At 42.8% G+C, this 288,358-nt stretch overlaps 1 protein-coding gene and 1 pseudogene across 1 annotated transcript; one reads left to right on the forward strand and one right to left on the reverse strand.

Moving 5' to 3' along the window:
• The first annotated feature begins 8,706 nt into the window (after window positions 1-8,706).
• On the forward strand, window positions 8,707-9,968 carry LOC111163513 (small ribosomal subunit protein uS5 pseudogene; annotated as a pseudogene).
• Window positions 9,969-32,757: 22,789 nt separating this feature from the next.
• Window positions 32,758-213,451, reverse strand: RBFOX1 (RNA binding fox-1 homolog 1). Its single transcript, XM_022552334.2, has 13 exons — window positions 212,947-213,451; window positions 159,826-159,969; window positions 153,179-153,232; window positions 146,263-146,355; window positions 144,464-144,524; window positions 134,455-134,508; window positions 112,103-112,183; window positions 87,936-88,068; window positions 77,630-77,669; window positions 66,578-66,642; window positions 47,006-47,058; window positions 33,274-33,349; window positions 32,758-32,905 (listed from the first exon to the last, which is right to left on the reverse strand). The coding sequence occupies exons 1-13, from the start codon at window positions 213,403-213,405 to the stop codon at window positions 32,758-32,760; spliced, it is 1,461 nt and encodes a 486-aa protein (XP_022408042.2). The 5' UTR covers window positions 213,406-213,451.
• Between the last annotated feature and the right edge of the window lie 74,907 nt (window positions 213,452-288,358).

Raw genomic sequence — 288,358 nt, forward strand, 5'->3', positions numbered from 1 at the left:
CTAAAAAATATATATTAATGTCTAACTTCCGTTTTATCATCCTGAAGTGCAATTCTTTTTTTTTTTTTCGGTACACGGGCCTCTCACTGTTGTGGCCTCTCCCATTGCGGAGCACAGGCTCCGGACGCGCAGGCTCAGCGGCCATGGCTCACGGGCCCAGCCGCTCCGTGGCATGTGGGATCTTCCCGGACCGGGGCACGAACCCGCGTCCCCTGCATCGGCAGGCGGACTCCCAACCACTGCTCCACCAGGGAAGCCCCTGAAGTGCAATTCTTAAGTAATATATACACCTGCACGATTTTGGATACAATAAATTCTCAAGATGTAATATAAAAGAGAATAAAGATATAATTCATAATAAAATAATTTGTATTTCAATATGTCAATTGTCTAGAACGGCTACACTATAAAATAACTAAGTCACAAAATTCCAAAATCCCATTAGGAGGCACTACCAGCCCTGTTAAAAACACCTCTCTTGGTAGATAGGTATTGCAAATTTAATGTATGACTAACCTCCATCCTTTCCCATGCCAATTAATTTCTATCAGATTTCTATCAGATCACACAGTTATGACCTTTCATGGCACTTACTCCTACCTGAAGCCATCTTGTTCTGTTATTAATGGCTGAGCCATTAATTGGCTCTCTCCTCTGCTTGAACATCAGCTTTATGATATTGGGAATCTTCTCTGTCTTTTTCAGTGCCCAGCCCATAGTAGAAGCTCAATATATAGCTGCTGAACAAATGAACAAATCAATGTTCCTTTGACAAACCAAAGCATTTCACAGTTGGGAAGGGCCTTCCTGATTATCTGATTTGATGACACTAAGACCAAACGATGGTGGAGTTGATTTGCCCATGTTTACAGAGCTAGTAAGTGGATGGCCCCAGGTCTCTCAATCCATGCCCTTGCATCCAGGCATCACGCATGTATGGCTTAAGTTTATCCTTCAATAACCAGAGAGATTTTTGTTTAATGACACTGATACTTCTTCCCTTTATCCTAAGTAATCAGGCAGTGGGAATTTAAATATGATCATTTCTAATGATGATGAGAAATATTTAGTATATTCTAGCTGGCATGTGATAGCTTCCTTTTTTTCTCTTTTCTTACTTTTTATATCAATCTCCCATGTCTGTCCTGTATAACCCCAAAACAGCCCCCTCCAGGATGCTAAGGTAGCACATCTTCTATAGTCATTAACCAACCCAGCAAGTACTTTCTATTTTTGTCTGATCAACCTTCCAGAAAGACAAATTTTTGTTGAGAAAAAAGCCAGAGTATGCTTTACAGATGGCATGAAAAAGGAAATAGTGACAGAGAGTACAAATTGCCGAAAATAGCAGGTGCCGGAGAGCTACTTTGCAATATTAGTTTATGAATTTTGCCAGCTCAGTAATGCTTTAGTGTCAGCAAACCACTTGGAGGTTTTCCTTGTTGATTCCATTCAAAGAGATATTGCATCTTAGCATACAAAGCACTATCTAACAGCAGTTGGGTCTGCTTGGATTTAGAAGTAAGCTGAGAGAGCAGTTTATATTTGCTTTTGATTTCTCTGTGTGAGAGGAATGCAGTGATTACTTCCAGCAACTTTGAAAGTCATATGCTCAAAACCAGAGAAACACGAGAAAGCAACAGAGGTGCATTGAAGAAAGAACAAGAGCAAGAGTCAGCGATTTGTTTCTGGAAGCCGGTGAAGTAAATTTACAATTGAAGTAAATACACAATTTACTTCAAGCTCACAAATAAAGCCTGGCAATTCACCCCAAAACCAGTGTGGATGTGCATTAGTAAAGGAAATATTCCAAGTGTAGCTTAAGCTTGGGTTCTGGTTTCTCCCTGATCTCATTATATTCATCAAGTCTTGCAAAGATCTGGGCTTCTTTCTTTCTTTTTTATAAATTTATTTATTTGGCTGCATTGGGTCTTCGTTGCTGTGCGCGGGCTTTTGCTCTAGTCGTGGCGAGCGGGGGCAACTCCTCGCTGCGGTTCGCAGGCTTCTCATTGCGGTGGCTTCTCTTGTTGCAGAGCATAGGCTCTAGAGCGCAGGCTCAGTAGTTGTGGTGCATGGGCCCAGTTGCTCCGCGACATGTGGAATCTTCCCAGACTAGGGCTCGAACCCATGTCCCCTGCATCGGCAGGCGGATTCTTAACCACTGTGCCACCAGGGAAGTCCTGGGCTTCTTTCTTGCCTCAGAAGGAAAACTTCCCGTACTGGAAAATAGCACCGCGCCCCATATGCTTTTCCATATGGTGAGGGAATCCAAATTTTTAAAATAATGGATCGTTTCCTAACATCTAATGGTTACTCTGAATCTGGATGACTGAAAACGTTTAAGCTTGGTGACAGCCCACTTTAATTGCATCACAGAAACTGAAAGAAACTCTAAATCATTATTTATCACAGGTGGAAGGGAATTAACCATCTGGTAGCCCAAACTCTTCTTTTTACCTATGGGGAACCAACGTCCAAAGAGGAGAGTTGACCTGCCCAAGGTCCTGAAATGAGCCAATGGCAAGTCTGAGTTGGTGTAGAGGTTTAGTTATTCTTCCCTTTTAGCCTTATTAGCAGCCCTCTCTGGAACCACTTACTTGACGTCTTTGTGAGTCAGTTTTCTCATCATGGTGCCAATCCCAGGGTTGGTGAGGGGGTCTGAACACTGTAAAGCTTCTCATGTGCGCTTTCTCAAATATAACATGCTTGATAAGTAGCAGCTTTTATCATCTTCAGAGTTGTTATCTTTATCATTATCACCGGCATCATGATTATACTTATTCCTAGTTCCATGTATGGGTCTTCACCTGGCTGCAAACATATCAATTCCAAAGTCTGAAACACAGAGGAGTCCTAATAGGGAAATAGACTGAAAACTGAAGTCTCTTCAGTTGTCTCCATAACTTGTCTACACTACATCACAATGTAGCCAAAATTTATTTCTTTATTTAGGTATCATCCATGGAGGACTTAAGTTAAATCCTTCAATAACCAAACAGAGGCTGTTTTCATGTTTAAAAAAAAAAACAAAACTAGGGGAGAGGTACCTTTTGATCCTATTGACCCAGATTGTTTTGTCTCATTTCTTTCCTTTTATAATTATTAGGAGAAACTTCAAGGGAAAACTACCTTCTTGGCTGTCTGGGACTAAATTGTAAAAACTAAAACATTTATTTTACTGAAATTGCCAGCAGTGCAACTGAGCAGAGCAATCCCACTGGGGTTTATCTAAACCACAGCAAAGTGATGAAGAGCTAATTTGAGGTCAACTCTTCATAGGGCTAGACTCCCAGCCAACCCAGCCAGTGTGCAATCCACTGTCTTGTGTTTAGCTTCCCGACTAAACAGTTAGAAACAGAAGGTTTGTCAGACTCAGACCAGACAATGAGAATAAAAAGATGCCACCCAACCGCTCTCATTGCAGAGGCAAGCTTGTTAGTAAATGTGTGTGAAGTTTCTGTATGTGGACAACATGAATGAAACCGGCCCATACAGGGTCTTATCAACTCTGGTAGGTTAGAAGCTTGACCTGCCTCGTTTATACAAATAGAAAGGCATTCTTAGTCCCTAGATGCGGCTCACGTATGTTTAATCAACATGTTGTGAGTGAACTGAAAGAATAAACCCACATTGCTCACCTACATGCAACCAGACACTAAACTCACACATTTGTATCTAATCCTTGTGGTCCAATGGCTGCTAGGAACCTTTGTGTCATAGATGCGGAAACAGAGACTCAGAGAGGTGATGTCACATCCCCATGGTCACTCAGCTGGAAAGTAGCAAATGCACAATTTGAACTCAGATCTGAGGACAAAGCCTGTATTTCTTCCTTTACACACAGACCCACCCCAAACTGTGTTGCTGTAATGACAGAAATGCACCTCAATAGACAGAACTTCAGAGCAGAGTCTGTCTCAGAAAGCAGTGTGGGCTGTATCATTGGCTCCCTAAGAGGAGGCTTCCAAGCACTGGAATTGTCGGGGGCTGGAGAGGTTGCACCAGATGACTTTTTTATTGAAGTATAGTTGATTCACAATATTATATTAGTTTCCGGTGTACAGTATAGTGATTCAGTATTTTTACAGATTATACTCCATGAAATGTCGTTACAAGGATGACTTTTCATGGCGTGGCCATCTATGACACATTAGTTGCTCATTCATTCATTCATTCATTCACACTTTAATTCAGTTTCCTCCTGATAAGCACTTGCACAATTTTAAAAAATGCTTTCAGTCGTTAGGACCGGAAGAAACTGTGTTTCTCCTAACACCTGTTTGGTTTCATCCAGTGATTGACACAAATCATGAACTGATTATATATAAGCGTGTGTGTGTGTGTGTGTGTGTGTGTATTTCCATGTTCACTAGTGGGTTTCGAGCAAAAGTTAAAGTTCCCCTCCAAAAAGTGATTCAGCCGCCCAGCCTGAGCTATATTTATTAATCAGTTGATATTATTTCTCTATTCTGTTCCATATTTGATCTCGATTTCTTCAGTTTTTCCATCTTGTGTTTCTGTGTTTATTTATAAGCTGTGTCAAATCCCTTTTGTTGGGAAAATGATGCAAATGTGCATGTGCCTTTGTGTGGATCTGTGTGGATCCACAAAAATACCTGCACGCGCCTCTTTGCTCTTCAGTCTTTAGCCTTTGAACTCCAGCCAGCGCAAAGGAATAGAAGCATTGCTGGCGTTTACTTCAATTAGAGCCAGCCAAGACAAGCGGGCACAGCGAATGTCTGTTTTCCCCATCTCTGACTCCAAGGGCAGTTCATCACAGGATTCAAGCCCAACCTCACCCTGTGTAGAATAAGGGCCTTTTCTCTTTTGTGAGCTTTAGGGTCCTAAATCTGACTTCCTTGGAAGGGAGTACAGTTTTCATCTGCCAAGGGTAACCGAAGCCGTTGCATCTGTTATGCTGATCCATCCAGAACCCTTGCCAGATCTAGTATGCTGATCAATTACGCTGACCTGATCATACTAACATGAGCGTGAGGATGCCTAGAGCCAAAGGCTGGAAACCAAAGCAATAGCAAACCAAAATGAACCAGGACTTATTCTATTAGAGAGAATATTCCATTTGCTCCAATAATGAGAACTCAGTCGAGATTGGTTAATTCAATTCTGCCCATCTTATCAGATTTATTTTTAATGAAACCGAACAATAGTTTCATTTGTTATGTTATTAGTTTTCCCAGTAGAAGCAACGAGACTCTAACGTTGAAAGGGAAGCAGACAAGCTTTGCCCAGTGTCTTTGGCTTATCAGGGATGTGAGCCAGTTTGGATATTACACAGTGAAATGCTTCTGTCCTCTTCTGGGTCTGCTGTCTTGCTCATGGGACTTAGAGCTGTGAGGCCATCTTTTCTCTTCTGTAACCTCTGTGTGCCTCATCTAATCTCATCATTCCCTTGTTAATAAACCTGCCAGGGCTCCTGATGGCCACATTTCCAACAGTTGCTAGCTGAGTGACATTGGCAGAGTGGCTTAACCTCTGTAAACCTAATTTATTTATTCTTCATTTGCAAAGTGGTGACAATATAAATCACTCCAGAGCCTTCTCATAAGAATTCAATTCAATAGTGTCTTACAAAGGTGTAATATTTGGTATGTAGTACGTGCTCAATAAATGTTGGTGTCATCTTATTTCTTTGTGTGTCCATCTACCTCAGGACATAATTCACTCCTTCAGGGGCAGAAACTACATTTGGGATGCCTGATTCTTTTTTTTTTTTTTTTTTGTGGTACGCGGGCCTCTCACTGTTGTGGCCTCTCCCGTTGCGGAGCACAGGCTCCGGACGCGCAGGCTCAGCGGCCATGGCTCACGGGCCCAGCCGCTCCGTGGCATGTGGGATCCTCCCAGACCGGGGAACGAACCCGTGTCCCCTGCATCGGCAGGCGGACTCTCAACCACTGCACCACCAGGGAAGCCCATGGGATGCCTCATTCTTATGTGCCTGTCTTGACTTGCTCAAAGCACTGAATAAATACTTGCTTAGTTGAGCTGACTGCTGTGTCCCCAAATGTGGAGTTCCAATCCTCAGCCTACTTTATTGTTTTTCTTTGCCTCTGAAACTTCTAGAATCACTTTCTGTTGCATTTTTGTGATGTCCACCCTGATGAAAAAAACCAAACAAAATGAAAGTCTACCATACTTAGTTCAAACCTCAATGTTAAGGTAAATGATAGTCGTCTTACATTGGCTTCCCTTCTCTCCCTGGGCAAGTGACTTATTGAGTGAAGGAACGCAGAGAAACTTACAAAAGGATGAGGGAAGGAGAATAGGGGAAGGCAGAAGGCTAGACAGAGATGGGGTTTCTGGAGAAGCCTAGCCACAACTGATCCCACAAGGATCTCTGGACTGTTGGTTGTACCAGCAAGTTTTCCCACCACCAGGAAAGGGGACTGGGCTGACAGACACACACATCACTTAGACATTGCGTGAGCATCACTCCGGTGGGAAAGTGTGCACAGTCCTCTAAGCATCCTCAAGGTGGTGGCTCCTGCCAGTGAAGTTCATTTTGCAGGGAAGGGTACAGCTCTGAGTGACGAGCAGCAAAAACCTGCAGAAGCTGGGGTGTGGGGCTGTGACCTGGTAAGAAGGAATGTAAGCCTCGTCCATAATATATGCTACCAGAGCCAAGGAAGACGTTGGGTCTGGAATATATATAAGAGGCTTTTGGTCCAGCAACTCAAAACTTCCCAGAAACAGTGCAGCCTCAGGCCGGGAGCCAAGCGATGCTTGGAAACAGCTTGGTGACATTCAAGAGGTGAGTCATTTATTATTTCTTAGAGAAAAAAAAAAAAGGATTTTGGCAGTGCAGCTCTGATACCTTAACCCCATCCCCATTTTCATTTTGAACATGCTTAATTGGAGTGTTGCACAATTACTTGCATGTCTATTCCAATATGGTGTTTACTTACAAAGCACTGTGGGCCATGTCAGCAATTAGCCATTTTCTCTGACGCCTGTCGCAGTGCTAATTACAAGCGGACGCAGAATACTTTTTCTGACAAAGACACGGGAGCGTGGCACAAAGGTTTCTCCAACATCTCTGCATGTTCCCTTCATCTGGATCGAGCTCTGGTTGGCTTCCATAAAGCCGATGCGACTGCTCAAAAGAAGGTTTGCCAGGAATCAGACAAAGACGGTATAAGTTTCTAACCATGGTCCAATTGTATTGTCATGTCAGGGGCCCCACTCCCAGACTGTGTTTCTGGCCCTGGAGATTCTGAAAAGTCAGACCTGTGAGCAGTAAATCACAGAGCTGGAAATCCTCTGTTTCCTTGCAGGTCCTGCCAAACAATTATACAGTGAAATGTTCTAATTGTACTCTGATTTTAATGTTAATACCCATTTTCATAATTTCTCTGGATCTTTAAGAGGCTGTTTAATACTTGCCAAAGAAGCAAATCAACTAGAAGGAACACCCACAGATGGCTCAGGTTTCCCATTAAGCCGGAGCACCAAGATCGGCTTTGTTTCACGTTTGGTTTGGGCAGCCGAACTGTTCACAAAGAAGCCGGCCTGAAAGCTTGCCCAGCTCTCCAAAGGGCCACCTTGAAACCAAGTCATCCCGAGTGAGTGAATAACAAAGGGGAGCAAAGTGGAATGTCTTCTAATTGGTCAAATGCAGGCCTCTGGGGCTCAGTTCCTACCTCCAGGGCCTCCCCCTTTATGCCCCAGGATGGCTCCGACCGCCATATACGGGTGCATTTCTTCAAACTTCGAGGCTCAGAAACTCTTCACTGAAGGCCCCCAAGCCTCTACCGAGGCAAGAGCTGAATGGAATTGTGGGTGTATCTTCCTAGCACTGGCACGAGGCCAGTTCTCAGTGAGGGCCCAGAAATGAAGCACAGAGTGGGAGTTTCTACCCAACAGGGACGCCCCTTCGTTTAATCTCAGTAACCTGCGCTTCTGTCAGTAGGAAAACATCACCTCATCACGGTCTGCTTGCCTTCTCCCCCACTGGATGTAGAAGTCCCAAAGAGTGTACCTGAGCCCTCTGGTTCTCTTTCATGGCATGTAATACTTCCCTGATTCTTTATTGGTAAAAAATATCTGGATTGGCAGAAGCCTAATTTTATCTGCATTCAGTTAAAAGAAAGGCTGAGTGGTTCATGTAATAATGGGAACCATGATAGGAAACAGAATAGAATGGGATCAATATTCTCTCTTCTTTTTTCATCCTTCACCTTTCTATGTATGAGCACTTGACCTCTCAAATAATAATAGCTTTATCCTTGGGCTGGAACGATGGCTGCTATAGCTCTGGGCTCTCAGCTGCGTAGTTTTCAGAAGAAAAGGGAAGGACCCTCTTTCTACGCTCCAGCTCCCAAAACCCCAGGAAAGGACCGTGAGGCCCACATTTCAGTCACATGACCACCTCTGGACCAATCACTGGGGTCCAGCATATGGAGCATTCTGATTGGCCAGTTTGCATCAGGTGTCTGCACTTGGGTGAGGTGGTGGGGGCCTGCTGCTCCATTTGACCCTGTGACAGAGCCCTCCCCGCGGAGAAGGGGAGGAGGCAGCACAAACGCAGTCGCTGGGGAACATTTGTGAGCCGAGCTGTCGTCCCCATCACAGTTTCTACTACACATGTCCAGCACAATTTCTAATTCTTATTTTTACATTTATTTAATGCCTGTCTCTACCATCAGACAGAAAGCTGGTTCTCACCGTAGACAACCTAGCTTGTGCAAAATGAACACTTATTAGGTGAACATATGACTTAATCTCAATAGCTTCATCTTAGGGACTTGGGGAAAAAGAAGATGAAATTCCTAGAAATCCTCAGGAATTTCCCATAAGTCGTTCTATACTTTTTATAACGCTATTATGTGTTTTTTAAAAACAATAACAGATGACCATCATGATAAAAAGTGGATAATTTTTTTTCACCGATAGGGTTATAGGAGATGGCTTAGAGGTTTTCTGTAACAAAAATGCATTATCATGCATTTTTAGGAACTGATATATTGTGACAAGGTTAGATATTTCAATAATATGTAAGAGTTCCTGATACAGACATTTCATCATAGAAATCGTCAGCAAAAATAAATTTCAAATAAGAATCACTTTTAGCTCTTCTTCTCCGGAAAGACACCAAATGGATGATGTCAGTGCTGCCGATGGGCCCGGAGGCCCCGGGGGCCCTGGAATGGGAGGCAGCGGTGGCTTCCATGGAGGCTTTGTCAGCGGCGTCCGGGGCCAGGGCTGAAAGCCACGGAGCTCGCGGAGGTGAGGCCGAGGGCAAGGAGTGGCTCCCCATCACTAAGCTGGGCCGCCTGGTCAAGGACATGAAGATCAAGTCCCTGGAGGAGATCTGTCTCTTGTCTCTGCACATCAAAGAACCTGAGATCGTTGACGTTTGCTTGGGGGCATCCCTCAAGGATGAGGTTTTGAAGATCACTCCTGTGCAAAAGCAGGCCCGTGCTGGCCAGCGGACCGGGTTCAAGGCATTTGTCGCCGTTGGGGATTACAACGGACATGTTGGTTTGGGTGTCGAGTGCTCTAAGGAGGTAGCCACTGCCATCCGTGGGGCCGTCATTCAGGCCAAGCTCTCCATTGTCCCCGTGCGGCAAGGCTCCTGGGGGAACAAGCTTGGCAAGCCCCGTACCGTCCCTTGCAAGGTGACTGGCCGCCGTGGCTCTGTGCTGGTGCGCCTCATGCCTGCCCCCAGGGGCCCTGGCATCGTTTCAGCCCCTGTGCCCAAGAAGCTACTGATAATGGCTGGAATTGACAGCCGCTACACCTCTGCCAGGGGCTGCACCGCCACGCTGGGCAACTTCGCCAAGACCACTTTCGATGCCATTTCCAAGACCTACAGTTATCTCACTCCTGATCTCTGGAAAGAGACGGTGTTCACCAAGTCTCCGTATCAGGAATTCACTGACCATCTTGTAAAGACCCACATCAGAGTTTCCATGCAGAGGACCGAGGCTCCAGCTGTAGCCACAACATAGTTTTCTATGAGAAAAATAAAGTGAATGAAGCCAGTTTAAAAAAAAAATCACTTTTAAAATGGAGAGATAATTCCTCAGATGTTTAATATTTTAAAATTATCATTCTTAAGTTGAAACTTTAAAGCGCAAGACGTTCAGTGCCCAATCCAATATCCTGATCTTTCTTTTGTGACAAAATGGTCCAGACGTGGAAAAATGCCTTTCCTTTTGTATTGTCATTGGTCGAATTGTTAAGGAAGAGACCAAACACATCTTGGGTTGGTTTTAACACCCAAAGTTGGGTGTTAGGGCTCATGTTGTTTCATATATGTGCCCCTTCCCTTTTTTAAAAAAAAATTATTTTATTTTATTTGTATTCTTGGGTGCATTGGGTCTTTGTTACTGCGCGTGGGCCTTCTCTAGTTGTGGCGAGCGGGGGCTACTCTTCATTGCGGTGTGCAGGCTTTTCACTGCGGTGGCTTCTCTTGTTGTGGAGCACGGGCCCTAGGTGCGCGGGCTTCAGTAGTTGTGGCTCACGGGCTCTAGAGCGCAGGCTCAGTAGTTGTGGTGCACAGGCTTAGTGGTTCTGCGGCATGTGGGGATCTTCCCAGACCAGGGCTCGAACCTGTGTCCCCTGCACTGGCAGGCGGATTCTTAACAAATGCGCCACCAGGGAAGCCCGCCCCTTCCCTTCTTAGAGATAAATCATCCTATCTATCTATCATCTATCTATCTATCTATATCTATCTATCATCTATCCATATCTATTTTTCTGTCTTTCTATCGCTATATATCTATCCAAGTATGTTTTGTCTTACAAACCTCTGTAGCCTACAGTGAATAATCAAACCCTGGAATACACAAGTGCACATTATTGGATAGTATTTGAATAATGCAGTGATTATAGCTCCTAGCAAGATTCACAGCCCTACGAAGAATTACACGTTGAAATGGACTATTTAACGACTTATTTTGCTTCCAAAATTTGCTATTTCTTGGAACACCACTCATAGTATTTGCATATGCTATGCATGTAAACTCATTAGTGCTTATTTTACTTTCAAGAATGACTTACCACGAGCAGCAGAAAGGGCCATGAACACACCCTTGTAACGGGGCAAGAACAGCCAGCAAGACTGACTGACTTGTTCATAACCTCTTTTCTCCTATGCGTTCCTGTCCACGTTCCAGAAAGTTTACTCTTTGATTTTACATGTCAGTGTTTCCTGCTCTTGCTGTTCACCAATGTCAGTGGATCCTTCAGTAATGTCTCTATGCCAGGAAGTTATTCCCACATGGAAACCCTAAGCCATGCATGGCACGGGACCGACAGCAGTGGACCGAAGTACGTCCTTGAGACTAACTACATCAGATTCCATATAGCTCATGCCTCCTACGTGATAAGCGCCCAATGCTTATGGTAGGTGACATTGTATAAATTTTGCAAATAGGGAAATTGAGGCTCACAGGAAACTTGCCCAAGGTCACAAAGCTATAGAATGACAGAATTGGGTTCAATACTTTATTACACTACCTGTCATCCCTTCAAGCATCGGTATTTATATTTCCTTAAATTTCTATGTTTTTATTTCTGTCTGGAGTGCATGAATGCTTATTTCTTTTGGCAGTGCTACCACTGCTATTATTATGTATTTTTAGATTATTTAGGGAATGCTTAAAATGCACGGTGCCAAATATTTTCTACATTCACATGTAGAAAATGTAATCCTTCCAATAGCAGTCTGATGCCAGAACTCTTATTATCTCCATTTAACCAAAGAGGAAACTGAGGCTCTGAGATGCCTTCCCAAAGTCTCTTGATAAGTTACAAAGCTGATTAACGAAAGCAGTTCTGTCTCATTCCAAATCTTATGTTCTTTTTTTAAAATATATAAATTTATTTATTTTGGCTGCGTTGGGTCTTCGTTGCTGCTCGCGGGCTTTCTCTACTTGCGGTGAGCAGGGGCTACTCTTGGTTGCAGTACTCAGGCTTCTCAGGCTTCTCATTGCAGTGGCTTCTCTTGTTGCAGAGCATGGACTCTAAGCGCGTGGGCTTCAGTAGTTGTGGCTCCTGGGCTCTAGAGCGCAGGCTCAGTAGTTGTGGCGCACAGACTTAGTTGCTCCGTGGCATGTGGGATCTTCCTGGACCGGGGCTCGAACCCGTGTCCGCTGCATTGGCAGGCAGATTCTTAACCACTGCACCACCAGGGAAACCCCCAAATCTTACGTTCTTAAACACAACAACACATCACTTCCTGCAATCAGGAAATGATACCAGCTGTATCCTGGAAGTAGGTGGAGTGACATTTGACTCAGAGAAGGGGACTTCTGTAAGCTTCCAGGTGTGAGATTTGCGGTGGGGATGGTGGCCTGGGGGAGTGAATGCAGTGAATGGCCAAATGGTCCTGGGATGCTAGAGCTGGGAGGTCTTCTAGAGACCATGTAGGTTACGGGACAGAGGGGGAGGCCAAGGCATTCAGGACTGCAGAAGCTAAGAATGTTTTAGCCCTCTGTGCTAGGCGGCTCTGAGCACTTCCCAGAAATTTACTCATGTAACCCTCACAACAGTCTCAGTTACAAATGAGAAAACTAGGCACAGGGAGATTAACTAGCTTGTCCAAAGTCATTCAACAAGGATGTGACAAAGAAATGCGGGAACTAGTGTCTCTGCCCTGTCCAGCCCCATCTCTGGGGTCTTCTTCCCTCTGTGTGCCTTGAGTGCGGGGTGGAGTTCTACTGCAAAGGACGATTCTTGACAATCCAGCTGCCTGATCAACTTATTTTTAGGGGAAGGGAGGAGTAGGGAATGATTAGTGACCTTAGTTCTTTCTCTTACAGATTCTTAAACTCAAGTCGCGAGTATTTGCCCTGAATGGGCTGGGGGTTTGGTGGGCACAAAAATTTCACTTAGGACATTTATTTTTCTTGGAGAGATTGTGAGGGCAGGTGACAGACTCATTTCTACAATCCCAGGTTAAAACTAAAATCTGAAGCAAATGTTCACCCTAGTGCCAGACACCTAAAGTGCTTTTAGACCCAGAGACACAAGCATATCATTGTGCTATTATTTGCAGAAGTGGTCAGCTCAGCTGTGAAGGGATTGTTTCATTCAGTTCTGTTTAAAATCACGTAGGCAGGAACTAAAAAAGCATTTGGCTCAGGGAGAGAGGACTTTTAGTAATTTACACCCTTCCATTATTATAAGGCTCGTGTGTGTGTGTGTGTGTGTGTGTGTGTGTGTGTGTGTGCTGTATATACATCACATTCCTTTTGGCAAGTAATGCATTTAATTAATCTACGTGGAGTTTTAGTACAACATAGTTGATTAGCATAGTAGACACAGTGCCTTTTTAATATAACAAATCTACTGAGAAATATCCTTAGCTAATGAGCTGCATCATTTTGGGAAAGTTTGTCTTATAACTAATGTATGAAAATAACACTGTATTTTTTATGGTGCATGCTCAGAGCCAAATAAGTCATCCTGGGTATGAATAGAGTTCTAAATCTTCTACAATCTGTACCCGCCCCCCCCAGTCTATTTTTTTTTTTAACGTTTATGGGTTGATTTCTCTTCTATATGATTTCTTGGCAAAGAGGTAGAGCCAGAACAGACTCATCAACTTTCAGTAAAGGTTTTTTATAGGTCATCTGAAGGCAGAAGGAATATTTACGACAGACAAGTTATGTGAATTGTCTTCAACCCCTTTGTACATTTGGGGAAGAGTTCACTTATATTCCAGCAAGAGTACCCACTGATGGGTACAACTTCTAGCCCTCTTCCCAGACTAGTAAAGGATGACTCTGCCAGCTTCAAAAGGGAATCTCTTTCACTACAGTCCCATCACAGAAATGACATTCTGACCTTGTGACTTTAGTCTTCCTTGACTTATGCTGTGGTTACATCCTGTAAGTTGAAAATCTCAAAAGTCAAAAATGCATTTAAGGGACTTCCCTGGGATCCCACATGCCACTAAGCCTGTGCGTCACAACTACTGAGCCCGCGCACCACAACTACTGAAGCCCGCGCGCCTAGAGCCTGTGCTCCGCAACAAGAGAAGCCACCGCAATGAGAAGAAGCCTGCGCACCGCAACAAAGAGTAGCCCCTGCTCGCCGCAACTAGAGAAAGCCCGCGTGCGGCAACGGAGACCCAGTGCAGCCAAAAATAAATAAAAATAAATAAATCTATAGAAATTATTTTAAAGAAAAGAATGTATGCATAAAAGTGGTTAGTATAGAGAATTAAAAAAAATACATTTAATACACCTAACCTACTGAACACCATAGCTAGCCTACCATAGCCATGCTCAGAACACTTACATTAGCCTACAGTTGGGCAAAGTCATCTAACACAAAGCCTACTTTGTAATAAAGTGTTGACTATCTCATGGAACTTACTGAATGCTGTACTGAAAGTGGAAACCAGAATGGTTGTATGGGTACAGCATGGTTGTAAGGGTAGTGGTTGTTTACCCTTGAGATCTCGTGGCTGACTGGAAGCTGGGGCTCACTGCCACTGCCCAGCATCACACGAGAAAATCGGACTGCATGTTGCTAGCTGGGGAAAAGATCAAAATTCAAAATTTGAAATATGATTTCTACTGAATGCACATTGCTTTTGCACCATCATAAAGTCGAAACATGCTGGGTCTAACCACTGTAAGTTGGGGACTGTATTTCATTATTCTAAGCACCAACCACATTGTTCAGACCTTCAGCTAGAATAAGAGATGAGAATGTGAACCAATGCTCAGAAATTCCATTTTGATTCTTCTGAGGGTTGATGACCTGTAGAACATTGAAATGCCTCTTAAAAATATACCAAGGTCTTTTTTTTGAAGTATAATTTATACACAATGAAATGCACAGTGTGTGATCATACAGATCAACCACATTTGACAAATTCACATACCTGTATAACCCATATGCCTATAAAGATATAAATATGCTCATCCTTCCAGAAGCTCTCATATTTGTTTTAATTTGCATTTCTCTCGTAACTAATGATGTTCAACACTCTCTCTTGAGTTGATTGAACTTTGGTATACCTTCTTTTGTGACGTATATGATTAAATCTATTGCCCATTTTTAAAAATTGGGTTGTATGAGCTTTTTCTTTTTAATGTATTCAGCATGTAAGCTCTTTGTCACATATATATATATATTTTTTAATTTTTTTAAATTAATTAATTTATTTTTGTCTGTGTTGGGTCTTCGTTTCTGCGCAACGGCTTTCTCTAGTTGTGGTGAGCAGGGGCCACTCTTCATCGCGGTGCGCAGGCCTCTCACTGTCGTGGCCTCTCTTGTTGCGGAGCACAGGCTCCAGACGCGCAGGCTCAGTAGTTGTGGCTCATGGGCCCAGTTGCTCCGCTGCATGTGGGATCTTCCCAGACCAGGGCTCGAACCCGTGTCCCCTGCATTAGCAGGCGGACTCTCAACCACTGCGCCACCAGGGAAGCCCTGTCACATATATTTATTATGAATATTTTATCCCAGTCAACATTTTGCCTATTTATGATATGTTTAGCACCCTTTGATAAACAGACATTTAAAATTTTGATCAGGTTCTGTTTTTTTTCTTTTATAGTTAGTATTTCTGTGTTCTAAGAAATCATTGCTTACTGCAAGGTCATGAAGATATTCTCTTATGTTTTCTTCTAGAATATTGTTTTAGCTTTTGGGATAAGTCTGTGATCTAGCTCAACCAATAAGAGTGGGGGAGTGGTGAAGATTTTTGTTTTGTTTAATATCAGGGGTTGTTGAAAACACTCTTATTGATTGCTTTGTCACCTGTGTCAAAAACCATTTGTTCACATATGTATTTTTAGACTTTCTGTTCTATTCTACTGGTCTGTATGTCTATCCTCTTACTGTCAATTTATGGTAGATCTTGAATCCAATTAGAGTATATCCTTTAACTTTTTTTCCTCTAAATTGTTCTTATTCAAAATTGTTCAAGCTCTTCTTAGTCTTTCGCATTTCAATATACATTTAGAATCATCATGTCAGTTTCTACAAAATGTTTTTATGGATATTGAAAAATATTATGCTGGATCTGTAAATAAATGCAGAAACAATTGACATCTTAGTACTATTGAGTCTTTTAATACATGAGCATTGCATAGTTTCCATATTTTAAGTCTTCTATAATCCTTCTTAGCAATATCTTACAGTTTTCGGTGCATGTCTTTTGTTAAGTTTATAAGTATTTTATATTTTGCATGATTTTGTAAATGGTATTTTTCCCAATTGTTCTTTGCTAGTTTTCAGAGATACAATTGATTTTTGTATATTAATTTTACCTTTTACAACTTGCTAAATTTACTTGTTTATTCTAGAATTTATTTATTTTTTTTGTAGAATCCTTTAGGTGTTTTTACATGTAAAATCCTGTCATCTGTGAGTAGAGTTTTATTTCTTCCTTTCAAACTTTATAACTTTTGTTTTATTTTATTTTATTACACTTGTTAGGACCGCTAATGCAATATTGAATAGAAGTGATGAAAGCAGACATCCTTTTTTATTTTTGGCCTAATCTTTGGAAGGAAGCATTGAATTTTCACTGTAACTTCAATATTAGTTGCAGATTTTTTGGGTGAGGTATTTGTTATCATTTATCAAGTCACACAAGCTACCAAGATTGCCAGTACAAATGTTGACATAGTTGCTTGAGAAATGCAGGGACTCCAGAAGGCAGTTTCCCATCATCGGCCGACATTGGACAACCTCCTGGCATCTACGGGAGGCACACGCAACGTCATCAGTGATGATTGCTTTGCGTACATTCCCAGAAAACTTTCTGGTATCTTTTTGTTGAATCAAACCATCTGTGAAGCCAACCAGAACATTTGTCAAATGAACAACATGGTCTTGGCTTCTTGGACTCATGGATCAGCTTTAGGTGGCTGAGGATGGGGTATTTTTTCCTGGTTAGTCCCAAGAGGGCTACAGTCCTGGATGTGCATTTTTTCCCCCAAGGGCTAGGGATCTTTTTTTTTTTCTTTTCCTCCTGCTAGAAATAGCCCTCATCAAGTGTATTCCATCATGATTAATTAAGATCAACAGTATTGCCCTGTCCAAACAGATGGTGCAAGCTATGATTAAGGAGTTAAAGATCAAAGAACAAACAGCCCCTTCAACCAACTCTGGTCTGTTCCTGAGTCCTATACACCCCTGTAACCTTGTTTTCTCTCCTAACCCATTTAGTCAACAATGAAAGGTGTTAAACTTAACCAAGAGGAGAACTGTAAAACAAAATAGGCACAATAGAGCATTCCCCTTGACTTTGACCCTTGAATCTTTTCTCCTCCCTATTTTTTCCACCTCTCCTCTTCCTGAACTTGACTGACAGATCTCAAGGCTTGCAATCTCTTTAATGCACTGCTGGATAGTTATCAGAATGGGATCACTAACACTCCTGCACAAGAGGCATGATAAAATAGAAAAATCTCTAACTTTTCCAACCATACCTTTACAGAAGTTAAAGGTGAAAACTGTTACATGTCCAATCTGTTCCTGAAGTCATGTACCCCTCCCTTGTCCTCACCCTATAGAATTCCAACCTCGCCTTGAGTTACCAAGTTCAGATGGTCCCTGAAGCATATTAGCCAAGTCAAGTCTTTTGCTCTATTTGAGTCACTTAAGCTATTTTCTTTTTAATAGTTCAAAGTTGAGAATTTAACAGTGTGTAAGAATTTACCCTGTAGGCAAAAGAAATTGGGCATATGGGTGAAAGTAAGCCTTGGAGTATTTGGTGAATTAAGTTATTTGGTACAACTGAATCCTGGAACTCATGAGAGGGGAAGAAGGGGTTAAATGGGGCCAGGTTATTAAGAGGCATGAGTACCATATCGGACTTTTAATTGTAGGTGCTTCATTAAAAATTATTGAATGAATGAATATTTATAAGACAAAGACTGGAGAGTGTCACCTGGAATAACTTATAATGTTCCTTTGGAAGAAATCTTAGTCACCAAGAGCTTTGCTTATTTAATTAATTTACTTGCATATTTCTTTATTTTATTCTTAATAGCTAATTTAGATTTGAGAAAATGCTCAAGACATTAGAAGCCGGACACAGTGTCCAGTTTGAGTTTGGTTTGTAGAATATGGCAACTGGTTGGACTGTAGGAGTTTGGGAAATTATTGAGATTGAGTTTCAGTTCAGTCATATCTACTTTGTGTGAGAAATCTCTCAATCTCGCTCAACACACACACATTTTTGGTCATATTTATCCATCAGTAAAATAGAAGATATCTTTGGGCAATTCGAAGTAATTTGGAAAATGTGTGCTTCTTATTCTTAATTTTGACTCAGGTCTCTATCAAAGTCTCATCAAAATGGGTTCTGAGAAGTAGATTCTTTTTTTCCCCACTTTAAAAAAAATTCTTTTCCATGATGGTTTATTACAGGATACTGAATATAGTTCCCTGTGCTATACAGCAGGACCTTGTTGTTCATTTATTATATGTATACCAGTTTACAGCCGCTAACCCCAAACTCCCCATCCAATCCTCCTCCACCCCCTTCCCCTTGGCAACCACCCGTCTGTTCTCTATGTCTGTGAGTCTGTTTTTATTTCAAACATAGGTTCATTTGTGTCATATTTAGATTCCGTATATGAGTGACATCATATGGTATTTGTTTTTCTCTTTCTGACTTACTTCACTTAGTATGATCATCTCCATGTCCATCCATGTAGCTGCAAATGGCATTACTTCATTCTTTTTTATGGCTGAGTAGGATTCCATTGTATATACGTACCACATCTTTATCCATTCTTCTGTCAGTGGACACTTAGGTTGTTTCCATGTCTTGGCTATTGTAAATAGTGCTGCTATGAACATAGGGGTGCATGTATCTTTTTGAATTATAGTTTTGTCTGGATATATGCCCAGGAGTGGGATTGCTGGATCATATGGCAACTCTAGTTTTAGTTTTTTGAGGGACCTCCATACTGTTCTCTATAGTGGCTGCACCAATGTACATTCCCACCAACAGTATAGGAGCGTTCTCTCTCTGAGAAGTGGATTCTTATATCATGTGAGTTCTCCTGAGACTTTTTTCTCTCCCCTGATAATAATAACGGCTAAAGAATACAGTTTTGTGTCAAGCACAACCTACCTTTCCCTAGGCAGGGTCTCATTTCTTTCTCTAAACAACCTTATGAGATATGTTTCATTGCTCTGCCCATTTTTCAGATAAGGAAACTGAGTTTCATAGAGGCAAGTGGCAGATCAGATGTGTTGAGTTTATGTAAATTATTTTTATCCTCATTGGTCAGCTGGGCATTAAGCAGTCAGTGTCATCTGGGGCATCAGTCAAGGAGAGAGGTTCAGAAAAATGTATGGCCCTGGGATTTAAGGAGAGTGCCTCAAGGTGAGACATGAAAGTGGTACAAGAGACACGCATAGCTCTTCAAGTTTACGGTGTTTTCCTCTGTCCACACTCCCACCTACCTAACCCACACTACATCTCAAATACTCTCATTCTCAAGCAGAGACATGGATTTGATTACATTGGTTCTGAAATGCCCCCAGGCTTTCAATGAAGTCTTCCTTTTTCTTTTTTTTTCAGCAACAATATATACATTTTTTTTCTTTTTCCCCGTTACATTTGGAAATCTGTCAGTAGAGAAACATTGTCCCAGTGGAGAGCCATGCCAGGGAGTCAGAAAAATGTACATATCTGTTGAGTTAGATCACTCAAAAGTCCTGAACCTGCCCTTTCCCCCTCTGAAGGCAGGAATGTCAAGACCATCTTCTCCCTGCAGGAGCCCTTTCCCCCCAAACCCACCAAATTTATCAGGCTGTAGAAAGTACCTGGAACAAGAATAATCACAATGGCAATAAGGATAAGCTTTCTTGTACCCCAGATGCGTGAGAAGCATAGCGCTATGGATTTTACTTATTGTATCATTTACTTCTCTTCATAGCCTTTGCGGGGGGGGGGTGGTTTCATTTATCCTATTTTTATCATATGAGGAAACTTTGGTTCCTGAATGTCAGGTGACATCTCTAGGGTCACCCAGAGATATAATGGGAGACCCAGGCTTTGATACCAGATCAGTCAGACTCCGAGCAAGTGCCATGGACCCTGATAAGATTACAAATCCAGTTATCATCCCTCAGGTGTTATGAAATCCATACTTGTAGAAAATAGGTGAAAAGTTCATAGTAGGGCATCTGCAGAGCATGGGTTGGCCAAAGAGTTTGTTTGGGCTTTCCTGTAACCCAATAAATAATTATTTGAAGAGTCTTCCTTTTCACCTATCAGTGGTCATTCTGGCTTACACACAGGATGGGACAGTGGAGGGTCATGGTTTGCCAGTGTGGGATCACCACTTCTGTGAACAAATAAACACAGGGACTCTAAGTGTTGCCTTTCCTGTGTTGGGAAGGAAACATTTTCTTTCTACCCTTCTAGGTCCTGTGGCTGGTCTAACAATACAAATGAAATAAGGCAGATTAACAGGAGAAAAACAAATTTAATTACATACTACACACAAAGTATACAATTTAATGAGTTCGGACATATGTATATACCACCAAAACCATCACCCAGATCAAAATAGTGAACCCCCAAGGGTTTCCTGGTGGCCTTCTGTAGTCCTTCCCTGTTCTACCCCCATCCCCACCCTGGCCCAGGGTCATCACCGATCTGCTTCCTATTCTTACAGTCAATCCCATATCCTGGTGGGTATTCTTGCATCCAACTGTATTTTATTTATTATATTTTGTTTTTCCCACTCTGTGTGTGGAAGACAAGTAAACAACACCCAGAAGTTTGGGTGGATGCACTCCTGGCCTTCTGAGCAGCCCCTGGGTGCAAGGCTTCCCTTGAGTGGCATCTGGACACCACCCCTACTCCCAACGTCTTTGCATGGCACTGTCTCTTATTGATGGTTTCCAAATCCCCAAGAGTCAACACACCAGGCTTACAGGACAGAGAGGAGAGTGATGGAGAGAGAGAGCCTTTGAGAGCAGCCCCTCCCGAGATAAGGAGCACAGCTGTTCGGTGGATGTGTTCCTGGAACTCACATGATGTACGGTACACAGTTTCACATGAATCATTTACCGCTATGCTCGCAAAAGGCTTTAAAAAAAAGAACATACATATGGCATGTCACTCTTTCCCCATAGTACCATCTTCCTTTATTTTAGAGCATGACTTCTCCAGAAGTGAAGCGGTCTTGGAGGTAGTGAATTTAAACAGTTTGGCATTGGATTAGGCCCTGATTTAAAGTTTTATTTTTAATATTAAAAAGAGGAGTGTTACTTTTATATCCAGGAGAAGCAATGAGTTAACAAATAAAAAATTGATTAGAGACAGGCTGCTATCTCTGAGATGATAGTATGATGTTAGAACTCGGCTTTCAAAAGCCTAAAACCCAGTCAGTGGGTCATTAGCTCAGCAGGCAGTCAAACTAAATAAGAGCGATTTCGGGATGGGCAATGTCTGTGGTCTTCATTTTTTCAAGGTTTCAAAAATTAGCTGAGCACTTTCCCAGATGGAGAGAATACTTATTCTTAATGGCTACGGTCATGGTTATGTTGAGTAAATTAAATTTCAGTGATGCTTTGGAGTCTTACAGGCAGTGTTTCTTCCCCAATTTTACTAGCACACGACGTGAAGAGAAAAGTTTGGAGAAGAAATGAAGTATTCTAGTATTACTCAGTTCATGTCTGGGATGAAGTTTTCATTTTAATCATGCCATTAAGCCCCAAGGCTGGAATTCAAGGTCATGGATTATAGCATGCATGCACTTGTCGTTTTCATCTACATATAGGGACATTTTCCTTTTTTGGCAATGCCACACTCCTATGCCCTGATGGGTTGTTCCTTGTCTTATACCATAAGAATGGAAACCTCTATGAGGATGCTAATCCAAACTTGGCCAATCAGAGCACCCCAACCCTCCCAGGCACAGTGATTGGTCCAAGGAGGACCAATCAGAATCCTTCCCTGGCTTTTGCTATGTCTTCACTACATGGTTTCACTGTGTGAGCAAGAAGCCATAACTTTAGCTGGTTTTTCTAAGCTGAAGCAATATAGGTTCAAGGCTGCCAGATGGCAACTACCCCACCAAACGGAGGGAGCAATTGGAAGTATGAAAAAATATATGAGGGCTAAACACAATGTGAAACAGAGCGGAGGGATGGAGAAAGATAGAGCTCTGACAGCATCGCATACTGGTGGAGTCAGGCATGCCTAAAGTCAGGGCTTAATGTTTCTTGCTGTTGTTGAGCCAATCTGAGTTGGGTTTCTGCCCCTGCAACTGAAAGGATCTATGCTAATCTCATGTTATACGGAAAGTCTTTCCCCCAGGTAGTCTGAGTTTGGGATAAAAGACTGACCTCCCAAGGAAAATCATGCTCTACATTTTAGTATTGATACTTTAACTTTCCCAACTTTTGAGTTCTCTTGGAGATTAGAAAGTACCTTTTAGCATCATTTTGGGTTGATAGGGCAGTTAAAAGAGTACAGACGTTGGAATCCTTTAGACCTGGGTTGGAATCCTGGATTTTTCAGCTAACTGCTTGGGTGGGTCGCTTCCTCTTTTTGAGCCCCAGGCTCCTCGTATGTAAAATGAGGATGGGTTAGTAATAGTTCGCAGAGTATGGCAACCCGGCCCACCTAGATAATTAAATCAGAACCCCTGGGAATGAAGTTTAGGCATGGATTTTTGGCAAAAGCATCCCACCTGATTCTACTGTGCAGCTGGGTATAAAAACCTCTAGAGTTGATGAGATCTAAGGCAGGAGCTCTCAAAGTCTAGGCTGCATGCCAATCACCCTGACTCAACACTAGCCACCGAAATTCCAAAGCTCTGTGGAGGGTGGGTTTTGGTACCTATAAGACTTTGTGGGGTTTTTTTTAATTTATTTTTTTAAAACATATTCTTTTTGATGTGGACCATTTTTAAAGTCTTTATTGAATTTGTTACAATATTGCTTCTGTTTTATGATTTGGGTTTTTGGTCGCAAGGCATGTGGGATCTTAGCTCCCCGACCAGGGATTGAACCTGCACCCCTTGCACTGGAAGGCAAAGTCTTAACCACTGGACCGCCAGAGAAGTCCCCATTTTGCTTTACTTTAAATCCTCTAAACCAGGAAGGAACAGAACTTTCTAGATGGTAATATATTGAGGCTAATGAAGGAGAAAAGGAGGGGTGAATATTTAGTGCACATCTTCTATGTTCAGAGCAGTTTATGTGCATTTTCTTACCCTTTTCTCACAACTGCCCTTCAAGGTAATTCTATTTTTCTCTATTTTACTAACAAGGAAGGGGGGCTTCATTTGGTTAAGTGCATTGGCCCACAACCAAGTGTAGGCGCTGAGATTCACACTTGGGGTAGAGTGGCTCTAATGCTGTGTTGCCTGGCATTGGGGGGGATGTGCATTTGCGGATCTGCAAACCCAAAGCAGAGTCTTCCGGGCTGTTTTCTGGGTGGTGTGCATGCAGACTCCAGAGCACTATGATGGTTTCCAAGAACAGTTTCAATAGGTGAGCATTCTCCGTGGTTCTCCAAATTCAACCTAGCTTGGAACTCCCTCCTGCCATTAAAAAATCCAATGTCTCACTTTTTAACATGGGGTTCGATTTTTGTTGCCAAGTGGGAGGTGAGTGACTTTTCCAGAACCAAACCTCTCAGTGCTACACACCGCATTTAATTCTCACCAAAACCCTTTCGTTTCACCCACATGAAAATTGAGCCCCAGAGGGGCTGATTAAGTTGGCTAAGTTTGCACAGTTGGGAAGAAGATAGATGATAACAGAGTTGAAATGTCGATGGAGAGAAATTTTTAAAAAGAGGCAAAAGACCTCTCTACCCACTGAATTTTGCTGTCCGTGTTTCCATTCGGGCTACTGCATGTCTAAGTCTCTCAGAGCAAATGGAAATCACTATTATTTGCTTATATCAGCTTTCATGAGTCATTCTTTTTCTAAGTGATGGAAAAAATGATAAAAAGAAAGGAGGATTTTTTCTTCTACCAGGTAGGGCACAAACAATTTTGAATTTCAATCTCAGAAGATTGCAACTGACACTGAAAGTTTTGTGGGTTTTTCATTTTTCCTTCTTACCTCCTTTTCTCACAAAGCAAAAGCTTGTGCTCTGTCTCTCGATGTCTCTCGGTCTTTAGGGGGAGAGGGGAAGAACAGGGCTTGGGAAAAAAAGGAAATAGTCCAAAGAACAATGCATCATCTAGTCATGCAGTTTAGGAAAATAAAACAGGGAAAAGCAGCAGCAAGCCAGTTAGCTGACAGCCCTGTCCCGCTGAGCGGCAGTGTCCTCTGGTGCTGAAATCCTACTTGCAGTAATGAATTTCCCTGCTGCTCGGCAGCCTAGGAGTGTTTGGGGGAGATAAAAATCAAGCTGTATGCAGTGCCTCTGACCAGTTTTTCAGTTCCGGACAACTTCCTGGTGTGGCTGCAGAGAGTTTGCCTTTCCGGATGTGAGCATGAGGGTTTCGTGCGCTGATCTGAAATTGCTATCTGCTTTTTTCTTTTTTTTTTAATTCTCCTTTAAGGGTTACTGGAGTCTGCGTGCTTTCCAACCGTCACCTGCCCGCAGCACCACCGTGACCCTACTTCTTGGGTCTCTGCTCTTCTGTTTTCTACCCGCGGTCCTGTTGTTTCTTCTTTCTTAGAGGCTGGGGAATTCTCTTGCTCTCCCTGGCTTTTTGCCTCATGCAGGCAACGCACCATCTGCCTGCCTCAGTCAGAGAGCTGGGATGTCAAAGTCACAGGCACGGGCTGGGGACCCTGAGGATAATCATGGGAGGGTGGTCTGCACTCTCAGAGGCGGACTCTGGGACCATCCTGATTTCCACCTTTTGAACAAGTGTAGGAAGTCATGGCCAAGTTACTTACCTGGGATGCCGCAAGGATTAAGTGCCAAGTGTCTGTATTGTTCAGCATGGAGCAGCAAGAACTTTGGAGCCAGACAGCTGATGCCCAAGGCTTGGCTGCACCATGTAGAGCCGTATCCCTTGGGCATCACCAGGTTTGCTTAAGCTTCTGCTCCCTGGTGGGTAGAGCGGGTAATAATAGTACCTACCTTGCCAGTTCTTGAGGATTAAATGAGATCATAATAACTATGATGTTGATAAGTTCCATTTGCTGATTGCTTCCTCTGCCAGTATCTATGTGCTTTACAAGAACTAGCATATATATTTATGGTCCACTAATGGGTATATTGTAGCTATGCTAATGCATAAAAATAAACATATTACATATTATAAAGCTTTTGGTATCCATGTGTGTATACAAAGAGATTTTGGATGTATAAACTGTATAGATTATACATACATCTGTATGTATAATTGTGTTACATATCATATAGATATGGAATATATATTATTTGAATCTATGCAATATATATGGACACAGATAAATTATACAGATAGATATAGAAATGATTTATTACTAAAAAGAAAAAATGCTATATGCCAGGCTAAGTGCTTCACACTTTTGAATGCATATCATTCTCATAAGAACCCTATGAGGTGGGTATTATTTATTATCTGCATTTTATAGGGAATGTAACTGAAGCACAGAGAGGCTAAGAGGCCTTCTGAATGCCTCTCATATACATGTCCATGTATAGACAGTTATGTATTTATAGTATATAGATTAAATATGTCTGTTTTGTAGACGGGCTGAGGTGGTATTCAGACAATGTTAGCTGGTCTTGTTATTTGTTTTATCCTCAGTACAAGCGATAACATTTGTTACCTTTAGGGAATGACACCATTAGTTTTAAAAGAACCCTGGTTGTTTTCATCACAATACCACTTTGCTGTCCAGAAAATATTTCCCCTTTGAGAGGGTCGGTAAATTCCCTTCTCTAGGCCAGATACCCGTGATCAAAGCAGCCTGGATTTCCTAGGCCGTAAGAGTCAGAGACACACCTCTGGTTCCCCCACCCCAACTTTCCAGGAGGGTGATTGGGACACAGCATATAAGGTAAGACTGGGCTCTCCTAGGAGACTCCTCAAAGGTGCCCCGGGGCCACTGCTCCTGGTCACCCCCCCAAATCTCTATTCTTTAGGACTGCAAAAAAGCAATGAGAAACCCTGGCCTTTGGTCCAATATCAAGCATCACGTTAAGCGATTGTACGATGAGAATTTCATATCCCTCAGAGAATACTGCGCCTTGTGAATTTAAATACAAATTTCCTAAATATGTAATATATAGTGTATAACACATAACACCATACATGCACACACATGTATCATCCAGCAATGAATAAAAAACAGAAAAAACACCTTCGTTTTCCAACAAAAATGATTGTTTTATCTCTTCCCTAGAGAGATTATTTTTTTAGTCCTAATTCTTGACTTTAAGTGTGAAAAAATAATCACAGGCTGTCATGAGAAAGGGTAAGAATATGCATGGATATATGCACGTGTAGGTCTGTGCTTGTGTATACGTACACTCGTGCACACACGATTGGCTCCGCCGATGTTACAAGGGTCAGATCCGGAGGGGGGACAAGCCATGAACACAATTAGGAAGTTCACTGAAGGATGGGACCTCCAATACTCAACCCTGGGAGTCCTGGAAGCAGATGGGGCCCAGGAATCTGCTTTTTCAACCAGCTCATCAAGTGTTTCTGAGAGAGAACGTCTCTGGATGGTACATTGGAGGGACATGATCACAGCAGGAAAGGGCTTTTGCTTGTGTGTGCATGAGTGCATGAGCACAAGCACGTGTGCATGGGAAAGCAATGTGCTTACTGGAGCTCTGTTTGCAGGAAAAGTAGCTACGTGCCAGGAAGTAGCAACACTCTTTGGGTACCAGCTTAAAGAATCCAGGTTGTCGGGATGTTGAGTGGGAAAATGGGACTTAGAATGGTCTAAGCTAATGGAGTCAGATTTGTGATGCATATTTTTAAAATATTTTTTTTAATTTATTTTTTATTTTTGGCTGTGTTGGCTCTTCGTTGCTGTGCACGGGCTTTCTCTAGTTGCGGTGGGTGGGGGCTACTCTTTGTTGTGGTGTGCGGGCTTCTCATTGCGGTGGCCTCTATTGTTGCGGAGCACGGGCTCTAGGCGCGTGGGCTTAAGTAGTGGTGGCTCACGGGCTCTAGAGCACAGGCTCAGTAGTTGTGGCACACGGGCTTAGCTGCTCCGCGGCATATGGGATCTTCCCGGACCAGGGCTCGAACCCGTGTCCCCTGCACTGGCAGGCGGATTCTTAACCACTGCGCCACCAGGGAAGCCCTTTAAAACATTTTTTAACATGGAGAAGGTTTTCCTATTTAATTAAAATACAGTTCTAAGAAAAAAAGTTACAGATGAGATGAGGCTCCGACTACCTCCCAGGCATTGTCCACAAAACAAATAAGTACCAGCCTCTGTTTATACACAAAGCCTGTGCATCGCACCTAGTGGGCATCACCTCATGACCTTCCCCTGGCCCGTTAGCTCACCTCTGCCCACAATCCAGGTGGAGGAGATGGGTGGGCGTCAAGCACTGGCGTCCACTGATCGAGTCTTGTAAGAAACCGTTTCACCTCTGCCATCCATTTTTTATTTTCTTTACAACTTGACGTGAAATATATGTGCTTATCTCCGTTTTAGAGAAGAACCTGATTTGGGAGATTCACCTCTATTTATATCCTCCTATTTGGATGGGGCAGGGACTCAGCTGTAAGCCAGCGTTTTAGGAGATGGCCATCATCTCCCTCACCATGTGCCAGGATAAAGCTAGGGACTTATTTTTTTTGAAATTAATACAGCCTCACATATTTCGTAAGGAGAGTATTAGATGCCCAAGTTCACCATCACCACCACCACCATCAATAATGAGAGAGAATTTTTGGAAGAAGACGCAAGCTTCCCGGCCAACAGTCACTAGACGTGACTTTAGGCGGATCGTAGGACCCTTCCTTATCGTCTTCATTTATACAATCGGGGTAACACTGTCTTCAAAGATCAATGGACATAGAGCAAATGGAAGTTGACTTAACTTGTACAGTCCCATGTATAAGGAGTTTACAGAGAAGGGACCACTGAATATACTTGAAATGGTATAATGAATGCTCTGAAGACAACTGCGTTGTGGGGAAAAAAAAAATCAGCCTTTGGCTCGTAGAGCAAGACTTCTAAAATTGCTGAAATTTCCCATTGGGCCAGGAGAACAGGGACCCATTGTGGAATGTTGGACCTGCCACTGGCTTGCTGTGTGGTTCAGATAAATTAACCTCTTTGGTCTCAGTGTCCTCACCTGTAAGCAATGAGCTTACAATTTATGAAGTCCCACTGTAAGCCCTTCCCATATATGCTTTTATTCCACATCTCAGTATTAAAGGGTAGGTGGTCTTCTCATCCTGAATTACGGATGAAGAGACCGAGGCACAGAGCTTTGGTTTAACCTGCCCTTGACTGCAGCTGGCAAGGGACCGAATCAGGATTCAAACTCAGAACACCTGCTTCCAGAGCCGGTATTTTAAAAATCTTTGTGTCTTAACAACTTGATAGCAGTATTAAGTAAATAAGATAGGATTAAGATATTATTAAGATAACTAAATGGGGTAGATAATCCAACCCTGGTGGGAGCATTCAAATAATTAAATGAAATGAGGAACACAAGATTCTTGGTCTTAGTAAGCCCTCAGTAAATGTAAGCTCTACCACTTATTATTTTTTCATCTTCTTCCTACAAGTCTCCCTAAAACTGTTGTACTGGTAACTAAAAGTTGTACTAATAACAGATGTTAGTAGATGTTTCATTTGAAATGTACAGTTGTTGTTGTTGTTTTGTTTTAAACCAAAGACTGATATTGCCATGCCAGGAAAGAGCTAAGCTTAGTTCTGTGTCTTTCTTAAACATCTGTGGTTGGTTCCACCAACTTCTTTGGAAAGATACATGAGGAAGGGGAGCCCTCTGAGCCAGGCAGCCTGTGGCAACCAGGACAGCCCACTGCTCACCTGGGCGGCCCCAACCCATGGCCCCTGGTGGGCACAAGGGCAGCCCTGTGTGGGCGTGATGACTCCACTCCCCCAGGAAACACACAGAAGCCAAAGGACTCAGAACACAACTCATGTGGACCTTTTCAGACTAAGCTTTTATTTTTTGATATTACAAACCAGTTTTCTTTATTCACAAACCACTGTAAGTGATATAAACACTAATTTCTAAAGACAGATATACACATTTTCTGGGTTTGCAGATTGCGTGAGGTGTGTGTTAAGTCACTATATGCCACACATGATAGTAATCTTTTTTCCATAATTCATAATAGCAATAGTTATTTAGATAAATGAAAACATTCCAAATAAATACCGTTTAAAAAAATCCAAAATGTCTGTTTACATCTCTGACATACAGTTTAAAATGACTTATTGGCCTCTTGGAGGAGTGCCTGACAAAAGATTCTGTAACATCAGTTGGCACCCAGGCGGCTCTAAATGATTTTATTAAAACTACATACAATCATGGGGGAAAGTACAGCTCATCGATGAAAATCAAAACTGCAAATTAATTTTACTTGAACCAACACAGTAAGAATTCTATGTTTGTGATTCCAAATACAATGCAAATTCTGGATTTTGAAATCTGAGGCAAATGGGAGACATCACTTGATTCTCCCGAGCCCTCTGTTCCTTCTACCTTGTTCCCCTTTGGGGTCGGATGCGTTAGCATTTTAGTACATCGTTTCCCTTAAAAACATCAACCAGGCACCCACTGTCATGACACCATCTTCCAGGTGGGGGGACGAGAATGCCTCAGGGATGCTCTAAAACACCCTCACGCGCCCCCGCCCCCGCCAAATCAATCTGGTGAAAAGAACATTTTTTTCTACTTTTGGCCGCTAAGCAGTTTTTTTCCCCCGTTTCTCTCTTTTTGCAAGATCACGGTGATCTGTCTTAGATAGCGAAGCTACAGAAACTCAGTTTTCAAATCTCGTGAAACTTTATTTAATATCCAACCGATCTTACTGCATGCACATAGGATGACAAGAGAAAAGCTGGATCACAAACACTTTTTTTTTTTTAAGTTTTGTTTGGTTTTTGTCTTAAAGCAGAGTTGTTACAGCAGTTTGGCAGGTTCACAGCGGTGAATTGATAGCGTTACTAAAGTGCATGCCATATGGCCTGCACCGCACACATGGACATTTTACCTATGGCAGCAAAACTACTGGGGACGACTTGCTGCAGGATTTTTTTTTTTTTTTATTTAAGTACAAAAACAGGAAGGTCTGTGACACCCAACTTAGATTAACTTTGTAAACAGGACAACATGGAAAGACTTCAAACAGAAGAAGTATACAGACAAACTGCAATTTTTCGGCTGTGTCATTCGGGCCCTGCTTCAGAGGTGGGGGGACTTTGTTCTTTGGGGGATGTTGAGGGTGGACCTACTTTTTTGCTTCCTTCTGACAAGTGTCCTGGGCCTTGGAGACAAAAAAAGAAACAAACTAAAGATACTGATTTGAGAGAATCCTTGGGGACCAGGAGAAATGGGAGGGCGGGCTCTCACGGACTGAAAAATTGCAGGTTGCTTACACGACACGGTCATGTTTCAAAAAGTACCAAGCGGATGAAAGTACCATGATCATCTCTACCCAATGACTGCAATACTTGTAAAATGCTTCTATAAATCCGAATGTGATTATCATGTAATTCCATAAAAATTATACGTCTGTCTGTAACAGTTGTTCTACGAGGCTAAAACTAAAGCTTCATATGACTGTTTCTAGAACTTAACAATGCCACTGCACAGATGTAAATTTTATACATTTTTTTTCACTGGTACAAAGAATTTAAGTTTTTATTACTTTCTTTTTTTTGGAAAAAAAGAAAAAAATAGAAACAGTGCTTTTTATCACCTTTTTATTAATGTTATTTTTTTTCCCTCCCATAATATAAAAGTCAGCAATGATATCAATAATTTATTATACTGGAAGAAATATAAAAAGAATGCTTGTGGATGGCCTAACTACCAGTCTTTTGCCTAAATAACTAGCGGCTGGTTAAGAAGCTGAATACCGCCGGGTGGAATGGTTTAAAGGGTGGGTTTGCACAGCTGCATTCAGCTCGGATGCACAAGTGTTATTAGAAGCATCCCCTTAACAACATAACCTTTGGCTTGAACTGACAACGAGTGACTTAGAACCGTTGCTATATGGTTGTTGGTGCAGTGTGGGTCGTTTAGATTCATCAGTTACTATTTTTTTTTTCTTTCAGCCAAACCCCAGTCCCAACCCCCTCGGTGCCGCCCACCCTTCCCCTTTCATAAAATAAAATAACGCAGATGCAGAAGAACATGACTCCTGTAGTCACTTACACGCTTCCCAAACAGCTGATAGCCCCAGTAGCTTAATATTCAGCATATATAATTCATTTACATGAGAGAGCACTCTGGACATGGCCCTACACCAGTTTTTAGTCATAGCTAGCATCTCCCTAGATCAACCACAAAAACTCCTACAGCCAGCAACCAAACTACGGAACCTTCAGGAAATGAAAGACCCACAATATTAAAATACACAGAACAAAATATCTGAGGTATAAGATAAAAAATGTACTTTTTTTCCTCTTTTTATTTTTTTTTTAGATGCTAAAATGATGCACTACTGCATGTATTGCAATACCCAGGCCTCGGAAAGCTCCCTTTCTCCCCACATTGGAAGGTTTTTATGGTTTTGTCATTTAGTATGGAGCAAAACGGTTGTATCCCCCTCGGTATATACTAGCCTGCAATGAAGAAAGAACGAGACCCACATCATCAGCATGGCTCCTAGTCTTGGCATCAGTCAAGGGTGCAAAAGCATTCTGAAACAAAGCAATTTAAGGGGTGTGTTTTTTACATTTTCCTTTTGTAACACATGGATCATCAAAAGAGACTAATGTGAAAAACAGACACTCAGAAACAACCAAGATGGAGGCACCCCCTACCCATCCCAGGTCACTCTTAGAGAACTGAAGATAGGGCCAATCCTGACCTCCCCCAATAGCTCCTTTTAGCGAAAAATCCCTGTGAAACCAAATTCCGTCGGCCAGCCCTGTGAGCTAAAAGGACTCGGGTACAAATGGACCACTGAACGACTGGGACTCTCATTGTGTTGGCTTGCTTGTTTGATTCATTAATAATACTATGTTCCGTCGGGAAAAGCTCTATCTACACTCGAGAAGTCGAATGCAGATGACTTACTGAATGTAGTCATTCAACGCTCCTTTCCAACACATTCCCCAAGTGGACTGGGTGTTGAAGCGGAGCTGATTGAATGCAAAATCAGGATGAAAATGTAAATCAGCTTCTCACTTGACTTGGCTGAACCATCTGTATGGAAGTTGCTCTTGAGAGAGGAGTTGTGCAGATGAATTACTTGATGTCACTAAACTTGTGCAAAATAATAGGTTTCCAAATCATGGCGGAATTTCTACGACCAAGCTCCAGGCAACTGTCTGGCCATGGCGTTAGATGGCTTGGAGGTGGCACTTAACTATTTCCTTTTGCGAAAAGTTTTGGCGATTCAAATGAATGCCTATGGGGATTTAGTTTTAGGAGAAGGACTGATATTCTCGATCCCAAGCAGAAAACTGCATGCCAAAAGCTTTGTAATGATTGCATACGCTCTCACGTGATGGGCACGTCTTACTGTACGTTTTAGTGCATAGAAGTTTGAACAAGTACAGGCAAATTCACCCCCCCACCTCCCAGTGTTGCCCTCCCCCCGCCCCTCCCAAAACAAAAACCCAGACCCCCCCCCCCAAAAAACAAAAGACAACCCCCAAACTGATTCCTTCTAATTCCTTATGTACTAGGCACACACACAAAGTGTGCCCTTCTCTCTATTTTCTTTCCTGGGCGACTATGACTTTAAACATGAATTGTAATAGGGGAGGAGAGGCAGTCAGATTCTCAGCTGCCTGACAGCAGAGGCCTGGAAGTGTGCAGCTTAGCTCCTCTGAAGTCTGTGCTGGGGCTGGAACCTTGGGGCTATGTGAATGAGCAGCAAGGGAGGGAGAAAAAAAAAGAAAAAAAAAGTTCTGCATTGACACTGCATTCTGTTAGTGATGGATTTAATTATCAAAATGACTAATTATTCCATTAAGGTAAGTGCTCGGCTAGGTGAGACTTGCGAAATGAGAAATATAATAACTTACATGCACTACATTGCCAAGAAATTAAGACATTTATCAAGTTTACCGGGAGGATTAATGTGGCATTTTAGCTGCTGTTAGCAGGAGACAAATTCAATTAAGGGAAAGTGAGAGGACGTCAACCGTCAACCCATCCTAAGGTCCCAGCTGTGGGGAGGGATGGGAGGCAGGAAGAAGTGAGGAAGAGGAGGAATTGGTACTCACCATGGCACCAACGCCGTAGGTGGGGGCTGGAGCAAGTGTGTGGTGGTAGGGGTCGGTAGCATAAACTCGTCCGTAACTGAAAGGAAGACAGAGGTGAAGATTAATCCATAATATGCAATTATGAAGTAATAATAACAACCATAAAACACAAAATACCAAGACAGTGTGGAGGGGCCCTATTCATCTTGAGAAATAAGAAACATATTCCAATCAGCCCTGTAACATGAGAAAAGTCCATCTTATACAACACATTCCTTTGTCCATTTAACACCGCTGGTGATAAAGGGGTGTGTGTGTGTGCGTTTCCTCTCTCTCGCACACCCCTCGCTACACTGCTCAGGTAGGTACCTCGAAGACGGAGGGAGGCAGACAGAGGAAACAATTTGAAAGAGTGGTTTTAAGAAAGCCAGTAACCACAAAGGACAAGCTATAATCAAGAGAAACTGTCCTCTTCTCCTAATATAGCTGTCACCAATCAAGCGAGACAGGGTGGATCAAAAAGAGTGAAGCAACCCAGTCTGTACACTTAGGGTCCAACATCTTAGAATGGGAAAGAACAAATGGATTCAAATAGATGCATCCTTAAAGGATCCGTGGGACCGCTGCCCCACCACTCAAGAATTACAGCCTGATTTGATTTTGGTTCTCTCACCCCAGAACTTCTATCTCATCATCTACAGCCAGGTTCTGGCAAGGGACATGTTTCAAATAATATATTTCTTGATGCCATTTCCTTATCTGAGTTTTTTATTTTCCTCCCTCTCTCTCTCTCTCCCATCCTCCTCCCTCCACTTCCCTGACTCCCAGCACAGGTTTTTAGAATAAAAATGTAGAAGGGATGGAAGCCTAATGCATTGGATAGCTACAAAGTGTCTGGAACTGAACAGTGCAACAAATCAGAAATTAGGGTTCAGAGAAGTCGAGTCACTTGCTCAAGGTCACAGAGCTAGACAGTCAGAGCTGATCCTTGAATCTCTCAGGGCAACTATCACACCTTTTCCATGGTTCCAGGTACCCTTTGTTGAATGGCCTGCCAGAGATCTTCTTGGAGAGAGTTTGAACATTGCTGTTTTGCTAACGATCAAAGCTGAGATGCAGGCTAGGTTAGGTGAGGGTCCCTGGAAGCAGAGCCCGAAATGGAGATTCTTCCGTACCTGGTTTGTTGAGGGGGTGCTTTCAAGAGGAGAGAGTGGCGAGCAGGTCGGAGAAAGGGAAAACAGAGAAGCAAGGACATATGTGGTCTGAGCCGGAGTTTAGCTTCTACCTGATCCTGAGAGTTGCACCCCAGAGCTGATCCCATCTGGAGGCAAGTGGGTTGGTTTTTTAATGTTCATGTACATTAAGCATTAGCTGTGGGCTTCCCAGAAGGGCAGAGAATAACTTCCTAGTTGAAGTGACTCTTTCTCTGCCAAAGAGGCAACTGGGTGCCATCAGTGACCAACATTCACAGCGGGGAGGGGTACACCAGCCACTAAACGGGGTAGATGTGGATTATCCACAGCTGTCAAGTCTTGAACTTTCCTTTAAAGAATGAAGGAACAAGGCAGGAAGAAATCGTTTGCCTGTGCTATCAACCCTGGAGTCTAATTTGCGTGGACCTTATTCTTTTCCTTCCCTATCTTCCCCCACCTGTCTTCCAATCTTCTTTCTCATAGTTGATGGATAAGAACGTACTGGACAGATCTCACACCATGGAGCCTGGGAAGGTGGGAAGAAGCTGGGGGAAGAATCTTCTAACTCTCAGGCTGAGTTAGACTCCAGATGGAAAAAAATATATGACTATACCAAGTTCTCACTGGACATGTCTTACTCCCAAGCCCTCCTTTTGCTTGTTTCAAAGGTCCCTGAGCTCAGATTAATCTACATGAGTCTTTGTCCTGATCCTCAAAAATAGTGACATGGGGCTTTCCTGGTGGCGCAGTGGTTGAGAGTCCGCCTGCCGATGCAGGGGACACGGGTTCATGCCCCGGTCCGGGAAGATCCCACATGCCACGGAGCGGCTGGGCCCGTGAGCCATGGCCGCTGAGCCTGCGCGTCCGGAGCCTGTGCTCCGCAGCGGGAGAGGCCACAACAGTGAGAGGCCCGCATACCGCAAAAACAAAACAAAAAAGTAGTGACATGAATAGATGTTTCTTTTCTGAGATGACTCTCTCAGCGAAACTAACAAATTGTCAACCCCCTCTTGCTTTTCATTCCTCGGGACACCCCTCATGCCTTTGACTCATCGAAAATGGCCTTTCATCAAAGATTCTCCCTGTCTGGGAGAAAAAGAAAACAGATGTACGTCCAAGACAGGGTGTGTTAAAACAAGAAGAATGATGACGTTTTTGAAAAAACTCTTTTATTCGTGGAGGTCACTCATGAAACCCGGGCCTCTCTACCCATTATTAGAAGTAGATACTAATAGGGGGAAAAGAACACGATGGATAACTTTGGTGTTGATTTTCATTTCATGAGAAAATAAAGTCTGTCATGGGTCTGGAGAAAAAAACTGTTAATAGGATTATTTTTTATGTACTTTCATCTGGCAAAGCTGGTTGTAGGAACAGGCCGTAAACAGCAAAGGCAAACTAAAACTGCTTGGACATTTACTACGTGAAGCCACAGCATGGTGTTCCTTCAAAACAAGTGGGAAAATGCAAACTCAGAGCAATGATGATTCGTTTTTTAATTTGGGGACCGGTTTTACTGTGGCAAAGCGTCCTCTTTTGGGGAGACAACAGATTGGCAGTCTGAATGTATTCCCTGAAAACGCAGCCCCACTTCTCCTCTCGCATACTTTAATGGTCGGTTCTTATCTATCTATAACCCTGGGCCAAGTTTCAACCCCTGTGGAAAACCCAAGGTAACAGTTTGGCAGTGTTCCCTTCCCAGGCAGAAGAAAAATACAGCAGCACCGAACTAGTCCTTGCAAATGAGCGAGCTCTTTTTTCTCCTCAGGGTGACCTCTACCTTCAGAATCCGATGGTTTTATTATGATTAATAAATTTCATTTCCACAGAGGAAAAGGGACCATGTCAGCTCAAACTGAAAGCAAGGAGGCTTCTTTTCAAATGCTAATCTCTAAACACGCCCTTGTGTGACACTACCATTTAGACACAAGGTTATTAGGGAAGATGTGGACTTGAGCTCTACTCTTACAGCAGGTATGCCAGGCACGTCAGCGACCTCCTATCCTCAGAGCTGGCTCAGCACAGCCCAAAGGAAGAGTGGCAATTCCCAGGGACCTCAATGGGAAAGATGGGTAATGTCGTAAGACCGCCATGTTATGACTAACCCGCGCCTGTGGTCACCCTCCACACCACCCATCCCTGGCCAAAGGGGACAATAGTGCAATCGGGTCATGATGCTGTCTGTGGCCTCACATCCCATCCATCAGAAATTACAGATGAAACATGTCCACTTCACTCCACTCACGCTACCATCACCCTGACATAAGCCACGGGTATTTCATCAGAACCAAATCAAAAACAGGCTTGAGTCTTGTCTCCTTGGTCCTACTCTTGCTTCTTCAATCCACCAGCCATTTATATCTAAACCTATCTGTCTGTCTATCTATCTGTCTGTCCCTATCTATCTATCTGTCTAGCTATCATCTATATCTATCTATCTTTCCATCTATCTAATATAAATCTATATAAATCTAATCATATCTAATTCCTTTGCTTAAAATCCTTCAATGGCTGTCCATCGATCCTAGAATAAAATCCAAACTTTCATGAGCTGCTCCTGGCCCGCTCTCAATCCCATCTTACTCCCCTCTACCCCTCACTCACTGTGCTCCAGACACTCTGGCCTCATCAATACTCCTGGGACGCGTGCAAATTCACTCTCTCCTTAGGACCTTGGCCCGTGCTCATCTTCTATCTGAACTGCGTCCTTTCTTCCTTTATGTCTCAGCTCAAATGTCAGCTCCCCAGTGCTGCCTGCCTCCCTGATCGCTCTTTCTGAAACAAACATGCTTTCCAACCCCATCCCCATCCTTCACCTGATGGAGCAAATCTCCATTCATTTTGTTTCCTTCTCTACCTGATGATGTACCTGTCCCCCTCTGGAATGCCAGTCCCTCGGGGGCTGGAGCCGAGTCTACTTTGTTCCCCCTTTTCTCCCCAGTGTCCAGCACAGCATTGGCCACGGGGCAGGTGAACAAGGGACCAAGCCAATGCCACATGTTGAGTGAAGGCAGCAAGAGGGAGGAGTAAAGAAAGAAGAGAGGCCCGGGAAGAGCCCTGTATCCATCCTAGTGATTCTGTCAGTAGCAAAGATTCTTGCAGCTATGCTTTCTGAAGATTCTAGGTCAGCTGTTCCCAGAGACACTCAAAACCCTTCAAGACGCTCAGAAGAAGAGTTTCTTAAGACTCAAAATACACAGTGTGTCATTTCACATCACCCCTGAGAGTTCACAAAACAGAGGCCAAGTTGCCATAAAGTTCATCAAAGGGAAAGAACAAAGGAATAAAAGAGAACTGCTCTGCTGGCTCGTTCACCGCAGCTTGCGGCCATCGTGAACACTCATGTTTCTTTGACCTTAGCGACAAGTTAAAACCAGGAGGCCAGCCTGCCCTGCGGAGGACAAAGGCCTGGGGCCACAAGATCCAGGTTCAAGTTCTGCCTTTGCAATGTCCTTGCTCAATGACGCAGGGAAATCTCTCTGAGCCTCATTTTCCTTGTTTTTACGTAAAATGGTTTTGTTCTGTCTGAGCTCTGCCTAATTCACAGATAAAGTGCATGAAAGGAAACCAGATACATTTTAAAGCCATCTACAGATAGTGGAGATTATGATACAAGGGTTCTTATACAGAATTTCACAAGCTAACCTTTCACTCCTGCCCAGACTTTTGGTCTGCAGAGGCAACCGAAAGATCCTATTCCAATAGAATCACGTGTAGCTCTAGCAGTCAAGTCACAGATGCTTTTGGAGTCAAGATCTATCTCATTTATGAGTTACAGATGTAGTTGCAATTGCTATATTTGAACTTGAGGTTATGCTGGAGTCAAATGAATAAGTAAGCTGCCTGTTGAATGGGAAACATGAGCCCGTGTTTTTTAAAGTGCTTTGTCAACTCTACTGAGAAATGTAAATACTACTTATTATTAACATCTTCTAAATCCGGCTGCAACTAGCTGGATGTGAAAGAAATATGATAGGGCCACGTTGGTACCCTACCCCAGGGTTTTAACAATCAAGTGATTTTCTTATAGGGACATGGGAAGAACACTGTAATTAGCTTCACTCCACAGAGTTCACTCTATATATTTTAATTCAGAGTCTTTATGCTCCTGGGACCTTTTATTCTTACTTTAGCATCACCTCCCCATGCCTCCTGTCCCACAGATAGCTGGAGGGAATCCCTGTGAGGCAGAAGGATGAATAAAATGGGCTCAGTCCTCAGATGAGGTTCCCAGTGTGGTGTAGGTCTCCTAGACAGCCTCAATGCAGCACGAAGGTGCAAAGGTTTGAGTCCCCACCACAAGGGGAAATGCTACAGAGTATGCATTCAAAACAGGATACCTCACTAGGGATCAGAATGCACGCCCCCAGTGTCTGCAATGCCACTGGGGCTACACTACCCTCCTAATAATATCTAAGATAGAGTCTGGAAGGTGTTTGGGAATTTCACTCATTCAAGTCACACGCCTCCCACACAGTGTACAAACAGGGTCGCACACCATGGCCCTATGGTTCTCACAGTCTGCTATTTGGAGAGTGATGGTTCAGCTAGGAAATGCTCCCCTTTCTTCTCCTGTGGTCATGACCTCAGCGGCTCATTTACTCTTAGTGAAGGCACTCACTAAGGAATATTCCTCTATCACTACAGTAGCTTTCTCTGAGTCTAATCTAGGCAATGGCTTCTATAACTGTAGACCATGGGGGTGACCAGGCTTTAGTCTAAAAGCTTCCCAAGATATATTAGTCAGAGGGATGGTAACAGTCCCATAACTCAAAACCTCTAAGGAAGACAGGGTAGAAATAGAAGAAATGCTCCAAGAGGAAGCACAGGGAGTTATCCCACCCCGGCTCTCCTGCTGCTTGCCTCCTTAGCTTGTATTTGAAATGATTATCTTCGTAAATCACCTTTTTCAGTCTCATGATTCTTTTCCTCAGAAGCAGGAGGGAAAGCCTCTTCTGGGCTCTTTGGCTCCTAGATGGGAAGCCGCAGAGTTTGCTGCTGTACACGGATGCCTGTCCCGCATCTGAACTGTGTGGATGTAAGTAGGCATATACATCCAAAAGCTGCAGAAGCTATGAGAAGCAGATCATATCCATGAAAACTCAGATGGCACCATCCTTGCTATGCCTTCTCAATACAATTCACAACCTCTTCCTTTTACGAACGCAAACAGCACAGGTTTGAGGTAAGAACCCTTATTCTGAATTCATCGGAGCTGAGTACCAGCCTCTGTCTGGGAGTCGAGAAGACACAGTAAGTCCTGCTTTTGGTTACACAGTCCCTCCACTCCAGAATGTCTCCTCCAACAAAAGACGCATGGCCACACTCTCTTTAATGCCAAGGCCACCCTCCTTTTAGAAAGTCTGTTTCACCTTCTATGTGTCCCGACTACAGCTCTACCAAAATCTCCCATCATGTCTTGAAATCAACATGACACCCCAGATGCAGTTTAATCCCCGGGGGACCACAATGAACATTCTGTGTTTGTATCCCCCCGTGAGATCTTCAGTACACTTGCAGAGAAGCAAGGCTGCACAGCAGGTAAGAATTCCTCAGGGTCAGAATTCCTAGAATCAGATTCTGCTTGTGCACTTCCCCTGCTGTAACCTCAGAATGTTTCTCTCCTCTCTGAGCCAGTTTCTCCGTCCATGAATGGAGATAATGATGGTGCAGACTGGCTGTATAAGGCTGTAGTGAGGTTGAAATGAGGGTTGAGGGTCACCGGTTACTGAGAACCCAAACAAGCATCAGTTATTGATGTTGTTAAGATTACTGAGAGGATTGCAGCTCCTGCCCTCTCTCTATTCTATGTGAGGTCCCTCCAGTAAAGCCCCTGGGATACATGTGTCAGAACTACCCCTGAACTGAGTGGTCCTTCTGAAGCCCTGTGTACCAGCACCCTCCACGTCCCATGTAAGCAGATCAAAGATTTTAAGAGGTTAACGAACAGGATGAGAAGGAGATAGACTCTGGGCCCTGTACCCCAGGGATGTCCTTCTAGAGCACGCACGCGCGCGCGCACACACACACACACAGACACAGACACAGACACACACACACAGTCAGAGGCAAAATTAAAACATAAAGTCAAGACACACTACCAATGTCCAGGCTACCCGTCACAATATTTTAATTCCAGGTGGTCTCTAAGAGACCAGTTCTTGGGGCACACACACTCTTTCAATATTCATTTGAGCAAAATGAATGAAAACACGGCTCTCGAACGTTACTCTCCATAGAAATATAACAAGAGCCACAAATGCTGTGACCGCCTGGAGGGGTGGGATAGGGAGGGTGGGAGGGAGGGAGGCGCAAGAGGGAAGAGATATGGGAACATACGTATATGTATAACTGATTCACTTTGTTATACAGCAGAAACTAACACACCATTGTAAAGCAATTATACCCCAATAAAGATGTTAAAAAAAAAAAAAGAGCCACAAATGCGAGCCACAGAGGACATTGTAAGTTTCATAGTAGCCACATTAAAAAAAAAAAAGTAAAAAGAAAACAGGTGCCATTAATTTTTTATATTTTAATTTGACCCGACAGATTAAAAACATTTTAATGTTTTTAAAACACATTTAACGTGTCATCAACATAAAGATGATGAGTGAAATACCTTACATCGTGTTCGTACTAGGTTTTGGAAATCTAGTGTGTATCTGGACCAGCCACATTCCAAGGGCTCCATGGCCACATGGTAATCAGCCACCATGTTGCAGAGGAGGACTCCAGAAAAACCTACTGAATGCTCTCCACCCACTGAAAGACAGAAGATTCCTGATTGATCAGCTCAACGTTTCCTAGAGTGTGAGCTGAGGCCTTCTCTATTAGAATGGCCTCGGGGGGGGGGGGGGAACTCGTAAGAATGCAGATTGTCAGGCTCCCTCTCCAGACCTAGGAATCAGAATCTCTGGGGCAGGCAGAGGGGAGGCTGGAGTGGATTCTGCATTTGGTTTCTTTTTTCAGTTTCAATATTTTTTATTGAAGTATAGTTGATTTACAATGCTGTATTAATTTCTGCTGTACAGCAAAGTGATTCAGTTACCTATATATATACATATATATATTTATACATTCTTTTTTTATATTCTTTCACATTATGGTTTATCATAGGATATTGAATATTGTTCTCTGTGCTACACAGTGGGACCTTGTCGCTTATGCATTTGTAATAAATTCTGCAGGTGGTCGCCACCCACTCTGACGTGGGATAACCACTATTCTATATTTTTTTTAAATTCTGCCCTGATTAGCCCTCCCTTACTCAGGCTAATTCAGAGCTCTCTGGATATCTTTAATGTTCATAAGTAAACTGATAAAGACATTTCATTTTTAGAAGGTATAATTATTGCATGCAACAAGCTTTGAACTATGCCTAGTACACAGTAAGAGCTCAATAAATGCTATGATTATTTTTACTAAGTTCCTTTGCCTATATGTTCCCTTACCACTCTGTGCTTCCCCTATTAGAACACACATCACATTTTATTGGAAACAGACCAATTAACTACCAATCGATTTGCTGCATGACAACTCTGCTGAATAATCAAATCACTGAAATGGAAGGGAGACCATTAGATGAAATTTGCTGAAGGATCAATTAGAGGAATGGCCAATTTGGAAATTTCTTCTAAATATTATCTGAAGTCTTAGTACGACTGCATGGGTGTGCAAGTGTGTGCGTGTGCAGGTTGGGGGGGATAAAGAGATGGAGGGGGCTGGTGACACCCCCCCCCCCACTGTGCCCCTGAACTTGCCAAACAATGCCTCTAATAGAAGCGTATAGCGACCCATGTCACGGGGACTGGTTTCAACAGCATTTGTAGATGTGTTTTTATGGCCCAGGCTTCTGTATCCAGTACTCATAAGGGACTGGGAGTCTCTCCGCAGGCTGGCTTCCCATCGCCACGATGCTACCTGCCATGGTGGAGGGGCGAGACTGGCTGCTGGACGGAGACCCAGCCTCACCTGCCCCCCAGAGACACACAAATGCGCACACGCTCCCTTGGGCCAGGGGCAGCTGGCAGCCAGAACAATGAAGTCAAAGTGTCTGGTAGTTTTCAGGGCATGGGTTATCTGTTGATTTTTCACCACTGATTTTCAGCAAAGGAGGGAATTTTGGAGAATAGCACTAGAACACCCTTGGCTTGTGTGACCCTCTGTCTCCCTGGATATGCAGAATTCTCCCTTCACCACTCTGTTCTGCCCCCAGACCCAGGCCCAGCATGTCAAGTGCTCAGCACACACGAGCTGCATGAAGGAGACGGGCCAAGTCAAACAAACTCCTACTGGAACAACTGTTTAGGGAATCGTTTAGTTCCCTTGGGGTCCCTCCAGATTTTAACAACGATGCCCATCCCCAACTCACAAATAACTAGTTTTCTAGGAGCAAGATAGCACAGCCGAAGAATGCAGGAGAATTCCATCTGGAGGCAAAGGTCAATGTTCCAAGGTCAAGATGAAAGGAGTAATTGGGGGCAGTGTGGTCTCAGGGAAAAAGCAGTGGGACCAGATAGACTCCTGTGTGACCATGGCCAAGTTACCAAACCCCTCTGGGCCTGAGCGTTTTGTTCTTTTTTAATTTGCAAAGCAAGGATGGTAGTAACCTCTACCTCACTGAGCTACTGTAATAAATTATATATGCATGTATATATACATACATACATATATACATAAATGCATGTGTATATATAATTTATATTTGTATATAATTTATCATACTTGTAAGTACACAGAATTTGCTCAATAAATGATGGCAAGTTATGACTACGCCCTGGGGAATTCAGTAAAGCCCATATGAGGGACAGTTACTGCAGGGATGAAAGGCTTGCTTTCCCTGCTAACAAAAAGCCTTAGCTCTCCAGGGAAATGACCAATACACCCTGGGGGCAGGAGGGACGTGTGGGCATTTAACACAAACTGGTCCTTGCGAGTTTCTAATCTGCCAGCATATCCTGTTTGTTCTCTTGTCAAAATACAGCCAAGGAACCACTTCTCAGCTCTTCTACAGCCATTGTCCTAACCCAGGCCATTGTAACACCTCCCTGGGCTGCCCCAAGGGACTCCCTTTCTTCTGCTCTTGCCATATTGAAATCCACAAAGCAGTCCAACTCATCATTAAAAAAAGTAAGTCAAACCACAGCCGAACCTCCAACGCCTTCCTACCACACTTAAAATCTCAAATGGTTTCTGTAGCCTCCAAGTTCTAATTTGTTTGGACCCCTGGCTATCTTCCTGGTATTATCTCTAAAATCCTCCCTTTTACTCACATGCTCTGGGCACACTGTGCCTGCACACCTTAAGCATACCTCAACCACAGGGCATTTGCACTTGCTGCTGCTTCAGCCTGAAATGCTTTCAATTCCACAATTACTCACCTGGCTCACACCCTGGCTTGATTCGTGTCCCGGCTCAAGTGGCACCCTCTCAGAGAGGCCACCTCTGATCAATGAATATGAAAGTAGCATCGCAACTTACTTTCTACCCCCACCCTTGCTTTTTGATTCATTATAGCTATTGTATAACTTTACATGCAATTATATTATATGCTCATGTACGTTTGGGGTCTGGTCTGCACTAGGATGGAGGCTCTCTGAAGGAAGGGCTTCTCTTAACTTATTTAATGCTATGTCTCGAAAGCCTAGAATAGTTGCTGATGCACGGTGATGACCCAAAACATATGAATTAACTGAAATGAATTTCCAGCTGTTCTATCAAAATAAGTCATGTGCTTTTCAACCTCCATTCTTGTACAAGACCCACATTCTACTCCTACTACAATCCCTAGCCAGTCCAGGAAAAGCTCCAGTGAATCACAGCAGCAGGGAGACCTCAGGTCGAAGAGAAGGGAAAATCATCTTGCCCTTTTCACCATCTCCTGCAGAATCCAACTCATCAAAGTTTCTTGATGTTACAGAATGAGAAGCCTTTGGTGTGTTCAAGGTGAATGAGACAGCCACATAAACACATGTCTTTCAGGAACGAAAATCAGAATGAAACAACCAATATTGCAGTTGGAGCCACTGACAACGAAAACACATTCCCTTGTAGATGCAGTCTCATAAACCACACATGCTAGTGAGACACGTTTCCTCTATGTGACCAGCAAAGCAGAATCGACGTGTTGGCATCTACAAAAGACCCAAGTAAAAATAATCACTTTTCCTTTGGGAACTGAAAGAAAAATTCTTCAGGGCTTCCATTGCTCCTATCTTATGATTTGCATCTCACCTCCTCTGCCCCAAGCCACAGACAAAACTGTCCGGCCATCTCTGCCCTCATAGACAGCTGTATAAGAATAACGCTTCTTTATAAGAATTTCAGGTATCAAATCCATCAAGCCCTCCAAACAGACTTTAAGCATCTTGTTGATCTCTTTTTCTCATTTCAATAGAGATAAGTTGCCTTCCTGGGTCAAATACTGAAATCCAGGAGACACCAGGGTGCAATTAAACCCACCCTAAGAAGTGTTGTATATACGGAGGGGAGAGCTCCAGACAGCTGGGCTGTTTAGGGTGTGGGTGCCCTGGGTTTTTTCCAGTATGTGGGAAATAAGAAAGACTTCATTGAAACCATGAGTCACAACCTTTGTTGACTGCGCAGTTCTGACTTTTCATTTTCATTCTATGAGGAGGGTGGTCTGGCTGGGAGATAATTCACATTTGATTGATATGGGTGTCTCCTTTTTCATGCTTGATTCGAAATTCAGAGTTCAAATTGAACCTTATGAAGCATACAACATATTATTAATATGGCCATCAAAGCAACAGGGATATCTCTCTCAATTTGAAATTTGATCAATAGCAATTCATTAAGAATTTACGGAGCAGCCATCCTAAATTAGACAAGGTAGATGAAAACACTCTCCCGACTCAGGCAAACTTTCATTGTCTGCAGCCTCTTTTCGAAATATTGTGTGTGGACCACTTGCTTATTACAAGGCAGGGTTTGTTAAGTCACGGGGCAAAATCAATATCTACCTCTTAGGTGGTAACTTCGCAATGTTTGATCTATGATGTCAAAATAGGACCTAAGACACACTGGGACATGCATACAGATTAACAGGGAAGACAGAGGCTCTGGACCACCAGTATAGCCACACAGGATGTTCATTAACATTTTCAACCAACCTTCTTCCCCACCCTGATTTCCCCTTTCGTTGCATGCTTCGTTCTCTATAGGTTCTTCAAACGTTAAATGTCGCGTATCCCAGGAAGGTTCCCCTGCCACCCCCAGCAAAGCAACCCCCCATCTTCTACTGTTAGGCATTAGTGAATGCACCACCTCTCACAAGGAGAAACAGAGATATGTGAGGCTAAAGGCTGGAGGGAAAACAGCCGAGTTTTCAAGAAAGGAGTAAGCTGGCGCTTTAAAATATGAACACGCATAACCTCAGGCACTCCCAGGGGAAGACTGTAACCCATTAAAAATATTGAGTCCGACCATCAGTGAAACAGAACAGAGAGGGCTGGGGATGTGTTCCTAGCTCTCCAGGCTTCCCTGATCTTTCTCTTTTTCTCCAAAGACTGTAAGCAGGGGGTGAAGCGTTAGCAAACACGCCTTTGTTCACTGCGCGCCATTGATCACATGTGCTTGGTTAACAGATGAATGTCTATGTGTCAGGCTCCGTTTAATGTATGTTTTTGAAGGTCATGGCACACTCAATGACATGAGAATGAGCTGTCATATCCTCCCTTGTAGACTAAAAGCAACACATTGGTAAGATCTCCTAGTCATTGTTTTGGTCAGAGTTTAGGCTTCAAAGCAAAAAAAAAAAAAAAAAAAAAAAATGTGTTGTTAGTTAAGGCACTCACCTATCTTGACATTTAATCAAGTAATTCCATGCTAATGGAAGTCCAAACATAACTGTTCTGAACCACATCAAAGCAAAAAGACAGGCGTTATTTTGATGGACACATCATGCAACTGTGCAATTTCCATTGGCCAATGCCCTGATTTCAAAATCAGAAGACTCTGTCTCTCTCATGTCCTGCTACTTGTAGTATGTTTTAAAAGAAAGAACTAGAGGATCTTTAACTAATGGAATAGAGATCCCCTTCTTATAAGACAGAGATAATTATATTCCCCAATGCCTCCAGCTTTACAGATTCGTTCTTTGAGGGCCTATAATATATACCAGTCATTCCATAAAGATCCCAAATAATCACATAGAAATCTGTGTGAACCCAGACATAATACGTCCAAAAACATAGAAGTCCCATGACTGTGTCCCTAAATCTCCCATTTAGTATTTCACCATACGATTATACCATAAGATTTTATTGCGGCTTCATTCAATATAGTGTTACTTTTCTGGATCATGTATTATTAAAACTGGAATTAAAATATCCAAGTTAGCAAAATGCCTACTGTCTTTTTAGACAGCAGAGCCGAAAAGCTCCAGCTATACTCCAAAGATATGACTTTCTTTCTTTTTTTTTTTTTTTAAACTAAACTTTCTAGTGTGACCGACTGCAGCATGTGAAGGGAAAAAAAAAAAAAAAAAGGATACTGGGACTTGGATGGATGCATCAAGAAGTAGCAATGTTTGTTACCTGCAGAGGTGTTACAAGAAATTTCATCTGCTGCAACGAAGACGAACTGATTTCTGGAAGAGAAGATAAAATTCACAATACTGCTCGCTCAGGGGGAAATGCTCTCTCTGCCAATTGGTTCGATGTATTCAGATGAGGGGGAGGGAAGGGTGCTGCGTTTGGATGTTGCAAGGAAATGTGCTGCTCTCTCTTGGACCTAGAGAGTTTAGGAAGATCATGAAACAGGCATGCGGGGAACCCTTCAACAAAATCATGATGATGTCAGAACATGGACCATGTATAAGCTGTTGCACTGAAATATTAATTATGTGTTACTAAAATGTCATCATGCCAGGGTATGTTTCTAAGGCTAGGGCATTTCAAACTGAGCTTCTATGGATTTCTAATGCTCAAAGGAGGCTACACTAAAAAAAAAAAAAGAAACAAAATTAGACTATCTATTAGAAAAAGAGTATACTGCAACTAGCTAGGAAAATCATAAAATCCCAAACTCTATTATTATAGTATAATATCCAAAAAAATTTTTTAAATGAAAGAAAAAGCAATACTGTCATTTCAGAAGAGTATGTTAAATGGTGTCATGTTATGGATAATAATTTCCTCACCAAATGAGGCTTGCTACATAAAGAAGGTAAGAGAACTCATCAATTGAAATAAACCCTGTCTTGCCAAATTATTTTTAACGATGCGGTATTAAAAAGAAAATAGAAATGGAAAATGCTGTTTCACTTTGATTTAGTAAATCCAGAAAGATGATAAAACTCTCTTAAGATGTTTCCAACTGTGCCATTTCCACAATGTAATGTTCTAATTCAGGGGTACTGTCTGTTTCTCTAGAAATAAGAACGTCTGCGTCAGGCAGATTACAAAAATGTCCCAATGAGATTGGCTAGGCTCTTAAATGCCGCAGAAGCAGGAGTATTGAGGCTTCTAATTCTCATTTGTTAGATTTTACTGTGCATAGGAATCATCTGGAACCCAGATAAATGCATTTTTGCCTTTTGGTTTGATTGGTCTTGTTCCAACGTTTCTAAAAGTATCTAGTGATTGAGCATCCCTTAAAACATCTTAAGAAAGTTTTACTATTGTAAGAGGTACACCCTGGAATACAAATAGAGCTACCATTTGAAAATTCACTAGAATTTAACATTCAGCTGAAGACTCTCATCATTGCCACACCAATGAAATCTCAACAAAATTATGCATGGTCTGAGGATAGCATTTTTTATGTTTCTCGTCCACATAACAAAAGTCATAACTAAGTTCATTTATCACCTCTCTTAAAACAATGAAAGTTAGTGTTGTTGGATGTTGGCTATCTTTTTGCTCTTTTACGAACTTTTTGGGCCCCATCGTTATCTGGCATCAACTTTTCAAGGTTTGAGAAGTAAAACTAGTATCCCTGAAAATGAAGCTGTTTGGGTTGAGTATCTGTTTTGACCTGCTCACCTAGGACTGACTCTAAGACACAGCTCAAATTACATGTATGATATTGTCCGGTGGACCAAACAAGTACTTTGGAAGGACCTCTGTTTCTAGCACGATCAAAAGAAGAACGTACTGTAACCAAGAACGGTGATCTGGTTTATCTAAGGGGCAAGCTCTTTGGAAGAGCCATTCTCTTATCTACGAGGGGGGCCTCATTCGTGAGGTGGCCCTATCCCATCCATACTCGCTAACCCTAAACGCACTTCTCCCTTGAGTCTCTCTTCTGCATTTTCCCTAAGAAACTATCCAGCGTGCTAGACTCTGGGAAAGCCATGGAAGGCAACCAACACAGATTAAAAAACAGTGATTGGGCTTCCCTGGTGGCACAGTGGTTGAGAGTCCGCTTGCTGATGCAGGGGACACGGGTTCGTGCCCCGGTCCGGGAAGATCCCACATGCCGCGAAGCGGCTGGGCCCGTGAGCCATGGTCGCTGAGCCTGCGCGTCCGGAGCCTGTGCTCCGCAACGGGAGAGACCACAACAGTGAGAGGCCCGCGTACCGAAAAAAAAAACACAAAACAAACAACAACAAAAAAAACAGTGATTGGATGAAGAGGGAAAACTTGTAAAAATGCAGCCTGCAAGTATGATTATAAAGCAATGAGGCCCTTTTCTTTAATTGTACCAGATTTTTAGAAACTATGATGGCTGTTCTTCATATCACTCTTATTTTTGACATGATATACTTACTCTTTAAAAAAATGCTACACTTTCTCCATTTCCTTCTTCTTTTTTGTTTTTGTAATCTATATATTTGGACTTTTTTCAGTGTCTTTGATTACTGGGCAAATTTCTAAACAAAGGGGATCACTCCCGTTGATGACTTACTGTCTTCAAAAGAGTTGGCTGAGACTGCCTCCAACTATCAAATCGTCTACATCAAAGTTTAGAGAGTTATCACCAACATTTTAAAGAATATGCCATGGGCTCTGCAGCAGTGCCAAAAAAGGAGTATAAACATATTTGTAAAAAAGTAGTAATCCACTGGACGTACCAATTCTGTACTTTTTTTTAATCCACACAAGCAGTCCCACTACATCCAAGGAAGGTTACCCTAACGTCTTAGAAAAGTGCATTCCTATGAAGCTCATTAATTCCATGGAGTAAGCCTGTGTGATCACCCCTCCCTCTGAACTACTCTTTCATCAATTGATTATAAGTACAATTAATAGGAAATGCCTGGCAAATATAGCCTGGTAAGAGACATCCCACATGTCAGGCCAACAGAAGAATTTGGGTAGAATAAGGGGCAGGTTTCATTGTGGTGTCTATGTCTCCTCCGTTAGGACACTTTTATATACAATTCTGTTTCTCTCCACTTGAAATTGAAGATAAACCATGTCTTTTAGTCTGCCCATAAAATGATATGACCCTCTCGGTGAAATTATTTACCCCAAATGACCAGAGAGAGGTATGATCAAAGAGATTAAAGACCTAGCAGAGAAGTCTGCTGTTCCCAAACTGTCAGGAAAACTTAATGATCAGAGCAACCCAGGTGTGCTCTGGACGGGGGGGGTCACCTCTCAAGAGGGCAAAGGAGCCTGGCACGGGGCCTGTCCCCTTTTGCTAATCCTGGTCTGCTCTTCACTGTCAACCCAGGCCTGAGGACGTAAACTTCAAATGCAGTTGGACCTTATTTTCAGCAAACTGGTGGCCGAGTCATTCTCAACCTTGGCTGGACAGGGTAAACAGCTGGTGTGCTTCTAAAATTCCTAGTGACCAGTTAAATGGGCAGCTCTGTAAGTGGGTCTCAGGCATCTGTAGTTTCTAAAGACCTCCAGGTGATTGTATTATGCAGCCAAGGCTGAGAAGCGCTTGTCTAGCTGAATGGTTCTCCCCTTGGCTGCCCCTAGATTCACAGGGAGAAGTTAAAAGCAATAAAGCCGAGCCCTACTCCTGTGGGTCCTGGCATAATTGTTCCGGGACTGGATCTGGAAAGAGGTAGCTTAGAAAATGCTCGGCAGGTGCATCTTATATCAGCCACAGCCGGGAAGCACTTGGGGATGGTACAAATGCAGAGTGGAAAGGGGGCTGGATCACCAAATCTCTTGCAGGTTTTGCTTCTTTTGCAGCTTCCATTTTGCCACCCACCATGTTGGCCTCTAAGACAACCTAGCTGTGTGGTTGCTGAGGATGCCCAGGAATGGTTACTTCTAGTTTCTGAAGACCTTCTAAAAGAATGGGCTTTAAACCTCATTTCTGCAGAAGCTGGTGAAAGTGGCCATAATATCACCCTCTCTGTTTTTGCTTCCTCCTCTGTTCATCTTCTTTCACTGTCTCCAATGGATATACTCAAGTTGATCTAGGCAGGGTCTTCCCATTTTTTCCTAGTGAGTCTGCATCTAATTCTCTACCATTTTTTTCACCTAGAATTCCTCTCTATTTTTGACCTCTCCCTCTACTCCAGAACTTCTCAAACTTCCCTGAAGACAATTATCTACAATGTTTGTTAAAAATATAGATGCCTGGGTTTCAACCCTGACCACCTGCATCAGAATTTCCAGGAGAGAGGTCTGATCATCTGGACCCCACTCATACCTCCAGGGAGGGAATTGTGGTTTTAGACATTTTTTTTTACCATGGAGAAATCTGAGAAATCATGCTGAGAGATCTCCTGCAAGTTCATTCTCGTTTTCATTTCAAAGCCCACCTTTCCCAGGAAGACTCTTAGATATAGGGAGGCTTTGTGGGAGAAGAGAGGATTGCTAATTTAAGAAAAATAAGGAAATAGTAAATTACCGAGCACAAGAGAGAAGGCTATGTTCATCTTGACTCTTTGGAGTGTTGACACCAAAGAGCCACACCTAAAGTTGATGGGGCGCTTATCCATGACAGGCAGTTGCCAAGTGCTGTGCATATATATCATTCAATTTTCCTTACAATCTCTCTTATTATCCCCACGTTCATAAACGAGGAAATGGAGACACAGAAGGTTATGTAATGTGAACAAGATGTTAAGTGAAATCTGGACATTGTTGGATTGGCTCAAGACTCTAATTTTTTTTTTTTTGCTTAAGTATAAAAATCATAATAAAAATATTTTATTATTTTTAACTAAAGTATTTACAATAGTTATTTTTAAATAAGTTTGTTTACACTAAATAAATATTGTAAATAAAAATTTACAATATTTATTTTTTAACTAAAGTATTTACAATATTGATTTATAATATTTATTAGTTTCAGGTGTACAACATAGTGATTCAATATTTTTATAGAGTAGACTCCATTTAAAGTTATTATAAAATAATGACTACATTCCCCTGTACTTTATATCCTTGTTGCTCATTTATTTTACACATAGTAGTTTGTATCTCTTCATCCCATACCCTTATCTCCCCCCTCTCCCTTTCTTCTCCTCACTTATTCTCTATATCTGTGAGTCTGTTTCTGTTTTCTTATATATATTCATTTGTTTTGTTTTTTTAGATTCCAAGACCCCAACTCTCATTCACCCTCTAAGATTCTGCTCAGGGATGCTCACAACAGAGGGTATTGAGTCAGTAATGGGTGTGGCTTCTCTGCGGAGGAATTTTCTAACATGGTCTTTCTCTCTTTTTAATATATTACCAGACTTCATGATGTTTTACGATGATTTCCATAGACTGACCACCCAGACTGTGGATCTGACTCAGCTGGTGGTACATTTACATGAGTCCTGTGACTTGCCATGTTATCCTTATTATCCTACTTTTCACCTTCCGTGAAATCTCATCTCTTGGCAATTTAATTTTCTTCTAAAAATCACCCACAGCTGAATCCTAAGAGTCAAATGAAAATAACAGCCAGCCAGTGTTGCTGGAAGGGGTGTGGGAAGCTAGGTATCAACAAGATACAGAGAAAATTCTGGCATAGGTTGGGGTGGAGGGAAAGGCCAGACAGGAGGTTCTCCCATCAAATAATACTGGCTTTAAGTTCTACTGTTAAAGATTCTGGTCATTTATCATTCTTTGGCCTCAATTCTTTTCTGTCACTATTGTTACACAAAACTCAGGGTTGGTGCCATTCATAGCAAGTTTCCTTTTGTATCCAATGCTAGGAATATTCAATCGAACACACACACACACACACACACACACACTGATATGTGAATAAAACCCTCCAAGGCTATCTACTAAAAAACCCCTACAGCCTGAGAAGTGGGTCTTCTGGTCGGGCAGACGGCAGCCCCAAGATGGCAGTGGGACAAAGTCAATTTAATTCTATCTGTAGTCTCCGGGGCATCTATTAGATATAAGACAGAGGTTCTCAAACCTGACTGCCCATTACAATCGGCTAAGATTTTTTAAAATATAAAATACCAATCACCAGGCCATTTTAAAAAATATAACATACCAATTACCAGGCCCGATCATTAAAGGACAGAATCTTTGAGAGTGGTACCCAGGCACAGGTATGCCTGAAAAGCCGCTCAGGTGATTCTAACGTGTCTGCCAGCATTGAGAACTAATTTCTCACTGTGCAAATATTCTCTGAACATATGTGCCCTGACTTCGCAGGAAATAAGAGTTGTGTCTTCTGGGTTTTGTTTGTTTGTTTTTTTTTTTAATTAAATTGCACTAGTGTTGATCTCCATCACGGGGAATCCAGCCTTGAGTATTTCCTGAACAGTTAAATATAACATGCAGAAAAAAGGTGCTCCTATTAAAATTCCATTTGGTGCCTTTGCTAAATTGTTTACTGGTGTTGTTCATTCACTTCTCAGATGGTTAATGAGGGCTTACAACGTGCCGGGCACCCAGCTAAGCTTAAGGGATTTGATGCCATGCTCATGGCATGTAAATCACTGAGGAATATCTATACTGGGCTTGGCTATCTCGAAGCTCATAATCTGATTATATTTCAGTTTTATCACCTTGAAAGGGAGACCGATTTGCTTGTGATCAGTATTTTACCTCTGTCACCCTGACTCAGTTCTAAAACTCTAGAATTGTACAAATCCCATTCAGATTCATATTTTTCCCTGCCCTGTTGTAATCTTTATATATATATATATATATATATATGTGTGTGTGTGTGTGTGTGTGTATATATATATATATTATATATATATTTAGTATTCTATCATATGTACTTCAAGAGGCCATGGCCAATTGTAGAATTGAGGTGAGGTATAAAGAAACAAACAAGCAAGCGAATAAAAAGATTGACTATAGACTCCTCTGAAAGGGTCTATCCTGGTATTTTTTTATTTTAAAAGGGGACTGCATTAACACCCATTCAAAACTATGTTATTGAGCCCCAGTTCCTACTGCTAACACCGCACACATAAAAATGTTTAAGTGCAAAAGGAGTTAAGTACTGTGAATCTGTCCCCAGTGTGAATATTCCATCCAAAATCTCTGAGTTTTAGAGATTCAAATGCAAGAGCATCTCCATTTCCTGGAGACCTGGGGAGAGTCCACTTCTGTAATTTTAGTATCTCCAACATTTAATAATCTCCCCGGTTCCCACTGTACCACTTTCTCGGCTAAAGTGAAAGAGAACTGTGAGTCTGGAAGCTGGGCCTGGTCACATACAAGCTGTGTTCCAATAGAAAAATCATTTCACCTTTCTGGGCCTCAGCTTCCTCATCTGGAAAATGGGAATGAAAATAGCACCTACCCCTCTTAGATTTTTGTTTGTTTTGTGCAGATCAATGAGAACATGAATGGGAAAGCACTTTATTTGGGGGGAAAACATCATGTATTTTTCTGGCTGCGTGGACTCATGAAAAATACAGGCTTCTCTCTCCCCACAAAGAGGCCTGGTGTTTGTGTTGTTAAGTCCTGGGCTTCTGGGGTTTTAGGGCAAGTGGGAGATAGTTAAGAGCCTTTCGAGGTTATAGGTCATTTTACAGGTGGGCTGGAGCCTCCAAGGAAGGCAAAATCCCACCTCAGCTTTGGTTGGGCAGAAGGAGCTTCTCATGTGAATGAGTGCCTATCACAGGGTGGAAACGGGTCTGGCAAGTTCTCTGAACAGCATACGTGTTCTCTAGGGGAAGCAGCCCTCATATGGCTGAGGGGGTCCCCGAGTTTCTGGAGGCTTGGGAAGAGCAGCAGGTATCCAGGCTGAGGCTCTGGAGGGTGGAGAGGCCATGCTGAGAAGGTCTGGGTCCACTTAGGAGTTATGTGCAAAATGAAGTGAGCTGATGGTAGAAAGTTCCCTGGAGTTCCAATGACCCACCTCCACCACAGTATTGGACTTCTCACCAAGCACAATGGGAAAAGGGCAGCATCGGCAGATTTAGTTTGACTTTTTTTAACTCTTTAAATCTAAAGCCATGTTGATTTGGGGGCTGGGTTTACACTGGGAGAACTGGTTGTTCTTCCTAAGAAGCTGATGCATCCCTGACAGCCTGAGCTCCTTCCTCCTTGGACAGAAAAGAGAAGCAATAATCCAGGAGAAAGATGAACAGAAGGACAGGCTGTTTGATCTCATGGTTCCCAGTTGCTTCTTCCTTCAATATTTTTTGGCCCAACGTATTTTTCCCCAGTTTTGAGATATGATTGACAAATTAAAATTTTTATAATCAGGTTGTACGTGCTTTTTTAAAGGTGTGCAAAGTGATGATTTAATATCCATGTACATTGTGAAAGGACTATGACAATCAAGCTAATTAACACATCCATCACTTCACATAGTTACCTTCCTTTGTGTGTGGTGAGGACACCTCAGTTCTACTCTCTTAGCAAATTTCGGGTCTATGTATTTTCATATTTCTAGGATGGAAGTCAAGATTGAAAAACGAAACACCACCAACAAAAAAACTTCTAGAGTCAAAAAAATTCTCCTGACTCTGAAAACCTGCTGCCACAAGGACGGACTCATTTTGGGGCCAAGAACAAAACAAAATATGCCTATAGTTTAGTGACGCTGCTGCTAATAAAAATAAGGAGGATAATGATGTTGAGGAGGATGACTGATGATATCCTGAGGGCTACTCGGTATCAGTGCTATTCAAGGAGCTTTTTCTTCATGACCTCAATTAATTCTCACAACAACCCATGGAGGCAGGCATGATTCATCGGCCCCACTCTAAAGATGAGGCAGCTGAGAGTCAATTAGCCTCCCTTTACTACCGCGTGTAGTAAGCAACTTACTGAGATTCAGTCTCTATATGTAAATCTCTGATCACAGTCTGTTGGTGTATAAGCAAAGATTTGCCAACGCATGTGCCAATCAAAGAATAGATACAATGAGTATGAAAGACCCTGCTTTACATCTTGGTCAGGCCAATGACAAGTTGGGGAAGGCACAGGTTCCCAGAATGTTAGTGTTATGGTGGGTCCTGAAGATTGCCTCGTCTAAAAATGATTTGCACTTTTAGATACATTTAATTTAATTTGCTTGCTTTTGCCTGTATACATCCAATGCTTTCAAGTAACCATATACACCCTAAAAAAATCTGTCAATAGTCAATTGAGTTATTGATAACGCCATGCTTTTTTGCCACCTCTTTCAGTTTATAAAGCAATGTTCACCTTCATCTCTTTCTGATTCTAACTGGTGTTATGCTCTCCCTTTAGCAGATGACAAAATGGAGGCTCCATAAAGGTAAGAGAAATCAGATGTGACTTTTCCAGGGTACGTTTTACAACAGTGTGAGTTTACAGTATTACACAACCAATGAGGAGATATTAGCATGGAATCACTTTCATTATTCTTGGATCTTTGGAATCAAAAAATGATTATTTGTGGCCCTAAACTAGTTGAGGAAGGAAGTCAGAACAGAACGGATTGTGAGGGATGCCCAACCGTGGACAGCTCTTACTTTCTCCTTTAGGAAGGGAGAGAACAGAGAGATGTTTACAAAGCAACAAGTTACAATGACAAACTCTCTTACATGTGGAAGATTTGTGGAAGGAGAACTCAGAGTGAATATTACTTACTGCCTATCGGGGTAGAATTGAAGCACCCTGAGAATGGTGCTTCTCACAAATCACCCCGGGATCTTGAAAGTACAGATTGTGGTTCAGGTGGGGCTTGAGATTCTGCATTTCTCACAAGTTCCTGGTGAGGCCAATTTGGTTGGTCTGGGAACAATGCTTCTCAGAGTAAGGCTCTAAGGACCCTCAAGATGAACCACTTCAATCTTGAAATTTTAGAACAGAATAAGGTAAGCGCTTCTTTTCCTGTTGCTTGTTTTAGTTCGAGACAGATATTGAATAAACAATGAAAAGAACAACAGAGAAACTGTCTTTCTGGGAAAGCTGTGGAGCTAGTATTTTCCAGGAGACGTTTTTCAAGTGTCCCCACCCCCACAAGCTGGGCTCCTATTCTAGTTACTAGAAGTGGTCCACAAACCCTCTAACAATATAGAAATGGCAGGGGGGAAAAGGTCCCTCAATCTTTTAATGCAATCAAATTTCAAATTACAAAATTGGACCATGAAAGGAGATAGGGATTAAAAGGATGCTAGAAGCATCCAGCAATACTAGTTTTCTTTTTAAAGAGATTCCACGGCTGCAAAAACAGTGGGAACCACTGTTCCAGGTTATCAGATGTGTGATGTATGTCTAGACTCTCAGGCCAACACATTTCAATCTAAGTGATTAAGATAATTAAGGGAAAAGGGTGTTTGGCTTTGATTCTGTCTCATCTCCCCAGAATCTAATGATCTATCTGAACATTAACACATCATAATGTGGTAAGAATAAGCCTGGAAACAATGACAACATGGACAAGTTAGTTCCTCCTCAAGCTCTTACCTACCCGACTACCCTAAATTCTGATAGCGGTCCTACTCTAAATGCTTTGTATGGTAATTCAAGATGAAAGGCACTATGATTTGGAGGAGAATCTCATTCCAGAAGAATAAATCACTGTGATTCACATCAGGGAGAAAACCATGACAAGTCATTTATTTCTGTCCAATGACTGTTCACAGGCATGTATTACACACAAATATGAAAATAAGAGAGGCCACATTTAAGTAGAAGTCAGTTCTTCTGGAAAAGAATTAAAAGTTCTCTTCATAGGTACAAAAGTCAGAACTTGCTTTGATAACGTTAAAAGAAATACTAGAAATTTTTAAGTGAAAAGTCCCCTCTTACCCCCGAAGATTTTCTAGCATATCCGATAGTGATCAAAAAAATAAAAGGCGAAGTGGAGCAGGTTTAATTTTCGTCACATTCACTAACGCTTCATCAGTTCAGAGTCTATCTACTGTGTGTATATTCCCTTCTACTTGACTGGAATACTGTCTTCTACGAGGAAAGTTCTTTATTTGCAACAGAAACGGCTCATCCAGAGGCTTCTGTGTACAGGTCCTCATCAGAGGTTCCTGACCAGCCTCTAGAAAGCTCTGGGCTTTCTCACCTGCTTCTAAACCTTTCACAGCTGAAGGACCCTGATGGCGCTACTGAAAAGATAGGTTTTATTTGCTTTTTTGTGGCCTATCAAGTCAATGATCTGCAACCCAAAAAGTATGTAATTAGGCCATGATATGACCAAAGGAGTTGTTACATCTTGTCTTGTCACTGGCAAACGTGTCTACCCAAATGGCTGTGACAGCTATGGTCTATTGGGTTTGGAATGTCCTTTAATATCTCCCCAACTCCTTCTTGGTCCAGTCTGTTGACTATTACAGGCTTGCTTCTTTTTTTAACTGCTTCAATTAAATTATATATTCATCTGGCAGTGCCTAACGGTCGTTAAGAAGCCGTTAAGATTATGGACCAAAGGCAAATACTTCTTGAAACAAAAACTTGAGCACTTTTTCATTTAACGTGTGCGCGCGTGTGTGTGTACCTGTCTGTAAATTAAAAAGAAGAGAAACTCAGGAAACACGCTGATCAGTAACAGCCATATTACTTTTCATCACTGAGAGCTTAGTGTCCATAAACACAAGTTCCCAAAATCACACTGATGCTACCAGCAAGAGCTCTACATTCCCTCCTTCACTATCTCTGAGAGTGGAATCAGCTCCAACCTGCAGAGCAGGCTAGCAGAAAATATAATTATCTTAGTTATCGTAATTTGTTTGGTGAACGTTCAATCAGAACTATTGATCCATAGGGAAAAATAAATAAATGAGAGCATGAAATTCCATTCTCTTCTTAATCATTAAGTTATCAAGTTGTGTCTCAGGTATGACTATTTGAAGCTGCAAACGTGCCTTTGCCCTGACTTTGTAACAATAGCATAAGGAGGTAGAAACAGTCCAAGACCCGGACCGACAGACATTGGACTTGAAGCCCAATAGTGGGATTTCCCAGAGTGTACATCACCCTGCCTGGACCTGCTTCTCCTATCCACACACTGGTGGTTCTACTTAGGATGACCACACATGTTCTTCTGGTTTTACGACAGTCCTAGTTGAAGCCTGCTGTCCTGGAGTCATTACTACCAGTGCATCCCTTCTCTGTTACGTCATCCCATTTTAAACGATCATTTCAATGTCCCATTTAAAATGATCCATTTTAAATGATCATTATATGGGTGCCCTAACTATACTGCTTACCTGATCAGGTCATTTGTTCCAATGTTTTATATAGTACCTGGCACACTAGAGACACTACGGAAAAAATTAACTTCAAAACAGAAATCTACGTGGTGAAAAGAGTTTTAAAAGTGGCAGGAAACATCATCTAAGACTGCTCACTTTAAGAAAACCTGACATATCAAAATCTAAACTTTGGAGGACTGATCAATTTGGGGGGCTTAAGTAGCCAAAAAAAAAAGCATGTTTTTCCGTTAAAAAAAATGCAAAACAAAGCAAACATAAATTATTCTTGGAACTCAGTGGATTAAAAAGGATTAGAGTTGCATATAATCCTACCTACTATATTTTAAAAGTCTTGTCCACATCATAATCAGTTGAGTATATTTGGTCATTATCCTCCCTAAACTTTGCTTGACTCTGGAATCAGTTAAAGAAACAACAGATTCAAACCCCTGGATTATAGAGATTCAGGTGTCTAACTGAAATAACCTAGATATTTTTGGTTTCCTCTAAGCTCACTGTTGCTACCCAGATTTAAAGCTCTTAATGGACTACGTTGTGGGAATATGAAATAAAATATGAAAAACTGGAATTTATGACTATGAAAATATAAACATGAAAATGAAAACAAGAGTATCTTATGTACTGCCCTTGATGCACTGAATATTTCATAGGCAGTGTCTCAAAACTTCCAAACCACTCTGTGAGGTGGAATCAATATACCCACCACAGAGGAGGTGACGGAGGGCAAAGAAACGACTTCTCAAGGTTGCTCCACTAAGATGCAATAGAGCCTGGGGATTCAGGGCATAGACATTAGCTCTCAAGTTGAGCTGAACATCTACTTCACCCTTCCCCAAGCTCGTCTTCCCCATCTGTACCATGGCGGTCAATTTAATACTTAGTGAGACAGTTCAGTGACTGTCTTTGTAAAGCACTTAGAACACTTAGTGCTATCACATAGTAAGGACTCCATACACAGCCATTGTTATTATTGCTATTATCATAATTATTGTTATCGTTATCACAGAGAGATGATTTGAATCAAAGTTTGCTCAGTTACTGTATTAAACTTCAAGAAGTCTTAAGAAATAGTGCAAGTACCAAAGTCCTCTATTTCCACCTAATGAACATTTTCACAGGAGCATTCTCATATATATGGCAAGTTTTATTGAAGCAATTTATTTTCATGTAGTATGTGTGCCTTGTAACAGGAAACTCACAGGCAATCCCTGTTTCTTTCTTGTTACCCTGAAGCTGTCTAGAATAATTAGCTTCCCTTTCTCTTCCTGAGGGGATGCTGAATCACCAAAAAAAAAAAAAAGAATCAGTTAAGAAAGTAAACTTTAAACCAAAAAGAAGAATAAGAATATAAATAAAAACAAGGAAATATTATATACAATACTATGTATGAATATATATTTCAACCTGGTGTTCTAATTTTAAAGACTGGATGTGCTTTTCTGGGCACTGGGGTACAGAAGGATATAAATAAAGGCATTAGTGTCTCATTTCTATTACGAGTTCACAGAGCATCATTTTCTTTTCTTAATTGCAGAGCCCAGAAGAGCTCATCAGGATGAGTGAAAACAGTGGAAAAGATTAAAAGCTAAAATCAAGAACAACTTCAACAGGGCACTATCAATAAAAGACAGTGGAGTAACTATTGCTGCCATGTTTTAACTCAACAGATTAGAATGTGAGTCCAAAATAGCTTCCTTCCGACCCTGAATCCTTGTCTTAACTGCAGATCTATCCCCTCATGAACTAAGCCCTCAGTTTCTCGTTCATCTGAGAATACTGTTCTTGGCATCACCAAGTTTTAGAATGCTCTCACTCTATTTTTAATTTAAATCCACCCGTGGATTTCTCAAAAAAAGATTGAAAATGTAAATAAAATATAATAAGGAGTCTATCATAGAGTTGCCAACTTTTACTTTGCCAAGGAAGAACATTAAAAACAAAACTGGATAAAAAAAGAAGAAAGCAAAGCTGTTGTCATCATTTCATACAAGAAAAGCTATTTTTCACAGCATATGCGAAAGAAGCACGGGTAAAGCCTGGCCATTCCCCAGACAAGGGAGTTGACGGCCATATTACATTGTCCGTGTTCTTCTCCTGTCCTGGTAAACCAGTAAGTGTCATCAGGTCTTGAGCTGGCCAAGGGAGCTAGTGCTTCACACAAAGCACCAGGATAAGACCTTGAAATCCCTCCTTACACACATCTACAAAGGATGGGTGCAGGGGCTTGTGACTGCTTTTTAATCAGAAACAGTTTCCACCCTTATCTAACTTGGTTCACATAAGAGGAATGGGGAAAAACAATGCAACTTCCCGCCTTTCTCTGCTTTGCATGGTCTACCCTCATTAAGGGATCCACATTACCCATAGATGAAGCTTTCTATATTCTACTCCACAGCAAGAGAAAGTAAAATTGTTAAGTCCCTAAAGTATAACAGTATTTTAAAAATTAACTTTTCTACCAAAAAAACCCTTAAATGGTAAATTAAATTTTCCATTCAGGGGGCTCGTATGCTTTATAGGCTGACAACCCCTTCATTTTTAGTCTATATGATTTGGTAAGGACTCCACATAAAATGGTGTATCGTTTTAAATGCAATTATTAGCCTTATTTTAATGACGGCATTTCTCTATTATTTAATCTAAATCCAGGACGTCAAAAGTCCTAAAGTAGAGAGAGTACCCACATAAATGGAAATCAACTCAAACCCCTTTAGTTTTTCAGTTTAGATCAAACTAAGGTTGTGAGTAAGGATTTAGTTCTACGTCCTGTAGTTTAGCTTATGATGAAATATTATAAGAGCATAGAAATGATAGTTTTTTCCTATCTGTCCACCCTTCCTTCCTTCTTTCTTTCTTTCCTTCCTTCTTTCCTCTCTCTCTCTCTCTCTCTCTCTCGCTCACTTTCTCTCTTTTCCTTTTCTTCCATTCTTCCTCCCTCCCTCCGTCCCTTCTGCCCTCCTTCCCTCCCTTCCTTCCTTTTTCTCTCTTCTCCCTTTCTTTCCATTCATCCACCTAACCACCTACGTATCTATTTCTCTATCATCTATCTACCTTTCTAACCATCCATCCATCCATCTATCCATCCACCCATCTATGCATGTATGTATCCATCCATCCCTACCACCCATATAATTTTAAATAGTTGATCTACAGATCAACCTCTCCATGACTCCAAAGACATGACTACTTATTCCTATTGAGTTTTAAGAAAGAACTACTAATCTATTTCTCTCTGAGATAGAACCTTTTATTCATAGGTTGTAGTATCGCATTTAATAGATGTTCTAGCATGGGGCTTGCGACTGGCTGAACTTGACAAGTCCTGACCTCCTTGTATTAAGATTTACCTAGATACTGTTATGAGTCCTCCATGAGGTCTTAAGGCAGAAGTGTGTGTGTGTGTGCGTCTATGTGTTGTGTATACATATATTTTCACATATGTATATGAATAATATATATACACAACACACACATATATGTGTATGACCATACATATATGTATTTCAAGTGCAGAGAGCACGATGATTGATATTATGGCATTTTAATTGGGTTTCCATTAAGCTGAGCTATACGAAATTGCCAGTAGTGCACCATGTGGGGCACACAAAGGTAGAAATTTCACATGGTACAGTCTAACATTGCTGATGAAAGTTAAAGGTCTCAAAAAACAAACAAAAAAGGGTAGAAAATAAAACAAACAGAAACCTGTGGCTTGCTGTCTCTTTTGCTCAGTCTAGGGGCACCTGTATGGCCAGGACTACTACTGTATGTCAGAAGCTGCTAACTTTCAGGGATCTTTACGGAAATGCATGTCTTATATGAAAACAGTGGCCCAGGGTAACTATCAGGGCAACTGGATCGTCGTGAAATCTTGGAGTGAACCACTTTATTACCTTCTCCTCTAGCTGGTCTGAATTGAGTTCCCTTCTGCCCTAATGTGGAGGGCCGTTTCCATGCACTGGTTGTTAGGGGATGTTAGAATGTTTAGCAAGCAGGACAAGCATGACAAATGTCTGCCTTTTTGGCACAGTAACATTTTCATCAAAGCAGTGTACACATCAGACATATTTACCCAAATATCTGTAGCAAAATTCATGGAAAAGGAAATCTCCCCCCATCACCACCCCTCCACCTCCCAGTCTGGCTGCTCAAAGATGCAACAAGGACCAAGTCGTGGACACAAAGAAACCGAAAGCCAATCAATAAAGAGAAGCCTGTCCCCAGGCTTAATTCAAGCAAGCCATTCACTGAGTTACTGTGATGATGGACCTGTCAAATCCAGAACATACCACGAACACATCAGCAACACCAAGTGGCATGCAATGACCAGATGACCATTGGCCCCACTGCCATGCTTTGAGTGGTTCAAGCTCAGAAAACCATCTCCCTTGAGAGTTCGGACAGTTGGCTTTCCACAAATCAAAGTGAGATTTGAAGTAAAGATTTGAGGTGAGGTCAAAGGCTTACCAAATGTTTCCTAAATGCCAAGGAAAGATGTTTGCCTATTGTCATTCAATTCATCAATAAGACTATAAAATTACCTAGTCCAGTCAGGTCTTTTTCTTTGGGGGAAATCTCTGCCCACACCAGACGGTCTTCATTCTGGAGGTCAGCATTCAGAAACTCTCAGGGTACTCCGAGATAATCAGCATGTGATCATTTAACCAAGAAGATGTTGGGTGGGGAGTTGCAAGGTGGCCGTCAAGGACGTTCTGGCCAGTCCTGAGGCTACTGGAGTTCAAGATTTTCCAAAGGCCCCTGAATCTTTAATTTGATGAGGGCTTAATTTGTGCTGATAAAAGGTAAAATTCTACCGACTGGGGACATCAAACTTCTTCCCCTTTCAAGATGTCTGAAGAGTGAATCTCACGATTAGAGAGAAAGTTTGTTGCAGCTTCTCTTTTGATCAAGTTGACAGCCAGTGAGCGTGACCCAAACATTCTCTATTCCTGCCGATTTTACTTCCTATTTTGAAGGAGTTTCTTTGGGTTAAGAAGCTTTTCTCTTTGTCATCCTGCCTTTCTTCTAGAAAGTAGGAACTAAGAGTCTCTCCCTACTGATATGACACTGTGATTGAGTAAAAAGAAATGATTACACAGCTGCCCTGAGATAATTCTAGATAATTGGCATCTTAATCTAGATTCGAAAGCTATTCTGATCATTTCACATTTTCCCCCAAATATGTGTCTTCTCTAAAAGGGTCTTCCTTCTCTTTACCTGCTTACTAAAAATAAAAGGAAGTACCACCATTTCATAAATACACTTTACAAATCAAACCAGAAACATCACTTTAAAGATTGTTTTCTGGTAATTTACCTATTACTGCATTTCCCTCAATGCAATATTTCCATACGTGGCAAGTGTCTTGCTTATAACAAAGTGAAACAGGGCTAGCAATCAATTGCCTCAGCAACCAAAAAGACCTAATGTGCAAGTTTCTTTAATGAACAGCAAGAGGCCAATTATATGGACAAGAGTATATTTAGTTGGTTTCTTCAACTGAAACTATTACACCAAAGTGGGAATTGCAGAGTTAGTCAAGATTTACCAAACCAAGAATGAGGGCAATTTTTCAGTAGGACATGTTGCCGGTGAGAAATCTTAATAATATTAAAACGACAGATTTCATAAATACATTTGCATATATGGTGCCCCCAAATGCAGCAAAATGTTAATTTTTAAGATGAATGCAAATAGAGATGGCCAGATTCTCAAGTAATTCTATCTAAGAATAGTATTAAACATTGTTTTTTATTTTCCAAATGTCTAGATTGGTTTTATTAAAGAAAACAATTTAAATCATATCTTTGTAATTAACCTTTTTTTCAGCTTGGGCATAGATGCACTTATACTGAGAAGCAAGATAAAAAATCCAAAGACATAAATCTGTTTAAGATTCTTATAATTATGCAGCAGGCTAAAGTTACTATGATTATAATTATATAGAGAGTGGGTGTTGGAGAATTTAGCATCTAGAGATATTTTCATAAAAATAATTAAGGGTTGTAGATGAACCACATTACAATTGATATTTTGTGAATCTTCAGTGTGCAGAATTTAATAGCATTAAGTCTTTTCATTTGTAGAAGGATCTTGAGGATTTCAAGATTGTCATCATTTTTATTAGCTTTTTTGACCCTCTCAATTTCCCTAATCTAGTGTCAAAGTGTATTGAAGACAGCAACTTCTATAAGACATATTTTGCATCCTGGCAACTGATGGTTGGGTAACTGGGTAATTTAGGCAATTAGAACTGCACATTGACAATAGTTTGGGTTCCTCTGGAAGCTCCCTCCAGCCTTGAGAGCTCGTGATGGCTGTTCATAAGAAAACAGGAATAATACCTGCATACATTCAGACAACAGATCTCAATTCTATCTTGCCAAAGAGCCGTTTTATTACAAGTTTAGGCCGGGGGTTTTCAAAGTGAGGCTTTTTGGGTTCAGGAATTTCTTTTGCTTTAGTATACCTCAGAAGAAGTCTGTAGTTACAGTGAGCTAACGACACACCTTGTGAGAAATGGAATGGAACTGCAGAGAAAGCATACCACAGCAAACCAAGATAAGGACTGAGTCACAAGAGGCCAGGGAGGAGAACCAGTGTCTGCCGACACTCCCCATTCTCGAGTCCAAGACATCGCCTGCTTACCTGTCGGACCCAGCATGCCTCAGCCACACATGCAAATTGGTACCATTACTGTTTTATTCATGAAACATATTTTTAAATTAAAGGAGTCATTACCCAAAATAAGCACCCTCCATGACATTTGTGCATGCAGAGCATCTGAACATTCACATTTATGTCCTCAGAAAACAGAGCCAACGATTTGCATTCGATATGGAAACGCACACTTTTTTTTTCAAAGCACTTATACAAAAATAGCTGTGGCTTGCCATTTCAGAAACCGAGTCATCTGTTAAGCCTGGGTAACGCGTAATAGAGCTCCTCCATCCCCCAGCCTTTACCCCCGACATCCAATTCTGACTTCTGCATTTCTTAAACCCTTCCGCTGCCAGTCTTAACATGTGGTGTGCATTACAAATAAATGTTGGCTTCTGTTCATACGGTCATTGGGCGTTGCCAAAAAGAACGACTCTCCTTATGAATGCCAGATACACCTCCCCCGTCCCTTTGGTTTGGATTAAAAAATGCAATAAGGGGAATGCTTTCCTGGATGTACAAAGATGTAAAAAAAAAAAAAAAAAAAAAAAAAGGGAAACGGGGTGCTGAAAATCGAGGTAAACCTGCAGGATCGTCTCCTGGTTTTTGTCCTATGCATTAGATGAAACCAGGGTCTTACAGAGAAGACCATGAGAAGGTTGGTACAGGGAGTATACTTTGTGCATGCAAGGTGTGCTGTCACAGGAATTGAGATCAGGAAAACAACTATGCACGGACAAAATGTATCACTATCTTTGTGTCTCAGCAGAGAGGGCGAGTGCTTAGAATGAGCTAGGCGTCATTGTGCATCCTCTCTCTCTGTGGCCCCCTGTTGACCTTCACCATGAGACCTAACTTTTGGGGTGCTGCCTCCCCAGCAGTCATGCATTTGCACCAAAACCAGACGAGAATCTCATCTCCCACGTGTTAAGTTAATTTCCAGGTAAATGTCAAGCGTGAGAAGGAAGGCCCTTACCTGTCACTGTAGGCAGCAGCGGTGGCAGGGGTGGGCTGGGCGTAGCGATACGCAGCGTAACCACCCTGAAACACAAGGAGAAAGGGGACTTAGGAACGCAGAGGAAGCCAACTCAGGGTGCCCGATTGTGAGGCCACATCAGAACAGTGGTTACCCACCTCTAACAAACTAAAGTGGAGGTTAATGAAAGCGTAGTACGGAAGCACGCCAGAAAGACGGGGGGCGGACCACCAACCCCAGCTGGATGTTAAAAGTTAGCAGTTGTAAGCATATCCCAAAGGGACAACCCAGAGACCCTTTGAAAGAGATGTACCTACATGTTAATTAATGGTAATTGTTTTGGGGTGGGGAGGATTATGGGGAATTATTTAAATGCTCTTTATGCTTTGCTGAACTTTCCAGATTTTCAAAAATGAGTATGCTTTACCTTTACTTATCAGCTATTAACTTACATTTTATTCAATCTTTGATTACTTCCTTAAAAATGCAATACTGGTCAAGCTAATGCCCTGCCGTCTCACTTTGATATTTATTAAAAAAAATAAGATAACCCTTTGATTGAAAGTGTATTAGCCATCTCTTGCACGTGTAGTTGTTCCACTAAAGCAGTTAAAGAAGACTGTCTCCAGCTTTCTACATATCACGTAATGATTAAAAAGAGGAATGGTGAGCACTTAAAAATTCTGTCTTTTCAGCTAAAGATATCACACTGGTTCAGATGGAGAATTTGTTCGGTGTGGAAAATATAAAGCCTTCCAATTTGTAAATAAAATCATTAGGAGAGAAAAAAAATCTGAGAAAAATAATTAACATTTAGTTGTATGTACCAGTAATTGCAATTGTTCAGTTAAGCAGAGGACAAACAAATGGGCATATTCTAAAGGAACTGCGTTCAGTGGAGCATTGATTATCAAACTGTGAAAATAACAGAGCTCCTTGCCCAGCAGACCACAGCGATACATCAACCACTGTCGAATGATTTCAGCACAGTTAACAAGCAGGATCCAGTCTCCACCGATAACACAGGACCATTCAGGTTCTAATTAGAATACATAGTCCCATAATCCTCTGGGAGAAGGGTTCTCACCCTCACTGTAGAGGGGCAATTCAGGACAGACTGCGATGTCAGAGGGCATCTAACAGCATAAATAACTGGTGTAATGGGGGGATTTAATGGTAGGGTTTTGGGTGAAGGAGTTCATTATATTTGGCTCCAGGTATAGGATAGAAAACAGATGAACGAGAAAATTGCAAGAAGCGTCGCTATCACTTACACAGCAATTCCAAAAAGCTAGTTTCTCCTTAATCAAGTTCCTTCTTTGGATCATGCTAGAGACGATACCTCCAAGACATGCTGACAGATAATCACCAATAATTTGGAGCCAGTATTAAAAAAAAAAAAAGTCTCCCTTGAAAAACAATGTGAAAGTTAAAAAAAGAGGTCTTAGCCAGATACCACCTGGTGTTCCAAACACCATGTTCTCTAATTAGGAACGGAGAAACTCATTAAATGTGCTGAGGAGATGGAAAACCAAAGCAATTGTCACACCCAGCACCAAGCTCCAGATACAGAGTGATGCGCTGAGGAATACAGACCGATGGGCTGAGGGAAAATCGGGGTCACCAGATTTCTGGAGCCATTCTTTTCATCTGCTTGCCCATCTCTTCAGCTTTCATCACGCAGCCATAAAAGACACAGGTCTGCAGGTATGTATGTTCCTGAACTTAATGAGGAAGGGAGGGGCTGGCATTGGTTTCCTGATTGCTAGGAGGCCTTAGCTGAAAGCTCTGAATGGAGAAAGTTTGAGTGTGTGTTTTTTCTTTCACTTCCAGAACAGAAAAGAAAAGTTATTGCAAAGTTCTTTGCATCAAGTTCCGTGTCAATCAGTCATGCCTTGGTGACTGTGAATTTGGTCCCAGTAAAGATTTCTGGCCACGTCCTGTTTGCAAACCTTCTTTGAACTCTGTAGGACTCCCCCAACTTCTGCAGTGTTTTCCGTCAATGGAAGTAGGTAGCAAGTTTGATAAGTGGGAAAAACTGTGGCAGTGCAAATAGAATACACCTAAAACAAACCTCACTGACTATTAGGTTGATACTTATTGCATGAATATAAAACGGATGTGTGTACACCTGGGATCCTTCAGAGGGACTTATCTATGACGCTTCAGGAAAGATCCATCCTCTGTATGTCTGCATAATGACTTGGCCATTTAGAGAAAATAAATGTGTGTTTCCATGCAAGACAGGCACAAGTGGTCAATGTCCTGACACTTATCTTTGTTATTTAAGAATGTGTTTACAAGTATTCCTGATTCATGAGTCAAGGTCATAGTTTGCTGAAGTCTGTGGAACCAGTGGAGAGATTTTGACCTTGGTCAGTGATCTTCTTGCTGTCCAGCAGACCTGATGATATCAGAAATGTTCTATATCTTTGCTGTCCAGTATGGTAGCTGCTTGTCCTAAATGTCTACTGAACCCTTGAAATGTGGCTGGTACACCAAATGGAGTTTTTGATTTCTTTAAGTTGAGTTCATTTGAATTTAAATGTACACAACCACATGGGGCTGGTGGCTACAGTATTGGACAGTCCAGGCCTAAGTGATCCCTGAAATACGTAATAATTGGAAAAAGAAAAGGACTGGATGGCTGGGTGTCACCACATTTATATACTGCATTGTCTTCGTTCGCTATTTTTCTTCTGTATGAAATCCGTTTAAGGGGAAAACCAGAGTTGTGTATTAACTCCGTATATGTGTTCATACACTGTAAAGTAATAAAAAAAAATACAAATTGCTTTAATTAGCCGTTCTAACAGGTGCCTCTAATCAGTTTTATTGCCCTATATTTTGCAGCTCCTTGAGCATAGCCAAAGCTTCTGCAAGGTTCTGGAGTAATGTCTGAAAAAAGAAGCACTCACTCCTATTTGCGATCACCAAACCACGTTCACATTGAAACTGGTCCTCCCAGACCTTAGGACAAAAAAATGCATCCTTGACAAGTAGATTTTTCCCACCACCAAACCAAAGGTAAAAAAGGGATGACAAACACAAAATGGTCTACACTCCCTACTCACAAAATGTACTCACTTTCACATGCTAGGCAGCAAAATACAAGTGTGAACTTATAGAACATACACATTTTAAATGTCATTATGGATCTCCCCTCTCAACCTGGCCACCGCCACCAGATGCGGCCATGGGAGATACTGACTCACATGGTCAGAAACACTTCCTTTGTTAGCAAGACTTCTGGAGGTCCACTGGGGGAAGTTAGCAACTAAGGACCTTTAATGATACACCAATGAACCATTTTCAAAATTGTGCTTGGTGGCGTATTCATAGTGGCAGGGAAGGGCAAGGTTTCATGACCAAACAGGTTTGGGAGATGCTGAGTGAAACGAAACTGGATACTCATTTGTGGAACTTTGTAAAGCATTATCAATGAGCCCTGTGGCTCTCCACTGCATCACAGAGTGTTTTGACAACGGAAATCACACGTTTAAACTTGAGAGCATACTTTTGGAAAAAGATGTTCAAATATCCGAACGGCGAATTGCTTAGGAAGCGAGGTAAAATTTTTGTCATTGGTGGGGACACAGGGATTGGGTAGGGCTTTTCCTTTCTGAGAACATCCAAGGATCTCACTTTGTCTAAAACAGGTGGATTAATAATATACATAAAATTGATTCACTATAATGACATTTAAAGAACATTTGCAAAATGTAAAACATAAATATAAATCATTACTCTTTTATCTGCATATGTTCAGCTATTTTTGAAATATGGCAATAGAAGTCCTGTTTTCTTAGAAAGTGAAAATAAAAGTTGATGTCAGGAATTTTAACTATTTGGTCCTCTCCTAGGTCCAAGTACCCATTTTTTATATTAGATTTCTTATTAAAACTTGATTAATCTCACAGTAAAAAAAAAAGTACCTTCTTAATTGACTTAATACTGAACCAAAACGAGGATGCAGGTCACAGGGAAACCCATGTAATAAAACTCCCACTGATCATTAGTTTTCATTCCTCTTTCCTTTTATTTGACAGTTTTAATGTTGGTTTTAGACCTAGCCAAGCTACACTTCGATGGATGTGTTGATTTTTTTCTGTTTCCTTCCTACAAGTTCGTTCATTTGGGTGTTGCTTCAGCAGTGGGAAATAGGTTTCAGAGCTACGGCAAAAGTTGTGAAATAAATTTATAAGAAGCTACAATGAAACCAGGGGAAGTTATGTTAGCTATGCTGACCCTCAATGCTGGATGTATAAAAGGCTTTTTGGTTTAACCATCCCAGTTGACTCCAGGAACCTACTAAAAAATTTTTTTCCGACAATTGGTTCAATGAAACCCTTGAATTATTTTCACTGAGTTTATAGTCATTGAAGCCAGATACATTTTAAGCCAAGAAATGAAGAGCCAAGCCAGACCTTTTGACACACAATCTAGCAAAGAGGGAAACATTTCATGATGAGCATCTCTCTTCTAGAAGAATTCACATCAAAACTGGAAAATTCAGTTAAGTCTTTCCTCCTTCTATGTTAGAGACCATCTCCCCTCCCCGCAATTGTCTTGTTAGTAGGATTTCACAGCAAACCCACAATCAATAGTGATGAGTTTTTCCACCAGCCGGGATTTCATACCTGCAGCAATTTATTGCCATACACAGGCTCTTGATACACTACTCTATAAGGAAACAGAAATGTAATGTTTTTCAATGCAAAAATGAAATAAAAGAAAATGCATACGTCAGACAGAAATTCCAGAGCAATTCATTTACAAGTTTGCTTCTCTTATTTCACTAAGACCTAAGAGTGACCCATCAAACCAAAAGAAAGACTAAGCAATGCCGAGCCTTTTTTAGCTACAAAATCTCTGTAACTGAGAGTATCAAGACAGTGGGGCTGGGGATCAAACCGCACTCACCGTATTTGTGTTATAACCTGTGTTTATTTTTAAAGAAGAAAAAAGGATATTTTCATGGCTTCTTCCCCTACCAGCATATTTCAATAGCTCAAGTTAACTCGCTCACATTTATCTCTTTATCTCATGATTGGAATTCTCTGGAACACCTGAGGATTTAACTTTGATGCCTAATGATTGAGGCAATTAGGATGACAGCACAGTAGCAACCATAACTGTATCAACGCCTTTATATTTTTTTAAATTTAATTTCATGTAATAACACAACACAATTACATTTCTTGAAACAATGAATCACAATGAAGCTATCAAAGCTGCTTTTAACATATATGACTAGAAACATTGTGTGTGTGTGTGTGTGTGTGTGTAATATATATTTTTTATATACTCTGGCTTTTCTTTCCAATTTAGTTCTACTTAGCCTTCCTTTTAAAGTTAAAATCTACGTTTATGGAACTAAAACTGTAAAAGTTCTCTCTCTCTCTCTCTCTCGCTTATTTGAATGTTTCAAGTACAGATATTATTCCCTGTGGCTTGTCCACCCCATACACTCTCCATTATCCTCTCACTTCTCACCCTCCCCCTTTCCTTTTTTTCACTGCATTTCTCAAGTTTGCTCAATAGGGACAACAGTGTTATTCTGTTGGCCCAGGGCTTAAGGGTTGAACTCGGCAATTAGATCACATGGGCTCAAACCCCAGTGACAGTGAAGATTTCTGAACAAATAATTTCATCTCTTTCCTGAAAAAAGTTTCCTCCTCCGGGAAAAAAAAAAATGGAGGTGATGGGTAATGAGATTGCTCCTTGATAGGACCATGTGCAGAGGGAATGAGGTGATGTAACAGTTCAGTGTCTTGTCTCTTACACAGGACATGCTTAACTTCTGGATGGGCTGTTGCCTCCTCCCCCATCGTTACTGACCAGCCTAATGAGGACCCCCAGCTGGATCAGATCCTGAAAACAGGATCTCAGGAATAAACACTTGGGGTTTTTATCTGGAGAATTTTCTCTTCCCACCTTTCAATGCTACTGACACTTCTGTCCTGAGCGCAAACGTCAGTGAAATGAGGACACCTTTTTAAGATCCATGGACAGCAGAGTGACATGAATGCAGAAATAATTGTATTTAAGTCATGGTGTCACCCAGAACCTTGTTATAACGGGATTTAGGCATGATGCAGAAATGCACTGGAATCTCATCCAGACATATTCACTAGGGAGCCTCTCAGCTGCATTGAGTGTTAGAAAGCTTAGGGCTTTTCTAATAAAAGGGAGCGAGGTTAACATTTATAGTCTATATCATCAGGACTTCCCTGGTGGCACGGTGGTTAAGAATCTGCCTGCCAATGCAGGGGACACGGGTTTGAGCCCTGGTCCGGGAAGATCCCACGTGCCGTGGAGCAACTAAGCCCGTGTGCCACAACTACTGAACCTGCACTCTAGAGCCTGTGAGCCACAACTACTGAGCCCGCATGTCACAACTAATGAAGCCCACGTGCCTAGAGCCCGTGCTCTGCAACAAGAGAAGCCACTGCAATGAGAAGCCCGCCCACCACAGCGAAGAGAATCCCCACTCGCCGCAACTAGAGAAAGCCTGCAATGAAGACCCAACGCAGCCCTAAAAAAAAAACAAGAAAGAAAAAAAAGATACCATTACTCTATATCATCTCTCTCTCTCTCTCTCACTCTTCCTCTCACTCTCTGGTGCCCTCCTGCTCCCCCGTCTTCTCTTCCCTTCTTTCCAGTGCCCAGAACTCTACTCTCTTACTTTTGTTTCTACTGAGAGTTTCTCAGATCTTTTTTAACAGCTCTATTATCATTTCCTTCTCTGCATTTTCAATAGTTATCTTTTGATCAAATGCCATATTCTTTGCTATCTCCCTGAGCAGGTGAAAACTTGTCTTGGTTCAGTTCAGCAACCCTTATTTTCAGCTCCTTGATTGATGCCAGCCTTATGAGATCTCTAGCTTCACCCCTAAATCTAATGGGTTGCTTTGCAGGTCCTGGGGACGTGGTCCTTCAACTTTCAAATGGTTGATCATACCCATGTATCGCTTCTCCTATTATTTATATATTTTTTCATTAACTTGGCCCACTTTTTTTTTTATTGACGTATAGTTGATTTACAATGTTGTGCCATGGCCCACTTTTTAATTCAGAAGAATTTATGGAAATGGGCACCACTAAACAATGAGTGAACTTGTAGGTCTGACAGGCTAGTGATGGAAGCTCAATTCCTACCTTTCAAAATACTAAAAGTGTGTGTGTGTGTGTGTGTGTGTGTGTGTGTGTAGTGTGTCCTCAGGTAGAAGGGACCCAGGTGATGACTTTTGTGACCCTCCTTGCTGACTCAGAAACCCCTTGGCCATCTGCACTGGGCCTGAGCATAACAGGCAGCATTTCCCCTGCAGGGCTGGGCTCCCGAGTAAGATGATTCTTCTTTGCACTCAGCCCAAAGGGGCGGCCCTGGTTTTGAACCTTAGCTTCTAGCTCACAGCATCTTCTTACAAATCCACTGCCTCCAGCACTTTCAGGGTGTCCATGATTATCACTCTCTCTCTCACTTCAATCTTCTCTTCCCTGAAAAGTTTAAGAGGAGCTAATTCTAGGTAAGGGGGATTGCTAGTTACAGGGATCCTGCGGGTCTTTCAAATCCTCTGTGCTCTGGCAGGACTGGGAGATGCCAGAGGGCTCCACCATCAGGTGGGAGGGATGGAGACCTTGGACGACAAAGAGGAGAAGGAGTGGAGAAAGCAGGGTGTGTACAAAAGGTCAGTCGTTCTGGTACCCATGCTGTTATAGTTGCTGGGTTGCTCTGATCCACTGTCAAGGCGGAGGATAATCGGGGCAGGAAGGTTTGGAGAGCAGCCTCCCCTTACTTTCCTTAAAAGTAACCAAAGCCAGAAGCTTATTACTCTGCCCAATAAAATTAAAAAGAAATAACTGGTTTAGACCTATTAGAGGGGACCAATGTGTCTAAGACATGTCCCAGGTCTTCTCAGGATGGCCCTAGGCCTATTTATTGTGCACTATTTTTTTAACACCTTTATTGGAGTATAATTGCTTTACAATGTTGTGTTAGTTTCTGCAGTACAACAAAGTGAATCAGCTATACGTCTACATATATCCCCATACCCCCCCCCTTGCGACTCTCTTCCACCCTCCCTATCCCACCCCTCTAGGTGGTCACAAAGCACCGAGCTGATCTCCCTGTGCTAGTGCACTATTTTTAATGAGATCAAACGAGCAAGCCACACACTTCCTTTAAATAAAATAGAACCTTGCATGCCTTTTTATGAACCTCTTTAATCATCATTTCTTTAAAAAAAAACGGAGCACGGGGGACATTTCTAATCACCAGAACATACCAGTATCTAAAAGGAGGTAGGGGTAGCAGCTTCAAATAGCACATTCAAGATTATAACATACTTCCGGCCAGGATGAATCCTGCACCATAAGCTTTAGAGTGCAGGAAATATTCATATTCTTTTTTGCCTTAAATCAACTTAAGGCCATCTATGAGCCCTTGGTTTGCTGCCCTGATGGGGCAGAGTCTAGTTCATCACTGTCCCCCACATACATACACCACCCATGCAGCAAGATTCCAAAGCCGCCTTCGGATACAGAGTAAAGTATTCCAGAAGCTACCTTCCTGGAAAGAGGACAGAAATGTGCTGCGTAAACAAAGCTAAAACTTCATATTTCAGTTAGCTTTTCCGTCACCGAATTGCCTGTTTGGAGCTGCCTCCTTAAAATCTTATCATCATAATATGAACAGTGGGAAAAATATATAAATGTTTTTGGCTAGTAGGGTGGCTTGATAAGGGCAAAAGGGACAGATTTCTAAGCCTTGGCACCAGGAAACTCAGGACTTGAAGTTATTGACGTAACCCTGTTCATCCAAACCTCACCCAGTGGGAAGCAAAAACCCCAAAAGGAACCGAAAGCACAAAGGGACTTTTTTGGAGCTTTTCTCCCTGAATGGAGTTTCTCTTTCCACCTTAGTCTGGATGCTCTCCTCTGAGTCCCTTTGCTCTCTCTACTTGCCTTGTTCTCGCGGCTTTTCATTGGTCTCAACCAATGCAGACGTTCTCTATCTGTTACTCTCGCCCATTCTTTTTCCTTATTTGTGGGCTCCTACTGCCTGTACCTTCAGGAAGCTTCTACTTCCTGTTATACAAAAAGCTATGAGGCAGGGCTTCCCTGGTGGCCCAGTGGTTGAGAGTCTGCCTGCCGATGCAGGGGACACGGGTTCGTGCCCCGGTCCGGGAAGATCCCACATGCCGCGGAGCGGCTGGGCCCTTGAGCCATGGCCGCTGAGCCTGCGCGTCCGGAGCCTGTGCTCCGCAACGGGAGAGGCCACAACAGTGAGAGGCCCGCGTACCGCAAAAAAAAAAAAAAAAAAACTAAACTAAAAAGCTATGAGGCAAGGAAGAGACACCAATTTGACCTACCCACAGGACAGCACAAATTAATAATTCAATAAGTCATTGTCATCTTACAAATAATTCAATAAATTATTGTCATTTTACAGAGAAGGGAACACTCAATAAATGGCAGCTAATAATTGTAATGTGTTTGATTTTAGCTAGACTTAGTAATGTCCACATTTTTTTTCCCCTTGGGTGAGTGTTGATGAAGATAGTTTTCCTTTCTGTGTATTTTCTTTTTTTCTAATTTCTCCATCCCTTCTCTACTCTCCTCCATTTCTGAAATTAAAAAAAAAAAAAAGTCCTAAACTAAGTCCTAACTCCCTCCATTTGCATCCTCTATCCAGAGGCTACCCTAGGGGAAGGGTATAGACTGATGTTTGGGTTTATGGGTTATCTGAGGATTTGGAGGAGGTCCAGCCTGTTTAGCCCCTGCCTGCTTCTCTATTTAAAATGGTATAAACTCAAAGTTTGGAAAAAGAAGACTTGAGAAGGAGAGGATGGAGCTACACCACAAGAAGGAAATAGGTTGTTCCCTGGGTGAATAAAGAACATGTAAGTTGCTCTTTCATTTCATTAAGGGGAAAAAAAAAACCAACCACCTAACCCACAGATTATAATAAATGTACTTGATGCAATTATAATAAAACCCAAGTTCATCATTGATGGAGATTAATACTCTGCCTCAAAATTGTAATTATTTGAAATTCGAAGGGAAGGAAATTAAATAACTAGTGTCTTTCCTATTTTCTAGTAAATTGCCTCAATTTGATCAGAAATATGGTTACATTTTTCTTTGTTATCTAATCTATAAAACAACAAATATGATTCCACTGAATTTGAGGTCCCTCGTAATAAAAATGATATGATTTAGAAAATACCTCCCAACCCCACCCATTTCTTTTAAATTGTGTTTATTCCAAGTCATTTTCAAAACATTGAGGCTAATATAATACCATGGGTGAATAACTACCTCTAGATCAAGTTAGGTAAATTTAATTATGGCCCCATAATGAGAAACATCCTCCTCTTCTCTAAAAGTGAAAAGCTTAATAAAGTGGTACCATTTAACAAACAATTCTAAATTGGACAAATAATTCTAAATCAGGTAACTGTTTTGGGGAGATGGAGGGAATAAAGAGTTGAAAAAAATAAGAGTTGAATGCTTAAGTTGGTCTGTATTTTGTTAGGAGATATTTCTTGCTAAAATCATCAGTGGGGGAGAGAGAGAGAGAAACGGGGTTTGGGGGAAGAAATATCTTTCTGGGGCTGTAGTGATCAACAATTAAATATATTTACAAGAAAACAACCAAAACATCAGCCATGAAAATATATTTTCACCCTCTACAGCTGGTAACTACAGCTGTCATCCTACATATTATATTGAAAACACACAGACCATACTGAGAACTTCAGAGAGGATTTCTTTTTGAAGGAGGGTCTTTAATTTGACATGGGAAAAATGTCATCTTTTTGGGGAAGGTGTTTTGCCTTTATTCTGAAGTTAATCAGGGAGTTAATGCCCCTCACTCAACAGCACGACGGCTATCATGAGCAGAAGGCCATCAGTCCTCCAAGCCTTTGGACTCTTTCTCACAGGAAGAGGAAATGGGCGGCACCCAGTAGAGAAATTTGCAGCAAACTTGTAAAAAGAATGACTCCGGAGGAAACAAGGATGGCATGCACGTTAATGAATACTTACATAAATGTCTGCACCATAAAATCCATCCTGGTAAACAACACTGCAAGGGTGCACACACAAAGAAAAACATTCATATTAGTGCATTTCCCCATGCAGACACACCAACCCCTGCACTGGCGAAGTTAGTCTGGTCACAAGATCCGAAACACAGGAACCGAGGATCGTTTTCAGATTGGTTAAGGAGGTTGGAGACAATGGCAGTCCATCAGACTGAGAAAATTAGGCTGGGGTTCGGTGTCTGCCCAGAATCAGGACATGGTGGCGTGCTGGGTACCAGACTTTGCAATCTTTCCGGAGGGGTGTAGAAATGCAAAGAGGATTCACGTTTATTTTAAGTGACCCACGCAGATATGAGGATCAGGGTTTGCATTCAGCAAAACCATCTAGGTCCCCCCGGAAAAAAAACCATCTGCTTAAAATGTATGATTGATAAGAGCAGGCGTATGGATGTCACATTTTCAATACGGGTTAGAGCTGAATGACCTCAGGGGCACTGCACAATCCAAACGATTTCAGAAACTTTCTTCTATATTCTTCCACACTCTAGTATTCTATTTGACGATTCCACGTGCCCCTCTTTTATGGTACATGTAGAATATCTCTAATTATACGGGTGTGTGAACAGGTGTGTAGATGTGTGTGCAAAAATATATGTGTGCTTTTGTATATGGGTGTGCTTTGTGCGTATATATGCATATGAATGTGTGCGTTACTTTGAACATGTAAATGCATACGTGTGTGCATGTGTATACCGTGTACATGCGTATAAGTGCATGTGTGTGCATGTGTATATGAATGTAGATATTGTGCATATGATGTGTGTAGTATGTGTGTGCACATCTGTGTGTACGTGGGCTCATGAGTCATGTGTGTGTACACGCCTATGTCTGTGTGTATATTCGCATAAATTATAACCAGACTAAGCAGACTCCCACATAATGATTGAACAAGCCTGGCCTCACAGCAGCTCTCTGATTCCTGTCCATTTAGTCATCTCAGAGAGAAGGGACCTCACAGGACGGGGTAAATAAAAGATCCTGGACTTTTCCAGAAGTTTTTTGGTTTACCTCGAGTGAAATATCCAGGAAAAGAAGCTCACAGCTCTGGGCTCCTAGGAAACTGACTTAAAATTCCTAAGCATTAAAACGGGTTTAATGAGGATCCCATGTAGCCTGCGCACCTCACAGGCCTTTGTGAAGATCCCAGAACATCTCAAATACAAAAATGTGGGTTTCTAAGGCATGTTTCCAAAGGATAGCAGTTGTTATTAATAACCTTCCCTGATCTCTTCCCCTGGAATTTACAGATGATTTATGATTCTGTCAAATGCGCCCCACCGCAAATTCTCCAATGCGCCCCACCGTCGAATGGAGCTGCAGTCCTAACAGAAGCAGGACTTTGATTACCGAAGGATTCCAGCAGGTTTCAGGAGCAGAGTGGACCCGCAGGTAAGCCAAGCATATCGAGAGCCAAGGGGAGACACTCGACAACACGCACATGCACACACGCACACGGCAGTGACACTGGTTTGCTGGAGAACACTGCAGTGTGCTTCTCAGAGCTTTTCAGAGTTGATTGGTTAAACCCCAAGTACCATCATCTTTAAAAACGGGGCAGGGATTTCACATGCTAAGGAGGTCAGTAGGAATCGCTTTCAGCTGTTTTTGTTTGGATCGAAAAGGGGCTCCGGTTCACAAGAGCACTTGTCAAGCAGCGTCAAACCCTAATCCGAGATCCAGAGGTAAGTGGCAACCTGAGCTAGGCTTTGATTTCTCTTTCAACGTTTCCAACATAAAAAGATACTGCCTGTTGGGGGTCAGAAGCCAGGGCTGGCCTCTGCCAGCAAGACTGGGCCCAGAGCTGATCATTCAGCCAGATCAGAACAGCGCTGTCCATTCCCCCAAGACGTCAGTCACACTGTCCATTCCTCCATGACATCACGCCCTTGCAAGTGCTGGTCCTTGTGCCAGGGAAGCCTTGTCTCCTGATAACCTCATCCAAAAGCAGAACACCATTCAAGAGCCAAGTTAGAGAGGAAACACACGGGCATCTGGGTCACAGCCTCAGCAGTCAGCAGCTATGCGCCCTGGGACTAATGACCTAGGCTACCTGAGCTTCACTTCTTCATCTGTGAAATGGGGAAGGAGGTTAAGTGCCCACGTCAAGGGAGGATTGAGTTAGGTGATGTGTGCAAAGCGATGAGCGAGGTAGTTGCCAACAAAGTTCTAATTAAATATCACATCGCTATGAGCTTTATCCAGTGCCCACCCCAAGCTGAGTTCTTCCTCCTTCCTGTGAACACCAGCACCACGTTTTCCGATCCTCAAATCCTCACTTGGTCCAACAATTTTAAATATTGGTCAAATATTAAAGGCATTTGTGTAGGCAGCTCATTTCACCCTGAAAGTTGCACCCAATAGCTTACTCGACATTCTATCCCACTTGACGGCCAACACATTGCTTTTCACACTGAAGATGTAAGTAAATATCTATTGAGTGAACACTGCCCATAGTTTAAAGGGGGGGTTGGCCATTAGTAGGTGACAGAAGGTGACACAGCAATTCTAGGTAGAATCTTCATCTGGTTATTCAGCATCAATGGCTGCTGTCAATGGTGGGGGGGGGGTAAGATTCAAAAACTGGACCCTGGGACTTCCCTGGCGGTCCAGTGGTTAGGACTCTGAGCTTCCATTGCAGGGGGCATGGGTTCGATCCCTGGTCGGGGAACTAAGATCCCACAAGCCACGCGGTGAGGCCAAAAACAAACAAACAAACAATAAAACCCCAAAAACCTGGACCCGGACTTCGGATACCAGTGCAAGAGGCTAGACAATGTGATGCACATGTGAACAATATATTAATATTTAACCAAACATTAATATACATTCAAATATGGGAAGGGATGCCTTTCTCTAAATATTTGTAGAGGGGGACTCCATCTGTGTCTGCTCTTGCAGACATTGGGGGCTGTTCCAGGGGGCACAGGACCAGGAGTGGCTGAGGCAGAGCTCTGGCTGAGAAAAGGGCCCCTTCTTTCATCAGGACAAGCTCTTGTGCACTGTGGCCAGCTGCGTGCCTCCATGGCAAGCCTCTTGGTACCAACAGCTCCCAGAAGTGAGTCAGGAACAGGCCCCGATGTTTGCCTTAGGCTTGTTCAGCCAGGTGACCTGGCTGCCACGCTCTGCCCTCCACCATGGACCACAGAAGATTACTCAGGGACTCTGACATCCCACGTTTACAAGACAGAGAACCAAAGGGAACATGTGATCTGGCGTCTCATTTGAACAGACTCAAACAAACAGACTGATGAGCCCTATTCCTCTGCTGTTGGAATGCTTACTACACTCCAACCAGGATGCTGCGGCTCAGGGCAAGCCCACCAGCTAAGGCTGCCCTCAGGGAGCTTACAGGGAGGCACAAAGCCAGGTACCCTGGTGTAAGGTGGCAGCCGCGAGAGCTGCTGCAGAGGAGGGGAACGATGGCACTCTGACCTGGTAATGGAAGGAGGAGGGCTGGCATCAGAGGTGAGGGAACCCCAGCGAACGGCCCAGAAACCCCAGCACCTGAGCTAGTTCAAGAGGAACTAGGGAGGAAAAGCAAGCCAGGCAAAGGGAACAGCCAATGCAAGGTCCGATGTCTACAGGGTCCAGGGCATAATTTCTAGTTTGGGGGTGTTCAGAGGCTCAGCCAACTGTGGTGGCTTCCCTAAGAAAGGAAGTGGAGAATTCTAGCTGCTCTTACAAACCGCCCAGGGTAGGGACTGCTGGTTTTCACTATGGGCAACACCTGTACAGTTTGGAGAGAAACGAACCAGGGGGTGAGTGATCTACCTTCACAATGACTCCAAAAAACTAGGAACCGATACGGCCATCCTCATTGGCCGCATGAAACAAAGCCACTTGATGGGCTGCGAGTTTCATCACGATACTGTGTGTTTTTTTCCTAAGTCATAGCACGAATGTGATCGCCACGAGCCCTCACACCTGGAGAGCGATTCCTCTGTGTCCGTCCCTAGTCTGACCTAATTATCATTATCCCACCTAATCCTCAAAATACCCCTATGAGACGGATAATGTTATTATAGCCTCTTTGGACATCAAGAGAGTGAAACGGAGAGAGCTAGGTACTGATGAAGAAGCTGGGATTCTAGCCCAGGTTGTATTGGCTTCACAGCCCACATTTTTAATTGCCATGGCAGGCAGCAGTGGTCAAACTTCAGCAGGCATCAGGACCACCTTGAGGGCCTGTTAAAACACAGATGGCTGGGCCCCATGCCCAGCCCAGAGGTTCTGAATCAATAGATCTGGATGGCGGGGTGGGGAGGCTGGGTCTAAGAATTTGCATTTTTAACAAGTAACGGGATGCTGACGCTGCCGGTCCCAGGACTAATAGGCTTATTGCCCTATGGAGCACCAACCTCCACGTGTCATTTTACTTTACATTTGAGACAGCCCTGAAGGTCAGCTTCCTAGGTCCTATTCTATATAGGAGCTGGTTATAGGCAAGCTCTTAGAAAGTCCCATGTTGGTTTTCGAGAATGGATCCAAACATTTTTTTAAAACCCCACTAAACAGGTGCATATGTGAAGGGAAATGAGGGCAGGGGATGATGTCTAATGCATAGCTATCGATAAATTAGCCACACCCCAGTACAAGAGAAGAGAGTTGCCATCATGCATTGAACAGGTGTAGCCTTATTTTAATGCAGAGGCGGTCTGTCTAGCCATGCAGAGGTAACTGTAATCTCTTCGGAACTGCAATATGCTTTCACAAGAGCGTGATGCAAATGCACATCTCATTTTCTTAGAAAGGTAATAACAGGAATTAAATATTTGAATGAATGCAAGCAGGGAATGATTTCACTATAGCAAATTAGTTTACTTTATAAAAAAAGGAAAGAAAGAAATCATGCGATGCCCAAACTATACAATCTGTTTGGGTAACATAATATATCCCAACCACAAATACATTCTTGAAGGAAAGGTTATTTAAAGCTGCTTTATCTTACTGCCCATTCCAAGTGGAAAATAATATTTCTGAATGCTAGTTGTTTCTGAATGGATATCAGGTGGGTCCATAAACTCACTAGCATTTGTATAGAATTGGGCAGTGTATGTACACTGACATTCTCCTGGGGAAAATACATATTTTAATTAGATTATCAAAGGCATCTGTGACATCCCACTTTCTCCCCCCAAATTTAAGAACCACTGACTTAGAGTGTTTGTCTTTAAATGCACTCAATTAAGAGGCTTTTTTTTTTTTTTTTAATGTAAGAGGTTACATTTTAAAACTGGCTGAGAATTTAAACAAGAATTCACGGCAAAACCAAAAAACCAAAAAAGCTAAAGAGAATTCTGGAAAGTATTCTGGGGCTAGGTGATGATGACCTAATGTTTATGTTCAGCGAGAAACGTCCCAAGCATCAGATAATACAATCTGAGGATAAGACATTTATAAATTAAAACCAAAAAACATGGTTGATTTACAGAAAGAAAGGTTTGCACACACTGTTCTAAAGGCTTCTTCAGGACCTAACCTGAAAGCACTCCCAAAGGCTCTGTGTATGGGGTTCATTCTTGCACTGACCAACTGTACAAGTTTTTTCCTGGGATCCCACCATATCTTTCTTGCACTTAGAGTAGCATATTCAGCTCAAAATACTTCTCATGGTAACTCTGAGAAGTTGTACATACATGTGACATAATTAATGACTTGAGAAAGTACAAAATGTCTTGCTCAAAAATATCCAGAGAGCCAAGATAAAAACCCTATAGCAAATGCTGGGTGCTTAACTTAGAAGAAGAATTTAAAAAATCTCCTATGGTCCTCTATATCCCTAGCCCCATACAATGTGTTGGTACATAGTAGGCACTTGATAAGGTGCTGTTAATTAATTAATTAAGAACAAGGACTTGGTGAGGCCAATCTCATAGGGTTTTGTGGGGAGAGGAGTGAGGTTTAATTGCTGTCCTGTAACCTCCGATGTTGTACTGAGTCTGGTGTATGTGTCTCTGACGCTTCTACCTTCCGTCTTCATCCACACATCATCAGCCTGCCAGCTCCCTTGAATGACAACTACCCAATGGGTAATTTCTCCCAAATGTGAGTCCTAGGAAGACAGACTGGACATGGTAGCCATTTATCTCAACAGACTCCAGGAGCAAATGCAAGGAGAAATATGGACGACTTGGTCCATTTAGCTCTCCGAGACTGTTCGCTAGTTAATATTTTATTTCCAATCTACAGATTCCATAAACCACTGAAGTGCCTCTGTCCAAAGCCATCTCTGTGGCGTATGGGGAATGGAGGTCTGTGAACTGTAGGAGTCCCCCAGCCAATGGGTACGTGACTCATGGAAGGAAAGATATGGGTACTCAACATAAGCCAGAGGGGACCCTTGAGAAAGAGGAGGGTATGAGCAACTAATAAAAAGCCAATAACCACGTTAACAGCAACAACAGTAGCTACAGTTCACTTAACACGTGCCATTCGATGGAAATAAGTTGTAACCTTACCTGCATCTCCCTATTTCATCCTCTATCAACCCTACGGCGGCAGGTGTAGTCTTCACTCACCTGCTAAGGCAACTGTGCCTGCAGAGGTTATTAAGTCAGCTACCCAGGGCAGTATGAGATAGAAAGGCAGGAGCGGGTCTCATCTGCCCCACAGTCTGTGTCTTTATAGGATTGTAACAATCTTACAGACTGTGTAGACATTAGCTTTCTAACTCATCACCCATTCTCACTCAGTTAGTGCTGGCAATCACTAAGGGGTTGGTTGGGCCAGTCTAGGGCTTTCCTCTCATTCCTGTGATCCCTGGTCCAAGTAGAGCCTTCCCCCCGCCACCAGGAGTGATCATGAATTAATGTCCCAATAACTTTCTATTTAGCTATGTGAGAAAGAGGAGACAGGGCTCTTCATAGCCTACATTCTTTACTTGCTGGGAGAAATTTCAGAAAATATCAGGACGTGGAGGGAAAAACCAAATCACTAAAAGGAAATGTAAGAGCATCCTTAGTGACTCCTCCTGGGTGACTATCTTGACGTTGGATACTTCCAAGGGTCACTCAGGGCTTCACAAAGGTGGCCTTGGAGGTTCTGTGGATTTTTTTCAATCTCAGGAAAAAAAAAAAAAAAGGAAGCTATACATGGACATAGGATAAATGACACATTCTTCGCTGCAATTTTAGTAAGAGTATTCATATTGGATACTTCATGGAAAACAGAGGTTTAGGATGACAGATATGTCTTCAATTGGTGACAGTGGGAAAAGTAGATTCTTCCTTAATAAATGCAGTGTTTTTTAGGTGATGGCTTATGAAAAGATGGGGGCCTCTGAGTATGAGGGAGCATCGCAGAATGAGAGCTTAATGTGGCAATTTAGGAAATGATTGGACTTTTCCTGATTGGATTTTCTTTCTTTCGTTTTCTTTTTTGGTTTTAAACTTTTCAACTAAAAAAAATTTTTTTAACTGAAGTATAATTGATTTACAATGGAAATGACTGGATTTCTTCTCTCTCTGGAAGCTTTCTGGAACCCAAGCTGGTGCCCATGCAACACCCTATCTTATCACATCACATTTGTTGAAATTGTTAGCATCTATGGTGTTCCCTGTGCCTGACCGTAAGAAACTCCTCCAAAGGTGCCATTTGCCTCAGCAACCTTAGCGTAAGACAGTGCATCGAGCTGAGAGAAGCAATTAACTGGACTGGAGAAAAGACAGTCAAATCTAGAAATCAGGAAACTAAAGGACTTTGAAGACAAACAGCTACAGGAAATCCACACTATTCCCGGGACCACCTGAATCCTGATAATGTCACCCTGGAAACAGAAATGGGTTTCCAACCTCTCTGCTACTTGCTTCCACTCAACATAGATCAGGGCGCTCTCGACTCCAGCCAATGTCTGCTCTGTGTCCTGCTCAGCTCTTTTCCTCTCCAAGATGGGCTGCCCCTCCCAGGCCCTCCCGCCGTGGACTCCTTCAGCCTAAGCCAATGAAGGGAAAGGAACCTCCATTGAAGATGCTGAGTTCACACTTTTTCATTTGGTTTCAAAGCACTCCAGGCAGTTTGTAATCCAGCAAAACACCCGGGCAACTAGCTGAGTTTCCTCCTTTTCAATCTGCTCTTATAGAACATGCACACATGGACACACACACCCTTAGCCCTTCTGAATTTCCTACTCTGCCCGTCTTGAGAATTTTCTCTTCCTACTAGGTGTGGTTTCAGAATTCCAACCATAATATTGCCAGTGAAGAGGCACAATTCACCATTATAACCAAAATGATTAGGAAGATCACTGGAATATTAAAACGAAATCATGTCCAAAGCAGTCACCAGCAACGTGCTTCACCGCTTGGAGATGCCTGGTTCTCTCCCTGGCGAACATGGCATTAGTTATACCTGGTTATTGCCAGCAAAGAGCAAGTTCATTATAAGTTAGCAAATTTCAATTTTACAGCAGGTGTGTTACTCTGAGATTTTTATAAATTGTTCACATGAGGATAAGCCATACAATTTTATTTTTTTCTGTTCAATATAGTAGTGATAGACTGAGGGTACACAGACCAAAAAGCGACAATTACCATCTACTAAGGTAAGATAATGATTTTCAGGCAAACTAATGTGATATAAACATGCAATTCTGCATTTACGGCTTATGAATCTTGCTTTCATGAGCCTAAAGGGTAACTTATTTTTTCTTCATAACTCATGATGTGACCTTGGGAATAACAAATCTTTGTTTCTGTCTTTTTGAATCCAAAAATGGGCTCGACACTGTGGGCTGGAGATAATGATCATACTAGCAATGATTCCTTAGAGTGCACAGTCAGATACATAAGGCTTAGGACATGGAGACGCATTGTTTTGGAGGGTTGGGAGAATTTAAGGCCGATTCATCCTTGGTTCGTTATTATCCTCCACCTTTTCGGTAAAAAAAACTCTAATGACAATACAGAAATGATGGACATTGTCTTATTTCTCTGCTTTTATTTTCCCTTCCTGATGATTTCATCAAATTTCACTTCTTAATATTCTTAACTTTGTTTCATTGCATTTGTTTTTAAAACACTTCAAATGCTCTACTTGGGAATGCGTGAGATATGAATAAATAATGAACAAAGAGTGTTTCCCTTTGTCATCAGAATAGAGATGATCTAGGCTTATTCAGGTTTTCTAAAAGATGGATAAGCCAAAGAGCTATAGAAAATGCATTTAACCCTTTCACACAGTCCTGAATATAGCCAGATTCTTTCTAGAGACCAGAAAGCCAGTCTCCTGGCCAGACTGTGCTGGGTATAGCTGAGTTTTCCTTTGAGTGGTGCTATTGGCATTTGGGCCCTGTAACTCTTTGTGTTGGGGGGTGTGTTGGGAGGCTGTCCTGTCCTGTCCTGTGCATTGTAGGACTTTTAGCAGCATCCCTGGCCTCTACCCAGTAGATGCTATCACAACAAACAAAAATAAAAATGTCTCCAGACATTCCCAATGTCCCATGAGGACCACTGCCTTAGAGACTTCCCTCTCTCCGACTCCAGGGGACCAGAATGTTCTAGGAGGATTCCTAACAGCGAGGCAGAAAGGGTAGCACTTCAAGAAAGCAGCCCATTACGCCAGTACCAATGTTTTTTTCCTCAGCATTCACCACCATTCCTTGATATTCACTCGGCAATAGCAAAGTCCATGTACAGAAAGACCAAACGGGCCTTGGGGAACAAATCAATCTGCATTGTCCTCAGAGAGGGAAAAAGGAAGGCAAAGGCAATTTTGGAAAATCCAACTAAATGAGTCACTTCCAATTTCTTTGAACTTCAAGAGTTTGCATTAGACTCGACACCTAATTTTCTCTTCTGGGCCAAAGGTTCATTCACCTTGAAGCACAAGATGTCTTTGGGGAGGGGGGCAAGACCGCCCCAATGGATTGTACGTTTGAAACCCTCCTGTTCCTCCACCGAGGGATTCAAAGGGCAAATGTGATCCAACCTCCTTAATCACCAGATGTTTGCAATCATCAGAAAGACGTCTTGGGCTGTAACCATTTCTCTGTTCTCCAGCATTCAGTCTCAAAGAGAATTTACATAACAAAATGTGACATGTAGAATGCTTAAAGGCACCAACCATGACAAGACGAATTACACTCATTTTTCAAGACTCTTTGCAAGGTGCTGCACAGCAAGCGCGCGGGCTGCATGCCGGGCGGTTCCGGGAGGCGGGGCGGGGGCGGTCAAGGCCGGCATGCGCTAGATCGCACGCAAGGGGTGCTGGTGCGGGAGGCCCGCCCGGGGTCGGGGGGCTGCCCCACTTACCCGCCGTAGGCCGGGATCGGGGGCGGGGGCGCCGCGGCCCGGAAGGTGTTGTACACGGTGCGGCCACGGCCTCGCAGGTGCGCCCCTCGGTAGGCGGCCGCGGCGGTGGCGGCTGGATACGGGAAGCCGGGCACTGCGGGCGACAGGAGAGAGCAGAGCTTTCAGAGGCACTCCTGCCTTTGAGGGAACCACCCGCCCCTCCCCACCCCCACTCAGGACCCTTCTCCCTGCAGGCCAAGGCTGGACACCTGCCCCCCTTCCTTCCCAGAGTCAGGCTTCCAAAGGCGGGTAGGAGGGAGGAGACCAAGGTCTGATTCCAGAAAGGATGGGCTAGTTCAGCCCGTGGTCCCTGTGCCCAAGGTCAAGGACAGACCTTCACAAAGCATTCTTAATAACCAGAGAAAAGCTCACTGCACAAACTTAAATTTTTAAAAAGGTATTGCAACAGATTGCAAGATGTATGTGCAGTGTGCTCTCAAGTCTGTCTACCTATCACCCATCTATGCATAGTGTGATATATATGTGGATGAGCACACACTATGCATATGTGTATATGTACACATCTGTATAAGCATGTGTGCATGTGGAAGTGAATATATGTATATATGTGTATATACAATATACCTGGATGTTTGTGTGTATATACATGTACGCATGCATGTGGGTATGTGAATGTGTATATGTGCATATTTATATATGTCTGCGTATTTATATAGTTATATATACAAATTCATATACATACATATTTCAATGTGTTTGTAGTTATCTCTGGGGCTGAACTTCATAAGTAAATGTTAGTTGTCTATTCATAGCTTTTCCCCAACCCACTTTAATTTTTTTTCCTTATTTTCCTTTATGTACCTATATTGCTTGTTAAAAATTTTAAATTGAAATACTGCGTTCCTAGAGACAAGTGTACACATCGTTGGTGTATGGACCTCTCAGGCTCCAAGAAACAAATTATTACTAAGGTCCCATCAGCCCCCAAACCATTTATACAGCTTATAAAACCATTTCTACCACAAACGTAATTGCAGAGAAGTGTGGGAATTCGACTTTGAAGGAAAGGGTTTGGGCAGGGTTTTCTTCCCTGGGGGAAAATTCTCTGAGCAGAGTGACTTGGTGAGGAGTCAGCAGGGAAAGTAAGCCTGATGCTTGAGATCCCTGATAATTAATATGGCTTCCGCTGGCAGGGGTGTCATTCCTCCTAGGATGGCTGCAAATCCTCAGGCATCAGGGCCCTTGAAGCCTTCACAACACCACCTCTGCCTTCCTGCTCTTTCTGTCACTGAATCTCACCGCTCTCACCATGCTGGCCATGCCTGTCCCATCCCACTTAGCAGCAGGCACTGTTGCCCACACTGAATCCCGTGGAGGGGATGCTTTTTTAGGAAACTACTGTCCCAGGAGCTCTATATTAAAGGCTCAGAAAGTCCTAAGGTAAGGGAAGTGCATTAACACCATTAACCCAGAACCCCCAAACTTCATTTTTCCAGGAACTCTAGTTTGCAGAATACCCAACCTCTCACAGGTATTGAGAGCAGTCAGTCATTTGTTACCTTTACCTCTTCTATTCATCTGCCAGCTCCTTGAGGCCTCCCACCATATCCCATTCATCTTTGCATCTCCCTGCGCCTCCCCCATGTCAGCAGAAGCCCCCTGATTTTGTCCACAGTAGGTTCTAGATACTGGACACAGTAGATTCTAGATGACTTACATGCATGAACAAGTGAATGAACCGTGGGCTGTGGTCCAGCCAAATGATTGACAGACTATCCAGGGAACTTCCTCTCCCTGTTCCATTCTCTCCCCTCATCCTGCTTACCTAACAGGAGCTTTGAGGATTTCAAGAGAGAGGGAGACAGATGACATGAACCAGGGTGGGATGGCTTTCCTCCCCATCTACAGCCCTGCCTCCCCTGCTCCAACTCCCCTGGGATTCAGACAGTGTTGGTAACAACAGGCAAGGCTGGGAAGGACACAGCTTCTCTTGGCATCATAGGACCGTAAAGGCTCAGAGAGGCCTCACAGCCAAGGAAGCTCCTTCCCCGAGTTAACTCAGCACATCCAAGCTTCCCTCTGCCAGGATCTCTATTTTGCTGAATACCTAGCCTCTCACAGGGTGCTGTATTTCATATTATGTTAAACTTGCCTCCACCTTACATCCAAACGGCAGAGAAGGGCTTTTCCCCTCCCCGCTATCACGTTCAAGAGTAGAAGCCCTCCACCCAGAGAACACACTGGTGGTTGCCAAGGGGGAGGGGCCTGGGGGAGGGATGGAGTGGAAGCTAGGGGTTAGCAGATGCGAGCTTCTATATATAGAATGGATAAACAACAAGGTCCTACTGTATAGCACAGCACTATCTTATGATAAACCATAATGGAAAAGAATACTAAAAAAAGAATGTATTGATATATATATATAAAATATATATAACTGAATAACTTTGTTGTACAGCAGAAATTAATGCAACATTGTAAATCAGCTATACTTCAATTAAAAGAAAAGAAATAAAGAGTAGAAGCCCTTCACCCCATTAATTCCCATTACTCCCAGAGTCCTTGGATAGAGTAGGTTTGCAGCTGCATGTGGGTGGCAAGGGGCGGGGAGAAGAAGGAAGTGGGATTTCCCACAGGAGCCATTCCCAATTCTATATTCATGGAATTGCATGGCGTGGAATATAAGCCTTGACCCAGAAGTGAAGGCAGACTAGCTGTCGTCTGGAATTCTCTGTGTGTTCTTGAATGGCCAACAGCTATCCTGTTTCGTGGATTCTACCATATCCTTCTGTACTGATGCTGGTAAATGCTAGGGTGGTAGAATCAAGTCAGAATGATTTTTATCCTTCTATTTATGTCTTAGAAGGCCACCCAGGTTACTTCTTTTTTTTTACATTGTCGTTCAAGACAAATCATACAGCAGTACTCACTTCTCAGCTTTCCAGCCCTCACCACCCACGTTTCCTGGCTGGTGTTTCAACTACTGATCTTGAAATTGCAAAGAGGTGTCACAACCTCAATGGGAAAAGCAGGGAGACCTAATATCGTAAAGGCCCAGGAGTCATGAGATAGGAGATGTTGGCTTTAGGACTGGGGAGAAAATGAGCAAGCCTGCCTTTGACTCCAGCGCTATCTTGCCACAGTTCAGATATTAAGTTTTCAGAGGAACACCTTGGATTTTGAAATAAAGCAAATGAAAAGTTCACAATCTGGCAGAGCAGCTGGCTGCCTGTGTGAGGAAACACAGTAATTATGCTGACCCATTCATTATCGCTGGCTACGGCATGGAGTGAGCCAGGCAAGATCCCTCTCAGCGACAAGCAGGTTTTACAATAATTCTTCGAGGATTTAGATGTTGAGATAGAACATGAAACAGAAGCTCAGCAGTAGAGCGAGGGGAACACAAGCTGCTAGAAGGGTAGAGCCAGGATGCCACTTTGTACCCCCTTTGCTGCAGGGAGAAAATATCCTTCTCGATGCAGGATAAGGGATTTACGGGTCTTAATACCAGGCTCTTTGGGCTGCTCCAAGCAGGGCACATTAGAGGGATTCTTATTTTGTTAAAGGAACAAGGGAAGGACTGCACATTAACTTCCTGGGCAACCAAGTACCCTTAGGTAAAATAAGGAGGTTCCACTGTAACAGGGGCTTCATGGAGAAGGCACGTGAGTCTCCCAGATGGATGGTTTTCTCAGCTATCCCTTTCTTGTTGCCGTCTAGAGCTGGCCAAGGGGTCTCTTTATGAAGTCTCTAGCTAGTCACCGTGATGGATGAATGTTCCCTTCTCTTCCCCTCTTTTCTCCCCCCCTCCCTTCCTCCAGAAAATAAGCAGGACCCTGTGGGGCTCCTGGGCACAAAAGCCTTTCTGTGTCCCCTTCCATGAGTTTCAACAGGCAGGTTCAAACAGTTGCTAATCAGGGAAGGGAGGGGTTGGGAAGACACAGGAGGGGCAATCAAGAGACAATAGCGCAGCCTTGGGGCAGAGTCCTGGTTCCCCCTTAAGGGATACACATAATATCTTTGAGATGTTTTGCAGGTACTGCAACCCCTGCCAGGTGGGAGAAGTTAACAGTATGCTGCCCACAAGCACGTAGACCCCAGACCGGTTGGAACCAGAAGGTTGATGATGCTGACTCCCACTTACCTCACCACCAACCAATCAGAAGAAAGTCCACGAGCTGATCACGCCCTCCTCTTTGAACCATTACTATAAAACTCCTCACTAGCCCCTCCAGGTCAGGACACACAATTCTGAGGGCATTATCCCGCCGTGGCCCCTTTGCCTGGCAAAGCAATAAAGCTATTCTTTTCTACTTCACCCAAAACTCTGTCGCCAAGATTTAACTCGGTGTTCAGATACAGAGGCCAGATTAGGCATCCATCCCTCCCTCCCACCCTTCCTCCCTCCTTCTCTTCCTCCCTTCCATTTATTTTCTAATTTCCTTCTGAAGAATGCTGCCTTGAACCTTCCCGGGTGTACTAGCAATCAAGTAACTTGATTGATCAAGTAACAGAAGGAAAAAGACTCTCACCATTGCTAAAATGCAAGCTCCATGAGGGCAGTGCTCTACATCTGTTTTGCTATTTGATTTAAAAAACTGCCTGACACAGCAGCGCAGGTGTCAGCTACCTAACACCATGCGTGGACACCCTTTGATGGTGAACCCATGTTAGTCTCCTTCTTTCTGGGACAGTAGAGGCCCTTCCTCTTCCTGTTCCACCTTCCACAATCCAGTCCTTTATACAAAGCACCCTGCCCAAGATTTGCAGATAAACAGTGTGCAAATAACACACCGGATCTCACTCGTCTTTATAAAAACAATCACTGCGCCCATACTTAGAAAGTGCTGTACTGGCCCAAACACAGCAACCAGACTTGGAATATGTGCGATTCTGATGAAAAGGGAGACAACGTGGATGAACATACTGCACTGGCAATTACTGCCCCTCCTCAATTCACTGAAATTCACGTTTACTGCTGCACCGAGTCGGGGCATGGAGATTGGTTTCTACTTCTGGGGGAAAAGCAGGGCTCAAACTTTTTCCCCAGACAGGTGATGACTGTCTGGTCTATAAAAGGAACTCTGTCACGTTCCTCCCTTCATGGAACCCCACACAGCGTTCCCTAGAAACCCAGCAAGTCTCAGTCTCTGCATGCAATACACGTGTGCAACAAGGAACAGTGGAAAAGAGCAATCGTTATAACCCCTAACTCGCCTGACTTATAGCCGTGCCTTCTGTGTTTCTCCCCATCTCCATTAGAGGCCTTTTCCCCTATGGCTGGTTTAGGACAGTGTGGCTCTCTTCTCTTGCCAAATGGTCAATTTCAACAGCAAAAAAAACCCCCACAACTGTTTGTCAAGCTTCCTTTAGACTCACATGGGATGGCAGGAACTGATTTATTTATTTTTACTTGCCTACCAGGTGTGTTGGCTTATTGATCATGGGTAACTGCATATGTGAAGCGAATACTTAGATGATTCAGATATAGATGAAAACAAAACCAAAATGGCGTTATCCTTGAACCATGTAGAAAGAATGTAATAGGGAAGAATAAGTCTGACTCCATGTTAAATCTGTTTCTTTCACTTAAACCTTCGTATTCTATTACTTTTGTTTCGATTTAAGAATGTTGTCTAGAGCCCAAAATAGACAGGACAGCCCATTCTCAAGGCTCTGACTTTTCAGGGTATAACACTTTTCCATTCATATAGAGATAAAAAGTTCAAAACAGAGAATAACATTTGTCTTGCTGGAAGGTTACAGGAACATCCCGACCTGACCTACCAGACAGCTACAAGAGCAAAGGATTCTGACACCAAGAAGTCTGCAACAACCAGCCACGCCCCCCCTCACCTTGGCTTTGTTGAAACCATTTGGGGAGTTTGGGGTTTTTTGAGCCACCCCTCTCCTTGCATGTCCCTGCGATAAACCTTCCTGTGCTCCAAACTCCGACATGTAGGTATTGTTTGGCCTCACTGTGCACTGAGCACACGAACTTGGGCTCAGTAACAAGAAGACATCTTAATTATGTGCTTATATTTCAGTGTGACACGTCTCTTTTGCTGAGTAATCATGTCCTCTATCAATACCCCAGTTCAGGAGTTTGGATCCAGGAGGTGGGCAATAAATGTTTAATAAATCCAATGCAAAATGCCAAGTGGAAACTCACAATGTCCTCTCCACTTCTGAGATGGAGTAAATCAATGCTAATAAAAGTCATCTACCTGTCACCCTGTCCAATATTTGTAAATACCTCTTTGTTAATTAAAGAACAATGTTAGAAAGAAAAGACACCAAATTAGAGTTATTTCTGAAGGCCAACGCTGGAGTTTGATTTTTTTTTTTTCTAGTTGAACTTCAAGTTAATAAGCATGTAAACAGACCGTCAATGGGGAACAATGGAAAGCATTAAGGCTGCTTTGTGGATACCAAATAAATCCTTAGTTCCTGGCATGAGGGAGACAAGGGACCGGAAAAAAAAAACAACATAGGTTCATTATACTGGAAAGGTTTCCTCTTAAACCTGATCCAGCATGAATCAAAGTGAAAAATCTGGTATCACTGCAACGAAAACTGGATTTAACTCATAAGCTAAAAATGAGTTTCTCTCAAAGAAAACACGGCAAGAGCTTCTGGAGCAAATACCAATTGCACATCTTGTTGACACATCAACATCCTTAGCCCACCCATTCCCAACCTTCGGCTAGATTTATATCCAGAGCATATTGGGAGGAGGTTAGCAGAGTAGCCATCTCAGTTCTCGGCAATAAGGAGTTCTCCTCCGCCAATGAACTCAATGAAACGGAAACTTTAGGAATGTAACCAGAGGCGTGCTGTGAGGTGCTCAACTATCAAGGCAAATCAACATTTTTAAACAGAAGATGTGTGGGTGTATCAACCCCGCCAAATGGGCCACTTACCAAAGTGTCAACTGCTTATTGCCTTTCTCCCCGCCAAGACAAAGCCTCCACCTCCCACCTCCGACCAGCTCGGCGTTCAATGTATTTACGGTGAGGAACACGTGATCGCCCCCACGCCCCGCCCCGCCGCGTCTCTTTTACAAATGTGGTGCTTACCTTCGAAAATAAACACAAATGAGATCACCAGAAATCCCAAGAGAAGATACACAAAACCAGTGGAAAATACTTGAGGGTTATAAACTGCATATTAAAGTTTTAGAGCTCCGGGAGAGATGGAAGAGTAGCAGATGCAAAACCCGACAGGGGGGCAGATTCTGCATCAAAGCCATAAAAATATACAACTGCTTTAACGGGCAATTATTCTTTGCATTTGTGCACGGGTGTGAATTTGCATGAGGTTGCCAGATGCCCTGAAAAGGTGTGCCGTTAGGATGGTAGGCGGGGGTGGGGGGGGGAGCTCTCTCTTTGTCTGCTCTTCCTCTCCTTTGCTTCATAAATGCCACCCTCCCCCGACCCTTGAAATGTTTTAAGACAGAGATGTTCATACTCATTTGGGGTTGAATTGTTCCGTGGGTAATTTACAGTAGGAAATATTCACTTACACAATTCGGGGGGTGCAGACGCGGTTTCAACAGCAGGTTCAGGGTTCTGCAGGATTCCCCTTGAGGGAAGTCCCGTTCCATGAGCTGCACCATAAATTAGGACGTGGCATAATAGGTAACATACTGAGGTGAAATAAACAGCCAGCTATAGCTCCATTTCACAGGCACAGCACTGTATGATAAACCTCACAATGCACTGTCCAAAAAAAAAAAAACCCCAAAACGCCTGATTTTTTTCCAAATGGCAAAAATGTTTGCACATTTTTGCAAGACAAATCTCAAAGAAAGGTACATAAAATTGGTTTGTAGCACAGAATTTATACACAACTAGGTCACTGTCTTTAAATGGCATTAAATGGAAAATGTAATATGATGGACCATATTTATTTAGTTCTAGGTCAAACTCAAAATGGAAAGGCTTTCAATTTGGTTGAAATTTAGTCATTTAAAGGTTTGGGGGTAAAAAGGGAGTGTTCCATCCATGCAGTCATCTACAAAAAGACCAAAATGGCCACTCAATTTGTTGGACTCTCTGGTTCTCATATGCACATACGTTTATCCCTGAAATGCACATTTGGGATCGGCTTTTGTTTCATTTTAAAATGCATGTTGATATTAAATACTGCTGTTTAGAAGTGAATAAATCTACATTTTGGACAAACAGTTCCTTATAGGACATCCTCATTTGAAATGCATTGAATAGGAAAACAAAAATTTCTAATTAATGTACAAGTCTAATCACCATTCTCCACATGGAAGAGTAATTTTTCACTGTTCATTTGCTCGGTTTAATCTCAAAACTGACATAACAGAAACGCAATGTCCTATAAATCTCCACTCATTTGTTTCTTTAATATTCATATTCCATTGAACTGCAGCTGCTTGTTGCTGCAGCCTATTACAACTTGCAAAAGTGTCGATAAAAATATTATGAAAGGCAAGATGTGTTTCTTCCTGGCTGCATGTGCCATTTATTTGGGGAAAGACAATAAATGGCTCGTGGATTGTCCCCCCCCTCCCCCCGCCTGCTGCTTGGTGGGTGATTAGTGATTAATTACCTGGCAGCAAATTGACATGGCACGGGGAAATTGACACAGCCCTGATTAATTAACTTTTTATGGGAGGTAGTTACTCACAAAACATTGTGCAACATAATTGAATCTCTTTACATAATGTCATGGTACAAAAGTTTTAGTCAAATCCAAATTAGCCAGAAGTTTCTAGGCTGTTATAGGTCTGATGAGGACGCATCCAAGGAATTGGCAAGAACTTGAACTTGGAGAGTGAGGCACATTTTTGAAAGGAAAAAAGATGGGGACCTTGTGCTGGCTTGATTGCCCAAGATGAATTTATTGGCCTAACTCTTTACTGTATGAGGCTAAAAGGCCTCATTTTCTTCTAGCCTCCTCTGACTGCTGCTTCTCAGTGATAAAGATTCTCGCCTTTGTCCAGTCTCTAAACATCGATTCTCTAATTCAATTCTTGGTTCCAGCATCACCTCTTCCTTCAAAGGCTTTTCCTCTCAGTTTTACCCCACACTTCCCAACACGGGCACTGTCACCATCATACCACTCCTTTTTTTCCCCTTCACTTACCATCTTATTTCTACCACCTCATCTGATCGCAACTTCATTATCTATCTCTCTTTTGGGGTGTCCTGAGGACTTCATTTTGGTCCATACTGTGTCTCCAATACCCAGAGGATTACCTGGTCCCAGGTCACTGCTGAAATGTTTATTCATTATATCGTCAGATAGACTGAGGATGCCATATAGTAGGTCCGTTACAGAGGAAAGATGATTGACAGTTCTTGAACCTGTGAGAGTTGCTAAGGTGCTGCTTATAAAGGATGCCTATTTTAAGAGAAGCTTTAATGAAGACGTTAGTGGTGAGTGACTCTGGACCTCGCTTGTCTAAAAGTTCAGGCTGTGATAACTGAAATAATCCAAGCAAAGTCATGATTACAGTTGGCATAATTCCATCTTCTTGTACTCCATTATCAGATGGAGGAGATGCTACTGTATTGATGAACCAGCTGCTAGTCACTAACCCACAGATTAACTCACAATCTCTTCACAAAACCACACGAACCAGCTCTTATTTTGATCTTCACTTTCCTGGTGGGGAAATGAAGATAGAGAGCAGCTCAGAAGCTCTCCAATGATCTGAACCCAGGCAGCCTGACACTAGACCTGTCATCTTATCTATTACACAAGACAGCTAGAACGAAAGCATACCATGTCATCTTTGAGCAAAATCTTTCTACTTCCACTCTCCTCACGCTGCTTAGAGGCTCTCAATTTGTACTTCCCTACTAGTGTCTGGACAAGCTGCTCCATCACCTCCCTCTATCCATATCACATCCAAGAGAACCATCCCCGATTCATCATGGGCAGAGTTAATTTGCAGGGCAATCTGTTGACATGCCTCCCTGAGACCTTTTTGGGGGCCAAGGGGTAGGGGAGGGGAGCGGGTGCCGTTTCTTCCATTCTATATTTATGTTTTGAGATTTCAAGACACCTGGAAGGGCTTTGCTCCTTCTCTGCTAATTGGATACAAGCCATGGGGATCACTCCTGATTCATGTTCCTATGAGAGTCCAAGGCAAGCTGTTTTCCTTCTCCACTGGGGTTGATCTCCACATCTGGATGTGAGCTGGCATCAGGGGGGTTGTATACAATCCCCTAATGTGGGGGAAGATGGACTCTCCCAGCGGTGGGGATCTGGGTTATAATAGTATGGTGTTATATACACAAACCGAATTACCGTCAAAATAATGAGCCCCTTATGACTAAACTCAACTAGAAATTTTCTCCAAGATTTGGCAAATGCGAATAGAAACTTTCAGGATATTTGGGAATGTTGCACTTTCTTCTGTATACAATCTATTGGTTAATACCGTTATCAAATATCACTTGACTCACAACTTGGTTGGAAATAGACTCTTCCTTGGAAAGAAATGAGTCATCTAGGTAAAAAAAATATTAAAAATGCAATGCAGACACAGGGATGTACCCTGAGCAGTGAGATTGGTTTTCCCAAAGCAGACATGTTTCTGAACTTAACAAATTCAAAAAGCCACAACAAACCCCCCACACAATGCTCACACACATGACTATTCTTTGATCGCTTAAGTCTTTGGGATTTTGAATGAGGACAGCAGCCTCGGTTTTTATCTGATTGCCACGTGATTCCTGCTTAGCTCCTGAACTTAGCGGTTGTCTCTTTTCTCCCAGGTTACAAATGGTCCATTTAATCCAACAGACATGTGGGAAGTGCCAGGGCTGCTGAAATGCACAGTGATAGGCTTTTTCTGTGCAAAAGACCTATTTGTGATCTGTCTACTCACAGGTATTGACATTACCCCTGCGGGCAGGATCTTTGTAACAGTTCATTCAGCAAAAGGAGAATGAATCTCCATCTGAGAGTGTTTAACTCAGCAGGACCTCAGAGGGCATTTGCAAAAGTGCTTTCTGTCCTTTGAAGGAACATCGGAGACAAACGAAGCTGTGAGATGCTGAGATCTGTTGTAATTTGGACAAAGCAATTTACCATCATCTATTCGTTTGACAAAAACCTGTACCGGTGTCAATGTAGCTTTTTTCGGGCAGCCTTGGAGAAAAAAAAAAAAGGCTAATAATTTATATAAATAATTACTTTATCGAGTGCATACACACAGTAAAGTTTCAAATGTTAAATGATTCACAATCTATCTAACAGCTGGCTGAAACAGCAAGCTCCGTGAATTGCCTCTCCAGGTAGGAAGGAGGGCAAGTGAGATAAATGAGCTTCCCTATGCTGGGCTGGATTTCCCATGGTTCTCTAGGGCTGCTGGGGCTCCAGGAACATGAGACCCCCGGAGGGGGTTGGCCGTGGCTCATGGGATAGGGATGCAATGCAAAAGCATCGTTCATTTCACTTCCAGGCATCATTGTGGGTAGAGCTGGTCGGTTTGTGTTGAGGCCCATCTGATCTTGAGAGCCAGCTTCCAGAGTTGAAAACAGTCCTGATCTTTTGAGCAACACCCCGAGCAAACCTGGAGGACAGGTGCTATCTGGACCCTGGGATCACCTCCCTGATATCCCAGCTGGAGCCCTCCCCAAACACCCACATAGAACAGACTGAAGGAAGACCATTCAGAAGTGGTCCAGTTGTCCAGGCACTAGACTAACATAAACCTTCCAAACCAGCTTTTTTGGTGAACTTTCGAAAGTGCCTGGAGAATATGGCTTCTAAGAAAGAAAAGGAAAGAAGAGCCATTTGTTTGAGGAGCTGCAATGCCTCAAGCAGCCTGAAAGTCTTTTCACACAAGGATTTCATTTAATGCTCACAGGTAAGCAGGTATTCATGAAGACGTTCATGGCAAAAAGACTTGGCTAATGTCACACTGCTAGTGTACCATGACGATTAGGACCCAGCTCTGCCTGAATCCAGCTCTTCTCCTACAAATTTTTTATTGCTTCAGGACAATTTTGCAAAACTAATACTGAGGACTAAGATTTGCTGACAAAAAAAAGATCTTTGGGAAATGTTTCTTAGATCCCTATAGCAATGACCAAGGGTGGGGATGATATATATCCTTGGGCAGGTGTGCCCATAGAGGGGGCTCTTGTATGTTTGTTTGTTACACAAAAGGCAATCAGGTGTCAAGAGCCTACAGGGCATGCAAACCAAACCCAAGGAGATGGATCTAAAATAGGTGGTGTGTTATTTAGTCCTGAAAATGGCCTTCTGTTAACACTCCCCCCACCACCGAGTTCCCCAGTAGCAATAAAATAGCTCTTGGAATGTCAGTACTTTCCCGTGAATGAACACATGATTTAAGACAGTGGAGTTTTTGGAGTTCTTAGTGAAGTTAAGTGTTTAAATGATTGTGTTTACATGAACTATACCAGGCTCCTTCCCCTCCGGTGGGAGGTAAGCTCAGCCTCCTTTCATGCATCTTTGTACTGCACGGGGAGATTTGCTTTTGAAGAGAAATAAGGCAAGGGAAGGAGGGGCCACCTCTGTGGTTGGACACATTTCTATGCAAGAAACACCAAGCGCCCCCGCTCCAGGGCTTGAATTATATGAGTGTCATTGGTGGTTCTTACTTCCCTGCTAAGCCAGTGGTCCCCAGCCTTTTTGGCACGAGGGACCAGTTTGGTGGAAGACAATTTTTCCACGGATCAGTGGCGGGGGCAGGGGTGGAGATGGTTCAGGGGGTAGCGCAAGCGATGGGGAACGGCAGATGAAGCTTCGTTTGCTTGCTGCCTACCGTCTGCTGTGTGGCCCAGTTTCCTAGCAGGCCGAGGACCGGTACTGATCCGCGGCCCAGGGGTTGAGGACCCCTGTACTAAGCTGCTCAATCCCAGCTGTGCAGACTTTGACAGGGCTTGGCTCCATTTACAAAGCCAGGTTCCCTAAACACATACACCTGCACCCCCTTATCTTCCAGGAATCAAACAGGATCTTATCTTTGGCCCCTGCAAATTTCATGTTCAGAGCTCTGAACTCAGAAGAGGATTTCTTTTTTCCATTTTAAATCCACATTAGAGAAAGACAAATATCATATGATATCACTTCTATGGGGAATCTAAAAAAATGATGCAAATGAACTTATTTACAAAGCAGAAATAGACTCACAGACATAGAAAACAAACCTATGGTTGCCAAAGGGGAAAGGGGGTAGGGGAGGGATAAATTAGGAGTTTGAGATTAACAGATACACAGTACTACGTATAAAACAGATAACCAACAAGGACCGACTGCATAGCACAGGGAACTATAGTCAATATCCTGTAATAACCTGTAAGGGAAAAGAATCTGAAAAGGGATATATATATATATATATATATTATATATATAACTGAATCTGAAAAATAATACATATTTTATATATATTATATATAATATATAAGTGAATCTGAAAAGAATACATATATTCTATATATTATATATATAACTGAATCTTAAAAAGAATATATATATAATTATATGTTTATATGTATATAACTAAATCACTTTGCTGTACACCTAAAATATTGTAAATCAACTATACTTTAATGAAAAAATAAAAGTTTAAAAAAAAGAGTGAAAAACAAATATTAGTAAAAAACAAACAAAGCCACATTAGTTTGAGAAAGCAAATACAGTGCAGATGAGTGCTTAAACAAGAAATTCTTCAAATGAGCTTTTCACCCACTGAAGAATTTCCCCCTGGCCTCTGCCGAGGGCTGGGGGAAGGTGAGCATGGTCATGGTCGAGGAGTTGAATGTGGGCGCTGCACCAGGCCTTGTGTGGATCCTCTTAAGAAAAAGTACTTTCTGTCAATGCTGTCACAGGACTTGGGGTTTCCAGGGAATTCCCCCAGAACAACTGCCTCACTGCCTTTCAAAAACATCTCATCTCGGCCTCGTTCTCTGGCTGTGCACGTGCCAGGATCCCAGGGCAACGTAGTTTATTGTTTTAATATCTGTTTGACACAAAGCAAACCATTCTCCAGTGACTCCTTATCTGTCACATGTATTTCTGTGCAAGAAATATCAAGACGAATAAGATGTTTGGGGGCACACCACGGGATGGTAGTTTTTGCAATTGGCAGCCTTTTGCAGCCGCAAGACCCCCATCTGAAAAAGACAAAAGTCCCCCTTCTGCATGGAGATTAATAACCAAAGTGCTGGGAGAGCAGCTGCCTGAATTGTGGCTTCTTCTCTGTGGAGTCTTCCCTGTGAACAACTGAGGGTGTTCAACTACTGCTTTTTAAGAATTTTCCTGAAGTTGGTAGAAAGAAAGAGAAAGAAAGATAGGAAGGAAGGAAGAAAGCAAGCAGGGAGGGAGGGAGGGAGGAAGGAAGGAAGGAGGGAAGGAAGAACACAACAGTAAACGAAGGGGCCTGTGACTGTGAGTCAGGCAGAGTAACCACAGATGTTGGTAAAGGAGCTAATCAGCTCGGGGGTGGGTGGGGGAGGTAGAGGCAAGGACTGAAAATACAACTGAACCTGTTCTGAAAACTGGTGTCCATATGGAATAACTAAGTTAACATAAGAGCTAGTAAAAAAAACTCTTAAAACCACCTGTTAATAAGTCAGAGATGTGCTGGGCCATCAGAAAACAGGGCAGAGGAAGCAAAGCAAAGAGATGGTGCTTCAGGACTGCAGAAAGAATGGTTCCTGGAGTCCATCCATCAGTAGGGGTAGCTCGACGGCTGTGTCCAACTGTGGACAATCACTGATCGTTAAGTCAGGCATGTGCTATGATCGAGGCAACAGGCAGAGCCTGGCACACAGTAGGTGCCTCACAATCTCTCCATCCGTGGGCTCAATGAGGGAAATAGGATTTCAGTAGCCAAGTGTGTTTCTACAGCCAAATGATGGTGAAAGCAGTGATACTTAGTTCACCTTCCAAGAGGTATTCAGAAGGCAGTGTTGACACTGGGTAAGTCTCCTGTTGGGTGCAGCCTCCCAACTACCCCTGAGTACTGTGTTTGCATTCTGAAATCTCAGCGTTACGTATCCGTCTATTTCTGTCTTGCCCACAAGGATGTGGGTGCTGCAGATGCAGACTTGTGGATGTATGGTTCACGGGGTATTGCAGTGCGTAGAATGGTGCCTGGCATAGAAAGAACTTGATAAAGATTGGTTGAATGAAGTCATGCATTTTCACCCCCTCCCCCCATCAAAGGACTGACAGAATGGCTAAAGACTGGAAGGAATTATTTCAGAGATGATGATAAGGGGACTTAGGTATGTTGACACCATAATGCTGAGCCATAGACGTGGGAAAAGCCAGCCACTGATTTCTGATTAGAAGGATGCAGTCCGGAGGACCTCTCGGACCAGCCTTGTTGGAAGTGTGTGGGAGGAAACAGCAGGAGCCCAGGCAGAAGTTGAGGGATCCTGGGTACCTGGACAGAGTTGCACCATTTATCCCAGGGAAACTAGGGCAGGTCATAGAGAAGTCCAGCAGCTCCAAAATCATGGCTCCAAATCCAGCTGTTTCTTTGTTGTTTATTTTGAGAGCAAAGCTAAGTCAATCCATTGTATCTAGACTGAATTTATGCACGTATCTTACTCTACTATGGACCAGGAAAAGGGTATCCTCTTTATGTGCCCTACCTGACATTATTTGTTTTAAAATATGATAAAATGGCACAAAATGCAAAAGGTACACCACACAGCACATAAAAAGAAGTCTCCTTTTACCTCCAACCCCAGGTAGCCAGCTGACCTGTGTCTTGCCCTTTAAAGGAGAATAATGGCCTGACAAAGGGGTTGGTAAACAATCGGCACGAAGACGGCTGGTGTAAATAAACTGTTAGGGGAAGTCCAGCCACACCTATCCACTTACGTATTGTCTGCGGCTACTTTCAAGCTGTAAGGACAAAGTTGAATAGTTGCAGTGGAGACCAGGTGGGACATAGGACTGGAAATATTGACTGTCTGGCTTTTCAAAGAACAGCTGTGCCAACCCCCTGACCAGACAGATCAGACAGGGAAAAAGGACTCTCCAGAGATCTTGGGATGGAAAGGAGTAAGCACAACGTTGGGACTTGAATGCAGAGACTGGACAGCTGCCTAGAGGGTCCACCTGACCTCTCTCTGCTCAGACTTTTCCAGGAGCAGAGCAAGGAGCTTCTGGTGTGTACGTCTAGAGACTAGTAAAGATGGAAGGCTCGGGATTCAGTTAGGCTGGCTCAAAGTTGATCCATCTGAGTGACCGTGGCCAGTTCTTCAGTCCCTTGAAGACTAAATTTCCTCATGTGAAAAGGGGGCATGATAATAATAATGCCTGTTTCATAGTTTTCTTGTGAGGATTAAGTGAGAACATTCATGTGAAGGGCTTAGCAGAATGCTTAACGTATAGTTTAAGTGCTCAAAAACCACTGCTTATTGTTATCATTATGATTAATTTTTTTATTATTTCAGGGCTGGAACTAGGCCTCACCTTGGGCATAAAATGTAAGGGGGAGAGGGCACCAAAACCCCCAGGATTAGGATAAATCATATTTTAATGCCATTTTTTTTTAAGTTAAAATGATTATTAAAAAATCCATGATGAACAGACTCTCAAAATTTAAATAAAGAAGTGCTGGGCTGAGCCATATTGGATCCTACAGCAAAAGAAAAATGAATAATATTCATCTTGATGGAAAATTTTGATATTTTGTTGATCATGGATCTTTTTCCATTCATTTCCATTTTTAAAAAAAATACAGTAAGTCCCCTACATACAAATGGGTTCTGTTCTGAGGGCGAGTTTGTAAGTCCAACAAAATTAACCCAGATACCCACTCACACAATTGGCTATATATCACTGCTTTTACTCTTGCTTCCAGACATCCTGGGCTTGAAATAAAGATACTGTGCTACTGTCCTCTACACAGTACTGTAAAGTACACAAAAGCACAACCACTTGTAGAGGATGCACGCATGTGACAATGTAAGCCAGACACATGAACTAAGTTACGTAATTGGACATGCGAACGCACGTTTGCATCTTTGAAAGTTCGAAACTTGAAGGTTCGTGTGTAGGGGAATTACTGTATTGCGTCAAAATGTTATTTATCTTGATGACTGAATTTTTTGGTGCCTCTTTAAATTTTGTCTGAAGTGAGCGCCTCACTTGCCTTGCCCCAGCACTGATTATTATTCTTTTAAGCGATTCCTCCAGAAAATATTAGAAAAAGCCTCTTGGAGGCCACCATGAAGTTTGAGTTACCAGAAGAAAGACAAAAAAGGGCACAGTTGTTTAAATCAATGTATCAGTAACACAATGACCTGTTCGTGCACCTTCTATTAACTGAACTCCACCTACTGACATTTTCTGTGTTGGGCAGAAGAAAGAGGAAGCCATCAATTAATTTAGGCTGTTCCTTTAATTACAGAAAGCAATGGAAATTCTATCAATTACCTAAAAGTAGAACAGGACAGGCCTGATTTATGTATGTTTCTGCCACTTAAATCATTGTTTTATGAATTCCACACAATTACTTCCATAAAATCTGCAATCAATACATCAATTAAAACTTTGCCACTACACTTACCCTTGAGTTTCATAAAAGTTAATCAAGGAGAAGATGCTTTTGCATTTTGATAACATTTAGGTTCTTGAGCATTTGCCTGGGATATCAGATTTTTTTTTTTTTTTTTTCCTGTAGTCAGGGGTGAAAATATCCAGGGGGAATTAACAGTCATCTTCCTTTTAATTTACGATTTGTCCTTACGTGGATCTAAAAATTCAGCCATGGCTTCCATGGAAGTGTGTGAAAATACACCTGTTTGCATGGATAAGCATATGGGACTATATAGAAATTTCTGTTGGAAAATGTTTTTCTGGCCCTTGACAAATAAAAGTGGCACCTGTGTGTCAAGGGACTTGCTATGGACTGGATTGTGTCTCCCCCAAATTCACAAGATGATGCCCTAACTCCCATTGTGATGGTATTTGAAGATGGGGGCCTTTGGGAAGTGATTAAGTTTAGATGAGGTCTTGAGGATGGGGCCCTCATGAAGGGATTAGTGTTCTTATAAGAAGAGATACCTGAAAGCTTGCTGTCTCTGCCATGTGAGGCAACCATCTATGAGCCAGGAAGAAAGTTCTCATCAGAACTGACCATGCTGGCACCCTGATCTCAGACTTCCAGTCTCCAGAACCACGAGAAATAAATTTCTGTTGTTTCAGCTGCCCAACCTATGGTATTTTGTTACGGCGGCCGAGAAAACTATACGGTGCTAAATAAAACTTCTCCTGGCAGGGATTCTGTCATTTAAAATTATGTCTAAAGCTGGTAACAAAAGGAAGGACAGATACATTTACCTATACTATTAAAAATGTAGAGTGGAATGGAAGCAGAATTAAATGGCCAACACAGGAATTATGTTTGTAACATCTATGGTATTCATAGATAATGTCCCTCATGAATAATTTCCTCTCGATGTGAATTAAAAAATAAAATGAGAAAAATTTGGAAGAGAAACAGGCAGATGTGTATTGGAAATCCACAAGAGGTAACGTCCAAATGACAATTAACTATGTGAAAGATGATATTCCTCACTAAATGAAAGGCAAAGGCAACTAGAGATGCTATTTTTCACCCACCTGGTTTGCAAAATTAAAAAAGAGCAAACTATGCAGGTGCTGGCAGGGATGTGGGAGGGGCTGACAATCCTGTGTTTGGGAACCTCGATGTGGCATTTGGAACACGGGTATGTCAGAGTGTATGTAACGATGTTTGTTGCAGCCTTTAGGGAGAGGCTGAAAAAGAAGGAGTTTGAATGTCTGTGGACAGAGATGGTTGCATGAACTCTGGACCATCCACACCATGGAAGAGCATGAAATTATCAAAAAGGCTTAGCAGGAGATAGTGAAAATGTGTTATTAAGTGAAACAAAATGTGATCAACATGTGTAATGTGCATATAATATGGAAGCTACTGCTCCCCTCTGTATAAAAACAAACTGCTCACACCCCGCATTTCATGTGTGTATGTCCTTCCCTGCATTGTTATGGACAAAATGTGAAAAGATACTTACCAGGGAGTCAATATGGATTACTTGAAAGGCGTGTGTCTGCGGATAAGTTGGGGGATATTACTACATTATTCCATACAGATGTGTGTGTGTGTATGTGTGTGTATTTGTCTGCTTCCCTCATTACAGTGAGTATGTGCTATTTTTGTAATTTAAAATCTATTCATTAAACTGTAAAGACAACAAAATAAAGCTGGTCGCATTTACCTATTTCTGGACACTACTCCATATGGAAATAAGTATCGGTGAGAGCTGGCTTTGCTAATCCAAATTGGAAGTGGGTGTTCCCATTCATGGAACCAATGATTTAACTCTTGATAGTTTAACTAAGTAAAATGGAGGTAATCTCTTAATTTGGAAGAAAAGTGAAGAAAGGTGATATGCTCTTTACCTTCCTATTTCTGCCTTAAGCTGTTTTTTTTTTTTTTTAAGGTCAGGTTTAAGGATGCCTGAAGATGCACTAAACCAAAAGAAAATAAATTTAAGAGCTCCCAAGATCTGTCGAATAATAACCTGAGGAACTTTAGAAGAGGGAGGAATTCACTACTCACAAATGTTAGTGCTTGATTTGCAGGGAGGGTTTTCAATTAGTTGAACACTACCATGATTTCAGATTCAGGCATTTTCTTGGATCAGATTTGTTATATATGAACTATCTCAAATTTTTCTCAAGTGTATAATTGTTTAACAGAGAAATAATCTGCTGTCAGTATATTTGATTTTGTTAATATTTAATACATCTACTCAAATTTACATTTATCTAAATTTGCCATTGCTTTGGATTATCTGGAAAAGACTAATGAACTCTCAGCCTGAAGCCTTTTTGATATAAGCAACCACTTAATATATGCAAACAGTGCAGACAATAATATAGCTGGTGCCCTTGCCCTGACAGAAGGAGCCTCCAGACCCCTGGCCCTAGGAAGGAGTGGGCACTGAGCAGGTCTCCAGCCCTGACCCCACTTTCACCAAACATCTCTGTTGAGGGGCTACATTGTTTGCTACTCAAAGCAAAGCACAATGTTAATTAATTAATTAGTTATTTGAAAATTGATAAAATAATTTAATTAGTTTAACTTAGTTGATTAAAGGTTAATATTTTTTAGACAAAATGTTAATATTAAATTTTTTGGTCCAAGGTGATCTTGCCTAATTCTTCAGAGTTTTGATCAGACTTCATTTAAATCTGATACACTATGGATGGAAGTGGTTTATTAGGACACGTAAGAGGATATTCTGGGATACAACTTGAACTGGGGTTTCACATGAGGGTAAAGTTTGGGGAAAAGGAGGAAATACTGGACTCAGTGGGAATGTGATGGGAAAAATCTATGGGATTCGGTTGTATTGCTATTGAGCTCTGAGTGAAAATCTTCCTCTTAATACTTTCATGTTCTGGATCATGTTATGAGGATGATTCACTTAAAGGGGGAAAAATCCATTATGCAAAAATGCATCTTAAAAAACAGTTAACTTCAGTAGGAATTATTTTCATTACAGACTAATTCAGCAGGGTTCCTTTAAAAACCATCTCTCCTACTGCACTTAAGGGTGTTATTTACAGATGATTGGCTATTCTGCTGGGCAGAGGGGCAATTTAAGTCAAAAACATCCAAGGCCAGTTAAAGACCCATGGAAAAAAGCACAAACTCAGGATTAATCCTGAAAGTCCGTAAACACGTAGGATCCCATTGACAAATGTGTAATTTACACACACCTGGCTTCTGGAGTGCGACTGTTAGATAAAAATGAGAAACACATGCATTTTCAAGCTGAAACACTGGGGTAGCCTAAAAAAATTGCTGAGACGTAAGGGAGCCTCAGCTTTGGGGAAGAAGGCTGGATTCTTAGAGAAAAAGAGGCCATGCCATTCAGACTTCCAAAACAAGGCACGTGGCTCTCAGCCCTGTGTCTATCAGACCTGGAGAAAGGAAAACAATCTTAGGTGACCGTATGTTGGTCCCCAGATTGTGTGTGTGTGTGTGTGCGTGTAAAAATGAACCTTTACTTTCTGGCTGAATTATTTATAGACAATATGGTGTGACTTTGTACTAAGATATACACCTTAATCTGGAAGAGAAAATATGAGTGTTCCAAAGAAGCCAGCTAACTGCAGACAGGTCTAGTTCCAAAAGGCACTGCTGACCCTGAGAACTAGAGCAGAAAGGAAACCTTAGCGATGTGTCTTAGGTAGGGATGGATCATCTTTACACTCAGCGCCATTGCCTCAAGATGGACCCGAACTCACACCCCTGGGAACCCAAGTGGAGCCGGAGGGGTCTCAGGGTCGGCTGTCCTTACAAAATACCAATTGAGCTTGTCAATCTGAATACTGCTGCTTAAGGATTTGACAAGCGAAGATCCTTATTGCAAGAAACTAGCTTTTGTTTTGCTTTGTTATGGGGTAGTACGATTAGCTATTTATTCGTTTTCCTTAAAACTATTATATACAAAGTGTATACAAGAACATTTATTTTCCTGAATATTTTTGAAAAATTGCTATCAACCTAAGTACCCAACAACGCAGTGGGTGGATAGATTAAAATATAATATCATTAAACAATAGGTTATTATGAGGCCATTAACATATTTTCATAAAGTACATATGACATGATAATAAGCGAAAAAATAGGATGAAACTGTATAGGTAATATGATGGATTGTGCAATTTAAAAATGAAGGGTGTTGGACACACGACACAGTTTCTATAATTATTATAAATTTTAACTTTGCAACTCAAGAAGAGAAGTCTAATTATAAAGAGTGATACGATATTGCCCTTTTGGGTTTGTAATAATAAAATGGACCTTTTAAATCAGAGATCAGCACACTTTTTTTGTAAAGAGCCAGAATGTCAGTATTTTAGGTTCTTGTGGGCCACCTACGTCTGTCACATATTATTTTTTGTCTTTGTTTTGTTTTTTAATCCTTTGAAAAATCTAAGAGGCCATTCTTAGCTCACCAGTGTTACAAAAACAGGCTGGGGGCTGGATTTGGCCTTTGGGCTGTGGTTTGCTGATCCCTGCTTTAGGTGATTTTATTTTCTCTGTATGCTCTACCTATTTTAACTTGGAGAATTTGTGACATATTTCCATGCTTGACATTTATGACACATTTTCCCCAAGTCACTTTAGAATAGCTATACCAATCCAAACTAGCCCTTTTTTGGAGTTAATTTGTTTCGTTCACTTCTATAAAGAAAAGTGAAATATACATACAGCATATAATCGTAGAGAGCCACACTGTCCAAGATGGTAGCCATCAGCCCCAGGTGGCTAATTAGAGTAACATTAAGTAAAATTAAATGAAATTAAAAATTCTGTGCCTCGGTCCCACGAGCATGTGTACTGAACTGTGCAGATATAAAACACTTCATTCTATACAGTTCTGTAGGACAACGATGTCAGAGAAAACCCCAAATAATACTCTGGGACTATGGTGAGTTTGGGTCACCCTCTCTCCTACGGAAAATAACATTTATGGAGAAGGAGGGACAGGTATTTACAATGGAAAGATGATGAGATTTAGAGTCAAATAGAGCCAGAAAAGCAGACAAAAGTTGATTAATCTCACCAAGTTCAAAAAACAAATCTACCATATCCTGGCTGTGTGATCCTGGGTGAATCATTCCACTTCTCATTGCCCTCCATTTCCTCAGCTGTAAAGCAAACATTATAATACCTACCTGGTGCAGATTTTGAGGATTAAACAAGGTTAAGCCTGTGAAAATGTGCGGTAGCTTTCTAGTTCTAGGAGACACATGCAGATAATTTACACTGGCCCAAATGGGACAACATTCATAAATTCAGAAAGAACCATTTCTCGCCAGTATGGTTAGATTTTGGCGTCTTGGGGACACGGAAAAATACCTTGCATTTAAGGAATGTCAAAGCTTCTGCTGAAGATTATACTTTGCTTGGGAGAAACAACTGGCTATGCCCATGACCCGATGACTTCAGAGACCCTCGGGTTTCTCACAACCATGACGTTTTTGGCTTCCCTGTGACTGTTTCTAACCTTTGCCCCCGCAGCGAAGAGTTTGATTTGTCTCAGTCTTTGGGAATTGAGATGCTAGATCTTGGTACATGGTGAAGAGTCCCCTCTTGTCTCTCATCCTCTTAATTGCCCTGAGGCTGTTGCCTCTACTCTCTACCTGCCCCTTCCTCTAGCTGATCTCAGAAGCAGCCCACCTTCCCTCTGGCCCCCGGGCTCACTTTTGACTACCAATCCCAATGAGGACCCATTTGGCAGTTATGGGGATTCTCCAGGGTGTAGACGCACTGTATGAAATAGAGGGTAAAGTCTCGGCTGTGCCAGGGGACTTCGAGGCAGGGCAAACCAGCTGGAGAACCACGGTGGACTCAGCTAGAACTTGTAATTCTGCAACCTGCTCTGGGAATTGGGGTGTGGGTGGGGCATTCTCCACTCCAGAGGATCCATCCCAGGCAGAGAAATCCTTGATTTTTTTCCATGCCAACACTGTGATCTCTGTTCCATATTTATTTTTGGTCTCCTCCCCCTAGCAATTCATGGCTATATCTATTAAAGTGCTTTTTTTAATATTATTCCCCCCCCCAGTTAAATGGGGGAGAACCACATTTTTCTTTTATTTCTTCCTCCTTCGATGAATCACAAAGGATAATACAGCCTTGCAAACAAGTCACTGGCCACGGGCTAGTAATATTTCCCACAATGAGAAAACTGTGCCCAAGATCACCAACCAAGCACCTTTTGCTAGGGTAGGGTGTCACTTGGATGGCCTGCATATTTTATTTCAATTATTTTCGTATTGATTTGCAAAGCTGTGATAGAAGGAAGGCAATGAACTATATCCCTCCCCTCCCATCCCCCTGCCCCCAGCCCAAAGCTCCATCCTTTGGCCCCAATCCTGACAAAGGTCTAACGACGAATGGCTGGGACAGCTGGGAAGTGAGGATTCAGACATGAGCAGAGGGGTTAGATGCTAAGGCAACAGGGAAAACCAGAGACATGCTTATGAGAGTCAGCTTCACCTCACAGAGAGCAACAAGGGAGGGTGGTGCAGAGGGAGTGGGAGAGAACTTACATGGCAGGGAAGGTGATTGGACTCAGACTTATGTCACAAAACAAAAAGAGCCACGAGAGCGGGCTTACTTGCGGAGGTATATACAAGTGAACTGGGGGCACTGTACATGGAAGATCCCTCCTGGTTTGCCTGGCACAACAGCACGGTGCCTACGGAAGAGAGAGAGAGAGATGGTATCTGGTTGGGGGACAGGCACACTACACCTGGGAGATCATATGGCAATGCAAACGAGAAAGGCAGAGAAATGAAAACACAGCCACACGCCCGAGCGCAGGGTGGGGACACCCAGGGAAGCCCCCTGCCTTGGCCAAAGGGGACTGGTAGGAGCCCACCCGCCCAGCCCACCACGCACATGTCATTCTTTTTCACATGGGGTTTGGGTGGTGGGGTCTGATTTCAGATCAGGAATGCAGGCAGCATGGCATAATCAAAAGGGAGCTTTAGAAATATCACAGAGAACTGGACAACAAGCTTGACTCAGATATTACTTAGCTGTGTGATCTTGATAAGTCACTGAACCTCTCTGTGCCTCAGGATTCCCATCTGGAAAATGGGGGTGAATATACCTATCACCAGGAAGGGTTATGAATCGTATTGCTGGAGAGGTGCCCAACACAGGGGCTGGCATGTAATAATCACTGAATAAATGGTAAGCGCATGCATCGATATGTTTAAAGAAAACTTTTCCTCTCCCCCATTTTAGTTTTTCTGAATCAGTTCTTCAGAGGAAGAACAGAAGTAAGGCAGGGAAAAAATAAAAGCAACTTGGCCATCCCTGGGACCCACCCTGGACCCATACTGGACTCGGGTGAGACCACTTTTGGCTTCTGCGTTTCCAGTTTCTTCCCTAAAGCTCTCTGCCTTCCAGCAAGAGAGGCTGCTTCCTAAGCCTGCGGACCATGGCTGCACTGTAGTGATGACACTCCTCTCCCTGATTTAAAGCAAAGGGTCTCAGGCTTATCCTTGCAAAATGGAGTTTTATAGCAGGGAAGAGTGGTGGAATCCTGAGATAGCTCCTCAATCTATGACATCTTGTGAATAATACCCACTCCAAAGATGACCAGGTTAGGGAATCTTCAGGGTATCGGTTCTGTTCTCTTGCTGCCGCGAAGCTCAAACTCAAAGAGTTTGAGAAGAATGAGAGAGACCTTTGAGGACCTGTAAGCGTGTTACTGATGATGGAAATGGGCTCCTGTGGTTTCTGTTCCCTTCCCTGGCTGGGCAAGGTCAGCCACCTCCATTTGTTTCTGCTTTCTCCTGTCATCACAGCCGCTGTGAAGCAATCTCCTGGGAGAAATAGCCCTGACTTCCAGTCAACTCACCTATATCCTTGGAGACTTGCCCTTGGGAGGGGTTCTGCAATCCTTTGGTATCTTTCCCAATGTCAACAAAAGGGAGTTAGAACCTCTAGAGTGAGAGGGAGGTTTGCCAAATAGAGAGGGGCTGCCATACAACAGCATTAAGAGACAGGAATCTTTTCTGAACTTCAAAACCAGATGCAGTTCCAAAGGGGGTCTCCAGGACTATCATCCTTCAGGTATTGAGCCAAAATAGAGGAGTCACATGAGGAGGACTAAAAAGGTTTCCTCAAATTCCACCCTGTGTTCCCTGTGTTTCTCTAGATTCTGTACATTGCATCCAGGCAAAACAAAGACTATTAAAATCCCTAAGGCACCTCACCCTTCCCACAACACGAGGTCGGCCAATTCCATCCCATCTTTGACAAGGAGAAGTAGCCCATGGACAGAAGTTCTATCTGAAGGGATTCCCCCCCCAATCGTTCTCACATTTAACCTGCTATGCCATGCTTATAGCTGGAGAAGAGCCCCCCTCTTTCTCCTCCTCCCACAAAAGCCTGGATAGAAGAGTGAAATTAACTAACCCTCTCTGATAGTCAATATATTGAGAGTCTGGATGGGCTTGAGTCACGATCAACCTCTGCTAAACTGATAGCTCTTTCTTGTTTCTACTTGATTTAAATATAATTTATTGCAACATGTAAGATGAGACTTCACATGTTCTAATTTCTATTCAGTAGGTTTTTCCAGTTCTGGCAGGAAACTGGCATAGTATAGGGATTAAGAACAAACTAAACACACCCAGATCATGGGGCACAGGGTCCAAAATCAACCCACAGGAGGCAGGATACCTCCGAGAAAAGACTTGTCCTAGCCTCTATTCTGCTTTATCAGGGAAGCTCCTGATTTTGCAGGGGCTGCCTGTAAGCTTGTGCTCAGTGCTAGAAATCTTAGAAGAAACTAATATTTCTATAGGATATACAGAAAGCTACCAGATCAGAATCTTCTGGGGAGAAGGGGACCCAGGCAGGCGGATCGTGAGAAAGCTCCCTGGTTAAAAACCACTTTAAAAACGAGATCTGAAGTTTCTTGGGGTGCCTAGGTTTCCAAAGAAAAATATAATTGTAGCAAAAACATATCCAGAAAGGCATTTCAGTATTGTGCAGTTAAAAACCTTAGGGTCAATGTTCAAACTATGCTCTGTAATTTAGTGAATCCCACTGGGGCACAACACAGATTCTCTCTAGAAAACGAAATCCTGGAAGTGCATAATGATGCTTTCCTAATTTTCTTATGCTGTGGATTCTGAGAAAATAGACTGAAATAACTTTGGATGTCCTCTTTGTAGCAAAAAAAAAAAGTCTTTATGCAATGATTTTGACCTTTGTAAAATAAAATCCATACTGTCACAGGACTTGGTTTTTATTTTACCTGAAAACATCCTCCAATTTAATTTGCAAAGTACTTATTGTATGTCCTGTTAGTGCTTTGTGACCTTTTCTTACAAGAAAGCTTTGAATTAAACAAAACCAAAGCGGCAGAGAAGACTGTAGCCTCCCTGTGTTTTTTGGGTGGGGGTCAGTAATGTGTGTTTGTTTAAAAAAGTCAGTCAATTAGACAATAGGGTACAAGCAGCAGTATGAGGAGTGTTTACAAGGTCATTCAAGGCACTTTGTGATAACCTGTATGGGAAAAGAATCTAAAAAAGAGTGGATATATGTATATGTACAACTGAATCACTTTGCTATACAGCAGAAAGTAATACAACATTGTAAATCAGCTATACTCCAATATATTTTTTTAAAGAGGTACTTTGTGATATAGCACGGACTGAGCTTTCTAATGAGTCTCCCAAACTGAGTCTTTGATCTGCCCCCCAACATAGACACTCCAACCACCATGAACCGTCTATAACCATCGCGACGTCCTGTATTTCTCAGACTTCCGTGCCTTTGCTTTATAAACCTCCTTAGAATTTAAGGATGGCAACTATGTTCAAATTATACCACTATCCATCCATTCCTTAACCAGGAGAAACCATTCATCAATTTCAATAGTGTCCTTTCCCATTAGCCTGGAATCCTCAGGATCATTCTTAACACAGTTTCTAGGCAGTTACTATCATTAGATCATTGTCGGTGGACGGGATGAAACCTCTATCCTATTCCTGCTCTTACTGTTAGGTTAAACCATATGAAATTGACCTTTCTTATGTCAAATAGGGTTGACATTGGCAATTATATGTGGTTCAATTGAAAAAAAAAGAAGTGGTTCTCCCCTACCCCCAACCCCTCTGCATTAAGTGTCACCTCCTCTCTACCCAGTCTGCAGGAGTTAATTACTCCATCTTCTATGCTCCTATCACACTTAAAAAAATCTCCCTAGTAGATCCTTTGATACGCAGTATTACAACTTTTTATTTACATATCAGTCTTAGCTACTGAAAATCCCCCTGGATCACAGCCAAATCATACTCATCCTTTTATCCCCAGCTCCTAGCAAAATACCTGGCCCTCAGAGGGATTAATGAATATGATTGAATTATTATGTTTTTAAAGACCTCTTCATTTCTATTTTCTTTGCTAAAAACACTGCTTCTCCCAACCAACCTTTCTGTCCCTTGTTTATAGCTGGGAATTTGCATGCCTACAGTTCACACTTGTTTCCTCCTCTTTTCTGGTTCTTTGAAGGTTGACTCATCCAGTTTAAGTGGAACCTGAGTAGCCTGGTCATCCATTTCCTGGAAGGTTGATGACTCTATCTGCAGCTGCAGGCACTGGGATCCATGTGACAGACCACGATCTTGGGATCATCAGAGCCTTTCCCAAAGCCTGTCACGCTCACTTGCGAATCGGAGTGCCATGACTGTCAGCATCCTAAATTCTGGCAAGATGTGGGTCCCCGTGGCCGCCCTCGGGCTGGATTTGGCATCTCCAGCGGGGGGAGGGTGAGCCAGGATCCATACCTCAGATGGGGCAACCCAACTCTTCCTTCTCACCTGGAGACTCCCCACTGTGTAGAGGGCCATTCCTGGCCCATGGAGGGGCAAAGAGAAGCCCAGCAGAGGTGTTTCCTACCACAGACAGGAAGGGGAAACTAACGACATTTTATTTTACTGTGCTGCCAACGCTTCCGTGAAGAACTTGGACTCAAACCAACTGGAACAAGGGTGTAGTTTCACCCCTCCAGGCCTTTGCACAGGGTGGTTCTTCTCCCAGGAATCCCTTCCTCTCCCCCTGAGATAATTCCCCTCCCTTTCCACTGGGCTCTGGCTTCTCCTCCTCCTAGAGACCGGGTCTATTTGCCTCTACCTGGCCAGGTTCAGCTTCCCTCCTCTGCTTTTCTAGATTGTGTTGCAATGGTCTATTTAACGAGTATCTTCCCCATGGCACTGAACTCCAAGAGGTCAAGAATCATGTCTTGGGCTTCCCTGGTGGCCCAGTGGTTGAGAGTCTGCCTGCCGATGCAGGGGAAACGGGTTCGTGCCCCGGTCCGGGAGGATCCCACATGCCACGGAGCGGCTGGGCCTGTGAGCCATGGCCGCTGAGCCTGCGCGTCTGGAGCCTGTGCTCCGCAACGGGAGAGGCCACAACAGTGAGAGGCCCGCGTACCGCAAAAAAAAAAAAGAATCATGTCTTACTCATCGTCCTGTCCTCATGGGTCCAGGGACCTAGGCTCAGAGTCAGGAAGCAACTGAGGAGAGAAACTACGGGAAGGGATTCTGGTAGGCAGCCCTGTCACACTTTCAAGAAACAAAATTAGAACATTAAAGGAAGAAAAGAAAAGCTGTTTTGCAACGGTTGCCCTTCCATTTTAATACCAAATAGGCAGAGCTACAAGCTAGTCCAGTGAAATGCCTAGGCCCTCCCTATAATTTCTGAATTAAAAAAAAAAAGTCAAAGAAACATTCCAATTGCCTAGCAACTGGGAATGACTGATTCGCTTCATTAGCTCCAAGATGAAGATGGGCTGGGAGATTTAGAGAAGGATGCTCTTATCTCTGTTGAAATGCAAAAGACAAAGACCCAAAGCATAACAACAACAAGACTTTGTAAAACATCTAAGGGCCAATGGGAATTCAGGAGCACCTGCCCTGTGAGGTCTGTGTGTGTCCCGTGGTCCCTGTGTCTCCACAGACATCTAAGATGTGCTAGTCCAGGGTCACTTGAAAACAGAGATCATTGCTGGAGTCCCGCTTTCCGGATGTCACTTGTCCTACGATGGGCTCCAGGGCGTGCTGCCCCAAAATGTGCCTCAACGGCATATTGGTTAGTTTGAATTAAAGTTACTTAAGAATACTGAAACTTCTCTCTGCCTCCCTGAAAGCAGGAAATAAATCTCCCAGGTGAAAGGTGCCCTCCCAGCATCTGGAAGTAGAAAGACACCCTTATCATCAGAGATGGGGAATTCTGGGCCGAGAAGCTGCACCAACAAATCTTGTGACTCCTTTAATTTACTACCCGAAGCTCAAACCAAACTCTGTTTAGACTCTTTACTAATTCATTTTCCAAAGCCTAAGCTTCTTTGTGCTGTCAATTCCTCACACATTTATTGTCTCTTTGTCTAAAAAGTATAAAAGCTGCCTGCTTTGGCCACTTCTTAGGTCCCATTTCTATGAGACCTCTGTGCACACGTATTAAAATTTGTTTCTTTTTTTCTCCTGTTCATCTGTCTTGTGACAATTTTATTTTTAGACCAACCACAAGAACTCAAGAGGGTTGAAGGGGGAAATTTCCCACCCCCCACTCCCGATACCTAGTAACTCTAGAAAGAGGGCTGAGGGGAAAAAGTCCCAGAGGGGACCATTACAGAGCTGCCTTCCTGTCTCCAGTGCTCGGCTCGGGAAAGATGGGGCTATGAGTTCATTCATTCAGCAGCCGTCTATTGGGACCTACTGTGTGCCCACTGTGTGGATCTGGGGTACACCTGCTGAACCCCATATGCTTTTTTTTTTTTTTTTTTTTTTGCGGTACGCGGGCCTCTCACCGCTGTGGCCTCTCCCATTGCGGAGCACAGGCTCCGGACATGCAGGCCCAGCGGCCATGGCTCACGGGCCCAGCCGCTCCGCGGCATGTGGGATCTTCCCGGACCGGGGCACGAACCCACGTCCCCTGCATCGGCAGGCGGACTCTCAACCGCTGCGCCACCCGGGAAGCCCTAGGCCTTTTTTATAGATGGAAAAAAAGGAGGCACAGAACAACGATGTCATTTACGAAAAGGCTTATCACCAATCAGAGGCAAATTCCAGGTGAGAAACCAGCTATCTGTGTTCCTCGACCTTTGCTCACTTTCTCAGTGACACCTTCCTGCTTCTATGGTTGCTGAATGATTTTTAAAGCTTTTTATTTTTGATTAGAATAAAAGTAGGAAAATACTGGTTATGGTTGAAAAAAAAAACTGTGAGCTGGGGAGAAAAGGAGACTTCACTGAAACAGAAACCCGCTGACTTCTTTCTTGTGGGAGCAGTACTTTAAGAAAAGGGGTGGTATCACCCAGGGTTCTCACAACCACTTGCATCCCCAGAATCCCCTGGAGGGTTGGTTAAACACGGAACGCTGCGCCCCATTGCCAGTGTTTCTGATTCCATAGGTCTGGGCTGGAGCCTGGGAACTTGAATCTTTCACAAGTTCTCATGTTGTCTGGGGACCATACTTTGCGAAACGCTGGAGAAGAGCCAGTCCCCCAAACCTCAATGCCCTGAGTTCTTTCCACCCTTAAATCAGAGGTTTTCAAAGCCTCCAGAGTTTAAGAACCACCTGGGAGAATCTGAAGTGCTGTACCCTCCCAGGCCCCAGCCCTGAAAAGTGTAACTCAGCGGGTGGAAAATCTGCATTTCATCAGCAACCCAGGGTGATTCTGCTGCTCCGCAGATGCACTCAGAGTAAACCAGCCCTTAGGTCATCACAGATTTAGAAGAAAAATGAAAATGGCTAAATATATCTGGTCTGTTTACTTCTGTAGGCAAAGAGGTAGAATTTATTTACTTTTGATCTTTCCCCTTTTGTCCTTTGACCAATTTTGCTTTGGAGCATTTCAAACGAAAAAGCGTACCTCACTTCTAGTCCAAGCTATTCTGTCAAAGTCTCTGGAGGCAGGCTGGGGAAGAAGGCACACAAAACACTAATCACATAATCCTAGACAGCTCACCCTTGGTTTTCCATCCAGAAGAAGACATACGGCACTCCTGCTCTACTCTATGGGCTGAGTGGTGTTCCCTCAAAATTCATACATTTAAGTCCTACACCCAGTACCTTAGGACGTGACTGTGTTTGGAGATAGCATCTTTAAAGAGGTAATTAAGGTAAAATTAGGGTAGAAACTAATTCCTATAACTGATGTCCTCATAAGAAAAGGAAATTAGGACACAGACACTGAGGGACGACCATGTGAAGACAAAAGGAGAAGATGGCCGTCTACAAGTCAGGGAGAAAGGTCTCAGAAGAAATCAACCCTGCCAACTCCTTAATCTCACACTTCTAGCCTCCATAACTGTGAGAAAATAAATGTTTGTTGTTGAAGACACACAGTCTATGGTACTTTGTTGTGGTAGTCCTACCTTATCATGAACTCTGCCTTGAGGATCAATGAGGAGCTACCGTGAGGGTCCCCTATGAAGCATCATATAAGCATCAAACTTCTGTTCTACTTAGAGACCTGGGAGGTTGCCATGTGGTCCCTGCCAATGGAAGTTACTGCTTCCAGTTGACAAATTCATCCAAAGCCTGATGATTTTGGCTTTTACAGTTACGCATTTTTTAACAGACTAGCATTGAGCTAATCCACGTAAGAATATTTTCACAGCTAATACCTAAAGCTTTTATACATGCCTGAAAGATGAGCTTCTCTGAAGGGTTATGGGAGCATTTGAAGTACAGAGGTATTTCCATTTAGGCACAGAGGCTGCAGAAAATATTGCATGTATATTTAATTCTTATAAACCAAATCATGTTTTAATTGCGCCAGGGGATTTCCATATTTAAAGGAGCCCTGGAGTGAATCTGTCTATGGTGTTCATAATCCCTCTTTCCAGTTTATTTGGTGAGTTTTGATATTCCTATTTAGAAAGAAACACGTCACATTTTTTTCTTTCCACGTTTTATTTTGACATAATTGCAGAAAAAAGTTGCAAGGACAGTACGTCAGATCTCTGTAGAACTTTCTCCTTGATTCTTTATTGTTTGAAAAATGTAATGACTCGACTGTTACCTTAAGCTCCTGCCTCCAAATTTAGGCTACTAGAGGCTTTTAAAGAAAATAGCTAATTGACTCAATATGATAATAAATATATCGGATCCTCAAATGTTACAGCGACAATTCCAAAAATTGCTTACTGAAGACCTGCTAAGTGCCCCGCAAACCCTCTCAATGTTTAATTTGGATCATCCCCTACTCTTAACCCTGTAAGAGAGGTACTACTATTATATCTACCTAATGGATGAGGATACCGAGACAGAGAGAGTTTAAGGATCTTGCCCAAGATCACACAGACAGAACTATTGTGGTGCTGAATGCAAAATAAACCAACTAGATTCCTGGACCCATGGACTTAAGGCTAATCTTCTAAATCAGGTGCAGGCAAACTACAGTCTTCTGGTGAAATCCGGCCTACCACCATTTTTGTATGGCCATGAGTTAAGAATGATTACATTTTTATATGGTTGAGGAAAAAAAAGATCAATAGAAGAATAATATTGGTGACAAGTGAAAATTATATAAAATTCAAATTTCAGTATCTATCAATAAAGTTTTATTGGAACACAGCCACACTCATTCACTTGCATATTATTTATGGCTGCTTTATGCTACAACAACAGAGCTCAGTAATTGCAACAGAGAATGCATGGCCCTCAAAGACTAAAATATTTGCTACCTGGAACCTTACAGAATACATTTGGGGACCCTTGTTCTAACGTCTACTTTCTGTTTGGAACAATACTACTACTAATTGTCTCTCAGGAGAGCATTAGCCACTCCCCAGGAAACTGTCACTAAAAATTTCAGAGGGTATCATTTTATCAATACTTTGTCAAAATTTTAATTTTATTTCAGTTTTGTTTAAAAAACAAACATCCAAAAACAATTTGAAGACATGTTTTTTCAATACTTGTCCCAAATTTCTTTTTAATTCATTGTGGTTTAAGACAATGGAACAAGGAGAAATATGGTCCCATGAGGTATTTGTGGAAGGAGAGCAATTCAGTTACAACAAAAACAATGCAAATAAATTTTATTTCCTAAGGCATTTGGCCTTCTGGGTCATGGGTGTCAATATATAGATAAGGGCCATCCTAGAGCTTTGCTTCTCAAATGCTAATATGAACTGAATCAATGGGTGGGGACCCTTTAAAAATGTAGATTATGATCTAGCAGGTTTGGGGTGGGGCCTGAAAGTCTACATTTCTAATAAGCTCCCAGGGGATTCCAGGGCCACCAACAACAGTAAAATACCTATGTAGGGACTATATAAACAATCTTCAGTACAGGTGATATTAATAAGACTGACAATTAAGATGCCGTTGAGTTTCTGGTTCTGGACTGAGTATGTTCTACAAGCACTATAACTTTTTTTCTTATTAAATCCACAAGGAAACTAAAGCTGAGAGAGACAAAACTATGAGACAAAACTGAAATCTGAGCCAGCTTCACATGACTCCAAAGCTCAGACTCTCTCATGAAGCCTATCAATGGTGATACTTGGTCCTGAGTTGATGAAACATCTCCTCCAACCTTGGAATGATAAATATCCACCAACACCTTTCCAACAAAACCGTGTCTAAAGATTCTGCAGTCATCTTCTGGCTGAAAACACCTGACTCTGTCAGGCTAAAGATGTTAGCTACAAGCTCCTGATCACCTTTAAGAATCTGCAATAGGGTTTTAAATCCAACCAAGGAAGCCTCTGGGCAGGATGTATCTTCTGTAGATAAGAAAAATCCCACTTGCAAGGTAGAAATAAGACGTGGGGGAAGGAAACATGGAGGAGAAATAGTGAACCCTTAAGCTCGGATAATGTAGTTGGAAAAGCATGGGCTTTGGAAACTTTTAAACTTAGTTTTTGCTAGCCTCGCTAAGTGTTCTTGACCTCATCATTTAATATCCTCGAGCCTCGGTTTTCACATCTGTAAAATAGGGGCAAAACTATCAGTTTCATTAAGTATTGTTGTAAGGATTAAAACTATTACATGAAAGCGTTTGGTAAATAGTAGCTAATCAATAAGTGACCTCAGTAATAGTAATAATGGAAATAGTAATTATTATTTGGAATCTCAAAATATGGCCCATTGGGGACTTTTTTTGTTCTCTTGTTTTTGTTTTTGTCTTTTTTTTTTTTAAGAAAGGAGTAGCCCATTGCTAACTAATGTACTGTACATAATGCTAAACATAATAGAATTAATGGAAAACACCTTAAGGTTGGGAAATAATTGCAAACATTTAAATTTGGGAGTTTTAATGTTACAAGACATATGTCTGGCTTCTCTTGAGGAATCAGGAGATGGGGCCGCATGGGTTTGGGCTAGTATTCCTGCCTGGCAGAGCCACTCAAAGCGATGGGGAGAAGCTACTCCTGCTATAACTGAGATATGTCCCTTCCAATTTGCACATTTCACTTACTGATCTCACAACCTCCTCCTAAAGATATTTTAGTGCGCGATCTCTGCTCAGGAGAAAAAAAAATTACAAACTGTGCTTCGGCTGAAAACAGTGGAGTTTACAAGTCTCTGCAAAGAACTCAGATGGACTTCCTCCCTCTCTGCCCCTCATCCTCCAGGTACAAGAGCTTCTATGATGCTACAAGAGTCCAAAAAGCCTTCCAGAAAGCCCTCCCTAGTGGCCCCCTCTTATATTTCACTTACTATTACAGAACTGGATTTTAGGAGGATCTGGGTATATTTGTGGGATGGCTGTAGAGATTCATCTTGAGTTTCCTTCTTATCCTAGATTAGGTTTAAAATCCTGAACTTATTCTTTTGGTGAGAGTAGAAAATACTATATTTCAACTCTGAATCTCTCAAAAAATAATCAGGTACATTTATTTAAAGATACTCCTAAATCTCTCTCTTTCACACACACACACACACACACACACACACACACACACACACAGAGCAATGGGCTGAAAGCAAGTATAGACTATTTCACCTGGTGAAAATTGTTTTCGAAAATGACAGAGAACTAATATAGAGGGTTTCAGTGTTTACAATACCACATGTATATCAAACAAACACTAGAAACATACAAACGGATTTATATTTTTTCCAGAGGAAATATCAATGATATCGGGGTGTTCGTGCTTTTAAAATGATACTGACTTTAACACAATGATGAGTGTACAGCAATTAACCTCTGTGTCAGTTTTAAATGTATAACCCAGTAACTGATTTAATCCCCTAAAAAAATAACAGCCGTTGGCATTATTCTTTGAGTAATCCTTGTTTAGTTTCCATAATGGTATACAGTTTAATGAAAAACTCATTAGAATGTAGCATGCAGCATAATTAATTCTGGCTGATTCTTTTGGTGTTAATAGCTAATGCTGGATTCCATTTTCCATTGGCTTTATTAATTTTTCATAAACCAATATTTTGACTGTAATGGGTTGTAACAGTTCCATAGAAGTTCTAGAAATGCATTAACTGTCATCAGTGTAGTTAATCTAACTAGGATTTTGAGATTTGTGTGTTGGTTCTTCAACACTAAATTTTTTAAAAGAAAAGGGGACAGCTTCGTTTTATACTTGGAGAATGAGTATCTACGTATTATTAACATAAAGTATATTAAACACTATTTAGCCAATTTGTCTCTATTTACACAACAACTTAATTGGCTGGGCTAATAACAGTGAACCATAAATTTTGCAAAGAACGCTGAAAGTGGAAAGCAAAAAAATCTTCAAAACGAAATGGTTTATGATAGAATGGTAACTCAAGTTAAAACATAAAGAGAAAAATGAACCCACCTCATTTAAAAAATCTCTGGTAATCTGCTTTCCTCAGAAAAGTTTTGGACAAAAGTAGGAGACACATTGTATAATAGCTCTCGTTGTTGGGCACCATTTGGTAATCCTGGGGTCTGTCAAGAACCCAGTCTCTGGGATTGGTGACCAGTCACCGATGTGGTCTTACATCTTTCAGGGCTTAACCCACATATATTGTTCATGATAAGATTCCGATTTGTTGCGAATGTAGGTCTGGGTCCTAATTCATCACTGTGTTCTTATTTTTTTTATTATTATTTCATTTATTTAATCAGAGCTTTCAATGGTTGTCAACCACTCAACGGATAAATTCCAGAATCCAGATTCCTTTTTATGGTATTATCAGGTCTTTAGCAACTTTTCTCTACTAGAAGGTTCTTTCTGATCTCAGTCAATATTTCTCAGTCTTTGGAGAAAACTGATTTTGCCTCAGAAATTCCCATCTCAGATGAACATCAAGTACTTGTATTTATTTTTAATTCTGTTTTAATTTTTCTTAATGGATTCTGAAGATAAGGTTGAGAAACTCCTTTGGACGCTACCAAACTTCTCCTTATTTACCCCTACAATGATCTTCTCTCTGCCTTCTTGGCTGGCAAACTCTAACTTATCCTTCCAGACCCAATTTATGGCACCCCTTTTAATGCAGAGAGAGTGGTTATTTTCCAGTGGTCCAGGAGGTATCATCATTTATTATACCCTGAGTTTATTTGTGTGCATCCTTTACTGCCCTGCCAAACTCTGGAGGGAAGGGCTGCTGCCCCAGAGCCTACCACAGTGCCTGGCACTTCCCAGGTCCTCAGTGCTGTAACTCTGACCTAAAGGATGAATTAATGGAAGCCAGTGGTATGTGTGAATTCATACACAGCCTCTCTCTTTGGCCCTTCCTTGATGGACATCATATAACTGAGTGACAGCCAGCTAACCATGGGTTCATGCAGTATCGTGTAATTGCTACCAAAATGCAATGCTAAAAAACCCAAACCAAAACCAAAACACCTCCCCAGGGCATAAGCTTTGTGTTTATTAAATCTGGAATCTACAGCCAGGGTCAGCAAAGTAGGGGCCAAGGCTTTCACAGTTTTACATAGCTGGTTGGTGGGGAGAGGAAGATGACTATTTCATGACACATGAAAATTACATGAAATGTAAATGTCTGTGTTTTTAAATAAAGTTTTATTGGAACACATCTATGCCTATTCCTTTATGTATTATCTATGGTTACTTTTGCACTAGAAGGGCAGAGCTGAGTAGCTGTGGCAGAGACTATATGGCTCATAAAGCTGAAAGTATTGACTAACTGGCCCTTTACTGAAAAAGTTTGCAGACCCCTGCTCTAAGTGAAAAAGCCACTCGTTCCTTCCTCTTTCATAACTAAATTCAGCTTCATCTTTTCTCCTAGAATCAACAAACACAGTAGTACGTCTTATCTTATATCACCAGCCTCATCCTCACCACTTCCATCATGATCACTGTTGAGATATGTTCTGAGCTTGCCAACTCCATTTTCTTTTTTTTAATGTTGTGCAGGAAAGGGTTAACTCAGCAAGCCCGGCCTGCTCAAACCTTGTGCATCTCCCCCCAAAGGCTTGTCTTTAGGACTGGTCAGCTCCTGGGAGATGAGTTCTGAGCCCTTGGAATATTCTAGCTGATGAGATTGTTTTTGGATGCCTGTGGCCTTGGGCTACACAGTACCAGTTTGATAAGATTGTTTATGGAAGCAATGTGATTTATGGTGAGTACTTATTTTTGCTCTTTGGGCTAAGGTTTGAGTAGTTGAGGTCAGTCATGGGTGCTCCAGGTCTACGTGACCAACTCCCCCCAAAAAACTTGACGCCAAGGCTCAGGTGAGCTTCCCTGACTGGCGACACTTTGCACGTGGTGTCACACATCTTTGCTGGGAAAACGAAGCACCTCCTGTGACTCTACAGGGAGAGCACACCCAGGAGCTTGCGCCTGGTTTCCTCTGGGCTTCCTCCCAGGTGCTCCTTCCCTTTGCCAATTTTCAATCTGTAGCCTTTTGTTGCAATAAATTGGAATTGTGAGTGTATCAGCCTTTCTGCATCCCGTGAGTTATGTCTAACCAAGCCAGCCAGCTCTGCAGCATAAATCAAACTATGCTTTTCCCTCTGGAGTCAAAAATCATAAAGGAATGTCCAGAAGAGGAAACATTTGGGCAAATGTCTCTCTTTCATTCTTTGATTGCCATCAATAACTACAGCTGCTTGGACATCTTTAACAGTAGCCATCAGCAGGGCATGAGAATTTTTAAGGTATCTGGTGCATAGGTCACATCTTTACTCATGTGCTTCTATTAGGACCGGGTTTTTCAATCTCAGCACTGTCAGAATTTTAGGCCAGATCATTCTTTGTGTGGGGCCCGTCCGGGGCACTGCAGGATATTTTGCAGCATCCTTAGCCCCACCCTCTAGAGGCCAGTAGTGAACACCCCTCCCCCCAGATGTAACAGTGAAAATTGTCTCCAGAAATTGCCTGATTCCTTTGGGAGGCAAAATCACTCCCAGTTAAGAACCATCAATCCAAAATACTGGCTTAACTAAAGCATGTCTGTGTAATAGGGAAGAACAAGTCTGACTCCACATTAGACCCGTTTCTTTTACTTGAACCTTTGTATTCTTTTGCTTTGGCTTAGAGTTAAGAATGTTGCCTATAGCCTGGAATAGACAGCATAGCTATTCTCAAGGCTCTGACCTTTAAGAGTACAACACTTTTCCATTCTTATAAAGTTGCAGAACAGAGAATAACATTTGTTTTGTTGGAGGTTTATAGGAACATCGTGACCTGAGCTATGTGCACAAAGGATTCCGACACCAAGAAGTGTGCAACAACCAACCTGGCCCCTCCTTCGCCTTGCCTTTAAAAATACTTTGCTGAAACCCTTCAAGGAGTTTGCGGGTTTGGGGGCAAGAGCCACCTGTCTCCTCCCATGGTTCTTTATATAATAAGCCTGTCTCGGCTCCAAACTCTGACGTTTCAGTATTGTTTGGCCTCACGGTGCCTCAGGCACAGGAGCTTGCATTTAGTAACATATGGGAGGTAACTTGCAGGGAAAGGAATTGGCTTTGTAATAAGATATACAAAGATAGGGGTTTGAATCAGCTCTTTAACCTTTGAAGTAAGCAACCTTGGGCAACTCCACTTCACTGGATTTCTACTTTATCTGCAAAAGGAAGAAAATGACACTCATCCTGCAAAGCTGCAATCTCTGTAAACATATGTAAACATCCCATCGGGGGGTTGGGCATGCAGCCAATAATATTAAATGCAAAGATACTCTGACTAATTGTCATTATATTCTATGACCTAATGAATGGAAGGCATAGAGGGGGTGCCCTCATCTACTACTGAGGAAGCTGCATCGGAAGGTGGTGAGAAATATGGGCTTTGTGGTTAGAAAAAAGACCTCTATATAATATACAGATGCTTCACAAACTAGTTCTGTGATTTAGGAAATGAGATAAACTCTCCACAAAAACCTTGGTTTCATAATTTCTACAAAGAAGATAATGCTGTAACATTTTTATTAGAACTGGAGGAGATGCAGAGTTTAGCACAGTGCCTGGCACAGATTAAGCGCCCAGAATCGGCTTATGTTGCTGATGGTTTGAGTTGCTGAGTATATTGATGAGGGCAACCTAGAACTTTCCCTATGAAATTTATCCAGAGCCGGATACCCGAACCTCATCTTCCTCCACAGCCTAGTGGTGGGGCTTCTCCTACAAGGACCATCCTGTCACTCCCTGCTTTGGGGCAAGCTCACCTTGCTATAGCCTTTCCATGCAATAGAATGGGGACTCATTTATTTAGGAAATGCAGTTTTCAGCACATAAGCGAGTGCCGATCCTGTTTGAAGATCCCCACAGGCTCCATCAAAGCCGAGCTGCATTCCCTCTGTAGGACAGGGAAGGACGCAGATAAAAATTAAGGCCAAATGTGGGCAGGGATGGAGTGAAATCCATTAAGACAGATGCAGGGAGGAGAGAGAAGCAGCAAAGTGAATTGCCACCAAAAGGGGAGGCAAAAGTAAACAGATGTACGAGATAAACTCTTTGAAGTGGAACATTTCCAGGCTGAAAATCCTTTGCTCGGGGACTTAAATCTGGACTCTTCCGTTCCAGTTCACTGAAGTGCACTGCACTGGAATCTGGCAGATGTGTAAATTATACACAACATCACCGAGCCAAAGGTCATTTGTTCACAAGAAGCAGCTCCTCACTGCCCTGGCTCTGAGTCCAGGCGAGGCTGGTCCTCTGGGTGGATATGCGCAACTTTAGAGCCATGAGGAACACCTGAATATTGCTGCTTGGAGGGGCTCTGGGTGGTGGCAGGTGCCTTTCCAACCCACCTTATACTCTTTCAGGATGCTAAGGCAGTCACCCAAAACGGGGCGTGCTTTGTACCCAGTCTTTTGGCAGATCACCCCAAGCCCAATCCAAAGTCTAGGACTGTGACCAATAAAGGAAAAGCAACTTAGGTCAGGTTATCCCAGGTTCTGGACAAATTTTACATTTTTTCAGATGCTCTTGTATCCAGATTGCAGGAAAGGAAATGGAAAGAAGTCCATCCAAAAGTGTGGCTAAAAGTCATTCTCTGAACTGTGATGGACTCAACCAAGTGAAGTGGGGGGAGGAGACCTACATTTACCTACTTCTGACCCAATTCTTAGATGAATCATGGTTCACAGTGGCCAAGAGCCCATAGAAAACCAATACCTTTGTCCCGGTAATCCAAGGTCAAATACACCTGCCCTTTCGAGCTACGCAATCACAGAGCACTACATCCATCCTCTTCATTTTTAACCTTTATATTGAGATCCCAACCCACTTTCTCATCCCCTAGCCTGGCATCAAGTCATGTGATCCGTGGCCAGGCTTGTGCCAACGTGGACACAATCAATCCAGGTGACTTCAGCGATCACACTAATCTCTTATATTTTTATCTTACTTTACAGTCTATGAAGATCTTTTACACTCATTATTTTATCTGATCCTCCCTGTAACCCCAGGATAACCTAGTTTCAAGACCTGGCCACTTTTCAAGTGTGACTTTGCAGATAGGTATGCCCTTCTTTTAGCACCCGTCATTTTGTTTCACTCCCCACAAAGCAGAAATATTTATTTTCAGAAGGAGGATCCACTCAGGAACCCCTTCTTTCCTCCCCCGCAAAAGCCCACTAATAATAATAGTGTCACCAAGACTATTGTTCACTGTCACCTTCAAGGTTTCCAAGTCGATTGACTCTGCATCTCTCTCCTTTTGAGTTTAATCGTGTATTTCTAGTCATCAGGACCTTACTCTATTTTAGATCTGCATTGCATTGGAAGATCTTTTCCTCTCCCTATTGATCACAGCTCGTGGAGTAATTTAACTCAATTCCAATTTTCCTTTGCAGGCGGGGAGCTCCCTATCCACGGAAGTGAGTTATGTGCGTTCAAGTGGTGCCTCTTACGAATCTTGTGAAGCTTTGCTGCCTTATAGCCCCGCTGATGGAATATTTAATCACAGAAATGAGTCGGCAGATATGATATACAGTGTGCGTGAGCTTTGCAGCCATCTTACCACAGCAAGTGAGAAACGGATGACGTTGCCATTTGTCAGGACCATGTTGACAATTGTGTATAGCCTTCTGTTATTTATTTTTATTTTGTTTTACTCATGTAAGAAGATTAAAGGTGCTTTCAACCAGCAGTTTTGTTAGCTAGCTATCATGATTATCCCTTAAGAATATCACTTTTTTTAAAAAAAAAACCTTTCTTTAGATGGCAAAGGGGACTTCTCAGAATGACAGGAAACTCTAAGAATCCCTGTTGAGGCCTCCGCAGCGGGATTCCTAAAAACCCTATTTTTAATTACACGAAATAACCTGAGAAATGCTACTGGGAACAGATATTTGCAGACATTTTACTTCTACTTAGTGCCTTCAGTTTTATTTTGACTCTAAAATGGCATGCCCGTACATGCTGGCTAGTCTTTGAAACTCACCTGGGCATTTTTTTGTATTGACTTATCAATCATTTGTCATGAGAATAAGCCTCAAGGAGTCTGAAGATGATTAAGCTTAGGAAAAATAATCAATGCTCTGCTTAGCTTTATAGGAAAACACCCACTTGTCTTTGGAGGAGATTTATGTATGTTCATGGAATATGCTGATTTAGGTGTATCTGCTTCTGGAAACTGGTATTGGATAAGCATTTAAAAGAGTTCTTGCAGGTATAAAACTTGATGAGAGTTCAGAAAAACCACCCCCAATGAAAGACCTTTCCTAACAGCTTTCTAAATGCTTCTCTTAGAACGTGTGTGAGGGAGAGTGCATGTCATAATTTATCAAAGCAAATTAATACTGTTCAGCTAGTAATTAAAGATCCTCATTAAGAGGTATAACTGCTCTCCCCACCCCCACCCTGCGTGAGCAATAAAAACACACTCCGGGCGTCAAGAGGTTACAGACGAAAATCGATAACCTGCCATTTTATAATTAAAGGGAAAATAAATGTTAGGGGAAAAGTCCACTAAATTAGGAAAATTACCTTTAGGAGAAATTGAAAATATTGATTTTAATTTACAAAATATGTGCACTTTTCATGCCCCATTCTGAGAGACAATTGGAGGCTGGGTTGTTAATTCTGCATAAGCTTCATAAAATCAATAATTATACTATGGAAATATTGTGATCTTTGTCATTAACACGAAGTCTTATATATAGAAATGACTAATAAAATAAGGCTGGCTCTCTGTGTCAGGCAGATACAGGGCTGACCTGTGAAATACCCACAGCAAATCAATGACAAGGTCTTCATTTCAGCTCTGGGGCACATTCAAAATTCCAAGATAAATCCAGACTATGTTTGTAGTTGGGGAAATTTAAAATGCCCCCTAGATTCTTAGTCATGGGTATTTAAATGGATAACATGAGGCATTATACCTGGTTATGGAAATGAATACATTCTACAGCTCTGTTTTGCATATATGCATTCCACAGATACAGGTGCCTGAAATTTTAGATTTAAGCTAGCAGGATTCTCAGTGTTTATGGGTCTTCAAGTATTTAAAAGGAATTGTTCTGGAGTGTTGGATCTGCAGCAACATTTCCCCACATTTCTGAATATCATGAGCTCTGTCTACCTACATAGACAAACATACAGGCTAAAAGAGAAAGCCTCTGGTTATCAACGATAGCCCAGATATTGGCAACACCAAACACAAATATTCACATTTCTCAAGTAACATTTACTTCTCCGTGCCCCCTCATCCCCCCCCCCCTTTTTTTTTAGATTTAAGTTTACTGAAGCTGCTCATAGAAATAATTATTTGGTTGTCCGGGCTCCTGAAAGCTTCCCCTGGCATAAGCAGTTAATATGTGTGAATACTGTGGTATTTGGAATAATCCAAAATTATTATCTTACTTCTCTTCTTTAATTTGACTGATTTGGAGAGAGCAGTAGCGTGATCTACTATCAGAGGGCACAGTCAATAAGAATGATGACTTTTAACATTCATAAAAAATAAAGCAAAGTAACCTGGTTGCAAAGAATACAGGCTCTTGATTTTAGCTGGCTTTTTACCAGCTGTGAAATCTTAGCCCTGTGATGCAAACCCTTTGTACCTTAGTTTCCATATTTGGAAAACTGCCATGAGGATTCAAACACATTAATTTAGGTAAAGTGCTTAGATCAGTGCCTGACCATAAAAGTACTCAATCAAGAGTAACCCTTATTACAACTTATTTTTTCCCCATAGTCCAATGATTTTTTTTTTTTTTTTTTGCGGTAGGCGGGCCTCTCACTGCTGTGGCCTCTCCCGTTGCGGAGCACAGGCTCCGGACGCGCAGGCTCAGCGGCCATGGCTCACGGGCCCAGCCGCTCCGCGGCATGTGGGATCTTCCCAGACCGGGTCACGAACCCACGTCCCCTGCATCGGCAGGCGGACTCTCAACCACTGCGCCACCAGGGAAGCCCCAATGATCTAACTTTTGAGGCTGGGCCCAGGGCTCATCTGAATGGCTGCTCTAATGTTCTAAAAGTTATGCAGATTCATGTATTCTCGTAGGTTTAAGTCATTCTGAATTGTTTCTTCTGTCTTAATGGCCTCTTAAACACCCACAGATATGCACAGAGGTTTGAAATCATTGGAAAGTAGATATTTGGTGTTTTCCTGGTTGCTTGAGCCAAAGGCGACCAGCAACTACATTGCGTAGGGCTGGAAAAATGTACTTTCCTCTCTCTGTCACAATTCGTACATTCATACCCTACCTCCTCATTGAATGGTTTCTTGCTTCTTGCTCTTGATCCCATTATTTTGGGGGAGAAAAAACATGCACATAGGCACGTGCACAGACACGGACACACACACACACGCAGAATCTGCCACCTCTTTATTCCAGACTCCATTTCACCCAGCACTGCCAGCAGATACACAGAAGCTGCTTTCCAACTTCCTCCTTGCCCTTTTGGGGGATTTCATTTCTCTGAAGCTTTGGACAAAGATGTATCCCAGCAATATCTGTGCCCCCTGAATTGATAAGCTGAGCACTGAAGGACTAGTCCTCTCATGAATTAAAAGAGAATCTTTTAGTCTAGTGGTACACTCAGAATTCAGCAGAATCAGCTCTCAGTTAACTTTCCCCTTATGGCAGAGAGGTGGAACATTAACTTATTTATTTCTATTTCCTCGACATTTATATGGTGCTGCTATGCACCAAACACTCTTCAGATATTAACCCATGTAATTCTTATAAACACCTGTGCGTTTGTTACTACTATCATCTCCCATGTAACAGATGAAGACGCTGAGGCACAGAGAGGTTAAGTAACTCGCCTAGAATCACACAGCTGGCAAGTAGAGAAACCAGGATTCCATCCTGGGCTGCCTGATAGTAATGCCCACGTTCCTCACTCTTTGTGTCCCCTCAGGAAGTGGACCCCACCACATAGCCATGGAAAGCCTTATAGCTAGGTCTTGCCTCCCCAATAAGAGTCAACACAACTACTTCACTATTAGAATCCCTGGTTGTAACCCAGGCTTGTAATAAAATTCACACATGAAGAACAACTACAAATATTGCCTACCTAAAATCCAGAACTCAGCTATCACATTGGGCCTTCCAAGGTTTACCATCTATTAAAATCAAGTTGGTTTTTGTGCTAGAGTAGCTGTCTAAGTTTCCTATGTTCCTTTGTCATCCACTAGGTTCAATGTTTAGTTTCGGGAAGATGATTGACGTAGGGCATCTCAGAAGAGACAAAGCAAGGGGTGTGACTTACCATCAAGAGATTACAAAATGAGTGGATCTAAACCAACGGGTCATTGATTTCTCCTTATTAAAAAGCAAGGGCCACATCAAAGCAAGACTTCTTTTCAACATCAATGTGACAAATCTACTAAGGTTCTCAGGTGTTCAGCGCAGCCTTGTTCATGAGCAGGGAAGCAACAGGTAGAAGTAACAGGTTATGCTGAGCAAAAAAATCTCAGCTGCTGTTGCTTCTGAGTTACTCTCTCCCCAAATCTGACGACCAAGTTTTCTGGGACAGTGGATTTGAGTGGCAGTTGGGTGGCTGGGAAGGGATGAGGAGAAAGCTATATACCCTTGAAGGCAAAGCAGAGAGAAAGGGAATTGCTAAGGGAAATTGATTAATGGAAAAAGAAGGACAACTTAGCTTTCCTAGTTTTCTAAATTATCCTTCTCTTTGCAATTCCAAAACACTGGCACATTATTGGGATAATTAAGCCAACTCTCTGCTTTGCCAAGGGAATAAAAAATGCAATTCCAAATGGAAACGTATGGCTGAAAAACACGTTCAGGCACATTGAAAGAAAACAGGCATGAGCAGCTGTCCATTTGTTCAAATCTCTTGAACAAAATCTCAGTGCTTTTTTTGAGGCAAAATCAGTGTGAAATGTCACAAGGAGCCGTGGCTCCATGCTTATGCCACAATGTAACTTACATGATTCCCCTTTATTTTTTAAAAGCTTTTAAACAGTTTTGGTTTTGCCTTAAAAAAAATCATTCAAAACTTGCCAGGATAGGAATTTATCAGTTCAGATTATTTTATAAACCCATTCTTTATGGGCAGGCAAAGCACATTTAGAAAAGACCAAGAAGACATCATGCAAAGAGAAAACTCTTTACCTGCATAGAATTCGGGACTGTACACTGCACCCACAACTGGATTCAATTTCCAGCCTTAAAATAAATACACAAAAATGTTATCATCACATTTGATTCAACAACTCCTATCACTGCAAATTAACTACAAGTCAAATGGGTTGACTACAAGTCAAAAGTCAAATACACCAAAATGGTGTATTTTTTTTTATTTTAAAATTAAGAGAATGTATAGTTTGGGCAGGCATAAAGTATACTTGAAAACTATACATAGGAAAAATAGATTTAGGCCCTTTTTTGATTTTCTGCCAATACAAGTTAATAGCATGGAAACTACTGACCAGCTACAGGTGAACCTTTTGAAAAGGATGTGATAATTCATTTCATCCCATATCAATATTTTCTAGAGCCCCTATAATAATTTAAATTTTTTGGTCTTCTTTCATGGATCACTGCTAGATATTCCTTTGTATTAAGTTCATCCCTTTGTAATACATCCCTTTGTATTAAGTTCATCCCTTTGTAATACATCCCTTTGTATTAAGTTTGCAAAGTTTTGGAAGATGAACAGAATTCTTTGTAGAAACATATTCTGAAAATCGTCATTCCTAATTGTGACCCAGAGACTCTACAGAACTCCAAAGTGCTTTTTAAATCCCAAAGAAAATGACATTTATCCACTACAGATTGTGTGGAATACATTTCAAAGAATTCAAGAACCATAAAAATTCTTAATAAGCATGTGATATCTAAGGTAACTTTCAAATAACCTGTATGTTCCAAACGTTCCACATGGTGCGTTTTCTGTAAAAGGAATCCTGGCCCTTTAGAAACTTTTACTCAAGAAAAGAGCAAACAAGAATATTTGCAAATCAAGCTACTCTCATTACACACCCACTGGGCACTATTTAGGGAACAACCTCAGAAAATGATCATGTTTTAGGGTTTGGTGATCATTTCCTGCTCCTGCTGGTAAGTCTTTATAAAAGCATCCATTACAGTCTTGCCAAAAGACACTAGACAGGTATGGGAAACCTTGTGTCTTTGAGGTGAAGGTCAAACATCAGAGGTCCTCTACTAAATGCTCCTGAGAAAAGGCAATGGTGAGAGTTGTGATGTGAGAGAAGGTACTTGTGACAAGTACTCTCTGAGCTCTTCCCAGAGGGAAAGGGTGTGCCATCCTATTGCCTGGTCTAAGTGATGAGCCTGGAAGAACAGCTGAGAGGTGACCACAATCTACTGATCCACTAAGGAAGACAGAGGCACTATATTGCAATAGATTGGCCCCTGGATGGACCTAAGAACTTCCTAGAACTTTCCAAGAATGTTTTGTTTCTAGAAACTTTCCGTTCCAATTTGAATAAACTAGCTGGTTTACAGCACCCAGGGTGATCTTAGGATAGGGTTTTCCAAAGGGTTATCCTTGGATTACTTGGAGGCATATTAATGGGAAACTCCTGGCTGCAATTTTAGACCCAGAGAACGAGACATGAAATTCTGAGACGTATTGTCCCAGGGGCTTCTGAAACTCCATATTGTCACCTTCCTCTCCTATATTAAATACATCTTATCTTATAGAAATTCCTATAGTGGTATAAAAATAAAAATTACCCCAATCATTTCAGAATATGTGCTTTATAAATATGGAAAATGACTTCAATTTGACCAACTGAAATTCACTGCTTCCTAAAAAAGAAATTACTCAATTTCTGAGGACATGTCCACATTTTAAGTCATTTGGAATCAAAGAGAAAATAGAGCAAAGTGGCTGCAAATAAAGCTTCAGGGTTATCTGGACATATTTAATTTTCTCTTGCTAGTTTTTCACAGAAATCTAGAGTTTGTGAAAGAAATCTATACGTAGCCATATTAAGTGAATAATTAAGTTATGAATTTATTACCCTTCTTCTTCCCTCTGTCCTCCATCTTACATCCTGCTTATGCCCCTACCTTTTACTGGTAGTGGAGACAGGGTCGTTTTGAAACCATTGTTTCTTTTATGTATTCTTATTAACTCCCTTAAATAATTCCTTTTGCACACGAGGCTGGGACACACCATTCACTGAATGTGGATCCATTGATTAACTTTGATGTAACTCTCAAAGATTGTAAGTTAGGCCAACAGTCTTTCATTTTTTTCAAAGAAACAGATTTCTCAGTCTTTCATTTTTCTCAAAGAAACAGATTTCTCAGAGGTGTCTAAGACTGTCTAGAAATCATGTTTCTCTCATCTACATTTACCTTCCTCATTTCCCTGGGCTAAGAAAACTCTATCTATGTATCTATTTATCTATCATCTATCTATCTATATCTATCATCCATCCATCCATCCATCTCTATCATCACTCTTTCTTTATTATCTATTTATCTTTTGACTAATCAATCAATCTCTCAGCTCTTGACAAAGCTGACCTGATGTCTTCTTAGGGCATGCTACTTAATGCCACTTTCTAACTATCTACCAATGATCTACCAGTTTACCAAGTCTCCCCATGGAAAACTTCCATTCAATATAAACATAATAGAAACAAAATGATACTCTCCCTCCTCAGAAGATCTATGCCATCTCACATTTGCAAGTATTAATTGAGAGAGGTAATTGATAAGGTTTCCTCTACAATAAGTCAGCTGAGATATGTGAGCAGCAAAATGAAATGAGACTGCTCAGGTAGCCATGGGAACATCAGTGCAGGTTTTCCCTTCTTCCCATCACTGGTCTTTTCTCCTAAATAAGGCTGCTCTATTCCCACTGTAGGAAAAACAAAGGCTTTTCTGAACCACACCACAGGCACGAAAATTCAACTTCTCATCTCCCTCCTCCCCTGAAGCAGATTCCTCACCAAGTCTTCCCCCCTTCAGCAAATGGCATCTCCATCCACTTGGTTCCTCAAAACAAAATTCTTGATAAATAATGCCTTGATGCTTCCCTTACCCTCATATCCCATGTACCATCCATTAGAAAATCCTGTTGGTTAGACTTTGAAAAGATGTTTCCACTCTCTCCACTTCCCTCCCTCACCAATGCCACCATCCCAGCCCAAGACATTTATATTTCTTAGCTGGACAAGTCCACGGCAACAAAGTCCTAACTCTCACCGTCTTCTCTTCCTCTTTTCCTAGTGGCCAAACCCATTTTTAAAAGTAAATCAGACATGTCATCCTGCTACTCAGAATTCAATAGCTTCCTGCTGCACTTAGAACACAAATTCTTCTTTAAAACAATTTATTTATTTAACTTATTTATTTTTGGCTGTGTTGGGTCTTTGTTGCTACGCGTGGGCTCTCTCTAGTTGCGGCGAGCAGGGGCTACTCTTCGTTGAGGTGCGTGGGCTTCTCATTGTGGTGGCCTCTCCTGTTGCGGATCATGGGCTCTAGGCATGCAGGCTTCAGTAGTTGCAGCATGCGGGCTCAGTAGTTGTGGCTCGCAGGCTTAGTTGCTCCGCGGCACATGGGATCTTCCCGGACCAGGGATTGAACCCGTGTCCCCTGCCTTGGCAGGTGGATTCTCAACCACTGCGTCACCAGGGAAGCCCTAGAACACAAATTCTTTACCTTGGCCTACAAGCCCACACAATCTAACCCCGGTCCATTTGTTTTGTACCACTGTTCCCTTTTCTCCAAACTGTGGTGACACTGGCCTTTTTCATCTTTTCAAAACAACTTAAGATCCTTCTAGACCAATCTAGACCATTCTGGATTGTATCCACTGCTCGCTCTGCTTGGAGAACTCTGCTCATTCCTCAAAAGTTGACCTGATATTGTTTAGGTCTCCAATGCCTCCCCAGGGCTGGCTGTTTAATGCCTCTTCCTTCCCTACTCTTACGGCCGTCCCCTGATTCAATTCCCAGTTTTGTTTTCTGCATAGCGGTTAACACCGCCTGGATTTATCTTTTTTCTTTTGTTGCTTGTTCTTAATTGTTTTTATAAACTTTCTCCTTCATTAAAATTAATGGTGAAGTGAGCGGGCCTGACTGCTGTCCGATGTGAATTCCCAACATCTAAAACTGTTTGGCAAATAGTCAATGCTCCACATATTTACTTAGTTTTGCTCTAAAGGAACTGAAAGAATAAAGAGCTTTTTTTTAATGGACTCATTCCTTTTTAGCTAGGATCTCCTTCCTACCGTCAATGACCTGCTTCCCTATATACACCTAATAAAAAAGGGCCCTGTTAGGGGTGACTGTCTTCAAGGGAAAGGCAATAAGAATCCAGCCCTTGAAAATCACCTCTGCTCAGACTTAACAGGGATCTTGCAGGCTTATGTAAATACATGCAAATCACATGCAAATGACCTCCTAGTCCCTATGACTCCTTCTAGTACCTGGAAGGGACTCTTGGGATCACCTTGCTGGAGACAGGAGCCTGCACTGTCAGGAAGACGGACAAAATGATCCCAGTTTTAATTTCTCAGGCAGTTTGTGTATGTCCCCAGGCCTTGCAAATTCAGAGATTTTGATCAAGGACATTAAACTGAACAATGAAGCTTACAACAAAGGGAGAACAGCTGACAAAGCCCACCGCTCCCAGCTCCCAGGGCCCCCATACAACAAGGCAATGGAGCAGAGACCAGACATGTGGAGGTCTCACTCCATATCACACATAGGAGCTGTTTAGAGAGATCCCTCTGCGGCCTGGCCTCAAGGGGCTGCATCCAAATCAGTGTTCCCCTCCTAAAATTTAGCTTCTCAAAGGTCATCTGCCAGCCTTCTGCAGAAACACTGGCCGAGGTCCCCAGTGTTAACTACGGCTGTATTAGGTGTTAAAAGACAGGTCTGAATGTGCACACAAAAAACTCTGCATGTGCCTTCTCTAGGGCTTTGCGGAGTTGGGTATCGAAGAAACACATTCAAGAAATCACCCTTAAATGTCCGGGGTTTCCATAATTCAAAAAGAGTCATGTACCACAATGTTCGTTGTAGCACTATTTACGATAGCCAGGACATGGCAGCAACCTAAGTGCCCATAGACCGATGAATGGATAAAGAAGATGTGGCACATATATACAATGGAGTATTACTCAGCCATAAAAAGGAACAAAATTGAGTGGTGAGGTGGATGGACCTAGAGTCTGTCATACAGAGTGCAGTAAGTCAGAAAGAGAAAAACAAATACCACATGCTAACACATATATATGGAATCTAAAAAAAAAAAAAAATGGTTCTGATGAACCCAGGGGCAGGACAGGAATAAAGACACAGACATAGAGAATGGACTTGAGGACATGGGGAAGGGGAAGGGTAAATTGGGACGAAGTGAGAGAGTGGCATGGACATATATACACTACCAAATGTAAAACAGATAGCTAGTGGGAAGCAGCTGCATAGCACAGGGAGATCAGCTCAGTGCTTTGCGACCACATAGAGGAGTGGGATAAGGAGGGTGGGAGGGAGACGCAAGAGGGAGGGGATATGGGGATATACCTATGCATATAGCTGATTCACTTTGTTATACAGCAGAAACTAACACAACATTGAAAAGCAATTTTACTCCAATAAAGATGTTAAAAAAAAAAAATGTCTGGGGTTTCCCAAACTGCACACCGAGGTTTTCTAAAGACATGACCTGAGGATGCCAGGGATCTGGTATTTGAAATGGTGCAGACGGAAATGCCCAAAATGAAAAGTCAGTTGCACATTGCATCTGGTTCACTCAGGAACTTTTTTTTTTGCAACACATATTTATTGTCAACATTTAAATTTCGTCTATACAGGATTTCTGTTTCTCTTCAAACATGAGCAGAAATAGCAACTTTAGGTTAAGAATCCTCCATGGGCCAATTTGCTGGGGGTGATGAGGGACCACCCCACTTAATCCTCCAGTTTGTCTCCTCCCTATTACATGCTGGGCTTGGAGGCCAAAGGTCAGCAATCTTTTATTGTTACCCTGTGCTGTTTTTTTCTTCTAGGAGAGACATACTTTGCTTTTCCCAGTATGAAAATGAAAGAGTCCCAAAAGGCCACAAGTTTCTCAGACCCTCTCTGCTTCCTTATTTATTTGACCTAGCCAGCTTCTGTTAGCATCTGAATGTTTGATCCTTAAGTTAATATGTCTATCAGGAAATTCAGCTTACTATCTACAGGAAAAAAAAAAAAAGAGAACAGGATGGCAACTTATTACTGAGATTATTGTGTAAATAAATTTTTAGGGGACTTTGTACCCCTGCCACTGTTTTGAGTATTTTATCTCCCATAATAATCACAAATACCCTATATAGTAGGTCCCATTTCTCAGGTCCCACTTGGGAAAGCTGTTATGTGGAGTGTTTCAACAGCCTGCCTGCAGTTCAATAGCCAGTGAAAGGCAGGTAGGATGCGAAGTCCACCTCTCCATACAGTCTTGGGTCTTTTTGTCCCGTTTTCAACCTTCCTAAGATCTCAGAGAAAATAAAAGAGCTACATCCAACACCAATGCTTCTCCAACATCGAAGAAGTTCCTGAGAATCTGATTTTCAACTTGTTTTACAGAGGAAACATTTGATCTCCAATGAGCTCAGTAAAGCTTAACTCTTCTCTGAGGGTTGGTGTCCTCAGGAAAAATCAGCAATACAGAAGTAGCCCGCCCAAATCCCTCTTTGTGGAGCTTTTTGATGGGGCGGGTTTCCAGACCCCTATGTGTCATTCTACAGTCTTCTCTTACTGCCAAGTTCAAATGTCCTGGGAAACGGAATCCACATCCTCCATGATTTCATTAACTTTGGTCCTCTATAGCAGAGCCTCCTAACCTTGTGTCTTATCGCGGTTAGGGTCCTGTCCCATTCATCATCAAAAACTTTGCAGTTGCTTAAAGTTTTGCTGGATGACTGACAAGACTGAAGGAGTGCATGAATGTGATGCTGGCACGGAGAGCTATATTTTTCCATGTGAAGGTGATCTCAAAATTTGATGACTCTAGTGATGCATAATTTTGCTGAAGCCTAAGTTTGATGGTTTGTGAGAATGAATGAGGTAGCTAATGAATGAATCTCACCAATCAATTTTCTCATTTCCATGTGACTTTATTTGTCCTCACTTCTCTTTTTTTTCCTGGCTTTATCGAGGCATAACTGATAACTAAGTTTGTCTATACTGAAGGATTGAAGGTGTACCATTTGTTGATTTGATATACATACACACTGTAAAACTTTTGCCACAATCCAGCTAATTAACATATCCATCATCTCACATAGCTACCACTTTCTTTTTTTTTTCTTTTTGGCAGTGATAATATCCTCCATTAACACAGTCATGCTTGTTAAGGATCTGAGAGGGACCCATATCTTTTCAGTTATGTTGGATTGCCTTTTATGGGAAATTTTACTTGTAGTGATGGTACTCATGAATTAAGGATTGAAAAAGCTTTGAAAACTACTTTTCTTGAATACCAAAATTCTCCACCATCTCCACTATAGAAGCCAATCATCTTTATGTAGTTAGGATCTGCCTTTTTTTAAAAGTCAGTTCTACTGCGACTGCCCATCTACCCCTTAGGTACCATCCTCAGTCCATGTGACAGGATAAGCCCCTGAGTACCCCCTTTTGGGTACACAGATTAGAGACCCATATGACATTTCTGGAAACTAAGAATGCATGGTTCCCTGGAATGGGATGTGGGATGTTTATGCCAACATACCAAACTGGGAATTTGGGGCTGCAACTTTAATAATCTTTCTGTTCCTGTAGCTGGTTGCTTGAGTGCAGCTCTGTAAGATGACAGGGGAAAGCGATGCACTCATAACACATGGGCATGGCCACCAGATTTTATTTCATAATAAAAAAAAATCCTTCACTAATCACTCCATCTCCTCTAGCCTCAAATTTTACAGCTTTACCACAGGAAAACTATGTCTTCTTTACAGGACTTCACGTGGACCCAGTGCATCTAAAATGCTTAACATAATGCCATACACTCAGAGATGTTGGCTATTAATAAATAGGCTTTGAGTTGTGTCTCCAAGGCCCACAGGTCCAGTTTTCAGCCCCTGGGTATGTCATTGATCAATAGCACTTTCTTTAAAATAAATATGCCTACATATGGCTTAAGGAATAATATTTGGCTTCCCTTGCTTTATTTTCTCACATAAGCAGCAGATATGAACATCTATGCATATGCATGAAAGCATGCGTGGTGCAAACACACACACACACTCTCACACGCACACACAATTGCTACTTCATAATTAAAGAAAGTGCCCAGTAGTCATGTTGGTGTCATTGTGTACTAGCTCTGGCAAGTTGCAGAGCTATCATTTTTACCCAAGTAGAAAGTCTTCATGACATGTAACTCAGCGGTTTGCTTCATTTCATCACTGGGCATTCAAAGTCTGTTGCAAAAATTTTCTATACCATTTAAGGTTATGTCTTGGGTTGCTGGAGCTGGGAAAATGGGTCAGCAGAATAAATAATTCTTCTGGTCTTTCTCCTTAGACTCCTATTATATTGAGGGTATATTTCTGTTTAATTTTGCCCCTTTTAAAAATAAGAACAAACTGGCTTAGCCTAATTGGTAGCCATTTGCACAAGAAAGAAGAAAAACAAAAACAAAACTACCAAATGCTTGTAGTATTGTTTATAATAGAAAAAAAACGTCAATCAGTACGTGAGGTGGGAATAAACCCATATATTCATTTTATGGAATATTATGTAACCACTAAAAAGAATGAATGTAGTCTGTATGTATTAACATTGAAAGAACTCCATATGACTTATAAAAGCCAATTAGAAATGATATGTACACCATGTTCATATAAAAAGAATGCACACACTACTGTGAATGTTATAAATATATACTGACTACGTATACATACAAGAAAGTGCAAAATAAAGGTATAGACAATAATCTGTAATAGTGGTACCTTCTGAGGAGGTAGCTGGGAAACCAAGGTGGCAGTAGTGTCATTCAAAATATATTTTAGCCTTTTCTTCCCCCCCTTTTTCCTTCCCTCCTTCCTTCCTCTCCCCCTCTCTCTCTTTCTTTCTTTTCCTTTTTTAATGTCTGTATTTCCATGTTTCATGTGTAATTAAAATGTTAAAAATGGAAAATTCCATAAATTTTTCCTTAAGACTGTAATAAAATTGCTATTTTTAAAAAATATATAAACCAAAAAATATCTTCCAGTCTCACAATTCAATTCAACCATTAACATTTTGGTGTAATGCCTACCTTAATTCAAATCATGCTATACATATAATTTTCTTATTTTAAAACTTTTAATTCATTATGAGGCCCTTTGTAGTCTTCATCCTACTCATTTTAATGACTATAATATTCCACTAAGCTCTAACTTTAACTTACTACATTACATTCTTTCTAATTCTGGTACAATTAAGTATGTGATTAGCATATCAGCAGCCTCCCTCCCCCCATATATCTTAAGAGACATTTTTTTCTGAGAAGGATTAAAGAATCAAAATGTGTGAGCATTTTAAGTAACTCTTCATACATATTAAATCCTTATTATGAAGCGTCTTGAGATGTCTTCTTCTAGAGCAAGGGCAGAAATGCCTTGTCCTGAAGGGGTCTGCAATACACAGCAACACCCTCACCTGCCCCCAAATGCCACTGGTGGGCAACCAGTTCTCACTATGGAACTGGTCATGAGACACCCTCTAAGGCACTTTAAAAGCCTAATAGCTCCAGAGAAGATTCAAAGCCAGAACCAAATTCTGCAGTCCCACTTCTGGGGATGATTAGTGATCAGTGAAGAGGTGGTGATGAAAAAAGAAACAAACAAAACTTCCATCCTCCTTCAACTAACTATAATAACAATAAATTAAATTACCCAAGTAATTCCTAAATAAGTACTGTATCTCACTCACATGGGAGTTATTACAGAGAGACTGAAAGAAGGACATGCACTCTTAACCTGAGAACTAAATTTGCCTTTGTCATGAAATTTATCTTATTGATTCAAGTGGTTCACTGTAGCAGGTCAGCAGCAAGGACACAGTAGCCATGCTAAGGCAAATGTGGCTTGTTGAAACAGATTCCCCAGTTAAATTACTTAATAGATTCTGAGGTAGAGACAATTTCTTGTAAAAGGCCAATCTCTACTTACCATTTGTATAAGGGTTGACAGTCTTTTTATTTGTCATTACACGTGCTGTGGCATTATTTACCTATGTACATAGAAAACTCAAATAAGCACATATTCCAGGGCCAGTCCACAGTTCAATTAGTTGCATGCATTATGACTGTGATTACTTATTAAAAAAAAAAACCACCAAAAAGTAAAATGCATTTTAATTTAAAGAAGGCAGTAGGTGCATAACAAAATCATACATTTTTATAATTACGTTTACTTCATAACCATTTTAACTTAACAAATCATTTCAATAAAGCAATGTCATATCATTTAAAAGTTTAATAAGGAGACAGTAAAAGCAAATTAAAAGGAACTGCATAATTGAAGACTGAAAAGCATGCGTGTACTCCATGGTAACACAGAAACAATAAATATTTTTTAAACATAAAATAAGGTTCACATGAAGGAACATGCAGTGGAATAGAAGAGGGGAGAGACAAGGTACAAGGGAACATAAATGTCAAAAAAAGGACAAACAAGTTTTAGCCGTATGCAACACTTTACGAGGGAAGAACCATCGGGAAGCAACATCTAGCATTCAACACTTGGAACAAGAGCCTTTTACATCGCAAGAATTAACAAAATCATTCAAGCTTTAAAGTCACAGCTAACAAAAGGATAAAAGAGAGGGTGCATTGTTTAACACAATATGGAGTTAACGATCTGAGTAAGATGTGCACTGGTCATATCTCAATCCAGTCAGTGCCTCCCAGGCTAGCTTAGAACGTACACTCAGTTACAGGCGTACCAATATCCAAAAAAATAGAGCATCAAGAAAACTTAATACAACAAGTCAAAAAAATTCACGTGGTATATATATGTATAGAGATATATCAGCACTAAATACGTGAAACGGCAGATGGATTTCACCACTTACCATTCACCACCATCGCCAGCATGAGTTTGTATACAGTTACCATGGTTACTGAGAGTTTGGTGAGGGGCCTAAGGGTTATCGTCGAGGGTGGGAGGAAATGAAAGGCAAAATATGCAACATCTTACTCCAAAGACTAAAGCATTTTTAACTGGTATTTTTTCTTTTTTTTTTTAAGTTTTAACAAATACTACCCTGTGGTCATTTTGAGGGAGAGTCAGTGGTAGAAAGAGCAGATTCTGAGTATCGGAATTTTAGCGTTTATTATTTTCCATGAAGAACGGCCAGATATTGAACAGGAAATCCTGTTTGGTTATTCACTTTGTGATCAAAAGAATATAAAGTTCAAACTGGCTTCTTAAAAAAACAAAAAAAAAGAAAGGTTTCATGACAAAAACCTCTCACTTTTTTTTTTTTTTCCCAAACAATCGTTCTCTCGAACGCCATTTCTTTCACAATTTGGCTTAATTTGCACACCACTGTGGATCCCTCATCAACCCTGTAGTGGAAAGAAAAAGAAAAGGAAAAAAAAAAAGAAACTGCTCTGTATTTTGTTTTGTTTGGCAACACTCTCTCCACTACTTGGAATCTACTGCACCCATTGGTTATAAAACATGAAAAATAAAATAATTTAAAAATCCCTTTCAGATTAACCTTTCTTTTGTCTCACTTTTGCCATCCACCTTTTAGCAGTAATAAGAGTAACATAATAAAGGAAAATTTAAAAAAAATTAAGGCCAGTTTTCCTTTTTATATATAAATAAATATATATATATATATAAACAATGAGAAGGGAGTAGGGTCACACACAAGACACAATGATGCATCTGAAACAACAAATGAGCGTGAAGCAGACACTTATCAAAAAGATGAAAAGGAAAATATTTTGGACATGCACCTCGATTTTACGGCCCTCTACCACGGTGCCGTGTAATTTCTCCCTCGCCCTGTCCGCATCGGCACTATTTTCGAAAGTTACGAAACCAAATCCCTGCATGCAGGAGGGAGAAGGGAAAACAACATGCAGATTATTATTTTCAGTCAACGACCACTGTGGAACGTTCTCTCGCTTTAATTTCTATTTCTTGTCCTGGCTTCAGTTCTGTAACATGCAAATTAGAGAAATTATAAGAGTACTAAAATGTGCAATAAGTAAGCGACAAATGTGAACAAGATTTTTGTTTTCTGTCACCCGTTAGCTGTCACCCCTGAAGAATTCAAAGAATGATACCAGAAATACCTTTCTAAATGTCACTACAGAAGAAAAGAAATCTAACGGAAAGAAAATGAGATCAAAATAAATGTACAGTGTCTTCACAGAGAAGAAAATGAAATAACGAGGAAAAAAAAGGGAACCACTTTCTTGACATGCAAATTAAGAAGAAAAGAAAAGAAAACGTGTGCACAAAATTCAACAATGAATGCCAGAATCTTCTAACATTGCCTACAGAGTCATGCTGTGTGGTTTTAAGACCATCTCTTCTCCATGCAGTTTTAGGGTTATTCAAATTTGTCAATTCTACAGCCTTTATGTCTCAAAAAATAAAAATTAAAAGCCTAAAAAAAAAGGAAAGACCTTTTTTTATAATAAATCTTAAACTCTGATCTAATAAGCAAAATAATCCCATGAAATGAATAGAAATAAACATCAATTGATTAATAATGCAAACAGTTCAAGTAACATTTTTGTATTAATACTTCCCCTCTGACCCTGAAAATAATATACATGCTTCGGAATTTGTCAACTTTCCCGACCACTTTATTAACCCAAAAGGGAAATGTGTATTCATACGGTAAAGTCCTAAGACATTATGCTGGTATTCATTTATCAAATCAACTGGTAGAAAATAAAGAAGCTCCTTTAATAGAATGTTATTTATAATAACACTCTGGGAACTTTTATTGGTCAATAACAAATATACCCTTTTCTGCACCACTGGCATATTTTGTTTAATATTTCAGCCTCAAAAAACAACCCCCCAAACATTGCATTGTTAAAAATCCATCATTTTTCTTCACTGACACTGTTCCTAAGAAGAGTACAGAAAATATGACACATTATTTTTAAAACCCCTAAAAATATTTGTACATCTTGTTCAGAAATATACACCAACCGTTTGAAACAATTCCAGTGCAAATATGCCCAGCTCGTTCTGGTCTTCATAGTGTAAACTGGGTGAAATAATGCAATGTGCCAGGACTCCTCTTTGTGTTCAGTAATCTTTACATAAAGGAAAAATGCTAGCTTTAAGCTTAGCTGGGGCAGTAGGACAGTCTGTCCCACTAATAAAATAGACCGTCATTACAACTTACAGCTAGTCATTAGCTGTTAACTCTCAGATCCTCATTAGATTGCTAAAGGGATGTCCGAAACTCAGGGTATTTAGAGAGCTGTTACCCAGTGCTTTAACTAAGAGAGAACTTTCCAATATTAAGATGGGCTCATGCATAGAAGAAACTATCTGTGGATGTCTTCAAGTTAGATTAGATAATTATCTGATAGAGAAAAAAATTAATTATTCACTTGGGGGATTAGGCTGAATTACCCTTCATATTTCCCACAGTGAGGGTCCATGATTAGGGTAGGTCTGAACTATTTGATTAACCTAATAAGGTTACATGCTTAGAAGGAGGCTACTTAGTTCTATACATCACTGGTAGGATGCCCACATTTGGTACTCAAAGATACGTGCCGATTAGTTTTGAAATAATAGCTCTTCAACAGGCAAAAGACAGAATTTGGGGGAGGGGGTCGCTCTATTTGATGGCTCTGACTCTTAGCCAGTGGGTCCCACACTTAGTTGTACATCAGAAGGAACTGGAGAGCATATTAAACATTCAGATTCCTGAGCCCTGACCCATATCTATCGGATCAGAATCCCTGAGTGGAACCCAGAAATCTGCCGAAAAAGTTACCTATGTGGCCCAGCAATTGGGTTTCCATGGCCTCTCATACCACTAAGCACTATCAAAAGGATTCAGTTCTTTGAATGAAGTAGAATATTACATTGCCAGTTTCTATAGAGCAATTTAGGGAGTGGAGTGAGTTTTTGAGATGAATATCTATCTGACTTGGTGATTCGTATCTTAAACCTAGGGGTCAGCCAAAATCACATAGGAATGTTCTCTTCCTGACCTCTAAGCCCAGTGCTCTAGCGTCCATAGCCATGCCATACATTTAATAAGTAATTAGGGAAACTAGGACTCCGGCTCTATCTGGGGCAATTCTTTCACTTGGCAAGGAAAGGAAGCCCACAGTCCATTGCGATTTATCGATGGAGGGCTTGGTGGCATCATTGTTGTCGATAGGCACTAACAGTCGGGGTCACCGCAGTGCTGGAAGGAACATAGGCAGGAGAAAGTCGAACATGCCACCCACCTGTCTAACACGATCCCAACGAATCGAGTCATTGTGATTCTGGTCTGAGCCCAGAGCAAACCATACTGGCCTAAAATCTGCATCATGTATGTCAGGGAGAGGTGAAAGTGAAGATAAAGATTTATTCTGAACCCCAAGTTCATAAACTAAAAAGGAATTCTACTCCATTTTCACTTTCCTTTGAAGTAAAAAAAAATATTTATTCTCTTTATTATTTTTTTTAACTCTCATTATTTTCTGCTAAACTTTTTTTTTTTTTTTTTTCTTTTTTTTGAGTGGCTCATTTCAACCTGCTGAGATGCCTAGTTGAGATCTGGCAAAGCTGGGTTCATGAAGACCTTGCTCCAGACTCAGTCCCCCAAATACCAAAGGGATTCTCCTACGTGTGCCATTGGACAATCCTACCTCCCACCCAGGTGAGAAGTGCTATGATGTCCCTGGGTCAGAAGATGGCCAGATTCTCATCTGGGGAGCTACACCATAACCAGAGACCACCAGCTGGCCATTTTGAGGCACCCTCTCCATCAAGCACAGGTGCTGTTTCTTTTGACCTGCCTCGTGGTCAGAATTCTATCTTAAGCAAAATGTAACTTGCAGAATATTCTTAAAATATTTTGAATATTTTTATCTCAGTCTTAAAAAGGGGATCAAAAGAAGCACCTTCTGGACTTGGCCTGGTGAGCACAGGAAGGAACTGAGTGCAATGCAATAACCTTGTAAAGATCAAGTGTGCAGGAGGGGCTGTATGGGGGGAGTCAGATGCTCCCTAAGTGCTGGAGGAGGGACACTGCTTCCCAGGGTTTACCTTAACAGAGAAGGGGGAGCTAAGAGAAAGTGCAATCCTTCAGAAGAAGAGAATCTGGGATATTTGTGCCCTATGATGGGAAGGCATGACCCCTAGGCAGATAATGGCGACCCTAACGTGGACCAGCCGTCACTTGCTTATTTTTAAATCTTTTTGTGAAACATAAATTCTGATCTTCCCGTATCCCAGTTATTTTTCTACTTTAGTCTTGTGGGATATATTTAGGCGATATCTTCCCTTTTTGTAGTAATACAAATACAATATTTTATAGCTGAAATAAAGGCTCTGAAGTATCCGGGATGGATGTGTGTGCTGACTTTTCATCTTACATGAAAATCTGATTCCACCAGTTTCTGGTGCAGAGAACTCCTATCACCTAGAAGAGGAGAGCTGTTGATAAGGGTCTGAAGGCTCATTTGCCTGTGGGACTAAGGGCTTTATGACCCACTTGTTCCCAATCGCCTTTTCACACGCAGACCCTTCTCCCTGGAAGACCATCTTCCCTCTTTCCCTTCCCTGGGAAACCCTGACTCATCTTTTTCTCGCAGCTTAAATGCCACTTCTCCCAGAAACCCTCCCAGCTTCCAACAAGATTGGTCTGCCTGCTTGGAGTCTCAGCAGCCTTTTCGCTGAGAACACAGCAAACTCTGTTGCATCTGTTTGTCTTAAGGATCCGTCTCTCAGGCTACTCTGGAAAGTCTGTGAGAACAGGAAGCACTTCTGTCTCGCTCATGTCCGATTCACCAACCTTGTACTGGAATGCAATCAATACTATAGACACCACTGAATCAAAGAGCAGACTGCATTTCCTAGGTCTATGAAAAAGTAGCTATCTCTGGCTGCACCCCCCAAATAAAATGTTTCAGAGGTAAACACAACATCTTAAAATCTCCGAAAAGGAAAAATGAATGATAGTATCTCTCACCCTGAAATGCTATCTCATTCCATTTTCCAAGTCTGGCAGATCTTTTCTGAAAGTGATTTCCTTGTTTACTTGCTATCCTTCTATACATGAACTTGTACATTATACATCCCCAGGATGATATAGATACTGCTTGTGTGTATATAGGTGTATATGCACAGGCACACGCACACACACACACACACACACACACACACCAAACACCCACATTGAGCCTCCCTCATTGAGCACTGAGTGGCTGTCTTGGGATGGTCCCCAAAGACGACGGCCAGAAGGTCAGCTCCTAGCTTGTAAGCTCTCCTGTATTTCCTGGCTACTTCTCTAATACCAAAGGATGAAAATCAGGTCATACCAACAGTTCAGGTTTCTCGACCATTAAAGTGGAAATGTTCCTTTAAATAAGACCTTTTCCCGTAAAGGATAATGTCAAGTACGAAAGAAGGATATCCCCGTGTGAGCAGTTCCCTTCATTCAGCAGTTCCCAACTGGACTGTCTCCATGACATTCCAGTGGTACCAGTCAGCTCCCACACCTGCAAGACCAGTTCTTTCATTCAGAGGGAGCAAACCCACTGAGAGAGGCTATTTTTGATGGTTCTTAATCAAAAAAAAAAAAGGCTTCACAGCTTCACAAAATCAATCTCTCGATGCAGCAAATTTAAATGGTCTTATTCCTAAAGCCCTAGAGACAGGCTAATCACGAGAATGAGGGAAGAAGTCTTAAAAATAGCGCCACCATTGTCCTTTCAAAATAGCAAATGATATTCTTCTAATGTCCTTAAACAGCTCTCGAAAAAAATTAAATAGCTTCCTCCAACTTGCAAAAGTTACAAAACAAAGTACACATGGAATATAAATTTAAAAAAAAACAACCTTTAAAGGCATCAGTGCTAGGACTCAGGATTAGAAGAAAGTTGGCCAACATCTTCTATAACTTTGCCCAGAATACATCAGTCCTGAGTGAAAAGGATCAGGCACATTTTTCTCTTAATGCACTTGACTTTGCACATATAGAAATAGTACCTGTAATGCTTTTCATACCACAGCAGAAAGAGAGTTAGCTTATTTTTCCCCCAGCCTGGAGGTCAAACTACTGACATATTACAAGGATGACTGTAAAGCATCTGAAATTACACAATGATGAGCTCCCTAAAGTAGCAAAACCAGAGAGTATAATGAATTGATTTTTCTTTTTTTTTTTTTTTACACTCATCTGGAATATCACACCATTTTGACTGTGGAAAAGAGAATACTGGCATTTTCTTTCTTCAATTCAATCAGCATTATCCTATTAGGTTAATACTAAACCTATTTAGGACGAAGAGGGTACAGACTGTCCAAGGAATAATAAAGGATTGCTTTGTGGGGAGGAGGAAATGGTTACTATACCCAGGAGACTGGCTCTTGCCCCCTTAGGTAAAACCTGTTCTTTTTAGTAACCCTCCTGGATGCTGGCTTGTCCCAAATTGCCTGTGTACGAAAAGCTCTGGGGCTGAACCCGGGATCTCTCTGTGCTTGGTAATCAACTTCTCTCCATCCCCACTTTCACAGTCTGGGGATGTGAAGGCAGCTGAACATTCCTGGCAGACCGGAAACCAGGCAGAGTTATTGAACGTGTTCACTTTCTAGTTCCTGATGTCAATATCCAAGTCTTTTGCAGCATCCTTCCCTGTTACCACAGTATCTGCTGCTGCTCTGCCAAATGCACTGCTTTCCTCCAGGGAGATTCTGATGGCTCTCTTGCATTTTCCATCAATGCAGGTAGAAGGAGGATGCTTTAGCAACCTCGAAGCCCCAGGGGGCGAAGGGCTAGTTTGCATTCAAAGGAAGCGAGGGCGTGTGTCAAAAACAGGAAGACACAGGGTTTATCAGTTTAACCACAGCCCTGGTAGGTTTGTTAAAACACAGATTGCCGGGCTCCAATTTCTGAGGATCTGATTCAATAAGGTCTGGGTTGGACCCTGAGAATCTGCATTTCTAAATTCCCAGGTCGTGCTGATGCTGCCCATCTGGATACTGCTCTTAGATGACCACTGATACAGAAGATGTTTTGGAAGAGTTGGGTTTTTTTTTCCTACCAACCTATTTCCATTTTGAAGTTGCTGGAGTTTGACCACATAACCTCTGATTTTTACTAACACTGTTAGCTCTAAGAAAATCTACTTAAAAATTGGTTTCCCAGAAAAAAAAAAAAAAAAGCTAACTAAAAGCAATGGCAAATTGCAAAATGTGGGTGGGTACACAGACTAATGGATCAAGTTTTATTCAAAAGGTTGGTGTATATGAGATTTTCTCCCCTACAACCCAGGAAAAGAACTGCACTTTATTAATACAGAATAATCACATATTTACCTGCTCATGAGACTATCAACTCACTTTTTAATATAAAGAACATAATTATCACTGAAAAACAAAAATGTAGCAACAACATTATTTTTTTGAGCATGGGTAGTTTTCCTCTGGAAAATTGATATATAGACATCTACAGATATATATAAAACAGCGATTTAAAATTACCCCCTCATACATTTTCAACTGAATCCAATGTAGTCCCCACCATTTTGGAAACGGGAGGTGGTCCCTACAGGAATTCCCACGGAAGTGTATTTTCACAACGTACTGATTAAAAACAGTGCAGTTGTTTCCCCGTATTTATAACAAGCATTTCAACATAAGCTAAACAATTCTAAAGTGAATGAAGTTGCTTACCTTTGAGCCTCGCTCATTAAAAATAATTTCAACATCTAAGATTTTACCAAATTGCTGCAAAGAAATAGAAATATTTTATAAGCAAGAAGAGAAACACACTGAATCATATTATGCGCATGGGTAATTGTGCCCCAAGTCAGAATTTGTTTTCTCTTTTAATGTCAAGGATATACATTTTATGTTGTTCTTTCATTAAACGATGCACTTGAACCAAGAGAAAATACAACCGCATGTATTATTTCCAAATTATGGCATATCCCACCATATAAGCTATCAGAATAGGGGCCCAGTACCAAGTATGTAACCGAGAGGTTAATTCTACTTTTCTTTCTTGATATGTGAGTGATTGCCTTCCCAGGCACTGAGCAGCAAAGATTAAAAACAGCTAGTATATACAAGGGCTCTTCTAGGCTACGTCACTAGCCACTGGGCAAAGCCCGCTTGGTGAAGTGGGATTTTGATAGTAAAATATCCGACTAGAATGGGATGTTGAGGATTTTGGACCTTGGCTCTGCAAAAGCCAGGAGCAGCCAGGCCATAAAAGAGAAGTAAAGATAAAAGGAAGATCCACTACACAGACACCCATCACAAGCAAGAAACCAGCACAGTTGTGGTCTATCCTCAGGCTGAAATGTACTTCTTTCAAGATGATTCTCCATGTTGTTAAACAAATAGCGTGAATAGGCTTTATAAAAAGTGGAAGAAACTCATTCAAATCTAGAAACAAAGTTTCAGATGACAAATACATTAGGTAGCCTGATAAAATACAGATGCTTGGTTAAATTTAAATGTCAGATTTTTCAGGATAAGTGTACCCCACACAATATTTGGGACATACTTATACTTAATAAAATATTTGTTATCTGAAATTACAATTTCTGATATTGTGTCTTGTATTTTGTAACTTACTATGACTAGTAACAGACCACCCTAGTAGTCCTAGTGACACAAGCACATCAGTCTGTAATTCACACTTAAAAAATGGGAACATGGACCCCGCTCCAAAAGCATTTGATAATTCAAAATCCTTTTCCCTGATGCTGGAATCCTTTCTGTTTTCTTAGATCGCAGGAAGTCGAATGGGCATTTTTTGAGTGTGGTCTGTTCTACATGAGTACAGGTGGGAGACAGTAGCACAAAAGCGTGTGACAAGGCCTGGGGGAAAATCAGATGGAAATTTTACCCTGACGCAGAATGAGAGCAAATGCCTGTTTCAGTGATTAAAAAACAAACAGAACAACATAAAGTAAAATTTCCATCCTCTTTTTCCCTGATTTTGAGCCTTCCTATTGTTCCATTTGCTTTTGCAGCCTGAATTTTTATTACATCTTTTATAACCCTAGGAGATTCTGTATTCTGTCTCTCTCCACTGGGTGGAAAGCCTTAAGCAGCCTCTGTGTAGCAGAGGATGGAGCCATGGGGAGGGAGGGGCAGGAGAGAAAGGGAACAATTAGATACAGAGGATTAGGGGCAGCTTGACTGACCCATGTGCACCACTCACAGAATACTGGGAGGCCCGGAGAGTAAGTGTCAAGAAGGTCTTACTGAGATTCAAAAAAAAGAAACAAAAAAATTTGGAATATACAGAGGCTATCCTCTGGAATGTACAAATAAATCTACATTACTCAGAAAGACAGAAAAACATATGTATGCTCCAGTCGAATATAAATAGCTCAAAATCTTGAAATGAGAGTAGTTTTGACTATGAGAAAAAGAAACCCAAAGCTATGTCATCTTGGGCCACAGAAATGTGCCCATCCCTCAGGATACGTACCCATCCAGGGGATTACAGACTTGAATTCTTCTTGTGGAGCAGAAGTGCTTCTCTACTTCAGCGAGAAGTAGAAGGATAGGAACCAATCAAGAAGAGAAGGCTCAACCAGGAGAGAAGATGGAAGGTCTACATCTCTAGCATGCCGTATGGAAATACCAAGAAACACGCAGCTAACTCACCCTGTAATTTGTGGATACTAAACTATTCTTTTGGTCAAGAGAAGATTCTTCTACTGCATTTTCCGTGCCCTTGATTTGGGCAGAGAAAATTGTTAAAAATAGAAGATAATTTTCAGATTTGGGAAATGCAGGATTTGCCATTGAAAGGTGAAGTGAATTTCATAGTTAAAAAGTCCTCCAGCTTTGTGAACTCCTCAGAAGCCATAATTCGGATATAACCTCCTTAGAATATTCAGTCCAGACAGATGCTATCATATTTATTTCAGGCCTAAGAGGCTGGAAGCACACATATTTATGCATAGAGAAGCTTGAAAAGGACTTCCTCTAAAACCACGAAGCAAATGTCATCCATGGAACATTCTCTAAGCAGTCAACACAAAAACACTTCCTTTAAAGTAAGATCTGGTTGAGACAGAACCAATGAAAAGGTAATCTTCACATGTGTCATTCCCTAAATGGAACAATGGCACCATATGCCCTGAAATGGTCCCCAATGTTTGCCTCTTTGGCAGTTGCCACTGGGTGGAAGATCCTCAAAGCCAGTGAAACAAGCCATAAGAAGAAGGCTGATGTAAGCCCCCTTCCTAAGGCAGTTGTGTACTATGTTTATAGTATCAACAGTTTAATTGGGAAGTTTGGTACTAATGATGTAAACACAGCTGGCACATTTTCAATTTAAATAGACACAACTCATTCGCAGACATAACTAGGATTTGTTTGCTCAACACCGACATTCAGCCGTGTTCAACAACATCTCAGAATCCAGGCGACGTGTTTCAATAGCTGTGTCAAGGATAAAATCCAGGAGCTTACAGGCACACACTTGGGCAAATAGGTACCACCCATTTTTAGATATTCTCAGATCAAATAATATTTCTTTGAAAACCTCTGAAAAGTGTTCAATGGATACAGTATAAAACATGAAAGTAAAGCTTAGTTCAAAGAGTGTGCATGAAGGCTAAGAAAAGGCATCATCCCAGTTTTCTTAGGGTCGGCTTCATGTTTTGGATGCAGAATAGAAGGCAACATGCCATGTCCGAAAACATCTCTATTTTGTTATACATCAAAGGTGATCGTGAAAGCTTCTTTTCTTCTCTAATGAAAACTTCTCTTGCATGTTCTGAAAGTCATGTAATCTGTGTCTGGTGACAATAGAGAATTCAGTGGATCATATTCATGCCCCAAAGGCCTGTATTTTGATAACGAAAGCAAGGTTGTGCCCTTGACAAGGGAGTGGGTAAAATCTGAAGCCAGTACTCACTGAATAGCTGTTTCTGAAGACAATTCTAGAATGAAATGCCTTGTATCAGAGGTCTGGATCTATAATCACCACCTCTCTCACACCGCAAATGCTTACTATTAAATATTAAGTTAAATTGAGCTTTTTATTCAAGAGCAAGACATTGTGATTAACTTGGTGGAAATCCATACATTGCTTTCATGGGTTCATTGAAAATTCAAACGGAAAGGAAACGCATGCTCTGACATGATCAAGAAGTAGGTAGCTGGGGCCAGAACCAAGGCCCCTGATAATATAAGATCCCATTCACTCACATGCCAACTGGTGTTTTAAAAAGACTCGGGCTTCTGCTTTGGATGTTGTGGCCACATCATGTTTTGACCAAGGAAAGTTCCATCTAAAACAGAAAAAAAACCCAGGAAATCTAAGATGACCTGGATGATTTAATGCCAAACACTGGAACAAATTTATCCAAAAGAGAAGGAAGTAAAGAATATAAAGCAAGGGGCTTCCCTGGTGGCGCAGTGGTGGAGAGTCCGCCTGCCGATGCAGGGGACACGGGTTCGCGCCCCGGTCCGGGAAGATCCCACGTGCCACAGAGCAGCTGGGCCCGTGAACCATGGCCGCTGAGCCTGCGCGTCTGGAGCCTGTGCTCCGCAACAGGAGAGGCCACAACAGTGAGAGGCCCGCGTACCGCAAAAAAAAAAAGAATATAAAGTGAATTGTGAAAGAAGGGAAACCAGGATTCTGACAAAGAGACACTAAAGCCACACATTAAAAATAAAATGTTGAGGCACCTGCGGTAACCATTAGGCCTGCAGGGGTTGCGAGCTTCACGGCTGAATTACTCATGGTTACAGAAGTTGTTCTAAACACTGCCAATGAAAAAGGAGGCTGTTTTTCCATTGGGTTTTGTTTTGGTTTGAAATCCCCATGGCCATATTGAACAAAAGAGACCAAGAAGAAAAATGCAAAAATCTTTGTGAGGGTTTTTCTCTGCCATCTCACTCCTTGTAGCCCCTGCCAGAGTGAAGGGACCAGGGCAAAACATAGCAACAAAAGGAGAGATGACATCTCATGTCTCAATGACTTGGAAAACACCTGATTGGGATTAAAATGTGATTTCTTAGAGTCACTATGAACCAAAAGAGGAAACCACGTTTAATTCTCTCAACTGGAGTGGAGGAACCAATCAGAATGTTTACAGATGCCTTTTCATGTGATTCATGCCACTAAATGTATCACATAACCACACGGGTTTGCCGCCACCCAGGTTTGGCCAGGAAGGATAGATTTTTTGCAGTATTAAGATTCCATGGCTTCAGAATGGTGGTTGTAAACCAAGGAGGTCTCAGAGTTATTGCAGAGTCCAGGAATCCGTAGGTCCCCGATGATTTTTATGGACAAAACCCATGAAAAAATCTTGCATACTTTAAAAATTGGACAGAGAGGCAGTTTGTGATGAACTGAATTAATTTCAGAATTACCGAATGCTGCATTTTCTGAATAGATAGATAGATTCTAAGTGTAGCTATCATCTTGTCAAATCCACATCTTGTCAGTTGCTTGAAAATTTTGACTTACAAAAAGTAGCTCTGAAACTAGTAGATTTTGATCAAGGTTTGACAACCGGTAGCACGATCCATCTTTTGGCAAGACTTTGCTCTATGCCACCTGTTCTACCCCGATAAGAATAGAGAGGCTCAGATATTCACACAAGCAGGGTCTCTTCTTCGGAGTCTAGCTGTGAATATTTTGAATACCTTAGCAGTATAGCCCTCTGGTAACTTTCAAGATAACAAAGAAGACAAGCGAGGACAGAGCATCCTCAGGGGTGGGAGTTAGGGTGTGTTGCAATGAGTGACACCAGAAAAGAGCACAGGATGGTCATTAAGAGGACCAAATTCAAAGCCAGCATCCCAGTGACACTTGATGAATTAAGACACATTGAAGAGCAAGACAACTTCTGAACCTGACGTGGCAAAAGGGATCTAATTCTTCTGGCTGTTGATCATTCAAACCTGGTTTCACTGCTTTACACACACTTAACCTTGGCTTTAACTTTGAATGTTCTGCACTTTTCAAAGTCATCTTTGACCTGAAAGTGCCCGAGGGTATCTCTGCTCTGCAAGAGTTAGAGGGCTCAACTCAAGGTTATTACCAAATGAGAGAGATAAAAGAGCAGAAGTTGACCTTTTCCACTGAAATGTCAGGATTCAAGCCTGGGTATCTTAAATATGAGGACGCTTCTTTTGCTTTTGTGTCAGATGCATACTTGATAAACATCATGCATGTTAAAGAAAATGTTCATGCTAACCCCACCATTGTGGAGTGATGACACAGAGCTCGCCTTTTCACATGGGGAAGGAGATCTAGTTGGCTCAGAGCTAGGCATTAAAGTTGAGCCTCTTCTTATTCCTTTTGTAATATCTGCATCCATCCCAAAAGCTTTTAGAAGGGGAATCTCTAGGCCGCCAACCTCTACTCTAAGTCATATGTTAAGGACATAGTTTTGTTCATTGAATCCACAGACATTTCCCACCAATGCTGGGCTGTCATAGACAAATAGACTGACTGCATTTGCAAAAATAAATACTATCCAAGTCCTGTCGTAGCTTTGTCCTTTGATGGAACACTGAGTCCAAAGAAATGGCAAACTCATCCCTTCCCAAGGAGGATGGTGCAAATATCGTCCAGAAAAAGAGTCAGGGTCACAATGTCCCATGAGCAAGCAACCCTATCATTTCTTTTCTCTGGGTTGGTGGTAGCTTCTGCCCTGCTCTGTGTTCCACCGTGGTGCCTGGGCAAGGCTGTCATTTGTGGCATATGACATCACAATCAAAATCTCTGAATCCTCACCACGGATTCTGGGAGAACGTACATTGCAGGATGCATGTCAGACTCAGAAATCTGTAGTGGATTTGTTTTGTTTTGTTTCGTTTTAGTGAAGCTTTATGCAGAACTAATTATTCTCAACTTCCTCTGAAGTCTAGATGCTCAGTGCCTGGGAGAGAGTACGGTCTGCAGAAATATGTCATGAGTCACTCTTCCTAATAATTTGGCAATTGCAATAGCAAGAAAAACCAAGGTGGATCATCATGGTTATTTTAGTCATGACATGGGGTCCCGGGCCACTCGATGGGGGATCATCAATGGGCTTGTTGCAACCATGTGCTATCTGGGAGCCCATTTTCCATTTGACATTCAAATTGCTAATTAGAAGAAGTGCCATTGGTCCAAGTGGAAACCTGGTGAACATATGCAAAGAAATTCATACTAAAATCATAGAGATCCTGGCCCCAAGACACCCACAGACTAGGATCTAAAATGCCTTTTCTTCCCCAGCCATGTAAACACCTCACCTTCGTATTATGAATGCCAAGAACTTACATGAGGAGGGAAGGGCTCTGGGGATCCCAGAGCGGGCACTGCAGAGGAGAAAGGCAGTACTTACGCCAAACATTTGTCGGAGGTCGGGATCCCGGAACCTGAAGGGGATGTTGGAGACGTGCAGCCTCTTGGGCTGGGACTTATTTTCCGTATTTTCGGAAGGCTGTGTCTGGGGCTGACCATCCGTGGGCGCCGCATCATCTGTCTGCTAAAAGAACAAGAGGAAAGCAAAGAGGCTCTGAGTGGACCCGAATGTTCTTTCCAGTGTGCTTTTGCTTCCCCTAAATGGTAGGAAAATGCCAGAACAAAGGAATAAGGACAGGAAGAAACTGCTGAGTCATTCATTCATTCATCCAACAAATATTTATTGAACATCCACTGAGCGCCCATCACGGATCCAGGATTCAGCAGCAAGCAAAACAACAAAGATCGTTACTGTCATGGATCCTAATTCACACAGGGGAAGACAGACAATAAACTCATTAAGGAAATACAGAGCTGGCAGAAGGAGATAAGCACTATGGGGATAAAGCAAGGGGAGGGGCTCGCTGGTACTGGGGTGCAGCGAGTTCTAATAGATAATTAGAGAAAACCTCATCTAGAAAAGGAGAATACTCATTAAAGGTATCCCTTCATCGAGGCTGTTCAAAAATCTGAAAATACGCCTGCATAATTTTTGAGGCCATACAGATAAAAATATTAGTAAATCTCCTAAAAAATTTGAAGAGGCTGTTTGGTGTTCTGAAGTCCAAGTAACCATCTGCCAGACTTAAATTTTATTTTTTACGGTTTTCATTTTTCATTTCTTGATTGTGCAGGCCTATGCTGTTCATTATGGTTGACCCCATGTGGCTCTTTAAAGTGAAATGAACTAAGATTAAGTAAAATGGGAAATCCAGTGCCTTCATTGCACTAGCCACATTTAGCATGCTCAGTAGCCACACGTGGCTGGTGGCTTCCATGTCAGACAATGCAGATACAGAACATCTATATCTAGCAAGTTCTGTTGGCCTAAGTTGGTGTAGACAATGTTACATTGTTAGCATAACTCATTACTCTGCCTCCCACTCTACCCCATCCCCCAAGTAAAAGCCTGGATAGTATGATATTACATTGACACCCCTATACAGGCAGGAACCAGGAGAAAAGCCACTTTAACATTTGAGTTAATCATATAGGCCATTCCCATACTCTCAGTTCTAGAGTTTTAACATTTCAGAGATGCTTCATTTCTAGATACTTTCTCTGCAATTAGCATGTAGTGCCTCTAGGTGGCAGTAGATGCCACCTACATCAGATAACCGGCTTCGTAAAACAATGATGGAAAACCCCTGCAAGAAGCCCCATCAAATTTACCAGCAAGGGACTGTCCCCACCTACTTATAAGCAATTTAGAAGCATTTACCTGGGACAAAACTATCAATGCAGGCAGCTAGGTGTAAAATAATAAAGACAATCTTACCAACTGACATATGTATATATAAAGCCAAAATAACATGGGCATAATTAGTGACTTTCTTGTCAACCCTTGTATTTACTGACAGATTTCACTGGCAACTCCTTCCTAACACACCCTAAATTGTATCTGGAAGTCAAGACGTTCCGGTGGTTGCCATACTACTCTTCCAAGCTCCTTTGGTATTCAAAACCTACCAGCTAACTTTCTTCAACTTTCAAGGGCCCCGTCATGAAGATAATGTACCTGGTCATTTTGCCAACGCTGTTGGATTGAATAAAGAGGATGGTGATCGTTTTCTAATATGGAAAATGAGCAATAACAATGGTGCACACCTATAAGGTTCTGTGACGACTGAACACAGTAACACATGATGCTGACTTGGCAGAGTTCTCGGCACACAATACAGTCAATAAATGGGAGGTGAGGCAATTTTTAGATTGGCGGTGATTTTTACAAAAATGTCAAAGGACACGTGCAAAAAGCCTCTCAGGAAACATGAAGGAAAGGTTCTCATACGCTTATTAAACACATCTTTCCTGAGCAACTACTATCCCCTGGACACTTAAGTTCGTCCTCCAAAGCATATGCAGTCCCCAGTTTAGTGGAAGAGAAAGAGGTAGAAGACGACAATTGTAATACAGACTATTGAGAGCAGGGGTCAAAATGAATCACAGGGGGCTGAGTAAACTTAAATCAGGGACACACCACAGGCGTGCCGATTCTGAAGGTTACATTTTCACTGGGAGATGTTTAAGAGAAAGGGTAAAGGGGACCAATACTGTACCAGCAGAGGACAAAGAATGTGGCAGGATGCAGAGAGGTGAATCGTGTTCTGGATTCGGGGGAATACACGTGGACCTTTGTGTCACTAGTTGGTGGGCGTGTGTATGAAGGAAGGGCGGGAGAATACACTGTAGAGGGAGGCAGGGGTTGGACCATGAAGAACCTGGGTGCAGCCCAAGAGGATACATTTCATCCTAAAAACTAGGGGGAGACACTTAAGGATCATAGCAGGGGTGTGACATGGGCAGCGCGAGACACAAGCTGAGCCATGGGAGATGAATGATAAATGTCTCTTTCCTGGCTGGCTGACTCACCAACTGAATGGGTGAATGCATTACGAGTATATGAAGAAATGAATGAATGAAGGAGTGAACCATCAGCTTTGCCACCTTCAAGTGATAGTCGAAGAACAATATTATAACACTGAGACCCAGAGCAGGGACTGTGTTTTCTCTGCTGGTAATATGAAGTCTGGCGACATACCCATGAGATAGATAGAAATGACTTTGCATCATGAGATTGTCACTTTCACAGGGGTCAGGGGTCTTAACTACCCCAACAAAAGACTTCTCTAAGTTTGCAGAAGCAGCAGCTCAGCCCCCATGCTTTCAAGCCCACTTTTTCCCTCTTGTTAGAAGTTGCTGTTCAAATGCAAATTAAAACCAGCTCCTTCTCCTCCCAAGAAGGAAACTTAGATTTGGATTTGTGTATATCTGCTGGATATTTCAGCTTAATAAACCTAATTAGGAATTACAGAGATTATGATTAAACATATTAAATGATTAATAGCATTATGCTGCTCATGTGAAAATGAAAATTAATCATCTTTAGTCAAACAGGACTTTGGAGAAATCTTTGCATTGTTTCCTTTGATAAAAACATACACCGCTCAATTAATCATTGGGTAGCGTGTGCAAATATACAAATGCTCATAAATGGTTGTGTCGGAATACCTGTGTGTTAAAAGTAATTTCAAAGATAACATGGAAGAAGAAAAACTCAACCAAAAATACTTCAGACATCATAGGGGAATGGAAAGGAAAGGGAAGAGGAGGAATGTCAGGATCCAGAGGTTGAAAAAGAAAAATAGAAAAAAAAACCTTTTAGATTGAGCATACCTGCTTCTGTGGTGTGATGTAACACAAGATGGGGCTTTGATGAGGACCAAATGTAGTAGGAGGTGAACAAAAAAAGCTACGACAGAGCCTCAGTCACGCTAGGAGTCAGAGCTACAGGAATGACCCTTACTGACCCACATCTTGAGTATTTCAGGCTGTGAGATTTCCTTTTTGTTGGGAACTTTCAGAGAAAACATATTCAGAACATATTCAGTGTTTTATATCCCTCTATTAGTTTCCGAAGAAATTACCAAAACCCTGGTGACTTAAAGCAACAGAAACTGATTCTCTCCCAGTTGTAAGGGCCAGAAATGTACAATAAAGGTGCCATTGGGGCCATGCTCCAGCTGGAGGCTTCCAGGGGAAATCCTTCCTTGTTCTTCCAGCTGCTGGTGCCTCTTGGCTCAGCGGAGCTGCATTGCTCCAATCTCTCGTCTTCGTTTGGCCTTCTTCCCTCTGCATGTCTGAGACTCATCTCCCTCTGCCTTTTTCTTCTTACAAGGACATTAGTCATTGGATTTAGAGCTCACCCTAAATTATGATCTGGTCTTGAAATCCTTAACTTAATTACATCTGCAAAGACCTTTTTTTTCCAAATAAGGTCACATTCCCAGGTTTACGAAGATCAGAACATAGACATATTTTTTGAAGGCCATCATTCAACTCACCAAGACCCCTGCTAAGCAAACATACTGGAAATGCATGGAGAATGAGTAATTGTTATCAAGGGTTATCAAGGTGTGGTTGTACTTTTTACCAGTTCTGGCGGCATGGGGCTCTCAAAAGGGTTGGCCTCAACCCAGGTTCAGAAGAAGGGAGAATGTCCCTACTAGAGGTGCCCCCAGGCTCTCATCCATCACACTGGCCACTCTGATGAGTTCCCTAAAACGAGAAGAGACTTGAGTCTTCCCTTCAAACGCAGGGGCTCCAAGACCCCCTTTCTGCACCTGCTTCTGGATGCACTGACACGCTTCGGCCGGGCTGAGGAGCGTTCCTTCAGCCTCCAGAAAGGCCACCAGCACTTGCAAGAGGAAGACCTGCCTGCAGGTTCCCTGAACAGATGGATAAGCATCCCTGAGAACTCCGCTGAAGCTTATGGCAAAAGCGTAGGGCACAATGTCTAAAGACAAAAATAATGTGAAAAAGCTGTACAACTTACTAAAAGAATGAAACATCTAGAATGTGTCTTTCTGAAAGGCAGTGTCTACCTGGTTTGCAGTTACATTCCCCAAGGCTTATGCATGTCAAAGCTTAGTGGGAATTAATCGTTGAAAGAAGAACTCTTGATTTATCCATGTCTGATGTTTTTCTTTTGAAAGTCATTTTGCCTCTAAAGTGGGAACCAACTGAATTAGAAATGTGCCTCGTAAACCCCATTTGGAAGATCAGAAGGTGGAACATAAAAACGAAGCAAATTCATACTGGTCCACTCGCTCAGAGATTGAAGGAAATTGAGACAAGTAAGGACGTGAGAGCCGTGAGCAGAATGGCCAGGGCACCATCCGTCTCAGAACCCTCCCATCCAGACCCTCACCCTGGTCTAGGAGATACAGCCCTAACCCCCTTGCTTCCTACCGCTCCCCTGTCTTGTTCACGGGCCTCTTTGCTCTCCCTTCAACATACTCAACACACGCCTCCTTAGTCTTTGCACCTGTTTGTTAGTCCCTTTGCCTGGGTATTTCTCTCCCCAGACGCCTGTGTAGCTTGCCCCCTGTTGCCAGTCAGGTCTCTGCCCAGATATCACTGATCGGAGAAGTCTTCCCTGGCCCCATCATCTCCTGGGCATATACCCAGACAAAACTCTAATTCAAAAAGATACATGCACTTCTATGTTCATAGCAGCACTATTCACCATAGCCAAGACATGGAAACAACCTAAATGTCCATCAATAGATGAACAGATAAAGAAGATGTGGTATATATATATATATATATATATATATATATATATATACATATATATATACACACACACACACACACACACAATGGAATACTACTCAGCCATAAAAAAGAATGAAATGATACTATTTGCAGCAACATGGATGGAAACAGAGATTATCACACTAAGTGAAGTTAGTCAGAAAGAGAAAGACAAATACCATATGATATCACTTATATATGGAATATAAAATATGACCCAAAGGAACTTATCTGTGAAACAGAAACAGACTCGCGGACATGGAGAACAGACTTGTGATTGCCAAGGGGAAGGGGGTTGGGGGAGGGATGAAGTGTGAGTTTGGGATTAGCAGGTGCAAACTATTATATATAGAATGGATAAACAACAAGGTCCCACTGTGTAGCACAGGGAACTATATTCAATATCCTGTGATAAACCGTAGTGAAAAAGAATATGAAAAAGAATGTATATATATGTATAACTGAATCACTTTACTGTATAGCAGAAATTAACACAACATTGTGGATCAACTACAATAAAACATTTATAAATAAATAAATAAATAAAACAGCTGCATCAGCCTCTCCTCCCTTCATGCCTATAGATTTGTTTTTTCACAGCACACCTCACTTCTTACCTTTATATTATATGTTTCTGTTAATTTCTATAGTCTGTCTTCTCCACCAGAATGCACAGTCCATGAGAGTAGAGACCATAGAACTTCTATTCACTTTTTATCCCTAACCTCCTAGAACAGAGTTTCTCATAACAGGAATGTTGCCACTTGGGGCTGTTTAATCCTTTGATGTGGTGATCACCCCGTGCACCATAAGAGGGTCAGTAGCATCCCAGGCCTCCACCCACTTGAGTTGAGACAGCTGAAAATATCTTCTGGGTTCAAATGTCCCAGGGGGAGCAAAACTGCATGAATTGAAACCGCTGACCTAGCACAGGTGGTAAATTCTCAGTAAATATCTGTAACATAAATGAATAGGCCTGGTTTTGCCATGAGGGAGCTGCATGAATGCTAACTTCATGTCTCTGGGTCTTAGTTTGCATGTGCATAAAGAAACAAATGTATATCTGTCCTGGATCCTTTAGAGTGGGGTCATGAATTCAAAGTCCCATGAATAAACAGGGGATCATTACCATCCTTACTATGAAAAGGATTAATAACCATCAGCTTTTGTTCTTTATTTCTCAGGCCCACAGTTGCCGACGACTCTGCGTAGCAGAGTCCTCGTCTCGCAGGAAGGGTTGCAGGACCCTATGTGGATGCAGTGTCCATTAACCTCAAGAGGTGGATGTCCAGGTAGCTCTTGGCAAGAGGTTCCCAAATAAGCTCATTAGAACAGCAAAGCCAGCTTCTGCTCTGGCCCAGTTCAAAGGCCCTGTTAGGAGGCAGGATGAGTGCCACAGAATTTTTCCTAATAAACAAACTCCCCAGATATTGGCGCAGGTTATAAATGTTAAGAAAACACCACCAGCACTTTAATCTCCTGAAGATCACTTAGTGCTTCCGCAAAAACCTTAATAAAGAACCGTGGGGCTCCCTCTGCTATAATCTTTCCTAATTCAATGAATAGCTCTGAGAAACCTAAGGCTAATCCTGGTGAAATTGGATTTTGATATCGACCAATCCAGGGATGACTGCTGAAGAGAATACGCATGGCTGTGCAGAAGTCTGCACCTTTCAGATCCTGGCCCCGCCCCACGGTCCGTCTCCTCTCTCTAAGCCCACATACGCTCTGCTGAGTTCACCTGTGCACCATATTTTGGGGATGACCAGGTTGTAGAATCACAGGCCAAGGGCTTTTGCAGCTGGATATCTCTGAGTTCAAACTCTGTTCCATCATTTACTAGTCCAGCTCCTTAAATTCTTCTGAGGCTCAGTTTCCTCGGCTGCAAGTAGGGATAAAAGAGTTGCCTGTAGTCCCAGGTCACTGGAGGTAACGTAGGTGACCATGACAAGGATGCATAAGTAAAATGTGGCAAAGTTGTCAGCAGAAATTTGAATTAGAGAGAACGGAGAGATTTGGAAGCACAGCATGGAGTGTGTGTATGGGGGAGGGGAGACAATGATGATAAATAAACAGGAACTGTACCAAAGTATACCTGATGAAGGGAAGCAGAGGATGCCACTCCCAAACATGCCTGTTTGGCACAAGGATTATTGGGGGATGATTACTTCTGAGAAACAGCAGGCATAGGAGAAACTATGAATACAGAGTAGAAGTTACCCTTTTTGTAAGAGACGTTACATTTATAAAGGAACTCTCCATTTGTAAGGGTGTCTCCCTCTAGGTGCAGGGAAGAGACGGATAACTAAATCTCTAGAAACTCTTAGCAATGGGAAGGTGACAACTTAAATCTGCATCACAACCACGCCCTCGTTTACTGAGTTTTTCCTCATAACCCCCCAGACTGGCTCCCATTCCCAACATCTCCTTTTGTCTTGAGCTGGAGATATTATTTAAGGTGGTGGCTTGGACCATTTTGGGGCGTTGCTCAGGTTCCCTGGGTCTCTCCTATGTGCACAGGAGGTGTACATGACATTATTATTATTAAACTTCTGTTTGTTTTTCTCCTGTGAATCTTTCATTGTAGGGGGGTCTCAGCCAAGAACCTAGAAGGGTAAAAGTAAAATTATTTTTCCTGCCCTACGTGACAAAAATTAAAACACATATGCTCACAACACAGCACTAATTCAAGGACGGTGATCAAGCACTTTAGGGCAGCCCTGCCCAACAAAATAAAACAGGAGCCACATATGCAATTTAAAAATTTCCAGAAGCCATTTGTCAAAAAAGTAAAAAGAAACACGTGACGTTAATTTTAAGAACATATTTGTTTAACCCCCTGAATAAAAATATTACTTCATTACATAAACAATGTAAGTGATATTTTACATTTTTTAACTCAATCTTCTAAATCTTGTGTATAATTTGTACTTAAGCTCATCATCTCAATATGGACACTAACTTTTCATTGGAAATGCCTGAGCTGTATTTAGGCTTTGAAAGATTGATGGTTGACTATTCAAGACTCTCAAAACATACCTAAATGGATTCAAATCACTGAATCAAGTATCAGTGTTTGCATTAAATTACAGTTGAATCAGAATAAAGATTCAGTTCCACGGTCATACCATCCACATTTCAAGGGCTCAAGGGATACCCACGGCTGGCAGAGTAAGGGCCCCTTAGAAGCGTTAATATCCTAATCCCTAGAACCTGTGACTATGTTACTGTATATGACAAAGGGGAATGAAGGCTACAGATGGATTTAACGTTGCTAATCAGCTGACCTTAAAACAGGGAAATGATGCTGGATTATCTAGTGGGCCCAGGGTACCTACAAGGGTCTTAAAAGTGGAAGCAGGAAGCAGAACAGCCAGCGACAAGGACTCCACCCACCATCACTTGCTTTGAAGTTGGAGGAAGCAGGTCATGAGCCAGAGAATGAGGGCGACCTCCAGGAGTCAGAAAATGAAAGGAAAGGGACCCTATCCAGAGCCTACAGAAAACAATGTAATCCTGAAGACACCTTGCTTTTAGCCTGGTGAGACCCATGCCAGACTTCTGACCCCAAACTGTAAGATAAATACATTTTTGTTGTTTAAATCACTGAGTCTGTGGTACTTTGTTAGGGCAGCAACAGAAAGATAACGCATCCCCTACTTAAAAAGCATAGCTACAGAACACTTCCATCATTGCAAAAAGTTCTACTGGACAACACTGCTTTAGAGCAATGGTGTCTTGGGGGATGGGAGTGGAAATGGGTTTAAAAGGGAAGAAAGTAGGAAAAGAAAGAGAAAGAAAATGTCTTCTTAGGGCACTGGTGATGGGATGCTTCAAAAGGAGGAATGTGATAATTTGAGAGTCAACTCTCCGTGGCTGTGTTTTAAATAAAAATATTTTGAAAGCATGAAATAAATTTGGGGTAATAATAGCTTCCTCATGCGGTACTGCAATAATTAAATATGCACCACATATATAGGGCTATGCTTCCCCATGCAGTTGGTCCTACCAATGGCAGCTGTACCGTTTGTTGCTATCATTATCATTATTATTATTGTTACTGGGGATGTATCTCTTCACTCTGTAGATAAATGTCTCTTAACTTATTGCTGTTCTTAGACACACTAGGGTTTTACGAAAGCTGTGGACCTACTGCCTGGGGGGAAAATGCACATACACCTGAGCTTTGCATACAATTTCAGAAGTTCGCGAACACCCCGAAGGATAAAGCTGACGTCCGTGGACCCTGGGTAAGGACCGCTACTGTGTGAGGGCGTTCGCCCCCCTCTATCCTGAGTTGAGACACTGGATGTTGAGGCCACCACCCACGGGTCACTTATAAGCTAAGTGCGGACCTGGCTAAAGGGTCTGAGATAGAGCATTGAAAATAGAACTGTGCTGAGATCCTGCTGTGAGTTGGGTATCTTTCTAGATGTTTTCCATACCTTATCCCACTGAATCATCACAAGGCCATGAGGCTCAGAGAGGTTAAGTGACCTGTCCCAAGTCGCACAGCTAGGAGATGGCAGAGCCAGAATTAAACCTAGGATATCTAATTTCATATCCTGGACTCTTTTGCCCCCTCCCCACCACGGCCTCTCAAGGTCGAGGTGAAGACGCTTTGGAAAGTCCAAAGACAGCCAATTCCTAGAAAGCAGCTGCAAGGCACTCCTACAGAGGAATAAAGACTCAATGAAGTTCTAACTGTTTGGGCTTTAGGTCTGGGCTGGAACCAGAGAGATAAGCTCTGTGAATAGGGCCTTATCACAACCAACGAACCCAAAAGCAGACAAAACCAGTCTGCTTCAGATGCCTCCTCTGAGCGCCTAGACATCTTGTGTTCCTCTCTGTTCAGCCTTTATTAACCATAGCTTTTTAAAAAAAAAATCACCTCTCTGTCTTAATAGAATATTAACATCCCAAAGACAAACACTATATCAAATGCATTTTTGAAGCCCTTTACCACATCACATAGTAGGTACTTAGCAAATCTTTATTGCCTCATTCCAGGAAACCTCTCTGGGTCCAGCTTCCTTCTCCATGAGCGTCTCCCACTCTGCCAGGAAGGTATCGAAATCCAACACCCAAGACTCAACACTAAGGCAGTACGATCCCCTCCCCAACCCTGCCCCACTTCCCAGTCAGCCTACTGAATATTCAGCATCTTCCCTCTGTACAGGCCTGCTCCCCTCCACGCACAAAGCTCTTAACAGTGATAAATAAAAAATGTACTTTTGAATAGCCAGATGCTTCTCCCTCCTCCACCAGTCAAGTTATTTCTCAGAGAGAAAAGCTTCTGAGTGTCTTCAAGGCATTATTTAAGTTGACAATATTATGTGAGCGATGGTTGAGTACCCACTGCGATGTACTTGGGACCCAGTTGATTTGTGTAACGAACACTTGCCCTGTCTCTTGTTGCAGCCTGAATAGCAGTCTTGATTTAGCCAGGACTGTCGGGCGCCAAGTGAATTTACAGGATCCACAGTCCCTCTCTCTCAATCTGCAGAGAAGAGCAGGGGCAGAGCATGGACTGGCATAATTCAATACATTGTACTATAAGCTCCGAAAATAATATCACGGAGCTCTGCAATATACCTATTTGATTTGATTTGTAAACTTGATAAAAAAGCAATTGAGAAAAGTTCAGGGGGAAAATATATATGTTCTAAGCAAAAATGTAACTATATTGAATGTGTACAAAGGACCAAAGAAAGGAGTGGGGAGGGGAGAAAATCATGCATACTAAATCAACTTCCTACCCTTGCATTAGACAATATTGCACATTCTCCATTTAAAACGAAGCAAGATAGTGCAAAGTGATTTTCCATTAAAAATAATAATCATGGTAAGCAATGTGAATTAAAACCCACATCTTGGGTTCTCTCGCAATCCCACTTCAAAATGGGGCTTGTGCAGATTCACTCAGCTTCCTGCTTTTTCATTTTAGCTCCGTAGGCAAACAAGTTAATCACACAGCTTTGGACGGAGTTAATGCCTCCTTCTTAACGCGGCTGGGCTGATTCCACAGGTAGGTGACGTAGATTTAAGAAGTACATAGAATTTCTCTCAACACAAATAAATTCAATGCTCTGCCGGAATGATAAAATTCCTCGGACAGGAGAAGGGCTGGAGGACAGAGACTCCAAATTCTTTGGCTACTTTTTTTAGTCTTTGAAAGAACAGGGTGAGCACGCAAGGGCCAAGCACTGAACACATCTGTAAAGGGGATGACCTGCCAAGGTGTCTGTATTAGTCAGCACCAGCTGCTGTAGAAAAATATCACAGACTGGGTGGCTGAACCCGCAGACATTTACTGCTCATGCTTCTGAAGGCTAGGAAGTCCATGATCAAGGTGCCAGTGTGTTCGGTTTCTAGTGAGAGCTCTCTTTCTGGGTTCTCACCTTCTGGCTGTGTCCCCACATGGTTGGGGGCGGTGGGGAATGACCTCTCAATTCCTCTTCTAAGGATACTTATCTGATCATGAGGATCCCACCCTCATGATCTCATCTAACCCTAATTACTTCCCAAAGCCCCTGTGTCCAAATACCATCACACTGGGGGTTAGGGTTCGAACATATGAATTTGGGGGGTGGGGGGGTGACCCAATTCAGTCCACAGCAGATTTTGCAGAGCCTGCAAACACCTAGGAATAAGGAAAGGTGTTTTGTCCTAAAGAGGGACAGGGGTTTCGTGGGGATTGAAACTAGATGTTCTCTTATCCAATCGCTCAAAATGTATTTATTGAGCATCTATTCTATTTAAGTCCCTGGGGATACAGCAGGTAGCACTGGGGATTGGTGTTGCCTCTCAGAGAGCAGAACAATATGAGTATGAAAAGTGCTTTTTCTCTATTTCTCCATGTTCAAACTTTTGGATTTTAGTTCCAGGAATAAGGAGTTGAAAATAACTACTACTACTGCTAACAATCAACATTTATATGCTCTGAAACCAAACTATCTGGGTTGGAATTCCACCTCTCCCACATCCTAGCTGTGTGTCCTTGAGCAAGTTACTTAACCTCCCTGGGCCTCATTTCCTTCATCTAGAAAATAGGAATATTATTAGCACCTAACCCCGAATGAGTCAATACCTGGAAGTGCTTTTCCAGGCCTGTAATTATTACGGTGGTCAACACCTAGAAGAGTGCCTGACAGCTGGTGGTATTTAATAAAGGTTGGTTAAATGGTTAGCATTCTGTTAAGCTCACTGCATTGCCTGATGACTCAGAGAGGAAGATTCTACTATTTGTCCCCATTTTACGATCAAGGAACTGAGGTTCAGAGAGCTAAGGGCTTCTTCGGGATGCTCAGTCAGTACATGGCAGGCAGAGTGGCAGGATGGTTAGGAGAATTTCCTGGGTCAAATCCCTTAATGATATCTGAAGACCACATGACAGCTTTCTGGCCACCTGGTGATTAAAAACTCAGCCCAGTCCCTTTTCAAGGTTCGAAAGTCCATGAGATGCAAACTCTCTTCCTACTGCTGCAGACCTGTCCTGACGGACCTGCAGTAGCAGGGGGTGTTCCTGCCTTTCCACCCCTTCCATTCCAGTACTTGGCAGGCCGTGTGAGGAGGTCCACCTCTGGGGCCCTCTTCTTCCCCTATTAGGTCTTGTCGTTTCGGGCAGGGGGTTGGGAGAAAGGATGGAGGAGGTAGAGGACATTCATTGAAATAAGATGCTTCCTGGTGGTGAGACACAAGTGCCCCACTCTGCTCTCTCTCTCGTTCTGCTGGAGCTCGTGTGCCCCTGGTGGCTTTGTTGCATGTGGCAGAGCGCGAGGTGTCAGTATGCTTGGGTTACTTGGGGCAGTGATCAGCCACCCCCATCATCCTCCACTGTTGCCCAGTGTCCTGTCTTTAAGGTCAGTACTCAATGCTCCCGACTCCCCTTGTAAACGGGGGTACCTGCCTTCAGCACGGGGTTTCCTGGACAGCCTCAGAACTCCTGCCCTGTCCTCTGAACTTCACACTCTTCCAAGAGCCAGGGGAAGCACAGGGAGCAGAGGGTGGGCCCTGAAGCATTCTCCATGACAGTTTTTTCCCATCCTGCTGTTTCCAACTACGCCAGCAAGCCTCCACCTTTATAAATCCCCAGATAAGAAGCAGGCACGAGTCTCTGTTAATGACATCCTGGGCCCAACTAATTTAAGGAACGTGTCAAGTTCTCCCAGGAACTGTGCCACCTTCTCCTGCTTTGATGGCATCATTAAGATGAGACTTCTTCCCCAGCCCAGCAAGCATCCAGCCTGAAAGAGAGAACAACACCCCACTCTCCCTGCCCAGAAGTGACTCTCCTACAGCTTTCCCCTCATCCCAGCTGAGCCCCCTGGTGGTCTTTAATCCACTGTCTCACTCAGAAATCAAGTCCAACTTAAACATCAATTTAAAAAGAAGAAATGTTGATATTTTGTAATGAATCCTTAAATCCTCAAAGATTTTTTTCCTCCTAATGTATTATGTCACTCAGGATTTAACTTAACCAATGACAGATCTATACATGGTGCTCATTTTCCAGACCTAAGGAAACTGCTGAAAGCACAGTTTGGCTGCAGAAAATCGGTGATGAATTTAAGACAGAACTGATCTCTGCTAAAATCCCTGGATTTTCCTTACTAATTACCTTTCTTTGTATAAATGCTTGAAACAAAGAAACAAGCAGTCCGAGGGTTTTGTTCTAGGACAGAACTGGGGTTTTCCCAGTGTACACTGAGACATGTGTAGGTATCATTCTTTGTGAAAATTCACCTGTCTATTCACAGACATTTTGACAAAGAATCTTGTCTCACAAAGAACATGATTTCCTCAAACGGACACAATTCAGGTTACTTCTGAGTTCCAAATCCTATTTGTCAGTAGGCTAATTTCTCCTGCACTGGTAGATGGGGAGGGGTCTAAATATATGTTAGGAAATAGAAGTACTAAGAAGTATACTATGAAAATAGAAATGCCTGCATCTCCCTTCTAGTTTGCTCTTTACCTAGATGGACAGCAAACTTTTTCTTAAAGGTCCATATAGTAAATAGTTTGATGTTGAGGGCCATTCAGCCTCTGTTGCACATGAAATCAGCCATAGGCAATATGAAGAAAGAGAAAGATCCACTGGTCCTGGGGTCATCTCTCCTCTAATTATGTCATTCATGGCTCTAATGAGAAGAGGGTGAGGCTTGAAGAGATAAGATTTGGGAGGTGGATGAGATGCTGTGTGACCTGGGGCAAGTCACTCACCTTCTCAGAGTCTCAATGTCTTCATTTGTGAAAGAGGAAGGACAATACCCGCTCCCTCATGGGTCAGACAGAAACAAATGGGATTATGCCCCAGAAAGGGCCTCGACTATTTCAAGGTGTTGTGTATCTGTGATCAACGATTTCCATTTTTCTGGGTTACTCTATGGAAAAAGCAAGATTTTCTCACACTGCAGACAAAAACATGGAAACCAATGGGGCATCTAGACTTTTAGTCATTGGAGGTCCTTCAATTCAGGACACTTGGATTCAAGCCCAACTTTTGTCAGTTTCTCACTATGTCAGGTTTCTGGGATGAAATTTATTGCACCTGAATAAATGAAGGCACTGAATTTGGTGGGCTTCCTGGTACATATCAATTTTAAAATTAAGGGTCTGAGACTCAGGGAGGGTGGGTGGGGTCCCTGGGGTGTTGGGGGCAGGGGGGTTGTTCTTGGTCACCCTTAGCAAAACGCAGGGTTTGTGATCTGAAAGGTGGACAGGTTTGCCTATAGTTGGAGAGGTAGAGAGTGATGCATGGACTCCATCAGTCTATCTCCAAGCATAGCCTTCACACCACACTTAAGTGACCTGGGGAAGCTTGTTGAAAATGCAGATTTCTGGGCCCTGCCCCACAACGAATCATTCCTAATGCTGGACTCAAGATGAATCATTTTAAATAATCCTCACGGGTGACTCAGATGTATCCTAACATCTTGACAGCCACTGTTTTATATCCTAGGGAAGCAACAATGTGAGTTTTTGCGTCTGAACTAAGAAACCAAATGGGACTGGAGCTCCAATTCCCAGTTATCCGACCTTGGACATGTTACTTTGCCCCTCTACACCTTACCTCCCGTGAATCCATTCATCCAAAGAATATCCATGGACTACCTTCAATGTGACTGGGGAAGAACCAAAGGACAGGGGAGGATTAAAACCATAACACAGGCACAGCACTTACCAACAACTTAAGGCTTTTTTTTTTGGTTTTATACATTCATTTATTTATTTATTTTTGGCCACGTTGGGTCTTCGTTGCTGTGAGCGGGCTTTCTCTAGTTGGTGGTGAGCGAGGGCTACTCTTCATTGTGGTATGTGGGCTTCTCGTTGCTGTGGCTTCTCTTGCTGCAGAGCACAGGCTCTAGACGCATGGGCTTCAGCAGTTGCAGCACGTGGGCTCAGTAGTTGTGGCTCGCAGGCTCTAGAGTGCAGGCTCAGTAGTTGTGGCGCACTGGCTTAGTGGCTCTGCAGCATGTGGGATCTTCCTGGACCAGGGCTCAAACCCGTGTACCCTGCACTGGCAGGCGGATTCTTAACCGCTGCGCCACCAGGGAAGTCCCATTAAGGCATTTTGTGAGCACTCAGTAAACTTTAGTCACAGAAATCCAGTCTTCAACTACCCTCCTGAACCACCTTCGGAAAGCAAGACCACGGTTTAGAGGACACATCCTAAGCCCTGGATTGGATCTTTTGTGTATCAGGGTTTTGCACACAGCTATTGGACTGCTCTTGATTTGGGGGGCACACTGTCTCCCTGAATTCCCTCCTCTACCTAAAAAAGAGACGTGTGTTTTTAAGGCGGATGGGGTGGGGTGGGATGGAGGCAGGTGATGTTTCAAATGGTTTCTCTACTGAAGTTAAACAAGACTTTGTTATGGATCTCAGATACACCTAGTTTTTTCTATGAGGATATATATATATATATATATATATGAGAGAGAGAGAGAGAGAGAGAGAGAGGGAGGGAGGAAGGGAGATGTGTAATGTATACATCATAACACAATCACAAGGTTGAATTCCAAGGCAGATGGAACATTCTGATGGGGAGGCTCACCTCTGACTGATTATTTGATGCTTTTGATCTTTCATATTGAACTTGAGGTTACAAGCCTCCTTTTCCATTCAGCCCTGCCCTGCAGCTTTCCCCGACTCCTTCACATAGAGCAACCATCCTTCACTGAATGGTAAAATAAAATAAAAACTCTGGCATATTTTTATTCAATTTTTAGAAAAAAATTTTAAGATGAGTAACAGTGAAGTTCATTTAGCCTAACTGCCTAGGAGCATCTGTTAGGAATGTGAATCCCATCTACATTTTTCAGATGCTTATCCTATTATAGGTTATTTTCATACACTTACTTCAAATATGCTCTGAAAGAGGCTTATGGCACTGGCTCTGGAATTTGAACGTGTACTGGGATCACCTGGGGAACTCCTTAGAAATTCAGATTCCAGGATTCCTGCCTTTCCACTGCGATTTTGTTAGTTTAGGTGAAGCTGAGGGGTGCTGCAGCCTGTCCCTGTGGATTTGTGAGAGCCAACAGTTCAAGGCATAGTAGCTTGGCGTCAGCCGTGGTGGGGGTATTTATACCACGGAAATTGGCAAATGTTTCAGTCTCCTGAATCCCTCCCATCAGTGCCCCAGGCTGCCTGTGAAACATTTACCAGCACATCACTGGTGGGAGCCAATAATATGCGTTTGTGATAAGCATACCAGGCAATTCTAATAAAAGTGTTTTCTGGCCCACAGTTTAAGAAAATGCTGACAAAGATTTAGAATAGCCTGTCCACTCCATAACAGGAGTTATATTCTGGTCATTTTGCCAGTTGCTTTAAAACTCTCCATGGCAACAAGGCAGTGCCAAGTACTGATGAAGGGCTAGAGTCTAGCATCAAAACTACCTGGGTTCCAGACCTGGGCCCAGGACAGCTGTGTGCCATGCAGCAAATCAGTTCTCCACGAAACCTCAATTTCCTTATCTGCAAAATGGGTTTTTAATAATTGTTTTGCAGACTCATAGTAAACAATAAAATAATTATTATTAGCATGTAGCATCAAGCCTGGCTTCTAATAACTATTCAGTGAAGAATACGTGTTTGATGAGACTGTGTTGTTAACAGAGGCATTTAGGAGAAATCCCTTGAAATACAGAAATAGTTGATGGCTATTAAACTAACTTAGTAATCTGAATCTAGGATTATTTTTCTCTTGGGGAAAAAACCCTTAATGTCCACTTCAACTTCTTCATTTAAACAATGATATCCAAACAATAACAGCAAATGCTAATATGATAATGGCCATATATACCACTGTACATTGACTATATCACTTATCCTCATGGCACTTCTATGAAATTTGTGCTAAAATTATGCCCATTTTATAGACGAGGAAACTAAAGCTTAAGAGGAGGCCACTCCACTAGTAAGTAGTAGAATGGGCCCTACAACTAAGGCCTTAAGCTTCTAAGCCTGTACCCTCCCCTTGATGTCATGAAGCCTTTTTGGGAATATAGCTCTTCATCTGTAAGAGACTGTTGAGGCTGAAAACAAAAAATAGGCACATAAAGGGGAAATTGAAGGTAAAATTTCCACACTAGATTACTTACGAAAAACACAAAATATTCCAGGGTTATCTTTGACCTTTGAGAAAAATAATACGATCCATATATTTATCATGGATGGTACTGCCACCCAGGAAAGAGGTTTGAATTCTACAAACAAGTGACTCCATGAGTTGTGTTATTTCTAATCTCCAAGTAACATGGTTTTAATAAAAGGAAGGAAAGTGTGTCATTTTGGCAAACAGTGTAAAGGAAACAGGACTGGACACAGCATCAGGTTTGAATCCTGGCTTTGAGATTTGGCTGCAGAGCTGTGTGAATTTGGGCAAAGCTTGAGACTTCTCAAAGCCTCATAAATGGTGGTAATAATACTTAAATTTTAGGACAACATGAAGATTCTACAAAATGACATAGTAAAGTGCTTAGCACCATACCCTAGGTATCAAAGCAATAAGCAGGTGCTACTTTCTTCTTTTAGCTTAGAATTTAGTATTTAGGTCTGTTGGGGTTCAGGCCACCCCAAGATAGGCCGGAGTGCCATATTGATAATTTTGAATAAAGCTACTTGAGAAACAGCCAGTGTAAGAAGAACACTATGACCCTCCTATGAAAGCAGGAACTAAATCTCCCACGTGAAAGGCACCCTCCTGGCACCAGGTGGTAGACAGACATCCTTATCACCAGGTAGAGGGAATTCAGGGCTGAGAAGGCTGTGTAAACAGACTGCTTGGATTCTCCACTAATTTGTACCCAAGCCCAAGTTTCTTTGTTTTGTCAATTCCTCAGCAATTTTTGTTTCTTTGTCTAAAAATTATAAAATGTCACTTCTTAGGTTCTGTATATCTATAAGAAGTCCATACATGTAAAATTAAAGTTGTTTTATTTCCTCCCTGTTAATTAATATCTTTTCTGTCAGGTCAATTATTAGACTAGCCAAAAGAACCTGGAAGCATAAAGGGAAATTTCCCCCTTTCCAATGGAAGCACTAAGTACATGGTACTTAAGCACTAAGTACATGGTAGATACAATTGTTCCTTAAGCACTAAGTACATGGTAGATATAATTCCAGGTGGTGAAACTGCTTAGCGGGGAAAGTAGATAAAAAGCTCTCTTCCCTAGAAGCTCCACTTTTAGTGAAGGAGGAAAGTGACAAGCAATCAAATAATAAATAAGAACATGGCAGAGAATGTTCAAAGTATAAGCACCACAAGACAACACTGAACATGAAGACCGGGGGGTGCTGGGGAGGGTTTGGAATTGTTGATAAATGGTTTTTGAGATGGTGACATTTGAGACAAAATTTGATAAAGAGGAATGAGCCATGGGGATAGCTCAGGCGAGACTGGTCCAGAAACAGGGACAGCCAGTGCAAAGGTCCTGGGGTGGGGGTGAGACAGAGTGAGGCTGGTGCAGGGTGATCAAAGGGCAGAGAACAGGAAATGATGTCAGAGAGATAATGATGGGGTTCCTAGAGCAGCCCACGGGTCTCATGTGAGACCTCGTAGGCTGCTCTAGGAACTCTGGCTTAAAAGAAACCTTTCTAAACTTCTGCAAAAATTTATATTCAGAGGTGTTGCAAGGATAGTACCAAGAGTTCTCACATACCCTTCACCCAGCTTCCCCTAAAGTTAGCATCTTACCTAACCATGTGCATTTCTCCAAACTAAGAAGTTAACTTTGGTATTTTATTATCAACTACAGATTTTATTTAAATTTCACTTATGCTTTTCTTCTCTTGCAGATCCAATCAAGTTGCATTTATGGGATTTGGGCTTTTACTCTGAGAGAAATAGGGCAGCCACTAGAGGGCTTTTAACGAAGAAGAGGGATGACATAATTTACATTTTAGCAGATTTCTGGGTGTTTTCTTTCTCGACTTAAATCTGAGTTGAACAGGAGGATAGGAGGATTACTTGAATTGTGATTTAATGAGCTCTTCCTTAAAGCCCACAAGAATAGCAAATGTCCTTTATCAGAGTTATTACCAAAAGAAATAGACAAAAACAATTATCAGGCATTTAATAAATACAAAATGCTATGTAAATGCTAAATAATAAACATAATATCTATTTCTTTAGTGTTCTCCTTGATTTTTATTATTGCAAGTGCTAACTGTTGCAACTTCTTGGATTTATGTTATTCCTTTCTCCCTAATAACCAAGTATTTTCAACTTGTATTTTCTTAATTGTCTGAGCTAATAAGCTTGCCTGGTTAGCACATGGTGATAATGTGGCCAAAATTACAGGTTGGATGTCATGCATTTGGCTTTGCATAATAAAATGAAACCAACCAGGAGCTCAGCAGCCCAAAAAGTGGTCCAAATTGGGGGTTGTTAAGTTATAGGTGCTGGGTGTTTGTTTTCAAAAGGGTGGGGGCTGAAGGTGCCTGAGTCACTCCTCTGAATTCATTGACATTGAAAGTCAGCTGCTCACCTTTAGAGTTGCAATGCCGTGAATATACCCACATTTCCGATGAGGAAACTGAGATCTAGAGGGCTAAATCTGTGTTACTCCGGCTACGTGTTAGAATAGCTAATGACTAAGAGGCTGATCTCAAGAATTTGATTTTCTGAGTTAGGATCTTTTTTTTCTACTATGTGCTGTGCAACCATGAGTGTGTTGGCTAACCTCTCTGTGCTCAGGTTGCTAATCAATAAAATGGACTTTCATATAAGAGGATATAAGATACAGGATTGCTGTAAGGATAACAGAATGCGTGGAAAGCATTTAGTATAGTGCCTGGAAGATGACTATACAGTACATGACTAACTGGCCCTGGGATGCCTTGGGAGGTTATTTTGCTGGCTCCTAGCATTCTCCTAGAATATACCATGTTCAACTGAAACTATCTGTCACTTTGTCCATCATCCCAGCTAAGCCATGGGCCCTGAAAGATAAGAACTGGGTGTCTATTCTTTATCCTCAATGCCTAGGACAGAGCCTAGTATACACTGATGGCTTTACAGCAGAACTAGACTCTTCAAGAAGACCTCCCAGGCTGACGGACAGAACTACCACTGGTTGTCTGTCACCATTTACCAGGAACTTTGGCTCTTCTTGGCCTCCAGAACCAGCCTTCTCGGCTCATGAATTCATCAAGATTGTGACTGCTCAAACATGCAGACTGCTCTAGCTGACTCCATCCTGCCATAAGAATTCCCTTGCAGTTGGGGCTTACGACAGAGCTCCATTTGGGCAACACCCAACAGTACCTTCTGGAATGAATTGTGCATCCTACCCCCTAATACAGTGGCCACTTGGAGATCCTCATCTGAATTGTGACTTTTGCCACGTGTGTCCTCCTTCCCCTGTGAGCATATACCAGTGTTTAACACTGCCTCAGAGCTCTGTAAGCCTAACATTAATTTCCAACTGTTCTGTAAGATTTTAAGCTACCCGTACTGGTCTTTAAAAATTGTAGACATCAGAAAATTCAAAAACAAAAGAAAGAAAGGAAAGAAAGAAGGGCAGAAGGGAGGAAGGCATGACCTTTTTCCTCCTGGAAGATCTTATTTGCTTAGTGAGAGAACAGAGGGGTTATATCAGAGGATATTTGAAAGTAGTGAACAGATCATGCAAAAAACAAAACAGAAGGATGGGGCCTTGGAAATGCTGGAGACATAAATCTTACAGGGTCATGAACTATGGATTTCTCCTCTCTGCCACTGCTGTGCATACTAAGAATGGAATTGAGGGTCAGTTCAGATTTTGCCATAAAAGCATCATTAACAATTGACATTGACCTGCTGATGACTCAGGTCATTGCTCCACTCAGGTCATTCCTTCAGGGTCAACTCTGCAACTTCTTTGAAGACACCCTGGTGCTCAAGAAAACGCTTCTGGAAAATGTCTTCCAAAGTCTTTTCACCTTCCCATGCTGCAGTCCTACACCTCTAGATGTTAAAGGAACATTCCTGCTTTCGTTTTTAAATCTGCTCTAACTATAAAAGAATGTCACAGACTATATAAGAAACTAGAGCTACAGAACAGCATTCTCACGGAGAAGGAAATAAAGAAACATTCCTGGGAATAAGTAGTAAATTCTACTATGGAAAAAAAACGATACAGACTCAGAATGGAGGAGACACTCTGAAAACAAAATATAAGGATCAAGGTATAATGATTATGTAAAGATATTTTCTACTATGCTGACGTGGAGGACAAATGGCTGATACATAAGTGGAATGCAAATATCATTAAGAGGTTATAGGGAAGGGTGAATCTTCTGTCTGAATATCAGCGTGGATGGAGGCCTGGAGGATGTGGACACAGGGCCTTTGCACATGCAATTTCCTCTGCTGTAACATTCCTCCTAGGGTTCGCCTCATGAATGATTGGCTCTTTATCCTCATGTTCTGACAGAAATGACACTCCCTTACAAAGCCTTCCCTGACCACACTATCTGAAAAGGATGTTGGTATGCAACGTCCCCACCCCCAACCAAAGAAAACCAAAACCCAAAAAACAACAACAACAAAAACCAAACCCCAAGCCCTGCCAACTTCTGTGGTAAAAATACTCTCATTCTGGGTGCTTTTAAGCTATCAACATGATGTCACTGAACACAGAGCTGGGAAGGAAAGCTTACAATTGGCTGTTGCCAGCTGCTCAGGAATCCCACAGATGTAGCTGAAATTACCCCCATTTATTTAGTCTTTCTCCAAATTATGTAAGCTCAGCAGAGTACAGACCTTGCCTGTCTCAATTGCTACTGTGTCCCCAGCATCCAGTAGCTGATACCCAGCAAGTGCACCCTAAATATTCCCTATTTGGGTTCCCCCTTCCTGCCCTGTGGCTTGGGAGCCCTCTGGTGAGCTGGGCTCTCTGTAGGGTTCAGCTCATTTATTTTCCTTCTCCCCGTTTTGTTTCTTGTCCAATATGTGAATCCATCGTTCCTTATATGTTGATCTTTTTTCCCCCGGTTGTTTAAGGTGTGAATGTAAACCTAGCTCCTATTCCTCCATCACAGCTGAAAGCAGAAGTCCCATAAGTATTTCTTGTTTGGATGAATGAAGATGTCTGAGTTTGGGTGAATGGGGCAGTCACTGGGGTTACTGAGATTTTTAAAATGCAGGGCCATGTCTGAAAACTCACCATCAGTGCCCTCCAGTGAGTCTAGGGGCATCGTGCATGTTGTAGAAATTTCTAAGGCTTCCTACTTCTGTTAGGTGGAGATTAAACATGGGAATCCTTTTTTTGAGCGCTGTTTGTAACTATGAAAATCATCATTTAATTAGGACTAATATAAGATGCCCTGTAGAGTGATAATTTAATAATTCGGCTGTTTTATTTATACAGTGCCTCCAGGCTCCTCATTAAAAATGGAAGACACATTCCATGGGACAACGTCGATTTGCCACTGCAAACATTCCAAGGGCTCTGAGATCATAAAGTCCACCCTCTGGGCATCGTAATAGCCATCTCTCTAGCCTGGGAGGAGATATTTTTGTCGCCAAATTAACCTTCATGGACAGGGGAGTCTGGTAAACCACTTGTTTATCCTGGCACTTAACAGTAACCTCCAGCCTAGCTGGAAAAAAAAGAAAGACTCTGGAGGAGTCCACCCAAGAGAACAGAACTCTTGCTGCATCAGAAGCCTCTGGTACCGTCCCCTTGCTCTTCAAATTAGATCTGAACCCCTGGCTTGACTAGCAAGGCTCCACCTTTACAACTTCATTTCAAGCACTTCTTTGCTTCTTCACATCCTTACAGCCTCACCTCCTGTCTTTTACTCCTCCAACACCAGCAGGATCTTTCCCATCCCAAAGCCTTTGTATATGCTGGCTCCTCTCCCTGGAACCCCTTCCTTCCACTGTTTGCCAAATTGAATCCTTCTCATCTGTAGTCACCAGCTTAAATGTCAGCTCTCTAGAGACCCCTCCCTGTCCACCCTGGATTACGCAGCACCATTCTTGTCAGTTTCTCTCCCATCACCATCAAGGCCAGCAAGTATCTGAGTGTGTGTTTGGTTCTCTGGAAGATAAGCTCTCTGGTGGCAGCATCTTTGTGGGTCTTGTTCAACATACTTCCAGAACCCAGAGACATCAGTTCTGAATCGTGAATACTTCATTAATAATTAATACACAGCGGAGTAGGCTCCTAATTAATAGCTGTGCCATGACACTGCCATCATGCCTGGAATTTCCTCTCTGCTTCCTGCCAAGGTGATGACTCAGGATAGAGATGCACATAGGGGTGTCAAGTGCAGAAGAAACCACAGAGGGAAATGCTCCTCCCCCTGTGATGTATCAGGTGGTGGGGGAGACGAACAGACAGAAACTAAGACTGGTGAGAAGAAACTTTTGTGCCTCAGTTGTCTGAGCTCCCATAACATCCTGTTCGCTGGCCCTGTGAATGCATTTGCCATTCGCATTGGTCTACACCACTAGACTACCAGACTGGGTTAAGTTCCTTCAGGGCACAGAGTAGGTTTCATTCACCTCTATATCACCAGTGCTCAGCATTAGATTTTAAAGTTGCTTAAAAAATTAATAGCCAAGTGTGTGTGTGTGTGTGTGTGTATGTGTGTGTGTAAAGGAGAATGTAAAGATCCTTGGTCTGTTTTAGAATAATTTACATGGTGAATACTCCCTGAGAATGAATGGAATAAATTACTCAAATTGCAAACATCCAGCTTATTGCCATCGCAGAGAGCGTATTCTTCTACAAACATCCACAAAAGCAAAGGCATCACCCATGAGCAAAAGCTAAGATGGGCTGAGGAAAGTTTGTCCATGACACCTGGGCTTTACTCTGTCACCAAAGGAGCTAAACCAAACGGGCACGTGATCGGTGGGATCATCCATTCTGTTTTGTTCCCACCAGGACAGATTGCTCTTCTGCTTTAAATGCACACAAGCTTCACATTCACTCATCACAGTAACAGGTTTCCACCTCACACCAGCCAATCCCAGAACAATAGCAAAGAACCGTGACACCTGTTTCCACCTGCCTAAAAAATGGAGCAAGCAAGGTATCTGAATCAAAAACTTCGAAACACGAACTGAATCACTGAAAAGTCTAATTTCTAAAAGTCCACGCTTTCCAGTGGTCCAGCTATTTATTTCTCATGCCTGTTTTCCCATTCTGATTCCAACACTGCCAGTCTTGTGGTAAGTTCACTGCTAATGTACTGAAAGGATTATTTGCATTACTTTTCCGTCAATAAATGATGTCAGTCTTTTAAGTATCTCTAGCTTGCAAAAGGGATTAAATGCAGAGTCAGATCCACTCATCATTTTCTTCTCAACTTTTCTCTCCTCTCCTTTGCATTTTTGGCATATAATGGAAGGCAAAAAGGCACTTCATAAATTATGTTTGCAGAAACAGTGGTGTCAGCCGACACAATTATGCACTTGTTGAGTTAGTGGCCACTTACAAACAGACTTTGTAAGTCATCGCACTTCATACTGAAAGGTGCTAATGCATCATTATGATCTGGCATGTTGCCTGCTGAATTTTACAGCATTGCACACTACATTAACCTTTGGTACCGCCGATATTTATGACTTTATAAGAAAGTATTTATCAAGCAGAAAGCCAATATGCAGCGCCCGTGTTTTAGCTAGTGCTGTTTAGAAAACGTTATCACTCCTTTCTTCAGGCATTTTAAATCACTCCGAGATAATGCTTGGCACTGGCGAGAGTTCAGGAAACAGGGCATTCCCGTGCCGTCTTGGTGGGAGTTTAAATTGGTATAATCTTTCTGGAGGGTGATTTTTTTTTAGTTTTATCTGACTATCAAAAGCCTAAAAAAACGTGCATTTTTACTCTTTGACCCAGAAGTTCTACTTCTGGGAATTTCTTCTACAGAAACAATCATGAAAGTGTGCAAAGATTTGGGCAAGAGGAAATTCATCACAATGATATTTGCCACGGTGAAAAATGGGAAACAACCGAAGTGTCCAACTACAAGGAACTGGCTAAATAAACTAGGTCCAATCAAAACGATGCCAGGCACTAAAATACCAAGAGGCCATCAGAGACATAAAGGAAGGTTAAAATACAGTTAATGACTTGGAAAGACATGTATGATATTTTTAACTAGAACAGTATGGCATGTACCAACTTTGTATGTTTATTTATTTAAAAAATTTTGGTAACACATTGCAAGAGCTCTCAGAGGATAAAGGACCAGGTGGTCAATGAAGGGATAGAGCAATTGTGTTATTATTTGCTTATTTGGGTTTTTTATCTTTTCTATAATGAATAGGAGTTATTTGCATAGGTTTAAAGAGTCAAGGAATTGGGTCTTTTTGTTTTTTAATCTGCAACATGGAACACAGGGTCAGTAACTGATTTTTTTTTTAAATGAGCTCAGTGTCACAGAATAATGGTAATAATTGCTTCTATTTTTTTAATGCTTCCAGATATCTAAAGCATGCGCACATCTGATTTCTCATCTGAGCCTCAAAACAGTCCTGTCGGGCAGGCAGGGCTGATATTTCTGCTTCTGCTCCCAGAGGCTGAGATGGAGGCTCAGAGGATGCATATGACTTTCTGAGGGTCACACAGCCTCCGAAGGCAGTGCTGAGACCTTTTACCAAGTTTTCCAGCTCCCCATCCCGTGTTTCTTCCCCTCCACTGTTTGTCTCTATCTGGCAAGAAAAACCACAGCAGCCAGAGGTAAATCAAGTCATTGTAAAGGTCAGACCCTCCATTCAGGGTACTTGGTTTAATTCTAAATTTGCTGGGTCAGAGGAGGACAGGAGTGGAGGCAGAGCTGGCGGGACTTAAACAGGTAGCAGCAGTACCCCAAACCCTGGGATATAGAACAGGCCTGTCCAGAGCCCATTAATATGGCTGGCAGCTCCTGGAGGCTGCAGGGGGCAGAGGGGCTGGTGCTGGGGTTTTGATGTCTCCCAGAATTATCAACTAATGTGTGTCTGCTGGACAGGGAGGTGAGATTAAAGCTTCCCATGGAGGGGAAATGTGGGGCCCGGCCTCAAGCAAGGGGATCAGGGGGCAGCAAAGACTGCCTCCTCTATCCCCCTACTGCCTGCATCCTGCCTCTCTCACCGGTGGGCTTCCTTTCTCCAAGGGAAACTGCTGGTCAAGAAGGGGAAGGCGTGGAGGCTTTCATCTTGTCAGTTTCTGCAGAAACAACCTTTGCTTTAACTATGTTCTCTTATTCTATGTAGCTCCTTAAGTTCCCCTTGGCTCTCAGCAAGGCAGACAGAGGGGCTCTAGGAAAAATATAATCCCTGCCTCGAATGATAATCGTAACAGCTTTCAGTTTGCATGCCTGTTCTTGGCCAAATGCTGATGCAATTTGAGTATATTATCCTGCTTAATCCTCACGACAACCCTATTCATTCATTCATTCAATCACTCAGCCCTTCATCCTGAGCATCTACTTTGAGCAAAGCATTGGAGAAACAGGGATGCTGAACGGAATGCACCAGGGAACTGATCTTCCAGGGTAGCCAATGGATCAGCATAAGTAAGTCAACTAATAAAGAAAATGATTGCGAGTTGCAATAAGTGCTATAAAGCAAACAAATTCAAGAAACAAATACGTATTTGTTATGTATGTATGTATTAATTTCCTAGGGCTGCCATAAAGAATTGGGAACCTAAAACAATGCAAATTTATTCTCTCACAATTCCTAAGGCCAGAGGACCAAAATCAAGGTTTTAGCTGAGCCATGCTCCCTTCAAAGGCTCTGAAGGACAATCCTTCCTTTCTTCTTCCTAGATTCTGGTAGCTCCTGGCAATCCTTGGCATTTCTTGGCTTGCAGCTGCATCACCCCAGTCTCTGCCTCTGTAATCCTATGTCCTTCTTCCTTGTGTGTGTCTCCTCTTACAAGGATGCCAGTCATTGGACTTAGGGTCCACCCTAATCCAGTATGACCTCATTTAACTTAACTAATAATATCTGCAAAGACTCTACTTCCAAACAAGGTCACATTCTGAGGTTCCTGCTGGACATGAATTTTGGGCATTATTCAACTCAATAAACAGTATTAAGTTCATTTTGCAAACTGGGTAACACAGCTAGCAAGTGTTTGGACACGTGTTGGTCTTACTCCAAAACCCACTTCCCCTTAGTCATTATCCCCCTACAGTAGTCATAATCAAGCGATTTTTACCCCCAGGACAGAGGCAAGACATTTAATGTAGCAACTCAGAGCCCAGTCTTAGGAGTCAGTTTTGGGTCCAATTCAGGATATTTGGTCTCAATTTTCCTCCTCCATTGAATGAGGGGATTCTCTCCTGCTTCATAGAGTCATTGAGAAGAAAAATGGAAATAAGGAATTTAGAACATATAGATACAGCTTGGCAAACATCAGGTACCCTGTAAATTACAGTTGTTAAGAAATCCTCCGGGAAATGGTTCTCGATTTTAACGTGCATAAGGCTACACTGAACACACTGTGTTACTATGGGCCCATGGACCGGCCATTTAACCCCTCCAAGATTCAGTTGTCTCATCTGAAAAAGGAAAAGATAGGGTTTTTTCTGTTTGTTTTGTTTTGTTTTTTGCGGTACGCGGCCCTCTCACTGTTGTGGCCTCTCCCGCTGCGGAGCACAGGCTCCGGACGCACAGGCTCAGCGGCCATGGCTCACGGGCCCAGCCGCTCTGCGGCACGTGGGATCTTCCCGGACCGGGGCACGAACCCGCATCCCCTGCATCGGCAGGCAGACTCTCAACCACTGCACCACCAGGGAAGCCCGAAAAGACAGTTTTATCTAGGGGTTTTTGAAATTGGGTGATACAAGTGAGAGTGTCTGGCATTTGATGGGTCCTTGGCAATGCAAGCTACCGGCCTCACCATTATCATGATCAGGAGCTGGCCCATAAGAAGAATCTTGTATTTTACATGAGATCCCAAATGACTCCTACCATCTGACACTCTCCAGTAAGTGAGCAGTGAGATTATCACAGGACACTAGTTCTTAACCCCTTGTGGGAAGCGCTGTGTTGGTGGGCTACATAGAACTCACCCAGGGAATGTGTTAAAAGTAGATTCCCACTGGCCTCCTACCCAGTCACCCACCCCCCACCCCGGTGCAGATCCAGTAACTCAGGGGATGCGTCACTTAAACACCATCCCTGCATGATTCCAAGGCACAGCTGGTGCAGGAACAGTAGGGGAAGGGATGCTGCAGCTGTGCAATGCTTCATCTGCCTATGCTCATCCCTTACTCTGAAGGACAAGTGCCTCTATGATTGTCAGAACCTGGGACATTCACTGGGACTCAGCCTATAGCAGGTAGAGTCACCGAGCCCCGAATGTCAGTATCTGCAGTAGGGAGTCACTGAATTCTCTGCTGCCTGTTTTTTTTGTCTTTTTAAAGAAGACAGAAATTATGGGGTGAGCCCACCCTCTCTCTCTTTCCTTCCCTCCCGCTTCACGCCTCCCCTTTTTGTCTGTTTGTTTTATTTTTGTCTCTGTTTCCCATCTACCTCCTTTGTGTTTACAAGCCTTTTGGAATCTGACCTGCACACCTAGATGGTCTGCAGTCCAGGAGGGGAGATGCAGTGGGAAGCTGGGAGAAGGTGATCTGTCTGGCTTATGCCATCTTCTGGCCTAAGTTACATTCTCCAACTCTGTCTTTGTCAGAGGTCCCTGAATCAGAGGATATATGCTGCTTGCCTAGATATTTAAAAAGGAGGATTTGAACTCCTCTTTGGACAGTCTTCCCGGTGTATACCTTCAGGTCCTGTCTACCTCATGGGGATGGAGGCGGGTGACAAACTAGTTTCAGAAGGTTTGAGTTTCAGCCTTTGTGACATTTAATGTGGAAATCTCATCTGCCACTTCTAGAAGTGAACTGCTGCTCTAGGTAGCTCAGAGGCATCCCTGAGAAAGCCTCCAATGCCCACTGTCCTTTCCAGTTCAGGTCCTGAGAGAAGGAAAACCTTAGATACCAGCCAGTCCTGGCCTCTGACCTCAAGCAGCTGCAGTGTCCCTTAGGGAGGTTGCTTTCTTGGGAAATGGAGCATCTATTCACCCAAAACATCTTTGCAAGCACTTATTCTATGAGTGCCCCAGAAGACTCCTTCAGCACCCAAAATCACTCATATTATTCCACGCAGTCCTCATGGCAGCCAACAAGATCATTTGCTGTATAAAGAAACTGAGACTCAGAGAGAATGCCAGATTCCAATGGTTAGTGAGGAGAGCATAGGTGCTTGGACCACACGGCTCATGGTCTCCCATTCCAAAGGGATGCTCCCATTCCAATGCTCCCTTTGGAGCATTCCAGAAAATCCATCGTTAAACCTCTATGTCAGAAACCAATTAAAGGGCAAACCCCAAACCTCCATTAACACCATAGTATCTGAGGCACTCTTGCTGGAATGAACAGGATTTTCATAGCAAATTGAGATGCCTTTCCTATGCCCTAAATGATAGTGAACATTCAATTCTAAGTAACATACAAGTCAGAAAAAAAAATAAAAGACACGCCTGACGTAAAGCAAACACTAACAGTATCATGTGACGAGGGTGATGTGACCGCAGGAGGTGGGAACTTCCCATCAGGAGGGGTCCTTCAAGGGCTAAATTGGGAAACATGCCAGGTAGACCTGGGCCTTTCATTTGAATTTTAGAACTGTCAGCGATTAACTCTTCTTTCTGGGGGAATTTACCTCTGGAGATTTTGCTGAATCGTTTATTTTTGAACCTCAGGTACAGTTCTTTGTACTTGTCCTTATGTATGGTTTCTGGGTAATTAGGGTAAATTGCCTTTCCGCTCGGGGTTGGCACAGCAGTAGGGGGTGGAAAGGGGTTTGAGTGAATGCTGGAGCCTTGGATTTCCAGGTAGGGGGCTTCTTCTAAATAAAAACACCCTGGGCCTTGGGCAAGGTGGGGTGGAATGTTTCTCTCATCAGATCCTCTGAGAGATGCAGCCAGTCCACTCACAGAACTAACCCGAGTCTGCAAAAGGAAGGTTCCTCAGAGACACAGCAGGGACTGCATGTACATGGTCTGTAGAGGTAAACAGCGTCGGGTATGAATCCAGCCTTGGTGACACAAGGAGCCTGGGGCTGGGGGCAAGTTATGAGGCTTCTCTAAAACTCAGTTTTCTAATCTGCAAAATGGAAACATTCCTACCAGCCTAACACAGATGCTGGGGAGGCTCCAGGAGATCCTTTCTGTAAAGTACCTCATACACGTCTAATTATTGCTCTGCCTTATGAGGCTTTCAGGAAGAAACAAGCCTAAGTACTAATAGCAAACCTGACAAGGCCATGGCTACCATGAGCAAGTTTATATCTGTCTTTTGTGTCCATAACAACAACCAGAGAGATGGCAGAGACAAAGGCAGCCAAGGGTTATTGAATGCATCCTACATGCCTGCTCTAAGCGAAGAACTTTGCAATCACTGACTTATGTCTTCTTCACAACTACTTTCTGAGATAAGTACTTTAATTGCCCTCATTTTATAGTTTATGATAAATAACACACAACAGTTGGGGTGCTTGCCAAGTCTTGTAGGGGTGGCATGTGGCAGAATCTGCAATCTCTTAACCACGCCACCCACTTGGAGCCAGCCTGCCTCATCTTAAAGTACCGTGAGGTACAAACAAATTCCCGCAGGCAGAGACCTAAAGGCTTTCTCCAGAGATGAAGCAATACTCCAAGGATGGGTTTCAATAGGCAGGGTGGCTCTGAATTGACAAAATGAGCCTTTGGAAACAGGGGATGGAGGTTAGAAGAATCTCATCCCAAAGGTGACAACTGCCTCTCTGAGTGCTGACCATAATAATAAATCCACACCTTGGTAACACTAATGGCATATATGATGCTCTTGGAAGTAGTAGCAGCTGCAACTGATGGAGTGCCCTCCACACTTCAGGGCTTAGTGAGATTAAACAACTTTTCCCCAAGCCATGCAGTGAAGAAGTGGCAGTATTGGGATTTGAATCCAGTGCTTAGCTCCAAAGGGCTGTCTTCTCTATGGAAGAGATAGAAGCCAGTGTAGAGAAGGAGCCGCCATCTTGTCTCTATCTCTCTATATGCTACATTCTTACCATTCTGAGAAAGAGTCCTCACCCACCATTTATTCCCCCATTCCCCACCTGAAGCTGTGCCGGAAGGGCAGAGGCAGAAAGCCCAGTGACATCATGGACTTGATGCACACAGCATTAGGATGCTCTGTTTGGTCTGTTGTGGCTGCATCCTCATCCTTGCATCTCACCTCACTCTGGCCACCAGTGTCCAGTGGCTCCAACTTTTGGATGACTGCAAGTCATCAATTTAAGTGTGGTACTTTGAGTGATCCCTGTTGGAAATACACACGGTGGGGGGTGGGGGGGCGGGGAAATCACCATTTATGGAGCTTCTACTGAGGTGACTGTATTTATATACATTATCTCTTGCCTCAGATCACACAGCTAAGAAGCAACAGGGACAGGATTTCACCCGGGTTTCTCAGATGTCCAAAAGCACACTCTTCATGCTCTGTGTTACTGCCACCTCCAAGTGAGGAAAAAGGCTGCCCTGGGAATACAGAGAGATGGAGCGTGTGGCTTTGTGTATGCTCTTCCCTCCTCCTGGAATGCTGTTCCCACTGTCTTCTCAGCTTGAATCTCTCTCATCCCTCAGAACACAGCTTAGCTGTCACCCCTACTGAGAAGGCTTCCAGGACCTCATGTCCCTCCAACCTTACCCTCTTCCTCAACCTTCTATGTGTATATTTCCAAAGACGTGGTGGATGGAAGAGGGCTGCACATTCTTTGCCACTCCTCCTAATCAAAAGTGAGTCTCTTTCCCCCTCCTTGGATGTGGGCTGACTATAGCCAATAGACTGGGCAGAAAGGGCAACGGTGCAAATGTCAAGGCTGAGCTTTAGGAGATATGCAGCTTACATTCCCATTCCTTGATTCCCTTTAGGAATCCAGCCACCATGTCAGTGTTTTTATTCTATGAGAATGCCTACCTAAGAAGTCTGCTTGACCAGAGACCACCATGCTGTGAGGAAGCCCAAGGTAGTCAAGTAGAGAGGACCATGGCATAGAGACAATCACCAAGGTCCAGACATCTAACAGAAACCTTGGAACTTACTGCCCAGCCCAGCCACCAGCAGAAGATGAGTAGATGAACCCAACTGATCTGTCCAGCTGAGCCTTACCCAAACTCCTGAAGCTAGAAACATGAGCAAATAAAATGATGGTAAGTCCCTATTTGGGGAGGTAGCTTGTTAGGTAGCAACACGTCACCAAAGCAAACACTATGATTTGTAATTATTTAATAGTGTTGTTTACTTGTTTCCATCTCTCTCTCCTACAAGAACATAATCACCCTGAGGGCAGAAACCATGCCTGTTTTTGCCTGTCCCTGAATCCCCAGTGCCTGTTATATAGTAAGCACTCAACAAATAATTGCAAATAAATGCTTTACCATCAAACTAATAACCAATGTATAAGTAGGAATAGCAGTAACAATAGAGCAGGGATAGTTGCAGTCATCATAACAGCGATCATCAAAAGAATAGTAATGTAATAGTAGCAGTGACTGCTGCCATGCTGAGTTAAAGGAGTAACACAGAGAAACACCTCTCAAAAAGATCATCGTGGGCTTCCCTGGTGGCGCAGAGGTTGAGAGTCCGCCTGCCGATGCAGGGGACACGGGTTCGTGCCCTGGTCCGGGAAGATCCCACATGCCGCGGAGCGGCTGGGCCCGTGAGCCATGGCAGCTGAGCCTGCGCATCCGGAGCCTGTGCTCCGCAATGGGAGAGGCCACAGCAGTGAGAGGCCCGCCTACCGCAAAAAAAAAAAAAGGATCATCGTTTTTAAGGTTATTGTTATGAACATTGTCATCACAGCAACTCCCTTTAATGCATGAGTATCATATGCAAGATACTGTGATAGAGGCTTCTGTACATTATCTCTACCTTCCACTTACAATAACCCCAGAATATAGTGAAGGTAGTACTATTCTCAGAAAACTCAAGTGATGCTCATGATTACAAGATGCCCAAAGACTTGGGAAGTTTCTAGGTGGGTTTTGGGGAAGCGGTATCCTCACTGGTGGATCCTGGTTTCAAAGGTGCTGGAAGGTAGATGATTTAAAACAAGGATCTTATTGATGGGGAAAAGGACAAGTGGAAGAAAACAATCCAACTGAAACCTCAGGTAGGGAGCACCTTCTCGGAGCCCCTTCTCATATCCCCTTGTTCCCCCTGCTAGGATGGGGTACTCACGGGTCTCCCTAGTGCCCCATTTCAAGGTCTAAGCCAGTGCTGATGGCTCAGCCGTGCCTCCATTGATTTCTCACTCTTCCTGGGCACAGACAATGTCTGACTCATTTCTGTTTCCCAGCAAGGACCTGGCACACAGTAGGTGTTGATAAATGTTTTCTGCACTAAATGCAATTGGGATCAATGCCCAAAAGGCAGATTCTCTCATTTCCATTGTTTAAAAATACCACAGATTTCCCCTTATGCATTATGTATCACAGAAATTAATTTATCCGGAACTGTTTTCCAATGCAGTTTCCAAAGGCTCTAGTCTGCATCCAGCTGGAAAACTGTACTGGTGTGGGGGGTGTCTGGCTAGTCTCTGACTCTGTCTGTTAATCCCAAACACCACAGGTCCAAGGATAAGGGTCTGAGTGAAAAAGTCAGGTCAGAAGCCGACGTTTCCTGATTCCCACTTCCCTTGGCAAGGTCAGGATGGATGGATCTCACAGAATCAGGTACATCTTTCCTGACTGCCCTCACCCCAAACCCAGTGGCTTCTCCATTCTTCCCACCCTTTGGGAGAGGGCTGCGGGAGAAGTCGTACAGAGTTGTGGTTATTAGCACGGGTTGTGGTTTCAGACATAACATGTGCTAGTGACGTGGCCTTGGGAAAATCATCAAGTCACATCAACTCTTCAAGCCTTAATTTCCTCATCTGTAAAAAGAACATCATTACATCGACACTCAATGGCCAATCTCAGGATTAAATGATGTGGGGCTGTAGCACCCCAGACTAGTATCAAAGTTCACATGTGGGCATATTGCATGTTACAAAGAGCTTCGGCAGATTCTTTGGTCATTTGATAATTGCTCCAACTCTGTGAGTGAGGCAGGGTGTAGATTATTTTTGTGCCCATTTGGAAGATGGGAAAACCAAGAACTCAGAATGATGCCTAATCATAGCCCCCGTGCCAATTACATGCCAGGCAGAGTCATAAAGAGCTTTGCCTGAAATATCTTCCTGTGTTCACAAGAGTTACAAAGTTAAGACAATTATATTCTGAAAATTGAGGATCATGGAGATTAAGTAACTTGCTTAAATTGTTAAAAGGTGGTGAAGTAGGCGTTGAACCAAGACAACCTGACACCATAACTGGTGATCTTACCCACTGCCCTGAGTGACTTGCTTAAGTGAATGCCCAAGTCGGAACCAGAGCTAAGCAATTCAAGCTTTTTTCTCTCCATTAGCCTATACACTGATACTCAATTTATAGAAAACTCTGTGTGTTTCAGATCAAAGCTAAAACATTATTAATTAACTCCAGTCTGGCTGTCCTATTTTTAAAAGGGCACAGATTAAATGTGTCAAAATTCAGATTCAACTATATTTTATTTCTTGTTTCCTACATGCCAAGGGTTTCCCTATTAATCAATCCACTTAAGAATCACAGCTAATAAGATAGGCATTATTCTGTCCATTTTAAAGATAGAAAAATAGAGGTTTGCTTAATGATATAATTAAGTGTCTCACAAGTATCTCAAAGTTCATACACACACGCTGAATTTTTGATCTCAACTCCTTCTGTTCTTTGGAAAATGATCCTTATCTCCACCAAGACTCAACTCTATAAGAGTTGGCATTTACCCAGGCCCAAGCTCAGAGTCACTATGGACCCCATTCTCTTTCTTACATACTACAGCCAACAAATTGTCCAGACCACACTAGTTCATGTTGCTGTCTCTTGTCTGGACCACTGCAGTAGCTTCCTAACTTCTCTTTCTGTCACCCCCTACCCCACCCCATTTCTGTGACCCTCTAATTAATTTTCCATAGTACCATCAGATCATTCCTAAAATCAAAATCACATCCTGTCATTCTCTTGCTTAAAATCCAATGGCCTCTCAGTGCAAAGGATAAATAGATACACCTCCACCTCCACCCCCAATATGGCTCACAGGGCCCTGCATGAGTGTTCCCTGACCACTTCTTTAGCCTCATCTTGGGCCATCTTTTCCCCTTCCCCAACCCAGACACACTGACTTTCTTTCATTTGAATACACCAAGTTGCTTCCTGCCAGGGATGTGGTGGGAAGTGGTTAACACCCAGCTCTACAGAAAACAAACCCCCAAGAGCCCTGATTTGTAACACTGCCAATTTCCGTGGTGTAAGTACTCTCACTATGGCCATTCCAAGCTACTAACATGGCATCCTGGGCATGCTGGGGAGAAATGCACCCTTGCACAGCACCTATACCTTTCCTTTATGGCAATTTCCACAGATGTAATCATTCAATTATGAAAGTGATTTCTGTCTGTTTGTTTGTATTCTATGGTTTATACTAGACTGTAATTTCCTAAAGGAGAATCCATATCTATCCTTCACTCTTGTACCTCCAAGGCCTAGTACTCTGCCTCCCAAATAGCAGAAACTCAAGACATATTCATGAATCAGTAAATGACACACACTTGTTGAGTATTTTATTCTAGGCTCTGTGTTAAGCACGGAGAATAAAACAGATGAGTAAGGTACCATGGTGTCCTCAAGGACTTCCAGCTGTACGGCAAAAGTAAAGTTTTAAATTATTGTAACGTTGTTGGGTGAGCATTTAGTAGATTAATGTGTATTGTGACATATTGTAGGAGTTCAAGAAACAATTTTATTTTGTTTTTTGGATACCAGAGGGGTGAATTCTCAAGGCACATCCTGCATGTAAAGGGAATAACAACTCCGGCTTTGAGATGGTATCATGAAAGGATTTATAGATGAACAAAGGCTGGGAGTAAGTAAAGATCTGATAGAATTTCCAGCAAAAGCAATTACCAACACTTCAGAGTTTAATTTCAGCGTGGAAGGCCTCCTCTCCAGCGAGCTTCCTTCCTGATGCTTTCTTACCCAGTTCATTTTCAAACTATACTGAGGTATCGAAAACCACTTGCATTTCTGAGCCGTAACACACGGTGAGATGTCTGGCAACAGGACTTGCCAGCCTCCCCACCGTGAATAAAAATGATGTGGACCAATTGCTTACATCTGTGAAAACCTATGTAACTATAAAGGTAGGCCCCAGTTTCCCGGCCCCAGAAAGGGCCTGGGAGCCCAGCAGCCCTGCGCTGGCCCAGGGAAAGGATGGGAAATTCAATTTCAGAAGGGCTGTTTGCAAAGTAATCCAATACATTATGGTGTGTGCATTATTATTGTATTATATTGAGTAATATCACATTTAAGAAGATTTCATAGCATCATAGCCATTCACAGGGGAATATAAAAGCGGTTAATAAAATAGAGAAGTACAATTTCCCTTCAGTGTTAGTTTTGTTCCTATTATACTCAGAATAATAATCAGAGGTCCACTTAGCTTGACTTGGGAAGTATCAGATCTGTAATTATCTCATGTCTACAGTGTCGTTATCAAGGGTTCAGCCCCAGTATCACGCCACAGTGAATCCTCAGAAAGCCTGCACAACTCACTACCCACGTTGAGGAAGGAAAAGCACAGGGCTTCCTAAAGTGCCACCCCCCCGCCCCCACACACACACCAGGGTAAGTCCAGATGCCTGTGCGGCCTAGGCTGGGCTCTCTGCTAGAACTAAGCTGCAAAACAAAACCTGGATCCTGTTTACTAGGGCTTCCTTCTGCCGTGGGTAGGCTCCTGCCCTATGAACCCTTATTTTGAAAAGGAAACATGTGATTTCCCCCAGCCACTCAACCTAACGCCTCCTTCTTGCTAAGGCAAGTGGAAAAAACATTCTCTGCAGATTTGTTGAGAGCAATGAAAGATGCTTAAATGACTGTTTGCTAAAAACTCACCTTCGGTGGCTCTAACCAAGCCTTTCAAGGCTCTTCTGGGGATTAGCTGTTCTAGCTACAGGAGAAGTGATCTCTTGGGGCTTTCTTACCACCTTCTCATGTCAGCCCCAGAGCTGGGCCCCAGTTGCCTATTTTAGTCAAGAGTTATTTCCACTGCCTGTGCCTATGTGTGTAAAGACCTGCCATGGTGTGTTAGAAAGAGCAGTTCAGTGCCTTTGGCATCAGCCAGGTCTGGGTTTGAGTTCTGTGCCCATCACTTACTGATGGTACCACCTGGGGCAATTTTCATCACCCCTGAGTCTCTGTTTTCCTTGTCTGTGAAATGGGGGTAACACTACGTGCCGCTAGGTTTAGAATAATGGACTGAAAGCCTGAATACATTACCCCAGACTATTAATACTTACTCTATTAATAATAACACTTCTGGCATTCATTTCATGATCTCAGAAGATGGAAACACTTGCTACACTCCTGCTCTGATTTAAATCAAAGTCAATAGTGATATAGGTTTCACTTTCAAAGGTTTTCTTTGAAAATGTGGGCACTGCATGTGTGTATGGATATGTTTGGAGGTACAAGGGGATGCTACATTTCTGATGTAACTCTGGAATTCATTAAATTCTGGCATTACGCAAACATTTATTTTCTTGCCAGAGTTCCACAGGGAAGTCCAGTTTGATGGAGAAGACTAAATTAAATGCAGTTTATTTTTCAGGTCAGGGAAGAAATTAGGATTATTGTATTAAAAAATAATCCAGAAGACCCAGATACCCTGGTCAAACTCAAATGTCTATGAGGGCCAGTCCAGGTAGATGGAAAAGGTAAGTTTGGTGAAATACTATAGGGAGTGGTGGCAACTACGGCATACAGTCTTGGGGAACAGCCCATCTTCAACATTCGCACATCATAGCCATGTTTTGTTAGACTTTTCCACTTTTAATCAAAGCCAGGTTATACTGTAAAATCTCCCATTTTTAATTGTAGGCAGTTTATTCCATTGGGAAGCCTGAGGTCTAAATCAAGTCAGCAGGCCAACAATATATAAGCTTTGTCCTAGATCAGGGATTAACACACTTTTTCTATAGAGGGCCAAATAGTAAGTATTTTCAGCTTTGCAGGCCCTGTATCTCTTTACAATTACTCACCTCTGCTGTCGTAACGTAAAAGCAAAGCAGCCATGGATAATGCATGAATGGATTGGTATGGCTGTCTGCCAATAAAACTTTATTGACAGAAAGAGGTGGTGGGCCAGAACTGCCCCATTGGTCAGTTTGCCAAGCCTTGGCCTAACTACTTAACGCTGATACTAAAGGCCTGGAAGAGGCGAAGGCTGGAGAGAAGACGGGAAGGCTGGGCTGGCGAGGGGCTCTGGGTCCCGTGGGCAGCTGGATCAGGTAGACTGACAGCCAAGGCTCCGGGGTCCATGCAATGCTTCCTACTCCTCTTTCCAACCTTTGATCAGGTCCCCTCCATTCTTCAATGCCAAGAGTTTCTGGGATTCAAAACTGGAGAAGACTCCCAAATTCAAGGACTAAGCTGCCTTGCCTCCCTCCCGTCCCCAAACTTCCCCCTCCAAGAGTCAAGAAGACTCTCTGGGGCTCGTCCCCCCGGCCTGCCCCACCCCTATCATCTCTTTCTCTTTTGTGAAGCCACCAGATGAGCGTCACCCAGAGACACTGCCTGGAAGCCCAGGCAACTCCTTGCATAATTGCTAACCTGACTCCCACTTGCAAGCCAATTAGAGGGAAAAGGGGGGACGAGACCCACCTGCTGTCATTCGGGTGCTACCGCCACCACCGCTTTTCTTAGTAAAAAGAAAAAAGGTAGTTAATTTCTGCCCCTAAAAAAGGTTAGGGAACAATCTCTTTAAGTTACAGTGTGATAACGTGAAGCAAAGATGCAGAAGTCAAATACAATTTGGGTTATAATTAGTGATTTCCTTGTAGCAAGTTTCTCTGGGAGATCAGCTTGCCAAGTGGTCTGAAGGTCCCTTTCACTCCGAGGGGCCACTGGATGCCACGTGGGGGGGAGGGGGTGATTGGGGGATGGAAGAGTGTGTGTGTGTGTGTGTGTGTGTGTATGTGTGTGTATGCTGTGTGTTTATAAATTGAAGCAGTTTAGACATAAATCCAGAATTATGGGGACAGCGATTATTAAGATACTTGTCTGCTATGATATTATCATGTTTAAAATAGCAGGGTAAAATAAACTATTTCTGATGGGGAAGTCAAACAGTGTGGGTTTAGGAATCCACCAGGCCTCTGCTGGCATTTACACTCATCCCTTTATTAGTTGTATGGCCTTGGGGCAAGTTATTTAACATCTGTGCTGTTTCCTCACCTGTCATTCTAGCATCACCACATGCATCCCTTGATGGGCTATGGAATGTGACTAAAATTTTCAGCATAGCGTGTGGCTCTTGAGTGAGTTAGGGAGCGGACCCTGGAGGTGGACTGGCTGCCTTTCAATCCCAGCTCTGACCTTAGTGGCTTTGTGATGTGACCTGGGTACTCTCCTTGATTTCTCTATGCCCTGATGTTCTCACCTAGGTAACAAGGGGTTTTAATTATGGTACCTATTTCCTCCGGATGATGTAAGATTCCATCAGATCACGCACAGAAAGCTGGTAGCATCACTGCACTGGGCATCTAACACATGCTCACTACATGCTAGTTACTGTTATCTAGACGTTACTCATACAGGATAGTTGAATCTTCTTTTTTAATTTTCTTCCTTTCGGCCCCCAAAGCTTCTATTTGTTTTTCCCCATCTACCAGTCAAGATGCAGATTTACAGTTCCCCCTTTTAAAAGACCAGGGCAGCCCAAACTTGTTGAACTGTGTTATTTGCAACGACTTCCATGATTTTTTAAAAAAACCTTTTTGCTTCCACAACAAGTCTGCAATACTTAAGGCTTCATACTACCTTGGTCCTGATGGCCTGGTTTGTTTTGGACTGTACTGTCTGCAAGCTTTGGTTTATTGGAGAACAAACTTGCCCATGTAGCTTTGTCTCAAGGACACTGAGATCGCATAAGAGTCAGGTCCTCAAGGCTGGATACATTCTGCTCCTGATATCAGAGGGACGGATTAGTGTCTGCATTGTGTTGACCTTCCCTCCTAAGCCCAAGAGTTAGTTGCAGGGCCCATGAGAGTTTCTGTGGGATCTCCACTCTGACTGGCTCATCTGCCAGACCCACCCACCTCACAAGGGTCTGGTTACTTTACTATGGGGGGGCAGAACCTACCCTTCGACCTTCTGCCCTTCTGGGAGCTTGGGCAGTGACCTGGACCTAGCTCTACATCAAAGGCTATAATCTGGCAATCTGACAGTCTCCATACTCTTCAGGGTGCAAAGCTGGAAACCCAGACTCCCTAGTTAGAGTGTTTGGACCCAAGAGCAATTGGGACTAGAGCCGCTTGGAATACATAACAGTACTGAATGAGCACAGCCCCATCAGCACAGCCACCAGGATCTGCAGGAGAGAACTAGATAAAATAAAGACTCTTTTTAGAATTCTGGAAGCCTTTCTGAATGTAGGGCCCACTATTGGCTGAAACCTCTGGCTAGGAACCAAAACCGCATATCAAAGAGAAATGAAGCCTTAAATCATATAGCTTGACTCGCTCCTATAGTCAGGGTCAGTGGCCTTTGACCATTTTAATGCAGAGATAACCCTAAATAAGTGAATTTTGAAAGCTACTACAGAATCCAGGAGACGGAGAGGAAAAAAAGCATGGTCATAGCCAGTAGGATGCAGAGTGAGGGGCATGGTGCAGTGGAAATTTTCTTATAGGACGTCCCTGTTCTGGTTTCTGCTGTGATATTCGCTGTGTGACTCAGGCAGATCCCTTTCCCTCTCTGAACCTTGGCATTATTTGTAAAGAAAGCATGTAGACCAGATGGTCGCTTCCAGCTCTAGCATTCTATGCATCTCTGCACTGTCATGCTCAAGCATCCAAGCTGCCTTTTTTATAAACCTGAAATAGGGTCTCACTCAAAGGATTAAAGTTCCTAATTTCACCTCTTATTTTGAAAATAGTGGGAGGGAGACACAAGAGGGAGGAGATATGGGGATATATGTATATGTATAGCTGATTCACTTTGTTATACAGCAGAAACTAACGCACCATTGTAAAGCAATTATACTCCAATAAAGATGTTTAAAAAATAAATAAATAAACGAAGTTTCAAAGACTAAGTCGGGGGTTATAAACTCAGTGTCTTCAGAGGCTGGGCAAACAAAAATAAGTGAAACAGGAGCGGACAGGAAAGCACATAAAAATCCAAAATGCTGCTTGCTCTTGAAAAAAATCAAGATATTGTAATGCTGGGTCAGCAATCCAATATGGCTGTGATTGGATGGACTGACAGGGAACTGCCTTTGGATGGACCATGTGCCCTCAAGACTACCAACAGGGCCTCCATCAAGGGGTCACAAAGCATCATGCCTAGGGTTTTATCATTCCTATATTAATGGGGAAAATTAATTATTTCTTTTACCTATGTCTCCATCATAAACTAATCTCTTTCAAATACGTATGTTACTTGCCTGGACCTGAAAGTATTTGGGTTTCAGCCCTTAACTTATGTAATCACCTTACATCTGTACAGTGAGGAGATTGGAATAGGTGCTTCCCTCCAGCTCTAACACTCCAAGGGTCTAGCTGAAGCTCCCAGGAACCCTCAGTTAACGAAGCACAGCCAACTTCTTTCTCCTGCCTAAAATCCAAATACAGCACAGACTTTGTAGGAATTCACTATCAACTTGCAAAATATATGGCCAGGAATTAAGAGCATGACCTGGTGGTTGGCTAATGAGGGATTCAAATACTGCCCACAGAACAGATTAACGTCTGAATCTAGATTCATTTAAAAACAAACAAACAAGAGCAATGAAACCACCTCATGAGGCCCATGAGCTGTGCAAAGGTTCTTCAACACCTAACCAGTCGTTTGTGTAGCTCGTAGACAGCCCACTTCATCTTCGAATTACCTGATCATTATCCCAACACTTCACAATGACACTGTGCTAACACTTGCTCAAAGACTAACACCTTAATCAAGGATACAGACTGCTTAGTCATACTGAGAAGGTAAAACTGATGACAATGTATATAGGTATGAACAAGCACAAAACACCAAGTTTATCATTCAGACAAAGTCACGATGTAACGTTTCCAATGACTTAAGACTTCCAATGGAAATATGACAGTGAAATCCCGCTAAGAAAACTGAATAGGTCTGATCTCTCCTCATTCAGCCAAAGCAAGATGGCTTCAGCCTTACAGACAAAACTTCAGTCATAGAGTCCTTTAATAAATCCTAACCTTGCTCTTCATGACCTAGACTTAGGTCAATGACTTGCTTGTACCAATCAGCCGAACTCAGGTGTAAGTGATTGAAAACTATTTGTAAGGAAATCATCACATACAAGAATTCCTTTTAAATAAGTGTGGGGATTTGGGTCTTCATTTCCCCCTTAACACAGAAAATGTCACAATTCTTAGGATGGATTTACTGTCCTGAAAAACATTTAGAATGAAGAATTCAGGACAGAGGAGAATGCTGTGATTTCCCACTGGGAATGATGTAATTATTTCCTAATTATAATGGTTCATATGGTAGAACGTTTACTGTGTGCCCATCTCTGTGCCAAGCCCTTCATTGGCATTATCTCATTAGGATGTCATAGCCTCACATACACAGAGGGAAACAGTGAGGCTCAGAGAGGTTCCATCACATGCCAGTGGTCCCAACCCGGGTCAGAACTGGGATAGAACTCCCAGCTCTGTAACATGATGCTTCACTGCTTCTCCTGGTAACACCTAAGGGTATTTATTTTTCCAGAGCCATTTTTCCTGACCTGTCATGAGAACCTTCAGTTCTCCCAGAATCCAAGGCTGTAGCCTGGTCCTACAAAGGGACTTGGGTCTCTGATGCTCACAGCTTTAGAATTATCCTAAGCTGGGCTCAATGGTGTCTCCTGGGCCACCAGGACGCGGCACTCTTTGGTCAACAGAGGCTCTGGAACAGTAAAATGGCCCTGGAATTGGGTAACACAGGCCTTCAATTCATCCTGAAAACCACAGACCATTTATTCTAAAGCAAAGACAGGAGGCAAAGGCATTAATACTCGGCCTCACGAGGGAACAAGAAGCAGTACCTGTGTCCTTAAAGTAAATGTGAACCTTAGGAGAGCAGAACTGATATTGACAAAACAGCTCAGCTACACTGTCATCTGAAAAGACAATTTTGAAGCCACTGAAACATATTATTGGAGTTTGCTCAAGGCACTGGTCTCAAACAAGAGACCGCACTAAGCCTGTAATATTGCACATGCTTGGGTCTGCTGGGGCCCTTCCCAGGGTGAAATGAGGAATTCCCAGGCAAAGCATTCTTTTCTGCCACATCTCTGGATGCACAGAAGAGCCCAGAGTATGTGCCCAGGCCTGCCTGGGGGTGCCTTCTGGGCTTCGAGTCCTAAAGAGTTTTGATCTTGAGTCTGCCACACCTGGTTTGGAGCCCTGGTTTCTACCTGTTAGCTACAATGACCTTCAGGAAGTTACTTGCCTCAGGTTTTTCAACTGTAACATGGTGATGACAATGCCTCTTAACACACTTTTCTTTTTTTTTCTTTTTTTTTTTTTGGTGATGGAGAGTCAAGATGACTTGAGATTGTGCATGTAAAATGATTACAACATAGCCTGACGTTCAACGAGCGAAAATTGTTCTTTCTGAGACTGTGATTCTCTGTCTCCTGTTTTGATGTAGCTACTTACCCTATTTTTAGATTGGCATCCCTCAGTGATTTTGCCAAACTTTAAATGTAAGCAGGGGATGCCAAAGTCCTCCGACAGGAGGAAGGACTCTCTGGTGCTTTACAATTTGTCTCTGATGACTGTTTCGAAGGGAAGAGGAAGGGTATTTGGAGAAGGGCAGGGCCACTGTGGAGGAAGGGAACAGTAGGACTATAAGAGCAGAGAGGTCAAACAACCAGCCCAAGCGCCTTCAGCTTGGAAATGTTAAAGAGAGGGGCGAACCCTGACACACCCAGATTCCAGGTTCTTAGCTGACCTGCTTCTTTAAATTGGAGAGCAGGCTGAAGGACCCAGGCTCGGGGCAAGTTCTAGATTGTTCACTCTGGTCCCAGGCACTGGTCATCTGAGCTGCTGGCCGGGAGAACTTGTAGGGAAGAGCCTGGAGATTGAAGAAAGTCTAGACTTTGACACTGGCCACATCTGGTGAGGGTCTCTACTCTGCCATCACAACTCCTCCAAACTCCACGACATCTTGAACCACTTGGTCCCTCAGTGTAAAATGGGGAACGCTAATATCATGTAAAAGGTTTGGTGTGAGGATAAAATGAGATGAGAGATTGAAAGAGCACTTAGCAGGGTCTGTGACCACAGCAGGCCTCAATCAATGGCAGCAGCCTTTCCTTTTCTTTTCCCTGACCAGGCAGCTCTCAAGTTACTTTCTTCTGTTAGAGAGGGGCTGTCTCCAGCCCAGCATACACAGGTGGAACGGCTGTGAGCTGAGTTGGGTGGCGTGTTGTGCTAGCTAAGGCTGTGGGCAGCAGGCCTTCTTGGGACTGTCTGTGGGCTGTACATGGGCTCTCTGGAGGGTAATGTCTACATTTAAACCCATGTACCTTTAACCACTCACACAGAGACACTGGAGGTAGACAGCAATATTTGTACTCAGCTGCTCACTACAGCCTGACTGGGAATAATGACATGGCAAGATGAACCCCAGAAAGAACCTAAATTCCATCAGTGGGAGACCTCTGTATGTAAGATGGCAGACAAATATGCAAAAGAATGCAAAGCGTGATACAGAATGACCTCCCAGATATAAAAGGTGCCAAAGTGGGTGCTTAGTAGATTTAAATGCTGTCCTTTTGGGAATGGAACTAGTGAGAAGTTAGAAGATGTAAAGATTGAATTAGAGACAGAGAGAGATAAACTAGAGATAGAGGGAGAAATAGACAAGCAGGCTGCTGTAAACCGAGTGTTTGTATTCCCCAAAAATTCATATGTTGAAATCCTAGCCCCCAAGGTGATGGCATTTGGAAGTGGGGGCCTTTGGGAGATGATCAGGTCATGAGGGTGGAGCCCTGATTAATGGGATTAGTGCCCCAGAGAGCTCCCTCACTCTTTCCACTATGTGAGGACACAGCAATGAGACAGCCCTCTATGAACCAGGAAGTGGGTTCTCACCAGACACCAAATCTGCTGGTGCCACAATCTTGGACTTCCCAGCCTCAAAACTGTGAGAAATAAGTATCTGTTGTTTATAAGCCAGCCGATTTATAATATTTTTGTTATAGCAGTCTGAACGGACTAAGACATATGCTTGTGTTTGCATAAAGCATTTCTGGTAGAACTGGTGACTCTTGTTTCTGAGAAAATCTTAGTTTTCATTATATACACTTTCTAGTGTGTGACTTTTTGAAACCACAAACCTGAATTGCAATAATAATAATAATAATAATAATAATAATAATAATAATGGCTAGTTAACTAAAAGGAATGCATTGAGAAATTTTCCCCATACCTTAGCTGCACAACTGGCTTCCAAAGCAGAGCCAGTATGTAAATGGTTAAGAAGAGGAAGTCGCCACCAGGCCATGTCTTATCTTCTTAAAGGCATTAATGAAAACTGGAGACACAGTTAGCACTCCGGTTGGAAGCACTGAAGATCAAGAAGAACTTGGCTCCTTAAAGAGCTCCTTTCTCTGTCAACATAGCCCAGAGCTCAGGGACCAAGCTCTAAAACTCACATTGTTTCTCCCATCAGATCCTGGAGCTGGTGGGAGACTTTTAGACAGACTGCAGAGGTGATAAAAATAGAAGTTAAGTTGCTATTGGAGATACATGGAGAATTCACCACTTGCAAATCTCTAATTATAATATGTCAAGAGTAAAATACCTTGTCAGGAGCAGTATCTGATATAATACAGCATTGGCTCTGTCAGCACAGTGATCCATGATGTGTTTGGAGGCCCACATTAAATAGACAATCAGCAGAAAAATGTCCTGCAGGGACTCATCTCAGCCCTTGGGGAACTGAAAGGATGACCTGGTAGGTCTTTTCTCTCTGTACTTTCCTCAGCTCTGGCTGGGAGCTCTGGGTGCATTCTGCTTCCCTTTTACAGATCCTGCACTTTGTGTTAAATCATGTGCATATATTAGATGTTCTTGGAGCCTACCAGATGGATGGATCTTTTCTCTTACCCCAAACTACTCTGTTTTTCAAAGAAATGATGGTCCCTCCAGTGGCCTCAGACCGGCATTAAGCACATATCTGTGCATATCTGTCAAAGGACAGTTGGAGTTGTTTCAGGTACAACTCTACCCTGTGGGGAATAAATCAGGTGTATAATACAGGGCCATGTTTTCCGGGGTTGGGAGAACCATGGCTCTGACCCACTTTGAGGTTAAGTGAAGAGAAGGTGCCCCCGGTAAATGCACAAGGATGCAGAGACAGTTTGAAGAAACTTGCCATAGACTATGTTCTGCTCAGTCAGGTCAGGGAACTACAACTCAAAAGTAGGTCACAGACAACAGAAACATCTTTCCTTTTGGCAGAAGAGAGAAAAGCATAGGCATGTAATTGTAGCAGAAAACAAGATGGCACCTTTTAGGATGCCTGCTCTTTCCCCACACCAGCTAAGAGTATATGTCCTAAGACTTCCTTCAGGATCAGCCACAAAACCCCTCCTGCTTCACCTTATCATGGTCCTCTTTCCTTGAAGACTTCCTGTAAGCAGTATGTGCCACCCAAACATTGCTGGAATAGACAAAGTCACCGGATAACCAGCCTCACCACAAACTCACACTCCCCAAAGTCAGAGAGTTGCCTACTGCCCTTCAAAAACCCTAGAATTGTATGAGCCAGATTCCTGGCAGGTCTGCTCAATTTCAGGAATCATTCTGTTGCTTCTAAATCCCTTCCTTTCTCACTCTCTGTCAGTTGATAGTGAGCATGAAGGTAGTATAGAGGGACCTCCTCAGGTCATCTCTTGACCTCAAGATTTATCTGTTTCCTCACACATTTATTCTTCATTCTTGCTATGGTCTGAATGTTTATGTCCCCCATTCACTGCCCCAGACTCACATGTTGGAATCCTAAAGCCCCATGTGATGATGTTAGGAGGTGGAGCTTTGGGGAGGTGATTAGGTCATGAGGGTGTAGCCCTCATGAACAGCATTAGTGCCCTCATAAAAGAGATCCTACAGAGCCCCCTTACTCCTCCCACCATGTGCAAAGGCAAAGGCTCTGAACCAGGAATAGGACCCTCACCTGACCATCTGGTACCCTGATCTTAGACTTCCAGCCTCCAGAATTGTGAGCAATAAATTTCTGCTGTCTATAAGCCAGTCTGTGGTGTTTTGTTACAGCAGCCAGAATGGACCATGACACTTCTCTTCTGTTTCAAAATTGAAATGTTTTCAAATATTCATGGGAGCCCTTATTTGTAATGTTGGCCATTTTTTTTGTGGCCCCAAATGGAAAACAACTCAAATGCCCATCCACAGGTAAATGGATCAACAAATTGTGGCACATTCTACGTAATGGTATGCAAAGAGTAGGCTACTGATGCATGCAACGAGATGGATGAATCTGTGAACCATGATGCTAAGTGACTGACGCCAGAAAACAAAGAGCATATGATGTTTGATGTCACTGATAGAAAATTCTAGAAACTGAAAACTAAGCTACAGGAGCCAATCAGTTGGTTCCTGGGAATGAGACAGAGGTGGAGAGGGAAGATTGCAGAGGGGTGCGTGTATCTTTTCGAGTTATAGTTTTTCCTGGATATGTGCTCAGGAGTGGGATCACTGGATCATATGGTAACTCTGTTTTGTAAGGAATCTCCATACTGTTATATATAATATACAATGGAATATTACTCAGCCATAAAAAAGAATGAAATAATAATGCCATTTGCAGCAAGATGGATGGACCTAGACATTATCATATTAAGTGAAGTAAATCAGACAGAGAAAGACAAATATTATACCATATCATATCACTTACATATGTGGAATCTAAAAAAAATGATACAAATGAACTTATTTACAAAAACAGAAATAGACTCATGGTCAAAGAAAACAAACGTACGGTTACCAAAGGAAAAGGGGGGGGTGATAAATTAGGAGTTTGGGATGGAAAGATACAAACTACTCAAACCACTATATATAAAATGAAAAAGAATATAAATACATAAAACCGAATCACTTTGCTGTACACCTGAAACTAACATGTTGTAAATAAACTATACTTCAATATAAACAAACAGACAAACAAACAATACAGTGGTTTCCAGATTACAAAAAAAAAAAAAACTTTCGGATGATGGACATGTCTGTTATCTTGAGAGTGGCAGTGGTTCCACAGTTATGTACGTATGTCAATACTCATCAAATTGCACACAGTTTGTTGTATGTCATTTATATGTCAATAGAGCTGCAAAAAATAAAGTATTTCTTCTCCTTTCCCAGACTACCTATTGTATCTGTGTACCCTTGGTCCTATTCCTTCCTATTTCCTCTAAAATACTTTGTCACTTTCTTTCTTGAGTCATCATTCCCTATCTCTTCTTCCTTGTCCTCCCCATCGCAATTCTCTGCAGTGTAAACAGTGAATCAAAATCCACTCTCCTACAAACTGCTTTCTCTGAGATCTGTGCTCTTCCAATGCTATCTTTTCTTTTTCCTCTTCCCTCCAAATGTTTACAATGGTACTGTACATACCCACTCTGATAGTTCCCATTTATTCTTCAACTCCTGGCCCCCTGGCATCTCTCCCCAATACTCTACTAAGGCTACTTTCTCCTGGGTCTTCAGTGATGTCCACACTGCCAGCTTCAATAATGTCTTCTCAGTTCACATCTGCCAGGCTGCCATGACAACACTCTCCTGGTTCAACCCCCCATCTGGGTACCCTCTTTACAGCTCATTCAATAGCTCTTTTTCTTCCAAACCTCACCACCTATGAGTTCTCCAGTGATCAGTCCTTGACCTTCTCTCCATTCCCTACACTCAACAAATGAATCAATTCAGGCCTGTCCATACAAATGGATCACCGTACTACCTTTGGTGCTGACCAGTTGCTGTCTGTTAAATAACTTTCACGAGAAGTCCCAAAGGCACCTTACCATTGACTCCAGTGGAACCATCCTTGGTCTATGTATTTGGGAGTGGGGCTCCTCAGTGGCCCCATGGCTGAGACATCCATTCTCTGCTTCAGCCACTGAACTGCGCAAACCAGAGAGAGAGAGTGATTCCCAGGCTTGCTTGTACGGACTAATCCAAGAGTCTTTCACTGGGAATCTGGTGTGATGTCAAGAGCCTGAACTTGAAGGACCATCACACAGAAGTGGAGAATGATGAGCAAGAGGAAGAAAAGGCAGAGATGGATGCAGCTGGAACCTAATAGATGCACGCCAAGAACTAAGCTGTGTCTAAAGCCAGCACTTGTCTGGAATTTTTTGTTTTATAAGCCGATACATTCCCTACTGAGCTTTCCGTTACAGCAACAAGAAGCCTACGAAATAATACTGCTTCATCAGTGATTTTGAGGTAGATCTCTTAGAAAGTGTTTTCTTCCACGATCATCATAATACAATAAAGCCTTGGAAATCCATGCTCTAGAACTTGCGACATTATGACAAGTAACAGAACACATATCCTACACTCTCTAGTGGACCAAAACCTCTCTAAGGGAGGGAGCCTGTCTCCTCATCATTTCACCTCCTGTAGTGTCTGGGGCCCTGTGGACATCCAATATGCAATTTAAATGTAATCGTGTTGATCTCTGGAGAGTTCTTTTTGTGAGAAAAGGATGTTGAGCTTCTCTACTCCCCAGCTGGATTAAGATTTCCTTTAAGGTAGGTACAATTAACCCTTTCTTTCAAAATGTCATTTTTTAAACTTTTCTGGCTTAAACTCTTTTCAATGGCTTCCCATAGCTTTCAACATGGAACCCACTAGGCCTGCGGGATACGATCCCTGCAGGGGAAAACCCCCATTTTATCCTTTGCCATTGCCAATCTGTCTTCATATGCCCTAGACGTACTGCCTTTTTTTTAGTTCTTTGAATAAGCCCAGCTCTTTCCAACCTTGGAAACTTTGACCTTGGTATTCCTTTTGCCTGGATGCTTTGTCTTTTCCCCTTAAATATCATGTCCTTGAAGAAATGTTCCCAGACTACTCATTTACAAGTGGTACCTCTGATCTTTTTTTAGCCTCCCATAGCACCTGTTTTTTCCTTAAGAGCGCGTATCACAATGTGTGTTTATACAGCTATTTTATTGCTACATGTTTATTCTCTGTCTCTGGCACTAAGTTACAAGAGAGAAAGGACCATTTATGTTTGGTTCAACCACATCATCAAGTATGAGTCCTGGCCTGAGTAGATGCTTAATAAATATTTGTGAGTGAATGAATGAAACTTCCATAGCAGTTTGTATGGTTGGTCCATGTTGAGGCTTAATAAATGATGTCTGATGGGACCTTTTTTAGTCCTAAAATAACCTTCTCAAGCCCTAACACCATTGATTATGACAAAACAACCAGCATACAAATAAACAACTCCATCACTAGGTAGTCAACACAACAACAATAAACACCTACTAAATCCACAAACCCATTTAATGAACCCATCCCTAAGTTATAGCAGCCAAATACTAAAAAGGTAATAGCAGCATTATTGACAATAGCCAAGAGGCAGAAACAACCCAAATGCCCAACAACGGATGGATGGATAAACAAAATAGGATCTATCCATATCATGGAATGGTATTCAGTCATATAAAAACAATGAAGTACTGATCCATGCTCCAGCACGGATAAACCTTGAAAACATTCTGTTAAGCAAAAGACAGACACAAAAGGACATATATGGTATGATCTCATTTGGGGGAAAAATACAGAATAGGCAAATCCAGGCAGAAATAAAGCAGACGGGTGGTTCCCAGGGTCTGGCGGGAGGGAGGAATGGAGGACGTCTGCCTAATGGATACTGGATTTCCTTCTGGGGTGATGGAAATGTCTAGGACTAGATAATGCTGATGGCTGCACTACACTGTGAATGTACTTAATGCCACCGATTGTACACGATTAAATGGTTAAAACAGTACATTTTATGTTATATGTATTTTGGCACAATAAATAAGGGAGGACAAGCAATAGAAAAATTTTAAATTTACATTATTTTGAAAAATCTCCAAACCTAACCTGCAAATCAGTGAGGTACCAGGTAGCAAAGCTAGTCAATGGTTGCTTTGGCTACAAGAAATATATCATGCTTCAAACCAATAAACTTCTTCGCAAATACCAGTTTCTCAGAGGGCAGAAGAAACAGGCCCAATTGCCTTGCACCTATAAAGTGTTCTGGACTAGAAGCTGGATGTGTCCAGGCTTCTAAAGAATTCCACAGAACAAGTTTTCCTAAGTGTACATATACCTCTTACGGTATGCACGGTGTGTGGTTATTTTAGGTGGTACATAAATAAACATTGTGTAATTTTCATCGTTATTTTTGTTTAGGGTGGTTGTCCTTTATGGATAGCCAGCAATACTAGTTTCTATTGATGGTGGTGATAAACGGTTTCTTTTCAGTTTGTTTGCTTGTTTTCAATCCATTTCATCCATTCATATGCAATAAATCTGACTTTTTGGTGCATAGAGGTGTGTCACCTCCACCATCAAAATGCAGAACAGTCCTGCAAAATTCACTCCTGCTGCCCCTTGGTGGCCTAGGCCACCCACACCCCCGGGGGCTCTGAAATAAAAACGATGTTAGGGACTCAAGCCACAACATGAGTGAATTTCCAACGAATTTGGCTAGGGAGGGCTGGGGTGGGAATGGGGAGTGGCTACAATGGGCAGGAGATTCATTCTGGGGGTGATGGAAATATTCCTAGACTGTAGCAATAGTTGCACAATTCTGTAAATACAATAATAATCGGTGAGTTGTCCACCTCGAATAGGTGAATTTTATTGTATGTAAATGGTAGCTCCATAAAGCCATTTAAAAAAAAGATTATATTGTCACAATCTCATAATCATAGTGTATGATTCCCCTCAGATAACATAATTCCAGAAAAAGCAAAACTATAGAAGCAGAAAAGAGATAAACGTTTCCCTTCACAAATACACGCGGTTAATGGAAAATGTGTTGATTTAAATCAGTGCCAGGAGAAGATGCACGTCGGTAAGGTGAACTAGGCGGGGCTGGGATGACAAGGATGAGCTTAGGGGCTGCTTTGCGGGAGAGAGCCTCCACCCCCCAACCCCGACCAGTTGCACGGCGGTGCGCCCCGCTGCCATTCCCGGAACCCTGGGGTCCCAGCGCGCCCCCGGAGGCCAGTGCGCACTTACTGTGGCGGTGCCCGAGACGGTGTGCGCGCTCGTGTCCGCTGCGCTCTGCTCCGAGTGCGACTGCGCGGCAGGGTACAGGTTTAACGTGTGCTCGGGAACGGTGGTCTGGCCCGTGTACTCTGGCGCGGGGTGGGGATGAGGGGCCGTGTATTCCGCGGGGATGCCGTTCTGAGGGGGGGCAAACTGGGCCGAAGCGTAAGGCTGAGCCATTGTGTCAGGGGCAGCTGCTGCTTCCTGATTACCCTGGAAAATCAGAAAGAGAGAGAGGGAGTGAAAACCATGAGTGGGCACCAAGCAGAAACTTTCCCCCCGAGGCACAAGGACAACTGCTTTGTAAGCAGTAAGCATTGTAGATAGAGCCCCATTGTACAGATGGGGCTGTAAGCATTGTAGATAGAGCCCCATTGTACAGATGCAGAAATCGAGGCTCTGAAGGGTTGAAGACCCTTTCCCAATCATCCAGCCCAACAGCCACACGCTGTGAGGGCATGCGCTCTCCTGGATTGGGTTGTTCTGGCAGATCTTTCTAATTTCATTCCCGCTTGGGGACCTGTGAGCATGTAGTTGTCGCTGGTGACTGCAGAGCCTTGATTTGGTACTTAAAATGCCAAGACCGATTAAATTGCACGTGTGTGTTCTTGAGAGGAGAGACAATTCATGTAAGCATTTGAATTTAATCAACATTTTATGTGATTTGGCTCACATAATGGGACGGGGGTGGTGGTCCTTGCAATGGTCACAGCGTGCGTGTGTGTGTGTGTGTGTGTGTGTGTGTGTTCGATGTTCCCAGTGCCAACATGAAGCGGCTGATGAAAATTCAGGGCCTAATTTGGACAAAGATGGCCTTCTGTGATTGTCTCATTTTAAGTATCTCTGCAAAATGCTGGACTTAATTCTTAGCCTCATTAATCAATGCCTACTCCCATTCCCTGACTTATTATTTTTTTTATAAGCAGAGTATTATGTAACAATTCGCCCTTCACATCTAGGCAAAACATGCAGTGTGATACTTATAGGCAAGTCAAAAGAATAAAAAAAGAATTCAAATGCTTCCATTTCAGGAAGCATCTCTCTCTCTCTCCACCTGGACTCCCATAACTTTACTACCCTACACACACACACACACACACACACACACACACACACAAGGCATCAGGGACTGTAACCCAAAGGTCTAAATTTTCCACGGTCTTAAGAAGAAATGGGATCGCGCAGTCAGAAAGAGGAGAGAGAGAGAGAGAGAGAGAGAGAGAGAGAGAGAGAGAGAAAGCTTAGCAATTAAGCACACCAAATAGCTGCGTCTCCCATTGTCTGTGGTCAGTGAGATGTGACTTCAGCCCTCCTATAACGATACCAGGGCAGAAGTGTCAGAACTGCTCACATCTCCTGGGTTCCCGCCACCAACATTTGAGAGCTTCTTCAGCCAAAGCAACTTGAGTGCAGCAAAAACCATTATGACAGAGAGGGGGAAAAAAGTTTATTCTCAGAGCAGTGCAAGGAGCTGGTGCATTTGTTTAGAAGGAACCTTAATTGGAATGTTAAAGATGACACTTGGAAGAGAACGACACTTAGGATAAGTTTAAAACATTTTACAAGTGAAAACACTCCCCTCAGGCCCTTTCCTCCCCCAGACTAATTTCTCCAAATGTCTGTGCCATAGGAAGCAAAAATAAACAGCCGTTTCTTTCTTGGCAACGTGTTTTCATAGCACTTGGGGCTGAACGGGTCTGTCTGTGCTGGGGTTGCATCGACCGGCGTGGAAAGTTAACCGCGTCCGTCCTTGGGAAACCACATTTACTGTCATTGCCGTTCATTGTTCACTCCTCTTCCAGGACAAGCCCGGTTTCCTTTTAGGGGCCACTTTCACTCCCAGTCCCCACATTGTGCAGATGTGGCTGGGCCCATCTCTGGTTAACTCTAGATGTGGTCATGTTACCCTGCCTGGCTAACCAGAGGGCTCCACTCTTAATGGTCACAGTGACTTGGGCTTATGCCCATCTACCTAACCCCTAGCAACTCCAGTGAGGCTTAATCCTGGGACTTGGCTGGAGTTTGGGGAGGAAGTTCTTTCACTTCGATGACTGGCAGCTGGAAAAATAATGTTAAGCCTAGAGCTGCCAAGAACTGCCTCTTGAAGGGAGCCTCCCTAAAGCAGAAGCCAACGCAGAGGAAAACGGAGCCCAGAAATGGAGAAACAGATCAACTGAGTCCTGCTGACATCATTTGAAGTCTTGGATCCAGCTTTTCCTGCAGTGAGTAACACTGCTGTTTAAGTTTCATGAGTCAGTAAATGTCTTATTTAGTGTAAGCCCGCCTTTCCGTTACTTGCAACCGAAAATGTCTTGACTAATACCAGAAAAAATCCTCTTCTGTATATGAGCTGACTAGCGTTCTTCTCTTCTACAGGGCTGCTCAAGGAATACATCCTTGTGCACAGAAAAGGCCATACAGATGCTACTTCTTTCTGGCTGACAAGAAACCCTAGAAACTTTGGGACCTTGAGAACGCTCCAAAGAGAAAATCACCGGGACAGATTCCACTTCTGCCCAAAGGTCCGTTTCAGCCTCCCCTACCTCCCACCTCGCTTGTCTCCGAATTGAAAGACAGACTTGTGAAAACTCCAGGGGAGCATGAAATGATCACAGGATCAATGGTAGAGAGAGATGGTCATAAAAGACAAAGCTTTCCTTTCTCCACCTTCAGTAGAAACACTTCCACGGGTACATATATGCCCACATGGCCTTTCCTCACTGCAAAACAGTCTCAGGAGGAGTGAACCAATCCTACAAGCTGCAAAACAGCAACAGCTCCTTGCTAGGATCTGACCTCTCTCTGTACTGGAGCGGGAAGGGCTGCCCTCAGGAAGCTTGTGGTCTCTCCATCCTCTCGACACCATCCTGTTCACTGCCTCCTCTGCTTGGGAATTCCTCCCCTACTCCCTTCCCTGGCTAGCCTTCCTTGGCTTCTCTTTGAGGTCCCAGATCAAGAGCTTGCCAGCAAGTCTTCCTTGACACTTAAGCCACATCAGTTGCCTGCCCTCTACACTGCAGCTTGTGGTCACCTCCCACGCAACTCCAGGTACCGCTGTCGCCTGCTGATTAGCCTGTGAGCGTCCTGAGGGTGGGAGACTGTGTCACATTCCCTGTTCCATCTCCAGGGTTCAGCAGCACGCTGGCTGCGAAGTCAACATACACCGGTGTTTGCTAAGTGAATGCATGCTTGGCTAGTGGACTCTGGGCTCTGTCAGGCTTCATTGGCAACAGGATGGGGGCGGGGGGATGGGAGAGGGATCAGCAAACGAACCCTGGAAGAAATCTGGCCTGTGACTTGTTTTTGTAAGTAAAGTTTTATTGGGACACAACCATGGTCACTGTGCTCTGATGGCAGAGTTGAGTTGCTCTGACAGAGACCATATAGCCCACAAAGTCTAAACTATTTATCTATCTGGCCCTTTGCAGGAAAAGTTTTCTAATCATTGTGGCAGAGTTATCATGAAATATGGGGACATCAGTTAAGATGCAAGAGGGAGGAGATATGGTGATATATGTATATGTATAGTTGATTCACTTTGTTTTAAAGCAGAAACTAACACCAGTGTAAAGCAATTAAACTCCAATAAAGATGTTAAAAAAAAACAAAACAGCTGTTGTTGCACAGATAGTTTGGGCAGGAAATACAGTTGGTGGTGAAGTAGGGAGGGAAAGGGGGTGCCTTCTACCTAAACCAAGGAGGGGGTGGCTCAGCCAGACCTTAAGGATGGTGGAAGAAAGGTGCAGTAGAATCTTTTTCAGAATGTGCTTTCCATCACCAGGTCTCTGCATTGTATACACACGTGCTTCAAACTCAGAAGTGGGCTTGTGCGAAGACCTATGATGGCTTCAGACTTCTGTGTTCCATCTGAAAGGCATCCTCTTCTCCAAACCAGAACTCAGAAAACAAACTGAGTGACACTCAGACCTAGCAGGCACCAGGCACAGTGCTGCATGCTTTGCATCAGGAGTCCTTAGCAGGGTGACTGATCCCCAGGAGACATTAGGCAATGACCAGAGACACTTTTGTTTGTCACAACTGAGTAGGAAGGGATACCACCAGCATCTAGTGGGTGGAAGCCAGAGCTGCAGCTAGACATCCTACAGTGTACAGGACAGCACCCCCTCCACAACCAAGGATTATCTGGCCCAAAGGTTAATAGTGCCAAGGTCTAGACTCTCTGCTTTGCATGCACTGCATCTCTGATCCCACTTTATTTTGTTGTGAAGGATACTGTAGCCCAGAGCTGGTAAATAATATTACGAGGTTGCAGTCACAAGTACCTCTGAGGGAAGCCAAGAGCTGAACCAGAGCCCGGGTTTATCCCACGCCAAGGCGTCCCTCATCTGGAAAGAAGATCTCTGGTGGGGAGATGCGTTTCCAATTTTAAATAAATAAACTGCTCTCTGTCATGTATACCGTGACCCTGAGACCCGTTTTCCACCTGGTAGCAGGTTACACCCTGTGGGGAAGTCAGGTGCTAGGGTATTTGATTCAAAGAGGCCAGGGTTCCAGTAGCCAGACTGGGGGAGGCGAGGGGTAACCCTTGGTGTGTTAGAGCAGCAGCCTGGGAAACTTCTGCCACCTCAAGCCCAAAGCCTGGCTTCCGAAGGCTCTGAGGCTACAAGGGCCAAGGGCAAGGGCCAAGTAGGGGCACCACTGGAGCCAGGGCAAACCACCAACCTCTACCAAAACTTATGCCATTCTGGCAAACCACGGGTGCCCACCTCTAGAGATGACGTCCATGGTAGCCAGGGAACCTCCAGGTAGCATTCAAGTCCATAGAACTTGGGATGCACTCCCGTTCCTGGAGTTCTCAAACAGATGTTGGTGGGACCCCACACGGTTACTTATTAATACTGACAGTCATTCCAGAGGAACCCTAATTAATATTCCCAACATTTGCACTTTGGGCTAATTACAGCTAATATTTAATTAAGATCACTGTACTTCCTACGGAATTATTTTTCACCTTCAAAGGGCTTCGGAGATGTCTTTCTTTCCTCCCTAGTGATGTTCCTGGATACTCAGCTTGGCTAAAATGGATTTTCTGGAAAAACATATTCACATTATGGGCACCTTTTCCACTCCAGGTCAAGGTAAATCTCGGGCACGTGAACAAGCTCCTGCTGGAAGGCTGAAGCCAATTTCACACTGGTGGCAGTGACAGGCAACAGTTATTTGGAGCGTTCTGGTTAGACGTTCCCTCATTTGCAGAAGCTGCCTTCTTTCTTCTACTCTGATGCCCACCCACACTTTTCCCTAAATAAGGGCAACGATCACAGAGATTCTGATATTTACTGAGTCAGGGTGCTTGTGGCTGTTCTGAGTTGATGGGGAGGGTGATTGTGCTTTGCATGTAGCCCCACGTTATCAAGGGAGTGCTTCAAGTGATTTTGCAAACCTAGCGTCTAATTTTCAGGGCCTGGACTTTGCTGGGTTGCTGCCGAATACACAAAAGGGGGGAAAAGAAGCCAAGACCTTATGTTTTAAAACCCACCGTTGCTGCTGCAGAACTGGGCAGGAGCTTGAAATCAAGAACATCCATTAGGATAAATGCAGAAGAAACTTCTTTGTCCTCATACACCAAACCTCAATTAGAACAGCAACCCAACAGCAGCCAGATGATAACGGGGGACCCCTCATTACCTGCGACAACCCGACAGGTAGTTTGTACTCCAGTTACAGAGAGAAGAAGGGTTATTAAAATGCAACCAAGTCTGATTCACCAAAGGAAAAAAAATGCCATGTCAATTTAAATATTTTACTGAAGCACGAAGTAGCCAGGATATTATTGCTATTTTAAGACAAATACCGTAATCTGACCATTAGCATAGTGTGTGGACCCCGCTGCGTGCAGGCGTTCAGAGAGATGTCCCTCAAATACAAGGAGAATTTCCTTGGTCACTAGAACATCCTACACCCTTAATTTTTTCAGGAGGCAGAGTCAGAGAGAAAATGGGAGGTGCTTTTTTTTTGGTTTCTTTTCAGACATCACCTTTCTCCCGTGCATGGCCCTTAGTGCTTTAATAAAGTAGTTTTGGGAAACTAAAAAATGAACCAAGAGAGGCAGCCCATCAGACTTGGCAAAATATTTTGGCTCAGAATCTAATGCAAACCACATTTCAATTGCAGAAAATAGCCTTTACGTGGCAGAACATGAAATGGATTTATTCTTTTCACCGTAACTGTCTGACTTTCACCGAGGAGGAAAAGTGCCTGCCAAGGTGTACTTTAAGTATTTTTCTTTCTCTTCTGTGTGCGTGTGTGTGTGTGTGTGTGTGTGTTTTCCCAGCTCTGTCAAACTTCTGGTGCATCCTTTCTCCTTTTGCTTCTGGAATCTATTTGTCCCCAGTCCACTTCTTGTCCCCCCACCCCAAACCTCTTCTGGCCTAAACACAGCCCCTATAATGAAGAAAGGCACAGGAATGGTTCAATCCTCATAAACCAGTTGATTACATCTGTCTGTGCCGCCTAGGAAAGCAGCCTCTCCTGCCACGGGACCCCCCACCAACTTGGATTTGCAGGAGGAAACTATCCATTCTCCGTTGCCTGCAGTTTTCCGTCTTGCTGACAGTTTGGTTTACTTTAGTTTCTTAGCCTGGTCTGTTCTACTTCTCTGGCAAGAAACGGCATATTTCTTGAAGAATTGCATATTCAGAGAAAGCCTCCACTGCTGGATGGAAAAGAACTAAACTGCATCATGCCCCCTGGGGGCATGGAAACCAAGAAGGAAAATGCAAAATTACATCATTAACCTGCTGGTTCTAAGACCGGCTCAGTTCCACCCATCAAGCAGAAAAGCCCGCGCGCGCGCACACACACGCACACACACACACACACACACACACACACACACACACTCGGCTGAAAATCCTTTCCTCCCCCCCCCACGCCCCCCACCGCCGTCATGATTCAAGGAGCAGAATCCACATCATGGAGAGAATAACAGAGACTTAATACAAGGAAAGGCTTCCGCTTCATTCAAATCACAATTTCGAGTAAAATAGAAAATGGGGGAAGAATACCTGCTGTACCATCCTGCTTCCTTTCTCCTCCATAAACTTAGCAGCTGTTCTAGTGTCACACCACAAATCATGTGCCTGAAGCAAGCCTCGATCACGAGCCAGGGTGTGTGCGCTGTGCGACGTGGGGACGGTGGGGGTGTGGAAGGGGGGCGCCGAGGCTGCCTGGCTGACCTCCCCTTCAACTACTGACTGCTCCCCAAACCAACCCCAGATGGGACTCCTTCCTTGAGCCTGGCCCATCAGTCACAGCTTGCCCCTCCTCTGGCCCTTGCTCGCAGTCTCAGAGCATACACTGAGCAGATGACTACACAGAAGAGGAACGGAAAAACCCGCACAGCACTCCACTACGTTAATAGCTGTTTAAAACATTAGAAATGCTACCCTCTGCGCTGCCTGGAGCTGCAATTTTTCATTACTAAACTAAATATATGGTATGCAAAGTTAGGGAATCCACTGGGAAGCTTGCGACTATCCTATTTTTGAAATATTTTCAAGGTGGGGGGGGGACACCGGGGGGAGCAGGGGAGGAGACAGAAGAGGGATGAAGACAGAGCTCAAAGAGATGGTGATGGGTAAATTAAAAAAAAAAAAAATACCGTGAGAACATTGCGGATAAATTTACAACAAAGCTGAGTGGTTAATTGTAAATTGACCTTAAAATAGTCATGGGCCAGTGTTTGGAAGATCTGGAGGCCTGGCTGTTTGGCAGACTCACCGTGTGATCTCAGACAAGTTGCTGCAATGCCCTGGGCTCCAGTTTTTTTGCTTCTGTTTAATGGGGAGCATGATGAGTGACTTCACAGGGTAATTGTGAGAAGATCATGTTAAAAAATCAAATCACGGGGAAACAAACACGGCACCCTGCCTCATAGGATGCGCTATAGAAACAGATTCATTCATCACACGCAATAACGTGGTGAGTGAAATCCAAAGCCATCTTTGTTCCTAAGGACCAAACAGGCAACAGGAGAAGCAGGCTTTCAAGAAAGGAACCCACAGTTGACCACAGAACCCCAGTGGTGATCAAGGCCATGAAGGAAAAGCAGGGCCATCTTGCTTTTCCCTTGTCTTCTTGAACTTCTGTCTCTCCCTAGCTCATTGTTTTTTTCTTCTCTCCCAATAAGCAAAAATAAAACCTCGTACAAAAAATCCCCAGTGATTTCAATGCCAAATGCTGCCTCTTCATCTAAAGCTACAAATACTTTGTTCCTCCTCTATTATTAAAACTACAACAACCACAGCGAAATGTCAACACAATTTCAGGTTTTATTTAGTCATGTCTTTCTGGCTCGTCGAGGGAGAGGTTTCAAGAGTCCCATCCACCATTCCCATGGACAGCTGCTTATCGCCGAGACGCCTGCTTGGAAAGGAGACATCTCACTACACTGGAGGGAATGGATGGGGTTTCTGAAGTGATTAAACTTGTAATTAAATTGTATAACAGAGGAGGAGGTGAGGGTAGAGGAGGCTGCCCGGAAGAATTCCACTTTCCTGCTGATCTGTCGGTGGTACTAGTTCAGGGAGCCCCTGGGTGATTTGTTTGTTTGTTTTAAATTCCCAGCTCCCCAGGGTTGGAAAGAAAAATCTGGATAAACGGTATTTGTGCCATCCTTACATTTCCATTTCCAATCACACTCCGGGGATGCCTCTAATGCAGGATTAAATTGAGCAGCCTTTTCGGGTTCCTTAAAGGGATGTGTCAGCTCCCCTCTCAGAGCCACACCGTCAGAGGACCAGAGCCCCTTCCTCACAGGCCTCCTGCCCAATATGAGGACTCAGCAGTCATTCCCATGAACCATGAGCTCCTTGTCCCACTGACAACTGAAAAGCTAAACTTCTGTCCTTCAACCTAGGTATAGGGGGTCTTACTTTCTCCTAGAAGGCAAAAGGGATGAGACCAAGATAGACAAATTCCCTGGTGAAGGGTGTTCTGGGAAGTGATAGAGAAAATGCAAAAAAAAAAAAAAAAAGTCAAAACACCCAACAGAGAAGAGTGTTTCAGGTGGAAACAATCAGAGTGATGTAACAGGACATTGTTCCTTAGCCTGTGGACCATCAGGTCATTTGGGGTTTTCTTATAGAGCCAGATGCTAGGACTCCACCCCAGACCCACTGGCTTAAAATATCCAAGGGCGGGATCCAGGCTTGGGCACTGTGTAAAAGTGCCCCAGGTTATCCCGATACACCGTCTCGGGGGGAAATGTTATGGGTTTTTCAAACTGTAGGTGTGAACCCTTGGGATGCAGAACCCATGTAGGGGTTATCACACCAACATTCTTTAAATGAAATAAACTATACCACACTGGAAAAGAATAGAAAAGAGTAAGGAACTGTTTCATGAAACTTTTATGTGGGTGAATTGGGTTGTGACATAAAATCTTTTATGGATTGCAGTAAAATAAATAAAAAAACACTATGCTGGGTAATTTCCCTGTTTGTTACCTTCTAACCTTTTATTGGTGCTGTGACTATGGAATCAGAGACAAGTGTTGAAAAGCCAGGAGCATAATGGTGGAACTATTGGCAAGTCATTCAACCTCCATGTACCCCGTTTCCTCGTTGATTAATATAAACCATAATATATATTCTTCTTCCCGATGAGGGTCTTGTGATTCTCTAGGGATAAAATCTACAGGAATGTGTTTTATAATCTAGAAAGCCCTGTGAGCATATATGCCCCATTGTGGGGATGAAATTGGCCCCCCTTCTGGTCCAGCAAAGTGCTTCCTCTGGAGAACACAAGGGGAGGTGCGTTGGATTCTACTGTGTGCCAGGCACTTTAATCCCTACAACCACCCCCAAGAGATAGATATTATGGTCTCTTTTAAAGGTAAGAAAATTGAGGCTCCAAACAGTTGAAGAAATATTTCCCAGTATGGGAGTTAGTAAATTAGGTAAGTGGCAGAACCAGAACTTGAACCTGATTTAGTCTTATTGAAGAATTCCTGCCACTGAATCCATACTAAGATGAAGATGGAGATGATGATGATGTGAGGTGGAGGATGGAGATGATGATGGTGGTGAAGATGATGGTGATGATGATAAGAACACTTTCCTTGAGCACTAAGTATGTACTAGTCATTGCTCTCAGCACCGAGGATACAAAATTCACCAAAGCAGCATTGCTTGTTTGTTTATAATTATTTTATTTAGTAAGAACCCAATGTGGTACATACTGTCACGAAAAGGGAGGTGGGGTTACTCCCTCCCACTCACACAACCAGTAAGTGCTAGTTACCCAAATCCACCAGACATCCTTAAACAGTTGGAGATGGGTTCAAATCTGACCTCAATTAGGTCAACATACAAACCTTGGTTTCCTAACTACACTGGCTTACAAAAAAAAGCATCTCTTGGACAAAGAACTCTGAAATTGCTCTGAGGCCATAATTCACAAAAAACAAACAGACAACAAAGGTAATAGGAATCCGTTTCACAGATTCAAGTGAAAGCAATTTGTTTCATTTCACTTTCCCGGCCTCAACTGGGAAGCAGAGAGAGAGAGGCCAGGAGCCATCTTGCTGCGGCTGGCAAACACCAGCCCCAGATATACAAACCAGCCGAGTAGGCGGCAGGCTTGCAATGATGAGGTGTCATGTTTGCAAAATGTTCCATCCTGACTTTCCATTTGGAGCCACAGAAGGCAGTAGAGGTTGTTTTTCTCAACTCCTTAAAACTTAGTGACAATCAAATATTTATGGCACTGTGCTAGTCAGTAGCCTTGATATGGTTTCTTATGAGGTGATATTTCCAAAGAGAAACGTGCTTATCTCAGAAAAATCTGCAGCCTCTGGAGCAAGTGAAGTTCCCAGCCAACAACACCAGGCACTTAAGAACATGGGTTTTCTTAGCTTGCTCACTGCAGCCCCAGGGTCTCAGAGGGCCCTGACTTGTCCTTTAAAATCCTTGTCAAAGTCTGACATGATATACATTTTGATTTTGACATTACGTATATTTTTATATTACATATATTTTGAGGTCTGTCTCCAACTAGACTGTAAACTTCATGAGGGCAGCAACCTCTGCTGTTTTTCTCACAGATGTTGCTCTGAACATTTCAAAGGATAACACGCACATGTACATATTCAAAATGTTTTGTGGCATGAAAAATTCCCAAGCTAGTCCCTTTGTCCCTCCTAGGACCAAGACATGCTCTGACTCACCCAGCACCTCAGGGCCCTGAGAAACAAGGTCAAACCATCAAATGCTGCTCTGCACTGTTGAAAAAAATTTCCCTGTTGAAACACCCCAACATCGTACTGAAGATTTCTTGTTGGAAAGCCAAGCAGCATAGGGCTTCACCTCTCTGTCTGTGAAATAGCTGTAAATGCCTTATTATTGTCCATTATTAATAAAAAGTAGCAGCCAGAGCAGCTGTTATTCATTGAGTTCATTCTAAGCATTAGACAATGGTAGTCACTTGAAATACATTATCTAACTTCATCTCTACAGGAACTATGTTTTTACTAACCTTATTTTTATCACACCCATTTCACAGAAAGAGAAGCAAAAAGTCTGGAAGCTAGTAAGTGGCAGATGCAGCCCTCAAATCCATGTCTTTCTCCAAAGCTCAAGTCCTTTCAAAGATGCTACGACTGACCTCTTTGTTGGCTAAGATGAGGGGTGATATCTGTAAGGGTTGGTAGAGCAATTCAATCACAAAATATTTTCTGAAGTATCCCAGCCAAAGTTGGAGGTTACCAAAAAGGCATGAGATCTTGTTCTTGCCATCCCAAGATGCAGAACCTAAGTAGGTTAACAGTGCTAATGACGATGACGGTGATTATAACATTATTAATAACAACAAGAATATAATTAGAACGGCTCTCAACATATGCTTTCCATTGCCCTAAATTTTGTATAAATGTAACTCCTTCAATGCACCCTGCAGCCTCAGGATGGGGACACAATCATTACCTTCATTTTATACATGGGCAGCTTTGAAACACTAAGCAAATAATCTGAGTCCACCCCAATAGTGCATGCTGACACTCATATTTGGACCAATCCAATTCTGACTCCAAAGTAAGAAGTTGGAAAACAAATTCAAGAAAGTTGCCGTCTCCTTCATCCAGTTTCGCCCAATGGTAACCTCTCACATAACTATAGGAAACTGTCAAAACCAGGAAATTGACATTGTCGGACCAGTACTCTACATGGCTGCAAGCACAAGAGGAAGTTAGGGCAGCAAAAGTTCAGCTGTCATTTTTTGCATCAATACCATCACCTCATTGCCATTGCCATCTATCCCTGAGTGACAGCTGGAGCTGCCCACCACTGTCCCAAATATGGCGGTGGAGACAGAAGGGCAGATAAACTAATTGACAATTGAACCAAGCAAATATATATTAGCAAAAAACCTTTTCATAAGGGAAGGAACAGGTAACGCATTGTAAATCATCATTCAGTAAAGATCCTTCATCTCCTGGGTATGGAGGAAACCTTCAATCCTGAGCAGGCCTTTCACCCTCACAATCTATCTCCTTTCACAGCCAGCTATTTTCTAAAGAAGGGGAAAAAAAGTTCTTACCACTACCACCAGGGTAATATTAGTATCAAATTTATATTCAAGATGAATTTCAAAGACTTACACCACTGCTAATATTACTGCATTTAGCCAAATCCACAAAAGGAAAAGAATGGCTTGGGTTCCCTTAAACAGCTTGCTTACAGTTACCCTGCAGATATGACTTGGGATAATATCACTGGGTTACTTACTCCATCATAGCTATCCAGGGGATTCTCTGTCTGCTTCTAAAATAGGAAATTAATAGATTTGGTGTAAAGCAACTTTTTTTTGTAAGAGAGGAGGTCGCTGTACATACGGCCAGCACCAAGTAGCTCAGAGAGGTACCCGCTCCACTGTGGATGTTGCTTAAGTACAGCATCCCACCAAGAGCATCACCAAGGGTCTGCCTCTAGATTGGGGAAATGGGGAGCATTAAGTCACACTCCTAGAAAGAGAATCATACACTCTCTTCACTGGAATGTTGTCACAGAAAATGAAATGCTCTAGTGAAGGGAAAAGTAAACATTCTAGATGCAAATCAATGCAAGAAATAGATACCATCGTCTTGTACATGAATGGATTCAGAATCATTTGCACTCACATCCCGTGATGAAAACTGAATTTCCTGCCCATCAGAAAGTTTATATCCCAGGGACGTGAATCAACATTTATTCTCCTTCTCTGGTCCCTTCTCAAAGGTGGACCCTAAACATAGCTGAGATAACCCATGACCTTGAGGAGACATGACACATGACACTGTTAATATACAGAAACTAGGTGCCACCGCCACATAGTTTATGATGAATTTCCAGAACCAAACCTTTGAAGGGGTTTTCAATTATCCAATTTCCGTATATCCAGTATCAGCCTCTCACAAGATTGTAAACTCCTTAAAGGCAGGCACTGGCCGTATTCATCTTTAACATTTCCCTCTTTTTTGTAATCAGGTGTTTGACATGATAAATATCTGTTGGTAAATATCTGTTGGCTTGCATTCACCTCACTTGTAGAAAGATGTCTAATCTGGTTACAGCAACAGGCAAAGATGATAAAATATGACCTTGTCTTTCATGGTGCATTGCATAAGTTTTAGCCTCTAATAGTTTGCCAACTAGAAAAAAAAGGCTGTCACAAAATGAATTATACTTGGACTTGGAAGAAATGAAATTAGGAGAGACTGCCAGAAAGCAAGGGCAATGAACTACTCAAATAGGCAAGAACTTGATATTCATGCCATGGTTCCAGCAGTAAAACACTGGGCATCTTCTGGATGGCAGGTCCTGTGCTAGACTCAGGGGCTACAGTGGTGACGAGGATTCACGTAGCCCAGGAACCTCTGTAGCTATAGGTTGGTAGAAGTTACATAATAGACCAGGAATGTACAGTTGATGGGGTATGTGCCATGAGAAGTGAAATATGAGGGGCTCGCCTATCCCCTATGGTTTATCAAGGAGGGCTTTCCAGAAGAATTGATGTCTAAACCTAGAGTTGAAAGGTGAGCAGAAAATAGCCAGATGGTATGAAACAGGTTGACAAAATAATATGTGGAAAGGCCAGCTTAATGTTGCAGAAGGAGGAAATAGCTCATACCCAGGGTGGCAGAATCAATGAAAAAGAACTAAAAGAAAGTGGTGAGGTTATTTTCAGAGCCACAGGGTGGGCTGAGATAGAGACCTAGAGGCTACTGGATTGGAAGGCCCTTGAGGGAAGAAACCCAAGTCTGTGTGATTGGGTACCACATTCCCAGGAGTATTTGAACGGCATGCACAGAATAGATGCTCAAAAACGTTTTGGGCAAATCAAAGAGTGAATGCAGTGATGGTATATGCCAGGAGGAAGCTAGTCAAGGGAAGAAAGAGGAAAAAGAAAAGAAAGGGATCTGATCATTTAAACGACACCCTTTGACATTACATTTTCCCTTGAAGCAACCCAAATGCTTGAAATAGAAGAAATAAACAGATGAGTTAGGTGGTCAGTTTAGGTAAATAAATAGGACAGAGGCTCATCACTCTTTCCATCACCATCATCACAATAGCTTAGCCAATGACAGGATGTAAAGGTTTCTGGGAGTATTTTAAACATGGCCTGTTTGAGCCTCCATACCACATTGGAAGGTAGGTAGGATGGGTACCATTTATACCCATTTAACAGAAGAGAAAGCTGAGGTCAGTGAATAAACGTTCTAGCTGGGATTTGAACTCTACATATATTTCCATTGCACCAAACTGCTTCCTAAGTTTTCCACCCATATGACCCAACAAGTCTAGCTATATCAATAGACTTGATTGCACGACGCATTTCTAGGTTTCCTCCATCCTCATTTCATAAACTTTTATGTGGAGAAAAAGAGAAATAAACATGGACAGTATGACAATTGAGCTTCTCATCAGAACAAAAAGGAGATAAAACTTTACTGGCCTTACAAACTCAATACAAGCTAACTTAGCATAAGCCAGTATTGCTTAATGCCAGTATTGAAGTTATTACTATTTTTAAAAGATAAGTCAAGAGAGATTGAAATCAAAGAGCTCCATCTTCCTAAGTGAAGAACCAAGTTCAGTAACTGGCCCTGCCCCAACACAAGGTCTCTGAGCCCAAGGCCCTCAACCAAAGCACCACTGGAGACTGGAAAACCCTGAATTTTTCAGTATGTTTGATCAGTGCACAAGTATTATTTTTCTGGAGCTAAGGATGTGTGATATTTTAAGGATATCTGCCTGCATGAAAGCTGAGCTGAGAAGATCACACAATTTGGAGTAAAGCAGGGCTAGACTGACTTAAGGAAGAGTTTTTGCAAAATGTCAAGGTGGATCCAAGGAGGAGAGTGGGGTTTCAAAAATATGGAAGAAGTCTGCCTTATTTGTATATAAGAGAGAATTTGCCTAATGACGAGACATTTTATTTCAGATACCAATAGCATGTAAGTCTGGCCAAATAAATTGTGTGATCCCTCTGTGTACAACTTAAGAAATTGATGTTAATTTATCTAAACAATTCTGAGGCAGCTTTAGCTAGGAAAACTGAGGCTGATGGAAGTTAAGTAAGTTTCATTCAAAAGACCTTTGGGGAGCAGCTTTAAATATTTTCAAATACAGTAACTGCGAAGCATGTGCTTTTGCAGAATGGAACTGCCCATCGGCAACATTCATCCTCTTCACATCCGGTTTTCCTTGTTTGATTTTTAACCTGCCTGTCTTCTTCAGACAGGGTAGAATATTCTTGGAACCCACCCAAAGTAGATAAAAAGTTGTCCTTACATTCAAGTATTATTGACTCATGTATCTGACTTAGGTTTATTGAACACATTCTGTTATAGGTGGAATTGTGTCCCTCCCCACCCAATCAAATTTTCGAAGTTCTAGCTCCCACTATCTCAGAATGTGACCTTACTTGGGAATGGAGTCGCTGCAGATGTAATTAGTTAACACGAGGTCATACCGGAGTAGGGTTGGCCCCTCATCTGATATAACTGTTCTTATAAAAGGGGAAATTTGAACATAGACAGGCACACAAGGAGAACACCACGTGAAGATGAAGGTAGAGATTAAGGTGATGCTTCTATAGCCGAGGAACACCAAAGATAGCCAGAAAACCACCAGAAGCTAGGAGAGGGGCATGGGACAGATCCATCCTCACAGCCTTCAGAAGGAACCAACCCTGCTGACACCTTGGTCTTGGACTTCTGGCCTCCAGAACTCTGAGACAATACATTTCTGTTGCTGAAGCCTTTCAGTTTGTGGTGCTTTGTTACGGGAGCCCTGGGAAATGAATGCACCTAGTCACGTCCTAGTGCCCTAATACTAGTATACTAACACTAGTCCCTGGAGACCCAGTGTTAAATGATGTCACTGCCTACCTCATGCAGCTTGAGGTTCAGTGAGAGAAATACAACGACCAAGCAAACCCGCTAAAAATGATGTAGTATCTTGTCCTCTTAGTCCATTCTTTATACTCAGGAGAAGGAAGTTGGGGCACATAATGATTTTCATGCAATCTCATCTGATCTCTGGGAAGCAGATCTTGGAATCCGAGTTGGAGAAGTTTAAGAACTTGAGAGATCTGTCCAGGCACTGTGGTTCCCCGCAACCCCGAGCTGTCCTAATGTGGTGGCCGTTAGCCATGTGTGGTCACTGAGCAGCTGAAATGTGATTAGTCTGACATGAGGTGTGCCGTAGGTGCAAAATGCACACTAGATTTCAGAGACACGGTACAAGGAAAAGTATGCAAAATATCTATTTAATAGTTTTATTTTGAGTCCAGGTTGAAAATGATAACACTTTGGAGATATTGGATTAAATAAAACATTTTTGGTTATGGGTTGAGACATACTGGGTTGAATAAAACGTTGAAATTAAATTTACCTGTTTCTTTTTACTTTGTTTAATGTGGCTACCAGAATTACAAAAAAAAAAAGTTCATATGTAGCTCGTATCTGTGGTCCTCATTATATTTCTGCTGGACCGTGCTGGTGATACCATTGTTTCAAGGCTCATAGAACTGGGTTGGATTCATGTTTATCACTGACTACTGATGGGCAGATCTGGGACTGACCTCAGACCATTGAAATGTGAAGCCCTTGCTGCTTCACAATATCAAGTTACCATCTTGGCACCAAAGGGAAACAGCTTCACAAGTGGCCTCGTTGAGATATGACTCCAGAAGACAGAATCGCGATTCCCACACCAACCCTCACCCAATCTATGTCATGTTAAAATCCTTCACTTTCCCTGACCCTTTCTGCACAATTTCAGCATCAACCCCAAGACAGCCTTCACAGAAGGCCGCTTCTGAACAGAACATAACTTTCACTTTACCGAATCTGACAAAGCTTCCAAGGCCCTTGAGAATCTGTCTAAAGTACCTATTTGGGGACAGGAGAGGTAAAAGGCTTTTAAAAGCTTGTTTTAACTCTGTGTGAAATCAACTGACTAATATTTATACTGGGCAGCTTTCTGCAAAGATGAAATAAACTTTCTACAAATAGCCTACAGAGCTCAGGCATTCGCTGTGTGTGAGGTCAGGGAAGAACCTTGAACACGCTCCAGTATGCAGGATGCTTAAAGCATCAGCAGACATTCTGAGTTAGATCTTGTTCTGCAAGGTTATCCACTGGATTTGACCAGAAGGGACCTAGTTCTGTTTTAAACCTCACAGACATGTGATAGGATGTCTTGCTTTCATTCATTCATTCAATCACTCAGGATGTATTTCTTGCCTATGCTTTAGGTACAGAGAGATGCATAAGGACACTTTCATTCAGTGTGCCTTGCCCCTGGGTCTCCTCCGAATCGCATTTGTTTTTGCATGAATGTAAAATACATTCAGGCATGAGAAAACAGTCTCCACTCAAATGGAGATTTTAAATATGGATAAAGATAGATGCAGGAAAATCAATGATCAAAGCAAGTTTCATGGATTTCATAAGTCTAAGTGCAAATTATTATGGGAGCCAGAGAGGAAGTGTCCCAATTCAGAGATGGAAGGTGTAGCAAATGCTTCTTGAAGGATGTGATGGTCAAGATGAGTCTTAAAGGAGAAGTTGGAGCGAGTTAGGTGGAAATCCTAGACAGAGGAAAAGCAGGGAGACAAGCTTCAGGGAATAAAGGAACACAGAGAACAGGTTATATAGGTGAAATATGTGTGTGGTGGGGATTTGGCAGGAATTGGAACCAGAAATAAGGTTGAAGGCATACAGAAAAGAACAGGGAATGCCATGTAAAGTAGTCTGGATTTGATCCTTTAAGTAATGGGAGGCCATTGAAGAGTTCCAGGAATGAGAACGGCATGGTCAGATCCGTGTTATAGTAAGTGCATTGGCCACTAAACAGCTGATGCACTGGAGAGAGAAAATGGTGGAGACAGCAGTCATCCACAAGCAAAATGACAAAGCAGAGGCAGAGATGGAGAAGGGTGGGCGGAATCAGGGACCCACTGCCAAGGCTATTTCTTTGCATCAATAAGGATACCAACGACTCTAATCTTAATGTCTGAAATCTTTCGTGTGTCCAGTGCAAAATAACTGATTTAAAAATTTTTTATTTTAATGGGATTCTAATGAGCACACCCCCTCTCCACCACAGGAAAGAAATCTGGAGCAATTACATGAAATAAGGAAACTGTTTTTGTGTTCTGTTGTCTTTTTCATGAGAATGTTAAAGTGGTGAAATTAGAAAAAGAAAACCTCTACTGAGGATTACACTGTTGTGATATAAATACATTCAAGCAACCTAAGGTCTACTATGAACTTGAAATGTGACAAGCTCTTGAATACAGGCTATGGGTGGTAGAGAAATAATGCTGATGATAATAATCATGGCCATTTATAAAGCCCTTTACATACCCTAAGTGACTTATACCCATTAGCTCATTAAATCCTCATAAGGACCTTGATTTATATATTATTATACCCATTTAATAGACGAGAAAACTGAGGTTCAAGTCAAGGAATGACTTGTTCACAGTCACACTGCTCAAAAGAGCTAGAGCCAGAATTGAATCCAGCCTGGTGTCTTCCCACTACACCATGTTCTATAGGATTTCTCTGGGATGTCTTCCTTATTGGTCTCCCCTCTGTATGGGAGCCCTTATTAATAATCTAGAGAATTCAAAAATAAATTTAAATGAGCAATTTCAATGAGATTCTGCTCGTTTTCCAAGAAATTATCTAGGCTCTTTGAGAGGACAGGGAAAAAGAGTAAAAAAGATAGTATGGGTCCTGACATTAAGGAGCTTAAAGTCTGGGAAGGGGGACCATTTGCTGAGTTCTAAAATGCAAGCCATCTCTGGAGCCAGAAGGCCTGCTGTCTAAATTCTGGTTCTTCCTCTTTTTAAAAAAGAAATTAAAAAAAAATGTTTATGCTGTGTTAAATGTTACATTCCATTTATAGTTATTACAAAATATTGACTATATTCCCCGTGTTGTACAATATATCCTTGAGCCTATCTTATACCCAATAGTTTGTACCTCCACTCTTTCACCCTTCTTTTTCCCCTCACCCCCTCCCAACTGGTAACCACTAGTTTGTTCTATCTGTGAGTCTGCTTCTTTTTTGTTATATTCACTAGTTTGTTGTATTCTTCAGAATCCACATGTAAGTGATAACATACAGGATTTGTCTTTCTCTTTCTGGCTTATTTCACATAGCATAATGCCCTCCAAGTTCATTAAATCGTGTTTCTCCCTCTCAACTAGGTACCTGATCTTGAGTAAGTAGCGTTAACTCTCTGTGCTTTGTTTCTCTCTATTACAGTGGGAATATTAATAGCGTATCCTTATGGAGCTATTTATGGAATAAATTAGGCAATGCATATAAATTTCCTGTTGCCATCCTGAAAATAAGTGTTCAATTGTATTTGTTATAATACTTACGGTATATGTACTATTATTATTGTTATTTAAAAGAGACATAACTTGGACGACAGTGAGTGAAGGAAATTTTTCCAGAAAAAAAGAGTCCATCAAAACCCAGTCTGGGAGGAAAGGAGCAGGTTGAGGGAGCAGAGAACAAGCTTGACTCATCACACCCACAGTCCCATAGTAGGCTTGGAAATAACACACTAACCCCTGGTGGCAGGAAGGGCAGAAAAGATCTCTCCCTGCACTGTACCTTCTAAGTCTTGGACTGAGCTTTGATTCTGATTCATCTAAAATCCTTTAGTAGGATTGTCACCTATGTTTTCAGCTCTGCCAATCCCATACAGACATAGTGCTCAAAACCAGAATTGGAACTGACAAACACCCCAGTCCAAAAAATGGAAAGCGAGGCTATAGAGATCATCTTTTCTCACTTTCAAGTATTACAGCCCCCTCCAATCCTTGCTGACATTGCTGACTCATGACGCACCGTCTCTCAGAGCAGAAATCAGGCCCGAGCCGCCACGAATATCTCAAATGAAAAAGGAGCCATTGCTTATGAGTCTGGTTCTCTGACCACCCAAGGGGTTGACTGGACTCAGCTTGAGGAGACTGCAAAGCTACAAGAATCCGAATGAAATGCAAGAATCTAGTGAGATGGTCATGATGATGATTGTATCTGTTTCCTGTTGCTCTGTAACAACTCACTACCAACTTGGTGGCTTAAAACAACACAACTGGACTCTCTTACAGTCCTGGAGGTCAGAAGTCTGAAATCAGTTTCACTGACGTAAAGTCAGGGTGTCAGCAAGCTCTTTCTGCAGGCTCTGGGGGAAAATCCATCTCCTTATCCTTTTCAGCACCCAGTGGCCACTTAAATCTGTTGCCTTGCGGTCCCTTTCCCCACCTTCAAAATGCATCACTCTGATTTCTGCTTCTGCCATCTCACTGCCTTTTCCTCTAACTCTGACTCTGATACTTCTGCTTCCTTCTTATGAAAAGGACCCTTGTGACTACATTGGGCCCACTGGGATAATGCTGGATAATCCCTCCTGGTCGATATCCATCCATCACCTAATCACATCTGTAAAGTCCCTTTTGCCATACTAAGTAACACTGACAGCACTGACAGGTTCCAAGGATTAGGACGTAGATATATTGGGGGGATGTTATCGAGTCTACCACAATGATGCTATTCTAGGGAAACACTGTCCAATAAAACTCTCTAAGATGATGGGAATATTCCGTATCTGTGCTGTCTAATACGGTAACCACCAGTCACATGTGGATGTGGAGCACCAGAAAGGTGGATAGTGTGGTTAAAAAACCGAATTTTAATTTTATTTAATTTTAATCAATTTAAAGAGCCACACGTGGCTAGGGACCGTTGTACGGGACAGAGCAGTTCTGGAGTAGGCATTAGTCGGCTCCCATAGCATCAACAGTATCTATTGTCCTAGGAAAATAAGACTAAATAATGATTATAGAAAAATGCATGATCTCTTATACAGTCATTTATGAACAGTCACATCATTACATTTACTAAAGCAGAGAAGTTGACTGAAGATTTTTCTTTTTTTCATTTTTCAGCACCAAGGACAGAAATACAAAGACTTCTCATTGGCTCCTCTGATAACCTACATCCCTCTTGAATTTTTTACAGATGACTTTTACAGTATTCTGATTGGTGAATGAATCCCAAAGAACTGAATTTTATGCCTGTTTAGATTATGTTGGGAATCAGTGCCAAATGCAGAATGCAGACAAAATCATGCTAAGTAGTCAGTTTATTGTAGAGCTTTTATCCAGCTTTCGGCATGGTAAGTTTAAGGCTGAAAATTGAGCCGGTTCCATGATACAGAAGCATGAAACACAGTGTTCCAATGCTAGAAAAGTACAATAAGTGTACTGAGTAGAGTTTTTAGCCTAGGAATCAGTAGCACAGACTATATTCATCAATATTCAGGATGATAAAAAAGAGAGACACAAGAGTGATGGAATAAAAATTAACTAGATATAGAAGATGAGACAGAAAATTATTGAACTCGAATTACTGAAATACAAATTCTTCTTGAAATATTTGTTAAGTAAGAGTCAATAAGATCCAATTTCTTATAAAAATTTAAATGGGAATAAACACTATGGCTATAAGATTGTTACCTATTAGGATGTGTCAGTTTGGGGGGGAAAAAAGCACAAGGACTTAGTGGGCCACAGACTCAAATATAGTAATAATGAAATTACTTGTTAAGAATAAAGAGTCCAACAAAAACATTTTAATACTACATAAGCAAAAAACTTAGAGAGAAAGAGACCATTTAAAAGCTTACCTCGGGGCTTCCCTGGTGGCGCAGTGGTTGAGAGTCCACCTGCCTTTGCAGGGGACGTGGGTTCATGCCCCGGTCCGGGAAGATCCCACATGCCGCGGAGCGGCTGGGCCCGTGAAGCCATGGCCGCTGAGCCTGCGCGTCAGGAGCCTGTGCTCCGCAACAGGAGAGGCCACAACAGTGGGAGGCCCGCGTACCGCAAAAAAAAAAAAAAAAAAGTAAATAAAAGCTTACCTTGACCCCAGCCCGGTGATCAAGAAGGAAGACTAATGCAATCTCTCAAAGGAATTCTGAAAATCAGAGAGACCACACCATCGGTCTGTCTGATGTTCAGTGTGTCTGGTCCAGCCCTCGAGGGCTGCATCCACTTATGATGGAGGCATATCCCATGAGCAGACTGAATCTTAAGGTAAAACCCAAGGAGGATTCCTTACTAGGATATCAAGTCAAATCAAGGCCATACACAGGATGACAAGTTGTAGCAAAAGAGAAGTGAAGGATTTGGAGTCAACCAGATGGTCACAGAGAGTGGTAGAGGATGTGGTATTACCAGGCAAGCAACGATGGGGTGGTAGATGATTTAGGAACTGGTTTCAGAGAAAATTTAATGGTCTGAATATCTTGCTACCGTTAGAGGGCTGATCACTTTTTTTTTTTTTTCGGTACGCGGGTCTCTCACTGTTGTGGCCTCTCCCGTTGCGGAGCACAAGCTCCGACGCGCAGGCTCAGCGGCCATGGCTCACGGGCCCAGCCGCTCCGCGGCACGTGGGATCTTCCCAGACCGGGGCACGAACCCGCGTCCCCTGCATCGGCAGGCGGACTCTCAACCACTGCGCCACCAGGGAAGCCCTGATCACTTTATTTAATAGCCAGATGAGGAGCAGAGGAGATGGGAAGTGTGGGTCACTCCTTGGTGTCCTCAGAATCCCTAGTTGATGGATCTCTAAACTAGGGGTAGAAAGTAATTCCACTCATTTTATTGAATCCTTAAACCCTCAAATACATTTTATTTTCACTGTCTATGAAAGCAGTTCAGCAGTATATTTTTAGACTTTTCAAAATGTGATGATGAAGAGATTGGGAGTAGGTTTTTTCAGGCCACCGCAAGAAAAAAGGGTACTGAAATGGTCTAAGTTTCCATGGGTTCTTAGGAGAGCAAAGATGCCTTGTTGTCAGAGCCAAACAATCCAAGAATAAAAGGCAGAGCTGCTTTGGCATAAAGGTGGGATTTTATTTTATTTACCGTGGTTTCCTTTCTTTGAGACCATGGGAAAGCTCATTTTACCAAGGCTATAAGATCATGACCAACTGGTGTCAAACTCTATCTTCAACCAGATTCAGATTTGAACTTGTGAATCAGTACAGTCCATGGTTTCAAACAGGTTTTTAGCTCACGGTTCCTTCCCCAAAGTTGAATTTGCTAACCCGAGTTAATCTGGGAGTTGAAAAAATCATAGTTGATTTTAATACCTCCCCACTGAAAATAGATAAAAATGGAGAGTGTGGGTCCATTATCCATCCCTTCCCCGTTGGACTCAACCCTTGCAATTAAGAAGGCAGCCTGTCTAGCTAAAAGAATTTTAACTGCACACAGTGAAACCAGAGTCCTAGACCGATCCATTCCGGGGAGTGGTCATGAGTTCTAACAGACACTCTGCAAATCTAATCTTGCCTGGGATAACGCTCAGCAGAGCACTGCAGCCTCCCCAGCCCATCCAGGCTAGCGGATCCAAGATCAGAAACTGCACGGCTATTATTTCGAATGTCTGAGCTCTTGGAGAGACAAAGTGTCATCCTTTTCTCAGTAATGAGAAGAGCATCTGCCTTGAAGAAGGAGAAAAAGTCAAATCAGACGTTTCTGCCAATTTATTCTCGCTCAAATGACTGACAGAAGTTCTGCAGCCTCCTGTATTCGGAAGCTAGCCCCTTGGCCACATGGCAGCGATGTTCAGTAAATACAGCCGAGACACAGATTTAAAAGGGGAGAGAAAAACAGAGAAACACTGGAAGGCACAAACCCACCTTCTGGTCTATTCAAAGGAGCATCTGATGGAGAGACACATCTGGGGTAAGATCCCAAGAATTTCACTGTTCAAGCTCTCTAACCTTGGACAATCCATTTCCCCCTTTCAAATCACTGTACATATGTGTATCATTAAAAGATGGAAATAAAGTCTTATTTTGATGTGATAAAGTGTGGATTAAGGAAATATGCATAATTCTCTCTCTGAGCCTCAGTTTTTTCATCTCCAAAATGGGAATGTGAGGGTAGCTGCTCCAATGGATTATTTTGAAGATTAAATGGGATTAGGTACAAAAAATGCTTAGCATTGGGACCTGGCACATATTAAGAGATTAACCAATGTCAGCAATTATAAGAACAAATATTAAGTAATTGTCCAAAGGTACCTCAGGCAGCTTTTGGCATTTGGTAGATGCTTAACCAAAGGTAGCTTCAAATTACTCAAACATTAATACTGCGGAATAAGAAAAAGATTTCAGCCGGAGGTTCCCTAATATTCCCTTGTAGGGTAGCCTTCAGAGAGACAAAAGAGCACAAAGGAAGACAGAGACAGACAGAGGCAGGTCAACAGAGAGGTCTGGACAGAGCGAGAAAAGCAGACCCAGGAAAAGACCGACACAAACATGGAACTGAGATTCACAGCAAGATTTCAGATAGACAGACAGGCACAGATATAGATACAGCTACATAGCTATAGATAGATAGATAGATAGAGGGACACATAGATGGATGGGTAGATAGATAGGTACACACACATACATACCTATATATATACATATATATCTTTATATATATCTGTATATATATACAGATATATATATCTGTATATAGATGTATGTTCCTATCTATCATCTATCTATCCATCCATCCATTTGTGCCCTTATCCATCTATCCATCCATCCATCCATCCATTTGTCTATCTATTATCTATTCATCTATCTATACATCCATCCAACCATTTGTCCCTTTATCCATCTATCATCTCTCTATCCATCCATCCATCTGTCCCTTTATCCATCCATCTATCTATCTATCTATCTATCTACCTATCTATCTATCTATCTACCACTCTTTTTATCAGTCTATAAAATACTGGAGAGAAAGGAAAAGGTGAGAAAAGCAGAGATGGAAAAGGAATTGCACAGCCAGCTCTTCAGCTAGCTCAGAACTCCATCGGGCTAAGTCCACATGCTGAGAGCTGGAGCCCCTTCTGCCTGTGGGTATTAGCGTCACACATAAAGATGTAAGGGGGACTAACTCATCAATCACAACCACGTGGGGACGCGGGAGCCAGGCAAGAGGATTAGCAATGCAGCCCGCTCAGGCCCCTTCCCTCTCACAGCTTCCCTTTAATTAAACATCACCTGCAGTGCTTACTTCCGGCTGAGATGCCCCCTCCATTCCCAAGGCCGGCCTCCTGTAATCTACGTTCCAGAGTTAATTAGAAAAGAGGTTCTGAAAAAGAAAACACATATCCATTCCAAAGAGTGGGAATCCCCAAACGGAAATGATCAGATGCTGGTAATAAAGATTTGCTTTTCCTTGGAACTGTCTATTAAATGGCCTTCATTAAGCTGCAGCTTTTTTCTACCCAGAACCTCTCCAGTAGAGCTATTTGAGATCTTACTGAAGAGGCTGTTAGCTTCTCTGAGTGGGGAATGAAGGGGGGCGGGGCACTTAGAAAGGCTGTGTCTGGATCTCCCAGGAGAAGTCTGTGTCTGTCTGGAGAGGGCTGAGGGCAGGTGAGTGTGCGTGGTGTGCGGTCTGGGTGTGTGTTCCCACATATGTGAATAGGGCTGGGAGTGGATTCTCCTGGACAGCTTGTCTTTGTGCAGGGGAAGAGGGAGGGAGGGAGAGATGGCAGGTGAGACCCCTACAGCACTGAAGGAAATGCTCGCTTTCGGGAACGTTCATCCATTCATTCATTTATTCAACTAGTATTTACCGATCTCCTATCTCATGCCAGGCCAAGGGCTCTGTGCTGGGCATAGAACAAGAAAACTTCCTCAACTGCCTGCGGAATGCCTGTGAGTAAAGGAAGAGGAGACTGACCCATAGACACGCAGACAGAGAATACAATGGCCTCGAAGGGTGATGAGCACAAGGCACCAAGCGAGAGTGCCGGAGCTGCTCTCTGAGATAAGGGAGACGGGGAAGGAGTAAGCCAGGGGCAAATCTGGGGAAAATGAGGCTCAAGGAATTGCAAGTTCAATGCCTTGTTGAAGTGGGGCGTGTGTTTGGCAGGACTTAGGGGCAGCAGTAAGAAGGCAGAACGAGGGCTTCCCTGGTGGCGCAGTAGTTGAGAGTCCGCCTGCCGATGCAGGGGACACGGGTTCGTGCCCCGGTCCGGGAGGATCCCACATGCCGTGGAGCGGCTGGGCCCGTGAGCCATGGCCGCTGAGCCTGCGCGTCCGGAGCCTGTGCTCCGCAACGGGAGATGCCACAACAGTGAGAGGCCCGCGTACCGCAAAAAAAAAAAAAAAAAAAAGGCTGAAGGGGTTGCTAAGGACCTTGGTGTTGGAATTCTGACTCTTGCCTGGCTTGTCTCTTAGAAACAGGCCTGGGCATCTGTGCAGTCCCCGAGGCCTCAGCTTGAAGGTCTACTTCTTAGCCTTGGCCCCGTAATAGCAGGGAATAGCACCCAGAACAAGGCGGACACCTTCTACACTAATATCCAGCCAGCTTCCACGCAACGAGCTCATCTTATGTGAACTGGACATGACGCGTGCCAGGCACGTCACCTGTCTTTCCCCCAAATCTTCAAACGACTCTACGGGAAAGATGCTGTTATCATGTTCAATTTATAGATCTGGGCATGAAACTCAGAGAACTTAGGTGGCTGGCCCAAGGTAACTGGACACCTATAAACTGCCCACATACAAAAAAGAGACACACACAAGGATGCACAGACAGTACAATGAAGGTACAGACATGCCAAGCATAATATAGAGCAGAAGCTGGAAAACTTTTTCTGTGAAGAGCCCAAGGTAACTGGACACCTATAAACTTCAGCTTTGCCAGGCTTATAGCATCGCTGTTGCGACCACTCAAGTTGGCCACTGTAGCCAGAAAGTACCATGGACGATGTGTTAGTGAATGAGTGTGGTTGTGTATCAATAAACCTTTATTTGCAGAAGTAGGCAGCAGGCCGGATTTGGCCCACAGGCTACTGTTTGCTGACATTTGTTATTGAATATCTGTAAACTGAGAACCAAACTGATTTGGGGAACAACAAATGATTGTCAAGGGATTTAATGTTCACATAATTAAAAAGTAGACATTCGTTAGACACATGCAAATGCAGTCTTCTATCTATTTCAAACCTCTCCTTAGAATCCCTTGCCTGGGGGAGTGGGGACACCCCATTTGGGAGCTGAGAGCTTCTTGCCCCCAAGATAAAGGCCACATCCTCAGTTCATTCACCTCATTCCCTGTCATGTTTTAAAACTGAAAAAGCACACGTGGGAGGTTGAAGCATCCAGTTGGATTTGGGGAAAACCAATCAAGTATGTTAATCCATTTGTGATTCAACAAGAAGAAAATGAAAGTACAAGGCAAAGTGCAGGAGACGGGAAAACGTCTTCCAGAAATGTGCAAGCAACAGTGCGTGGCAAGGCAAACCATTAAAGAGTCCGCACTCGGTCTGCCTTGAAAAATGGTGAGGGGGAGACACATGGGTGTGCAGTTGTGTGTGCATGTGTAAACAGAATTAGTCACTGCAGCTGCAAACAGATCACAGTGGATGTCACGTGTAACACTGCACATACATGTCAAAGGACATGTAATGAACATGTACTGAACAAAGGTTCATTAAACAACCTGAGTACAGGGGGTGGGAACACTTTCCTACAGGAGTGAGTGTGACTTCTCTTTATATATCTAAGGTGAATCCTCTGATATTTAACAAATATGATGATTGAATGCTAGGAAACCGAAACCTGCATACAAATTTTGATGTGCAAGACACATAAAAATGCACCTCAGTTGTGGAAATCCAGACAGTGTCTCACTCCTCAGCAGTTTTGAGCAAGTCAAAACATATCAGTTGGGACAAATGTCTCCTTTTTTTTTTTTTGTGGTACGCGGGCCTCTCACTGTTGTGGCCTCTCCCACTGCAGAGCACAGGCTCCGGACGCGCAGGCTCAGTGGCCATGGCTCACAGGCCCAGCCACTCGGCAGCATGTGGGATCTTCCCGGACTGGGGCACGAACCCGCGTCCCCTGCATCGGCAGGCGGACTCTCAACCGCTGTGCCACCAGGGAAGCCCCAAATGTCTTCTTTATTGTCCTAATACTAACATCATCGTCACTCATCTGAGTATCCAAAAGTGGCCATTAAACAAGAGAAAGCAAAGGCCAGAGGGTCTTATGCTGGATCTATATTAGAGACACTGGTAGCTATTAAAAACAAAGCAAAACAAAGCAAAACATCTGATGCCCCATGGGTGGTGGGCAGGAAACACAGTACAGCCCCAGCCACTCTGGAATACAGTATTGCCGTATCTCATAAGGTTAAACCTATACTTGCCATGTCACCCAGTAGTGCCACTTCCAAGGATTTACCCAAGAAAAATGAAAACTTGTGTCCACACAGAGGTACATGCTAAATTTCATTGCATTCATACTTGCCAAAAACTGGAATGTCTATTAACTTGTGAATGGATAAACAGACTGTGGTATATCCATGCCATGGAATACCACTCAGCAGTGAAAAGGACTGTTAATATGCATATCATGGATGAATCTCAAAAATAGTATGCTAAGTGAAGAAAGTCAAACACAAAAATCTTTGTACAGTATGATTCCATCAGATGAAACTCAAAATGATAGAGAGAGAAAAATAGATCAGTGGTTGCCAGGGGCTGGGAATTCTGGGGTAAAATAGACTGACAATGGGCTAAGGAAACTTTTTGAAATGAAGGGCGGTTCTATATCTTGATTATGGTGGAGGTTATAAGATTGTATACGATTACCAAGAGTCCTCAAACTGTACATATAAACAGACAAATCTTATTGCATGTAAATACTATCTTACAAAACAAAACAAAACAAAACCCTATTTGTGTGGTCTCCACTACAAACCAGTTCAAACAGAACTCAGAATGAAAAGCAATTGGTTTTATTATTCCCAGGCCTGTTTCTCAACCCTGGCTACACAACCATATGACCCCAGTAACCTGCTTTCCTGAGTGGTTGGACTTAAATCCAACTCCAGAAAAACCATCTTTGAAATATCAGAATTTCCCAGAATGTATGACACTAAACTAATATTCTAATATCAGTTATCCCCAGAAGACCACTGTCCTTCTACATGCCTAACCCAGGGAGTACATAAGTAGGTGACAAAGCTGGCATTGTAGGCGGGGCCAGGGTAGAAATGGTATGGACACAATGTCTATCGTCTACCGAGTGCTTACTAGGTGCTAGGCACTGTGCTAAGTGCTTATTTAATATCACACACTTCTATTTTTACAAGAACTCTGTGAGATACACATCACTGTCCTCTTACAGATGAAGGAAGTGAAGCTCACAGGATAGACATAACCCATTCAAGTTCACATGTCCAGTAAGGTTGAGCTGGGATAGAGGTAGGTCTGCCAGATTCTAAAGTCAACACTTTTAGTTAACGATCTCAGTGTTGCGCTGTTTGACTTCAAGTGTCCTGCAGAGCCCAGTAGGGACTCGAAATAGTTTGGCAATTCTAGGCCCGCAGGCACACAGCAGCTGATGAATAAGGGCTGTGCGTTGCTTCTGGAATACAACAAGCCCTGTTATACTTGGAGGAGCTCAGGTACGGGCTGGCTTCCTTCTCCTCCCACCGTGGTCCAGGCTGAGGGGCCCAGGTTCATGACCTGGGAAAATCAATGTAGCGCTAAACACCTTACAGAGCTCATCTCCAGGTGCAGGGCTTTTCCAACGCAGGGTAAAGTCTACAAAGCGATCATGGCAGGCAAAGCTGTCCTCCTCTCAGATCTTGTTTCTGCAACAGCCAAGCCCACCCCCTGTACATGGTGTTCGGAATTTGGGGACAGAACATCCTGAGCATGTGGGAGGACGTATTTGCATAGAGGTGGGTAGGCAGGGGCTTACCAGCACATTCAAGAACACAAGCAAACACACCCAGGAAGGAAAATTCCTTCCTTGCCGTGGGCTGTAACCCCCAGCAGGGACACCTCTAGGGATAGACCAAGGTTGCCTGTCCCAGCATCCTCTCCTCACTGGGTTCTCTAGTGAAGCAGATCCAGAATTTGTGTCTCTGGGGCTCAGCATCGTCTTTAATGATTTCTCTCCCCAAACAAACCCCAGGCAATCAGAGGGAAGAGACGAGCAAAGATAGTAGCTGACTCTTGATTTAAAAAAAAAAAAAAAGGGCTTCCCTGGTGGCGCAGCGGTTGAGAGTCCGCCTGCCGATGCAGGGGACACGGGTTCATGCCCCGGTCCGGGAAGATCCCACATGCTGCGGAGCGGTTGGGCCCGTGATCCATGGCCTCTGGGCCTGCACGTCCGGAGCCTGTGCTCCGCAACTGGAGAGGCCGCAGCAGTGAGAGGCCCGCCTACCGCAAGAGGTAGGGAAGGTCAGGAATAAGGCTACTGCTTATTACATAATAGTGATTATTATCACTATAAGCTGTGTGGACTGGACAAGTCCCTCTGAGCCCTGTATTCCTCACCTGTAAGGTGAGGCTGGAACTCTTACCTAATACACCTGGAAAGGTTGCTTTAGAGGTTCCATCTTTGGAGACGGAATTAACAATGATCATAGCTGACATCTTTTGGGCTCTTAGAATGTGCCAGCACTGTACCAAGGGCTTTGCATGTATTAGATCATATAATTCTCCCTGTTACACTATGGCGTAGATGCTAAAATATTATTGTTATTACCATAAAGCAGGAGGGCTTGTTGCTATCATGACCGTTACTAGCCCTTGCTGTGTGAAGACAGCCAAATGGCTTACAAGTACTAGATCATGTAATATTCAAAGCAGTCTTGTAAGTTTGGTACGAGGAATACCAAATCACTTTTCAGTAGGAGATATTTGCTCTTGTTGCTGTATGCAGGATTTTATCCAGGGATTGAACAGCCTGTAGTCATTTGAATGGGGAGGTTAACTTCCAAAATAGCCCAGCAACAAGCAGGATCAGATTGAGGTATGATAGATTCTTGTTGACTCACCAAAGGAGAGCAACTTACACTAAATAGGCATCTCAGTGTCACCAAAGAGCCATTTATATTATATAAATATAATTTTTCTATTATATATGGAAAATTCAGCAGCAATTTATAGCTAATATCACTAGAAATATGTGCATAAGTTCTACAGAAATATCCACAACTCTACATGTTATATAGATAATATAACTTTCATTGTCTGCAAAACTGTAAGCACCCTGAAGATGGGGGCCATGTCTGCCTTGTTTAATATCTTATCCCTAGCAGTTTTGAGACCCTACTGTGTTCCCTGTGCATTATTATTCAATTTCTAATCCAAATAGCCTTTCAGACTATGTGGCACTTTCCCCATTTTACAGGTGGGCAAAACTGAGGCTCAGAGAGTAAAGTAACACGTCCAGATGTCACAAGGAGTAAGAGACAGAGCTAGAATTCAAGCCCAGGACCTTTTGTCTTAAGAGCCAGGGTTCATTGCCCACATCACTCTGTTATCATGCATGGCAAGGAAACATGTGCCAGCCCTGAAAGCTACACAGAGGACAGGGACCCCCAAGTCTCCACCTGCCCCTCCCAAGATCTACTACTTCTGTGTGGAGAGAGAAAGCCCCAGGAGGATGACTTTTATCCAAGAGGCTGCCCCAGTTCCCAGTGACTTTGTGTTTCCTCGAATAAGTGCCAAGACCCAGCAGATCATTAATTACTACTTCTCACAAATGGTTTCCCACGTTCTCTTGCAGGCATGCGTGTGCCCTTGGAGGGAAGAAGATTTCTCAGTAGCAGAAAGTGGCCTGTGCTTCTACACACGTCTCTCAGACCTGAATCTGCTCATGTGGCACCAAGGCCTTCAGGCAAGAGGGAATCCACAACTGAAAATGAGTCTGCGCTTGAAAGAAGAAGGGTGATGAAAACAGGGCTTGCAGCTTTCAAGAAGTAAATAGCATAGGAAAAAAAAAAAAAAAAGAGCTGGTGGGAATTAGAACACAAAAAACTAATGTTTGTAGCACGTTTATTTTCCCCAAAGGACTATTATATCCACTTTCTCATTTGTGGGATTAGGATAAATATTTGCTGAGCACCTACTATGTTCTAGGCAGTTATCTCCCTTAATCCTCTAAACAGTACAACACGGTTAGTATCGCTAGCGCTAGTTTCCAGGTAGGGAAACTGAGGACCAGAGAAAACCCAATAGAAGGATTTCAGATCTATCATGCCCCACATTTCTTGCTCTGGCCATGACCCCATGTTGCTTCACAAAGACCCAGTGGGGTAGACAGGCCGAGACAAACGTTCCCACTTGAAGCACAGAAAACTGAAACTCAAGAGAGTTTATGTAGCTCTCCCAAGAGACACAGCCTTAACCATTAGTCAAAGACCCAAGATATTCTACCTTTGCTCAAAAAGATGTTAACGAATACCTTTAACAGACAGTTCGAGCAAAAGGCAAGTGCTTTCTGAGCGCAGCCATCGAGGGACTAATCCCAGGCTGTAACTAGTGTCTATGCTTGAGGCTCACTTCTGACCACGCCCTGGCATCTGCATTTTCCGTGTAGATTGCATAAACCTTTGCTGGCACAAATTGGGGAGGGTAGAGTCTCAGATAAAACCCCCAAATTAAGCTGAAAATGCCTATTATGAAAGTGAAGTATTGAAGGCTCTTCTGGTAATACTTTTCACCTAGAGCTCTGCTAAAAATGGGGCACGCAGGGGAAAGGGGGAGTTGAAGCCATTATAACATGAAAACACAGAACCTCTGGCTACAGTTGATTCCAAAGGCTACACCTGAGTTGGAACAAAAGCCAAGAGTCACATCTGCTCATCAATCAACTGTGATCAGATGCACAAGGTCAATTCCATATTCTAGACTCCAGGAGTAAGAAGGTGCCCACGTCCTTCCCTATAGACAATGTTGCAAAGCCTGCTAAAGTGTCCTGGGGCAGGGGCAGGTCAAAGGGCAAACATTGTAGAGTCAAGTATCTAGGCTTCAGTCAGCTTTCCCCACCCCTGCCTGAGAGGGGTCATGCAGGTCACGTCACTTCCCTCTCTTCACAGATGAGCCTGGGACGAATGCACAGATGAGCAAAGAGATCACCTCCAAATTCCAAAGATGAGGTTCAGGGCTCTCGCACTTCCTACCAACAGGAAGCCATCACAAGGCCAGCCTGTCTTCCCCTCCATCCACATTTCTGAATGCCTATATAATCAAGAGGATAATCGCTAGGGTAGTATTCAGAGTGGTCAAACGTACTGGATTTGAGTCAGACCAACTTACAGCTCAGGTTTTACCTCTCTGAGACATTAGGGTAACATTAATCCCTAACCCTCTGTCCTTAGAAGAAATCAGACCGTTGCAATGATGAGATGAATAACTATACGTAAAATACTTTGCACAATATTTGGCTCGTAACAAGCACTGGTGAAATTAAAATGACATCTTCATTATCCTCATTACCTTGATCCATCAACAACTCCAAGCCCTTGGAGACAGTCATTGACATTTTGAAAAAGGTACTACCAAGAAGTTGCAAGCATGAATGGATGTCTCTTCTACATTCACATGAAGGAAGAGGCTAAATATTGTCCCCTGGGTACGTAAGTTAAGGTCTGAGTCTGTGAATCCTAGGAGAGTATTGATTGGGAAAAAAGCTCTTCTGCTGAAATTTAAGAAGAGCTCCATACCATATAAATTAGGTGGATTTATATGGCAGATACTATTTGCCAACTACCCAGCATCCACTCACTGTTAACTTATTAATAGAATTCCAGTTTATTCAGGTAAAGGGATAATACTATTTGATCTCAGGAAGTGGGTCCACTTACCCAGATCTAGGGAATGAATAATGATCAATCTAATCTGGTCAGGGTCATCCAATTACCTTTTGCATGTATGCTATCCAGTTCTGGCAAATAAGATGTAATTTCACATATCCTTGATGGTTTTCCTTCTCAGAAAAAAGGCAAAACCTCGCAAAAAGTGCTTTATCCCTGTCCTTTTAAACTTGAGGCACTGGTGTGAGGACATGACACTTGGACCTTTAGCAGCCATCTTGCTGTCATGAGGAGAAGTAACGGCTAGATGCAACCAGAGTTTTTAGTGATGGCACTGAGCCAATTAACCAACTCTAAGACCACTTGCTTTAAGGCTTCTTGTTAAATTTTTTTTTAAGGTCTTTTTGAGTTAATCCACTCACTGATAGTCAGGTTTTGGTTACTTTTAACTAAAAGAAATGCAAACTGATTCAACTCCCCCAATTCAGAGCTTGAGGGGTTTTTTTTGCATTTAGTGAAAAGCTGGCAAAAATGGTTTCTGAAATCACCTGAATCATTTATAACTACAATCAATTCAGCTTGCACTGGAAATCATCTCATTGCATCTCACTGTGGGTGTGCCAATGCCCAGAATCTGGGGACCTCAGACCAGGAAGGAACTTCAGACATCATACAAGAGATGTCCTCTCTCCATCCACTGCAAGTCCCAACCCCATCAGGAACATTTCAGGATCTTCTCCAACCGGGCAGCTCCAATCGCTAGACCATTTCTGAATCTAACATCCCCTCCCCCCAAAAGACCCTTCCCTTTGGATATACTTTTCCCTTTGACCTCCATCGGGAATGCATTTCATTTCTTTTCCTACTGCTATCCCTTTTATCTACTTGAATAAGATGATTCTCTGCTCTCTTAGTATTCTTCATTCAACATAACGATCATGCTCTCAGAATATGGAAAACTATGTTATATAAAGGTAGTACTTTCTATATACCCCAGGTAAAGTGAAAAGCCATCAAGGAATTCTCTTTTACAGACTCATTATAACAAATTCCTATTATTTAAAAAAAAATCTGGCATTCAACTCCAGCCCTTAATCATTGAGTTACAAGCACCCGTACATTTGAAATACAACTTATTTGATTTCGAGTTAATTTTTTCCATGTCTTTAAAACCATGCTGGGGAGAGAGAGGGATGCGAATTATAGACTTAGGAATCGAAGTCAACGTCTCAATTATGTGTAGGAGTCCAAAGCTTCAGAGAGTACAGATCAAGCAATAGACAACAACGACACAATACCAAAATGTCTTTGTTAAGACTCTGCTGGCAGCCCTAGGAAAGCCCTTTAACCTCACCTTCACATTTTCCTAACATCTTTCTGAGTTCTGGGTCCATTTTTCATCTACCTGCCTCCCAGCCATGGGTTCGGGAAGAGAAAGTAAAAGTCAAATTTGCAGTGGGTGATGCTGCCTCGAAATCTACCTTGAAGTCTGAGGCTAGTCTCCAGGGCCCAAAGAATTAAAACCGATGCAGTGAACTTGACTTGCATGTAGTTACTGCCATCTTAATAAGGTGAGAGCAGCTTGGGGATCCCAGGAACATGTAACTCAGGCCTTGCCATATGGAGCCAGCCTGGAATCTGTCAAGTTCACTTAGCACATTTTCTCTTTGGGGAGTCAGCCAGGCAATCACATTCGGGGGCAGGAGGGAGAGGCAAGAACATGGGGAGAAAGGGCTGTTGAAACATTGAAGCTACTGCTGATGTAAAGCCAGATGCGTAATCACGCTCCCACCCCCACCGGGAAGCACTCTTCTCATAGACCCAGGCTGGAGCTGAGCACTGACAATGATTTAGGGCTGTGTGGGGAAAGGAACTGAAATAGCTGGTATGAATATATGTATTTCAGAAAGAAGTTAATAAGCATGTTTCTCACTGTCGGTAGATGAACCACATTTGCATCAATGTCTTATTTCTGCCCTGAAAAACCCAAGAGATAGATACACCAGTTTCAGCATCCACACGAGTACCGTTTTTTTGTGGATGGTTTTGTGATCCTCAAGTGTGAGAGATCTGAAGAACCGAACGTAGTGAGAAGAAGGCAGGGATTTGAGGGGGAAGAGGAAGGAAGTAACTAGCTGTTAAGAAGTGTTACTCACTGCTGCAGTCTGATAGCAAGGGCTGGATATACTTCCTAGGAAGGGAAGGAGAGTCTGGGACTCCACACCAGTGCAATTCTGCTCTGATGAATGGGAATGAGGGCATCTCTGCAGAGCTTTGGGGAAAAAAGCCTGAGTTGAAAATATAATCTCCATTTCATACTTTTCACTGATATTCAGCATAAAAGCAATGCTAGCCCATGGCCAGCCAAATTCAATGCAATTCATATGCAGCCTCATACATTTTTGCAGGGATTTTGTAGGGAGACCAAATCCTATTGACATCCCCTCGCTTCTGTGGTACAGATTTGCTAGGGTACAGAGTGACGCTTCAGAGGGGTCTTTCTGGGGGAACGAAGTGAGGGATTTAATTTTGTACAGTTAATAGAATGTGCCCCAGTGGTGACATTTCCAGGGACAACTGGGCACTGTTGTCCCTTGGAGATGAGGAAGACCATTTTCAGAATGCTGCTCATTTAGCCTTTACTCCTGCTGAGGAACTGACAAAACCAACTCAGGCTTGCTTCTTGCATCTTATGAGTCGTGTGAACCTAGGCAGGTTCTTAACTGCTCTGGGCTGACTCACTACGGGTAACACCATCTAGCAGTTGTGATGCTTCCATATGGTAAAGAACAACCAACATTTATTCAGTGCCCCATACCTGTCAGACATTTTTCAAAGTGTTTTACATACATAATCTCAATGAATTCTCACATATTACACGTGAAGGCTCTGAAGAAAAGAAAGGGTTAAGGAGACTAAGATCACGGCTTATAATTGTTGCGGAGAGGATTTAAACTCAAATATTCTGACCCCAGAGCCTTTTTTATGAGCTACTGCATGGCAGCTGGCTCTCTGGAGAGAAGTTCTCCACTCAGTTCCTGGCATACACTACGTGCTCAATAAATGCTACCACCTACCTGTACAGAATTCATAGACATTAAAATGTCTCAGGTGCTGGGCTTCCCTGGTGGTACAATGGTTAAGAATCTGCCTGCCAATGCAGGGGACATGGGTTTGAGCCCTGGTCCTGGAAGATCCCACATGCCACGGAGCAACTAAGCCCGTGCGCCGCAGCTACTGAGCCTGCGCTCTAGAGCCTGAGAGCCACAACTACTGAAGCCCGCGCGCCTAGAGCCCGTGCTCTGCAACAAGAGAAGCCACCGCAATGAGAAGCCCGTGCACCACAACGAAGAGTAGGCCCTGCTCTCTGCAACTAGAGAAGGGCTGCGTGCAGCAACAAAGACCCAAGGCAGCCAAAAGTAAATAAATTTATAAAAAAAAAAAACAAAAAAAAAGTCTCAGGTGCTGTATTAGCCACTTTAATGCCTTAGGACAATCCAATTCTTATTTTCTTACGGGGAAACTGAGACCCAAGCAGGTTTAATAGCTGCCCAAGGTCACTCAGGCAAGTAAGCAGTCAAGCCAGGATTATAATCAAGGGTTCAGACTCCAGAAGTAGGATCTTAGCTACATCTCTATACCAGGATGCTCACCTGTGAGGCATCTTCAAAATCTATTAATTAGTAGTCCCACCCAGCATAGAAAGTGGAATCACATACGTTTTCCCTTGTTCTCTTGAGTAATCCCCCTCCCCAGCTCCTGTGAGCCAACAGAAAATGACAGAGAGGAACACAGATCCCCCTCCTGGGTCTCTGCATGAAACACAACCTATTGGGAGGGGCCTACAGTCATTAAAAAGGCACCCATCTGTCTTTTCTAAGCTCTTATAAACTCTCAGAGGACTCCCTGGCTTAGTGAACTATCACTCAATGCTGTGAACACCTGGACAGGGCGGCAATCATTTGGAGCACAATCGTAAGACACGCAAGAATCACAGGGGAAGATGGTGGTTCGGCAGTGGTACCCGGAACAGCCCAGGCACGCCATAAATAACAGGTGAACGAATGAGAGAAACGAATGAATGGATTTGGTTAACTAAACAACATTCACAGTAAGAGCTGACACACAGAGAATGCTTACTGGGCTCAATGATTAGGGCCCCCTTGCTCACGGCTTTAGATTCAGCATCACATCTCATTCCCTCCCGAAATCTTAGGATTTCATCTCTGCTATCATGTCTATTTCACAGAAGTGAAAATTAAGGTTTGGAAAGGCAGAGCATCATTACCCCTCCAAAGGCACACAAATAATAAGGAGTGAAGCCAGTCTGACTCAAGAGCCAGGCTGCTTAGAGTGTGCACCAGCTAACTGAGGCACTGTCACACTGCATTCAAATAGCCTAAAGGGAGAATCCACCCTTAATTGTTAAGAATTAGAGGCACGGATAGATTATCTTCTTCGTGGTGAAGTTGAAGTGCACAAGGAAACCATAAGAGGTAAGCAGAGGGCATTTGTTCAAAAGCATAATAGCCGGGAAGATGGAGGTGGGAGGTGGTTTCAGTGAAAAGATAACATTGATTTCTAATTAACATCCCAACTGTTTGCCAGGTAATAGATGGTTCAACCAGTGCTTAAGGGGGTTTAAAAAAAGTTTGAGAGGTACAAGGTGCTTGGGTGTTTGACACATCCGCTAAAATCATTGTTTTAATCACTGGAGTTGCCTAGGAAGAAAGCAACTGTGAGACAGGAATGAATGCCCAAATGTAACAGATACACACTACTATATATATAATAGATAAACAATAAGGAACTACTGTATAGCACAGGGAACTATACTCAATCTCTTGTAATAACCTACAATGGAAAAGAATCTGAAAAAAATATATATATATAACTGAATCACTTTGCTGTACACTCGAAAGTAACACAACATTGTAAACTCACTATACTTTAATTAAAAAAAAAGAATGTAAAGAAGATGTGGCACATATATACAATGGAATATTACTCAGCCATAAAAAGAAACGAAATTGAGTTATTTGTAGTGAGGTGGATGGACCTAGAGTCTGTCATACAGAGTGAAGTAAGTCAGAAAGAGAAAAACAAATACCATATGCTAACACAATATATGGAATCTAAGAAAAAAAAAAAAAGGTCATGAAGAACCTAGGGGTAAGACGGGAATAAAGACACAGACCTACTAGAGCATGGACTTGAGGATATGGGAAGGGGGAAGGGTAAGCTGTGACAAAGTGAGAGAGTGGCATGGACATATATACACTACAAAACGTAAAATAGATAGCTAGTGGGAAGCAGTCGCATAGCACAGGGAGATCAGCTAGGTGGTTTGTGACCACCTAGAGGGGTGAGATAGGGAGGGTGGGAGGGAGGGAGACGCAAGAAGGAAGAGATATGGGAACATATGGATACGTATAACTGATTCACTTTGTTATAAAGCAGAAATTAACACACCATTGTAAAGCAATTATACTCCAATAAAGATGTTAAAAAAAAAAAAAGAATGACTATCCACATGCTCCATTCATGTATGAAGGCAGCAAAGAAGTAGGGGTGCAGGATACTGATAAATAAGAAACCACTCTTGGGTTACATACTGTCTCCTCTCTCTCTCTCTCTCACTCTAGCAACTAAAGCTAGCCAAATAGAGCATTAAAAAAATATTATTGTTTGAGGAATTATCCCAGTAAATTACAATATAGGCAGGCAAAGAGGAAAATAAGTAAATCCCTATCACTGATTATTTACTACATTCCAGGTCCTTTTAAGACTGTGTTTGCTGTAAACAAAACAATGTACACTTAAAAGAAGTACCGTTCATGGTATTCATGAATATTCATGGTTCACACTATTGTTCCAATATTTTTATCTAATAATATTTATAGCTAATAAACTCTGTAGAACAAGTATCCCTCTCTGTGTCTTTTGTTTTTAATGAAATAATTGAGCCATCACCCTTGACTTGGATCTAATGTAATGTGACCACATGCTATTATTTATGTGAATATGCTTAATTGACTATCTCTGGAAAGATGCACAAAAATGGTAACAGTGGAACCTCCGGGGAATAGAATTGACCCGGGGGAGTGGGGTGCAAGGAGGCCTTTCACAGTAAACCTGATATTGTATGTTTGCATTGTGTACTGCACAAATGTAATATTCTAAAAATAAAGTATTTTATATCAAAATAATGTAATATTTTCTTTGCAAGTTTCATAACACTGCTTTCTAGACTTTACAATGCAGCAGCGGTGGAGAAAATTGACTTCCAAATGAGTTAACCCGTAAAGAATCAAGTGTGACAGATGCAAGAAGGTGCTATGTTAATGGAACGTTTATGTTGCTTACATAGATTTTCCCCTCATAGCACCATGGGTTTAGGTTGAAATTTTGTATAAGACTAGCTACATCTTGTCCTAAAGGAGAAAAATGTCCTATGTCTGTATCTATCTCTTTTTTTTTTTAATTGAAGTATAGTTGATTTACAGTGTGTTAGTTTTTGGTGTATAGCAAAGTGACTCAGTTATATATATATAATATACATATACATATATAACTGAGTATATATATATATTTTATATATATATATATATATATAACCTTTCTCATATTCTTTTCCATGATGGTTTATTACAAGATATTGAATATAGTTCCCTGTGCTATACAGTAGGACCTTGTTGTTTATCTGTTTTACATATAGCAGTTTGTATCTGCTAATCCCAACCCCCTAATTTATCCCACCCTTTTTCCCCTTCGGTAACCCTAAGTTTGTTTTCTATGTCTGCAAGTGTTTCTATATCTTTTTATCTCCGAATTAAAAGAGAAGCTACTTTTTTCCCACTGCATGACGGAGAAAAAGAAGATATCAGAAACATGCTCCATGCTCTTTGTTTTTTCTTTTTTTCCAGTGTCAAATATCAGGCAGGGTGTGTTGAAGCTGAGATGCTGGACATAGCAGTTCAGTTGTGTCAGACATACGCTAAACTGTTTTTGCCACTTTTTCACCTACTGCCTCCTCTGTACTCTGGGAAACAGCCAGCCCCAAACTCCTTTTCATCAGCTTCTTCAGCCCATACTGAACGGGGCTGACATTTGACCTGTGGAAGCAGGAAATAACACAGAATATAGGGCATGCCAAACCAGTGACACCTCTTCCCAGCAGTAGTGACAGCCGAGCTGTGGGTTAGATCCTGGAGCTCCCAGACAGAAGAGAATCACCCATCACTCTTAAGGGAAGGCGACTGAAGGTCTTAACCTCTTCTGTCTCTTCCATTTGAGATACACCCACGGAGGACAAGAAAAGGGACTGAACTTCAAATCTTGTTTGAGTTCAACATCTCTGAATTTTCCCCTTTCTTGATCTGATGTGCACAGCTTTACATGTAAAGGAGCCACCTCTGCCCCCTTTCAGAATTTATTATAAATTAGAGAATATCATGACTCATCCTTTGAAGAATCCTAGTAAGGTTCAGATGTAAACTGGACCAAATGCTCCAACCTTATGTGTTTTAACTAGCATGGTTCACTCATGTTAATATGATTGACAGCAATAAAACAAGTCACAGTACATAAGCCAGTTCCAACTTTGGGGAGAGGCACCCGGCAACATATACCAAAATGCAAAGTGTATGTAACATCTATCAAAATGCAAAGTGTATGTAACATTTACCAAAATGTATGTACTTAAAAAAATTGAGCCCAGAAGTTCTCCTTCAAAGAATTTACCTCATGGATATGGTCACAAAAGTACTCCAAGACGCTGCAGTTCTGTTACCAACAGTCAAAAGCTAAACGTCCTCCCCGATAAGGAACAGTTAAATAATGATATCTTCGTGCTACAGATGAGTGGGCACCATGAAAAAGAGCGTGGCTATGTATATTCATCGATTATGAAAAGTTCCCCCAAGAATGGTTGTAAGCACATAAGATGGAGTTCACGTGGTTACCTCTGCAAAGAGGAATTTTTAATTTTTATTTTATTCCTTCCTTCCCCCTGTGAACTACTTTTTGTATATTATTTTTATATTTACAAGGCCAATAGGATTCATTTTGGCAGTAAGACCACAGGAAAGTTTTTCATTGATTTGTTTTATTAAAATACTAAGCCCAACTTTTTAAAGTGCAAAAAAATGTAAAGCAAACTATACTCCCCTACCCCCCACCCTGAGCTCCACTCTTGCTTTCTGCTCTATGTCAGTTTACCCTTGTGTTTTCCATTGGCTCTGAACTCCTGTTTTCTAATCACATGCTCACCCATTGGACTTGATAGCAGGAATCAAATTGCATTCCCTGAGATATCTGCTTAGGCCCACCCTCATCTTTTTATCCATCCATCCATCCATTCATCCACCCATCCTATGAGTCATTCATTTCAAATATTTGCTGAGTGCCTCATGTGAGCCAGGCATTTTTCTAGGTCATGGAGAAATAAGGGTGAACAACTTGCTGGCATGGCACCTATACTTAAGAAGTTGAGAGTCTAGCGTGAAAGGCAGATGGGGAAATAAGCTCCCACACTTCCGTGAGATAAGCACCATGACAGAGGGGACCATAGGATGCAGCTGGGTAATACGGTCAGGTCAAGAAAGACCTTGTGAAGCCAAAGGAGGAAGCAACCCAAGTGTCCATGGCCAGATAAATAGATAAACAAAATGTGGTATAAACAAGTCGTCCCTCAGTATCTGGGGAGGATTGCTTCCAGGACCCACCACAGATATCAAAATCCAAGGATGTTCAAATCCCTTACAGTTGGCCTCAGTATCCATGGGTCCTGCATCCACGGATAGGAAGGGCCGACTGAATGCACGATTAAGTATCACTCAGCCTTTAGAAAGAAGGGAATTCTGGGGCTTCCCTGGTGGCGCAGTGGTTGAGAATCTGCCTGCCGATGCAGGGGACACGGGTTCGAGCCCTGGTCTGGGAAGATCCCACATGCCGCGGAGCAACTGGGCCCATGAGCCACAACTACTGAGCCTGCGCGTCTGGAGCCTGTGCTCCGCAACAAGAGAGGCCGCGACAGTGAGAGGCCCGCGCACCGCGATGAAGCGTGGCCCCCGCTCGCCGCAACTGGAGAAAGCCCTCGCGCAGAAACGAAGACCCAACACAGCCAAAAATAAATAAATTGAAAAAAACCAAAAAACACAATAAGTTAAAAAAAATAGAAGGAAGGAAATTCTGGCACATGCTACCATATAGATGAATCTCGAGGACACTATGCTGAGCAGAATAAGCCAATCACAAAAGGACAAATCATGCATGAGTCCAGTTATACAAGGTCCTTAGAGTACTCAGATTCACAGAGACAGAAATGGTGGCTGCCAGGGTCTGGGAGAGAGGGAGCCAGGGAGTTAGTGTTTAATGGACACAGAGTTTCAGTTTGGGAAGATGAAAAGTTTCTGGAGATGGCTGCTGGTGGTGATTACCCAACAATGCAAATATACTTAATGCCACTGACCCGTACACTTAAAAATAGTTATGATGGTAAATTTTATGTTCAATACTGGTTCATTAGTTGTGAGAAATGTTCCACAATAATGTAAGATATTAACAGAAGAAACTGGGTTGAGAGTAGTACAGGAGATCTGTACCATGTTTGCAACTTTTCTGTAAATCTAAAACTATTCCAAAACAAAATATTTATTTAAAAAAAAAAAAGGCTTCATGAAGGAAGGTAATTCTAAGCCTAGGTATGAAGGATGAACTGAGGTTGCCCAAGGGAATGGTGAATGGTAAGATCGTTTCAGACAAAAGAACCTCACACGCAATGGTCCAGGAGTGAGATGAACAGCTTGTTAGGTTCAGGAACTGAAAATTACCCAGTCTGGCTGGGACCGTGCTTCCAAAGCCTAAGATTCACAAATCAGGTCATTCGTTGGGTTGGGACTCTACGGTTCCAGCAACATCCCGACCCTTGATAGTGGCTTGAGTACCAGTGGGATCCACCATAGGAAAGCGTTTACTTATGATGCTTGGAGAAACACGGGTGAGGACCCAGGGAAGCTGTTAAATCCCTGCTCAGGGGCTGGCCTGATACCACTTACCACAGTCCACAACAACTTTTCTTCGGAAGACTGTAAAGCATCACACGTGTCATCTGACATTTTCCCTGACCCACAAGTTCCCCGGATTCCTAAATGGCTCACGCCAGGACCTACATCACACATCAGGATGAAAGCTCTCACACCCCGAAAGTTCCATGAGTATCAGTGTTAATAGCTCAATAGAGAAATAGATGGAAAGAAACTCCAATGTGTTATCTGCAAGTTGTCATTTAAAAAAAGCAGCATCGGGGGACTCAAAAACAAGCAGTGTGGTGAGTATGAGAAACAGCGTGAGCTATCTTCCCAACAGCTCAACACAGTATCAGCTTTCTAATCGGGATATACCCGGGGAGAAGAATTTATTGTTTTAATTATAATCTGAAGCACAGCCTTGTTTTTTGATAAGGCGCCAAAGCACACGCTCTTTGGGGTGTTCCTGACGGTAAAGGTCGGGCAGGTGTATGGGAGGTAGCTGGTGCATTGTCCCTCTCCCCTTGCAGCTCTTTTGATCCTGTGCACCAAGCAATTTGGCTGTGGAGATTTAATCCCAGGGTTTTCATACACAGCTTGTTACCTTCCTGCCAGCTCAACCAAGTTCTGTGATGCTCCCTTATTTGCAAGCGGCTAAGCTGATTCTGTCCTCAGAAGCTCAGCAGCTAACAAGCCAGAATTAGGCGTTTTCCTCCCGCTCCGTTTGCGGTGAATGCATTGGGTTCAGCTAAAGGTTTTCCTCTTAGCGATAGCCTGTTATTCAAAATGTACAAATTATGGACATACCCAGTCAAGTTCATGACCGGAATTCTTGGACTGAATCAGATCAGGCTCATTACTTTGGCTATAGATTGAGCTCTCAGGAAACAAAGGAGGATTCTTCAGAGACTGAAGTCAGGCAGGACAACAGTGGTTCGCAAAGGGCTGCAGTGGGGACAGGGAGGATGCTGCGGGGGCACTGTCTGAAGGATATGGGGTTTCAGACCCGAATTCCTATCTCCACTTTTCTGTAGGTGTGCAATCCCATTTAATCCTCAAACAAGGTCAATCCTCTAGCAAGGTCACTCTTTACTATCACACCACATTTTTACCGTTGGATTATCTTGCCCAAGGTCCCACTGCTAGTAAATGACAGAACTGGGATTTGAACCAGTGTTTGATTCCAAAATCCATGTTCTCACCCATTATCTTATACTGCCCTCTCTAATATTCTAGGGATTAAATGTCCTCTCTGGGCATTTGGGGGTTTCCAACCTCTGTAGTTGTTATGCTCGATTATCCTCTCCATCCAAAGTGCCTGCCTTTAAGAAGGCACCGAAAGCCAGACACACAAAATCTCCCCTGTCAAGGGTTGACACTGGAGATTATGCAACCTATGAGCCTTGGAGGTATGGGATGTGCCATGCAGTGGTCTGTCTTTAGTCTTTGTTCTCTACTTCAAGGTCACCTGGCAGGTCATGGGGGGATGGGTTAGAAAGTTCTCCCTGCTTTTCTAAGTGCCTAAGTTATAACTCTCATTGGAGCACTTTGGAGCTTGAAGAAATCTGATTTCTTCTCTAGGAGACACTCCTTCAGTTGCCTCTGTTATACACTTGGATGGCTTATCCTTCTCATCACAACTTTAAATAATCTACGTAGTTATGGGCATTGTTTGCTAAATACACTGAAGCCGCACAGAAACCGTATCTGTTCACCTCTGTTTTCCTAGTGCCTTAAACTGTCCCTGGAGCACAGGAGTTGCTTTGTAAATATCTTCGGATTAGATGAGTCACTCCTGTGGCTAAAGAGCATCAGTTTCTCCAGCCCTGCCTGGGTGCATGTACGCCCTGGTCATTCTGCCATCTGGGTCGTGCCCTGCTGTAATCTGTCCTCATTCCTCTGGAAGTGTGGTGTCCCCAAGTGAACACTCTGTGTACAACGAGACCAGGATAATAACACAGTCCCCTTGATGGAGAACCTTTGCCCATGCATCACACAGACGCTTCATTTTCCTATCATGCCTGTGGATGCACTTAAGTTTCACTGTTGTCATTTTACAGATGTGCATGGCTAATGTGTGCAGAGCTGGGATCCAAAGCGATGATCCATCCCAGATAAGCCGAGTTCTGCCTTCTTTGTGAGGCTCAGGGGAAAGCAAGACAGCCTGAGGGTTAAAGCAAACTTCACATCTGCACTCCTGTACCCCCTGTATGACCTGCAGTGACTCTCCTTAAACTAAGCTCCTCTTTTCTTACCTGGAAAATGCAAACATTAGTACCGGCCTCACAGGGCTGTATGTGAATTAAATGAGATAATGCACTTAGAAGGGTTAGCTTGGCACAGAATAAGCACTCACTTAATTTAACCTTTATTGCCATTATTAAATAGCAGAGGTCTGGCAAACCGCAAAAACGCAACGGCATTATTTCCATACACAACACTGCGGCATGGCACTGTTAGGTTTTTGTTCCATAAATCTGACTTTTATTAGATGTAAATGACAACCGGGCTAGCTTTTTGGCAGTTTAAGTTTATTGCTGACCCAGACAGCCTTCCCTGTTGGCTAAAACCAGGAGCCTTTTGCTCTGTGCGTGCTCAGCCCCAGGGCTGGTTAAGCTGAAAAAAATTCCCTGAGTAGGTTTACTCCACCCTAAGCTCAGGATCAGAAAATGGAGCCAATACATTTCCTGCTTAAAATTGGAACGACGAGATTTGTTAGAGAGATGTCTGCTTTCTATTATCCAGCCTGTCATTTTTAAAAAAAATAATAAAACTGCTTAGTTGAGTACCAAGAGATATTCTTGTTGGGCAAGAAGATATCTTTATGGACAGATAACAGGTAACACTGAACACTCCAGGTCAGTGATTCTAATATCTCCATGCAGATCAGAGTTGCCCGGGTTACCTGTTGCAAATAACATTCCTGCAGCTCAGCATCAGGGATTCTAATTCGCCAGCCTGAAGAGGGACCCATGAATCTGCATTTAATAAGTGTTCCAAGTGACTCAGAAGCAGGAGATCTCCAGGGTATACGCTGAGAACCCAGTATAGGAGCTGACTTTATAAAGGCAGACAGAACATTCCTGAGGAATCTTGGAAGCAGTTAAGTACCATCGTCACTATTTTTATTGTCTTAGTTTCCTGAGCTGACACAAGGAGCCTGGCAATGCTCTCCCTGGAGCTGGGAACAGAATACGCGCTAAGTTATGCGCAAGACTTCTTATGGGAAAGTAGAGATAATGGTGTTTTCTCGGAAGTCATTCCACAAACATCTATTCAGCTTACTCTGTGCCTGCCCGCAGGGGAGGCACTGAAACCCAAGAACAAACAAGACAGGCAGGATCACCACCATCATGGAGCTCACAGACGCATAGAGGATCCCACCCCAACACAAAAAGACAGGCCAAAAAAAAAAAAAAAAATCAACTATTTACAAATTGTGATGAGTTTGTACCTCGATTAGGTTTGGCAGAGAAGGATTCTCCAAGGATAGGACATGTCAGAGCAGAGTGAGTTGAAACGATTAAGCTAGGTTTGTAAAGAGTTTGTCAAAAGAAGGGTTCCAGGAGAAAGTAAAAAACTAGGCAAAGGCCTGAGGTAGGAAAGAGTTTGGGGTTCTCCAGAAACTGAAAGGAAACCATGGTGGCTGGAGCTTAGTGGATGCTGGGGTGAGAGGTGGGCAGGGGCCTGATCATTCCCTGGAAGAGAGAATATTCTAGCAGAAGGTAATCCCAAGGGATGGAAGAGAAAAGATTCCAGATGTATTTTGGAGAACAAATCTATAGGAAAAAGAAGACATTATAGATACTGCTTCATTTAACAGAAGAAATTGAGAAGCCGTCATTCGGGGATTCTTTTTTTGTTGTTTTTTTTTTTGCGGTACGCGGGCCTCTCACTGTTGTGGCCTCTCCCGTTGCGGAGCACAGGCTCCGGACGCGCAGGCTCAGCGGCCATGGCTCACGGGCCCAGCTGCTCCGCGGCATGTGGGATCTTCCCGGACCGGGGCACGAACCCGTGTCCCCTGCATCGGCAGGCAGACTCTCAATCACTGCGCCACCAGGGAAGCCCCGGGGATTCTTAACAATAGTTTTAGCATCCCCTGCTTGTGTATTTCCCTGAAAGCAGAGGATATTGCTGAGAAAGAGGAGGTGGCCTTGGCTGTCCCCAGTGCCATTCCGCCATTCCAAAGCCTCTTGGTCCATTTTTCAGAAGATCATGGTCTTCCAGCGGCCCACGCCTGGTTTGATTTTGAATGTTCCTGTTTTCCAATGATCTTCCTTTAGAAACAAGAGTCAGCGTTCCATAGCAATGGTGATCACATCACTGCACTTTTGGACTAAGTAACCTCGTGGAAGCCTACCGGGGGAGCCTCACGTGCTCCCCGGGAGCAGTTTTCAGAAGTAAGCATTTTAGAACTTGGTTGAAGCAAGGCTGAAGAGGGAATTGCAGCTCCTGAGGGCCGTCTCATCCAGCCTTTACTGTGCCGATGGATATACCCAGCTGTGTGTGTGTACAACACACCGGTATCTGTCCAGGGCATGTGAGCACAGCCTGCTTCAAGACGGTTGATCCCAGGGCCTGAAAATGTCCACCATTACAGATATTTGCACAGGTGTATGTGTATAAACAATTCATCGAGCACCAATGACATGTCTTGGACTGAGATACTTGATGAATAGTGGAGCCCTACCTTTAAGGCAATCCGAGCCCAGGGCTCAGAAGGGGAGTGGCAACTGACAAGTAAGCAGATCATAATGGGGGGCACGGATGGGAAGATGGCGTGGGCAGTGCCGTGGAAGGATTAACTGCCTGGTCTCTGTAGGCAGGCTTTACAAGTAGAATCTCAGTTTCACATTTACCTTTTTTTTTTAAAATTTTATTGGAGTATAGTTGATTTACAATGTTGTGTTAGTTTCAGGTGTACAGCAAAGTGATTCAGTTATACCTGTACATACATTCATTCTTTTTCAGATTCTTTTCCCATATAGGTTATTACAGAATATTGAGTAGAGTTCCCTGTGCTATACAGTAGATCCTTGTTGGTTATCAATTTTATCTATAGTAGTGTGTGTATGTTAATCCCAAGCTCCAAATTTACCTTTTGAGTGACCCAGAACAAGATGCTGATGTGTCCTGTGTCTCAGCTTTTTTTTTTAATATGTAAGATGAGAATAATAATAGTCCCTACTTTGTTGTTTTGTGATGGGGATTAAAAGAGCCAATCAATTTCAAAGGCCTATCACAGTCTAGCACATAGTGATTTTCTTTAAATATTAGCCATCATCATTATTAGAGCAATGTTGGTTAATATTTATTGTTTTTATGAGATCATTTGGGTAGGCAGAATGTCCCTCTGCCCCAAATGTCCACACCCTAATCTCTGGAACCTGTGAATATGTTACATTTCGCAGCAAAATAGATTTTGCAGATGTGATTCAATTTTTAGATTTTGAGATGGGGAAATTATCCTGGATGATCTGGGTGGGTCTAATCTGATTACATGAGCCCTCAAAAGCAGAGAACCTTCTCCAGGAGAGATCTTTCCCCAACAGGAGAACTTGGAGAGATTCAAATTCTGAGAGAGACTTGACCCACTGTTGCTGGAGAAGGGTAGAGCATGTGGAGAGCACAAGAAGGAAGGTACGTAGTTCCTCAGAGCAAGGACCATCTCCCAGCCGACAGCCAGCAAGGCAATGGGGCCCCTCAGTCTTACAACTGACAGGAACCGAATTCAGCCAACAACTGGAGTGAGCATGGAAATGGGCTCATGTTCATGACTCACTGGCATATCCTTGGGTGTGTAAGTGCAAAAAATCATCATGAGTCCTTCCCTAATCTTCCTTGTCACCCTACACACCTCACAGGTGGCTGAAGAAGCCAGTGAGAAGATCCGAAGGAGGACGGAGACCCTCTGGAGAGGGGTCTGAGGGCTGTGGACATGAGAGCACTCATGAAAACTGCCAAATGCTTGTGTTTTCTGGATCACAGAAGCTTACTAAGAGACCTAAGATAGCGTAGATATAAGTTCTAACACCAGCACTCACTACTTACAAGGATTTAGGTTAACTCCTAACCACTGTGAGCCCCAATTTCTCACCTTCTAGTTATGCATTACCACACCATCTTCCAAAATGTCTGTTCAACCCAGTGAAAGCAGTGGCTGTGAGTTCAAATGAAACTTCTAGTTCTTGGAAAAATAAACACAGACAAACAAATAAAATGGAAATATTGTAGTGAGTCAAATGTAAGTTGTAAGTCCGTGGATGGTGGCAGATCCACCCTTAGACACAATTCAGTCTCCAAATTCAAGTTCATCCTCAGTCAACTCTTACTCTCCACATGAAATATCACGTTATTGCTGTAAGATGTCAATTGTGTCAGCTACTTTTTTTTTTTTTTCGGTACGCGGGCCACTCACTGTTGTGGCCTCTCCCATTGTGGAGCACGGGCTCCGGATGCACAGGCTCAGCGGCCATGGCTCACGGGCCCAGCCGCTCCGCGGCATGTGGGATCTTCCCAGACCGGGGCACGAACCCGTGTCCCCTGCATCGGCAGGCGGACTCTCAATCACTGCGTCACCAGGGAAGCCCCGTGTGTCAGCTACTTTTGGTTAACTAAACAAGAGGTAATTTTCTGGCAGACATAAACCCAAATATTTCACTCACCTCCTGACAACCAAGCCCTTCAAGGAAGTTGAGCCTCTCCCCGATGCCAAAGGGGATAAATCTGGATTGCTCTATGTCTGTAGGTCTCAAAATGTTGTTCTGGGACCAGCAGTATCAGCATCACTTGGGAACTTAAGCATGCAGCATCTCAGGCCCCACCCCAGACCTACTGAATCAGAAATTCTGGGAGTCAGGCCCAGCATTCTGTGTTTTCTCAGGCCTTCCAGGGAATTCTGGAGCACATTCAAGTATGAGAATCACTGCTTTAAGTCAATCTTAGGGATCTCATTTCTTTTGCTAAGTGATTAAGGCAAATGATAATCTGGCCAATGCAATGTCAGGAGAAATCTCTGGGAGAGGTGAATGGGCTGCTAAGGAGTTTTTCATAAGAAGAAAAATCCAAAAGGGGCATTTCCTATTCTTTTCTGAAGTGTTATCATCTCTGCATGATGTCTGGAGCAATGGCAGCTATGTTGGGACCAGGAGGAATGCCAGCCTAAGAGGATAAGCAGACACAATGAGAATGGCAGAATGGCAGAGCAGAAATATAGCAAACCCCTGAAATCTTACTGATGTTGAATTGCTAAATTATCTGAATTAGCTGACCCTAGCACAGCCTCATCCCCTGAATTCTTAAGTAAGATCATACATGCCCTTCTGCATAAGCTATTTTTAGTTGAGTTTTCAATTACTTGCTCAAAAAGATTCAACCAATACACTATTTAAACACGATTCCTGCCTTGAGTTGTCAGTAGAAAACAAAAGTCATTCAGCAGGCTGATAAAAGTTACAAATAAATGTGAGTATATTGTGGCCTGTAATGGTTTCAAAGAAAATGGACTAGAATAAAAGATAAGTCTGAAGACCATGCTGATTATATTTTCCAAACCAATTTGGATTTGGGAAAGAGATTTTTGTTCGTGCTATTTCCAAGTGCAAACAATAATTTGGAATGCCAAAATACTGCAATTTCTAGGTCATTTCCTTGATTTACAGACACACACAGTAGAATATTTGAAACTAGAATTGCTCCTCCCAAATCCAAGCTGAATGGCTGCCATAGCAATAACTTTTCCAATTAACAGCTGAAATTTTAAATGCTTCCAAAACCTAGACGAAATGTTTTAATCTGGCAACATGAAATGTATAATACTCTGTGGCTTGGTTTTTATGTATATTCCACTCTAACAGGTCTTTGGAAATTCTTCCTTCAACCATAATATTCAAGTTGCCAGAGAAGAAAGGGAGAAGAGAAGCAAATATATTTTTGCACAAAATGGCAAGTGCCAGGTAATTGCCCACACCAAGTGAAGCAAAATGTTCTCTGGACTTGCCCCAGAAGGTCTGTCTCAAAGTATAATAACGATAGGTGTTCATCCCCAAATCCAAAATCTAGAAATCAGAGATTCTATTGATATTAAAACCCAAGGCTAAATCTATCCATTCTTCCATCCATCCATCCATCCATCCATTCATCTGTCCATCCACTCATTCATCTGTGCATCCATTGTTTTAATTACTCAAGAAATACTTAATAAATCCCTACTCTGCGACAGGTGCTCCAAGGATACAGCAACAGTCAAAACGACTAAAATATCTACCCTGGTGGAGCTCACATACTAGTGGGGAAAGACAGACACAAACAAAAAACATAAACATAGTGTATCAAATGGTGATAAGTGAGTGATGTGACAAAATGGCAGATAGAGAAGGGGAATAGGATATCTGGGAATGAGCAGAGGGTCTGATTTTAATGGAGGGGTCAGGAAAGTCCTGTCTGAAAAGATGATATATGAGCAAATTAGAGAGGGAAGTAAGGGAGTGAACGTGAATATAAGACACTGCTTGTCTTTCTCAGAAGATGGACAAGGGGAGATTTGATAAATGGATGTCCCCCATTGCGGGGAAGTGAGCAGCTGGACACAGAGTAGACTGAACCAGTGACACAGCAGCCCCCAGGGGAAGGTGGCAAGCCATGGAATCAGACAATTCCTGCATTCATGACTGTTAGAGGCAGGTTCTGTGTGGGCTCTGAGGATGCACTGGGGTGCTAAAGACACAAGATCCCTGCCTTTATAATAACCATGATCTGGTGGAAGAGACACGTTGTGCACACCAGGAAGAAAAGTACAGAAAATTAGTTAGCACCTAGAACAGGGAGTCTTGTTCTGATTTGAAGAGTTAATCAGAGGGTATACCCCTAGAGAAGTGATGTCTGAGTCAAAGAAGGTTGAACGTAAGAGCGGGCCAGGGACTAAGGTGGGGACTGGGGGCTGTAGCATCCCAGGCAGCAGGAAAAGCATGTGCAAATGTCCTGTGGCAGAGATAGCATGATTATTGGAGGGACCAAGGAGCAACTGCTTGGCTGGTCATGAGAAGGCTGCAGGTGGGTAATGAAGCTATAGGGACCTGTCGGATTGTAGCAAAGATGTTGATCTTAACCACTGAAAAAATTTTTTAAAATTATGATCATTTTGGCTGCTGGGCGGGAGACGATGTGCTCATTAGGAGAACCAACTGGACTGAAGCCAAGAAGAGAAGGGTTTCTTTTCAGATGTTTCTGGGAGGACCAGAAAGGGCCCTGTCAGGCCGAGGATATGAGGAGAGTAAGATGGCAACAGAGACAAGTTCCTTGAACCGGGGAAAGGAGATCTGATCCCTGCTATTAAAAACACTTCACGAATAATATTCATGATCAAAAACAGGTTGAAGGCAAAGAAACAGAGGCCCAGAGAGCTCCAGGGACTTCCCCAAGGTCACCGCAGCAGGAAACCCAGCCATCCTTCCATTTAATTAAACAGGAGGGAAGAATACAAGGTGAGGTATATTTATACGTGAATAAGTGTGTGTGTGCTTGTGTGTTTTCCACTCATGCGATGCTAATGCCATGACAATGAGATTGACAAACTCTATTTCAAAGCTGTCATTTTGGAAGTAAGAATTAGGTCCACATTGTCAGGAGGCCAGGGGCCCAGGACACGGACATGAAGATGGCATTTTCTATTTGATGCTCCACAGGTCTGTCGCTGACCCCCTGGATATCTGGGGCTACTCACTTGTAGGCATGACACCACTGTTTGAAATAAAAAAGACACCCCTCCCAGCGGATGAATGGTGCCCCTTCCTCCAGGCCAATGTAGCCATGCACCGGCACACAGGGCTTAAACAGAAGACCCAGAGTCGATTTCTGCCCGCTGCTTGTTATCTCTGAGGCCCCCATGAGAAGAGCACCGCATGGTGGTGGCCCTATAGACACCCATCACTCTCAGGAGGGTGGACATCCCAGGATGACCATCCAGTGGTACCAAGGCAGACGGAGGAGGTGAAATGCACGTCCAGGTGTGTTCTCCCAGCTGCCATGCCCCCCTGGCCTACAGGTCCTCAAATCAATTTGGAAATTATTACTCTCAGTAGATGATACAAAGGTTTTGTGACATCAAACAAGATAAAGCGTAAAGGGACTCGGGCCCTTGGCAGATGCTGCTGTGAGTTGGAGATGCACATCATCGTGTCTTGTGTTTAGAGCTTTTCAGCTGAGTACTTCGTCTTTACTTTGGAATTAATCCAGGCCCATAAAACGAGTGCTATATCAACATAGCAGATATACTGGAGCAACAATACATGAAAAGGTGATGCACTTCACAATGAGAATCCACCCACAAGCTGGAGACTGAAGGAGGTATCTTCCAGATTTCCCTAGGAGAGGCCCTTCCTTGACATGAAATATTGGGTGGGCGGCCCTCATCTGGGGAGCCGTTAAAAGAACAGATTTTGTGCTCGGATCAACCCTGCACGGACTTCTGTTCCTACTTCTTAGGCAGGACCGGCTACAGAACTTCCAGGGCTGGTGCAGGAAGAAAATGTGGAGCCCCATGTATAATTTAAAAATTATTAAGAATATTCCAATTCTTTAAGAAGAATAATTCAGAAAGAACCCCAAGCAGAGTGTTACACTATATCTGGGGCCCCTCAGAGCATGGGGCCATGTGTGACCATACAGGGGCATATGCCCATGAAGCTGGCCTTGCCCTCGATGAAAGGGATTCAGTTTGGCATTTCCAAAATAGGGATGTTAATGAGATTGACTTAATAGGGTTGTTCTAAGAATCAAAGGAGGGAAAGAATCTTCGACTGCACACGGGCTCATACTCTCAATAACGTTAGTTATTAGCATTCGTTAAAGTGTGACTAACATCTCTTACATCATCCAAACAAAATGCCTGTATCTGTATAAATATTTAATATTTCCTCGCCAACAGCTCTGAGGTCTGTTAAATTCCTGCAGGGAAAACGAGGCTAGATAACAAAACAAAACACATTCCAAAGAGCTGGAAGAATGAAGCTCTTCAAAAGAGGTGAAGTATCAAAATACAAAGAGGGTAAAGTATCAAAGGAAAGCATCTCTGGGTGTTTAAAAAGGGGGGAAAAAAAGATATCTTTTAGCTAAAACCTAACCATTTGGTAGGTGGAGGGGCTCAGAATAGAGAATTTTCAATCAAAATCTAACTGTTCCTAATATTTGATTCTAGCTGTTTGGAAGATACCGCCCCATTTCAATTAAAAACTAAAACATGTCCCTTCTAGATCTTTAGCTGCAAGATGGCAGGAACCACAACTGTCTTGTTCACTCTTAGCATTGTATCTGTCACATAATTTTTGCCCCATAAATAGGTGTTGAATGAATCCATTAGCCAAACGTGGAACGATGGGCTTTATTATGGGAAAGGGATTGGCCGAGGGCTGACGCCACATACAGAGCGTGGGAAGAGGACAGTGGTCATCGCTATAGTCCCTGGTGGAACCGTCCTGGGTCCACTCTCGTCCCAAGGACTTACTTGGGACCCAGAAGTTCAAAAGGATGGTCAGAAAGGAGAGAAAATACAGATTGGCAATTCCACGTGTTCATGGTGGAAATGTGTAGGTCAAAAGATGGCTGGATCTAGGCTGAGGCAAAACATCATTCTTCTGTTGTATCTCAATTTCCATCCAAATGTTTGCTATTGAATAGACAAGAGTTTTGGATGGTATTTTGTCTTTTTAATTTCTTGATCTAACCAGTTGACTTCATGCATCTCTGTGTAGCTTGCCTTCATGCACCAATGCACAGGGTATAACCCAAAAGGTGGCTTTCATTTACACTTTCTCGTGTGCATGGGAATACTGGATTGTATGAATCTGACTTCACCATACATATAAGAACCTATAATACACATATGACTGGGAAATAGGGCAAGGGGAAAAGGATAAAACATGAATTTCACTTAAAAGCATCAGGAGACTACCTTCCAGTGAAATGATACAATTTTAGGAGACTCCACGTGACACTGATCAAGGAGGTCCATCCTGGGAGCAGGTTCCTCATCTCCTTCCCCAGCATTCTATCTACTGACCCTGAGGATCTTCCCCACCTGCCACTGACTGCGGTTGTCTTAATCATGCCGTTCTCCCTGCTGGGACACCAACCCTTCCTCCACACCTTCTTTGCAGGACAACTTCAGTCCTTTGAAGATTCTCTGCAGCGGACATCCACTCTAGGAAGTGATCCATAAGGGTAAAGGCCCTTTTCTGTGCATCCTAATTTCATCAAAGTGCTTGATATTTAAATCATTGGTTAATATGACCTCCACCTCATTAGCCTGTGAATTTCTCAAGGGTAAGGATGCTCCCTTGTGTGTATGCATCCTCTGTGCCTTGAACAGTGTTTGGTATAAAGTGGATGCTTATAGCATGTTTATGAAACCACATGCAGTACCTATTCAACAAAGCAGCTTTTGTCTTCCTGGAGCACCCAAATGACTGCAAGATGAACACAACAGCTCCTAGGTGGGTCTGGTCCTAGCAGGCTCCTCAGTCTTAGGCCTACATGTAGTGCTTGGTGCCCTCCTATGGGTCCCTATTCTTGGGGTAAAGTCACAACTCCTGATCACGACCTGTAAGACCCTGCCTGCCCCTTACATGTCCTAAATGGACTTGGACCACTCTCTAGCTCCAGTATAAGGATAAATGATCTTTCTCATACTCACCAATGTCCTCCCTACCACAGGCCTTTTGCACATGTCAACTTCACTGCCTGGAATGCTATTCTCATCCCTCCTTAACTGCTTAATTTAGTATCTTTTCACCTTTTGATGTCAACTCAAATATCAGTTCCTTCAGAAAGCCCTCCCTGACCAACCCAAATGGAACTTGTAGCATATATTACTATTGCAATTTTACATTTATTTTTGTGATTATTTCATTCAGGTCTTTTTCTCCTACTAGACTATAAGATTCGTATAATCTTATAAAAAAGATTATACATAGTTTGCTCACTTTTAGATCCTCAGCAACATACAAAGCATTCAATACATTTAGTTGAGTGAATAAATAAAGAAATTGATCGACACCTTCCACAGGGAAGACCCCAGGTCTAGGATACTGACAATTTGTTTATTTTGCATGTGAGTTACTGATAATAGAGGGAGAGGGAAAGCAAACATTTGCATTCCAATGCCAGAGAACCAAGTTAACCTAATGCCATAGGAAGCAATCAGTTGTTCTAGGCAGGAGGGGGACAGACCAGGCATGCCCTCTTGTTCTAAGATCTTAATGCAATTCAGATCACCTACCTACTAATGTGGGCCAATTCATTCTCAAATGATGTGTTTTTTGTGGAAATTGTCAAGCTACATTGTTACCCTAAATAGAATATTACTAAAGTGCTTTAACCAAGCCAGCTGGAAGGCTTGACATTTTATCCATATTGTTATTTATATACATATTTACGGCTGCCACCTGCCTGTAACTTGGCTGTGTCATAAAGCAGTGGTGTTCCCCTGTTTCATTATACTTTGACATTTTACTATAACTACATTGCTTCCCATTCCGTAGTTTCCAATTGCTCTACAGCCACTCTTGAATTATATTGTCTTGGTAATAGAATAAAAAATCGTTCTCTGTGGTTATACTACTAGTCTCTCTCTTCTTCTCTCTCCCCACCCCCTCCCATACCCAGATGGTACAAATCGTCACTGGCGCATGTAACAATTATAGCACAGCTTCTGCTGCTTAAATGAACCTCCACAAACCTCACTGAGTTAGATTAGATTAGGGAATTGGGCAGTGAGTAGGAGGGGCTGGCCAGGGGTCTCAGCTGAAGCCCATGGCTGCCTGGTTGTGCCTCTGCAAGGTGGGAAATCAATGTTTCCTTCCTCAGAATGGTTCTGGGAGCCCTTCCTTCCGAGAGAGAAGACGGGAAGAAAAGCCAACGACTCAGTGAAAGGCAGGTAGGTTTCATTTCCAAATGTTGGCATAGTCCAATCTCAGAGAATACGTGCAGCTCACTTGGAATTAAACAGCTGGATTCCGAGAGCAAGGGGGAAGCAGGGGTTTAGGGATCTCACAACTTAATGCGTTAAGCTGTATTGTGCAGTGCAGGTCACAAACACTGTGGTCTCAAGCCTTTGATGGATGCAGAGAAGGGGCAGCCCCCCCTCACACCCAAGTTAACTTCGCCATCACCTCAGCCAACCAGGTTGAGGGAACAGGGCTTTCCCTCCAGTTTCCTAAATTATTGCAGTCAAAAGAAATGACTTTTTGCGTTTATTGCAAGGAAGAAGCATGCTTTCAAGGCATCCCCCGCAGGATTTGCACAGGATCAGCGCATAACAAAAGCTCATAGAACTGAGTGGAATGCAATCTAATTTTAACATCTAAGGTCCCACCCAAAACTCCTCCATAGAAATCCTAGAAAACTGGTGCCCCTCTCTACCCACGCCCACCTCAAGTGTGTGCATCCCCTTCCCCCAGGAAGCTGTCTGCCCTACACAGGATTCTCCTCCCTCCAGACCTTAACCATCCCCTGTCTGTCCTAGCAGGCCAGTCCCCTCCTTGTCACTCAGGGACTCTCAGCGGCCTCTGAGTTTACTACTCAGGAGCGAAGCCCAGGTCTTATCAGAGCAGCGATGGAAGGAGGCAGTTGCCTCTCTGTTTGACAGGGAGAGTTCTCTTCGCAGGCTGGCCTTCGAGCTACCAATACACACTCTAGATCCCTGCCCTTAAACCCACCAGCTCTCTTGTTCTCTCACTGCTGTCGGATGACAGCATCTCTCACGGATGTCGGATTCCACCCGCCCCCCACCCCACCCCGCCAGACCAGGTCCCTGAATCCTACTGCCGTCACAGAGCCCCATCAATGTCTAGTGGGATCACCAGTCTCTCCCCCGAAAACCCACTCTAACAGCCTGAAGACCTAATCATTAACATCCATGCCTGGCACCCAGTAGGCAATTAATAGATGCCAATGCCCTTCCACTCACTTTAAAGGCACAAGGAGAAATGAAAAAGGGGAGGGCTCCAGGGATCAGCATTCAAGTCCCAGACATGCCAGCAATTCTCTTTTTCATCTTGAGAAAGTCACCCAGGCTCTGCTGTAGACTGAATGTTTGTGTTCCCCCCACCAAACTCATACACTGAAATTCTAACCCTCATTGTGATGGTGTTAGGAGGCGGGGCCTTTGGGAGGTGATTAAGTCATGAGGGTGGAGCCCCCGTGAATGGGATTCATGCCCCTATAAAGGAGGTCTCACAGAGCCCCCTCATGCCTTCTACCATGTGAGCCCACAGAAAGGAGAGGGCCGTCTGTGAACCAGGTTGAACAGGTAGCAGATTCTGACCAATGCAGAATCTGCCAGCACCTTGACGTTGGACTTCCAGCCTCCAGAACCGTGAAAAATAAATTTCTGCTGAATATAAGCCACCTAGACTATGGGATTCTGTTGTAGTCGCCAAGGGACCAAAACAGGCTCCTGGGGCCATAGTTTCTTCATCTGTAACCAAGGGGGATTATCTTCAATTCCTTACAGAGTTAACATTCTCTGTGGGGGTGGGGCAGGATTTATACTCCACAGATGCTTCTTTTTGAACTGGCTCTCTGTAATTCTCTCCTTTATTTACTCTTCAGCCTGGATGTCTTCCTCCCTCTGTCTCTCCCTTCCTTCTTTCCTTCCTTCCTTCCTTCCTTCCTTCCTTCCTTCCTTCCTTCCTTCCTTCCTTCCTCCCTCCCTCCCTCCCTCCCTCCCTCCCTCCTTTCCTTCCTTCCTCCCTACCCATCTCTGGCAGTTCCCTCAGGGTTCTCCAAATACAGTCATCTCTGCTGTCAATTTTCCTCTTCCATCTTTCTCCCGATCCTACCACATCAGCAGTGAGGATGATAAATAGAATCTGAAACCCGCAGGCAGAGAGGCTCCTACGAGACTGTTGCCCTGAATGCCTCTCCCGTGGTGTCTTTTCTCCACTATAACGTGGCACCGCCCTCGTGCTGCAGCCAGAGATACAATTCTCCATTTCGCTCTGCTCTCGTCTTCTAATAGTTTTCCTCCTCAAATGCCTTCAAACGCCTTACATTTCATACTTATGGTCTCGGATGTCATCAGGGCAAGCCCCCTGAAGCATTTCTCTTTATGGCAGAGAGGCGGTGCTTCTACTTACTGGAGGAGACAAACGTGTTTCTTTCTCCCCAGCTAAAAGTAGCCATTCAACAACTTATCCCTGAGAACCTACTGCGTGCCAGCCCCTGTTCTAGGCATGGCGGGAGAGGGGGAGGGGAGTACACAGGCCTGAATCTAGTAGAGATTTAAAGTCTCCTGACGGCGAGGTGAGGAGATGGTGCTAAATAAGGAATTTAGGAACATGGCAATACCACAACAGAGGGTGATACACTAGCTCATGACTCAGGCAGCCACGCCGTCCTGGCAGGGGGGCGCATTTTAGCGAAACCTGGGTGGTGCCTGGGAAAACTCCCTCCTCGGAAGATTTGAGCTGGGAGTGCTCCAGGAACAGAAAACAGCCGAAGTGCCAAGACCCACAGGCAGCATTAACTGCAGGGAAATCAAGGAATAAAAAGAAAGTCCCATCACTGTTCGCTCCAAAGATCTTGAGGGTAAGCAGAGAGGATCTGGATCTGATTCCAGAAATACGGAATTTAGGAAAGAAAGCATTTTCCCCAGATCATAGAATCTCACGCCTTCCAGAACACAGCCAGCACTTTCTGACCACTAAGCAGACAAAGGGAGATGGAACGGTGAGTCCCTCTAGAATGGTCTCCGGATCTCAGGATTCCTTTTCTCTTTGAAATCTGCAAATATCTTCTCCTCAAGGTTCACCTTAGATTATCTTCCCAAATGTTTGACTCAGGACTCTCCTGGCTCAGCGCATTCTCCAAAATTGTGCGGAAACCCTGAGGTTTGGCAACCAAATCTCCCTCCCACCATGCTAGGCTTCCTTTTGTTTCCTGACCACTATCTTATACATGGCCCCCTTAGAATCCCTTCCACACTGCACAAACACAGCCCATCCAAGCTGTGCAAACATACTTCCCACACACCGGAAGCTCCCTTTCCCCAGTCCGGTAATTGACACATGCTGCAGTGTAAGAAAGTCTGGGGAAACAACCCATCTGTCCTTTTCATCAACTCCTTGAGCTTTGAATTGGTTCTAAGCTCATCCATCTCCTTTCACTGCCCCTTTCCCTCATTCACTACCTTTGCGTGGTGTCCTGGGTTGAAGAGGATCCTCCCACTAATTCCTGTCCACCTGGAACCTTGCAGTGTGACCTTATTTAAAAACAGGGTCTTTGCAGATGTGATTAAGGTGAAGTCACACTGGATTAGGGTGGGCTCTAAATTCAATGACTAGTGTCCTTATAAGAAGGCCCTGTGAAGGTACAGATGCACAGAGGGGGAAGAAGTCCTTGTGAAGATGGAGGCAGAGTCACAAGACAAGGGGCACTGAGAATGCCAGCCACCATGAGAAGCTGGGAGAGAGCCATGGACAAATTGTCCCTCAGAGCCCTCTGAAGGAAGCAGTCCTGGTAAGATCTTGATTTCAGACTTCTAGCTTCCAGAACTGAGAGAGAATAAGTGTCTGTCTTTCTCAGCCACTCCATGTGTAGTCATTTGTTACACAGCCCTAGGAAACTAATATACTTGGATACTTCTGTTCATCTTTTAATTCTCTGGTGAATGTTCCATCTTAAGAGCAGCCTTCAGTGGCCTAGAGAGCAGTAGTTTTCAAACTTTTCTGTGCCTCAGAATCATGGGAGGTGGATGACTCTTAAAATGGAACCCCCTGCATTCTAACCCCAGAGATTCTGATTCTGTAGTTCTGAAGGGTCAGGGCCCAGGAAATTACACAGTTAACAAGCTGACATTGGCCCCTTCCCCAGGTGATGCAAACACAGGTAATCCACAGAACATACATTGAGGAATCTGTTGTAAACCAGATCAATTCAACTACAATGTCCACTTTTCTTTCCCCTGGGAAGCACTATGACCTTGAACCAATGCATTTAGGTCTCTTTAAACTTGACTCTTCATCAAGAGAAGATGAGTCCAACTGAGGCAGAGGTTCATAGAGAGGAAGAACAGGGGATCCAAGGTGAAGCTTGGGGCCCAGTTCACGACCACTTTGTAAAATTAGCTTCATTGCTGCAAAATTTCATTTGGGAACACAGGTGGATAATTGGAAGGTGATGGAGCTTAAGCTTCAGAGACCATCACTTAGGACCGTGTGTTTCCATGGCCACACCTCACTTTGCACTAGTCATTTTTTATCTTTTTCTTAAAGGGGCATCTCAAATTGTGTAAGTCTCACATTTCACAAAACCCAGATCCACCTCCACGTGGACGTGAGTTTAGGTTTACAGAGGAGGGTCTTGATTATGAGAATAAGAATTCTGGGCGTTTCTGGAGTCTGTCCTGGGGGATTATCCAATAGGGAACTCCTGAGGTTTCTGGTGTAAGGGCATGGTCATGTGCTTCCGGAGGCTTGGTCTGATGGGATGGGGCAGCATTGAATAGTCTAGGAAAAGACACACTTGGATGACTGCTCAGATTATGTCTATACTGCTTGGTGTATGGTTGAACGGCAACATCAGTCTCCCCTCCTCAACTCAATTACAGCTCAACTATGGGCCAGTGTGGGTTGTTAGCCCACACCGTTTAGGGGAGAACCTGCTGACAAACTTTGTCTGGTTGTACTAGGAAAATGTAGGCTCATTGGTTCTACGCCACTTGAATTTCTGAAGCTAGAATCATGTAATTGTCTATCCCAGCACAGCCTGAATGAAGGGACTCCAAAATTTACAAACTCAAGTGACAAGTAGCTCAATCACAGAGGGGATGACAAAGGTCATCCTTCTAAATTCACATGGGTCTAGGGAGACCCAAGTGCTGGCCAAACACTTCCAGGAGAACTGCTGGTTATTAAAAGCCCTATTCGTCAATGACAATTCTGTCTCCATGTCTGCTGGTAATTAGTCATTTCACACAGTATCTCTGACAAGGAGTTAGGTCCCAGTTAACCCAGCTTTTAGACAAGATGGAGCAGCAAAGAAGGAAAATGGCTTTACTAAGACTACCCTGCAAACTGTTGGCCAGGCTGAGATTAAAAGCAGAAGATTCCTGTCTCCTTGGATGGCCTTGTTTAGCCAAGAAAAGGAAAGATGTGGGAAGGAAAAAGAAGCTTAACAGTTGAGTAATACAGTAAATTAAAGTGGACAATACCTACCACCTGATTGAGAGCATTCTCTTAATGAATGTTCATTAAACAACTTTCATGAGTGAGGACGTAATACCAGGCTCAATGAATATTTGTGGTTGTAGACTAGGTACTTTGGGGATATCAGTCTTTGGGCATCTTCAAAAGTCATCCCATGTGCAAGGACAGGGAAAAGGACTGTGGCGCCATGCAGGAGATCTCCTCTTGTTCTGAATTTCTAAGGGAGCCGAGGGAAACACCCTCTGTATTCCAGGAAGGGCTTCCTGGGGATGAACTTGCTGGGGAGAAGACATTTTACATTCTGAATTCGATGGCCGCAATCTCACTTGATTTATGGACCTGTCAGTACTATTTGATGCTGTATCAAATGCATTTTGAGAAGTTCACTTGATGAGCCTCTTCAACTCTCAAAGGCTTGTCCTAATTATGCAGATCTGGGGCCAATACTGTGATTCCTGCTTTCATTTATTCTAATGGAGCTGGTGCATGGGGAGATCAGGGACCCGCTGGTCCTCCAGATTAGTGAGAGAGAAGTGGGGAATTTCATGGGTGATAGGGTAAGGTTACAGAGCCCCCATCCATACTGAAGCACACGCTGTCACTCTTTTTTCTTATTATCAATTTTCCTTCTATTGTTTGTAATATTCATACTAATCCAGGCACGAGCACTAAGGTCTGCCCTTTGTTTAGTCCTGGGTATAACCACTAGGCACTATGCTTCACCCTTCTTTCTCCCCCAGCACAGTCCTCAAACCTAGCACCAGCATCACCAGTTGACGAGGCAATCTTTCTCCAGGCGGTAAAAAATTTTGTTCATTGTCACTCCTAAAAGAAATACATCCCAAGTCAGGTTCAACAATACAGTTGGGAAAAGTTCTTCGTATGACACACCATGATGCTGGACTTGCTGAGACTCAGAATTCATGGTCAAATTTTATGGGCCCTGTGATGGTTCATTGTATGTGTCAGCTGGACTAGGCCCGGGGGGCCCAGATTAAACATTATTTCTGGGTATGATTGTGAGGTGTCTCTGCATGAGATTAGCATTTGAATGGGTGGACTCAGTAAAGCACATTACCCTCCTCAGTGCAGGTGGGCATCCTCCGATCTATGGAGGAGGATTCATGCCCTGCCTGACTGCTTGAGCTGGTACATGACGTCTCAGCTTTCTGGTCCTTGGACTGTGAGTTAAGCCATTGATTCTTCTGGGTCTCAGGCCTTCGGACTTGGGTTGAAATTATACCACTGGCTTTCCTGAGCCTCCAGCTTAGGCTGTGGGACTTCTCAGCCTCTACAATCCCATGAGCCAATTCCTTATAACAAAAACATTACACATATTGATTCTCTTTCTCTGGTGAACACTGACTAATGAAGGTAGTAGCACTACTACCTTACTATGTACACTCACACTAGACCCTTCAAATATAGGCCAGGATAAAGAGGAAAAAGCCTACCCTGGCCAATCAGAAACTGGCCAGAGGTACTCTTGCAGGACATCTTCATTATTTATAGCAGTGGCCCTTGGCCTTTCGTTTTCTCCCCAGGTGTTTAAATCTCTGGCTCTGTCATCTGTTCCCAGCATCACCACTGGCATCCCTCATTGGAGCCCTTTCTCTAGACTCTACAGTCTAGATAAGAAACTTTGGAAGATGGACATCTCCGTAAAAAAAAATGACCCTGCCCCAATCTCAGGGACTCTATGTCAGCCAGACCACACCTACTGTTACAAGATGACCCTTTATGAGAAAGGTCAGGACATAAGGAATTGCATGTGTAAACTCCTGGCGAAACGGAGCAGGACTCTATGGTCCCCCTCCGCCCCCACGTCCTCTGCCCGCCTTTTGTCTGTTAGAAAAACTTTAGCCAAAGAATAAGTTTAATCTGAGAAGTGAGAAAACGCAGAAGCAAAGAAAAACAGTCAAACAGGACAAAACAATAATAGTTTAGTCAGTAAGCAAAGTCAAGGACCTTTAGCTCCTCCTCAAGAACTATAGATAATATTCTGAGCCATATCCTGTGAGCTGTTTTATAGATACTGAAACCCTCACCAGGTGGAAGAAGTTAACTACATGATGATGAGGCTGTAGCCATGACATAAGCTGCCACAATTCTGAGAACTGGCCTCAAGGAAATGGGAACAAATTGACGCTGGAACCAAAGATCAACTGTACTGAAAACAATCAAGATGATGCTGATCAGACCACTGCAGGACCAATTTCAAGATGACCGCCAGAGCTGACTGCGCGGCTCTGCACGTAGCCCCTCCCTCTGCCTGTGCAGCCTTGAAACTCCTCTCTGAAAGCTCTTGCCCACTGGTTGTCCGTGGGTGGTTGTCCCACCCTCTACCCCTCCAGTTGCCGGCCTCCAAAATAAAGCAAACTCTCCTTTCCACCAACCTTGCCTCTTTCTTGGCTTTTGAGCAGTGAGCAGCCAGACCCCACTTTCTGTAACACTGAGGGAACATTTCCATGAGGCTTCACACTGCAGAGCTGCATTAACTATAATCTGAAATAAGAACCCCAGCCATTATTGCTTCAGTATTCTGTGGTTCATCAAGCGTTTTGTGCACGTATGGCTGTGTTTGACTTAAATCTATATAGTAATACATCTAACTTAAGGCAACTGCAGAAAACAACTCCAACTATTCCCTGATCAACAAACTAGAAGTATTCTCTTGAAGATAAATATGTATAGTTTTTGTTTCAGCCCAGCAAAAGGATGCCTTAAGCAATATAAGAATATAAAAACAGCAATGTCTTATTGCAAGGAGTTTGGAAGTCAACATTTTCACCCCATGCACATCCCTCACTAGTTATAAAGTCTGAAACAAGTCAGTTCACCTCACTGTACATCAGTTTCCTTGTTTATAAAATAGGGGTAACAGATCTCTCCCGGCTAAACCTCAGGGATTTTCGTTTTGCTGTCAACTAAGACACCACCTATGAAATGCTTACAAGTTTGTGAAGTACAAACTTCAAAACTGGATGAGTGCCAACTCAAAACTAGATGAATACAGAAATAGAATGAACCTTTTATGATGTTTAAACTTTATCAATGAAATGGCTTAGAAAAATAAGTGTCAGAGAAGAGGAGATATTTATTACAAAAAGATAAGATGAGAATGTTTGTTGCACAAATCCGGTTGTTGGATTTCATGCCTGGCAAAATTCAAGAGCCTCGGCCTTCCAGTCAATTGCAGAACTGAAACCTTACAGGGAGAAGAAAAAAAGGGGAGGAAAAAAAAAGCTCTTGAAGCCAGAGCTTATTAAATCAATTATATGATTAATGTGAAAGAGAGTGTGTGAGCTAGGAGGGGCAGTAGTTCACTCAGCCCAGTAAAGGATGCTGATCAAGCATTTTTTGTAACCTTCTAAGCCACCAAGAAAATTGCCTCTTGGTGGATGAATCAAACGGGAGAAATATATTTGTTGGCAGCTTTTCATATTAAAAAAAAGTGGTAGTATATGAAATCTCCTGTACCACTCAATCTCAGAACTGACAAATATTGAAAACATTAGAAACATCTCCCTATGAATCAAGAATGACATTTTATCCTTGGCTGGAGTTTTCTCATGCCCCAGAAGGGTAAGGCTTGTGATTTTGATAGGAAGGGGGCTTTCCCAAAGAAACAAGGATGCTACTTAGAGTGTTTGATGGAGTTTTCTTCCCAGTGCATCCTGGGAGAAATGTGACTTGAGTTCCACAAAAGATCATTAGTCAGAAACAGGCAATGACTCCAGTTATCTTGATCGAGTTTGAAGATGAATTCTTCTTGGAGGCCATGGACCTGGTCTTGAATCAGAGAAGAAAAAAAAAAAAAAAAAAACACCCAGCCACCTGGACCAAATGAGCTGATCTGGTGGTGATGACAGAGGACTGAGACCAGGGTTTCTACTAGCAACCAGGTCTTTCCTGTTCCGGTTGACAAGACGGACAACCATCCACCCTCGTAAAAGATTCATGACCCAACTTTGCACTCTCTACTGCTTGCTTTCTCATAAAATCAGTGCAAATCCTATCAAAAATTTAGCAGAATCCCTGCCTCATCTGTTTAGGCCTGAAGCTAGTTGCAGGGACAACTCATTAGGGACAGGCTCATTAAAACCAGCCCTTGGGCAAAAGCAGTTTGCGAATCTCCTCATTTTTATTCACTCTCACCTTCCTGCCCAACCTCCGTGAGCCCTCAGACATAGGCTTCTAACGATTCTGTACAGTGTACAGGTCTGTTCGCAGAGTTGCAGGGCCCAGGGTTTGACAAATGCAGCTCCTTACGTCTGCCAAAGATAATCTGTGTCTTCTCCTCTGTGTGCATCAGGAGGGCTGTGCCAGGGGGTGGGGTGCGGTAGAGAAAGGAAGGAGAGAATCCTGAAGGTGGGCCGGCTTCTCACCTGGGGATAACACCTGGCATTGCAGCGGTCATGGGAGCCCTGAAGACCAAGCCAGAGCTCTGGCAGGACCAGGGCCAAAAGGTAAAATCTTTAGGGTCTCACTCATGTGACCCCGAAGATTTAACTCATGAACAGGATGTTCAGCCCAGCACTCAGACCCTTGGGCACCTGCAGCTCGAGCAACAGCCTGGCTAATGGATTCATTACCAGATGTTTTCTGCTCTGTGCCAAGGATGCCATTCTCTCCATGAACTTGTGAAGAAGCTTATTTGTGCTGAGAAAGAGCTGCTGGATTCTCCAGGCAGAGCTGCAAAGAACAGGCAGCCCCGATGCAGATGCAAAGCTTTCCTGTTGCCAATTTCTCTGGGCAAGTTTATTTTTCGAGGGGCAGGAAGACAGGGCTGCAAACCCAAATGCTTGCGGCGGCCAGTGGATAGTAAAGCAGGCTGAGTCGAGGTCAAGAGTGAGTTGCAGGGTCCCAGTTGAACTGGAAAGCTCATGCCCCACTTAAGCAGGCAGATGCCACAGAGCCCAAGCTGACAGTTCACACGTGGGGAAGTTGCCCAATATGCCGATAGTCTGATTTTTCACAGAAGCCAGACATCTGGATTTCAAGTGAGATCTCTGGGTATTTCAATATTGGCAGCGAATAACAGAAAGAAAACAAAAACAACTCTATGGGCAAAAGAAAAGTACAGATTTCAGGTTTGCAACACCTGACGTGAGAAAGATGCTGAATTAGGAGGGACCTGGGTACCAGCCTTACCACCTCTTGGTGACGGCAGTACACTGGTGAACCCCTACGGCCCCTCTCTGTAACTCTGTAAAGTGAGGGGCTAGTGCAGGCCATCTCTCAGACCCAAATTCTATGACTCTAATCCTTTTAAAAGGAACTTTATTAGGTAGGGCTTATCGATTCCAAAAGCATTTAACCATCTCAAATGGAACTAATATGCTAATAGCTCCACCACTGCCAAAGCCATTGACGCTGACTGTTCTTAAAACATAGATTATTAGCCTAATAGAGCTTCCAGAATTGCCAAGTCATGTGCACGCAGCATCGATTCCCTAACTGTGATGGGCTTCAATAAAACAAGACAGGTTGGTTTTGGGGGCCAGTGGTGAAGTGGGAGGGCCCAGGTGTAGCCCCATCTCTCGATGTGCCAGGGGTCACATCCTCCAGCTTTCCCCGTAACAGCATGTAGCTGAACTTGATTAGAGGTTGGCACACTGGGCCATGCTGGACCCCGAGGGGTCTATGCAACCCCATGGGGGCTGCTAAAGGTGAGAAACAGAGAGGAAGGGGTGGCAATGAGGAGGCAAAGGCCTGGTTTCATTTCTCTTTTTTTTTCTTTCTTACCCCCAGCCCCCAACAGAGATGCTTCATTTGAGCAGTATTATTTTGCTCCTTAGCCTGAGACTTTAAGCAAAATGTGTGAAAGAAAGAAAGAAATGAACGATGGGATGGAGTGGGAGTTTGGGATTAGCAGCTGCAAACTATTATGTATTAGGATAGATAACAGTGTCCTGCTGTAGAGCACAGAGAACTATATTCAGTATCCTATGATAAAACATTATGGAAAAGAATATTTTAAAAAAGAATATATATATATGTATAACTGAATCACTTTGCTGTACAGCAGAAATTAACACAACACTATAAACCAACTATACTTCAATAAAAAATACTGGAAAAACGAATGAATGAGTTACAAAAAAATTTCTCCGAATGAAAAGTATAAATACAACAGGATCTCGAAGCCCTAATTTTCTAGAAGCCTGAGCTTTGCTGACCCCACTCAGCCACTTACTGCCTGACTGGCCAGATCACCCTGGTTCCCTGCACCTCCATCACCTATCTGGGTTGGAGGCATCCAAGAGGAAATTCACCCGGGAGAAAGTTCTTTCCCTAAAAATGACCATATTCATATTCTCTTCATTTCCCCCACCTGGAAAATGACTGCAAAAACAATCTTGCTTCGGCTCACTGTTAATTCTCCAATGCCCACCTCTCCCTACCCCAAAAGCCCATGGCTGGGGTAAAACAAACTCTGTGCTATTGATTTCGGGAGGCCACAAGGCCCCATGGCATGATTGACCTTATCAGAAATGATTTGGTTGTTTTGTGGTTAAAGGAAGCAGGAATCCACACCACGAATCTATTCCAGTACAACTGTTTTCTGTTAGCTTTGAACACATCGCCGCTTCTCTTTTTCATCTACATTATCGCCACCTCTTCCACAAACCCCGATTTACAGACAAGAAATCTGTAAATTTGGGGGTGGCTGCTCTGGGAAGACTCTGCATGAGGGAAAGACACGTCCATTAGCAATGCAAGTACAGTCATAAATGAGACCCGCACTTGCACGAATAGTGCCTTTAAAACAGGTATTTAATCCAGCTAAAATTTATCTTCAGAAAAAAAACCAAGCAGCATGGCGACTCAAGACATTCTGCATTTAAAACATGGATGAAGTGCTCTCCGAGTGGCCCTTTTTAGGGGAGATGCTTGCCGATCGTGTCGATGCCACTTTCCAAGCTGGCAGGGCCTGGATGAATAATTCTGGGTTAAAAAATCATGGCCGGACTGGAAGAATACAAATGCTTGGCTCTCTTTTTAGAACAAATGGGTACATTTTGCTCCATTCAAGAAGAAAAGTGAGACTGTAGTTCTTATCTGCGTTTCAGGGAATCCTTCCACCTGCACAGACTTCATGATGTTCTACGAGGAGGTGGAACCGAAAGTTTCAAATCGCCGCCCTGGAGATGTGGGGAAGGCCACGCCATTGGCATGATCGTGTGGTTTATATCTTTTGGTCCCTGAACTGGATCTGTGGGTTCAAGGTCTCCCAGAACAGGGAAGACAAGCACAACACAAAGACCTGCATCCGGGACAGTCGACCAGAAGGACATCCATCCATCCCCCAGGCACCAGGAGCGGGCTGCTTCAGGCGCCCAAGGTGCACCTGAAGAGAGTCCGCATTGGCTCAACAAAACAAGACGCGGAGGCTTCTGCGGAACTCCACTCCACCACAGCCCGACCTGCCCTCATTAAAGATTCCCTACAAACAGGTGCTTCTCACTGGGCTGACTTCTGAAATGGCTTTCTTTTTATTCCCAGGGACACATCAAGAGCTGAAGGGGGATTCATGCAGTATAGATCAGTCAGCCATTGACAGCGCCTCATGCTTTGACAAGCTGCTTGGCTCGGTTGAAAGTCTAGGTTGGGCTTGGGCCTGTCAAGGCTACGCTATTGAATTATTGACAGGCGCTCACCGTGGTGCAAGGGGAGAGCAAACCACAGCCTCAGCTCAATAAAGATGAAATGGAAACCCTCTCTGAAGCCGACTTTAGCCCGTTAAAGGAGTTTTAATGGGCTGGTTTAAAATTCAGTAAGAGAATGCATTAGGCTGATTAGAGTTTCAATGGCTAAATGCAGACACGCACAGAAGTTTGGGATTCTGAAGGGCTTACAAATGAGTGGGGAGCCTGTCAGGATGAATTACGCCCTTTGAAAGGAAAGCAAGAGTCCGGGTATATTCCAGCCTGGTCTCAAGAGGGGTTACTTTCCTGCCGTTTCTCCTTGATGCCCTTCTTCTGCCATTCCAGCCTAGGGCTAAACTGCTGGTCTGGATGTCGCAGAAGAAACCTGCGGTGTCATCCTGGCTACTTGGGCCTCAAAGGACCCAAACCACGGAGTGCATGCAGCCCTCGGTGGCACCTTTGACTCCTTCCGACCCATTCATAATCTCCGGCCCCATCCCAGGCAAGAGTAAGGCATCCCTCCTATTGGCATCCTATTAGAGGGCTTGAAGAACCGTCACTGGCCAGTGTCCCCTGGTTAGCAAATTAATATTAACAATTCCGATTTTTCTTATATAATCTCTTTCTTCTTTAAATTTCCACCTGCCAAGATTTACTTGTATTTTAATAGCTGATGTCAGAGAAGCTGCAGAGAGCGAGGCCCATCTCAGAACTATAATTTTAAATACAATGAGACGCACATCAACTGTCGCCTTGACGTGCCGGGAATGATTCCACGTGGACTTCTAAAGTGCAGCCTAGAGCTTCAAAGACCGAGCACATTTTAAAAGAATTTAAATTGATGATCACGGTTTGCTTTTTTTTTTTTTTTTAAGCAATTTGTCTAATGTGACCCTCTATTCATTTCTTTCCAACTTTGCTTCCAAGGGGCTGCCTCCTGTCAAATTGCAGAAAGGGCCAACCAGCACATCTAAATCTGTGTTCATTTGCTTTCTGCGGGATTATCTCTGCCACGTTGAGCAGTATAAGTAAATCAAAGATGCTTCTCAGAGCTGCAGGAGTAGGCTAATCTCCAGACAAATATTTAGAAGGCAGCTTTGCCTACTCCGGCCTTAATCGTTTCCAACTGATTTGACTTATTCTAATTACAGCCTTTATGTTATAAAAGCCATTTTTATGTTGCTGGGGAGCAGTTTCATTGCAAATACATGAAATTTTGCTGAGTTCCCGTTCCCATGTTGATTATGGAAATGGTACTCTGCAGCTTGGCTCTAATTAGAAAAACACACTGCATGGAATGTCAACAATTTTTAACATTAATAATGTACCGGCTGGGTCCTTTTGTCTCTCTTAACATCCCTTCCACAAAGGCTGACACCAGGGAGCCTGGGATCCACTCTGCTGCAGAAGGACCACTCATTTCCCCCAGGGTTGATGGGTCAGAACTCCCTCACCCCCACCCCCTAAAGTGGGAATGGCCTGTTGGAGGAAGTGGGTTACTAATTTAATATAACAAAAGCAAAGGAAAAAAAGAGAATTAAATGCTAGCACAGTTTAGGGTAATGCATTTGCTTCAGGACTATGAACTTGGAAAAGTCTAGCACAGTATCATAAAGCAGATTAAATGGGTCCTGTTACAAATCTGAGTGATACATCTGTTCCAGGGCTTCTTTCGGTGTCATGAGGTTTTACGTGTTGGAAGGATCTCAGCAAAGAGACCAAATGATTGTTTAGATTTTGCACTGAGAGTGGAGGTAGCCCAGGACCAGGCCTTTAACCTCACTGAGCCTCAGTTTCCTCATTTTTAAAATGGGAATTATCATGCCTACCTTGCAAGGTTATAGTAAGGATAGGTATAATACAGTACTCTTGCATCATGTCGTAAATGCACATCCATCCAGCTGTCCTGGAGACTGAACTGCTGGACCCTATACAAATTTCAAATGTGCCTAACCTGGAACAGGCAGTTCTACTTCTTGTAAAATATCTGAAATGAAGCCATGCACATAAGTTTAAACACATTTGTTTGCCTACCAAAATATCAATCCTTTGGGATACAAATAAAGAGCATGGAAAAACAAACTGGAGATAACATAAACATAGACCAAAGGGAAAGCTGTCCATGGTTCACTGTTAAACAAACAAAAACCCAATAATAATAATTCCCCTGGAAAAATTTATATTGCTTGGCCAAAATACAGGAGCATTTTAAATTGGAAAGGTACTGCCAATTTGCCCTCCAAAAAGGCTGTCTTGAGTTACACTCTCATCAACAGAGTTGTCTGTATACTTGGAGAGAAGGTTTCATGATGTAGGAGGGCTCAGGCCATACTCTCCGCCCCCCGCAGAAAAGTGTGCCAGAGGAAGAAGAAGAAAATGATATAACTGATGATTGTAGTGGAGAGAGAAGAAAAGAGGGTGCTGTGTGATAGAAGAAAATAATTTGCTGCAGTGATAGTGAAGCACTTCACCCAGGGTTGCCTTCTTTGGTCATTTCCATGGGGAAATGCACCCCCCCACACACACACACTCCACAACGTGGCAACTCCTGAGGTTAAAAAATTCTTCTTCTGCGTGGAAGAATAACACGCTAGCTTTCCTTCAGACAAGATCTGAAGTTGTGGCTATGATGTCTGTCTGGATGATGGAGACCTTTAAAGAATCTTACTTATCCTTGCACTGAACCCACAACCAAACAGTTTTAAGTGGTAGGCGCTTTTCCTGGTAGTGAGCCAAATCTGCTTCAAGTTGGCTTGCAAAGGTTCTTGCATTTCCCACCCAATGGCCCTTAAACCAGGTCCCTCTGCTGCTTAAACATCTCCATGGATACCTATTTGCCCTCTCTCGGAAGTGCAGCATAACTTCCCAGCCCTAAGTGTGGACTGTACACAGTGACTTCCTTCCAAAGAGCACCATATGGAAAAGGAGAAAAAAAAGAGTAACTCTACAGTGGAGAAATCGGACAAACTCTACCTCGTCCAGGCAATCAAGGTGAACATCTCAACAATGATCAATCTGATACTATGTGCCCTTGATAGCATGCCATAAAAATGGTACTTGACCTCTGTGGTCTTCCTCCCCAAACTCATAACCCCAGTCTAACCATGAGAAAAACATCAGACAAACCTACACTGAAAGACACTCTACACAATACCTGACCAGAATGTCTCAAAACCATCAAGGTCATCAGAAAAATAAAGGGACCGTCTAAGAAACTGTCACAGACAGAGGGGACTAAGAAGACATGATGACCCAATGTAATGTGAGATCCTAAAGGGAATCCAGGAACAGAAAAGGGACATTAGATAAAAATAAAGGAAATCTGAATAAAATATGGACTTTGGTTAACAATAATGCATCAGTATTGGTTCATTAGCTGTGATAAATGTACCACAGCAATGTAAAATGTCCACAGTAGGGAGAATTGTGTGCACGGTACATGGGAACTCTGTACTATCTTTGCAATCTTTCTATAAATCGAAAACTCTTCTAAAACAAAAATTTATTTAAAAAAATACTAAACTTCAGGGGCCGCCTAGAACCTCTCAGAGATGCAGTCCAGTAAGACACTCTGGCCCTTGTTTTTGGCCCCTTCCTCCTTTCCCAGTTTCACCTCCTGCCTCATCTGCCACAACACCAAGTGTCAGGATATCCTGTGCTCTTACCTGATTCATGGGTTTTGAGCCTGTGCTCTCCTCTACCAGAAGCATCCTTGATCTTTCTTCCTTTGTACCTGATTAATGCCTTTCAGTGTTTCTAAGATCATTCAGCCCTGACCTCTCCAAGAGCAGCTTCCAACAGTATTAATTGTTCATCCTCAACACTCTCATTAATACCCTGTCCAAAATTCCACTTACCTCTTCAGTTTATAATTAATCGTCTAACATACCTGTCTACCACATTTCTCTGAACTCCTTCAGAATTGATCTCCTTTACCTTTTTCTCTCTGCCACTTGGCTTAGTGCATGGTACCCAGCAGATCTGAAATAAGTATTTTCAGGCTGAATGGATGAATCGATAGATAGATGGTTGAGTGGATGGATGGGTGGATGCAGGGATGAATTATTCTACCTCTGCTCTTAGAGAAACTAAGTTGATGGTCTCTTTCTGAGAAAACTCCAAACATTTGAAGTCAGATAGCTTTCATGGACATCCCAGGAACCCCATACGAGCCAACTCCAATGCTGTGTCCTTTGTGAATCTTTCAGTGAGGTCACATCACTCCTTTGTCTGGCTCCCACAGGGCACTGTGCATTCATTCCACTGCTTTATAACTGACTTGAATGGAGCATCTTTCCTATTAGACTTTAAGTTCCTAAGAAC

The sequence above is a fragment of the Delphinapterus leucas genome, chromosome 15 (genome assembly GCF_059928025.1).
Source record: "Delphinapterus leucas isolate spDelLeu-1000000601 "Yukka" chromosome 15, BTC_Dleu_Yukka2, whole genome shotgun sequence".
Lineage (NCBI taxonomy): Eukaryota > Metazoa > Chordata > Mammalia > Artiodactyla > Monodontidae > Delphinapterus > Delphinapterus leucas.

What these genes read in the sequence shown, in the direction of transcription:
- RBFOX1 (XM_022552334.2), bottom strand. Translation starts at nt 213,405, where the DNA reads ATGATTGGGAAAGGGTCTTCAACCCTTCAGAGCCTCGATTTCTGCATC. An exon ending in TTAATGAGCGAGGCTCAAAG is followed by an intron (nt 146,356 to 153,178) that starts GTAAGCAACTTC and finishes TCCTGCATGCAG; the next exon opens with GGATTTGGTTTCGTAACTTT. An exon ending in TTTATGGTGCAGACATTTAT is followed by an intron (nt 66,643 to 77,629) that starts GTAAGTATTCAT and finishes CTTGTGTTTCAG; the next exon opens with GGTGGTTACGCTGCGTATCG.